The 258,083-nt window shown below is 42.0% G+C and overlaps 1 protein-coding gene across 1 annotated transcript; it reads right to left on the bottom strand.

The window, feature by feature from the left end:
• Window positions 1-42,258: 42,258 nt before the first annotated feature.
• On the bottom strand, window positions 42,259-256,715 carry LOC145350378 (uncharacterized). The gene is made up of 7 exons (XM_080199654.1): window positions 256,605-256,715; window positions 233,633-234,118; window positions 183,748-183,836; window positions 176,249-176,342; window positions 172,445-172,558; window positions 109,570-109,706; window positions 42,259-42,875 (listed from the first exon to the last, which is right to left on the bottom strand). The coding sequence occupies exons 1-6, from the start codon at window positions 256,666-256,668 to the stop codon at window positions 109,606-109,608; spliced, it is 948 nt and encodes a 315-aa protein (XP_080055780.1). The 5' UTR covers window positions 256,669-256,715; the 3' UTR covers window positions 42,259-42,875; window positions 109,570-109,605.
• Window positions 256,716-258,083: the final 1,368 nt, after the last annotated feature.

The following is a 258,083-nucleotide window of genomic DNA, read 5'->3' as shown; positions in this document are numbered from 1 at the left end:
GCCCTCGATGTTGCGCCGACCAGTGGAATCAATCTAATGACCCTCTAACCTAAACCATTCCAATGTTATCCATATGCCTATCCACTGACCATTTGAACGCCCTTAAAGTTGGCGAGTCCATAACTGCTGCAGGCAGAGCATTCCACGCCCTTACTACCCTCTGAGTAAAGAACCTACCTCTGACATCCGTCCTATAATTACCACCCCTTAATTTATTGCTATGTCCCCTTGTGTTAGCCTTCACCATCCGAGGAAAAAGGCTCTCACTGTCCGCCCTATCCAATCCTTTGATCATCTTGTATACCTCAATTAGGTCACCTCGTAACCTTCTTCTCTCTAATGAAAATAACCTCAAGTCCCTCAGCCTTTCCTCATAAGATCTTCCCACCATACCAGGCAACATCCTGGTAACCCTCCTCTGCACCCCATCCAATGCTTCCACATCTTTCTTATAATGCAGCGACCAGAGCTATACGCAATACTCCAAGTGCAGCCACACCAGAGTTTTGTACAGTTGCAACATGACCTCACGGCTCTGAAATTCAATCCCTCTACCAATAAAAGCTAACGCACTGTATGCCTTCTTAACAGCCTTATCAAACTGGGTGCCAACTTTCAGGGAGCTATGCACATGTACATCAAGATCTCTCTGCTCGTCAACACTAATAAAAGTCCTTCCATTAGCCCTATATTCTGTACTCCTATTACTCTTACCAAAGTGAATCGTCTCACACTTTTCCGTATTAAACTCCATTTGCCACCTCTCAGCCCAGCTCTGCAGCTTATCTGTGTCCCTCTGCAAACTGTAACATCCATCCTCACTGTCTACAACTCCTCCAACTTTGGTGTCGTCAGCAAATTTACTAACCCATCCTTCTACACCCTCATCTAGGTCATATGGGATTCACACATCTGCTGTTGCCAAGAGTCCCCACTTTGCATCTTTCTACTTCCAGAAATGACCTTCCTCAGGCACACAACATGCCCATTATGTAAGCAAATAGCCAATTAAGTAAACACTTCCTCTGCAGGACCTGAATTTTAACTCTAAGCAAAATATTAAAAATATGCCTCTCCCCTTCATGCACGCACATGTGCATTCAAAACCCACTTAAACAAATATAGGTTACAGAGTAGGGGAGGGTAGATTTGGCCAAATTATAGTTTGGCAGAAATAAAAGAAATTCACAGTGTATAGTTTGTGTTTCTCCCTGACTACAAGAAGAATCCAATAGTTCTGCTTGTAAGGCTGAGCTGATTCAAAGCTGTAGCTGGTATTTCTGCCCCTCTGGAAAAGCTGCTGTGGAAATAAAGTCTTTCTTTAAAAATCCCTAGCCTGCTCCAAATAGAGGCACAGTCAAACTAATAGATAGGGTCCAAACTTACCAAATAGATGAAGGGGGAGAGAGAGAGGCAAACATAAGAACATAAGAAATAGGAGCAGGAGTAGGCCATCTAGCCCTTCGAGCCTGCCCCGCCATTCAATAAGATCATGGCTGATCTGTCGTGGCTCAGTTCCACTTTCCCGCCCTCTCCCCTAACCCTTAATCCCCTCTCTTATCAAGAACCCATCAACCCGCTTCTTAAAAATATTTAGCGAGGCAGCCTCCACCACTTCAACGGGCAGAGAATTCCAGAGATTCACCACCCTTTGAGTGAAGAAGTTCCTCCTCAACTCCGTTCTAAACCGCCTCCCCTTTATCTTGAGGCTGTGCCCCCTAGTCCTACTGTCTTTTTTGAGCAGGAAGAGTCTCTCCACCTCTATCCTATCCATCCCATTCATCATCTTATACATCTCAATGAGATCTCCCCTCATTCTTCTAAACTCTAACGAGTACAAGCCTAGTTTATTCAGCCTCTCCTCATAGCTCAATCCCCTCAACTCCGGTATCAGCCTAGTAAACCTCCTCTGCACTCCCTCCAGGGCCAAAATATCCTTGCGCAGGTGCGGCGCCCAAAACTGCACACAGTATTCCAGCTGCGGCCTCACCAATGCCCTATACAGCTGCAGCAAGACCTCCCTACTTTTATATTCAATCCCCCTCGCTATGAAGAGCTCCATTCAGCTCAACTGCTACTTCCACTCTGCTTAAACTTGTCCTTAAATCACATACAAAGAGCATGGCTTGTCAACTGATTTCCCTCTCCAGCTACCAGCAATTCAAATAATAATTGTATATTCCAGTTATTACTCAGTTAGTTCACCTAGAGAGCTATCTTAAAAATCAAAATCTTTAATCAAGTAATGAATGGCTTGCCTTTGGCTATTGAATGCTATAGGTGATTTCCATAAATATGCTACCAATAAGGCAAGTAGGACAATCTTTACTGTCCCTGGGGTTGACGGGTGGGAACAAGGTCATTGTCCTTGGTGAGACTTGGTATCTTCTCTCCAGATGATTGGAACGTTATATATTGTAATATCAATTAGTGTCAACCATCATAGAATCATATAACCCCTACAGTGCAGAAGGAGGCCATTCAGCCCATTGCACCTGCACCAACAACAATCACACCGAGGCTCTATCCCCGTAACCCTACATGTTTACCCACTAATCCCTCTAACCTATGCACCCTGGGACACTGAGGAGCAATTTAGCACGGCCAATCAACCTAACTTGCATACCTTTGGGCTATGGGAGGAAACCAGAGCACACGGAAAAAACCCTACCCAGACAAGGGAGAATGTGCAAATTCCACACCTTTAGTGACCCAAGCCGGGAATCGAACCCAGGTCCTTGGAGCTGAGAGACAGCAGTGCTAACCATTGTGCCAACCATCATGATATAGGTTGAAGTAACTTTAGCCTATTCCAAAAAATCCGCCCTTTTAAATGTCCAATTTCTGTTTCCAACTGTTACTGTTCAAGTTAGAAACTCCAAAGTGTTTTATGAAGTCCACCTGAATCATAAATTTTACATCTTGAATTTGATTAGGATAAGCATTCATTTTAGTTATGATTCAAGTGACCCACTAGGGAGCTTTTATCAAACAAAGTTTATTTAAGAATATAGTTAACATATATAGTAAGAAAATTAGCAAGAATTTTTATCAATTACAAACAAAAAACAAAAACACGATCTTGGAACTGATTTTACCACCAAGTTGTGCCCATTTTTGATAAAGTTGGGTGTGAGGTGAGTAGCGCGATCCATGCCCACCTCCACACTGGTTCCCCCTTTACCAAGGCCCGCAAATGGCAGTGATTGGGCCTGTGCCCAAAACAGGCTTGACAGCCATTTAAATGCATTTGCATACATTTAAATTGACTTCATGGGCTGTGCTTCCAACCTGAGCAGCGCACCCCCCTTTACCACGGCGTTCGCTCATCTAGAATTGGTGCGAAACAGACATACTGAACCGAAGTCCAATTCGGGCACTCCAGCTAGTGAGGAGGTAAGTGCTGAGCATCCAATGGCTCTTTGCTTAAGATCGGTGGTGGGGGGGAGGGGGTGCGTTCGTGTGTAGTGGGGGGGGGGGGGGGGAGGTGGATCTGACAGCTCTCTGCTTGAGATCAGTGGGAGGAGAGGATGGGGGTGTCTGCTGTCACTGCCTGTGATCAGTGAGGAGAAAGGGGGGGGTCCACTGCCACTCTGCCTGTGATCAATGAGGGGGGGAGGGGGAATGGGCCTGCAATCAGTCTGGGTGGCGGGAGGATAAAGGGGTCAGTAATGTTGGGGGGTGGGCCAGGGGAGACATTATCTGGCCTGAGAGCGATGTGGCAGGGGATCAACATTCTATCATTTTTTCTGAGCATGCGCAGTTGGAGATGTCGATCGGAGCTGCAGGATTTCAAGTGTGTTAAGCCCCTACCACAGGCTTCTGAAACATTACTGATTGCTGATATTTTTTCAGGCAGACTGTATATGGGGGCGCCTGAGAACAGGTCTAAAAGTTAGATCTGAAACATTCCCAGCGCTTAGAATCAAAATGGTAAAATAGGGCCAGTGTCTAACCATTAATTATAATATCTTATGTGTTCCAATCAAACCAAAACCCTTGCCATAGACAAGACCCTTTAAACAGCTTCAATACAGCAAAGTCTACTGCTCAAGTGATAAGGGAATTTGAGATCTTTGGTTGAAGTCTGCAGTTCTATAGATTCATTCCATTTTGAAGAAAAGGTAGCTTCCCAAAGCACTAAAGAGACTCTTGTCCAACACCAACAGATTTTCATCCTTCTGGGAACAAAAGAGAAAATTTCCAAAAATAAAAACAGGGAAAGAAGGAAAACACTTTGTTTTAGCTTGCTGTCCCTTCTGAAAACCAAAACACAAACTTTCAGCTCCAATCTGAAAATGAAAAAAAAACTGTCCAAAAATACACGACTGTCCTCCTAACAATGCAGATCGTAAAACTAGTTCCAGCGTAAACACAAGCCCCTTAAGTAGCAATAAGAGTACATTTCCAGTCAAGCTGGTAGCAATGAAGCTGTGAGCTACAGAAATCCCAACTTTTAAAAAACACCCCTTACTTAAAAGTACACTATATCACACATCCGATGAATTAAAAATCAATATTTAATACAAACATATCTTTGTGACAATGTATACATTAGCTCCACCATAGGTATACCTGGATCAGAAACTGCCCTTGAGGAATTGCATGCTGTATCCGAAGTGATGTTCCAATGAAGGGCATAGTCTTCATGACTTCAGACAGTCTCTAGCGTGGTGGTAATAGTCCTGATGAACTTATCACAACTGGCAGCGTGTTTTGATGCTCAGCAATAATGTGATGTGCACCTATCTTCCTCTCCCTGTGCTAAGGATGTTGAGACCAATTGTACAGCCCACATTGCTATCCCGGATGAAATTGCTGTCTAAACAAAATAAGAAAGCTACATAAACTTTGCCTAAGTAAAACCTTGGAAATTTATAATTTAGAACATAGAAATTGAACATAGGACATTACAGCGCAGTACAGACCCTTCAGCCCTCAATGTTGCGCTGACCTGTGAAACCAATCTAAGGCTCATCTAACCCATACTATTCCAATATTATCCACATGTTTATCCAATGACCATTTAAATGCCCTTAATGTTGGCAAATCCACTACTGTTGCAGGCAGGGCATTCCACACTCTTACTGCTCTCTGAGTAAAGAACCTACCTCTGACATCTGTCCTACATCTATCACCCCTCAGTTTAAAGCTATGTCCCCTTGAGCTAGCCTTCTCCATCCGAGGAAAAAGGCTTTCACTGTCCACCCTATCTAGTCCTCTGATCATCTTATATGCCTCTATTAAGTCACCTCTTAACCTTCTTCTCTCTAATGAAAGCAGCTTCAAGTCTGTGAGCCTTTCCTCCTAAGACCTTCTCACCATACCAGGCAACATCCTGGTAAACCTCCTCTGCACCCTTTCCAATGCTTCCACATCCTTCTTATAATGTGGCGACCAGAACTGTATGCAATACTCCAAGTGCGGCCGCACCAGAGTTTTGTACAGTTGCAACATGACCTCATGGCTCCGAAACTCAATCCCCCTAGCAATAAAAGCTAACATGCAATACGCCTTCTGAACAACCCTATCAACCTGGGTGCCAACTTCCAGGGATATGTGCACATGTACACCGAGATCTCTCTGCTCATCCACATAACCATTAGCCCAGTACTCCATACTCGTTTCACTCCTTCCAAAGTGAATCACTTTACACTTTTCCGCATTAAACTCCATTGGCCACCTCTCAGCCCAGCTCTGCTGCTTATCTGTGTCCCTCTGTAACCTGCAACATCCTTCCGCAGCTGTCCACATCTCCACCAACTTTAGTGTCAAATGCAAATTTACTAACCCACCCTTCTATGCCCTCACCCAGGTCAATTATAAAAATGACAAACAGCAATGGCCCCAAAACAGATTCTTGCGGTACACAACTGAACTCCAGGATGAACATTTTCCATCAACCACCACCCTTTGTCTTCTTGCAGCTAGCCAATTTCTGATCCAAACCACGAAATCACCCTCAATCCCATATCTTCTTCAATAGCTTACTGTGGGGATCCTTATCAAATGCTTTACTGAAATCCGTGTACACTGCATCAACATCTTTACCCTCATCCACCTCTTTAGTCACCTTCTCAAAGAACTCAATAAGGTTTGTGAAGCACAATCTACCCTTCACAAAACCATGCTGACTATTCCTAATCATATTATTCCTTTCAAAATGGTTATAAATCCTTCCTCTTATAATCCTTTCCGAAACTTTGCCCACAATAGAAGCAAGATTCACTGGCCTATAATTACCAGGGTTGTCTCTACTCCCCTTCTTGAACAAGCGGACATTTGCTATCCTCCAGTCTTCTGGCACTATTCCTGTAGACAATGACGACCTAAAGATCAAAGCCAAAGGCTCTGCAATCTCCTCCCTAGCCTCCCAGAGAATCCTGGGATAAATCCCATCTGGTCCAGGGGACTTATCTATTTTCGTACTTTCCAGAATTGCTAACACTTCATCCTTATGAACCTCAATCCCATCTAGTCTAATAGCCTGTATCTCAGTATTCTCCTTGAGAACATTATCTTTTTCCTCTGTGAATATTGACAAAAAATATTCATTTAGCACCTTTCCTATCTCTTCGGACTCCACGCACAACTTCCCACTACTGTCCTTGGCTGGCCCAAATCTTACCCTAGGTTTTCTTCAAGTAACCTTGGCATTAAATGTGAGTTATTTTCTGGCCTCATTGTATACCAGTTTTATCAACTAAACTTGTCTTAAAATTTATTCAAAGAACATTTTTCCTTAAGATCACCAAAGTTATGAAAGGTACCAGAACCACCTGTTGCTCTCCTCCCTTTAGCAAAAATGAATAGGGGATTGGTGCTTCACTTTACTGGGGCAGCCCTGCACTTTAATAGCACTGGGAGACATCCTGGTTTTTCTGAGGACTAGAGTGGGTACCCTGCAGCCTGGCAGCATTGCAATAGGGATGTTGAAGTTTGTTATCTGATGGGGTACTCTTTGGTCAGGCATCATGGGCAATGAAAAAGCAGGGTTTGGCAAATTGTAATACAGAAGTATGACGTTTGACAGAAAGAGCTGAAATGTGGGATTTTCTCACTGGTGGATTCCTGATAGGGCAATTTTAACTTGAAAACATAATAAATAATAAATAAAAAGTAATAAATACAAAGCAAATACCAGTCAAGCAGAACATCTCTTCTTAACAATAGTGGTAGCCCATATAATGGCTCTAGACCCTTCACCTCAGAAAATGTTACAAACCATAGAAGATAAACCTATACCGCATGTGAATTGGATGGTAAATTTAATTTAGTAAGAGGAGAATAAGGGAAGATGAAGGCTGAGAACTAATGTCATTATGCCGCCCTCATAATTGTTTCAGCATCAAATATCCAGATAGACTACACTTTCCTGGAGGGAGTCAATGTCATCATTCAGAGCCCCAAACACCTCATTTATGTTAATCAAGAATGTTATCAGCTTGGGAATGCAATACTCTCCACTTCAGGCAGCCAATTGAAGCTGTATCCAGTGATTGTGAATAGCTGGGTCCTAAACATAGATTCTTGCGGGACTCCACCAGTCACAGCTGGCCAGTCTGAAAATAACTCCTTTATTCCTATTTTTTGTATTCTGTCCATTGATCAATTCTCAATCCATGTCAATATATTAACTCCAGTCACATGTGCTCTAACTTATTACTAATTTCCTGTGTGAGACCTTATCAAAAAGCCTTCTGAAAATCCAAATGCACCACATCCACTAGTTCTCCTTTGGTTTGGTGCATTGATCCGAACAGGCGCCGGACTATGGCTACGAGGGAAATTTTACAATAATTTACTTGTAGTGTTAAACCTTACTTGCGACTAATAAATAAACTTTACTTTTTACTTTGCTTTATTTATTCTGCTTAAAAAACTCTTATAGGTCTAACAAACATGATCTCCCTGGTATTCTGTCCAATCCTACCATTATTTTCTAAGTGTCCTGATATCCTATGCTTTATAACATATTGTAGTTTTCTCCCTACTGCTGATGTCAGGCTAACAGATCTGTCATTCTCAGTTTTAGCTTTCTTCTTTTCTTAAGTAGTGGGGTTAAATTTGTAGCCTTCTAATTGATTGGAACCATTCCACAGTCTATAGAATTTTGGTAGATGATCACCAACACATCCATCATCCCCACAGCCACATCTTTCAACATTCTGGGATGTAGATCACTAGGGAATTTATCGACTTTCAGTCCCATTAACTTCTTCAATGCTACTGTGTTACTAATACTAATTTCTTTCAGTTCCTTATTCTTGTTAGTTGCTACGTTCTCTAATACTCCAAGGAGGTTTTTGGATCTTCCTCTGTGAAGACAGAGACAAACACCAAAAACCTTGTCTGTTGCTGGAATTCTTTGGTGCTGTTGCAATGAATGGTGACCTCCATTCTCATTGGCAGCAAGGCAGGAATGGACAAGATGGGAGAGCCCGCACAATGGACTTGTTTAGTCTCTCTGCCATTTCTTTATTCACCATTATAAATTCATCTGTCTCTGGCCCACATTTATCCTTGATAATTTTTACATACTGTTCTAGAAAAGCAACTTATATATATTCCAGGAATTTACCTTCCATAGTGCTAATTAGGTTTACCCAGTTTATTTGTAGATTGAAGCCCCCATGATGATTGCATTACCCTTGTTCCATACACTCTAATTTCCTGATTTATACTGTGCCCTATATTGCTTCTGCATATATTTCTTGTCCCTTGTTGTCTCTTAGCTTCATACAAACTAATTAGGTGGAATACTTTGGCACTTGCATTGGTTCCCAATTACTTATCTACAGTGTATGTAGTACATATATTAAATAATTTGGTCATCATCTGTTGACTACTTAATAATGAAACTACAGTCCTCTTAAACTGCTCAGAATGGGGTATGTGTGTAATTAAGAAATAATTTTTATATGAAAGAATTGTTTATATTAAATTCCACTTTATGATTAAGGTCAGTAATTAACATCAGTATTAAAAATAACTTGTAAATATATCTAATGCACCTGTAAAGCAGCAGCTTTCATTTAAAACAGTTTTGGATAATTCTAGTCTTTATATGGATAGATACATTTAATCATGTTTGTACATGTAAATAGATAAAATGGTTTACATTATGTTCTAAAATCAAACAATGGAGTCTTGAGTGTAGGGATACTGACTTCATATTACCTAAAACCAACAGTGACCTTTTCACCAAGATTACAAGCAGGACCATTATACTACAGGGTAGGGGAGGCAAAAATGTGACATCTGGAATATTGAACTGTTAACATCCGTATCTTCTGCTGCAAAGTTTCTTTGTGTTTGTCATGACATTGCATATGTGTAACATTTAACTTTGAAGAAAACTTAAGTACTTGACTGATGTTGAATTCATTCTTGATATTTGGGCAGGGCATTGTGATTAATTGCTGAGATTATTATTACAAAATTCACATTCATAACATTCACAACGACTAAATAATGTATCTTTTCATTTTGCTGTTTATACGTTCAGAACCTTTTCCTTCAAAAGCTGGTGAACATTTCAAATTAAGATGAATAATTAAGTGTTGAAATTAGTACTTCAAGGAATCTTCATGCCATTGAGCTTTTTCTCGTTTTAACACCTGCAGATGGGAAATTGACTTCCCTTTACTATTCTGTCTCCTTTCAATGTACTCCACAAGTTCCAGCTGCTCTAAATTAGCCAGAGGGGATAATCTTCACATAGTGATCATTACCAAATGATTGGAGGCGATTCGCTCTGTTTCTGCAAAGAATGGTTTATAGGGAGACCTGTGGCATATAAACTAAATTGATTGTACAGATACTACAGTTATTAATGCATAAATATTGGCTAGGAGGGTGGATAGCAAAAGATTCATTCTGTAATATAGGTCATCACATCAATTCTTCTTAATGGAAAGTTTACAAATAAAACCATCATTCCACAATATTAACGCACAGCATATCAGCATCAGTAAAGGGAAAGGACAAATAAGTTCACCACCCAAATCTTATATGAAAACTGACCTGTTCTACAATTGCAATATTTTTTGATTTCATTTCATGTTTCCAGCATTTGCAGTTTTTTGTTTAAAGCTACCGAACAGTATTGTCATTTTTAATTTGAAATCAGAGAGAGGTGCTGAGGTAAGATGTAGTTGTATGTATATTGAATAAAGTATAAACTTATTAAAGTGTGAAAGTTCTCTAACTCTCAATCCACATCAACTGATAAGCATTTCTTTCCGAGTGCTGGGGCAGTAAACATTTTCTGTGCATGACCACAGTGAAATGGCATTTCTGTCTACAAGTCCCCTCCTGTCCATTTTGCTTCCATTAACCTTTTATGGCATGAGTAGGAATTTGCTTTTGAAATTGTCACTTTTAGGTTCTATCATGTTGGATCATGATGAGGAATGAACAAAGGTTTACCAAAGTTAGTCATTTGTGACTAAAATTACAGATAAAACGAGATAAACAATTTTAATGGTTTCATACACTGACAGTTGTTCTGCTAAAATGCTTCATGCAGAAACTAATAATAATCTTAGTTACACTTTGGGCATTGTCCCAACTCTTGGGAATTGTTTTGACAAGCAAACCTACATCCCTATTATCTCTAGCTTCATAAACTTAGAAATGGTATGAAGAGAATAATGTATCTCAGGCCAAATAATGACCCTTTGCAAGGAATAGGAGACTGGAGAAGAGGTATACCTGATAGTCAACTCTTTCTCAACTATGTTAAGCTTCTGAGGGCCATTAAGAATCATAGAATCCCAACAGTGCAGAAGGAGGCCACTTGGCCCATTGAGTCTATACCAAACATAATCCCACCCAAGTCCTATTCCAGTAACCCCATATATTTACCCTGCTAATCCCTAGAATCAATTTAGCATGGCCAATCAACCTAACCTGCATATGTTTGGACTGCAGGAGGAAACCGGAGCATATGGAGGAAACCCACGTGGACTCGGGGAGAATGTGCAAACTCCACACAGACAGTGACCTGAGGCTGGAATTGAACCTGGGTCCCTGCCAGCAGTGCTAAACATTGTGCCACTATGCTACCCTAGATTTGGTCCTGTCTAATGAGACAGGATTAATGATTTCACAGTTAGGGATCCTCTCGGAAGGTTGAATTTAAAATATAGATAGAGGGTGAGAAGGGTATGCTTAAACAAAGGCAACTACAATGGGATGAGGGAGGATTTGGCTAAGGTAGATTGAGAGCAAAGACTTTATGGTGGGACAATTGAGGAACAGTGGAGAACTTAAAGTGATTTTTCACAGTGCCCAGCAAAAGTATATACCAGTGATAAGGAAGGACTGTGAAAAAAAAGAGATAATCAGCCATGGATATCTGAGGAAATAAAGGAGGGTATCAAATTGAAAGAAAATGCATACAAAGTGGCAAAGATTAGTGAGAAACTAGAGGATTGTGAAATCTCTAAAGGTCGAGAGAAAACCATGAGAAAAGCTATAAAGTAAAATAGATTATGAGAGTAAACTATCTCAGAATAAAGAAACACATAGCAAAAGTTTCTACAAATATATAAAAGGAAACAGAGTGGCTAAGATAAACATTGGTCCTTTAGAGGATGAGAAGGGGGATTTTGTAACAGGAAATGAGGAAATAGCCGAGGCATTGAACAGGTATTTTGTGTCGGTCTTCCCAGGGAAGACACAAGTGACATGCCAAAAATTGATGATAAGAAGGCTATGGCAGGCGAGGACATAGAAACAATCATTCTCACTAAAGAAGCAGTGTTAGGTAAGCTAATGGGCTAAAGGTAGACCAGTCTCCTGGCCCTGAGGGAATGCGTCCCAGGTTACTAAAAGAGATGGCAGGGGAAATAGCAAATGCACGACTGATAATTTACCAAAATTCACTGGACTCTGGGGTTGTTCCAGCAGATGATTGGAAAACAGCAAATGTGACACCACTGTTTAAGAAAGGAAGTAGACAAAAGGCGGGTAAGTATAAGCCAGTTAGCACAACTTTTGTAGTGTGGAAAATACTTGAAACTATCAAGGAAGAAATAACAAGACATCTGGATGGAAATTGTCCCACTGAGGAGACACAGCATGAGTTTATGAAAGGCAGTTCATGCTTAACTAATTTAGTGGAATTTTTTGAAGACATTATGAGCATGGTGGACAAAGGGCAACCATTAGATGTGGTGTATCTGGATTTTCAGAAGGTACTCAGCAAGGTTCTGCACAAAAAGCATAAGGTAAAGTTGCACGATGTTACGGGTAATGTATTAGAATGACTTTGACTTAGAGTCTCTACAGTACAGAAAGAGGCCATTCAGCCCATCGAGTCTTCACCGACCACAATCCCACCCAGGCACTACCCTCATATCCCTACATATTTACGACTAATCTCTCTAACCTATGCATCTCAGGACACTAAGGACAATTTTTGCACGGCCAATCAACCTAACCCACAAATCTTTGGACTGGATTAACTTGGATAGAGGATAGGTTAACTAACAGAAAGAAAAGAGTGGGGGTAAATGGCTGTTTTTCTGGGTGGCAATCAGTGACTAGTGTGCCTCAGGGATCAGTGTCGGGACCGCAGTTGTTTACAATTTATATAGGTGATTTAGGGTTGGGGACCAAATGTAGTGTGTCAAACTTTGCAGATGACACTAAGATGAGTGGTAGAGCAAAGTGAGTAGAGAGCACTGAACATATTCAAAGGGATATAGATAGTTTAAGTGGGTAAGGGTCTGGCAGTTGGAGTACAATGTTGATAAATGTGAGATTATCCATTTTGATAGGAATAACAGCAAAATGGATTATTATTTAAATGGTAAAAAATTGCAGCATGCTGCTGTGCAGAGATACCTAGGTGTCACAAAATGTTGGTTTGCATATGCAACAGGTAATTAAGAAAGCAACTGGAATTTTGTCCTTTATTGCCCGAGGGCTGGAGTTTAAAAACAGGGAAGTTATGTTGCAGCTGTATAAGGTGCTGGTTATGCCATACCTGGAATACCATGTACAGTTTTGGTCTCCTTACTTGAGAAAGGGTATACTGGCACTGGAGGGAGTGCAGAGGAGATTCACTAGGTTGATTCCGGAGTTGAGAAGGTTGGCTTACAAGGAGAGACTGAGTAGTTTGGGGCTATACTCATTGGAATTTAGAGGAATAAGGAGAGGGAATCTTATAGAAACATGTAAGATTATGAAGGGAATAGATAAGATAGAAGCAGGGAAGTTGTTTCCACTGGCAGGTGAAAATAGAACTAGGGGGCATGGCCTCAAAATAAGGGGAAGCAGATTTAGGACTGAGTTAAGGAGGAACTTCTTTACCCAAAGGATTGTGAATCTGTGGAATTCCCTGCCCAATGAAACAGTTGAGGCTCCCTCACTGAATGTTTTTAAGGCAAGGATAGATAGATTTTTGAACATTGAAGGAATTAAGGATTATGATGAGCTGTGACGTGGAGCTGGATCCACAAAAAGATCAGCCATGATCTTATTGAATGGTGGAGCAGGATCGAGGGGCCAAATGGCCTCCTCCTGCTCCTAGTTCTTATGTTTTTAATTCTCTCCCTAACTTAGTGGCCTTGCAGCCTCTGTGGAGACAAAGATAGTTAAAGGGTAGAAATTGAGTCATTTTTGTAACAGCGATAGAGAAAACAAGAAGGAAAATATATATCTGGCTACTTTATAAATTTATCATTTTATTTTAGAAATGGACAAAGGCTTTACCCTGACATGCCTGACTAGCCATGACTCATTCCAAAGGAATTTCTAGCTTTCTGAAAACTAACAGGATCCTTGTTATCTCTAAGGAACTGCTGATGCCCCCTGTGATTGCAGCAAATTAAATTCCAAAGAAATGCACCGACATCTTTTACATTCCTAAGGCATTGCTCTGGCCACTGGAGATGTTATAGCTGCAGGGGCAAAAGGGACCCTGCCTCCTCTATTAAATCTAAGAGTCCCGACCTGGGAAAACGCATCCTTTGCCCAAAGCCCAGGAGAAGATGTGGGAGGTATGTCACATGACCTCCCCAAGCTGCTAGAACCTGTAATCTTGCCATGTGGAACCGAACCTAGTAAGAAGTCTCAAAACACCAGGTTAAAGTCCGACAAGTTTATTTGGTAACAAAAGCCACCAGCTTTCGGAGTGCTGCCCCTTCGTTAGATGAGTGGGAGTTCTATTCACAAACAGGCATATAAAGGCACAAACTCAATTTACAAAATAATGGTTGGAATGCGAGTCCTTACAGGTAATCAAGTCTTAAAGGTACAGACAATGTGAGTGGAGAGAGTGTGAAGCACAGGTTAACCACCCTGAAAGCTAGTGGCTTTTGCTACCAAATAAACCTGTTGGATTTTAACCTGGTGTTGAGAGACTTCTTACCATGTTTACCCCAATCCAACACCAGCATCTCCACATCAGAACTGAAATTAGGCAGTCTACTGTTTTACCACCCAACAGATAGCAGCAGAAAGAGCTCTGTCCAGGTAAATTGCCTGATACTCATCTACACTGTGAATCATTGGAACATTGAAACTCCTATATTGGTGTCTTTGAAACTAATTAATCTTTATGTGCCTTCTCCCATCATGGAATCCTCGCTTCTGGAAAGATATCAGTTTGCAACAATCAGCCTGCTACCCTCTGAAGGAATAAACCATTGAAATTTTATTAACCGACCCTCTTATTTTACCACATCTCGAGTTTGTTGTATGGTTATCAAGGATCAGAACATTCCAAACTGAAGGGTTGAGGAAAATATACCACCACTTAAAAAGGGGGAAATCAAAGATCAAAAACATCTTTTACAAATGGATAGTTCGCAGAATTATCAAAGCTGTTTGAATTAATCCCCTCTCCTGTCCTAACAGCTTGTTATTTGGAAGAGGAGTGGGGCAGGTATGCTCAAATGTTCCTTCTTTCCAGGCCAAGGGAAAACGGGCTAAGAATTCCAATACTTCCTGGCGGAGACTCTTTTGATTTTTTTTTCAGGATTCCCATCTTGGGAGAGAGAGAATTGTTTCAAATTGAGACAATTATCCCAATGGTTGCACTCATCAATCTGTCCCTCTCGGAGATAAGTAAATAAAGACTGCTGGTTTTTAAATAATACTCAGAAAAATGTAAAGAAGATCATGTTGAAATGAGAAAAAGATTATCAAATGAAGCATTTAGCATTGTGATTGACAGTCCAATATCGCTCTGTTGTCTCAGTGAAGATGATGCGACGTGCATTAAGTACTGCATAAATGTAAGGAACAATACGTTACGTCTGTCTGGATAGGTACCCTATTAAACAGATACAGTACTGCAGGTGCATGGTTATGAATTTCAAATGTCAAAATCCCTGTGTTTTTACTGAAGGCAAGCAGAGAATTTCTTTTCCACAAACGTCAGGGCAAAAAGCACAGCAGTTCCAGACTGAGAAGAATGATAACATGGTCTGATTAACTGCAGCTTCAACATTGGTTGTAATTCAATATTTACAATCCAAACAGAAGCAAACTCTTCTGTCATCTCCAATTCCTGTGATAGAAATCAGGATCAAATTTCATCAAACCACAATATGTATCAAGCAAACTTTAGAGCATATGTACTGATGACATTTAACACATGCATGCATGGAATATCTCAGTCTCATTTGTTATATCATCATCTTCTCAAGAGTAGTTAGGAATGGACAATAAATATTGGCCTTACCGATGATGCTTCACAGCTCCAGGGACCTGGATTCGATTGCAGGCTTGGGTCACTGTATGTGTGGAGTTTGTACATTCTCCTCGTGTCTGCGTGGGTTTCCTCCAGGTACTCCAGTTTCCTCTCAGTCCAAAGATATGCGGGTTAGGTTGATTGGCCATGCTAAAAAATTGCCCCTTAGTGTCCAGGGATGTGTAGGTTAGAGGGAATGGTGGGTATAATATGTAGGGATATGGGGGTAGGGCCTGGGTGGGATTGTGTTCAGTGCAGACTCGATGGGCCGAAGGGCCTCTTCCTGCACTGTAGGGTTCTATGATTCTTATGTGCCTTAAACAATTGAAAAAAGCTTTAAATTTAATCTGGAAACACTGCAATACAATAATAAGAACATAAGAACATAAGAAATAGGAGCAGGAGTAGGCCATCTAGCCCTTCGAGTCTGCCCCGCCATTCAATAAGATCATGGCTGATCTGTCGTGGCTCAGTTCCACATTCCCGCCCTCTCCCCATAACCCTTAATCCCTTCTCTTATCAAAAACCCATCAACCCGCTTCTTAAAAATATTTAGCGAGGCAGCCTCCACCACTTCAACGGGCAGAGAATTCCAGAGATTCACCACCCTTTGAGTGAAGAAGTTCCTCCTCAACTCCGTTCTAAACCGCCTCCCCTTTATCTTGAGGCTGTGCCCCCTAGTCCTACTGTCTTTTTTGAGCGGGAAGAGTCTCTCCACCTCTATCCTATCCATCCCATTCATCATCTTATACGTCTCAATGAGATCTCCCCTCATTCTTCTAAACTCTAACGAGTACAAGCCTAGTTTATTCAGCCTCTCCTCATAGCTCAATCCCCTCAACTCCGGTATCAGCCTAGTAAACCTCCTCTGCACTCCCTCCAGGGCCAAAATATCCTTGCGCAGGTAATAATATTCACACTTGATGTGATGCAAAGTCAAGCAGCTTTAAATTAGAATTTTTTTAATGAAAAGCAGTTAAACTATTGCTATTTGTCATTGTGAGTGCCATCCTTCTACATTTTAATAGAGGAATATGGACTAAATAAGGGTAGATGTTCTTTTTTAGTTTAGAATCATCGAATCCTACAGTGCAGAAAGAGACTACCCAGCCCATCAGGTCTGCACCAACCACAATCCCACTCATAACCCCATGCATTTACCCTAGCTAATCCCCCTGACACAAAGGAGCAATTTAGCCCCACTAATCCACCTAACCTGCATATCTTTGGACTGTGGGAGGAAACTGGAGCAACTGGAGGAAACCCACGCTGACACAGGGGAACGTGCAGACTCCACACAGACAGTGACCCAAGATAGGAATTGAACCCGGTGAGGCAACAATGTTAACCACTCTGCCACCATGCTGCCAATTGAGACATCATTTTTGGAGGGGCTTAGGGGGCTGAAAAGCTTGTTCCAGTCTGTACTGTTCTTTGTATGATGGGTGGGTAGTTTCATGTGGTGCAATTTTGCTGATGGTTGGAGAGAGCAATCTGCAAATTCACGAATGCTTAGTGAGTGCCACTAAGGGAGCTTTGTCTTTAGAGGACAGCAGCATTCCTGATTTCTTTTGTTCTGAATACTCTGAATGTGCTGCAAACACCAACAATGAACATTGGTAAGCTGTAAGTCATCCACCATTCACAGCCATACAGCAAGGTGCTGACAACACAGGCCACATAAAGGCTTTGGGAACTAGTGAAAATAGTGCATTCAAAAGAGTGGATGCTTGGAGAAATGGTTTTGTGCAACGTGGTTTGCCAATAGACTTACCACAGTTATAGAGTCATAGAGGTTTACAGCATGGAAACAGGCCCTTTGGCCCAACTTGTCTATGCCACCCTTTTTTTAAACCCCTAAACTAATCCCAATTGCTCGCATTTGGCCCATATCCCTCTATACCCATCGTACTCATGTAACTATCTAAATGTTTTTTAAAAGATAAAATTGTACCTACCTCTACTACTACCTCTGGTGGCTTGTTCCAGACACTCACCACCTTCTGTGTGAAAAAATTGTCCCTCTGGACACTTTTGTATCTCTCCCCACTCACCTTAAACCTATGCCCTCTAGTTTTAGACTGCCTTACCTTTGGAAAAGATATTGACTATCTACTTTGTTTATGCCCCTCATTATTTTACAGATCTCTATAAGGCCACCCCTCAGCCTCTGATGCGCCAAAGAAAAAAGTCCCAGTCTATCCAACCTCTCCTTATAGCTCAATCCATCAAGCCCCTAGTAAATCATTTCTGCACTCTTTCTAGTTTAATAATAGCCTTTCTATAATAGGGTGACCAGAATTGCACAGTGTTCCAAGTATGGCCTTACCACTGACTTGAACAACTTTAACAAGACATCCCAACTCCTGTATTCAATGTTCTGACTGTTGAAACCAAACATGCCGAATGCCTTCTTTACCACTCTATCCACCTGTGACTCCAATTTCAAGGAGCTATGAACATGCGCCCCTAGATCTCTTTGTTCTGTAAGTCTCCCCAGTACCCTATTATTAACTGAGTAAGTCCTGCCCTGGTTCAATCTACCAAAATGCATCACCTTGCATTTATCTAAATTAAACTCCATCTGCCATTTGTCAGCCCACTGGCCCAATTGATCAAGATCCTGTTGCAATTGGAGATAACTTTCTTCACTGTCCACTATGCCACCAATCTTGGTGTCATCTGCAAACTTACTAACCACGCTCCCTATATTCTCATCCAAATCATTGATATGTGACAAAAAACAATGGGCCCAGCACTGATCCCTGGGGCACACCGCTGGTCACAGTCCTCCAGTTTGAAAAACAGCTCTCTACAACCACCCTCTGACTTCTGTCAAGAAACCAATTTTGTATTTTGTAGATACCTTGCGCTGGATCCCATGATATTTAACTTTATGTAACAATCTACCATGTGGTACCTTGTCAAAGGCCTTGCTAAAGTCCATGTAAACGATATCAACTGCACTGCCCTCATCTACCTTCTTGGTTCTTACCTTCAAAAAAACTCAATTAAATTTGTGAGACATGATTTTCCATGCACAAAGCCAAGCTGACTGTCCCTAATCAGTTCTTGCATCTCTAAATGCCTGTAGATCCTATCTCTCAAAATATCTTCCAACAATTTACCCACCACAGATATGAGACTCTCTGGCCTGTAGTTCAAGCTTTTCTCTGCAGCCCTTTTTAAACAAAGGCATAACAATTGCCACTCTCCAATCTTCAGGCACCTCATCTGTGACTATCAATGATTCAAATATCTCAGCTAGGGGACCCACAAATTCCTCCCTAGCCTCCCACAACATCCTGGGATATACCTCATCAGGTTCCGCAGATTTATCTACATTGATGCGCTTTAAGTCTTCCAGCACCTCCTTCTCTGTAATATGTACACTCTTCAAGATATCAATATTTATTCCCCCAAGTTCCCTGCTTTTCTTAACAGTAAACCGATGAGAAATACTCATTTAGGATCTCACCCATCTCTTGTGGATCTGCACATAGATGACCTTGTTGATCCTTAAGAGGCCCATTTCCCTCCCTTGTGACTCTTTTGCCCTTTATGTATTTATAGAAGCTCTTTGGATTCTCCTTTGCCTTATCTGCCAAAACAATTTTGTGCCCCCTTTTTGCCCTCCTGATTTCTTTCTTAACACTATTCTTACACCCCTATACTTTAAGTGATTCACTTGATCCCAGCTGCCTATGCACGTCATGTGCCTCTTTCTTCTTCTTGACCAGGGCCTCAATATCCCGAGTCATCCAGGTTCCTGACTTCTGCCAGCCTTGTTAGGAGACCTCTGATGTATCCCTTGGTGTATAAGAGATTCTTGGTGTATAAGAGATTCAGAGTAGAAGCCATTCCATCCACCATTTGGAACATGGTGCAGGGAATGTGCAGCTGAAATTGAGTGGGCTTTGGTAGCTCTACAAGTGTCAGCAGCTACAAGAAACTCCAATGTGCAACTTTGTCTAGGACATTGGGCAGATCAGAATATTCCAGTACCAGCTCGTATGGGAATGAAGGCAGAATTGAAAATAAATTGGAAATTCTACCATTCCCAGTCACAAAACTATGAAATTGCCACAGAGTTAAACAAGAAACTCGAACATGTAAGGATAACAGTTCCGTTATCAATACTGGGGAAAGAGTGTTATGATATTGCACTGGTGCAGAAAAGCCAATCTTGTGAAAATAGACAACCCACTCTGAGTTTGTATTAATGTTAATTATGAATGCTACGTGTTCAGCACCAGAGCCCAGGAAGCTGGGGAGAATATAGATCAGTATGTGATTGCATTGATCAGTATTGTGGCTACACCATGTCAAGTGTGGCAGTGTTTCTTATTTAATTAATTCACAATTTCACTGAATTATGATATTAAATCAAGCCTACTATTGTTTGAACTGTTTTGTAAGAGTTTTACTGTTTCAGATCAGTTCTTTCCTGGAGCCATTGGATCAATTGCATTGGGTACATCTGAATTTAAAATGCCCATGTTTCTCCTTCTCAAATTATTCTCTGACTGCATTGAGATATCGAGCTGAATCCTCTGAGTTTGAACAACAGAAGGATGATCTAATTAGAGATCGGGTTGTCTTAGGAACCTGATTTCCTGCTGTGAGGATACGTCCAAGAGAAGAGAAACTTACTCTCAAAAAAGTTATTGACATGTGCAGGAGCTCAGAGGCAATCAATCATCAACAGAAGAGTATTGATGGGAGAACTGAGGCTTTGTATTCTGCTGAGAAGCAATTCAGGCCTTCCAAGCACAAGGCAATGCAGTGAAGGAAAATGTATTTGAAGAAAATCCAGCTCAAGGCTAGAGTTCTGGATGTAAATATTGTGGATGACACATAAAAGAAAAGGCAGCAGGATCAATGTGAGGCATAGTATGCTCTAACTGCGAGAAGTGGAATCCCTTTGCACAGGTGTTTTTCTGGAAAGAAAAGCAAACATATTCACCAAGGACCCGAATTCAGTTCCAGCCTCGGGGATTACCTCTGTGGAGTATGCATGTTTTCCCTGGGGCGATACTCCCAAAAAATTCTAAGTGCTGAATTTGCATAAAAACTGCAGTAACTCCTACTTTTTAGCGAAATTTTCAGAATGAATCTTCCACACTCTGAGCATAGAAGAGTGGCCTAGCAGGATTCATGCTGAAAATCAGTGAGGCCTAATGCCTCTGCAAAGATCAGCAGTATTGAGCTGAGTGGGTCAGAGCAGAGATTGGCGCATGTGCAGTGGCTCCGCACTGCCAGCCTCCCGATTGCTGGCCAGCTCGATCACCGGCCAGCACAGTGATGCCCCATCATTGCCCCTTGGTCCTTCCCTCCCCTGCACCCCCCAACTGAGGACTGGCCTTCCAGACAAGCCCTGATGTCTTCTCCCCAGGCCCAATCTCCTGGACCTCACCCCCCCCCCCACCTCTTCCGCTCCTCCCCCCCACCACCCCCAACCCGAATAGCCAGCCCCAATCACTCCCTTTCCTCCCTCTGCCCACGATTGAGTGCAGAGTGGCAGCAGGAACCCCCCACTCCCACTGACCTCCTCTCCATAGGCCCTGCCCCATCTGGCCCTGCATCCTTTGCATTGCCCAATATCTGGTTGGCAGTGCCAAGGAGCCCCTTGGGCTGTGCCAGGGGGCCAGTTTGGCAACCCTCTCTTATCACTGACCTCCTGGGTGGCCTCCATTCACTCCAGCAGGGTCAGACTGCCAGTTCCCCCTCAGTTCCAGGCCTACTAATGGGATACAAAATTTTAATATTTAAAACAGCTCAGCACCAATTTCCAAGGTGGAGCTGGTGACTCCAGGGAACCTAGAGTTGTAGACGTGCATAGGCCCGGGTGCCCAGTAGGGAACCCATTAAACAGCATCTGCTGATGCCTTCCAGCCTGAGATGTCAGATTATGCACTGCTCTATAACAGGGAAAAGATTGGCAGCCTTTACACTCAAGGTAAAAATGGTTTTGTGACTATCATTCCAACAGTCACAAACCAGAAGGAGATCATCAAGTGAATGTGAAGTATCCAATAGATTCTGGTGCAATGTGCAACATCATGAGCTTTCCAGTTGTTGAACATGGTGACCCAAAAATGAAGATGTCAGAAGTAAAGTTGAGATTGGACGGAAAAATGTTCACCCAAAGAGGACATAGTAAGCTGAAAGTCTAATGCAATGGGAAGAAAAAAGGGTAAATTCTTACTAAAAAAATAGCAGAGTGTTGTTTCCAGCGAGAAAACCAATGTGCTTCTCTCCAGAGAAACCAATTAGTTTACTCTCCAGATGTTATGACATTTTGGCCAAGAATCAAGGTGGCGTGTTTCCCGTTAAACACTCTCACAAAACCTGGCTGGACTGAGATCAGGGTGCCATCTTTAAATGGCACCTTGACTAGAACCTGAGTAAACAGGCCCACAGCTCACCACAGGATTCCATGACAGGTTCGTGTCTGGGTTGTAAATGGTCCCGGCGTGACGGCATGCCGGTGCCTGCTGAATCTCTGGTGAAATCTGGGAGAGAGTGCTCATATTGTATTAAAATGAGCTTTCTGTGATCCTGCAGCATGTTTCACGCCACTCCACCAGCACAGGGGGTTGGGAGATTGAAAATTGGAAACTCGCCAGCACAAATCGCACTTTGCGGATTTTGAGCGTGAGCCACCATTTCCACAGACTGAGTGTGGGCTCAAAATCACTCCCAGGATTCGCAGTTCCAAACAGCGGACACTCAGCAAAACCAATTCATCTCAGCTGAAACAAAGCAAAAACTTGCACTTATGACCCATGTTCCAGAAAAGTTTTCCAGTGTTTCACACTTATAAAACCACTGATTGCTGAACAAATGCTAAAAATGACAAAGGTTTTTTTTCACAGCACTCAGAAATCCTCCTGGTGAATATCATCTTGAAACAGGCCACAGTGTGAGTCCAACTCAGCATCTGCTGAGGAGAGTTTCAGCTGCTCACAAGGCTAGCCTGAAAGACAAGATAAAGGAGCATGAAAAGTGGGAGTGATCAAGAAAGCAACAACTCCAACAGACTGGGCTAGCAGCATGGTAACAGTGAACCAGTGAAACTGGGAAGCTCAGAGTATGCACACATCCAAAGGACTTCAATAAAGCTTTGAAGAAATCTCACTGCTACGTGAGAACCATTGAAGAAATGTTTGCCTCAACTTGTCACAGCAAAGATCTTTGCTACCCTAGATGTGAAGGATGGAGACTAGCAAGTGAAGTTGGATGAAAGCAGCAGTTTTCTGACTACATTCTGAGAGGTACAGATGGTCGTGGATGCTGTTTGGCATTGCTACTGCTCTGAAAGAACATTAACACGGACAGCATGAGATAGTCAGTGATCTTGCAGTGATTGGGAATGATTTGCTCGTGAAGAAGCCATTGCAGCCCATGATCAGAATCTGGTGAAACTGCTCGAGGGACTTCATCAGCTGAACCACAAGCTGAATAAGAAGAAATAGTAACATTGCAGAGGACAAATACATCGGTGATGTACTGACAGCAAGGACGTTTACTCTGATGGGAGAGTTGTAACAGAGATGCAGGTGCAAAAGCAGTATGGTAATTTGTTTGCTTCATGAACTAACAAAGTTCCTGCCCAATTTGTCAGTGGCATGTGAACCTCCATATAAGCTCATTGTAAAAGGAAGCTTAATGATATTGGGAAACAGAACAAGAAACAGCTTTCATTTTCATCAAACAACTCGTGTTGACCATGTCAGTGTTGTGGTATTGCAATGTTAATAATGAAGTCGTCCTGCAATATGAGCCAGTGAGACAGGACTTCAGATAATCCCCATGCAGCAAGATCAACCAGTTACATTTGCATCCAGAGCATTAACACAAACTATTGATATACACAAATTGGGAAGAGGTGGCTGGCCATAACCAGTACCTGTTTGAGAGAGAAAATGTGACTTAGAGTCAGACCACAAGCTTCTCTCTCAATCCACTTTTTTCTGCTTCAAAGCATCTGCAAAGAATGTTCCTTCATTTACAGAGAAATAATTTAGAAGCCGGGGAAGTAGATGTGCATTGTCGACATGCTATCAAAGATTGTACTCTTTGAAGAGAGTTTTGATGCAAGTAAAAAGTATGAAATCCTTCAGGTTAATTTGAAAGTAACAGCATGGCATGCCCTGGAAGTCATTAACCCAGCAGAGGCATTTGGCGGAACTGTCCAGTCCTTCCTGTCAGTGGGATCTTCCAGTCCCACCAAAGTTAACCCCAACGTGGATTCTCTGATGGTGGTATGGGCAAGGAATGTCAATCCCCTTCAAGTTTGGTGAGACCAGACGATCCTGCCAGTGACTGATGGGGAGTTGCCTCTGCCATGTGAAAACACACAACAGGGGAGATGCTGGAGAATTATGCCCATTAAATCTGACAGACAAGTCTCCAGCTCAGATCAAATAGACCATACAATGAAATGCAAATCTCCAAGTGCCAAATGAAGTAATGTTGACAGGATGACCTGAAACCAAGAACACACCATCTTCTACAAAAGAATTAAAGCCATCATCCCTAAGGAGATGAGGAAAGAGATGTCAAAGCGCTTATGTGCAAGCCATTAAGGAATTGAGTCTAATCTGAGGAAGGCAAGAGAAATTGCTCTAGTGGCCAGTCATGAGCAATAAAATCAAAGCCATATCAATCAGTCCAGTGTTTGTAATGAACATTGAGCTAAGCAAGCTAAAGAGCCAGTCATGACTCTGGCCATCCTAGAAAGTCCATAGATGAAGCTTGCAATAGATCTCTCTACTCTCTCTGGAACTGACTATTGCGTCAACTTAGTGCCTTGGGATATAAGAAGATTTAGGTGGGATAGTCAAATGGACAGATAAGTGGCAGATGGAATTTAACCCTGAAAAGTGATACACTTTGGAAGGAGTAACTTGACAAGAAATAATCAATGAATAGCATGATACTGGCATGCTTTGTAGATCAAAGGGACCTTGTTTGCCCACAGATCTCTGTAGGCAGAAGGGCATATTAGAAGGATGGTAGAAGAGGATTATGCGCCACTTGCCTTTATCATTCAAGGCATCGATTGCAAAAGCAGGGAAGTCACGTTAGAGTGAAAACTCAGCACATAGCTGAAGAGCTGCAAGTCAGTTTTCAGTCTGAATCTGACATTCTGACAAATTTTGGGACAGTTCCACCTTAAGTCTTACCTTCAAGTAAATAACCTGCATTATTGCAGGTTCGATCGAAGCTTTTGAGTGTGCATTAGATGATTACTGGAATAGAAATAATGCGTAGGGATATAGGGAAAAGGCAGGGGAATGACAGTAAGTCATAGTACTTATTTGGAGAGCCATTGTAGACAGTGGGCTAAATAGCCTCCTTCTGCACCATAATAATTCTGTAATTAAAAGCTCCAAAGTACTTTCCGTCCCACGGTTGATCAGGAATCTCAGCTCCTCTTACTTCCCTCCTTTGGCATCATCCCCGAGAAGATGAGGAAAGAGCTCTGCTTACCTCCCTCCTTTGGCATGTATTAGAAGGATTTGCCAGTTAATACACAACCTGTTAGCCCATTTTATGAATGTATTTTCTTTGACCATCAGGTCTTGTCGTGGGACTTGAAACCAGAGCTTCTGCCTCAGAAACAGGAATGCTACATAACATACTGAAAAACTTCCTTATCCAAACTGGCATACGAAGTGAAGTAAAAAAGGAAATAATGATTATTGCAAGAGGTAAAAAGAAATCAGATGGAAAAGAAAAGCATTTTAAACATTTGATATTTTTTAAATCCCTAGGAATAATTTACAACCTGAAGAAATGTTTAAAGTGTTTGCTTTCTCAGTCAAGCAGTTGCTTGACACTACATTAATTACCACATTATTTTAAAGGCACTTAAACTGTTAATTACCAGACCTTGTGTGTGGTGTGATGAATCGGGCAATTAATATTTAAATCCAGAAAGTTCTTCAAATTACAGGGCCACTGAGGGCGAGGCGAAGGAAGTGGTGAGGAGCCTAAATGAATCAGCAAATTCCGGAAATTCATAATTCATGGTGTATCTCTTAATTCCCATAGATTGCTCACACATGATTATTTCTACAACAGGATTCTGCCCATTATGTTTTTCGTATCCTAGGTACAAAGCAATTAGAGAATCAAAGACAATTGATAGCATATAAAAAGGATTTCCAGGAATATTATACAACTGAATCTAATCCATTAGTCTACGTCAATGGAGTACCAATTATCTTTGCTACATTATGCTTAATCACATACTAGGATATACTTTCCACAGCCCTCTCTTTTGTCAAAAACAATACCCCACAATATAACATAACCTATATGGATAAAACATTTTTATTTAAAATATAGTGTAACATGCCAATGTTAATGAGGGTTATTTACAGGTAGAGGATTAAAAATATAAATTGATTACAGTTCACAAAAGGCACTATTCATCAAATTCTTCATAAAAATATTATGGTGCAGAAAGAGGACACTCAGCCCATTGTGTCTGCATCAGATAAAAAAGGAACTAGCCATCCACTTGACTCCCATTTCCCAACATTTGCTTCGTAGCCTTGAACGTTATGCAAATTCATGTACCTTTCAAATGAGTGTTTCAGCCTCAATCGTCAATTTAGGTAGTAAATTCCAGACATCTATCACCCTCTGGGTGAAAACATTTTTCCTCATGACCCCTCTAACCCTTCTCCCAATCATCTTAAACTCATGTCCCTGGTAATTGACCCCTTAGCTAGGGGGAATAAGTCTTTCCTTTCTACCCTGTCAGGGGCCCTCATAACAACCATTTAGTTTGGAGCTGAGGAAAGATATTTTTGGTTGTCATTCCCATTGTCCATTTAAACCAAATTACCTGCTAGAAACTGGGTGATATCACTAGCTGAGCAAATGTCATAAAGAAACATTTTTCAATATTGTTATCATAATTCCTGATAAATATTGGATTAGATTTACTCTGAATGTTTATTTGGACAAGATTAATCAATGTGAAGTGGGGTGAAGTTTCTGTTATTGAAATTATGAATGACAGTGTCTGAATATCACTTTTATAAGAGCAGCAGTTTTTTTTCAAAGTAAATTTCTAAATGGTGTTACAATGCAACCAATGACAAGATGCTGTGATGGTCAGCTGACCTGGTTGCTATAGGAAGCAGATGGGGATTGGGGGAAGCACTTGTGGCCCAGGCAATGATGTAACAATCTTTATTAACTTATTTACTTCGAAGTTTTTTTTTGTTTATTGTTACTTGCTACTGGAAGATTCTTACTGTCAGATGAACAAATGGGTATTTCTTTTCAAAAGCATTTCAAGACTTTCTATTCTTATAAAGGACCAATGAGCTACATAATATGGTGCTTGTAAGGTGAATACATGGAGGATGCAGGGAGCATAGGTGGGAGATAACATGGTGGCATGGGGAATATGAGAGGCATGGGTATAAGCTTTTATACTTACCTTTAAAAGGTTCCTGAATATAGACTATGGTTTACAACTCCTCTGAGTGTCCATGAAACAAGTCTGTGAGAAGCTGGCCAGACTCCCAAGAAAATTGCAGAGGCAGAAATGAGATGCCTACCCAACACAATGGAACCAACCAGGTTGGGAGTGCAGGATGTGGGCACATTTCCCACACACCTATCCTGCACCAGTAAAAATTGCAGGTCTTGGGAATGGATGAGGCAAGAATTCCAAAATCAGATCCTGCCTGCCACTCCGGTGTAAGCACAACTCCATAAAAATCCAGGCCACAGTGAGGGAACTGGGAAAAAAAGAGGAGGAGTTAGGGACAGGAGGAAGAGAGGGTGGGAGAAGTTATTTCAACAGGGGAGGTAGAAAGGGATTTCATAGGATGGGAAGGGATTCAGAAAAGAAACATGGCTACTTTTAACATTGGAGCAATTCCAATATTGTACAAACTATTTGGGTTTGGAAGCTTGTACTTTTAATAGGACTTGATTTCTATTGCACTGCTTCAACTTTTCAAACAATGAAACTCAAGTTTGTTTCAAAATGGAATAAAGAGTTCCTAACTGTTCCAATAAAATTTCTACAAGTTTGTTCCTTAGCTAAGGCATCATGGTGTAAGGGACTGTGATGTTACAAATATCAAAAACTTATCACAACACAATCTTTACTTATAAGAGTAGTTCAGGCAAATCAGGGTAAATGAGGGTAAGTGGGAGAGATGGAGATTGGAGAAGGAACAGACAGGAGGACATAATAAAGGAAGGAAAAGGAAGGAGAAGGCTAAGAAGTTAAAACAGAGGGAAAAGGAGGGCTTAAGTTAAGAAGGAGGAGAGATGGGAGATGAATGAGATGGGAATAGGAAATAGGAAGGGAGAATTTGGAGGGGATAGCAAAAAAATGTTTTAATAGGGTAGATAGTTGAATGTGAATATGCTCAGGAGTGCAAAAAGGGGCAAAAGGAACACAGGAACAAATTGAGCATAAAGAAAATTAGGAGTGGGCAGTAGTCTAGACATAAGTTGAGTTGGCTAAATAACAAGGACAGCATCAGCAGATGGTCTGATGCCTTGAATGGCCCAAAATTGGTTAGGTACACAGGGAGCCCCAGGTGAAAAAAGGTGATGGTGAAGATGGGAAGGGTTTATTTCAGACCATGCACAGGGTAGGACTGAGTAAGAGAACAAAAAGATCCCACAGTGAAACAACAGGAATTCAATTTAGGTGAAGTGTGAATTGGTTGAGGGCAAATATACCATAATTGCCCTGGAGGTTTAAAAACACCGTCCCATTTACTTGACTCACACAAATTATCACTCATGCAGAGATTAGACACAGATGAAGAAAATAATTACATTGACAAGGTATAATTGTCTCCAGCCTCTTTTTCCTGGCAGGTCAGTGTTTTTTCCAGATAGTTGGTGCTTTCAGTTGAAGTGATGGTCTTTTAAGCAGAGGTTTCCCAAGGCTCCAGCAAGATTGAACAGTCAGGAGGTTGGTTCTGAGAGGAACTTGAAGATGGAACAGATTGGTGATAGTTCTTCTCACTTCCAAAACTATGAAATTGACTTGCAGCTGATCCAATAGCTTTTCTGATGGTCTCTCTCTGCCTGCAGTGAAGCTTCTTTCTGTTTAAAAAGCAGACAAAAAAAAAAATGCCTGTTTCAGCCAGGTGATCTTGTTTCAAGTTAAAAGTCCTTTTCCAAATAAGGTAGCATGGCTCTCACGTCTTGAGAGTTTATGTTTGGATAAGGGAGCCATCACAATACATTGAAAGGTTGATTGGATCCATTTCATATTCACCTAACACACACTGAGTCTCAAAAACAGAAAATGCTGGAAAATCTTAGTAGGTCTGACAGCATCCATAGGGAGAGAGTAGAGCCAACGTTTTGAGTCTCGATAACCCTGGATAAGATTTTCTTTGCTCTTAACTTTGACAAAGGCAGAATAACTCCATGGAGGTGAAAAAGTCACCAAGTTACTTTATTTACACCATACATCTGCACACAGCCAGCTCTCCAGTTTCTCCCTGCTGAAATGCAGGCTGGGAGTCTGCCACACCTGCTTTAAATGGGGAGCATGAGGCTCCCTGATTTAGCCATCAATTAGGACTGATCAAGTAGTTCTTGTGGGCTAAACGAGTAAAACCAACTCAAATTAACTTAGGGACAAATTAAGAGGGGCAGCCCCCCAAAAAGGAAGCTGGGGGGGGCGGGGACAGCCTGAACAGAAACCAAAGTCCAAAGGAAACTTAAAACATTAAATCAAAATGTGATTGAGGGCGTCTATAATGCACGCCAGCCCCTGCGGTGCCCAGCGGGCACGGAAGGCGTCGACTGCACCCGCGGACACCGCGTGCTCCCTCTCCAGGGACATCTGGCTGCGAATATAGCGTGGTATTTATGATTTTTATCAATGACTTGGAAGAGGGGGCTGAAGGGTGGGTTAGTAAATTTGTTGATGACACCAAGATTGGCGGATGAGGTGGAGGGCTCTTCAGGCTGAAAAGTGACATTGATAGGTTGAAAAGTGTCAGATGGAGTTTAACCCTGATAACAGCAATGTGATTCATTTTGGTAGGACAAACTTCAATGCGAATTACAGGGTCAACGGCAGGGTCCTGAGGAATGTGGAGGAACAGAGAGATCTTGGGGTTCATATCCACAGATCTCTGAAGGTTACCACTCAAGTGGATAGAGCCGTGAAGAAGGCTTACAATGTGTTAGCGTTTATCAACAGGGGATTTGAGTTTAAGAGCCGTGGGGTTATGCTGCAACTATACCAGACCTTGGTGTGACCACATTTAGAATATTGTGTGCAATTCTGGTCACCTTACTATAAGAAGGATATGGAAGCATTGGAGACAATGCAGAATAGATTTACCAGGATGCTGCCTGGTTTGGAGGGTAGGTCTTATGAGGAAAGGTTGAGGGAGCTGGGGCTTTTCTCTTTAGAGTGGAGGAGGATGAGAGGCGACTCAATAGGAGTTTATAAGATGGTGAGGGGGATAGATAGAGTGGACGTTCAGAGATTATTTCCTCAGGTAGATGTAGCTGTTACTAGGGGGCCTAACTTCAAGGTTCATGGTGGAAGATATAGGAGGGATATCCAAGATAGGTTCTTTACTCAGAGAGTGGTTGGGGTGTGGAATGGACTGCCTGCTTCAATAGTGGAGTGGGAACTTCTGGAACATTCAAGCAGTTATTGGATAGGCACATGGAGCACACCAGAATGATAGGGAGTGGGATAGCTTGATCTTGGGTTCGGACATAACTCGGCACAACATCGAGGGCTGAAAGATCTGTACTATACTGTACTGTTCTATGTTCTGTGTTGGGTAGAGGGGCAGACAGTCAGGGTGGACGACCTCCTCGATCGCCTGCTGCCTGGACCTATTGATGGCTTGCCTCGCTAGGCCCAGGAGCAGGTTTACAAGGAAGCCCTGCTCCTGATCTGCCCCCTTCCACATCAGGCACCCATAGATCAGGAAGGACTCATCAGGTAGCTCTTTTGTATACCAACCAAATAAACAAATTCAAATTAACTTAGGGACAAATTAAAGGGGCAGCTCCCCAAAAGGAGGGGGAACGGCACAAACCAAAAATCAGTCACAAAGGAAACTTAAAACATGAAATCAAAATGTCATTTAATGCACTCCAACCCCTGCAGTGCCCAGCCAGCATGGAAGTCGTCAACTGTGCCAGTGGACACTGCCTGCTCCCTCTCCAGAGACACCTGGTCACGAGAGGTCCGAAGATGGATAAATAATCTGGACCAGATGGGCTACACCTCAGGGTTCTATAGGTGATAGCTGAGGAAATTGCGAAGCATCGGTAGTGATCTTTCAGGAACTGTTGGAGGCAGGGAGGGTCCCAGAGGACTGGAAAGTAACTAGTGTAACACCTCTGTTTAAAAAGGAGAGGGAGGCAGCAGACAGAAAATTATAAGCCAGTTAGCCTGACTTCGGTCATTGGTAAAATTTTAGAGTCCATTATTAAAGATGAGATCTCAGAATATTTGGAAGTGCATGATAAAATAGGACTGAGTCAGCGTCGCTTGTTCAAGGGGAGGCCATGCCTGACAAATCTGTCAGAGTTCTTTGAGGAGGTAACGAGAAAGTTAGATAAACGAGAAGAAGTGGACATGGTTTATTTAGATTTCCAGATGGCCTTTTACAAAGTGCCAAATACCAGACTGTTAAATAATTTAAGAGCCCATGTTGTTAAGGGTAAGATCCTGGCATGGATAGAGGATTGGCTGACTGGCAGAAGGCAGAGAGTGGGGATAAAGGGGTCTTTTTCAGGATGGTAGCCAGTGACTAGTGGTGTGCCTCAGGGGTCAGTGCTGGGGTCACAACTTTTCACAATATACATGAACGATTTGGAAGAAGAAACTGAAGGCACTGTTCTAAGTTTGCAGATGATACAAAGATGTGTAGAAGGACAGCTAGTATTGAGGAAGCAGGGGAACTGCAGAACTTTTGGACAGGCTGAGAGAGTGGGCAAAGATGGAATACAATGTGAAAAGGTGTGAGGTTATGCACTTTGGAAGGAGGAATTGAGGTCTAGACTATTTCCTAAATGAGGAAATGCTTAGGAAATCAGAAGCACAAAGGGACTTGGGAGTTCTTGTTCAAGATTCTCTTTAGGTTAATGTGCAGGTTCAGTCGGCAGTTAGGAAGCAAATGCAATGTTAGCATTCCTGTCAAGAGGATGAGAATACAAGAGCAGGATGTACTTCAGAGGCTGTATAAGGCTCTGGTGAGACCCCGTTTGGATTATTGTGAGCAGTTTTGGGCCCCATATCTAAGGAAGGATATGCTGCCCTTGGAAAGGGTTCAGAGGAGGTTTACAAGAATGATCCCTGGAATGAAGTGCTTGTCGTATGAGGAATGGTTGATGACTCTGGGTCAGTACTCGTTGGAGATTGAAAGGATGATCAGGGATCTTATTGAAGCTTACAGGATACTGCCAGGCCTGGATAGAGTAGACGTGGAGAGGATGTTTCCACTAGTAGGAAAAACTAGAACCAGAGGGCACAACCTCAGGCTAAAAAGATCAACCCTTAAAACAGAGATGAGGAGAAATTTCTTCAGCCAGAAGGTGGTGAATCTGTGGAACTCTTTGCCGCAGAAGGCTGTGGAGGCCAGGTCATTGGTTGTCTTTAAGACTGAGATAGATAGGTTCTTGATTAATAAGGGGATCAGAGGTTATGGGGACAATGCAGGAGAATGAGGATGAGAAAAATATCAACAATGATTGAATGGTAGAAAAGACTTGATGGGTCGAGTGTCTTAATTCTTAATCTTAGAACCCTACAGTACAGAAAGAGGCCCTTTGGCCCATCGAGTCTGCACCGAACACAATCCCACCTAGGCCCTATCCCTACATATTATACCCACTAATCCCTCTAACCTCCACTACCCTGGACACTAAGGGGCAATTTCTTCACATGGCCAATCAACCTAACCTGCACATCTTTGGACTGTGGGAGAAAACCGGAGCACCCGGAGGAAACCCACACAGACACAAGGAGAATGTGCAAACTCCACACAGACAGTGACCTGAGCTAGGAATCGAACCCAGGATCCTAGAGCTGTGAAGCAGCAGTGCTAACCCACTGTGCTACCGTGCCGCCCATAAATCTTACGGCCTTATCATCTTATCCCCCAGAATTAGGTCCAGCACAGCTCCCTCCTTTGTTTGAACTTACACATATTGATTTAAAAAGTTCTGCTGTACACATATCAAGAAATTTACTCCATGCAAGCCCTTAACACTAATATTGAGAAAGTTTAAATCACTTAATATAATAACCCTATTATTATTATTGTTTTTAATGCACCTCCACAAACTCAGCACATATTTGCTCCTCAATATCCCTCTGATTATCTGGGAGCCTATAATAAACGCCTAACAATGTGGCTGCCCCTTTTTTTATTCCTAAGCTCTACCCTCAAAGCTTACTTTGATGCCCCCTCCAAGATATTATCTCTCCTCACTGCATTAACTGACTCCTCAACTAATAATGCAATGCCTCCTCCTCTTTTACTTCCTTTCCATCTCGCCTGAAGATCCTATCTCCTGAAATGTTGAGTTGCCAATTGTGTCCTTCTTTCAACCATGTCCCCGTGCTGGCTAATGTATCATATTTCCACGTGTCAATCATTGCCCGCAGGTCATCCGTTTTGCCTGTATCACACTTATTAGGCTGAAGAGTGGGTTTGGGCAGCATCGCCGATAAAATGGTTGCAGGTTGTGCAAGTTCAAACGCTGCAAGTTGGGAGCCCCTTGTCTCCAAATTTGCCAATGGGGACATAAAATTCAATTCATTGAGTTTGGAAGTGGAAAATCCCCTTAGATCACTATTGGAAGCGTAATTCTGTGAGGCACTGGGGCCCTAGGTAATATAAACAATAACACACACTTCTTTCTCTATGGAGAAGGACACCCTATGGAATGTGGCAGGTGCCCAAGTGAGATGGGCATGGGGGGAACATGATGGAAAGTGAGATTTGGAAGCGGATAAACCAAATGATAGAAGGAATTAAATTTAAAATATGTAATAATATAAAAATATAAATTTTATCTTATTAATCAATAAAAATTGATTAATAAGATAAAAACTGCTGCTTCTTTGAAAGGGTTGGTAGATAGAACATAGAACACTACAGCACAAACAGACCCTTCGGCCCACAAGTTGCGCCGATCACATCTATACCTACCAAGCCATAGAACTATCTGTAACTCCCAATTCCATTAAACCCCATGCACTCATCCAGAAGTCTTTTAAAAGACCCCAGTGAGTTCGCCTCTACCACCACCGACGGCAGCCGATTCCACTCACTCACCACCCTCTGAGTGAAAAACTTACCCCTGACATCTCCTCTGTACTTGCTCCCGAGCACCTTAAACCTGTGTCCTCTCGTAGCGACCATTTCAGCCCTGGGAAATAGCCTCCAAGAATTCACCCTATCTATACCTCTCAACATTTTATAAACCTCTATCAGGTCGCCTCTCAACCTTCATCTCTCCAGGGAGAAGAGACCCAGCTCCCTCAACCTATCTTCATAAGGCATGCCTCCCAATCCAGGCAACTTCCTTGTAAATCTCCTCTGCACCCTCTCAATAGCTTCCACATCCTTCCTGTAGTGACAGCAACCAGAACTGCGCACAGTACTCCAAGTGGAGTCTGACAAGGGTCCTATAAAGATGTTATTAGTTCTCCAGCACAGAAGAAGAATAGATAAGAACTGCTCATCATCAGGTGCAGGGCAACAAATCCTTTGGCAGCAAGTGCTGTCCTGTTTTGAGACAGAGGGCCACTTCCTCATAGGAGAGTGTGTGAGGAGATGGCCAAAAAGATGAACTCATTCCCCAACCTTCACAGAACTTGTGAAGAGAAGTGGGAAGGTTTGACAGTTGCCAAGGTAGAGTGATTCAGATTTGCCGACGTAAAGTGACCAAGTGTATTTGTCACAAACATCTTCCACTCAGCATGTTACAACCTGACTGAGCCCACACACAGACAAGTTATTAGGTCTACATGCAACCCACATAGATGTCAGGCAAACCTTGTGCAACCTGTCACTGAAAACAGGAAAGATTGTGGTACTTGCCCCACACAGCAAACTTCCAACAAAACCTAGGTGCGTGATAGAAACATGGAAAATAGGTGCAGGAGTCAGCCATTTGGCCTTTTGAGCCTGCACCATCATTCAATATGATCATGGTTGATCACACACTTTCAGTATCTCACTTCAATTTTCTCTCCATACTCCTTGATCCATTTAGCCACGTCCAGCTCCCTCTTGAACATATCTAACAAACTGGCCCAAACACTTCCTTTGGTAGAGAATTCCACAGATTCACAATGCTCTGAGTGAAGAAGTTCTTCCTTATAAGAACATAAGAACATAAGAAATAGGAGCAGGAGTAGGCCATCTAGCCCTTCGAGCCTGCCCCGCCATTCAATAAGATCACGGCTGATCTGAAGTGGTTCAGTTCCACTTTCCTGCTTTCTCCCCATAACCCTTAATTCCCTTGTCTATCAGAAACCTATCTACCCGTGACTTAAATATATTCAGCGAGGTAGCCTCCACCACTTCAACGGGCAGAGAATTCCAGAGATTCACCACCCTTTGAGTGAAGAAGTTCCTCCTCAACTCTGATCTAAACTGCACCACCCCCCGCCTTATCTTGAGGCTGTGCCCTCTAGTCCTGCTGTCCTTTCTAAGCAGGAAGAATCTCTCTACCTCTACCCTATCCATCCTCTTCATTATCTCATACGTCTCCATAAGATCCCCCCTCAGCCTTCTAAACTCCAATGAGTACAGGCCCAGTCTATTCAGTCTCTCAGTCTTGAATTGCTTACTCCTTACATGAAGATGTTCAGCCTCTTTGTAGTGCTTGCTGCTCTGTCCATAGCACACTGCTGCTAACCTGAAACACACTACAGCAGCTACTGTCAATCCAGCAGTGATTCTATCAAAATTCTCAAAAGGGAAGAAGATAGCATTGGCAATCTTCCAGAATTGGCCTGGAGTCTCTAGGAATTGAAGATCAATTTTCCTGGACACTGTGCAATGCTGGAGAAAAATCTTTGGGACAAGAGCTTTTTTTGTCATTTTCTTTAAATATTTTCCTTCAACAAATACAAAATGTTTTATTATGAATTAACAGGATGTGGGCATTACTGGCTAGGTCAGCATTTATTACTCATCCCTAGCTGCTCTTCAGAAGGTGGTGGTGAGCTGCCTTCTTGAACCGCTGTAGTCCATGAGGTGTAGGCACACTCACCATGCTGTCAGGGATGGAATTCTAGGAACTTGACCCAGTGACAGTGAAGGAACTGCAGTATATTTCCAAGTCAAGATGGTGAGTGACTTGGAGGCGAACTTCCAGATGGTAAACCTCCAAAGATATCGAAAATGGAGGGAAAAAAGGCTGTTTGACTGACAGTCGAGCATTATCCATTGAGTAAGCATAGAATGCCTGTAGTGCCAAAGGAGGCCATTCAGCCCACTGAGTCTGCACTGTGCCTTTTTGCTTACCAGTTGGTGTGGGAAGGCAGTGCATCACAAAATGGATGCGTTGGCTGACTAATTGTTGGAGCATGGGGAAAGTCATGCAATTAAAACCTCCAAGAGTATAATTAATCACACTTGGCATCCCTAGATGAAGATATATTATTATTTAATTAGAGGAAAATGAGGAAACTAAAAACATGCTGCCCCTTCAGTGTTTTTGTATGACAGCAGTAATCAGTAGAAGATAAACTTGTGTTGCCGAGTCTTTTTCTCATCATTGTCTCAGCTGAAATCATCCATGAAAAGTGATAGGACATACAATTAGAAAAAGCCTTTTATCATGAGAGGAGTGTGGATTTAGTTTTTGCACACTATCTACAAACAACTCCCATAAAACAACACCCAGTAGCTCAGCATGTTGAAATAATGGCACCTTTCCCAAATCTTATCAATATTGTTTACCAACTAATAGAACATAGAACATAGATTATTATTATTATTTTTAGTAATTATTATTATTATTTTTTTATTAATTTATTTTAATAATAATTATTAGTAATTAGTTAGTAAACTCTCTCCATTAATTCTGACAGTTGTATTTCAATTAAGAAATAAATTACTGTACATTGTCTTTTTAGCAAATGCTGGGTAATAAATTAGATTTAAGGAAACCTCTTGGAAGTGAGCTGTGAAATCAGATGATTAATGAGCTCGTATATTCTGGATGAGTATGTGGCAACAGGTGAAAAAATAAACCCTTTTGGCCACTGTCACTGATTTGAAGCCTATTCATATTACATTGTAAATATTCTGGAGAGGAATTGAAACTCTGGGAGTATGAGAATTGGAGTTTATTCCCTGCTGAGTTCTTCTTGGAGGGCATATCTTCTAGGTTCATGGCTGTGGCACTTACTGAAGGTCAACATGGGTTGTCACGGGATCATAGAGAGTGGAACTCCCGTGCAATCTAGAAACAGCGCTACGAATTGGAAATATGATCCCCTAAATCTCTATATTTATCAAGTGTTGAATTTACCTGATTGTGACCACCACAATCTTTTAGTTATTTTCAAAATGTAATGTACAAAAAGGGAAAGTACAATAAATTGAAAAATCTGAAAAACAGAAATCAGTCAAATTAGTAGTAGACTGTCTGTCCTACTGAGTTGCTTCATTACTCCAATCATTGATTTAAATAAATCTTATTAGCACGCAACAGGACTGAAGGAACATCAAATGGGACTGTGATATTAATTGATTTTTCTTAATCTCAGATCCTGATTCCTTTTGCTCTACTGTTGTGTTCTGTGATACCTACATTCAGTTTCTTTCTAACTAACAAGCTCTGATGAAGGGTCAACCAGACTCGAAATGGCTCTATTCTCTTCCAACAGATGCAGTCAGACCTGCTGAGGTTTTCCAGCATTTTGTGTTTTTATTTCAAATTCCAGCAACCACAATAATCTGCTTTCAGCAGCATGGGAGAAAGGTGCCAGGGAGATCATGCCCAGGGCGTCCGCGACCTCCCTGGTACCTTTCTCCCATGCTGGTGAAAGCAAATTATTGTGGTTGCTGGAATTTGAAATAAAAACATAAAATGCTGGAAAACCTCAGCAGGTCTGACTGCATCTGCGGGGAGAGAATAGAGCCAACATTTCAAGTCTGGTTGACCCTTCATCAGAGCTTGTTAGTTAGAAAGAAACTGATGGCAGACCTCATTCAGTCCACCAGGGAAAGTGAACCCTCAACTGCTCACACTCACCTCATGCAGACCTGCATTCCATCAGGGGTGAGGTTTTGCTGTGTGAGAGGGGGATGGGGCACCTCAGCCTCCCTCCAGGTGCCTCTTCCCCTCAAGGAGTCAGACAAGTGCACTCAAGCATCCAAAAGGTTGGGAGTGGCTGTTAGACTCCCCTGGCTCTTCTACTTAGTTCTCAGTGAGGGTGTCCAGCCCTTCGGAATCCTTCTTTCCTGTGACCCCTTCATTCAGCTTCATCCTCTCTGACCACAGAGGGAGAGCTACCCCACAGCAGGACAGCCAAAGAAACCTGGGGCCCTCCATACTTCTGATCACCAGAGGATGCCCATCAAGCTCACCCAAGACAACTGGGCAAACTGGTCAGCTAGCTGCCTCCACCCCTACTGTGAATGTTGGAGGAACAAGTGTTAGAAATGGTAGGGAGTGAAAGATTAAGAAGCTTTTGATTTCACATGGATTTGCACAGGTACACTATGATTGTTAATGTAATAACACTTCTGTAAATATAGTTCACTTAAATTTTAAACAGATCCTTAAGCCTGTGTGCAAACCCACCCCCCTGCCCCTCCATCCTCAGAGGGACACCTATATCCCCGAATCATGCATAGTATTTGCCAGGGCCCTTGAGATACATGTGCAAGAAGCCTCCTGCGTACACTGGCTCTTTGCCCTTCATACATACATCTGTCCCAATGTCCTACCATTGTAAGCACTAGGTACTGCAGATCCCTTTCAGTTGTTCTGTTTGGGATGACCTGCTTCTCCATCCACCCCCCAGATATCTCAAAATCTCCGCCACCAAATTCTGTATGGCTCTTGTAACCTTTGATGTCCAGTCCAAAACCCTTACCCTTCCCATCATCGCACACTACCTATTCCCCACGACCATTGACCTGCCCACATTTGATATGCCCATGGTTACCTATCACCCTTAATCCTGAGCAGGTGGTTGTCCACATCCCTTACCTTCCTGAGGAGTCCACCTCCCTGACAGTAAATCTGTCCTCCTTCATTCTGCATACCCCAAGAATCTGCTTCTCCTCCTGTAGCCCCTCCAACAACTCACCATTGCTAAACCTTCACCTCCCAACCTACTGGTTCCTGCTGCCTCCCACCCAAGGACTCATCAATTCACATCACAAACCCATTTCCACACAACTTGAAGGTCTTTCCGCTCTTTCCCAGGCCCATTTATATATCCGCCCCGATGCCTTTCAGGCCCACACACCACCCTCAATGCCCATTCACATCTGAACACCTCCCTCTGTCACTGGATGTCTAAATGACCCTTCTCAACCACTCCTTGACCCCCATAACATCTCTTTCTTTTGCCTACCACCTCTTCACCTCCACCACTTCAATCCTCGCTTCCCCATCTAATCTCACCACCACCACCCAACAGTACCTTCTCCCTGTCTCAGCTTCGAATTCCTGGAATTCATGATTGATACTCCACCATCTACTGCTGCACATGGTGTCCAGACTCTGCAGTCACTACAGGTCCCTATCTTCCGATCTTCAAATCTGCCTCAGGCCTTCTTTCAGTAAGTGCAGTCATGTGAATGCCATGTTGGTCCAGACTGCCTGGTCTCCACCATGTGAAATGCCACTGGAGGTGCAGATGGTTGGAGGGTAGGGGAATTTCTGCTCAGGCCTTCATCTGCATCCATTAGCAGGATGCAAAATAGTTTCATGCTGACCTTAGGCAGGAATAGTGCCCTGACATGATGAGCGGGAGCACATTTTCCTGTTTGCTGTATCTTATCAGGTCACCCCCCAGATCAGAGGCTGAGAGGGCCTGTGCCTTTGCTGGCCTCATCTCTAATCTGACTCAGTTTTGATAGTATTATATTCCCTAGATATTGAATCTTCATCTTTAAATCTTCTATCTCATGTTTCTCCTATGGTGATAACGGAGCTAAGATATCCCCCAGCACCATTTCTCATCTTGGCTTGTATTTTAGATTGAAATCAGAACCTGAAGCCTCAAGGGTAATCTCTATGGTCTTTCTGGTGTTCTACACAGATCTTTCCTGTGGATCACAGGCGGCACAGTGGTTAGCACCACTGCTTCACAGCGCCAGAGACCTGGGTTTGATTCCGGCCTTGACTGCCTATGTGGCATTTGCATGTTTATCCGTGTCTGTGTGGGTTTCCTCCAGGTGCTCTGGTTTCTTCCCACAGTCCAAAGATGGGCAGGTCGGGTGGATTGGCCCTGCTAAGTTGCCTCTTAGTGTCCCAAAATGTGTGGGCTAGGGGAATTAGCAGGGCAAATACAAGAGGTTATGAGGATTAGACCTGAGCAGGATGCTCTGTCAGAGAGTGAGAGCAGATGTGATGAGTCAAATTGGCCTCCTTCTGCACTGTAGGGATTCTATGATTCACTCCACTAGATGATGATCCTCTCTACTATGAACTTTCTCCCATAGAGATACACATGTACACAAATACACACAACTGCTAAATCTATGTTGACATATCTGGTCTCAACTGATCTTAAAGCTTTAGATGTGAATAACATTGGTTTTCCCACTTACCATGGCTGCTTCCCTCCTTTCATAGAAGCAACTACTTGGTGAGTGACAAACTGGTCGTCTCAATGAGGTCCAGAGAGGCCTGGGCCACTTGCAGCTTTTGAGGCCTCTAGCCATAATGCAAACATGAAGATACATGAAGAAATAGGACAGCAAAAAGAGTGAAACATAATTTGATTTTTTAAAATTTGACAAATACTTTTCTAGCCTTTTTCTGTGCAAATGCACAAATAATTGAGGAAAAATCTAGCTTTCATGCAATGACACAGTTGACACAAGCATGGTGAGACCATTCAAATGCTCTTGCCCCTTTGTTGAATGGTAATAGTTCTTCACTTGGTTTAACAGTTAAAAGTACATACCTACTAATGCAGGCCAATGGACAAAAGTACACAATGCAATTGTGATATTCAGAAACAGCCCAAAGAGTCTAAGTTTGAGTATTTCTCAAAGCAATTCTTTTGGCTTGCAATCCAGAGAAGGTAAACTCCCCATTATTAAGAATTACTGTGAATAGTATAATAACTTCAACTGTGTGCTAGTTCTGCTGTGTTAACATATACATGTACTTACACTCTCCTTTACATGCCAGTTGGATAGGCTGCACAGACACCGTTTGTTGTACAATACAGAAGAGCAAAACCTTATTTTTTTCCTATAATTTCCTTATGCACATAAAAAAAATTGTAAAAACCTATCAAATGCAAAAAACTGAACAGGTTTATTTGAGGCCCCTTTGAGCTGAGGCTCCTGGCCCCTCCTCTGATTGGCCCTGCTGCCTAGTTTGGTAGTATGATAGATGTGTCTTCTTGTGATTTTGTTGACAATCCTCTTGTGTGATTTTGACAGCTGGTACGCAACAACTCTTGGTAGGATTGCTGTATGTTCTGAAATGAGGTATGAAAGCTAATTCAACAATAAATTTGTTGAAAATATTTGGGTTTTTTACACACACAACAACTGCCATCATGATCTGGTTCCCATTAAAGTCAAAAACAATCACACTTATGACTCAAACTGCTAGAGCTTCATTGAATGTGTTTCTTCCTACTTTCCAAATGGCTGCTGTACTAGATATACATTGTTACTCAGCGCAATTCTGGATTCTTTCCCAAAAGGACTTTCAACTCAGATGACTGCCTTGTCCATCAAAAATTTTCTACTTGCTATAGAGGTCACTTCACTTGAATTAGTCACTTCCCCTTTAACTAGAAATCTCCCACCAACTCTCCCTAGTTGAATGAACCCCTGGCAACAGGCCCAACCCAAGGGCCCAATTTTAATTTTCTGAATGTGAATGGGTTGTGAGTGAGTTAATACTGGGCACATAGATGTCTGAATCTGTGCTGGCCCATAAAGAACCAATGTGTCCACTGATTCCCAGTTCAGATATGTGCAAAGCCCAAAAAGTACTGGTCAGTTCTGCAGTCTCAACGCAAGACAGTCAAATATTGGCCAAGATTTTGTGAATAATAACAGCAACTCTAATACACTCACCATTTTTAATATGAAAATTGTCTAGCAACTTGTGGCAAGCAAGATATATTCCATGAATTGTGAATTTCAGCAACTTGCAGGTCAAAAAATCTGGTTTGAGATGAAGAGGGAACAATTCAAACTAATGGGGCATACTGTGATATGGAAATGTTTCAAATCTGTCAGGTAATTGAATTCTGCTTTCATCACCCCAAAAACAAATTGAATACCAGCACAGCTTACTTAATAGCAGAAATCAATTATATCTTTATTGTGAATCTGTTTTTAAAGCATTTTAGAGCATTCCATATACAGAGGGAGAAGAATCATATACTGCATCTCAAGGCATAAAAATAATGGAAGCACATATATTACATCAAACATCATCACTGTCACCTCTCAAATAAACAAAAAACATTGTGAAAATATTTCCTTTGTCAATTTTTATGCTGTTGAAGCAAAGCCTTATGTATACAGTTATGAATGTTAATATGAGCTGAAGCAATACGACAAATACCATTACAATTACCCCCTGAACACAATACAAAACATTCCCAAGCTTTGCCCTAATTGATTTTTCATTTGGCTTTCCGTATTTGAATAGGAAGCATAAAAAATTCCAAATCTTCTAAACAGTTCCCTACACATGGATAGGAACCCTTGTTATTCTACACCAGTCTCAGTGAGTGCAAAGTCAATCTTTTATTTTGTGGCAAGATCTATCAAAAGAGATTCAACTAATCCTAGCTTTTCAGCAGGGCATAGGAATCAGGCTCAAGCGCGATTAACTAGTTTTCTTATGTCTCCAAATAAGAGTGGGATCCGACTTTGCATAACATTACTAGATTTGAAGACAATCTTCTTCAGCTCTCAATCAGATGCATGGCTTCCTGAGAATTAAAGAAAAAAAGAATCAATGATAGTACAATGACAAAAATAATCCGGTTAGCACCAAGTGCATTTGAGCCGTAAGCTCTGAGGCTTTAGAGAACAGCAGACAGATATGGCTTTCAACTGGACTGCACAAAGAAATGCTTTGCCTGGTAATGAAATATTATGTTGATCAGTGAAATAGTGATCTCCCCAAGAATGGTGTAGTCGCTTGGCTAAGCGTCTCTTCAATATCCTTCACAACTTTATGTTTGCATCACTGCCGACTAACTTAGCTGTTTGTTCAATTCAAATTTTTACAAGTCAAATGGATGGAAGTTTACAGCTGGTGACAAGTAGATTGCAGATCATTAAAGCAGGATCACCTCCTCACTCTCCATCCACCAATCGTACCCCAACTTGAGAACAAAACGTGAGCTGGATTTTACCTGCTCCTGAGCTGGGAGGCTTGACGGCTGGTAAAATGGTGGTGAAAGACACCGGGAGGGGAGCAAGATCACTTTAATCAAAATAATTTTAAACAAACAGAAATGTCAATAAACAACAATAAAATTAAATTTCCAATCCCTGAACTGTGGGAAGTGTGCATTTCATACATGTCTAAACTCTAGTATATTTGTCTGCCTGGACCTCCCAATCTTTAATTTTCATTAAAGCCACATATTAAAATTATTTACATTGCCTTGGATTAAATACCTCTCTTTTAATGTTAGTGTGACTTAAACAATTTTTCCAAGGCTTACACAGCATCTAATAACTGAAGGAGTGTTTTTTAAACAAAGCTGTTCTTTATTAAAAAAGAAAACAAAACAAGGTGGCGACTCCGTCACAAGGTCATAGACACTCAGACACCCTGGCTTAATTAGAAATCCTAACCACTTCTAGACAAAAACACAGGAAACACGATGCACATAAAATATAGCGGCATGCAAAAACAAATGGCATGAAATGAAACCTGACACACCATGACAACTATGCTTCAGGATTTTAAAAAATAAACATGTCATCATCACCCATAACATTTCAATAAATTATACACATCCTGTGATGAAATGTCATCAAAATGAAGAATAAGATCATAATATACTGCAGTAACATCTCTCATAGGTTGGCTGACATTTATATTGGTGGCATGAATGAATTAAAGTGCAGATGTTAATGTTTAGTATGTGTAGAGTGGCTCCAGTGTATATTCAAAAATAAAGGAAAGAAAGAATTTAGAGGTGCATAGACTGAGCATCTGTAGAGGCATCTTATGAAAGCTGAATTCTTAGACATTACTATTTTTACCACTGAAATAGGTTACAGCTTAGATTAAATGATTTTCTGCTTAGTGTGTGGTAATAATGTTCAGTGGTCCATCTTCTTTTCAAGTACAACTCATGACACCAAAGCGCTTGCCAACGAACTAGCTGTGGCCTGCCTACGGCAAACTATGCATTCCCATCTAACCTTAATGTCACCCCAGATTTGAGAGCCTGGACTGGGACCTATGACATTAGTGAATCATGTTATTGCAATCGCTTCTTTTGTGTCAGCAACAGATATATTTACGAGCAGTCATCAAAGGGGGATCTTTAAAATGCTGTGACCTTCCAGGTCTATCCCACATTAAATATCCTTTTTCTTAAATGGGCCTTTCCCAGTCATTGACCTCTGTTGGCCTGATTCAGAGCTATTCTGCACAGCCGAATTTACAGCAAAGAAATGGACACCTGCCTCAATATGCAGCTGTGTTTTCATTTGTCTGTCAATTTGATGTGTTGCTGATTTCAAAATCATTTCACTATATTTAACAATATTAACTTAAATTACAAATTGGATCTAAAGATAAAAATTGGAAGTCTTATTGAAAGTACAACTTGATCAGATCAGATCTAGGACTAGTATTTAAAAGCAAATAAACTGGTCATTCTGACATGGTGGTTTGTGGGATCTTGTTGTGCACACATTAGCTGCCATGTTTTCAGCATTACAACAATGACTACACTGCACTTCATTGGCTATAAAAAGCTTTGAAATGTCCTAAGATTTGAAAAAAAATCCATTTTGGATACAATTCCCAAACTGCACCAAGGTAAAAACTCTGGCCCATGCAATGTTTTATATGCAGTTTTGGGGAGCTAACAAGATACATATGACTGGAGATAGTTGTGCTCTTACTTTGGGGCAAGCCAGTGGAAACCTCCAGATAATTATTTTCGCTTTCTCCCTTTGGTGATAAAATGTCACAAGAAGTTGTTCTGACGAGGAGTGGTATATAAAAGTGAGTTATTACTGTTATTGAATCATGGATAATTACTGAATCTCTGGAAACATTTGTACTTTGATGGATACTAGTGGACAATTCCCGATCTGGATTATTTTCTAATAGTCTCTATGACTGGTACCTGATGCCAGATCTGCAGCACTTCTTTTTTCAAATGATGGCCAGTAAATCATTTACAGCAGTTTAGCACTACTGCGGATTAGTTGGGTCTCTGGTGGTACAATACTTATTGTTTCACTTTCATAATGAACCTCCCTAGGCCAGAATATCTATTTTCACGCATAGATACATTTGAGCTCCTGATAATTATTGTTATCATCATTCAAACATAAGAACATAAGAACATAAGAAATAGGAGCAGGAGTAGGCCATCTAGCCCTTCGAGCCTGCCCTGCCATTCAATAAGATCATGGCTGATCTGTCATGGCTCAGTTCCACATTCCCGCCCTCTCCCCATAACCCTTAATCCCCTCTCTTATCAAAAACCCATCAACCCGCATCTTAAAAATGTTTAGCGAGGTAGTCTCCACCACATCAACAGGCAGAGAATTCCAGAGATTCACCACCCTTTGAGTGAAGAAGTTCTTCCTCAACTCCGTTCTAAACCGCCCCCCCTTTATCTTGAGGCTGTGCCCCCTAGTCCTACTGTCCTTTCTGAGCAGGAAGACCCTCTCCACCTCTATCCTATCCATCCCATTCATCATCTCATATGTCTCAATGAGATCTCCCCTCATTCTTCTAAACTCTAACGAGTACAGGCCTAGTTTATTCAGCCTCTCCTCATAGCTCAACCTCCTCAACTCCGGCATCAGCCTAGTAAACCTCCTCTGCACTCCCTCCAAGGCCAAAATATCCTTGTGTAAGTACGGCGCCCAAAACTGCACACAGTACTCCAGCTGCGGTCTCACCAGTACCCTATACAGCCGCAGCAAGACCTCCCTACTTTTGTATTCAATCTCCCTCGCTATGAAGGCCAGCATCCCATTCGCCTTCCTGACCACCTGCTGCACCTGCAAGCTGGGTTTTTGCGACTCATGCACAAGGACCCCGAGGTCCCTCTGCACCGTCGCCTGCTGCAGTTTTTCTCCACGTAAGTAATAATCCTTCCTACCATCATTCCTACCAAAGTGGACCACCTCGCACTTGCCAACATTAAATTCCATTTGCCAGTTCCTGGCCCATTCGCCCAGCCTATCTAGATCCTTCTGCAGACTCTCCACACCCTCCGCGCAATTTGCCATTCCACCAATCTTGGTGTCATCAGCAAATTTTGACACCATACACTCGGTTCCCTCCTCCAGATCATCTATATAAATGGTAAATAGCTGAGGCCCCAGCACCGACCCCTGGGGCACTCCACTGGTCACCAACCACCAATCCGAATAGCACCCATTGACCCCCATCTCTGCCTCCTATTTGACAACCAATCCTCTATCCACGCTAACACCCTACCCCCAACTCCATGCTCCCTGACCTTCTGCAATAACCTCTTGCGAGGCACCTTGTCAAACGCCTTCTGAAAATCAAGAAAGACCACATCCACCGGCTCTCCTCTATCCACCGCCCTAGACACATCCTCATAGAACTCCAGTAAATTTGTCAGACACGACTTCCCCTTAACAAAACCGTGCTGCGTCCGCTCTATCAAGCAATTCCCCTCAAGATGCCTCGCTATTTCCTCCTTGATGACGGATTCTAACATTTTACCCACAACAGATGTTAAACTAACTGGCCTATAATTCCCCACCTTCTGCCTGGCACCCTTCTAAAACAACGGCGTAACATTGGGCATATGTAGCACTTTAGTAACTTAAGAATTTAAGCACATAATAGTATTAAAAGTTGTGGATTTCTTTAACCTATCCATTCTGTTGTGAGGAATGTCTGTGGTTGTATAAGATGTATCTTTGTTGTGTCAACTACATAAAGTGACTGTATCTTTCTTGAGGTATAATTTACCTGTTAATTCTTGTTTAATTTGCATAGGTTCTGATTTGTGTTGAAGTAAAAGTTCCAAAAAGTTTAATCTTGTTGGTAATTTCTTCATTTGGGAGCCGTTTGTTAAATTTACAGTCCTTCCTTGTAAATAGTAAGAGTTTATCTTTCACAATGTAATGCCAACTCTCCGTAACCAACATTCAATTTTCAATGTGTTCACTTTATCTGTCCTTGATAATGGAATCTAGCAATTTTCCATTACTGACTTTAAATTTATTTGGTTTCTCCCTTTCTGCAAAAGCTTTCTGGAAACATTTTTCCACGCAAACTGCCATGTGTTTCGCAGCGGCAAAGGTGACTTGCCATTGGCTGGTGGCAGGATCTTCTGCTCCTGTCATTGTCAATAGGAGTTCTTGTTGAATGCATCCCTTGCCAATGGAAAGCCATGGCAGGGGTGTGCCATCGGTGGGAAGAGATAATCCTGGAAAGTTCCAGTCTCCATCTCTTATTGCCTCCAATGACCGCTGGAAACCATTACCAATACATTCCCCTGTACAACTTCTGTGTGGTCCAGAAAATTAAAGACTTCCCTTAAATATCACAAGGAATCATACAGCACAGAAAGCTGTCCATCATGCCAATGACAGCTCTTTGAAAGTTTCACTCCACTGCTCTTTCCCAATATCAGTGCCAAGTTTATCTTTTCCATTCTATATCCTTTTGAAAATTACAATGGAATCTGCTTCCACCTCTCCTTCAGGCAGTATATTACAGATCATAACAGTCCAACTGTGTAACAGTCATCTCACAAACACTGATGTATCGAATCTGCTTTTCTCAAAATTTCTGCATTTCTTTCTAACTTTTTAAGATTTCATCAGTTTGACTTTCTAGCTATAATAAAATGAGATGGCTGGACTGTGACATAAGCAAGTGAGCTGTAAATCTTTTGCATTTACAGATATGCATTATAAAGTAGTAACAAAGGCCCTCATAGACTCATTAAACTTCCAGCAGGATCCTGAATTGTCATGCAAGTCTCCCACTGCCTAACTCTAGTTGTCACCTCACAAACGTTTTCTAATTTGCTTTTGGACTGATTAGGCTGCTCATTACATTTACAGGTTTTCTGAATCTTGGTACTCAGCAACTGTCAGTGACTGACCGGTGGTAGCCTATTGAAACCAAACCAGTCACTGTGATCCAGGTTATCTGCAGTGACAATGACGTGCAATTTGAAGATTGAAAATAGCTGTTCTAATTTTCACAACATCCATCTTTTAGGAGATGTGTTGAGAAGAAGAACAGCCCTTCTCAACTCATGGTTGGAAAACAACAACAAAACAAAACTTGGATGAAGTGTTTTGGAAGAGTGAATAATGTGAAGAAACCACTCAGTGAAAAGAAGAACCTATACGAGTCAGTCTTTGCTGACAAAAGTCATTTCATCGAAAGCCTGAGGTAAGATCTTTTAAAAATGGGGAAAAAATTTTCATAGATTGAGAATGAAGGATGCATTTATCAAGGGTGTCAAACTAAGTGGAAAAAGGGAATGATTTTGTTTGAAGTCTGCAGCGGTTTATCGATAAATAGTGGCTTTGTTTGGATTTTGAAATGAGAACATTACTACATGTCATATCTGGTTTGCCATAGTCATGTGACCTCTGCTACAAGAACATAGTTGTGGTGAGCCCCATTACATTCAGTTCAATGAAGATATTACACTAGAAACACTGTGCCTTAGAATTTGTAACGTGGTGTTACAAGTAGGGCTGAGATTGAATTTTAAAAAACTGGAGTGAAGTCACAGCTACTGAAAAAAGGAACACAGAAATGTTCAGGATGCAAAAATCACTGACAGGGAAAAGCAAACAAAATGCAAAGGTTACAAGAAAATCACTGGGTGAGTCAAAAGAAAGGTGTAAAATTTCCGCTCTGCACTCCTGTCGAAATGAAAGGAAATATCTAGCAAAACTAATATTTTGTTCCCTTGCAATGGTAAAACTATAAAAGTTGCAACAGATCTAATTAACGAGCTAGAACCAATGTAAGTGAAGGCATGTAAACTAGTTCAAAGCTTGCCCCAAAGTAAGAGACAGAACAAACTCCAGTCATATGTATCTTGTTACCTCCCCAAAACTGCATATAAAACATTGCATGGGCCAGAGTTTTTACCTTGGTGGAGTTTGGGAATTGCATCCAAAATGGATTTGAAATTGGGCTTGTTAGGCTTCATGTTCTCTCTTCAATCATTTGTAAAATCATAGACCTATCCATGAATCAGGGCGATACAATGTTCTTATTTTAGTATTCTAATGAAAAAATTTCTCAATATATTTAGGAGTGGTAACAAGGTGCTGTTAACGTGGTAGCAACTGCCATAGGAATAACAATCCCCAAAGAGGAAACATCACCCAAATGAGCAGCCAATGACAATCACAGGCATTCCATTAAGAAACATGCACGATTTAATGACATTGTATGCAATGCATGTGCAGGGACTAACTTAGGTAATAAACAACTTGTTAATGCAAAAGGATAATTATGGCATAGTGGTAACTTGGGTAACTCATAGTTACACATAATAATGCATGCAAATTTGTCTTCTGATCATTTGGAAAAGATCGATATTTGTGTCTTTTGTTCATTATGAAAAGGGCCATGTTTGGTTTTGAAAGTGCAATCATCACTGTATGTCCTATTTGGCTTGCTGTACTCATATGACCCTTTTCATAAGTTATTGAACTGAGGGGAGCTGTGTTTCATTCAGATGAATAAAATTTAGATCAGAAGCACTATAGTCGTAAAGAGTGCTTTTGGAACAATGGCCTTTATAAATCAAAGTGTTGAGTATAAGAGTTGAAGTGTTATGGTGAGATTGTATAAGACATTGGTGAGGCTGAATTTAGAGTACTGTGTGCAGTTTTAGTCATCTAATTACAGGAAGGATATTAATAAGGTTGAAAGAGTGCAGAGAAGGTTTACAAGGATATTGGCGGGACTTGAGAAATTGAGTTATGGAGAAAGGTTGAATAGGTTAGGATTTTATTCCCTGGAGCGTTAATTATGGTGGGTATAGATAGAATGAATGCAAGCAGGCTTTTTCCACTGAGGCTAGGGGAGAAAAAAACAAGAGGATATGGATTAAGGGTGAAGGCAGAAAAGTTTAAAGGGAATATTAGGGGAGGGGGTTCTTCACACAGAGAGTGGTGGGAGTGTGGAATGAGCTGCCAGATGAAGTGGTAAAAGCAGGCTCACTTTTAACATTTAAGAAAAACTTGGACAGGTACATGCATGAGAGGGCTATGGAAGGGGAATGGTCCACGTGCAGATCAGTGGAACTAGGCAGACAAATGGTTCGGCACAGCCAAGAAGGGCCAAAAGACCTGCTTCTGTGCTGTAGTGTTCCATGGTTCTATGGTTCTAGTCTTTGAATTTATAGAAATAGGAAATTTGCTCCCAAGTTTATAGAAAGAAATTCAAAATAATGCTTATGCAGCAATTGATTAAAATTTGCAACTGAGGTAATATTCTAAATCAATCACTTTCTAATGATAAACTTCTTGATAAGAGTTGGAGGATATAGTAGGAAAGACCAGCAACTGGATGATTTTATCCTAAAACCCTCAAGCCACTTTTTATTTCACTTTTGCCCGGAATTTAGGACGATATTAACTTGGCTTTAGACACCCATGACACCTTAAAACAGGGTCTCTGGATACAGAAGAGGCTCTAACCAATCAGTAAATATGATGCAATTCTCTTTTCCATGTTTTTCCGTATACATGACTAGTATTGATCCCTTTCCTTATTCTTTCCATGAATACCAGGCCAGTGGTACACTGATGATAGGGAGTGTTGTTTTCCAACATGATACTCTAGGCTAGATAGACCAGCAGATCTCCTCTGTGATAAAAGATCTGACTATTATGGCTGAATTAAAGTTAAGTGTACAATTTTGTAAAGCTTGGTGATCACTTCGAACCTTGTCAGGTTATTGTGATGATCTCCGACGCTACTCAGTGTACATCCTGAATGTAATGTTGTAGCATATCATTAACAATATAGGTCCTGATTTCAACTCTGAACATGAATGGGGTTAGAATGAGTTAAAATTTTGCTCTCTTCTCTTCAATCTTTATCGATTTTCTTGATAATAAAAACTAACGAGAAAACAATTAGATAATATAAATCGCACTGGTGGCATTCACCTGGTAGTGCCTACAGGCTGAGGTATCTGTTTCTTGGAGAGATTACTCTACACGTGATGGTTTTGTTGATTTTTTTTAGCGAAAAGTAATTGGAATGAAAATTGGAGGAAGGTTTTATGCAATACTTCTGGTAAGCAACGGAAATAAAACAATTGATTTTAAAAAAGAAAAACACAGCTACTTAGCCGAAAAGGAAAGATAATGCTGACAGATCAGCTCGGCAGTCAGAATATAGATGCACATGACAAAATGTGAAATATTTTGTGACATTAGTTTAATTTTAATTTCTTAATATATCATCTTATTAAAAGGTGTAATTAAATAATTCATTATCAATATTATGTATCAGACATAATGGTAAACTTGAGATCAAAATATCCCAATATGTTTTTCTGCCAGTTGTGTATGGGGTGTGTGTATGGAGTGGTGGGGGTTGATGGAGAAAGAGGCAGCGGGTGTGGTGGTAGGCAGAAGGCTTGTCTGCTCCATGGATGCACTCCTGACTCCATCACAAATCCCAGAGTCCGGTGCATTTGTATGCTCCCCCTGAAAAGGGGTGTCTGGGATTAAAGAAAAGGACTTGGATTTATATAGTGCCTTTCATGACTTCAGAACTTCCCAAAATGTTTAAGCACAAATGATGTTTTGCAAAGAACAAAACAAAATAAACAAACTGAGTAAGTCAGAGATTTGTTGCTGTCTAGTATCCTTGTAAGAATATCTTAATTCCATTATTGATAGAAGTAACAGAAAACAAGTGTGTTTTAAAATGCTGAGTATGAATGGGATAATATAAATCTAAGCAGCAGAGTGAAAAGGGAGAGGCTGAGAAGGTGACCCCATGACCAATATAGCTGGGGATCTCAAAATGCTAAAACAACTCTGAATGAGTATGAGATGATTAGGCCCAGGGCATGTGTTATGTCTTTGATTTGTGGCTTTAAATTAAAATGTGATTGCAAGATTAGAAGCCTGAAGAACAAAATTAACAAGTGTCAAGTGAAATTGAAGATTAAAATAAACATGTTTTTCATGCAGTGTAATAGATATGAGGAATTGACTCACATCAAAAGAAACTAATGCTAATGCTATGTTGATTAACATTTTAAGGGGAACTGGAAGAATGTTTGGCTATGAAAGGAGTTAAGTGCTTAAGAATAGCTATAGCCATTGATCATCAGATTCTCTGTGGAACAATTTGACTCCAGTTCCACTGGGATCATGGGACTGTCATCTTTGGAACACAATTGGTGAGTGTTGAATGATGCAGGTTGCAATGTTCATGTGACATCCGGTAGTTAGTCCTCACTGTTACTTTTGAAGTGAGTCAGGAGAAATTACAGAGAATTTTCTTTTTGGAAATTCTCCCAGTGCTTTTGAGATCAGCAAACAAATTCAAAAATATTTTGTGACACGAATAGAAGAAGGCACAGACACAAAGTGTTGAACCCTTTGCCTAAAAAAAATTATATTGCCTAAAAAAAATTATACTAAAATGCTAACATGTGCATACACCATTTCTCAATCTGCCACTTTACTAGAGAAGTTAACCACTTTAAAATAAGTAGGTCAAAGCTTCATTTAGAATGGGAGATAGAGGTATGTTATACAAACAATTTAACCTTGATCTTCTGCAAAGTAGCAATCGCCATCAGATTGCCACTTCAAACATACTTGTCTGTGCCCTGACACTGTTTCACATTTTTGGTCTGGTGTTCTGGGCTCAGCTTCTCTAGAAATGCAGAGTGTACATTCTACTGGAGAACGCCATCAAGCAGAATAGCATCAGGAGGAAGACTAGGCATGCACTCTTTTTACAGGATTAGCTGCCAAAGATAAGTTTGAATGGGCAAATAGATGAAAATGGATGAGTGGATGGTCTGATTGGGAGGGGCAGTCTCGTTGGGTCAGGTCATTGGGTTTGGTAGGAGGCTGGGATAGTCAGGGGGTCAAATCAGGTATTCAGGGGTTCAATATGAGTTTGGGGTGAGGTTGCATGGAAGGCCATGTCTCTCTTTTTATGAACTCAAGGAACTTAATCAATGCCCTCCACCTGTACATCCATAACTTTAATAATACAATTAACATATTATTAATAATCCTTGCTCCATTAATGCAAAGAGAATCAGACTTAAACAGATATGACAGATAATTGGTTTAGACATTCTGGCTGGACCACATAATGTACCATTGGGTCTTACTCTCATTTGTGAAAACTGCTCACTGTTCAGGATTATTCTGGAATGTAAATGTAACACATAATTATTTTATCTACTGCACAATTTCTCCTCAAACCTTTCTCCCCATCTCCTCCACTCTCACCCCCCGCCCCCGACATGTAAGGAGCAATAAGCTCCAGGAGATCTTTGTCAGTAAGTTTAAAGCTTACTTATTAGTGTCGCAGGAAGGCTTACATTAACACTGCAATTACGTTACTGCGAAAATCCCCTAGTTGCCACACTCTGGCACCTATTCAGGTACACTGAGGGAGATTATAGCTCCGTAATATCACCTAATTTCATCCTCGTCACAAGAACACAAGAAATAGAAGCTAAAGTAGACCACATGGCCCTTCAAGCCTATTCTGCCATTCAATACAATCATGGCTGATCTGGGGCTTTAACTCCACTTTCCTGCACGCTCCCTATATCCCTCGATCCCTGAGAAACCAAACATCTTTCTATCCCAGTATTAAATGTATTCAACAATGGAACATCCACAATCCTTTGGGGTAGAGAATTCCAAAGGTTCACAACCCTTTGAATGAAGTAATTTCTCCTGATCTCAATCTTAAGTCATTGGCCCCTTACCCTGAGATTGAGATCTCGTACTTTAGTTTCCCCAACTAGTGGAAACAATCCTTCAGCACAACCCTCTCAAGGCTCTTCTGAATCTTGAATATTTCAGTGAGCTTCTAAATGCCTCAAATTATAGACCCAATTCACTCAGCCCCTTATCAACCTCCTCATCCCAGGCACCAAATTAGTGAACCTTTCCTGTATATGCAAATATATCCTTTCTTACATGTGGAGGCCACAAGTGCACACAATATTCCACTTAGAATTATAGAGGTTAACAGCATGGAAACAGTCCCTTCAGCCCAACTTGTCCATGCCACCAAAACACTGGACAATTGTGCTCGGATTTCTTAACTCCAATTCCCTTCAGTAATGATCAACATGCCATTTGCCTTCCTACTTGCTTGTTATACTTGTATATTAACTTTCTGTGTTCTTTGCATGTAATGTAGAATCCCTACACTGCAGAATGAGGTCATTCGGCCCATCGAGCCTGCACAATCCCACCCAGGCCCTACTTCTGTAACCCTACTTATTTACCCTGCTAGTTCCTCTAACTATAAGGGTCAGTTTAGCACGGCCGATCAACCTAGCATACACATCTTTAGAGTTTGGGAGGAAACTGGAGCACTCGGAGGAAACCTCTGCAGACATGGAGAAAATGTGTAAACTTCACACAAGGACCCAAGGCCGGAATTGAACCTGGGTCCCTGGCACTGTGAGACAATGCTAACCACTGTGCTGCCAGGATGAGCACACCCAAGACTTTTTGAACATCAACACTTCCAAGTTTTCACCTTTTAAAACGTATATCTACTGTTCTATTCTTAAGACCTAAATAAATAACTTATTATTTTCTTACATGTACCATCTTGTTCTCCATTCACTTAACCCATCTATATTTCTTTGCAGCGTCTGTGTCCTCCCTAAAGTTACTTTTCCAACTAATTTTATATCATCGGCAAACTTTGATACATTATTCTCTGTCTCTTTATTTAAACCATTAATATAGATTAAATAGTTGAGGCTCCAGCATTGATCTTTGCTATTTATTGTCTGACAACTTGTAAATACTTCTTTTATGCCCATTCTGCTTCTTTCCATTAACCAATCCTGTATCCACGCTAATATATTTCCCCCCAACTCCACAAACCCTTACCTTACATATTAACCTTTTGCATGGCATCTCATTGAAAGCCTTTTGCAAATTCAGGTAATCTACACCTACTCTTTCCTTTTATCTACCTTGCCAGTTATACCCTCAAAAAATTCCAATAAATTTGTCAAACAGGATTGCTCTTTAGTAAGCATGTTGACTTGTTTTAATTAAAAAATGCTTTTCAAAGTGCAATTTCAGGACTTCCTTAATAATAGATTCCTGCAATTTCCAACAACTGATGTTTGGCTAACTGGCCTATGGTTTTTTTCTCCTCCTTTCTTGATCAGCCAACTTCTAAACTGATGGGACCATTTCTGAATCTAAGAAATTTTGGGAAATTGTAGCTAAAGCATCCATTATCTTTGCAGCTATTTCTAGAACCCTAGGATATGGACCATCAGGTCCCAGAGATTTGTTTTTGTGATGCTGATTGCAGGATGGTCCCAGTCTCATCCAAAAGACAACAGCTCCTCTGTACAACATTGGAGTGTTAGCCTAGATTATTATGCTCGAGACCTGGAGTGGAACTTTGAAGACACAATCGTCTGACTGAGAGTCGATAGTTAGATAAATGCATTTAGATGAATGCGAGGTGATGCATTTTGATAGACTGAACCAGGGTAGGACTTACTCAGTTAATGGTAAAGCATTGGGGAGAGTTACAGAACAAGGAGATCTAGAGGTACAGGTTCATAGCTCCTTGAAAGTGTAGTCACAGGTGGACAGGTTGGTGAAGGCAGCACTCGGCATGCTTGGTTTCATTGGTTAGAACATTGAATACAGGAATTGGGATGTCTTGTTGAAGTTGTGCAAGACATTGGTAAGGCCACACTTGGAATACTGTGCACAGTTCTGGTCACCCTATTATAGAAAGGATATTATTAAACTAGAAAGAGTGCAGAAAATATTTACTGGAATGCTATTGGGACTTGATGGTTTGAGTTATAAGGAGTGGCTGGATAGACTGGGACTTTTTTCCTCTGGAGGCTGAGGGGTAATCTTATAGAGGTCTATAAAATAATGAGAGGCATAGATCAGCTAGATAGTCAACATCTTTTCCCAAAGATAAGGGAGTCTAAAACTAGGGGGCATAGGTTTAAGGTGAGAGGGGAGAAATACAGAAGGGTCCAGAGGGGCAAATTTTTCACACACAGGGTGGTCCTTTTACAGTGGTCCAATGTCTATTTTTGCCTCTTACCTTTTATATATTGAACAAACTCTTCCTATCTTCTTTTATATTACTCATTAGCTTACACTCATACTTCACCTTCTGCCCCCTTATTGCTTTATTAGTTGTCTTCCGCTCGCTTTTAAAAGGCTTCCCAATCCTCCGGCTTCCCACTAATCCTCGCCACCTTGTGTCCTTTTTCTCTTGCTTTTATGCTGTCCTTGACTTTCCTTGTCAGCCAAGGATGCCTCATCCTCCCCTTGACATGTTTCCTCCTCCTTGGGATGAATTTCTGTTGTGCCTCTCAATTAAACCCCAAAACTCCTGCCATTGCTGTTCCACTGCCTTCCCTACTAACCTTCCTTTCCAATCAACTCTGGCCAGCTCCTCCCTCATGTCTTTGCAGTTACCTTTATTTAACTGTAATACTGTTACATCTGATTCTAGTTTCTCCCTCTCAAACTGCAGGGTAAATTCTATCATATTGTGGCCACTGCTCCTTAAGAGTTCCTTAACCTTAAGTTCCCTAATCAAGTCTGCCTCATTACACATCACCAAATCCAAAATTGCCTTTTTACTAATAGGCTGTGTCCAAAAAACCATCTCTTACACATTTCTGCAACTTATTTTTCTTGGAATCCGTTACCTACCTGATTTTCCCAGTCCACCTGTATATTGAAGTCCCCCATGATTATTGTAATATTGCCTTTTTTATATGCCTTTTCTATCTCCTAATTTATTTTCTGTCCACATCCTGACTACTGCTAGGGGGCTTGTTCATAACTTCCATCAGGGTCTTTTTAACTTTGTGATTTCTCAACTTGACCCACAGAGATGATATGCCTTCTGATCCAATATTGCTTCTTGCTATCAATCTAACTTCATTCCATACTAACAGTGCAATCCTTTGTCTTTGCCCATCTGCCTGTCCTTCTGATAGGACACATATCCTTGGATATTTAGATCCCAGCACTGATCTCCTGGCAATGCCCACAACTTCATACTGGCCAATTTCAATGTGCGCAACCTTGTTCTGTATACTGCACGCATTTAGGTACACAACCCCAGTCCTGTATTGATCACCTCCCTTCTCATACTTGTCACCATCTTTGCTCTGCCTAAGGTTAGATTCCTACCACCTTCTATACTCGCTGTTCTCTTACATGGTCTGGAAACTTTATGAACCTCTCCTATGAGTATCATAGCCATTACATAACTGAACCATCGTTCAATTTATTATTAAGTGTTGCATTGAGACTTTAATTGCAAGTGTTTTTTTACATAAATACACCAAATACACACACATTTGTCCATATTTTCAGTTTGTTAAAAGTAGAGCCAGTTTTACATTGCAATAAATCTAAATCAAGCGGCAGGATTCTCTGGTCTCCCCTCAGTGTTTTTCTCCTGATTCCGGAGTTGAGGGGGTTGAACTATGAGGAGAGGCTGAATAAACTAGGCTTGTACTCGTTAGAGTTTAGAAGAATGAGGGGAGAACTCATTGAGACGTATAAGATGATGAATGGGATGGATAGGATAGAGGTGGAGAGGCTCTTCCCGCTCAGAAAGGACAGTAGGACTAGAGGGCACAGCCTCAGGATAAAGGGGGGGCGGATTAGAATGGAGTTGAGGAGGAACTTCTTCACTCAGAGGGTGGGGAATCTCTGGAATTCTCTGCCCATTGAAGTGGTGGAGGTTACCTCGCTAAATATTTTTAAGACGCGGGTTGATAGGTTTTTGATAGGCAAGGGGATTAAGGGTTATGGGGAGAGGGCGGGATTGTGGAACTGAGCCACGACAGATCTTATTGAATGGCGGGGCAGGCTCGAGGGGCTAGATGGCCTACTCCTGCTCCTATTTCTTATGTTCTTATGTTCTTGGACTGAAGACAGTGCACCGTTTGCTGGCAGTGGGATCTTCTGGTCCCACTGCTGTTGATGAATATTCCCGTTGACGCCATCAAATACAGGACCAGAGAATTCCGTCAGCAGGAATGGCTACAGAATTCCAGTCATGATCTTAAAACAATTGTCTCTGCTCACACTCTTTTTTTCAGCCTGGTGTCAAGGGTTCACTGCACTGCTAATCAAAGCATTTGCCTGAGCTCAGTATGAACAACACTTCACCTACAATCTTGGATGAAATCTTAAAGCTGACTGGCTTGTCAGCTTCACATTGCCATTGAGAAGTTCCCATGGGCTGTTTTGGTAAATAAAACTTGTGTACGCTTGTCAGTCAAAGGCATGCTCAAAATGTTTGGGGGATGTAAAATTAAGTCAGGTTGCTGTGAGCTATTGAGCGGAATAAGACCAGAATTTCACACCAACACTGGAATTCTACCACCCACCTGCCATGGAGTCGGAAACGTCCATTGACCTCGGGTGGGATTTTCTGGTCTTGCTCGAGTGAAGTCATAAAATCCCACCCTTAAGTCAAATTCACTAACAACAATAATGTACATTTATCACTAAATTTAACACTGAGATTACAGGACACAGAATTTTGGTGAACTTCCTGAATAAGCAAAAATTGTTTACATGAAGGGAGACAAACCCAACTGAAATTTTAACTAAAGGCTTCAGCTCCTTTGTCAGGAACGAGCACCTTGTGGTACTGATGTTATTAAGGGGTGTCTTCCTGCAGATATGTATTACGTATGTTAAGCAATATGGAGCTACAGCCATTTTTGAGCCTATGAAGGAGGTTGTTCATTCTCAGCTGCTGAGAAGGACAAGTTAAAATAGAAGACAGCTTAAACAGTGCTGGACGTTGGTGTAAGTCTCCTGGTCAATCTTAACTGCCTGCCCAGTCTCCACCAGGAGGGTTTGGTTAAACTACCGTTTAAACTTGCCATGACTAACATAAGCCATGTAGGTTGGATTTCATGATTAAACATCTAATTTTCTTTCTGCTCTCATTCAGCAAAGGGAATGGGATTGGCTCAGGCATAAAATCTCCAATTAACTTTAATTGCTGCTCTGAAATGAAACAATAGATAACTTTATTCAATTGTATTATCATTTTTAAAAGTGAGTCACTGCTACTTCCTAAGGGTAGTTTAGACTGATTATGTTGAATTTTCCTTGCATGCGGCAGAGTGCAACAGTAGGCAGGAAAAGCAATATTTATCCGGTCAACACCAGTGGCACTTTTTTCACTTGTATCATTTGGCAGATTGAAAAAAATTGCCAGGAGATGGGGTGGATTCTGATTGAGCCTGTTCCACCAGCAACTTAATTTTTGAAAGATCAGGGTACCATTTTAAAGGGCACTACATTGCACAAAATTTCATATGAAGCTCCACCCCACTTCCCCACGCAATCCCTGCACTGCGCGGTGTCCTCTGGCATTGCCCGGGCACTGCTCGGGCATGTCCCTCACCTACCCAAGCGATGCATTCACCTGAGCTCCTCTGGGAGGTCTGCTTTCTGGGTGCACAACTTGGGAGACTAGTTGTAATTCACGTCTACCCCTGACGTGAATGCACTTTCGTCTGAGGGGGTGGGGGGAGAATGATTCAGGCGTAGAGGCCCAATGATGAGATGTAAGTGTATCATAATAATTACCCCCGCCCCCACCATCATGGCGGGGGGGACAATCACGCCATGCTTTTGTTACTATGAAGTGCGATTTGGACAACTTGTAAGATCTCACCTGACAAAAATAGTAGATGAAAACCTTCCTGTGGTGTAAAGCAGATAACAGCGAATCAAACTATTTTACCTGCCTCCTGATTTTTTTTTTTGATTAATTTCAGGTAAAAGATAGAAAAATATGTCAATTGTGCTGCTAATTTGTTTTATTCTATCTGACAAAATCAAAATCGACCTGTATCAGCCTCGTCTCAATAGATAGTTTCTCTAAGCCAAGGTTTGTGGTTTGAAGCTGTTTCTCTCATCTAGGGCACATAAATATTGGGAGCAGTCTGGATCCCACACTCTCCATCTGCGGGATCGAAGGCAGGGTCTCAAGATCTGGCCAAACCTGGGAATCATGAATCTTGACGGCGAGATTGCTGTCTCCGATTTCTGCCACCCATTACCAGTGACTAGCATGAAACTGATCTTAATATATTTAAATAAATTCTGATATAATTATACACCCCTCTCTTGTCATTTATACCCTCTTCACTAAATTTTCGTACCTTGTTAAAGTGTCATAAGAACATAAGAAATAGGAGCAGGAGTAGGCTATCTAGCCCCTCGAGCCTGCCCCGCCATTCAATAAGATCATGGCTGATCTGAAGTGCCTCAGTTCCACATTCCCACCCTCTCCCCATAACCCTTAATCCCCTTGCCTACCAAAAACCTATCTACCCGCGTCTTAAATATATTTAGCGAGGTAGCCTCCACCACTTCAACGGGCAGAGAATTCCAGAGATTCACCACCCTTTGAGTGAAGAAGTTCCTCTTCAACTCTGTTCTAAACTGCACCCCCCCGCTTTTCTTGAGGCTGTGCCCTCTAGTCCTGCTGTCCTTTCTGAGCGGGAAGAACCTCTTCACCTCTACCCTATCCATCCCTTTCATCATCATATACGTCTCAATAAGATCCCCCCTCATCCTTCTAAACTCTAACGAGTACAAGCCCAGTCTATTCAGCCTCTCCTCATAGCTCAACCCCCTCAACTCCGGTATCAGCCTAGTGAACCTCCCCTGCACTCCCTCCAAGGCCAAAATATCCTTGCGCAAGTGCGGCGACCAAAACTGCACACAGTACTCCAGCTGCGGCCTCACCAGTACCCTGTACAGTTGCAGCAAGACCTCCCTGCTTTTATATTCAATCCCCGTCGCTATGAAGGCCAGCATCCCATTTGCCTTCCTGACCACCTGCTGTACCTGTAGGCTGGGTTTTTGCGACTCATGCACAAGGACCCCCAGGTCCCTCTGCACCGTAGCATGCTGCAGCTTTTCGCCCTGTAAGTAGTAGTCCTTCCTACTATTATTCCTACCAAATAAGTTAACCTTGACTTGTCGTCAAGTTGTGGAGGTTTGCAACAGATTCAACTAGATGTGAACATATCACAAGGATCCCCTGGGGGGTACAAAGTTGAGTATAGCCCCTAAGAAGAGGGACATGGCCAGACAGTGCCCTGGTGCTGCGCCCGGGAGTGCCAACCTGTCCCGGGGATAGTACTAGGAACTGGCTGTATGTGCAGAGACTCATTTATTTGTGATGGTTGGGGGAGCAGTCGTGGGAGTGGTGGGAATGCTGGTGATGATTGGTTGAGGAGGTGAAAGGGGGGATGTTTGCTGGTGGGTTAGTTTAAAGTTAATTTATTAGTTTCACAAATAGGCTTAACACTGCAATGAAGTTACTGTGAAAAGTTAGTCTGCAGATCGATAGCAACTACACTTCCAAAGTAATTTATTGGCTATAATGCTGTTTGGAGCATTCTAAAAAGCATTAGATGAATGCAAATTCTATCAATCAATAAATGACATGAAGATAATAAGATGGTAGGGACTGAAAAATATTAACAGAAAATTTTTTTTACAATTTATGAACACATGAACAATTTTCAAATAATCATTTCACCAAACTCAGACTTATGGAGTGGGATTCTCCCAAAAAATTCTAAGCGCCGAATTTGTGTAAAAACTGGAATAAATCCCGCTTTTTTTTTGCGGAATTTTCAAAATGTATGTCCCACACTTGATATATCACAGACAGCCATAGCATAATCAGGCTGAAAATCAGGGCTGGGGCCTATTCCTGCTGGAGAGGCTGTCAGCACAGCAAAGATGACTATTACAAATACTCCTGGGCCCAAAGTTGCAAAACTGTTCCTGCTTCCCTTTCCTTTGCTCAGACATGACTATCTAGATAGTGGATGGCGTTTGCTATGTAAACGCAAACCTGAGTTTCTTAAAACTGCAGGTGGCACGGTTAGCACTGTTACCTCATAGCACCAGAGACCTGGACCTGACTCCCAGCTTGGGTCACTTTCTGTATGGGGTTTGCACGTTCTCCCTGTATCTACGTTAGTTTCCTCTGAGTCCTCTGGTTTCCTCTCACATTCTAAAGACATGCTGGTTAGACGCATTGACCCGAACAGGCGCTGGATTGCAGTGTTAGTGTAAGCCTTACTTGTGACTAATAAGTAATATTTTAAAAATCTGCAGCAAATTTAATTTTTTTTAGTGATCCAGTGTTATGGGAAAAACAAAATGCTTCTTGGGAAAAAGTACCTTTATCGCTTCAAACATTTTGTGTACACATCAGTGAAACACAAGGCAAAAGATGTTATTGTTGCAAATATAATTTGCACGTTCAGGATTCTCTTCAGGTTAATTTGCAGGTTGTGTTGGTAGTTAAATTAGAACATAAGAACTAGGAGCAGGAATAAGCCATCTGGCCCCTCAAGCCTGCTCTGCCATTCAATAAGTTCATGGCTGATCTTTTCATGGATTCAGCTCCGCTTACCTGCCCGCTCACCATAACCCTTAATTCCTTTAATGTTCAAAAATGTATCTATCCTTGCCTTAAAAACATTCAATGAAGTAGCCTTAACTGCTATATCGGGCAGGGAATTACACAGATTTACAACTCTTTGTATGAAAAGGTTCCTCCTCAACTAGGTCCTAAATCTGCTCCTCCTCATTTTGAGCCCACTAGTTCTAGTTTCACCTGCCAGTGGAAACAACTTCCCTGTTTCTACCTTATCTATTCCCTTCATAATCTTATATGTTTCTATAAGATTCCCTCCTCTCATTCTTCTGAATTCAAATGAGTATAGCCCCAGTCTACTCAGTCTCTCCTCGTAAGCCAACCCTCTCAACTCCAGAATCAACCTACTGAATCTCCTCGAAGGGTCAGATGGCCTACTCCTGCTCCTAGTTTTTATGTTCATTATGTAATGGGCCGGTACACTTTTGTAGGACAAGGAAGAAAATGATAGCTTCCTCTGGCCTCTCAAAAATTTTTGGAAAAAGAGAAATGTATCTTTTAAGAGGAGCTCTGACAGCCTCTTCATTGATTGACCTTTCAAGAGCCGTAAACTCAGTCCTGTCACCTTAATCATTAATATAGATTTATAATGTTGTGGACCCAGCACTGATCCCTGTGGCAGTCCACTATTAACAATTTGCCAATGACTTGTTTATTTTGACTCTCTGATTCCTGTTTGTTAACTTGATGGTTTCACTACAGTAGAATGACTCTGATCTGCAACTTGACAATGTGATAAATCTTGGATTCATATCATCATTCTAAGGGATAACTTATTGGGGTGAATTTGCACTGTTTTCAAAATATGTTCCGAGTTTGGTTGCAAGCCACTCTGAGACTATTACCTGCATAATAAATACAGTCTTAGAGACTAGGTGCCCCAAACTGATCAACCATTTTCTTCACCATTTGCCCCATAGCTTGAAAAGGTATGTTTTTCTCAGGATGCAAGTGGCCCGTAGTTTGTGCCATCTGCAAAAGTCATTCTTCAACAGTCATATTTCAGATATTATGATTGGAATCTGATCTATTTGCCCCCACACCCTTTAACATCCAACCCTAATGTGCAGTACACTTATGACAATGTAACCTGTTGTCTGTTAATCTGCAGCAAAGATCCAGTTACACAATGAATCTAACATCTGCGCAAAACGATGGCTAATTTTCTTTCTACATCTATGTATTCTATATATATTTCTTTCTACGTATTTATAAATTAACCTGGGAATATTTTCACATGTCTTACTCTTGGGAGGGATTTTTTTTATTTCGAGGGCTCTTTTTGAGATTTTTTCAAGAGTTTCATTTTGATTTTCAGATATTCTTCTTTCATTCTATCAACTCCTTTATCTGATGATGCATTCACGTTATCTTACCATAGAACCATAGAACATTACAGCACAGAAACAGGCCTTTTGGCCTTTCTTGGCTGTGCTGAACCATTTTTCTGCCTAGTCCCACTGACCTGCACCTGGACCATATCCCTCCACACCCCTCTCATCCATGTACATGTCCAAGTTTTTCTTAAATGTTAAAAGTGAGCCTGCATTTAACACTTCATCTGGCAGCTCATTCCACACTTCCACCACTCTCTGTGTGAAGAAGCCCCCCCCTCTAAAATATTAAAACTTTAAATTTTTCCCCCTTCACCCGTAACCCATGTCCTCTAGCTTTTTTCTCCCCTAGCCTCAGTGGAAAAAGCCTGCTTGCAAACATTCTATCTATACCTATTATAATTTTATACACCTCTATCAAATCTTCCCTCATTCTTCTACGCTCCAGGGAATAAAGTCCTAATCTATTCAACCTTTCTCTGTAACTCTGTTTCTCAAGTCCTGGCAACATCCTTGTAAACCTTCTGTGCACTCTTTCAACCTTATTAATATCCTTCCTGTAATTAGGTGACCAAAACTGTACACAATACTCTAAATTTGGCCTCACCAATATCTTTTGCAACCTCACCATAACATTCCAACTCTTATACTCAATACTTTGATTTATAAAGGCCAATGTACCAAAAGCACTCTTTACGACCCTATCTACCTGTGATGCCACTTTTAGAGAATTATGTATCTGTATTCCCAGACACCTCTGTTCTACTGCACTCTTCAGTGTCTTACCATTTACCTTGTATGTTCTACCTTGATTTGTCCTTCCAAAGTGCAATACCTCACACTTGTCTGCATTAAACTCCATCTGCCATTTTTTAGCCCATTTTTCTAGCTGGTCCAAACCCCTCTGCAAGCTTTGAAAACCTCCCTCACTGTCCACTACACCTCCAATCTTTGTATCATCAGCAAATTTGCTGATCCAATTTACCACATTATCATCCAGATCATTGATAATAGATGACAAACAACAGTGGACCCAGCACTGATCCCTGTGGCACAGCACTAGTCACAGGCTTTCACTCAGAGAAGCAATTCTCCACTACCACTCTCTGACTTTTTCTATTGAGCCAATGTTTAATCCAATTTACTACCTCTCCACGTATACCTAGAGACTGAATCTTCCTTACTAACCTCCTATGTGGGACCTTGTCAGAGGCCTTTCTGAAGTCCATGTAGGCAACATCCTTCCCTTCATCCACTTTCCTGGTAGCTGCCTCGAAAAACTCGAATAGATTAGTTAAACATGACCTACCATGCATAAAGCCATGTTGACTCTCCCTAATAAGTCCCTGTGTATCCAAATATTTTTAGATCCTATCTCTTAGTACTCCTTGCAATAATTTACCTACTACTGATGTCAAACTTACCGGCCCATAATTTCTCAGATTACTTTTTGAGCCTTTTTTAAACAACGGAACAACAAGAGTTATCCTCCAATCATCCAGCACCTCACCCGTGGATACGACATTTTAAATATATCTGCCAGGGCCTCTGCAATTTCAACACTAGTCTCCTTCAGGGTCTGAGGGAACATCCTGTCTGGTCCTGGGGATTTATCTACTCTGATTTGCCTCAAGACAGCAAGCGCCTCCTCCCCTTTAATCTCTATAGGTTCCATGACCTCCCTACTAGTTTGCGTTATTTCCATAGACTCCATGCCAGTTTCCTTAATAAATACAGATGTAACAAAACCCATTTAATATCTCACCCATTTCTTTTGGTTCCACATGTAGCCAACCAGTCTGATCTTCAAGAGGACCAATTTTATCCCTTATTATCCTTTTGCTCTTAATATACCTGTTTGCTCTTAGGATTATCCTTCACCTTGACTGCCAAAGCAAACTCATGTCTTCTTTTAGCCCTCCTGATTTCCCTCTTAAGTAGTTTCTTGCACTTTCTATACTCCTCGAGCATCTTATTTGTTCCCTGTTGCCTATACATGTCATACATCTCTCTTTCTTCTTTATCAGAGTTCCAATATCCCTCAAGAACCAAGGTTCCTTTTTCTTATTCACTTTGCCTTTAATCCTGACAGGAACATACAAACTCTGCTCTCTCAAAATTTCTCCTTCGAAGGCCTCCTACTTACCAATCTCATCCTTGTCGGAGAACAGCCTGTCCCAATCCACGCTTTTTAGATTCTTTCTCATTTCTTCAAATTTGGCTTTCTTCCAGTTTAAAACCTCAACCCGAGGACCAGATCTATCTTTATCCATGATCAAGTTGAAACTAATGGCGTTATGATCACTGGAACCAAAGTGTTCCCCTACACACACTTCTGTCATTTGCCCTAACTCATTTCCTAATAAGAGATCTAATATTGCATCTTCTCTAGTTGGTACCTCGATATATTGATTTAGAAAATTTTCCTGAACACATTTTACAAACTCCAACCTTCTATGTTGTGTTCACTTATTTTAACAAGATAGAACAGCTATCAAACAGAAAGACTATAATATCTACAGCCACCCAATCTCAAGCCAAGGTTAATCAGATCAAGTAGAATGCTGACCATGTGTTAATGCTAGATACATTAATTTGACAATATATGACTTGTACAACAATGATTCAAAATAAAACAGAGAAAATATCTGAAAAGTGGGCATTAGCAGTATTAATTGAAATGAAGTGTTTCATTATAATCAAAAGTGGCAAATACACATTGAATGATATATTATTAAATCCTTTACTGCTAATGAAAAAATCAAGTTGTGCACAACAATTGTGCAAACTGTAAAATAAAAGAAATACATGGTTTACTGACATTTTTATAACTATCAATCACTTTCTCAACATCTGTCATTACAACTCTTTCTGTCCTCAACTTCCCTGTCTTCTTCAAAAATCGTGGGTTGGACTTTATGTGTGTGCCCAGGGCATGTTTTGTGGCAATGGAGCCAGCCCACCATTAGCCAAAGGCACCCCCCACTGTCAACATAGTTTCCTATTCTGTGCAACCCCATTTGCCAGGAAACCATGGCAGGGGTTCGCCGCTGGTGGGACCAGAAGACCATGTCAGCACGAGCGCTGGAAAATTCTGGCCCATGTTTTTCCTTTGCTTGTCTTATATTTATTGTCAAGACCGGACCAATGCATTTATATAAAATCACCAAAGTGTTCACGACACTTCAATATTCCAACTGAATGGCGACACGGTTTCTAATAGATGTATGTAAACCTTGACTCTGTCTACACTTCCCACTGCCTCGGCAAAGCAGCCAGCATGATTAAGGGCCCCACGCACCCCGGACATTCTCTCTGCCACCTTGTTCCTTTGGGGAAAAAAATACAAAAGTCTGAGGTCACGTACCAACCAACTCAAGAACAGCTTCTTCCCTGCTGCTGTCAGACTTTAGAATGGACTTACCTTGCATTAAGTTGATCTTTCTCTACACCATAGCTATGACTGCAACACTGCATTCTACACTCTCTCGTTTCCTTCTCTACAAAGTGTATGTTTTGTACAGCGCACATGGAACAATACTTTTCACTGTATGTTAATGCATGTGACAATAATAAATCAAATCAAATAGATAAAGGTGTTACTATAGTACCCTGAAAATTATATTGTCTTATATTAACATAAAAAGAGTTCATATATTTGTACAAAATTTCTTTGTTATTTTAATAAGAGCAGCAGCATATGGGTTAATGTATGTTAAAATATCAAACAAAAAAATTTCCTAGCAGAGCATTGTATAATTTATAGGCCAAGCTTGTCAGGTCTGCATTTTTATGAATCATTGAAGAAATACAGAAAAAAAACATTTTTATTGTTAAAGCCAAGTCCTTAAGTCCAAATGACCCACAGGCCAGAATACCAAAGCCGGCATGAAAGAATCCTGAGCAATAATCCATAAAGAAGGGTAAAGTGTAAACTACTGTTCAAGACCTTTTTGAGAGACAACTCTGTAAAAAGCAGGTGTTCCTTTAAGGATTAGGGAATTTCATTTAAAGCCTCAGGGTCCAAGCACACAAATGAGCTGGACACTGTTTGGGACATGCAGTGATCTTACCAGGCTGGCACCGAAGTTTAAATTTTTGGAATTATGCACAATATCCCATGTAACCAAAGTAAATTTAGTATGATATTTCTAAAGAGGCAACAGGAAAAATGATGCCTAATACTGGATTCCATTCTTTGTGGGGCATTCAGCAAATCACTGGCTGTTTATGCAGTTTCTCTTTTAACAGTGAAATTAAATAACCCACAGCCAAGAAGCAATGTGAAGAAACGTATAAAAATAAACAAAGGAATCTCCAGTGTGCTGAAGTGCACATGACTTGTGCATTAGATAAGATGGTAAAAGAAGACGACACTATAATATTACTGTAGCAAATCACATTACAAATCAGGGCCTGAAACTTGAGCATCAGTGTTTGGTGTTGGCAGTTGGGTCAAATTGTAATTTGCAGCAGAGGGCAACTGACCACAAGAAGATTAACAGATATGTTTGAGAAACAGAAGAAACCTTCATATCAGACAGTTATTGTTAGGGTCGAAATTCCCTTGGGTTGTAGTACAATATATTATCTTAATTTCCACAGTTCCGTTTCAAAGGCTGTTACGATTGTGGTGGTCTCCACAAGCAGCACCAATTTAATGTTTAGAATTCAGTTTAACAACAAGCTGGACTAGTTCCAAGCTTGTAATGAGGCCTGAAGGAGTGCCTGTACATCTCTCCCCATTGTTATCTATCTAAAGCTTTCTCTTTGTTTCAATTTATTTGATTTAATTTTAATTTGCTTATAATAAGCATTGCCTCTTTTACTTTCTTCTGTTTTGGTGTTCCCCTTCTATTTGTTCCTGTTAATTTCCTCTTTCACCTTTAGGAGCATTCTGTATTACCATGGATTTACCTTCTCCCTCTCTGCCTCTATTTCTAGCAATATTGTTCAGTTTAAGAATTTCTCTCCCTTGAACACAACAATTTAGCCCTCCAATAAATACTGAATAGAACTCTTCCATACATTACATAGAATGACATGGAATATACAGCACTGGTTCAGGCCACTTGTCCAACTAGTCTGTTGATTTAAATGCGCCATGCAAGTTTTCTCTGTTCTATTTATCTCTGGGTATACTAACTCTATCATACCCCTTTGTCTGCTATGCACATTTTTGTATATAAAAGAAAGACTGCATTTCTACAATGTCTTTCATTGTGTTCCAATGCATTCTACAGCCCTGTGACATATTTTTGAAATGTAAACACTGCTGCAAGTATTTGTATAGAGCAGGTTCCCAGAGCTAGCAATGAAGTAAAGACATAATAATCTATTTTAACCATGTTAATTGAGGGACAGATATTGGCCAGAACACCAGGGATAACTGATTTTCTTTTCTTTACTGCCCAGTGTCCAGCTGAGGAACCAGTAGGAGAAACACCAAGGGGCATTTTTTCACCATATGGGTTTTGGTGAATAGATTAATAATAGCAGGAATTTATATGATATATATGTGTATGCATAAATAACAGAAATCATATTTACCACAGGGATTGTGAGGTTGGCAAAAACAACAGGTCAACAGGTCAGTTTAAATCTGGACTATAATCATAATGCTAAACTTCCAAAATGTATATGGAAGTGTTGCTGATTAATGTTCAAAAATATCTGGATGAAGGCAGATCGCAAAGAACAACTGTTTATACTGCTAGCATGCTTCAGATGCTGGCAGAGAGTTGGTTTGTCTGACGTTACACTGAAAAAAACACAGACAGGTATCAGATGTTGACTTGAAGAGTGACAGTGAATATGTTTTTACTTAGCAGAAAAGATGTAGCTTGAATGACTTGGGTGAACATTTAACACATGCTTCTAACTAAGGAACAGTAACACAGCTCTCTACTCATCATATGTTAAAAGGGAGTTAGTCACATTAAACCATTAGGTTATGAAATATAGCCCAGTGGCACATTAATCAATATCAAGTTACTCTTCCATGGGTCAAAGCCCCTCGTGAAACAATAGAGTGAAATGAAGAAGCTGTGAACATTTTAAAAAGCATGAGCAGGGAATGATGAATGTTCCAAAGTACATTAAACCCAGACTGAGAGAACTTAACATTTTTTCTTATTTTTCTTAGTAGATAAAAGCATAGTATCACATAGGCTTGTGTTTGGATAAACAAGGAAAAATAAAGTAATGGTATGAAATGAAAAGGCAAATGAGCACCAGTGAAGTACATGAAAATAATATGCTAGGAAGGTTGGTAATGGCGATGATTATGCCATCAAATATTTTTGCTGTAGATTTTAAAGCTGTTAGTGACTTAACTTCCATCAACTTAATCCTCTGTTAGAGGTCTGATGAAGGAGAGCCCTGACTCATCCTGCTAAGATTAGTATTTGAATTTAATGGTTGATTCTACAATCCAGCACTCCCAGTGGGAATGACGCTCACAGTGAATGCATTTCAGGAACTCAGATCCTCAGCTTGTGATTTTCTACCAACTAGAATCAATGAAATGAAAATCACTGGAGGACGAGATGACAGAATTGAGTTATTATAGAGTTTGTTAGTAAGCATCTTCCTATGTGAATGTGTGTACTGATGTCTTTAGCAGGTATGAGCATGTGCCAGTGATGTCATCGGTAGTGTGGGTTTCCACGGATTTAATCTTACCACAATGGACCTGTGTAACTATTTGTTTGCAACTCTGAGTCTATGCTATACTTTATATATAAAGAAAATTGAATATTACAACGTGTTTGATTACCTTTTCGTGACCAAGTTACCACAGAGTTCAATACTAATAAGCAATTATGAAGAAATATAATGTGACATTTATTTGTGTGCAGTGACATCATGTTGCTTCAATAAAAAAAAAATGAAGAGAACTCCTTGGGTGGGTACTGGTAAAATTTATCAGGGTCAATATTTGACTCTCATTAGCAGATATACATTTGTTATTCGTGTGAATCTGTCATGATGACTCCAATGTGAAAAACTTCAACAGCATTTTCCTTTTTTTCAGATTTACATAAGAACATAAGAAATAGGAGCAGGAGTAAGCCATCTAGCCCTTCGAGCCTGCCCCGCCATTCAATAAGATCATGGCTGATCTGTCGTGGCTCAGTTCCACATTCCTGCCCTCTCCCCATAACCCTTAATCCCCTCGCTTATCAAAAACCCATCAACCCGCATCTTAAAAATATTTAGCGAGGCAGCCTCCACCACTTCAACGGGCAGAGAATTCCAGAGATTCACCACCCTTTGAGTGAAGAAGTTCCTCCTCAACTCCGTTCTAAACTGCCCCCCCTTTATCTTGAGGCTGTGCCCCCTAGTCCTACTGTCCTTTCTGAGTGGGAAGAGTCTCTCCACGTCTATCCTATCCATCCCATTCATCATCTTATATGTCTCAACGAGATCACCCCTCATTCTTCTAAACTCTAACGAGTACAAGCCTAGTTTATTCAGCCTCTCCTCATAGCTCAACCCCCTCAACTCCGGTATCAGCCTAGTAAACCTCCTCTGCACTCCCTCCAAGGCCAAAATATCCTTGCGTAAGTGCGGCGCCCAAAACTGCACACAGTACTCCAGCTGCGGCCTCACCAATGCCCTATACAGCTGCAGCAAGACCTCCCTACTTTAGATTTGCAAGTTGGTACTCAACCTATTTGGCCACCAACTCCCGGATTCGAACTTGAACCCAGAGCTACTAGCTCAAAGGTAAGATCCACCGCACCATAAAACCTCCGTGCCCTATAACATAACAAATCGGAGCTCCAGCAACCCTTGTGACAGTGTGCAGAAAATACTCGTTCTCCGACCTCTCAAAGTATTTAGTTGCTGACACCTCAAAAGTTATGAACTCAGCTTGCAAGTCATTAATTATTTGGACTTATCTGTACTTGGACAGGATGGTTAAAGTGGACTGGTTGCAAATTTGGTGCTAACACCAGCAAAAGAAATGCTCGTCTGGTGAAAAAGGTAACAGGAGGTTTGAAGGACTATTGTAGAGATAAATGAGCAAAAGAAAGATAGTTCAGTGTCCACAGGTCATTTATCTAAATGGGGGTGATACATTTAGAAGTAAGCTGCAAGGATTTATTGCATCCTGCAACGTCAGCACTGTCAGTAAGTCAAGAGATGTTTGGTGATAATTGTTGTTAGGAGAATTAGAATGTGACATCCCTAATTGCTAAAACAACATAACACAAAGCTGGACTCCGTTTGGTGACATTGTGTCTCAGACTTGTCTACGTTATTGAACACCAATCTTGTTTTATGCTTTGCTAAAGCCTGGAAGCTGAATGCTTGGGAAATTGTAATGGCCTTTAACAAAGCTGTTTTTAAGATTGCATGGTTTACATTTGGTTGAAGAAAACTAATCTCACAATACATCTGAAAAAATTAAATTTGGAAATTCATATTGAAAAATAGTAATAGGCTTCAGTAAATATTGATACACAGAATAATTTCGAGAGCAGTGTGTTTTCCATGCTGTGGTGCTGGTGTTTGTTTTTATGGGGTATAATACTGTATACAGCAACAATTTTAGTAGATGTATAGTTTGGTGAACATGAGCTCCAACATTATTTTAAGGAGATAATTTCCTTATAAATGATATTATTCAATTTACATTCCATGAAAGGGAAAATTTAAGTTTTCTAATGACCCAGATGAGAAGATTCAGATTTGGTCAAAGGTAATCAGTCAATTACTTGGGTAGAGTCATGGACTTCCGGTGAATTAAGACCCCTGAAGGGAGAAGTGGTCATTGACGCAAAGGCTCACCAATGGATCCCCAGATAGAAGGAGTGTAGACAGAATGGAGGATCCATGGAGGGGAATGCCAGCCAGGGCTGGGGAGGCGAGTTGACTTGGGGGAGAAGATGTTGATAGCAAGAGAAGGGGGACGCTTTCTGCATACCTCTCCTCTGATTCCTGATGTTAGGTCCCTCAGTTGAGCACTAGAAAAAATAGTTTAGGACAAAGATGAGATTTTTTTTCTCTGAAACAGTAGTGAGTCTTTGGAATTCTCTTCCTAAAAAGGCAGTGGGAGCAAAGCCTTCAAAAGTTTTATGACAGAGGTAGATAGATTAGCTATTAGCATAAAATGAGAGGTTATGTAGGTAATTGGGAATTGATGTTACAATCAGATTAGTCAAAATCATATTGAATGGTGGGGCAGGCGCGAGGGGCCTGAGCCATTTGTTCTTAGGAGCCATGCTGCAAGTCAAGCTGTGCTATTGAATAGAGACAATGCAACTAATTGCATTAATATCAACTTGATTGTTGAATGGAACTCAAAAGGGAAATGGGATGTGGGAAATTAGTTAAAGCTGTTTCTGCAGAATACTGTTGGTTGATAGAGTTTTTGTTAATCTTTGTGACTGGTTCCAAACTTTACCTCAGTGAAGGGAGCTAATGTGTGCTGGCTGGCGATGACACCAATTAGTTTTGTTCAGTTTATGCAAAGTTAATTTGGGGATGACGCTCTGGTTATCTGCATCAAATGCCAAAGAAATTGGTTTCCTAACATTCTGTGCTTGCTTTGATTACCTAGATGTGTTAAAGGTCAGTGACACAGTTGCCCGAGGATAAATTGAATGCAGCATTCCTGCACCTTTTAAATTAGTTATGATTATGGTCATGATTATAATGACGGTTTAATAATCTGGAGGAGGGCTTTTATTAAAAGAATGAAAAAAAATCAAAACAGCATTTCATGATGAACTGTAAATGAGGCTTGCCATTTTTATGCAGTTTGCACCCCCTCCCTGGGACATGATACATAATAACTAACTCCCATAAAGGATCACAGATAGCTCCCTGTGTAAATGTACACAGAATTCAATTGACATTTTTGATATTTAAACAATGTTTGGATTAATATTTATTATATAAAAAGAAAAACTTTATATAACAGTTATAAATGGGGGGATTTTCCATGTGTTGCAGCAGTGGGGACAACCTGCCATTGGCTGGTGGATCTTCTGGTCCCACTGTTGTCAACAGGATTTCCTGTTGTTTGCACCCTCTGCTGCTGGGGAACCCATGGCAGGGGGTTGCCATTGGTGGAACTGGATAATCCCACCAGCAGGAACAGCCAGAAAATCCCATCCAGTGCCTTTCACAAGGGGAGGATGTCGTAAAGAACTTTAGAGCACCAATGAATTACTTTTGAAAATATCGTCACTGTTGTAATGCAAGAATCACAGCAGTTAATCTGCACAAAGCAATGTGATTAATACTGTTGTTTAGTGAATATTGGCCAGGCCACAGGGGGAGAAATTATTCTGCCCTTTATCAAATTAATACTATGAGATCTTTTACCCACCTGAGAGGACAGACAGAGCTTCAGGTTAGCATGTCAGTTAAAAAAAATCATCAACTTTCTAGATCCGAGCTCTAGAAAGTATGTCTCTGCCCCTTACAGGCAAGACGTAACTCCAGCAATTATAAAGACTCAGGAAAATTTATCAGCACACACTCAACAGGCAAGCATAGTTAGTTTTTCAATATGGGAAATCAGAAGAAAGAAACGCATATGCTTATACAGCACTTTTCACAACCACCGAACATCTGGTTACTTTACAGTCAACGTAGTACATTTTGAAGTAAACTAACTGTTGTAGTGTGTGAAATGTGATCATTAATTTGCACTTCATAACTCCCACAAACAGTAATACAATAAAGGTAACATAACCTGACTTTTTATGATTTGATTAAGGGATAAATATTGGCCAGGACACCAAGATGACCCCACAGCTCTCTTTCAAAATAGTGTCATAGGATCTTAACCATCCATCAAAGCAGCACGATGGGGCCCTTATTTTAAAATCTCATCCAAAAGATGGCACTACTGGAAGTGTTGTGCTTCCTCAGTACTGCACTGAAGTGTCAGCCTTGCTTTTTGTGCTCAAGCTCGTGGGACCTGAACTCAGAGTATTGTAATTCAGAGACACAGGTGTTACCAACTAAACCGTGACACACTCTAGCATGTCTTGTTTAAACATTTACCAGGAAAGAAAACTTAAATTTCTAATTACCTTCCTCCTCTAACATGCTTTCCCAGTGGATTGAAGAGTGAAGCACTTTGTCTAGTTTTTATGTCCATTGGTTCTAATCCTCTTTAGTAGGAGGAAGTTAATTAATCTTGTATTAAAGAACAGTGACATTTGATCAAACTAATGCTAACAGCATTGACTGATTATGACTCTCCGTCAGGATTTTGCTTTGGACATTAATTAGAAACTAGTGATTCTTTTGATAAAGGTTAAGTGCAGCATTCTTGGTTGCCAAATTAATTGCTTTAAGCTTTACTTAAAGACAAGAGGAAACACAGGAAATGTATTGTTATAGACTTTGACCTTGCAGCATTTGGAGGTGGGTTAAAATTAATGGCAGGGCTCAGAATCTTTCACCAGGATTCTCTGATGTTACTTTCAACATTGCCCTTTCTTTTGTCTACTTCCAAACTGCTAGGAGATCAGATCCTCAGTTAAGCTTTTTATTAAAATGGATCTTTTTATCCTCTTCATCTTTCTCAGCTGCTTGTTGTATATCTGTAACAAAGACTGTGCCCTCAAAAAAATGAAGTTGTGGGGGATGCAATAGTGCATGACGAATTAAGCTACATGCATTGACAAGCACTGCAGGGATCCTACAGTGGGGTCCGGTCAGCGGGAACAGTGGTCTGCTCAATGACATTTTATATGGCAGCATTATAGACATGATGCCCACATGGGACCTGGGTACTGCACTGGAGTAAAACTGGAATCAATGAGTATCGGGGGAAAACTGCATCAGGGGTGGATAGTATTTGAAAGATATTCGCAACTACTTTTAATTCTTCTAATCCTTGCTGAAAGAGCAAGTAGCAAATAGGTTTTAGGCCTCTCGAGCTTCGACAGCTCTCCACTGACAGTGGATGAGTTGCTGGGGGACTCAGGTATCAATTCCCATCCCCCACTTCTTGTAGAAAAGTGCTTCAGCTCTGTTTACTTCACCTTTCAATAGTACAGCCACTGGATGGGCTTTGAGTAACCCGGTTTTGAGTTTCAGACTGAAGGATGTCCAGCATTTCACTGCTAAATACGGACTAGTTAAACTCACATTATTATTTTATTATTTATTTACTGGGCTGTTGATTAAAAGATTTACCCTGACACCAAGTTCCAACCTGAGAGGTATGAAACAAAAAGCTGGGCTATCTTCCTACAGTTTACAATTCTTCTTTCTCATGGATTTGTTAATTTTAACGAAATACGTAGCTCCTTGTCTATTTATTATATTACATATTAGTAAAATTAGCAACAAAATAAAGACAAAAGCAAAATACTATGGATACTGGAAATCTAAAAACAAAACAGAAAATGCTCAGTAACTCAGGCAGTATCTGTAAGTGATAAGAAACAGATTTAGCATTTCAAGTTGATGGCCATTTATCAAAACTGGGAATTCAAAAATAAAATGGGTGGGATTTTCCAGATGCACTCACCCGAAACTGGAAAATCCTGTCCAAGGTCAATAGACCTTTCCATGGTCTGCCCCTCACCTGCTATGTTTCCTGCGGTGGGCGGAATGGGAAAATTTGCCCCAGTCGGTCTTAAGGTGTGGAAGAGTGGAAAATAGAGAGTGAATAAAAGAAAAGGGAAGAGCTGCGGGAGGGTGGAAAACAGCAAAATTAAATGACAAATGAATTGGTAGTGTAGGCCCAAAGGGAATGGGAATGGGAAAAGGAAAGAAAACAGAAGGTGCATCTGGAAGATGTGTGAATGGCTGAATAATGAACAGCTCAGGTTTAAAAGCAAAGTCAAGAGAAAACACAGGGCTAAAACTGAAACCCACAAAGAAAAAGATAAACAAAAAGGGGCACAGTGTGAAATCGTTGAATTCAGTGTTGAGTCCTCAAGGCTGTAGAATGCTGAGTTGAAAGGTGAGGTGCTGTTCCTCAGACTTACTCAGCTTTGTTAAAACAATGCAGGAGGCCAAGAACAGAGAGAACAATGGGAGAACAAGGGGAAGAATTAAAAAAAGCAGGTGAATGGAAGTTCGAGGTCATGCTTGCATATTGAGTGGAGGTGTTTTATAAAGTAGTCACCCAACCTGCCTTTGATTTCCCTTGTGTAGAGCAGATTGCAAGGTGAGTGCTGAATATAGAGTATTCATTTGAAACAAGTAAACTTATATCACCATTTCACCTGCATGGTGGTGAGAAGGGAGGAGGTGATGCAATAGGTTGCATTGAATGGTGCCAAGGAGCTGTAGGGTATGTTTGAAGAGTGCACCAGAACAACACAGCTGGAATGGTCCCTTTGGAATGCTGTAGGGAAGGGGAGAGGAAGAGACGTATGGTGGTGGCATCACACTGGAGGTGTCAGAAATCGCAGAGGATAATCTTTTGAGTAAGAAAGCTGAAAGGGTGGAAGAGGCAGACAAGGAAAACCCTACCATGGTTCTGGGAACGAGGTGAAGAATGAGAGCATAAGTGCAGGCAATGGGATGGGGCAGCCAAGGGTCCATTCAATCGTAAGGGGAAATCTTTGGATGAGGAAAAAAGAAGACATATTGGAAGCAATGATCTGGATTATCAGAATATATGTAATAAGTCAAAATCCTTATAATGGGTGTGAGGATCAAGGCAAGATAGCTGTGGGAAACCTTGCACTTATAGTGAATATTTGTTGAAAGCCTTTCCACAGAAATGCATTCAGAGAAGTTGAGAAAGGAAAGAGTATGGTAGGAATTGGAAAAAAATTGATAAAATTTTCCAGTTCAGAGCGAGAGGAAGAATCAGCACTGAGAAGAGGTGAGGGAGAGGACCCAAGTTGGACTAGAAAAAGGACTTTCCCACACACATCACAAAAAGGCAGTCAAAGCTAAGATTCATCCAGGTAGCCATAGAAACTTTTTATTTGGAGGAAGTGCATGGAGTTAAAGGAGAAGTTGTTCGATGAGAGGATAGTGATGGATGGAAGAGCCAGAGACACCTCAGACTGTACTGGTGGAGGATGGAGGTGTGGAGAGATTAGACATTCATGGTGCAAAGGAGAGTTATGGCCTGGTCATAATTTGGAAACTGTTTGAGTGACAGAAAGCATTGGAAGATACACAGATGTACGTAAGCAAGGGATGGGACAATGGGAAGAAAAATAGAGTTGAGAAAGGAATAAACAATGATGTAGCTCTTGGGATGGAGGTGGAAGTGTGCTGTTCAGGCTTGTCGGGCTATGAGGTCAGATGCTATGGAAGGAAGATCTTCAGAGGAGATGGAAGACCTGGTGACAGTATGTTTGTTGGTGAGATCATGATCCAGAGGAAGATAGGGCGAAGTGTCAAAGAATTGGCAATAAATCTTGCTAGTTCACCAGACAACAACAGCATCACCCTTGCCAGCCAGTCTGATGACAATATTAGGGTTGGACCTAGAAGAATGACACTGAAGAAAGTTCAGGAGGAATGAGTGATGGGCAGAGAAATGGCTGATGTCACGCTTGGAAAATCTCAATGAAAGCGTAGGAGGGTAAGAGGACAGAGGGAGGGTTCAAGGTGGAAAGATAATACTGGAGAGGGGTAAAAGGGTCCATTAAGAATGGGGAGGACCCTTGGGCAGAGTGCGGAAGTGAAGGTGGCATGTAAAAGCAGCTCAGTGTTGTGCCAAACTCAAATTTTATTGAGAGTGAGACCTTTGATAAGGACAGCTTGTTCAGATTCAGGGAATGGAGAATCTTCCTTGCATCACCAACTCTTTTGTCATTTAATCTTTTCCTGTCTTCTACCACATCACAGACCTTCCCTTTGGTCTTTTATTTCCAACTACCGCCTTTCCATTTTCTTAAAACCTACTACATACTTTCCACAGTCCCTCTAAAAGATCAATGAACATGTTTCTTTCTCCACAGATGCTGCCTGCCCTACTGAGGATTTTCAGCATTTTCTGTTTTTTATTATTGCAAATAAAGTTGGTTGAGTGCCACACTGAACCTTTTCAAACAACTCAACAATCGGTGAGGTTGGACAGGAATAAGTTTAGGGAGGGAGACCTCTGATCATAAAACAGTGTCCAAGAGATTGCACAAGTTGAAAAGCAAGATGAACATAATTTTTCTTAATACATTTAGACATTCTCCCGATAGCAGCATTAAGATATACAAAACTTAGAAGTTATGGTTTTCTTTAACTGACCACCATTATTTCAATCTCTTCATTTAACACCTGACCAGTTAATTACAATCATGGGCTGCTGACAGCCACAGGAAGGTCAGACATAATGTGTAGGATTTCCAAAACAATATATACTCAGCCTGACTTAAGGAATCCAAAACACCCACCACAAAGAAGCAATGTCAAGGATTTGACAAGTCAAACAAAGCCAACGTTAATGAAGACTTCTGGTCATTAACCTTAATTGTAATGCTCGAGCTTCTTGGAAATCTGTGAAATGTCTTCTGTGAAATGATTTTCCATAAAATACTTAACTCTGAACACTATAATGTGTTAATGGCCAATATGGTCTGAATGAATGCATTTTTTTGATGTTTTGCTCTCTTTACTATACAATTTGGACAATTGCAAGATTGCATGATTGGCCTTGCTAAATTGCCCCTTAGTGTCCTGGGATGCATAGATTAGAGGGATTAGCAGGGTAAACACATCGGGTTACAGGAATAGGCGTGTGTGAGATTGTAATCGGTATAGACTTGATGGACCGAATGGCCTCCTTCTGCACTGTAGGGGTTCTGTAATAAAAGATTGAGACCACGATTCTCCCTAATTGGGACTAAGTGCCCACATCAGGACTATTAGGGACACTCAGCATGGCATGACAGACTGCATGGTAGGTTGATGCATGAAGTTAAATTTCACGGGATCCAGGGTGAGGTATCTGAATGGATACAAAATTGGCTTCTTGACAAAAATCAGAGGTGGTTGTAGAGAGTCGTTTTTCAAACTGGAGGCCTGTGACCAGTGGTGTGCCTCAGAAATCAGTGCTAGGCCCACTGTTATTTGTCATTTATATTGATGATTTGGATGAGAATATAGAGGGTATGGTTAGTAAGTTTGCAGATGATACCAAGATTGGTGGCATGGTGGACAGTGAGGAGGGTTATCTCCAATTGCAGCAGGATCTGGATCAATTGGGCCAGTGGGCTGCCGAATGGCGGATCGAGTTTAATTTAGACAAATGCAAGGTAATGCATTTTGGTAGATTGGATCAGGGCAGAACTTACTCAGTTAATCATAGAATCATAGAACCCTACAGTGCATAAAGAGGCTCTTCGGCCCATCGAGTCTGCACTGAACACAATCCCACCCAGGCCCCATCCCCAGATCCCTACATATTATACCCTCTAATCCCTCTAATTTACGTATCCCTGGACACTAAGGGGCAATTACTTAGCATGGCCAATCAACCTAACCCGCACATCTTTGGACTGTGGGAGGAAATTGGAGTACCCAGAGGAAACCCACGCAGACATGAGGAGAATGTGCAAACTCCACACAGTGACCTGAGCTGTGAATCGAACCCAGGACCCTGGAGCTGTGAAGCAGCAGTGCTAACCACTATGCTACTGTGCCACCCCGGTAGGGCATTAGGGAGAGTTACAGAACAAAAAAGATCTCGGGATACATGTTCACAGCTCCTTGAAGGTGGAGTCACAGGTGGACAGAGTGGTGAAGAAGGCATTTGACACGCTTGGTTTCATTGGTCAGAACATTGAACACAGGAGTTGGGACATCTTGTTGAAGTTGTACAAGACATTGTTAAGGCCACACTTGGAATACTGTGTGCCGTTCTGGTCAACCTATTATAGAAAGGATATTATTTAACTAGAAAAGATTTACTAGGATGCTACCAAGGCTTGATGGATTGAGTTATAAGGAGAAGCTGAATAGTCTGGGACTTTTTTCTTTGGTGCGTAGGAGACTGAGGAGTGACCTTACAGAGGTCTATAAAATAATGAGGGGCATAGACAAGGTAGATAGTCAATATCTTTTCCCAAAGGTAGGGGAGTCTAAAACTAGAGGGCATAGGTTTAAGGTGAGAGGGGAGAGAGATACAAAAGTGTCCAGAGGGGCAGTTTTTTCACACAGAAGGTGATGAGCGTCTAGAATAAGCTGCCAGAGGTAGTAGTAGAGGTGGGTACACTTTTATCTTTTAAAAAGCATTTAGATAGTTACATGGGTATGGAGGGATATGTGCCAAATACGGGCAATTGGGATTAGTTTAGGGATTTCAAAACAAAAGGATGGCATGGACAAGTTGGGCCAAAGGGCCTGTTTCCATGCTGTAAACCATTATGACTCTATCAGCAGAAACACTGGAATGTTTCCCACTGATGCTATCAGTGATCTACAGTCATAATTCAGAATATGTTAATGGACTAGTTCTCCTCCACATGTTTCATGCTGACTTTCCAATGTCTAGTGCCTGATACGCTACAGTCAGGATCCAGTTATTACAAACCGAAGCAGAATTTCAGCGCTCTCTTCAGCAGCACTCTCATTTCAGCCAGCAATATAGCCAAGGAAAGATTAGCATCCAGATCCCTCCAGTTAGAAATGGAAAGGACGCTTGAAGCTATGGAGAAAAAGAGAGCCACACTCTTCCCAAGAGTTGGCAGTAGGCTGCACCAGCTGACGTAGCGGAGGCATGGGAAGCTGTATAGAGGGAGTCCGCGCTAGGAACTTCACCAAGAGGGTGGGCATGAAATGCCAGGAGATGAATAACCTGTTCTGGTCTGCAAGGGTGAGTGCCCACTTCCCTGCTCCTGGCATCACACATGTCCCTAACCTCTGCTTTCTCATCTTATACCTCCTCTATCCCATTGCACTGCATTCCATATTCTAACATTGCCACATAGAAGCTCCCAACACCCCCCCAAACCCTGTAGTCCACAGATGTCACAATTCATGACCTTAGCGGGTAGCTCTTGACCCCACTAGCCATCCCCTTGGCTGAGGGTGACCCTTGAATATGTCAGGTATGTCTGACTGTCCCAGGATATAGGAGTCGAACACATTCCCAGGATAGCATGCACAGACACGCATAACGTTCGTGAGGTGGTCACATCCCAGCTGGATGTTCATGGAGTGGAATCCTTTTCTATAGACAAACAGCACCCGAGACAGAACTCATCTATTGCCCCTTAGACCTGGGGTACCCCAGCGATGGCAGAGAATCCTTCAGCCCGGACATCCCGGTAGGCCTGGTCCAGGTGGAAGGTAATGTAATCTGATGCCTGGGCATGCAGGGCATCCGTCACTTCACCAATGCACTGATGCACTTGTGCATGGAGGTTTGAGAAATGCCACTCAGGCCCCCGGAACAATCCGAATGCATAAAAGTTCAAGGTAGCTGTGACCTTCATAGTCATCGAGAGGGAGTGTCCTCCTCCTCCTCCTCTAAGTGGCATGCCTGGTTGATATGCACCCCGTGCTTGCGTGGGTTTTCTCCGGGTGCTCCGGTTTCCTCCCACACCCCAAAGATGTGCTATTAGGCTGATTGACAGTAATAAATTGTCCCTAAAGTAGTTTCCCTCAATATGGATGGCCATAGAACAATAGATAAGAGTCATGGGTGGAGGGGGGGACTGGTAGTGTTAAAATGGCGGCGCGGGCTCGTTGGGCCGAAGGGCCTGTTTCCCGGGCTGTTTTTGTTCTTTGTTCTTTGTACTACCCCAAGAAAAACAAGGCATTCCAATGCTTCCTCCTCACTTGACAACCCAACCCCCCTGGTGGCCACTCCTTGGTGCTTGAACCCTCAGACTTCACTAATGCTCTCATCCACATGGAGAACCTGGCACAGACTATTTGTCATTAAAAAATGGTTGGCCATTTGCTCAAAATTGTTGTCCTCGGCATATGTTCCTGGAATTATCTCATCGGATTTTGGAGGATCTAAGAAATTTAAAGACAAGGAATGTAATTATTAGGGAAATTAGCCAATATTGGTTGTCTGTCTCGGGCTAGGGGCCTATATAGATGGTTGGAATCCATTTGCAGTTTTTAGATATAAATTGCTGTGCATGAAGATTCTAACCAGCTCTTTCTGGTTGCAGAAAAACACATCAGATCACTGCTGGCTGTTGCTCAAGGAAGGTGCAAGAAATGCATATGGATGTTACAATGCAGGAGCAGGTTATTTGGGCTAACCAGTTCATGTCAGTATTTTCCTCTACAAAATTCTAATCCTATTTATCCATCTTTCAATTGCTTTTCTGCTATTCCACCTATCCAATTTAATCTTTACTGCCGCAAACACTAACTCAGGAAGTGAATTCACTGTCCTCCGACTTTCTGAGCAGTTAAGATGCATAATACAGAATGGCAGCATTAGGGGGTGTGTTTTCTTGGGAACTCTAGTCTTCTGCTCCTCGTAAATATCAGTTGTAATACAGCAATCAAGCAAGGACTTAATTCTACACACTCTGACATCCAGCCCATGTGTCGTGGCTGCAGAATAATATGTAGAGTAAAAGAGCCATAAAATGGGAGAAAATGAAAAAGAATGCAAGTCGAGACATTACGTAAATAGAAGTGCAAAATGATTTAGGATGAAATTCAAGATGCACCAAGGAATGTCAAACAAAAGTTTCAGTTAATTACACTGGAATTCCAGACATTGTTATGTGCACCTCCAACTACAGACTACATGATTGGGGATAAACAGAACAAATTGCTCAGGGAAAACTAAATGCCAATATGCACTTGTGAGTTGCATACTCAAAGTGATCTGTCAATAGAAGGATTACTCTAATGGCTTTGGTGGAAGACAATATCCCTCACTGCTCAGTAGTTTGCTAGATGAAAGCAGACACCAATACCAGTCAGATATAAATCATTCTGAATCACTACTCTGAAAACCTTGCAAAAAATCTGCAAGACTTGCACTTGCATGTGTTGTATTAAAGTTTTAGACAAAGCCAGTTCATATTAATTTTGACAATGTGAGAGATATCAGGTGCATTGCATATTTCACTTCACAGCACACATCTTACTGTTCCTGACCTGAAGTCAGATGTCAGCTATTCAGAGACTCACTGCTCTCATCCTTTACCACTTAAACACTGAAATGACCTGGTTATAGCGTACATGGTAAAGGATTGTCTTCAAGTGATATGCCTTTTTGAAATGTAACTAAATCCAAAAAGGAATCAGAGGGAAGAAGCATTTTAAAGTAAAAGGGTTGACATGCTGACTGCACTTCTTCAAGTGATACCAAAAGCTTGGGCTGTCATTTGAACTGATGTAGGTTCTAGTGGATATTAGTAAAAAGGAAATATTTGAAGAAAGTTAACACTTTAAAAATAGTAAAATGGTGTAAAGTGCAGTGGTTGCATGAAAGAAATGTTCATTTTTCTTCTGGGACAAGATAAGCCTAAAAGCCATTGGTGCAGTAGAAAAAAAATGCTGTTTTCTCAGTTCAAAATTATAGTTAACACAAAGAGTCTACTTGAATGCTCGGTTGACAAGAGAAATGGAACTCAATTGGCAGACAAAAATCTGTTTTTATTTCAGTAAATGGCTTGTTTGCAACAGCATTTCACCCACATGAGGATTGATGATTGTAAATTAATATACCTTGGTTAAATACTTCAAATCTCTTGTCTCCTTGTAGTTTGGCTCATATTATCTCGTAAAGTGAGGAGATTGGCAAACAGAATCTAAAAAGCAGCTCAGTGATGTCCAAGCATCATGAAAAATGCTTGAGAGAGGCTTGTAAATATAAATTCTAATTTAATAAACACAAGGCTGTTTAGAATAATATTTTGTGGTAATGAAATTATGCAAGTCATTTTGAAGGTTGAAGCTTGAATGTGCTCAGTTATTTAGCCCCAATTTTAAGAGAGGGGGCAGGTACAGGGTTCATAAGTCCATTAGGGGTCAACACAGCCTGGGAATCTGGAGTTCCCGGGGTGGGGGGGTGGAATGCAGTAATGGTGATGTAGGGTCCAATTAATCTAAATGGCTATACCTCATTCCATCTGACTCCTATTGAACCCAACCAGCTCCATTTGCTAGCTGGAAGTGCATGTTTGGTCACAGGAGATTTTCAAAGGCCATGATACCCAAGTGGTGAGGAGCTTTGGAGTGGCTTTCTAATGCAAGGAAAGCCTTGTCAGGCCCAGAGGAGCACTCATGTTCCTCTTGGTCCACAAAGGAACTTAAAATTAAAATATAATTTTAAAAATGCTTTCCTGTCCTCTTCTGGACTAGGATCCATCTCCCAGCAAAGTCTGGCCTGATGGGCATCCAATACTGTTCCCCACTCAAGCCTCCTAGTAAATTTGTGAAGTATTCCATATTATCTGGGCAACATGGTGACACAGTAGTTAGCACTGCTGCCTGACAGAGCCAGGAACCCGAGTTCAATTCCCAGCTTGGGTCACTGTCTGTACATTCTTCCTGTGTCTGCATGGGTTTTCTCCCACAGTCTGAAAGACATGCTGATTAAGTACATTGGCCGTGCTGAATTCTCCTTCATTGTATAGATGTTAGGGGATTTTCACAGTAACTTCATTGCAGTGTTAATGTAAGCCTACTCGTGACTAATAAATAAGTTTAAGGGTTGGGTCCCAATAACATATCCAGGTCTAAGACGTTGAAGAACATCTCCTCTTCCCTCCTCAAGGTGTCCAGCACATCTGATTAAAAGAGCAGGTAAAGGTTGGAACAGAGTGGGAAAGCTAAAAGATCAGAGGGGGAAAGTGTCTGGCCTCATTTTACTGCCCCACATCAAGGAGAGGAAGTTAAAAATGTAGCCTTGATCCCTGGTAAGATTGGAAAAGTTACCCTAGAATTAATTGTAATATCACAAGGAAGCTAGGAGTCTGGGGATCCCCTAACAACCAATACTGGAGACTTAACAGCACAGGGTTTTGATAAAGGGTCATCTAGACGTGAAACGTTGGCTCTATTCTCTCCCCCAAGATGCTGTCAGACCTACTGAGATTTTCCAGCATTTTCTGTTTTTGTTGTGACTTAACAGTATGTTGATCTCTGGCAAAATATCTCATTAATTTTTCCACTTGCTGCAGGGATGTGCTGCTGGCTTGGACAGCCTGCTGATACCATCTATGTTCCCACACACATGATGAATGATCCCACTCAATAATGCAGTAGAGAACTATTGATGTTGAAATGAACTGAAATACACCTTGCTGCCCCCAGGAGAGGGCGGCGATCTAAATTCTGAACAAAAACAAAAAGATTAAAGCAGGAAAAAAACATTGCTGAACATTGGAGCTATCTCTTTTTCCCACTCATCTCCTTCTAAAACTGCAGCTTCATATGATCTATCCTGTCACAGTTAAGAGTACCAACGTTAAATACAAGGATGTTAGAGTTCATACAGATAGAATAACAAGGAAATGCAAATAGTTAACACCCAGAATTGTACCATGGGGTGGAATTTTCCCATCCCACCCACCATGGGAATCAGAGTGGGCGGGACAGAAAATTTGGCAGAACACGCAAAGGTCCATTGACCTTGAATGGAAATTTCCAATTTAGGGCGAACACAGCTGGAAAATCCCACTTCTGGCCCTTGCCAGTTTCACATTCTAGTTAACCCTGACAAACACTTTTTTTGAACATATGGTGTTGACCATTTAGTAAATGGCATAGATGTTAATTACAAAGACATTGTCTAAATTATGCTGACTATTTCGGACACTCAAAGGAGCTTAGCTGTTGCAATCAATTTTAATTTCTCTGTTTCTGAATTTCTTGTTAAAAAGTTTAGAATTGATAAATTGAAAGATATTCCTTTGTTATGGGAAAGACTTGATATAAAAATCTCATCCTTATTTTCAGATCACTCCATGTGGCCTCACCTCTCTGTATCTCTATTGCCTCCTCCAGCCCTACCACCCTCCAAGAATGCTGTGCTTCTCCTATTCAGGTCTTTTATCCATCACAGATTTTCATAGCTCCACAAATTGTGGCTGTGCCTTCAGCTGCCTATAGGCCCCAAGCTCTGAAATCTTCTCCTTAAACATCTTTTTCTCCATCTATTGCTCAGACTTCCTTTTCTTAGTCCCTTAATGCCTCCTAAAATCCTTTTATCGACCCTTTTATCAATTTTCTTCTGAGAGCACTTCTGTGAAGCAACTTGTAAAATTTGTAGAAGTTGCTGATTTATGCTGAAGTCCACTCCTGATTTGCAATGTCAACGAGCGTTTATGTTTCTACTTCAGTTATGGTCATAGAACATAGCACATTACAGCGCAGTACAGGCCCTTTGGCCTTCGATGTTGCGCCGATCAGTGGAACCAATCTAATGACCCTCTAACCTAAACTATGCCAATGTTATCCATATGCCTATCCACTGACCATTTGAACGCCCTTAAAGTTGGCGAGTCCACAACAGCTGCAGGCAGGGCAGTCCACGCCCTTACTACCCTCTGAGTAAAGAGCCTACCTCTGACATCCGTCCTATAATTACCACCCCTTAATTTAAAGCTATGTTCCCTTGTGTTAGCTATCACCATCCGAGGTAAAAGGCTCTCACTGTCCACCCTATCTAACCCTCTGATCATCTTGTATGTCTCAATTAGGTCACCTCATAACCTTCTTCTCTCTAACGAAAATAACCTCAAGTCCCTCAGCCTTTCCTCATAAGACCTTCCCACCAGACCAGGCAATATCCTGGTAAACCTCCTCTGCATCCTTTCCAATGCCTCCACATGTTTCTTATAATGCGGCGACCAGAACTGTACACAATACTCCAAGTGCGGCCGCACCAGAGTTTTGTACAGTTGTAACATGACCTCACGGCTCCGAAATTCAATCCCTCTACCAATAATCCATATTCCGCCAACATTATAATTTTATTATTAAAATCTCAATATTTTTAAATCTTAAAATTTTACAGTAAAACAAGTGATAAAGGAATAAAGAATTCCAGATGCAAGCTTACTGTTTTGCAACAAATTTTTGCTGGTAAGTGTATTAACAATATACGCAATTATTAATGCACAAACTGGCTAGAATATTCAATGACTTAAGAGAAACACATTGAGCTGCAAATCTCCAGAACTTGCTGGTTCACTTATGCCACTTAACTATTTGCTTCACAAAAAAATGCATCTTGCTTGTAATCCCAGCTATGTCCTCATTGCCTATAGCCCTAGCTATGCCCTCATTATCCATAACGCCAGCTATGCCCTCATTACCCATACCCCAGCTATTCCCACATAGCCCTTGCCATGCTGTTATTACCAGCAGTTACAGAGCAAAACATTTTATTGTGTGTGAGGTTTATAATGTTGTAATACCCTCCATACCAGGCAACATCCTGGTAAATCTTTTCTGTACACTCTCCAAAGCCTCCACATCTTTCTTGTAGTGTGGCGACCAGAATGAACACTATATTCCAAATATGGCCTAACTAAGATTCTATAAAGCTGCAACATAATTTGCCAATTTTTAAACTCAATGCCCCAGCCGATGAAGGCAAAATTGCCGTATGCCTTTTTGCCTACCTTCTCCACCTGTGTTGCCACTTTCATTACCGATACCAGATCTCTCTGCCTATCAATACTCTTAAGGGTTCTGCCATTTACTGTATATTTCTGTATTGGACCTTCCAAAATACATTAGCTCACATTTGTCTGGATTAAACTCCACCTGCTATCTCTCCACCCAAGCCTCCAACTGATCTGTATCCTGCTGTATCCTCTGATGGTCCTCATCACTACCCGCAAATCCACCAAATTTTGTGTCGTCAGCAAACTTACTAATCAAACCAGCTACATTTTCTTCCAAATCATTTATATATATATATGAATTTTCATGATGGCAGAGGTTTAGCCAAGTCCCGCAGGACGAAGACCATTTCAAGCTCTAACGAGCATTGACAAACAAATAACTGGTCAGAAAATACTCCTGAAGGTTCCATGCGCCTTTTCCCTTGCCCCAACCTGGCTCTTGTGCCTTGTGCTTTCAGAGTTCCAAGGACTCTCACCTCACCAAGCAGTGATGCACAAATCCAAAGTCCTAAAAGAAGGAGAGACTAATGAAGAAGACATGTCTGACACTCGCAGGCACCAGCTCAGATACTGACACTGCTTTAGAGGGTAGAGGCAGGGTCAGGTGAATCACCAGCCATAAATGGGCTGCTGCCAGGCCAAGCAGTCAGAACTGCACCAGTGACAACTTCCCAGACTGCTAGCAGCGCAGGCTCTATTTTGGCACTAGTGTACCATCACAACTAGTACCATCAGCTTTGACAAAGGGTCATCTGGACTCGAAATGTCTGACCTATTCTCTCCTTACAGATACTGCTGAAATTATTGGCACTAGGGAGCCAAATTTTGCTGCCAAAATTTTATTAAAATGACTAATCACACTCCTGCTGAGATGGCTGACCATAACCTACCAAAGGAAAATCATAAATATCCAAGCAAACCCTATTTCCCATATTCAGAATAATCTCAAATTTGAAGGATTATGACTACTTTTCAAGGCAGTGGGATTTAAAAATAAAACACTTACATGCTGCAAACTTGGCACAAACAAGGCTATAATTTGATTACTCAAGACTGATGATTCCTCAAATCTGGCACTTAATTCATAGATTTTAGTCTGAAAAACTGTAGAACACATTATCAACAGACCAGTATTTGGAAGAGTAAGTGCAAAGAGTGACATGGACATGTTTCTTAACTCTGCTCATTTTAAAAGTTCAACACTTCCCCTACAGCTGCCACTTCCAGATCTTCAACCAGACCTCAAGCTGTGTCCCTGAGCATCTCTCCAGGATTTACAACAAGGAGATGAAAGGAGTTCATGTGTCAACTGACCTCATCACCTCAATTATCAATCACTGAAATTATTGTTTGCAAGAAAAAGGTGACATGAGTTGAGATTACTCATCAGTCTTGCACTTTGTTTGTTCCTAGATAGAAATTATGTTTTTTTTTCATTCATGGGATATGTGCATCGCTGGCTAGGCCAGTATTTATTGCCAATCCCTAATTGTCCTTCAGCAGGTGATGGTGAATTGCTATGGTTCCAAGTGAGTTTGATGTGTAGCTCGTGCAGCTGAACGTCAAGGGGAATTAATAGATTCTCAGTTGTTACAGATTATCATTACATGGTGCTTGTGTGGTGCAAATATTATTTGTCACTTATCAGCCCAGGTCCAATTAAAGTCTAGGTCTAAGAAGGAGTTGAAGAGGAGTCCACTTCCCACTGGGAGGTCAGGAAACCATCCAATCAAGGATTTAAAAGGGAATGAGAGTAGATAGCCACAGCGATCAATGCAACAGTGCATTCGCAACCAATGCCTTCTATACACGCAGCAGTACAGTCATTAACTCATTCAGCTGTGTGAGGTTGTTAGTTAATTAATTAATTAAATCAAATTAGCTAGACTTTTTCAATACTTTCTGCACACCATCCTTACAGCCAATGCTGTGCTGTGACAGTATACACAAGTGATCCAGAAGTCATTTTCGTACCAAAGTAGCAGAAGTAGATCCCAATTGTGATAATCTTGATATTCAGTGGAAATTGCTTTTTCATTCTCTTTTTGCAAAATCTTTGCCATTCTGTGCTGTTTCTTATATTTCTCCAAATCCCACCTTGCATCTTTTGCTGACCATAATGTTTGGGGATCAGTAGCTGTGAGTGAAAGCAAAAGCTAGAAAGATGATGCCCTGGCTTTGAACTGCATTTTGGTCATGAAAAATGAATTATGTGCACATCTACCTTTATAAAAATACTCTCCTCCAAAAACAGCCTTTAGAAGGAGCACTTGTTTTTCCGAAACATTGAGAAAGATTGCAAAATAGTACTGAAGGATTTAAAAGGGAATGAGAGTAAAAGGGAATGGAACAAGTAAGCATTGTTGAAGCTGGCTTGGAATGCTCTGGTTCTACACCCTGCATACGCCCTATGCTCAAATAACTCAACAAAAAAAAATTCTCTAATTTTTACCCTGGTTTGAGCTTTGAGTATTCACTCGGTGTATTCTATCCTCATTGTCCAGGTTAAAGAGTTTGTTTTTGTAAATTTTATTATGCACTATTTTAAATATTTAATGTTTATTAAGTTCCTTCTGTTGCCTATATATCTTGCATTGATGTACTGTTAGTTCATGTGTAAGGAAAAACATCAATTCCAATGATTATCTTGAACCTTTCACAGTTGTAGGATCATTGTTCCTAGAGGTCTGAAGCCAGGACAATGAAATTGGAATTAGCAGCATTACTGCCAGAAGTTGGCCACAATTGCTATGTCCTTAAATCTGAGTTGAAGCAAAAATAATTTGCATTTATATAGCAATTTAAATGTAATTGCCATACAAAATGCAATTTTGGACATCCCAAATGTAGATCCATCCACAGCAACAGGTGAAAAAGACATCTTATGGATGTCATCATCTTTTATAGGTCATCAATCATTGCTGATCAGTTCTTTTGCTTCACACAATTCACAAGAAATTATATTCCAAAAAGCTGTTCAAAGCTTAAAAACTGCACAACGATACTGTTAGCTTGCAGAACTACTTGTATGGTACACTGAAACCAAAAGAGAAAATGCTGGAAAATCTCAGCAGGCTTGGCAGTACCTGTAAGGAGAGAATAGGTCAGACATTTCGAGTCCAGATGACCCTTTGTCAAAGCTGATGGTACTAGTTGTGATGGTACACTAGTTATTTTGAATGCAATCCCACCCAGTCTTGATGGCAAGGATAAGTATCTGTACACTCGTACCATTTAGTTAAGTTCACTGTCTAACATAAAGAGACAAAAAGAGTGATAGAACACTAGTTATTCACCTAAAAAATACAAAATATCCTTGAACTTGCAAACATGCAGCAGAGGTCCTCTGAACTACACTGGTGGACACTACAAAAAAACTTGATACAAGAAGTGCAAATACAATGATTTTGTGCTCCCACTGACAAGAAGTGTTTATGGAGCAAGAGCAGGTCAGAGACTAGCTGTTACTGTATTGAGCTGTTACTGTATTGCAGCTCTATTTGGAACATTTCCATTTAGTGTAATTGCTTGTTGGGAGTGCAGAATTTGTGAAATCACCAATTAATTTAATTCTTTAGTTAAAGATCATGCTAAATGTTGAGATGCCTAGGCAGTGCTATGTTGAAGTGTGTGGTGAATTTAAGGTTCAAAAAGTTGGTGTAATAAGAAACCCCAGTGAAGATCACAAGTTTTACAGGAAAATAGCTGAGACAGGACTCACCTACATTGCTTAAAATTTAAATGAATGTACATTCAATCACTGACAAGACAAAACCCAAAAACTGACTGGCAACATCCAGAGATTCCAGCAATAATATGCAAAAAAGGGGATGGATTGTTCTATGTTCTCTGAACTGAACTGCTGCGATATTCTATATTTATATGAACTGCTGTGATGGTCCTTTTAAAAACAAAAAACTATTATTAAAGGAATAAATAGGTTGAAAATTATAGGCTGGAATTCAACTGTGCAATTTTACCAGACAAGCACACCTCTTTTAATAAATTCCTTGGAGTGATATTTTAACAGGGATATTAACCTGTTTGTCTTAAACTAGTTAATCCTCCATTAAGAAGCAGACAAAGAAACTGCAGTGTGAATTCCAGGTGTATGTTTTCCCAGTAAAAGAAAAGGTTTATTCATGTTGATTAAAATGGAATGAGCAGATAGCACATTAGTCAGTGGATGGCCGGCACATTCTCTTGAGCTGAGTAGAGATCTACTGGCTGGCACAATCTCCGAGAGTTAGTGAATGGCTCGCACAGTCTCTGAGTCAGTGGGTGGCTGGCACATTCTCTTGGACTGAGTGGATGGTTGTCAGTGTTAAATCAGAGATTTCCTCAATACATAGAACAAAGCAGTAGAACAAAGTAAAGTCAACTAACTTTTAGGACACTGATACGCACTATAAAACAAATGAGTTTAAGTATGATGGAGCCACTACTAGAAAGGAATGGAGTTAATTGACTTCTCTAATAAAATACAACTTTATCATTGATTCAAATCCATTTCATTTACCTGTTATGCAAAACTGGCTACTTTGCAAATTAGTGCGTGTTATTCAGTTCACAGTTTGAAGGAACCCCTAAAATAACTTGCTGATCTGCTTATGGCTTTGACTCCACATTCCCATCAACCCTCAAAATTGACTCCATTGATAGTCAAGAATCTACCTTAAAAAATATTATTATATTCTGGGAAGACAGTTTCAAAGACTCATGACCATCTGAGAGGAAACATTATTGTAGGAGCATAGACAGCCCTTTTGGGGGGAGGGGCTGTTTCTCAAGGGCCACATGATGGGCAAGAACCCTATCGATTGTCCAAGTGGGAAGCTGAGCCAATAGGCAGAAAGTGTGTACCACAGGTTGAGGATGACCTCACAGTTGGAGCCAAGGAGTTGAGAACAATCCGACTGCAATTTAATTTGAACTTGTGTGTATATGTATATTATTATTTATTTGGCAATAAAGCCCTTGATGATTCAAGCCACATTGAGTCTTCCTCAATCTATTACAATTATCCTTGCCTCCCCTATTAAATGAGAGACATCTTGGGCCTGATTCTTCCATTCCAATGTGCACTTTTTTGGCGTGTTGGGTTGGCAGATGCGCATGTCGGCCATTTCGCAGGATTCACACATGTTCCTGATGTATACATGTCTCCCATAGCCAGACAGCAGAAACAGTTGGGACCATGTTGGAAACTGGCAGGAAGACAAGGTAAGTGATTCAAATCTATTTTTAATCTATTTTAAATGTCAATATCAGGCCAGGGACTGAATTCTCCGGGCCCAATAGCATCTCCGGTCCCACTAGGAGTATTTCACTCTGGCGGGGTTTAGAGTGGCTCCCCACATATGGGGAACTAAAGGGAAACCCTGCTGGAGTGAAGGGGGCAATCAGGGCACTCCAGGGGGCCAGGTGGTGCTTTCTGGGCATGGGCACCCTGGCAGTGCCAGCCTGTGCCCACTGACATTGCCCAATGGGCCCATGCCCAGGGGGATCCTTGGCACTGCCCATTGGGCATTGGGAAGTGCAAAGAGGGCGGGATCTACTGAGGGCAGGGCCTAGGGGGCGATCGGTGGGGGTGGGGGGTCCCACTTCCATTCCGCAGTTAGGATTGGTCAGAGCAGGAGAAAGGCCAGTGATTGGGTTGGGTGTGGTGGGGTAGGGGTGGTGGAGATTGCGATGCTCTGGGACGGGGGGTTGGGGCTGGCGCGGCAATGCTTGTGGGGACCACAATTGGGCTGTGAGGGGGTGGAGGGAGTGCTGGAGGGGGTTCCAGGTTGGCCAGCAAACTTCCATCTGACAGTTCAGGGCCACTGCATATGCGTGGAGTTCCAGAACTGTCAGACTCTGGCATGAATAACACCCATACCACCCCCACCCCCGAGCTTTTAATGATATTCACGATTGTGACGTCTGCATTGCAAAGTGTGTGGGAGATTCGAGTTTGAACTCCCACTGAAAAAACAAACGTGAATTGCATCATTTTTCCCACCAGTTCAGCACTTTTTTGTGAGTATTGGGCCCCTTATTTTTAATTCATGTTCCAAAGTTCTAGCCTCTTGCACAAGGGAAAACATCCTCTCAGCATTTACCTTGTCAAGTATGTTCAGTGACTTAAATATTTCAATTAGATCAACTCTTCTAAACCCCAATGGATACAGGGTCAACCTGTCTAGCCTTTCCCCATAAAATAATCTCCTCATCCCAGGAATCAGCTGAGTAAACCTTCTCTGAACTTATTTATTTCCATTCTTAAATGAAGAGACCAAAAAATACACATAGTACTATACACAGGGATAGAGCCTGAGTGGGACTGATGTCGATACAAGCTCAGTGGGCTGAATGGCCTCTTTCAGCACTGTGGGGAATCTATGATTCTACTCCAGATCTGGTCTCACCAATGCCCTGTACAACTGTAGCACCAGATTAAAGACCAACAAGTTTATTTAATAGTAAACCCAGAAGCTTTCAGAACGCTGTTCCTTCACTCACCTGACGAAGGAACAGCGTTCCAAAAGCTTGTGGGTTTACTATCAAATAAACTTGTTGGACTTTAACTTGGTGTTGTGAGGTTTCTTACTGTGCTTACGCCAGTCCAACGCTGGCATCTCCACATCACAACTGCAGCAAAACATGCCTACTTTTGTATTCCATCTCCCTGCAATAAACAACATTCCATTTGCCTTCCTAATCACTTGCTACACCTGCATACTAAATTTCGGGATTCACGGACCAGGACACTCCAATCGCTCTGCACCTCAGATTTCTGCACTCTTTATCCATTTAGATAATGTGCCAATTTTCTGTTCTTCTTATCAATATGAACAAGTTCACATTTTTTCACATTATATTCCATCTGCCAAATATTTGCCCATTCACTTAACCTATCTCAATCCCTTTCAGATTGCTTATATTCTCTTCAAACTTACTTTCCTACCCATCTTTATGTCATTTGCAAATTTAGCAAGCATACATTTGTTTTATTCATCCAGGTGATTGCTATAAATTATAAATGGTTGAGGCCCCAGCACTGATCCCTGTGGCATCCCACAGGTAATACCTTGCCAATGCAAAAGTGAAATTGATATGCCAACTCTCTATTTCCTGTTAGCTAATCTCCTCTATGCTTAATAATATGCAACCCCCCACCTGTTTCTCTGCTCCATGAACACCTTTGATGTGACACATTGCATAATGCCTTCTGGTAATCTAGGTACAGCACAACTAAAGGTTCAACTTAATCCACATTGTTTGTTCCTTCCTCAAAGAACAGCAATAAAGAAGTGAAAAATGATTTCCCTTTCACAAAACCATGTTGAACTCTGCCTGATGAAATTGAGATTTTCTAAGTACCCACTATAATATTCTTAATAATAATTCCAATACTTTCTCTATAGTAGATGTTAACCTAACTGGCCTGTACTGTCCTGCTCGCTGTCTCCCTCCGTCCTTAATAGAGAAGTCACATTCACTATTTTCCAATCTGATTGAACCTTTCCAGAATCTAGCGAATTTTGGAAAATTAAAACCAATGTATCTACTATTTCAGTAGCCACTTGTTTTAAGACCATGAAAGTCTATCAGGACCTGGAACTTGTCAGCTGTTAGCTCTAATACTTTTCTTAGTACCCTTTCCCTGGTGACTGTAAGTTTGCCCCTCCTTTTCACCACCTGAGTCATGCTTACTTCTAGGACTTTTTGTATCTAATTATGTTTGTATCGTTTGTAATCTGATATTGAAAAGATTAAGAAAGGATGAAAAAGACAGAAAGGAGAAGCAAAAATAATTGCACTTTTATTTGATATTTGAAAAATCTCCAATTATAATGAAAAATGGAAGGAATGAAACTCTGTACTTGAAATAATTAACTTCCAGTACCCGAATGGCTGATTGTCAATAATCAACACTTGTCATTAAAAGAGTTCTTAGACTGTAATGGATAAAATGTAACTTTCTGTGGTGGGCTTTGGTGAAACTGAAAAGCTTCAATGCTTTTCAACGAGGAGACAAATGGTGAGAAACCATCTTCCAGAAGCTAATGAAGGATCAGCACAATTCAGACAGCAATTTTTTTGATATTGACATTGCCCTATGCAGCCAATTCTCACTTGGTGATATTGTATCATTTATACTTAAATAACTGTGTGCATTATTAGCCTCACCTGTCATTTGACAACAACGTTTGATCCAATGAGTTTTATCTTTCTAGTAGGCTACATTGCTTAGGAGCTAGAAGAATGAAAATTGATCTCATTGAACCAGACAAGGTTCTCAAGGGGCTTGACAGTAGACAATGAGAAATTGTTTCCTCTGGCTAGGGAATATGGAACACGGGTGGACAGTGTCAAGATGAGGGGCCAATCATCTAGAACTGAGATAAGGAGAAAGTTTGTGAATCTTTGGCATTGTCTACCCTTAAGAGTTGTGGATGCTCCAGCATTGAATTAACTCAAGGTTGATATTTGGTCTCTCAGAGAATCAAAGGACATGGATTTTGGGCAGGAAAGTAGAGTTGAGGTGGAAGATTAGCCATGATCGAACATGCAACGCAGAGCAGGCTTGAAAGCTGTATGGTTAACTCCTGCTTTTCTTTCTTTTGTTGCTGTGTTTTGTCCCTACTTTTGTGGAGGAAAGTTACTATTTATCAAACACTGCATATTACATAAACAACTTGACAACAGAGAATCATTGACAGTGTTGAGAAATATCATGGAAATGTTGAACTAGGTGTAATGATGTAGTTAATATTTCATCTGTCACATAGCCCTGGCTGTCACTTATCTGAGGAATTACAGATGCTGCTAACACTGAAATTATCAATGATGGTTCTCCATGCCTGACCTTATGATGGAAGGTTAGCTTTTCTTGGAGCAATTTAAGACTTAAGTAATGATATCCTGGGGTAGAGATGATTGGCCTTCAACAACCACAGACACATTGCTGGAAAGAGAGACCTGTTGCTTGAGCTTTTCATCTTGCATTCATAAGAATAAATGCAAGAATGCCAAATTTCAAGTGATTGCAATAATTTATATTACAGAAACAAACAGCACAGATTGGTTAGCAATCAACTTTCATTAAATTTTGCCGTGAGGAAAGCAATGGAGAATTATACACTTCCCAATCTCCCAAAACAGGTTCAAAGCTTGACATAGCAATTCCACTGTGAATATATTTGTATGCACTTTATGATTAGATAGCTTTTCTCATTTAATGCAGTAAAAGATTTGTACATCATTTGCAATGCTCCATGACTGATCTCTTCATCAGTTTTGTGCTGAAGATAAGTCCAACCCATATCACTATAACCTCAACTATGGGTAGGACAAGGAGGCAGATCACAAATCCACCCCAGTTGGAATAGGGAGCAAATTGTATGCTGTTGGCACCAAGCTGATCCACACCAGCCACCCAGCCCCCAAAGAGTCAAGTTGTAGTGGCAACATATACTTTCATATGCATGTTATTGTCTCGAGCTATGGACAGTGATGGTTGAGGCACCAATTTACTTTCCATCACATTGAAACATAGAAAATAGAAGCAGGAGAAGGCCATTTGGCCCTTTGCACCTGTTTCTCCATTATAATGATCACGGTTGATTGTCCATCTCAATAGCCTAATCCTGCTTTCTTCCCATAACCTTCAATCCCATTCACCCCAACTGCAATATCTAACATGACCAGGAATCTCTCTTACTTTTACTCTGTTCATTGATGCATGTTGGAAACATTTGTAGGTTGATACTCAACCTGTTTGACCACATTGCAAATGCACTTTCTGTGGTCAACAAATCCTAGAGTGGAACCTGAACCCAAATCTTCTGACTCAGAGATGCTACCCACTGTGTCACAGGACCTCCTGACTGAATGCTACACAGAGCTATATGCAAAACATATATAAGACAATACTGTCACCTCATTTTTCTTTATTAAACAAACCTGGAATAGATAATGTATTTCATGTGAATATGGACCATGACATGGCTTATAAACATTTCCACAATCTTTTATTATAAAGAGAAAGGAAACAATCATTTATTACTAATTACCAAAACTCTCACTAGGACACCCATATTTTCTATTGCAATGTAGTGGCAGTTAGCAGCAAGGTACTGTTTTGAAATACCTATTGTTGCAAATTCAGTGGAGCCCGTATTTGTAAGGAGCACGGTTGAGAAATGAATTCCTTTCCTGTTTAAATGATGTAACTCTCGCCTTGATTTATATGTTATTACACCCCACTTCCCTTTATGATCAGAGCATACAAATCCAATTTTATTCAGACTTGGTGCCATTTATGTGGCCGTGCCCTTGTAGATATTTTTAAATGTTGGCTCCCAAAGCTGCCGTTTAATTCAAAAAATGTTCAAAGCATGAACATGGCAACATTAAATTAATAGTTCTTTTGAAAGTTTTTAAAAATTATTCATCGAACTCAGATGCCCCATGGTTAATGTTCCACAGTAATTCTTTTTCAAAATCTGCTCCAAGCCTTAAGAAAAGACACCAGGTTTAAGAGCATTTTTTAAAAGCACACAATCTCACCCGTTAGGTGTCTACTTTTTTGTCAAGGGAATTATAAAGAATTATACATTATAATGATGTTGAATTCACAGTATGATCACTGGACTAATGGGAAGAAGAATTAACTAAATACCTATTTTAGAAGAAACAAAATCTAGAAATAACTTGTTTGCAAATAGGGTAGCAACTTTATTGAGCTAATCAACACTTACAAATATTTTGTCTATCCAAGCAGGGGAGAAAAGCAGCTTATTGTGGCTCTTGTTCAGAACATCATAGAATCACAGAACCCTACGGTGCAGAAAAAGGCCCTTCAGCCCATCAAGTTTGCACCGAACACAATCCCACCCAGGCCCTACTCCCATATCCCTACATATTATACCCACTAACCCCTCTAACCTACACATCCCTGGATACTAAGGGGCAATTTCTTAGCCAATCAACCTAACCCGCACATCTTTGGACTGTGGAAGGAAACCGGAGCACCTGGAGGAAACCCATGCAGACACAAGGAGAATGTGCTAACTCCACACAGACAGTGACCCAGGCTGGGAATCAAACCCAGGACCCTGGAACTGTGAAGCAGCAGTGCTAACCACTGTGCTAATGTGCTGCTCACTATACAGTGTATAACATCTATATAGTCGATAGTCTATAATATCTATATAGTCACAGCACTACCTTCTTAGTGCTTGAACTAGTTGGACAAACAATTTTGATTGTGCGTTTACTGGTGTCTCTTATCATTTTGACCTTTGCATTCTCAGAAAAATTGGCATTTTCACATTATACGCATTGCTAAAAGCAAAAAAAATTACAAAACTTTGCTTAACAATACAGTGCACTAAGTAGTAAAATTAGACCCAAATCCCTGTGATTATCATGCTGCTGGTCTTACACAATTGAAATTTATCTAATTTATTGACATGTATAAGACAAGAAAAGATCTGAAGAAGTTGTCGATGCATGGACGAAGTGCAAAACTGCTAAATAGGATTTCATTCCAACTTGTCCTCTAATCATTATCTCCATACTTCTATGGTTTTGCGCATTTGCAGAGTTGGACAGCTTGCAGAACAACATGATGCATGGAAGTTGAGACCTGTAACTTGATCTAGCAATCATTCTGGAATGACAGACATTTCCCAGAACTTCCCTTCAGTTCTCTTTGCATTATTCTCAGTAGTTTACAATTTTAAACCAAAAATAGATTACAGTTTTTTGAGTCAAAGGGGAAAATGCCAAAATATAAAATATTGTGCTTCCTTGTTTGTGCCTATGACCGTGTTGGACTCTAAACTTCACTAGTTCAAGCATATGGGGAAGTATAACTCTGGTGTATGTCATGTCTCATTACAAACTACTAGTAGCATTACTAGAAATGATAGGGTGGGGAAACCAGGATATATTTGCCTTCTATTTTAGGGGAGATCAAATGAGAAGCTCAGCAAACCATTTCTGTCGAATATATATTGAGCTGTCACCAAACATCCAAGCAAACATTTGTCTTGTCAACTACAATAAGGCTCACTGAGTCTGGTTTTTGCAAAGCCTGGTATTCAGGTTATATTGCTCTTTGAAATACGATTCTAGACAAAGTCACATTGATCTAATTCAAATCGTGGTAGTTTTCCCTTCTATTTACAGATATTGATATTCCTGCAGCATGCAAATGTGTGAAATACCAAACACAGGTGTAGATTGCTATTCTGCCCAAAGCTCTGCAACTTTTCGTGGGGCAGGCGAGTCCTAAATGGCTGATTTCACCATTCCTAGTTATTCTTTAGGCTGTTCATTTCTTTGTTGTTTAGTTGTTCTTATGATTTGTTATTATAACTGTAGAAGGGAGTACAGAAACCCCTGGGATTTCAAAGACAATTAAAACAAAGTAAGCTGCTTTAGAATAAGGATGCATGCTCTATATAAACCATAAGGAATTACAAAGTGCCTAAAATATATATCATGTGATGGTATTGTCTGCATGGACACATATTTATTCATTGGAAGAGAATTTGATTAAGTATTGTAGATTTAAAATGTATTTTCAAATGTCTTGTAAGCTTTGGCCAAGATGTAGCCTGCCCCAATGCATAATGGGAAATGAACTGAACTAGAGAGGCCACATTCTTTGGAAACAATAAGGTTTAGAATATATTCTCTATTATCAGTAAGAGACCATGCAACCTCAAGTTACCAAGGTTTAAAATGAATGGAGGTAACTAGCTTCTAGTTGCAGTGAATAGATGTATTCAGCTTCTACTAATAAAGGATAGCTAGCAGGCAGAGAGAAATGACTCTCTCTCCAATCCCATAGTTTGCAGGTGGTGAGTGTGATCCTTGAACCTACCAGATTTGCTTAGGTAAGGTTGCCAGGCAATGGGGGGGAAAAGCTTTTAGGCCAGTTGACCAATTGAATTCCCAATTCTGCTAGAAGATAGAATGCCATTGGCCAAGATAAATAATGTGTATTAATGTCATTGGCTCATCCAGTTTAGATGACAGGTTGGGCGGGAGAAACAAGCCTTTGAAAAGGTATATTTGTTTTACACATGTACTGTAATGTCAAAAGTTGGAATCTCCTGGCTGTCTCTCTCCCAATGCATGTTGGTCAATAAAGAACGTCTTTAACTGCATACTGTCTTTCACGAGTCTTTGTAGTAGTTGAGTTCAGACCAATACAATATCAATCTCCCCAGAAAATCGCCATATAGTTTGTGTAATCAGCAGGATCAGTTACTGGAATCCAGGGGCAAGATGTGTTTCCCAGAAGTGGGTGAGCATATTTTTAATTACCACTCAGTAGTTAGGAAGTTACATATCTAGCAGTCAGAAGCCATGTGTTGAGTGATCTGAACCGGTGAAGGGGTGCGCATACAGGGGACCTGGGACGGAGACTTGGCGCACCTTGTTGGCAGAGCAAACAAGGCTGTGCAGTAGATAAAAACATTAGAAGTTAAGCTGCAATTAATATAAGGGGCCAGGGACAGAGTCTTGGATCAGCTTATAGAGCAGAGCAATAAAAGCTGCACACCAGAGGAGGCGCAAGGAATTAGACTGTACAAGAGGGTGATCAATAGTTTGGGCGCGAGGAATCTCCAGTGAGAGATTCAGGAAGAAAAAGAGTAAAGGGACAAGAGCCACACACACAGGAATGGTGGCAGTGTAAGTCTCCAGTGATTGACTTAGAGTCATAGAGGTTTACAGCATGGAAATAGGTCCTTTGGCCCAACTTGTCTATGCTGCTTTTTTTTTAAAGCACTAAGCTAATCCCAATTGCCCGCGTTTGGCCCATATCCCTCGATAGCCATCTTACTCACGTAACTGTCTAAATGCTTTTTAAAAGGCAAAGTTGTACCCACCTCTACTACTACCTCTGGCAGCTTGTTCCAGACACTCACCACCCTCTGTGTGAAAAAATTGTCCCTCTGGACACTTTTGTATCTCTCCCCTCTCACCTTAAACCTACGTCCTCTAGTTTTAGACTACCCTATCTTTGGGAAAAGTTATTGACTATCTGTAAGATCAGCCCTAAGCCTCCTACGATCTAGGGGAAAAAAGTTCCAGTCTATCCAGCCTCTCTTATAACTCAAACCATCAAGTCCTGGAACATCCTAGTAAATCTTTTCTGCTCTCTTTCTAGTTTAATAATATCCTTTCTGTAATAGGGTGACCAGAACTGTACACAGTATTCTTAAGTGTAGCCTTACCAATACCAGTGAGAGAGTATGGAAAATGTTAAAGAAAATGATAGAAAAGGGATAGATGCATGAGGAATATTCCTGAAGATGGGAGATTCCAGTACCAAGGGTCATAGTCTAATGAGAAAGAGTAAACCTTTTAGGAATGAGATGAGGAGAAATTTCTTCACCCAGAGAGTGGTGAGCCTGTGGAATTCATTCCTACAGAAAGCCATTTCAACAAGGAGTTGGATATAATTCTTGGGGTGAAAAGGATCAAAAGGACATGGGGGGAGGAGGGGATGGGTATGTGGGATCAGGCAATTGAATTGGATGATAAGGTATGATCATGTTAATGGTGGTGTAGGCTCAAAAGGCTGAATGGTCTACTCCATATTTTCTACGTTTTTACACTTGTCCAATCTTTTTTTGCAAATGTAGCCTCTAGGGAGAGAGGGACATGCCCAGGCAATACTGCCCCCTGGCACTGCCCCTTCACATAGGTTGGCACTACTCAATTGGAACTGCCAGAATGTGTCAACATGTGCCACAGGCAGGCCTTTGTTGCAGTTCCAGGGGGGAGGGAGGGTGGGGGAATGGGGTGGCGGGGGGTAGGGGGCGCTGTTTCCAGTGGGTTTTGAGAGGATAACTTGCACACACTGAGGAGGGAGGAGGGGCAGTGGGACGGGAGGGATCGCTAGCGATACCTCTGCAGTATTGGTATTGGACAGGGAAAGAGTCCTCAATGGTTCTACAAGGGGTGGGGGTTGCCCCTGAAGATTCTACAGAAGGGGGTAAGCACCCAATTCCTCCATGGGGTGGGTGGGGTATGCAGGGGTGCAGATATTTAATTCTAATGTTGATCAGAGTGCCGTATAAAAACATGCCCCTATTTCTGTAGAGCTGGCTTTGTGTGTCATAGCTGACAAATAAGAAAAATAGATACTTTATTTCAAATACAGGAAAAAAAGCATAATTGAAAAAAAAATTAACAAACGGAGGGTACACCAATGAATATATGTCCATGTTTCGTAACAAGCAACTGAAAACAGCCGTAAAAATCCTTTTAAATGAATCAATTCAGGATTTTTTCCTCAATCACTGTGAGTCACTGATTCTGGTAAAAAAAACTACAGACATATCTGTGAAAGCTCCAGGTACTGAGAAATGCCTCAGGAACATATCCTTTAATATATTAAATTTGGATGAATTTAAAAAATTCCTCTAACACAACCTGTCAATATGGAGTAATTCCTCAATTACAGTTGAGGGTGCATAGTGAAACAACTTAGTGAATCATTGGTTCCCAGAAGAATCAATGTTAAAACCAGAGTTAGGTTTTACTGGAACTGCTTGACTGGAAAAGCCAATATGCCGATTCAAATATTTCACGGTACATACGTATTCCTATCTGAAATACTGGCAAAACAAAATATATCATATAAAGTATTCTGTTGTTAGGTAATTTAGGATAATTCTAAGCAGGAAATAATTAAAACATTGCAAGTTGAAATACTATTCATTCCTGGATGTATGCATTCATAATAAGTGAAATAAACTTCCGAATAAAGTGAATTTAAATATATGACAAAGTTCAGTAAATGCAGAATATATGAAAAAAATTACACTCACTAGTTTCAGGTTGACCAGGCACCATCTGGTGACACAAGTTGGTTGGTGGAGGTAACAATTGAAGCCCCAGGACTACCTGTACTGACTAATTCTGCCACTAGATAGAGCTCAGGACTTCAGAACCTGAGCCATGTTTCAGAAGAACAGCAGGGAAAGAAGACAATGGACACCAGGTAAGGACAAAGGGTGGGAATGGGAGCCAAGGAGAAGAGGAACCAACGGAGAGACCAGGGCAGGAGCAAGGCTGGGGGGCCAGGTAGGAGTCATGCCAAGGGCAAGGGCAGGGACTAGGATGGAGCCAAGAGTGGGATCAAAGGAGGGAAACGGAGGGAAGTAGACTGGCAAAGGAAGCCCCTACCAGTGGCAATGGACACCTGGGATTTGAAGACTAAAAATGGAGGGTGGCAATGGGAGCTGGAAGGGAAGAGGGACTTCAGGACTGAGAGCAAAGGCAGAAGCACGAGGGAAAAGGTCATGAGCGCAAATAGGCCACAGAATAGGAAATCTATGGCAAATGATGTTCAAGTAAAACTCACAACATTAAATAGATATATTGAGCCTACTTTACTAATAATGTTAATGCAAAGCAATGTTAGGTGAGCCAACATTAAACAGCAACTTCCTGTATAATTTATTTAAAAACCCTTTGCTCTCATGATTATGTACTTATTCAGGGAGAATACTGACTTTCCAAGGCAATTTTACTTTTTTTGAGTTCAGATCTTTTGCAGGAGGAATGGACACTGATTGTTACATCTCAACTTCGAGCTTGGGTGCCCAGTCTTTTACACAGATTGACTATTCATGCACAACATTCTTCTTAATACTGCTGCAACTATTTCTCTTAAACTGCGTTGTACATAGATCAAGAGAAAATTTATTTTGGTCACTGTTTGCAGCAAAATCATAAAGGCAAGAACAAAGATCTTGTATAAAGATTCCATTACATATTGTACAAGGATAAAAAAGGATCCTGACTTTGTATCTTCTTCAAAGGCAAAATATTACTGTTAACGCGATGCCTATAGTATATTGTCTTTTATTGAGTTGAAACAAAAATTCATGTACACGTTGGCCAGAACTTTCTAGCCATTCGCACTAGCAGATATTCCAATCCCGCCTAATGGCAAGGAGTGCATTCAACGGGAAACCTCACTGACAACAGTGGGCCCAGAAGATGCCGCCATCAGCCAATGGAGGGCAGCCTCTGCTGCTGCAAAGCACACTGGGCTGATGGAAAACTCTCCCCGTTAGTTTATTGGCACTGAATTAACACCTGAATTATCTGCAGGTCCCCATGGGCTAGCCAATTTCTTTAAATATTTCTAGCTCAAATAATATCACAATAATAAACCCATTTAAATGTTTATTACTTTGATACCCATTGAAAAATACTCAAAAAATAATTTGTCCCATGCAGTCTGGGCCAGTTTTTTTCCCACTCTCTCGTTTATTCTCTACACCTTTAATACTCGTGCTTTTTTAAGCAACAAATTCATGGTCAAAGAACTTACTGATTCTATTACAGCAACTGTTTAGTGCATTGGATTTGGCACTGGTTACAAAAAGGACTGAGGATATCCTATTCCAATAGACATTCCTAAATTCCCCTTTACCATCTTTGTAGAAACAATCCAACACTATTTACCTTATCATACCAATTTCCAGTCTTGAAGCTTCCCAGATCTAGTTGAACAACTACTTCTTCTTAAATGTCTTTTCATAACTGTAACCCCTCATCTATGTAAAATTCTAATTTATTAAAATCGTACTGCAACTTGCGGGCTTTGGGTTGGAGTGATAATAGGTGGTTCAGAGAGAGACCCAGCCAGCAGGAAGTGAGATCTGGGGGTGAGTGTCCAATCGCTGTGCTGATGGATTCTGCCAGTGATCCACGTTATTGTTGTGGAAATGGAGCAAGACTCCCACTTCCCTTAGCCTCATCTAATAGTTTTTGGATATTTTCCTCTCCCCAGTATTGCTGCACACTCTACCTCAAAATTATACTGGAATTTTATGGTATGTTATATGACCCTAATTTGCATACAATACCGAAGCAGCTACCTGAGTCAAATGAACTTTTGACCACCCCCTCCCCACACCCCACACCCCCAAATGAAGACCCTTGTAAATATGGTGCAGTCGGGATAGTTTCCACCAACAGAAATGGGATAATGACTGTGGTGATTGTCACTTTAAGGACAGCACAGCAGAAGAGGGTCACCTGGCTTGAGGGACCAATTGTGACTGAGAGTAGGTAATCACCCCCAGGAGTGGAGTCTGAAGATATGTAGAAGACACTTAGGGACTGGGGGAACCAGGGGGCCGCCAGCTTCTGTACAGTTTTTCTTTGTTAATAAAAATCTTTTGTGTTGCTGATGAAGTCTGTGAATGTGCATTCATTACAAGGAGCAAATAATCTGTTTCTATGATGCTGAATAAGGGATAGCTATCAGTCAGGTCACTGGAAATAATTTGTTTGTTCTTCTGCAAAATATCACTATGGCATCATTTATGTTCTCCTGAGAGAGTGGGCAGAGCCTTTGTTTTGCATCTCATTTAAAAGAGAGGAAGCATTGAAGTTGGAAACCCTGGCAAAACAAAGTATTTGTGACTTATCTAAATTCTGAATGCATAAATACTCATGTTATGGCAGAAATCACCAATCACATTTTGGAATGAATTAACTTCTCAGTAAGTGATTGTGAGTCCAAACTGCAGTTCTGGCTGTAATGGTGAGTTTCGTTCATCTCAGGCAGAGGTCTGAAGCATGGCCTCCTGGTGACATAACTCTAGAACAAGGTTTAAGAAGAACTACCTAGATTTGAAAGCTCAGTAAGTCGGGGTTTCTCTGAGAGGGTCTGAATTTGCTCCCTTTCCTACTTTTGCTGTATTAAGGAAAACATAAGATTTCCCTCAGGTATCACATTTTGATAACTTTTAGAGTATATATTCCAAGTGTTGCTGGCTGCTAATCCTTTCCAAGAGGACCACACTTAAAGCTGATAAAAAAAGGCAAAAATAATCTTACAGAAAGATATAGGTCAAGCAAAGCTATAAACAAAAACCTTTTTGAACGCAAAGCTGCTATGATCTCTCTCTCTCTCTAAGACTTCACTCATTCTTTTATCATCAGGTTAATACAGCCCTGCCTGCCTTATACAGGTGCTTCTCAGAATGATAGAGTTCAGAGTGTCAGAATTGAATCAGACATCATCCTAAATTCTTCACTTATTTCTTACTGCACTGATGCTTCCACCTCCTTGTTAACAGTTCACAGGAAGAAGAAAATCAGCACATTTAAGTTTCCTTGCCAAAAAGAAACACCCCCAGTGTATCCTCCAGTCGAGGAATTTTAAGACTATTGTTTAGAATAGCTTGGTTAGTCAACAGGACTCTTTTAAGAGAAATAATTTTATGAAATGGCACAGCACTACATCAAAATATTAACTAATACATGAATGTATCTAGAAATATTAACAGCAGTGCTGAATATGATTCAGTGCACTGCAGGAAGATAATTCTTATTGTAGATTGGCCTCTCTGAGTCCCATCAGAGAAAGTAATCTGTATATACTTTTTTCTCCTCATTCTGCATCAAATCATATTGTAAAAATAATACGAGCCACTTCAATTACTGAGTGACTTTCTCCAGATCAGTATTACTACACATACATTTTCTCGCTACTGTCTTGTGGATACATGCCAGCTAGATGAAGCCACTCCCAAATTATATCTTATTGAACAGATCATGTACATTAAACAAAGGAGGCATTGTGTTGAATGCAGGCGGTAGCTTTCTCCTGAGAATACTCAAGACCAAGGTCTCAATTTATCTTTGAAAAGGAGTGGATGGCTGAAGAACAGTCTTTCTAAATGCTTACTTTTGTCACTCATTTCAACAGTTTTTTGATATTAACTCAGCCTTGATATTGATGCCTGATTGAAGTCATTCTCAGAGACTATTGGTTTATCTATCTACAGGGATTAACATTTTTTTCAGTGAACAGGCACATGATTCATGACAGAAATCAATAACTTAGCAAGAAATAAACCACAACTTAACATTCATTTATTTACTGCTGGACCTTGGAGGGAATTAAGTGAAGTGTGCCACAGCACAGAATTTTATAAAATCAAACAAAGTCCAAAAATGTGCAGGTTAGGTGGATTGGCCATGCTAAATTGTCCCAAATGTGTAGGTTAGATGGGTCAACTATGATAAAGGGTAAATGCGTGGGGTTATGGCAGGAGTGGGAGGGGTGGGTCATGGGCAGGATGTTCTTCAGAGAGTCAGGTAGACTCGATAGGCCTAATGGCCTCCTTCTCCACTAGGATCTATCTTGTGATATTTTAATATTATGAGCCACCGTCCTGCTGTTTGTTCCCCAGTATTCCTCTTTTGCTAAGCAGCTAATCTTTTCAATACATTTATGAACTTTGCCTCAAGAGCAGTTGATTGCAAGAAATTCCACATTATAACCAGGTTGCGTAAAGATTTTTTAAATCTACTTTTCTTTTTTGTGCTTAAATTAACTTTGAAAAAAAAAATCGGTGAGGATAATAGTTACTGGTTAAAATAATGGATTGAAAAATCAATCTGAGAGTGATCTTTAAATTAATATACCTGACCAAGCTCCCCCATGAGTATGCAACCCTGCACAATCAGTTTTCCCCTAATATTTGTACTCAGGTGATTCAATCTGCCAAGGAATAGGAACTGGTCCTCCTGGGTCACTTGGGAATCATAGCAAATTTTTCCCTCAAGAGTTCTTAATTTCCTTTAAGATATAGTCTTCGCATCCAAGAGCTTTTAAATGGTCACTTTTCTAAGGCATAATGAAATATTCTTTATGCGATTAGTCTTATATGTATTGTATTTTGAGAATATGATTATATTATGTATCAATTTTCATGCCAAAACATAAATACATGCCTACAACATTAAACTAAAGGCAAACCAACAAGGGATGAGAAGGACTATTATCAGTCCCTGGCAGAGAGGAACAAGAGCTCACCCGTCTCCAGGAGAATTCTGAGCAGGGACATGTGAATCATTGAACCGTGACACAGTCCATCAGGTCAATATCAGTGAAAGTAGAGGCTGGAGGCTTCCAGTCATCAAGGTTGTCTGTGCTGTCTTGGCCAGGGTTTGCTGCAAAAAAAATGCATGAAAATAAAGTACATGAAAATGAATGTCCAATTACAAACTATCACTTTGACTAGCCAGTTAACAATGTGAGATAGCATTATGATAGAAGCCTGCAGCAATAATACACGAGAGCATGTTGTTTTCATATTTATGTAAAAGGAAGAATAATTAGACAATCTCCAATATATGAACAAGCAATTGAAACTGTCCTGCCTTCATGGTACATTCAGGTGATTATTTAATGCCTAAGCACAAGGGAAAACTCTTTTTCAAGATGCATTATATTAAAGGCATTGGCACTGTGCTCATGGTAGGTAGCTTCACCTACTGGGGTTGCACTCGGTTATCCAACCCGTGTGACTGGTGGATGAGACTTCCCACTGGGGGCATAAAATCAGAAATCTATGTTTTAGCAACTATGTTATACCAGCTCCATCTGATCTATGAATTAACCTCACTAACAAAATCGTAACCTGATCCCTGCACCTCAATGGATCCCCATCCTAAGCTCCAACACCAAGAGGACTCACGGAGCTGATCATTTTCCTATCTTTCACCACTGGCAAGTCGCAGTAGAATTCCCATTCAGTGTCCAAGCCACCTGAGACTTGTAAATGAGTTCCGTACCTGACAATGACAAGGCCTCAAGGTAGCAACAAGCCTGCCCCATTCACTACTTGCCAATGATCCCACATAAAATTAAAATTGCATCTTACATATTCACTTGGCAAATAAGCACCAGAGGATGAGTGGAGGCTGTAGCGTAGCTGTGTTGTTACTGGATTAGTAATCTAAAGATCCAAGGTGAGATCTATGGACCCAGGTTCAAATCCCACCACAGGAGATGGTGAAATTTGAATTCAATAGACACCTGGAATTTAAGGGTGGATTTCTCCTGTTTTCAGGCTAAGTGCCATTCCCATTTTCCCATGTCTGTCAGATGGGATTCAAATGCAAATTAGTCCATCTCATGAAACCTGACAGCCAGCCTGGGTGTTCAGAAATCAGGGCACCAATGGAGACAGGCCTCCATGCCCTCAGAAAGTGAAATTGTGATGGCCCCCCGACACCACTTAGGCACCCCTCCCCTCCTCAAACCCTGACTTAGACCTACCTTCAGGCCAGATGCCTTGGCAGTGCCAATGGTGCATTGCCCCCTGGCACAGGCACTCCTGCCTGGTGCCTTAGGTCTCAAGGGAATCAAGGAATGGCCGTTGGCCATTTGCCCTTCTACCACTGCAGGCTGCAGAGGAAGTGTCTCTCAAGCATCCTGGGAGTTGTGGGGGCTGGGAGCAAGGGGTTGACCTCACCACCTGGGATGGTTGGTCTGCCTCTTCTAGCCTTGGCAGACCTGAAGATCACTTCAGGCATGGTAATTTCAGGCAGTCCTGTGATCAACATCTTCATTCCTTTTTGCCAGCTGTAAGAATTGTGAAGTGGCAAGGTCACTTTATTCACCATGCCCCTTGGTCACCTGGCAATCTTTAATATCACTGCAGCACTCCATTCTGCAGCAGAGATTTTTCTTTCTCCCTGTCAGAAGCTGCAGGTGTGAGCAGACATTTCTGAAGTCCTCCGACAGAAAGAAGATATCAATTTTACCTGGAGTGGGTCCCATTCTACACGGCTGTGCCCTCAGCCCCAATGTATTCTTTGATTTGAAGTCTCTGAGCCTTCTTATCAAGCTGAAACCTTTGAACCCTCTCTATTCCATTAGAAACCTTTGATCTCTGTCAATTTCAAAGTTCAGTGCTTTGAAAGAGGCTTCCACTGATAGCTTAATGGATTTCAATGTATCCTCCAGTCAGCTGTGTTATTTACATATCCCTTCACACTTGAATGCATCTCAAGTACCACCATTGTTCCTAACCATAATGTTTACATAAACTCTAAGTCTGATTGATAGCTTTGGTTTCTTCAAAGGGAATAAGTGATTTGCAAAAGAGGAAGTTAAACCAATTAAGTTAAAAGACAGACTTCCTTGACACCCCTCAGTGCCCAAGGCACCATGGCAAGATGTCAATGCCAGGGAGCAGTGCACCAATGACATTGCTAAGGTGCATGGCCTGAATTTGGTGTATAAGGGAGAGGGGGAACAGAGTAGGACCCTGAGGGGAAGAGAGCCTGAGTGGCAGTCTGAGGAGGGAGGGAGGCCTGAGTGGAGTTCTGAGGGGGGAGGAGACCTGATTGGGGGGGTCAGCTTCGGTCACCCTCATGCCTGCTTGGTGTGGGTGTTGACCCCTTATTTCAGTGTTGGTGGGAGAATAGTCCTCTTTGCTGAGGGGTTGGTGATGTTCTCCTGGACCCTGGGATCCAGCACATCAGGTCCGGTTGATAATGACCAACACCAATTGCCACCCGGTGCAATTCCTGCTGGGGGGCTGGGTACATGGTGGAGAGCCAGTGAGCTATGAAACCCACTAAATGTTTTTAAAAAGTTTTAAAAGTTTATTTACTATTGTCATAAATAGGCTTACATTAACAGTGCAATGAATTTACTGTGAAAATCCTCTAGTCACCATACTCCAGTGCCTGTTCAGGGACATTGAAGGAGAATTTATCATGGCCAATGTACCTAACCAGTACGTCTTTTGGACTGTGGGAGGAAACTGGAGCACCCGGACGGAGCCTACGCAGAATGGGGAGGACATGCAGATTTCGCACAGGCAGTGACCCAAGCTGGGAATCGAACTTGGGTCCCAATGTATTACAATTAGCCAGTATGTATATGGAACAAGCCATTGCCCAGTCCAGGTAGAAATTTGATCAGGCCTAGGCAGGTAGGTCAGGTGAATCACAATAGCCCTCATATCTAGTTGGAATCCTGATTTTAGCCCCAAAGTCTGATTCAGTGGGGAAATTGGGATTTCTCCCAGCAGTGAACAGGGCTGGTGAATCCGTCCACCACCCCCCACCCCTCCCCCCCCGCCTCAAAGTGTAACTGTTGATTAATGTCTTTCAGGGGAAAAAAAATCTGCCATCTTTATCTGGTCTGGCCTACATGTGACTCCAGGTCAACAGCAATGTGGTTGATTCTTAAATGCCCTCTGAAATGGAGGGCTGTTAGGGATGGGCTGGCTCAGGCAGAGATGCCCACATCCCATTAATGAATTTTAAAAAAGGAGAACAGCAAGTTGAACTTTAGGTGCCAGTTCTCACACCCAAAGACAGCTTACTGATCCAAGGACATGAGCTTGATCTTTGACCATATTCTCATCGTAAAATCTCTTGTCTTGATTTGCATAATACTCAGTTTTATGTTCGATATACAAACATGTACTTAAGTGAATAAATAAGGTTGACCTCTTTACTTCTTTTATTTTCCTCTTTATTTGAACTTTTGCTTGGGTTTTTAAATATACTGTCAAATTCCACACCTGAATACAACTGCAATAACTTATATTTACATTGCACTTTTAATGCATTAAAATGCCCCAAGCTACTTTACAGACACATTATAAATAAATGACATCAAGCCACATAGGGGATATTAGATCAGGTGACCAAAAGCCTGGTCAAAGGGGTTCTCAGGAATGTCTCAAAGGGAGAAATTAAAGCAAATGGGCAGAGGCATAAAGGGGGAATATTCCAGAGCTTGGGACCCAGGTAGCTGAAGGTGCAACTATCAATGGTGCAGATGTTAAAGCCAGGGATGCTCAGAGGACTAATATTAGAGTAGCAGAGATATCCTGAAAGATTCTGGAACTGGAGGAGATTACAGAGATAGTGAGGGACAAAAACAGAGAGAGATATGAAACAAGGATGAGAATTTTAAAACCAAGAAATACCTTGACCGGGGTCAACATATCAGTGAGACGATGGTGGATAGCTGAGCTTTGGATGATCTCAGTTTATGACAGGTGAAGTATGGGAGACCAGCCAGGAATGCAGTGGATTAGTGAACAAAATAGTGTGAAATTTTACAGCAGATACATTTAGACAGGGGAAAAGTTCAACAAAGTTAGGAAGATGGAAATAGGTGCTCCTTGTTTTTGTTTTTATTCCAATTCTATCCAATCAAGTCCAATTCAGAGTCTTAACAAGTTGAGACATTCCCAATCTAAGATGACAAGACAGGGCTCTCACCTCCTGTCTTGGGTTTAATCTATATGATCCAAGCTGATTGGAGTAGGCATAGCTCCTCCTCCAAGGCTTGATCTCATTTGCATTTTAGCCAAAAGGCCGAGATGCCGCCTTTAAAAATTGCTTCAAGTGAAGTTAAAATGTAACCTAATGACTTCAACCAAGCACAGCATGATGATAGTACACTTGTATCTTAGCCAAAAGGCGAAGAAGCGATAGCTAGTAAAGGAGTGAGGATGGGATCAGAAATGCATCTCAGGGTCAAATATTACAAAAAGGTTCTAAACAGACTTGTTTAGTCTCAGAGATTTTCCAGGGAGAAAAATGGAGCACTGGAGGACTGAAAGTGATCATTTCATCCTTCCTAATATTTATTTGAAGGACTTGATTGCTGAAAGCAAACTTCTCCCTGATTAATTCATGTTCAAAGCACGATTTTTTGAAATTTGCTCAAAAGAGGACTGAACATCATGAGTTAATTTTCACCCATCTTAAAAGAGTAAAATAACTTAGCAATACTTAGAGTTACAACAATGGCAAATAACACTCATGCCAACTCATGCCCCTACACACAAAGCCAACTCAACTAAATTAAACTCAGATCTAACCATAATGATACATCAAAAAGCCCTGTGCAAGCCTTCAGACCCATGAAATTCAAACGGAAAATATCAATAAGTAAGAAAAACAAAATAAAATAGACTTGAGTTGTCTTCATTTAAAAATCAGATCATGAGGTCTTGTGAATTCCACAGGCCACAGTTGGAAAACTTGAAATTCAACTTCAGCATGGGTACAAAACTGACAGTAATAGATTTTAATGGGAAGAGAAATCAGACAGGTAAATCAAAGAATCCCCACAGTGCAGAAGCAGTCATTTGAGATACTCCTTAACAGACTATATTACTTAGGCCCTCACCTCCAATCTATCCCCATAACCTCACACATTTTCCATGGCTAATCCATCCAACTTATACATCTTGGGACACTAAGGAGAAATTTAGCTTGGCCAATCCACCTAACCTGCATACCTTTCAACTGTGGGAGGAAATCAGAACACCCAGAAGAAACCCACGCAAACATGGGGAGAACATGCAAACTCTACAAAGCCACCCAATGCCAAAATCAAACCCAGATTCCTAGAGCTGTGAGGCAGCAGTGCTAACCACTGTACCACACACAGGTTGGCACTATATGGGTGGTTGATCTGTTATCTAATGCTTTTACCCCATCTACACTCCCCACTAAAGTTGAAATTTACTCCCCTGTATCTAAGGGATGTTAGGTATCAAACTACTGAAAATTTAAACTTCCTCTTAGTTGTAATTTTTTAAAAATGTGATAAATGTTTTTGTCAAAATACTTCAAGATTTCTGAAGACTACCTTGAGGAGTATATCTCTGTGAGAGTGCATGAAGTGGAAACCAATTGTAAAATTCACTGTGGTTCTCTACAGCTAAGGTACATATATTTCAAAATGATACCTTTAAATTCTCAGACCAGGAGTGCTACATGCCTGAAATACCTGTGCTAGTCTCAGACAAAACAAATTGAGTATCTTTCAGCAAGCCAAGAGAATGCAATGCAATTTCATCCAGAATGTACAAACACCACATCTGTAAAGGAGTCTCTCATATTATATTCTTTACTGAGACATGCAATGCTTGTCACTAAACCAAAATGAAAGTTTATAATTGGGATTTCAACATGGGACAACTGTCAGTAGATTTCAACCAAACAACGTTAACATTGGCTCAAGAGGTCAGTATTATGCCAGTCTGGTGTCATTCTACCGTTACATTGGTGACCTTGGACATATATCCACAATCTTAGAAATCTATCTCTGGCTTTTTTTAAAAAGGAACTAGGTTAAGCATATTATTTTATCTGTGCATATAAATAGTACTGACATACCATTATATGGTGCAATTGGCTGCAAATTGAAGCTTTGTTGCTGAAGTGTGCTCATAAATTTGGCCCTGCTCCAAATGTTGTGTCGTGTAGAAATAAAACTCACCAATACAAAATGATGACAGTAAAAGAAGTGTGAGGAATAGGTGCAAGACTCTAATCTGATGGAAACATTCATGTCCAACATGACAAAATTTTGAAGATTATCTGAATTCTAACAATACAATTTCAAAATATAATTCCTGTCATGAAGTTCATTTTTAAAAAGTATGTTTTTTTATTTCCTATTGGTTTAATGTAAAACGCGAAGATCGATAACTTTGATGTGATTATATTCAACAAATATTACAGAACTGATCAATGTACATTATTCAATATTTTAATCAGACATGGGATGTGGGCATTACTAGCAAGTCCAGCATTTATTGCCCATTCCAAATTGCCTTTGAGAAGGTGGTTTTGAACCACCTTCATAAACTGCTGCAGTCTGCGTGATGAAGATATAACCACATCCTGCTAGACAGAGAATTCTAGAATTTGGGTGTAACAGTGATGAAGGAATAGTGACACATTTCTGAGTCCAAATAATTGCAAGTTATGTTTCCTTTATAATTTAAATCACCCTTCTGCCTCTCAGTGACTTATGATAGATGTGCTAATTCATGATGCCTGTTGTGTTTTGATGCTTTGATCAAGTGGCTTTTTTGCATTTGCAGCTCAGTCCAATGAATGTCAGCAGTCTCCCGGGCTGTTCTTTAGTCAACTTCGCACATACACCACTTCACATTTTTGGTCAGATTTTCAAACCACCATGGGAGCAAGATTGGGTTTTGCAAATCACGCTCCTGGATGTTGTGTCAGTCTTCTGAAATGTGTTGCAACTTTCGTAACAAGAGAAGGGTATAGGAGTTGACAGCTCACCCACCTCCAATTAACTGGCCATTAAGCTCATTGAAGGTCTTGATAATGGCCTTGGAGGCAGTCAAGGAGATTTTCTAAGCAATGGATGGGAAGAGTGAATGGTCTAATACATATGAGTGTATACATATGAGTGTATACCTATCTGGAGTATTGCAGGGAGTAAGATCATAAGAAATAGGAGCAAGAATAGGCCATTCAGCCCAAGATTAGCTCCTTTTACTGCTTTCCCCTTACATCTTGTTGATCAAAATTCATATTGCTGCTGAACTAAAATGTTAAGGATCATTGCTTGAGTGGATCAAATACCTGGTGATTAATGTTTGGCTAGCTGTATGCACTATGCGTTTGCAGGCCTTCTGCTCTCCTACCTGCTCCAATCTGTAAAACAACAGCAAGCCCAGTCATGGCTGCTGTCTGCCTTCTGGTTTTGCCTTCTAGAGGCAGTTTCTGCCTCCCGGCAGTGGCTGGCATCGCTAATTAGGCACCAACTTCAGCTCTGGCCCAGTTAGAGGCTTTACATATTAAAATAGCTTTGTACCAATGACACAGACTGATGCAGGGTTGGAACCTGGAAATGATCTGGGTGTCAGGTTCCTGACCCCACATGAAAGCCTAGTCCACTGAGTAGGATCAATCTACGTTTCACACAAATGCAACATCAGCAGCACATTGTAGAAGTCCAATGACTTTTTTTAACACAGGGACCTCCTGAGAAGCATTTTCTGCATTTATTTTGCTGATGACAAGAAATGCTTATATTTAAAATAGCACTTTATTGTAGCTTTCAGGGACATTCCAAAGCACTTCATTTACAATGAATTATTACATTATTATTATACAGGAAAACATTGTTGTGATATTTTACAATTGCCACATGGCCCTTGTTTCAACAGACCCATATATCCCCTTAAGTGCCTGGAAGTACACATTCAGTCTCTTTCTTCAGAATGGATTGACAGTATAGTTTTATTTTGACCAAATAATCAGACTTTCTAAAACATAACCAATAGACCTTAAAACACAATTCTTCAGGTATCGCAGTCACTTTCTGCTTTTGAAAGGGACAACTTGAGTAGGTGCTGTTTAATCCCATGACTCTCAAAACCTATGGGTTGATTGATCCCTTCTCAAATGGATCCCCATCTACATTAAAAAGTATATAATACTCATAATATGAACATGTAAAATGTGGTTTAATAATTTTGTTCTGAAAACAGGTATTTACAGATAATGGTGGGTATGCCTGCTTCTCACTGCAGCCATCTGTCCTTCACAAGAGTACAGAGATCCATAGCCCAGATAGGGCATGAATCCAGAGATAACAGGATCCCAGAGAGAAAAGAAGATAAGACACTAGGTGAAACAAAGGGGGATCAGGAGTAATAGGGAAGCACGTCAAGGTGAGAACAGAAGCATGCGGAGAACGGAGGACAAACAAAACAGGAGCACATGGAGGGTAAAAGTACAGAGAAAGTAGGAGCATAGAGAGAGCCGGAATCTGCAGAGCCTGAGCCTGAGGAACTAGGTGCGCATACAGTCTAATAGTGAAATAGGGAAAGAGAGGGTACACACCATCTCTCACTTGTTTACTCTTGACTACATGGGGATATCCCTATGGATCTGTGGACCCCAATTTCTGAACCACGGCAGTTGTGATTACCTTAACTGTACAATGTTAACGTACTCCTCTCCCTGAATAATGACCAGTGGCAATTTCCTGATCTGTGTGCTGTGACATGTAACAGCATGATTGATTTACTTCTGTAATAGCTTTGGGCAGGAGTTTCCAGCTCTTTCTTCTGGTTGGATCTTCTTGTCCTGCCGAAGATGACCTCCCCAGCAGTAGGATGGGCTACACAAAATGCTATAAATGTCAGTGGGACGGGAAGATGCCACTGGCGGCCAATGGCAAGCTGCCCCTCGCATCAGAAAACACACTGTGGGGAGACTGGAAAATCCTACCCCTTATCTAGAGTTGAGAATCATTTTGCTCCTGTTTGGTTGTTTTATTTCTTGGTTGCATAGTAACCCAACTACTTGTATTGAGAAGATTCTTGGACTACAGGCCAATAACCCAAAGTGAAACCCCAGGAGGAGGCCAAGGAATAGAAATCAATAGCCATTGCATGAGTTATAGGGCAAAAATGACCAAGTTTGAAAAGATATGACCTTTAGCCAATGGTGCCTGAGAAAATCCAACACCACATACCAAAAATATGTATCAGGTCTCTTCCATATGTTAAGAACATTACCACCTATTTTAGGATCCTTCTGCTCTGCTCAAATATAGCTGTTGTGGGTGTGGCCTAGCAAGTGATTGTAAACAGAAAGGTTTTTTTTTACTTTTAACTTTGATGTGGAGCTAATAACAACAGCTTAGCTTTGTCTATTACTTGCTGCTTATGCAGTTTGACATGCAAGTAGTCCTGTTTTGTAGCTTCACCAGGTTGACACCTAATTTATAGGCATGTCGGGTATTACTCCTGGTATGCCTTCCTGCATTCTTCACTGAACCAGGGTTGCTGCACTGGCTTAGTAGTAATGGTAGAGTGGGGAATATGCCAAGCCATGAGATTAAAGATTGTGGTTGAGCACAAAACTGTTGATGCTAATGGCCCACGGCACCTCATGGATGTCCAATTTTGAGCTGCTAGATCTGTTTAAAGTCTGTCCCATTTAGCATGGTGGAAGTGTCACACAATACAATGGAGGTATCCTTGATGTGAAGATGGGACTTCATCTCCACAAGGACTGTGCAGTGGTCATTCCTACTGATAATGGCATGGACAGATGCATCTGCAGCAGACAGGTTGGTGAGGATGTGGTCAAAACAAGTCAAATCAAGTGGTGTTCAACATGGAGGAGTGCTGATTCATCAGCTGAGGGGGGAACAGTATGTGGTAATCAACAAAGAGTTTCATTGTCCATGCTTGACCTGGTGCCATGAGACTTCATGGCGTCCACAGTTGATGTTCAGAACTCCCAAGGCAACATAAGAACATAAGAAATAGGAGCAGGAGTAGGCCATCCAGCCCTCTGAGCCTGCCCCGCCATTCAATAAGATCATGGCTGATCTGTCGTGTCTCAGTTCCACATTCCTGCCCTCTCCCCATAACCCTTAATCCCCTCACTTATCAAAAACCCATCAACCCACGTCTTAAAAATATTTAGCGAGGCAGCCTCCACCCTCAACTGTATACCACTACACCACCTCTGCTGAGTCTATCCTGCTGGTGGGACAGAACATATCCAGGAAAGGTGATGGTGGTGTCTGGGACTTTATCTGTGAGGTATGATTTTGTGTGTATGAGTACGACAGGCTATTGACTAGTCTGTGAGACAGCTCTCCGAATTTTGGCACAAGTCCCCTGATGTTAGTGAAGAGGATTTAACAGGGTTGATAGAGCTGGATTTGTCATTGTTTCGGGTCAATGCCGGGTAATCCATCCAGTTTCATTCCTTTTTGTTGAATTTGTGGCAATTGCATCCAATTGAGTGGCTTGCTAGGCCATTTCAGAGGGCATTTAAGAATCAACCACATTGCTGTGGTTCTGGGATCACATGTAGACCATGCCGGATAAGGAATACAGATTTTCTTCCCCAAAGAACATTAGTGAACCAGATGGGTTTTACGACAATCAACAGTGAACATAAGAACATAAGAAATAGGAGCAGGAGTAGGCCATCTAGCCCTTCGAGCCTGCCCCGCCATTCAATAAGATCATGGCTGATCTGCAGTGAATCAGTTCCACTTTCCCGCTTTCTCCCCATAACCCTTAATTCCCTTGTCTATCAGAAATCTATCTACCCGTGACTTAAATATATTCAACGAGGTAGCCTCCACCACTTCAATGGGCAGAGAATTCCAGAGATTCACCACCCTTTGAATGAAGAAGTTCCTCCGTTCTAAACTGCCCCCCCCTTATTTTGAGGCTGTGCCCTCTAGTTCTGTTTTCCTTTCTAAGTGGTTTCATAGTCATTTGAATTGTCCTCATTTGTTATAACCAAAGACAAAGTGACTCAGCAAGGTACATGCAGAAAGAGGTTAAGACATCAACGCATAATAAAGTGGTATTTTAAGAGCATATAAATGTGGCTTCCACAATCCAGAAGCGTCATTCGACAAGTCTGTCAGTAAACACTAGCTGAACAATCAATCCCTAAACATATAAAGCCAATCTTTTTCCCCTGTGGACATTTTTAACATCTTGAACAAGAAATCTTAAAATTCTAATGTATCTATCGAAGTCTTAACGATAAGCAAGGTGAACATTAATAGAACGAAAGTCTCATTTTTGCATTTACAAGTTGAGTTTGTAAGCTAATCACGTCTATAACAGCTATGGCTCAGTTGCTAGTACTCTCACCACTGAGTCAGAAGGTTATGGATTTCAAACCTCACTGTGGAGCATATCTAGACTGACTATGCTGAGGGTGCATTGATCTAATGGAGGTACATAAGAACATAAGAAATAGGAGCAAGAGTAGACCATCTAGCCCTTCAAGCCTGCCCCGCCATTCAATAAGATCATGGCTGATCTGAAGTGGATCAGTTCCGCTTTCCCGCTCTCTCCCCATAACCCTTAATTCCCTTGTCTATCAGAAACCTATCTACCCGTGACTTAAATATATTCAGCAAGGCAGCCTCCACCACTTCAATGGGCAGAGAATTCCAAAGACTCACCACCCTTTGAGTGAAGAAGTTCCTCCTCAACTCCGATCTAAACTGCGCCCCCCCCTTTTTTTTGAGGTTGTGCCCTCTAGTTCTGCTATCCTTTCTAAGCAGGAAGAATCTCTCTACCTCTACCCTATCAGCCCCTTCCTTATCTTATATGTCTCAATAAGATCCCTGCTCAGCCTTCTAAACTCCAACGAGTACAGACCCAGTCTATTCAATCTCTCCTCATAGGCTAACCCCCTCACCTCCGGTATCAGCCTAGTGAACCTTCTCTGTACTCCCTCCAAGGCCACTATATCCTTTCGCAAGTGCGGCGACCAAAACTGCACACAGTACTCCAGCTGCGGCCTCACCAGTGCCCTGTACAGTTGCAGCAAGACCTCCTTGCTTTTATATTCTATCCCCCTCGCCATAAAGGTATTGGCCAAGATTCTCTGGTTTCATATACCCTGCCACCGCTGCCAGCGAGAATGGAGAATATGGTGCTCAGCCAAATCTCCATGCCCTGCAGCAGGACCAGAGAATCATAGACATAGGCAAGGTCAGAGAATCCTGGCCACTGGCTGCAAAGAAAGTACGCAGAATGCAATTCTTACCAGCAAAGAGGGTGGAGAAAAAGTTCGCCAGGGAAGCCAGCTGCTGAGTTGTAAGAGCACCATTGTGCAGTTGCCCTGGTGTCCTAGTGTTAGGGAGATTTCCTGCTGTCATAACCCCACCTGACCCATGGACATCAGGACCACCTGTACCCTCCCCCTCCAACTCGCCGATCGCCCGCCTGAGTTCCCTCCATCGTACCCTGATTGCCCTCCCAGCAGTGTTCCATTCGCTCCCTCCCTCCTCATTGCCTGCCCAGGCAGAGTTTCCTCCCTCCTACTCCTTCTGCAGAGTTCCCTCTCCACCACCACTGAAGATCCCCGCCAACTGCACCCTCGCCTCCCATCACAACCCCAATAAGGTCACCATCCCCTTCTTAATTCTTCTTTCCCATACAAAGCCTTGTTTGATGATCTCTCAGTTATTTTATCTCTGACTACTGCCATGACGCTCCCTTTAATCAAGAATGCAACTCCCACTCCTCTATTTCCTCCATCTCTTCCTGCCTCAAGCTCCTGTATCCTGGAACATTGAACTGCCAGTCCTGTCCCTCCCTTAGCCATGTTTCAATTATAATATCCCAGTCCCCATATCTATCCATGCTGTGAGTTCATCAGCCTTATCTGTCAGTCCTCTTGCATTGAAATAGATGAAATATAATCCAAAGGTTTCCCCACTCTCTGTCCTCCTTCTGCCTATAATGTCTATTTAGCTTGCCTTTGCTGAGTACTGCGTCTCCTTTCAGCACCTCATTTGCTTCCCTGCTGCTGAGGATGCCACGTCCTGCCAATGTAGTTTAAACCTTCCCTTGTAGCATTAGCAAATCTGCCCCACAAGATACTGGTATCCTTGTAGTTCAGATGCAACCCGCCCCTCTTAAACAGGTCACTTCCGCCCCAGAAAGGATCCCAGTGATCTAAGAATCTGAATCCCTTGCACCAATTCTTTAGCTATCCATCCATCTGCCATATACTCCTGTTCTTACCCTCACTAGCATGAGCACTGGAAGTAATTCAGAGACTACCACCCTCGAGGTCCTGCTTCTTAATCTTTTTCCTAGCTCTGTATGATCACTCCTCAGGACCTCACCCCTATTTCTACTAACGTCATTTGTGCCAATGTGCGCAACAAGTTCTGGCTGCTCACCCTCCCCCTTGAGCCACTCCGAAATATCCTTGCCTCGGGCACCCAGGAACATTTAAAATGATGCTCGATAAGGAATGAATATTTCTAAAAAACAGAAAATTCTGGAATACAGCAGCTCAAGCAGCATCTGTGGAGAGAGGAACAGATCTAGTGCTTCAGGATCAATTACATTATTGAGATGAAAGACCATCAGATCAAAGAAATGCAATTGTGATGAAAGTTTATTAAAATCTGAACTCTTGTTTCTTTTTTCACAGCTACTGCCGGACTTGCTGAGCATTTCCAACATTTTTGTTTTTATTTCTGATTTCCAGCATCCACGTTATTTTAGTTTTTTTTCAACATCTGTACATGATATTGGTTTATTTTAAACAGTTATTTGACTCACTGATAATCAAAAAATGGGCTTTAAAGTTGTAAACTGGCTGCGCAACCTGTAGCGTATTTGACAGCGCTGGAGCAGTTGTTCTTGTTGGAAACCGTGGTACCTGACTATTAAAACCTGGGATGTAATGGGCAAGGAATTCTTCATGTTAGAGACATGTTTCTGAAGTCAGGTCAAATGTATCTGTGTCCAGCTGGTGATTTTAGATCATCTGTCAGTGTCTGTTTTAACCCTCAATTATGCTCACTCAATCTTTTTTGATTTATAACTGAAAACCCCTTACTGTCTACCTAACATTAGCACTAATGAAGCAATCAGTCCTTTTTTATACCAGGTTAGTTGGTAAAATACAGCACTATGGGAGAAGCATAGATTAGCTTAAAGGCTAGGTTATGGAATCATAGAACTGTACAATGAAGGAGACTATTCGGCTCATCGAGTCTGCACTGACCTATCCCCCTATCTCCATGTCTTTACTCTGCTGGTCCCCCTGACAAATCCACCTATCCCGCATATCTTTGGATTGTGGGAGAAAACCAGAGCACCCGGAAGAAACCTATGCAGATATGGGGAGAATGTGCAAGCTCCACAGAGACAGTCATCCAAAGCTGGAATTGAACCCAGGCCCTTGGTGCTGTGAGACAGCAGTGCCAACCACTGTGCCACTCCACAACTAATCACAAGATTAGTTGAAGAAATTCTTTTAACTCCCTCTTCCATGGTCAATTTTTGACCCTAAATTTATCTTGGTAGTTGGAGTAAACTGTGATCCCACTGTAACAAGACCAATGTAGGTACAGACAATTTCCACAAGCATTAACGTTTTAAGGGATCACTAGGCTGCATTTCACAAACTGGAACAAACACTTTAAACAAAACATCATTGCAGAGGTCAGAAAATGCGTGCAGCTGTTTTGAGGAATTGTGCAATGGCTGTTTCTGGTCATTCTAAATAGGGAGAAGGTTAAACCTAAAAAGAATGTGGCTATAAATTGTACAGAGACTCACATGAAGCAGGGATTCTGGGTCCCCAGGAATGTTGGTATCAAATTTAGAGACAAAATTCAAACTGAGTGACAGCAGAAATGCTTTTGGCTTTCACATGGACATTATACTGCTGTTCAATCATAAATAATAAATTATATAGAATAACACAGAATTTACAGTGCAGAAGCAGAATATGTGGTTCAACTGGTCTATGTCTGTGATTATGTTTCACACAAGCCTCCTCCTATCCTGTTCACCTAACCCTTCATCTAAATTCTTCTTTATTAAAATTGAAGAGTTTTAAACAGTTTTATTGGTCAGAATAATTTCAAAGTAGGTAACTGAAGCATGACAGAAACTGTTTGTCTTGAATTACTCTCAATTCAGTATAATTATAAAAATATCTGCAAATTGCAGAAAATTAGGAATTCAGAGTTTTAAAATGATTTTGCTTAATTAATGGGCACCTCCAGAATTGCCTTTTGCTCTTGGGGGCAGCACAATGGTACAATGGTTAACTCTGCTGCCTCACAGCACTAGGGACCCAGGTTTGATTTCAGCCTTAGGTGATTGTCTGTGTGGAGTTTGCACATTCTCCCCGATTCTGCATGGGTTTCTTCCCACAGTCCAAAGATGTACAGGTTAGGTGTATCCTTAGACTATGACCCCTGGTTCTGGACTCCCTTACCATCAGGAACATTCTTCCTGCATCTATCCTGCCTAGTCCTGTTAGAATTTTAAATGTTTCTATGCAGTTCCCCTCATTCTTCTAAACTCCAGCGAATATAACCCTAACTGAGTCAATCTCTTCTCATGCATCAGTACCGCCATCCCAGGAATCACTGGTTATCCTTCTCTGCACTCTCTCTATAGCAAAAATATCCTTCCTCAAATAAGAAGACAAAAACTGCACACGATATTTTATATGCAGCCTCACCAAATTGCAACAAGACATCCCTGCTCCTGTACTTGAATCCTCTCACTATGAAAACGACATACCATTTGTCTTCATTACCAACTGCTGCATCTGCATGCTTACCTTCAGCGACTGGTGTACGAGGACACCAGGTCTTGTTGCACATTTCCCTCTCTTCTTTTATAGGCATTTAGACAATAATCTGTCTTCCTGTTTTTGATACCAAAGTGGATAACCTCAGACTTATCCACATCATAATGCACCTGCCATTCATTTGCCCACTCACTCAGCCTGTCGAAATCACACTGAAGCATCTCTGCATCCTCTTCACACTTCACCCTCCCATCCAGCTTTGAGTCACATGTAAACATTTGTAAAATATAATAAGTAAGTGGGACATTAGCCTTTGTGGGACTTCCCTTGTTTTTTTCTGTATGTTTGCCTCATGGGAATAACTTCTCACTAATAGAGGCTCTCATCAAGTGCTCACTTGGAGGATCAAAACCAGAGAAGACTTTAGTCCTGTAAGCACTCGGGTGTTCGCTTAAACACTGTGTGCAGTGGTTGCAATAAGTGGCACCCTGCTCCTTTAAGTGCTGCAACCACCACAGTAGCACTTTATTGCCCTCCCTTTCAAAGATGCACTACGAGTGCTCATAGCCCTGAACTGAATGGAGTTCATCCTGGCTGAGAATAATGTGGGATCACAGCGGGGTATAAACAAAATTCTGTTTCCTTTAGTTACTGATACTCTTGCCAGTGGAATTAATTTATCTTTATTTAATTCATCAAAACTCCACAAAACTTTGCGAAAGCCAAAAAAAATTGATGCTCTGACAACCTGACAGAGCAATTAATAAAAGTTCACTTAGAATACTGGGTTCAGTTTTATCACCATACAAAAAATATATTTTCATTAGAAATAGTACAGTCAAGTAAAAATAAGACTGATTCCAAATGGAAAAGGCATGAGCTATAAGGAACAATTATCAAGGCTTAAGATTTAGCATCTGGAAAGAAAGTCGTAAAGAGACATTTCAAAGCAAATAAAATATTAAAAGGTATAGGTACAGCAAAACCCGAACATTGACGCTCCTAAGTAAGGCTAGAAAATAGAACCGGGGAAATAATGAAAGGTAAATATAAAACAGATATTGTGAAAAGCATTAAGAAAGAGTGGGAAATGTTTGGAATAATCCATCAAACAAGGTCATAGAGGCAAAAAAATTGTGCTGATTCAAAATATAACTAGATGCTATGATAGGAGGATTAATGTATAAGAGGGTTGATTGATTGATGAACTGAAGAGTCTTTCCTCTTTCTTGACTGTTCCTATGTTCAAATGCTTCTCTTTAGTTAGTTATCACAAAGAGCATGGGTCTGCTTTCCAAACTGGAGGCTTGTGAAGCACTGAATAGAGCTTTCCAAAACAAGACGGCCAGGTGAGGTGATGACAGGATGCCATTCTTAAACAGTCTGTGGATTCTCTCAGAAAGCAGCTGCTGATCAACCCTGGATACGAGCTTGACTGAATTTTTAAAGAACGTTATAAAATTAAATTCAAATTTTTTGTAATGTAGTTATCAAAGAAATGGATGTGAGAGGATAAGGATCATTAGACAGGCCATAGTTGTCAAAGAACAAAGAAAAGTACAGCACAGAAACAGGCCCTTCGGCCCTCCAAGCCTGTGCCGATCATGATGTAGAGTACGGAACCCTGGATGACTCGGGATATTGAGGTCCTGGTCAAGAAGAAGAAGGAGGCACATGACATGCATAGGCAGCTGGAATCAAGTGGATCTCCTGAAGAGTATAGAGGGTGCCGGAGTAGAGTTGAGAGAGAAATCAGGAGGGCAAAAAGGGGACACAAGATTGCTTTGGCAAATAAGGTAAAGGAGAATCCAAAGCGCTTTACAAATACGTTAAAGGCAAAAAAGAAACTAGGGAGAGAATAGGACCTCTTAAGGATTAACAACGTGCAGATCCACAAGAGATGGGTGAGATCCTAAATGAATATTTTTCATCAGTATTTACTGTTGAGAAAGCATGGATGTTAGGGAACTTGGGGAGATAAATAGTGAGGTCTTCAGGAATGTATATATTAGAGAAAAGGAGGTGCTGGAAGTCTTAAAGTGCATCAAAGCAAATAAATCCCCAGAACCTGATGAATTTTATCCCAGGATGTTGTGGAAGGCTGGGAGGAAAATGCCTGGTCCTCAAAACAGAGATATTTGAATCATCGACAGCCACAGCTGAGGTGCGTGAAGATTGGAGGGTGGCAAATGTTATGCCATTGTTTAAGAAGGGCTGCAGGGAAAAGCCTAGGAACTACAGACTGGTGAGCCTAACATCTGTAATGGGTAAGTTGTTGCAAGGTATTCTGAGAGACAGGAGCTACAGGCATTTAGAGATGCAGGGACTGATTAGGGACAGCATGGCTTTGTGAGTGGAAAGTCATGTCTCACAACTTTGATTTTTTTGGAGGGGTAACCAAAAAGCTAGATGAAGGGAGTGCAGTTGACATTGTCTACATAAATTTTAGCAAGACCCTTGGCAAGCTACCATTTGGTAGATTGTTGCATAAGGTTAAATCTCACGGGATCCAGGCAGGGTGAGGAAGCCAATTGGATACAAAATTGGCTTGATAAAGAGAATGATTATAGAGGATTGTTTTTCAAGCTGGAGGCCTGTGCCCAATGGTGTGCCTCAGGGATCAGTGCTGGATCCACTGTTATTTGTCATTTATAGTAATGATTTGGATGAAAATTTAGGAGGCATGTTTAGTAAATTTGCAGATAACACCAAGATTAGTGGCATAGTGGACAGTGAAGAAGGTGATCTAGGATTACAACAGGATCTTGACCAATTTGGCCAGGGGGCTGATGAACGGCTAATGGAGTTTAATTTAGATAAATGTGAGCTGATGCATTTTCTTAGATCAAACCAGGGCAGGACTTACTCAGTTAGTGATAGGGCATTGGGGAGCATTATAGAACAAAGAGATCTAGGGGAAAAGTTCATAGCTCTTTGAAGTGGAGTCACAAGTGGTCGGGGTGGTGAAGAATGCATTTGGCATGCTTGGTTTCATTGGTCAGAATATTGAATGCAGGGGTTGGTTCATCTCGTTTGAAGTTGTACAAGACATTAGTGAGGTGAATACATTTCTGGTCACCCAATTATAGAAAGGATATTATTAAACTAGAAAGAGTGCAGAAAAGTTTTACCAGGGTTTGATGGTTTGAGTTGTAAGGAGAGGCTTGGGTTGATCTTGTAGAGGTCTATAAAATAACGAGGGGCACTGATAAGGTAGGTAGTCAACATCATTCCCCGAAAGTAAGAACATAAGAACATAAAAAATAGGAGCAGGACTAGGTCATCTAGCCCCTCGAACCTGCCCTGCCATTCAATAAGATCGTGGCTGATCTGATAGTGGTTCAGTTCCATTTACCCGCCTGCTCCCCACAACCCTTAATTCCCTTATTGGTCAAAAATCTATTTATCTGTGACTTAAACACAGATAGTCACAGATCTAGTAGCCTCCATTGCTTCAATGGGCAGAGAATTCCAAAGATTCACTACCCTCTAGACTCACTACTCAGGTAGTGGAATCTAAAACTAGAGGGCATAGGTTTAAGGTGAGAGGGGAGAGATACAAAAGGGTCCAGAGGGGCATTTTTCATCCAGAGGGTGGTGAGTGTTTGGAATGAGCTGTCAGATGTAGCAGTAAAGGTGGGTATAATTTTATCATTTAAAAAGCACTTAGACAGTTACATGGGTAAGGTGGTATAGGGGGATATTGACCAAACACAAACAATTGGGACTAGCTTCAGGGTAAAAACTGGGCAGCATGGACAGGTAGGGCCAAAGAGCCTGTTTCCATGCTATAAGAATCTATGAGTCTAATTAGCCCTCTGCCCAATTGGCACCGCCGGGATGCCTGGTGGCCACTCTGGGGTGCCTGGTGGGCAATGCTCGGGTGCATAATTGCATAATGGGTGCTGCCTGGCCATGCCACTGAGCACCCTTGGGACTTCAGTGACCTTCAAGCTCCCCAGCGTAACCATTGTGTCAGAGCTGTGCTAGTGGAGACCAGCAGTGATTCTCGCTGTTATGGCGCAGCATCCAAAAGCGGGAAGATTCCGTGTGCAGGGATTTGAATGGCTAAGCATATTTAAATGCTATTTTAAATATGCTAATTGGCCTTGTGTGCTTTTAGGGTGCAAAGCAGTTTGTGCCATTTGAAAGGGGTCAAGAAGATCACAAACCTGGGCGCAATTTGGGTTTTCAACTTTGCACGCTACTTTCTTGGCTCGCTGTGCTGATCGCCAAGTGCGACAAGGTGGTAAATTTGCACCCGTGGTTTCTAACCAGTTTTTTTTTAAACAGGCTTTCTTTTTGATCTGAAGTGCCTACTTATTTGAGCATCTGCTGGTTTTAATGACAGTTTTTTAAAACAGGCTTTCTCTTTATTTTGAAGATCTTCCAAGAAAGACCAGGTGCACAGTCTGATTTTTTTTTAATGCTGGGATTGCCCCTGTTCTGAAGACCTCCCTAGAAAACCTGGCGCACTGTATGACTGTTTCTTTTCATAGTGGGTCTTTTTCAACCTCTTATGCCAGAACAGCATGCCCATACTGGAGATTATTTCCAGCTTATCCTTCTTAATGAGGTCCTTAATGAGGACTCCTTCCAACAGCCACTGCTTATTTCTCTGGACAGTTGTTATGACCATGCTGGTGAGCTCAGAAGTCTTTGAGTAGTCAGGTGCTTGGTTGGAATGTGCCTGACTCTGCCCCATGCCAACTTGGCAGTGACACCCTTTAAAAAGGGTGCCTGATCTTTGATCAGGTGCCTAGCTTGCCAGCATGTTTCACGTGGGGGATTTTCTCCAACCAAAGAATGATTGAATCCCACCTGGTTAGTGCTGCCAGTGCCAGTGGAAATGTACCATTTTTTCCCACTAGAGGCAGCACTTTGATTTTTTTCAGGAAAATCATGGCCAAGGCCTGTACATAGAAGCTACTACGGATCTCCTGCCTGACTGAAGCAGCTGTGCAGATACAAAAGCCCTTTCGAGGACAAAGCATTATTTTCTGGAGCTGGGGAGGACAAGACTTATCACCCCTGCCCTCACACCCTGAAACACACAAGGTAAATACTGGCTGCCTGCCCTTAGAACCAATTGGCAACCTCCGGACTTGCAAGGATATTTTGGCCTTGGAGAGAGTGCAGAGGAGGTTTACTAGGCTGATACCAGAGTTGAGGGGGTTGAGCTATGAGGAGAGGCTGAATAAACTAGGCTTGTACTCGTTAGAGTTTAGAAGAATGAGGGGAGATCTCATTGAGACATATAAGATGATGAATGGGATGGATAGGATAGAGGTGGAGAGACTCTTCCCGCTCAGAAAGGACAGTAGGACTAGGGGGCACAGCCTCAAGATAAAGGGGGGGCAGTTTAGAACAGAGTTGAAGAGGAACTTCTTCACTCAAAGGGTGGTGAATCTCTGGAATTCTCTGCCCGTTGAAGTGGTGGAGGCTGCCTCGCTAAATATATTTAAGACGTGGGTTGATAGGTTTTTGATAGGCAAGGGGATTAAGGGTTATGGGGAGAGGGCGGGAATGTGGAACTGAGGCACGACAGATCAGCCATGATCTTATTGAATGGCGGGGCAGGCTCGAAGGGCTAGATGGCCTACTCCTGCTCCTATTTCTTATGTTCTTATGTTCTAAACTCACTCACTTACCCACCAACAAGCTGCCAGTTTGGGCAGGCTGGAGGTCTGTAGATGAGTCCCAGGAGTTACATTGTTTAATTCTGGCTTAATGCCCGCTAGTCTAAAAAGCAATTTGGGATTAAAATACATCCCTTTGTCTCTGACACATTTCTGCCATTGGGCATTTCAAAAGATAGAAAATTCTTATCACCAAGAGATATTTAGTTTCAAATGATTCATCAAGTGATTAGCAAGTGATTCATGAAATTGAATATGATAGGTGTATGATAAAGCTTGAGTGCCTTTGTGATATCTTCAAATCCACAAGATGCCTATGTAAGGGTGTGAAGCCAATTACCTAACAACTTCCAGTAATTGAATTCAATCAACTGGAAGGAAGCAAATTATGCAGCAGGTTGAAGATGATGAATCTGGAGACAGCTACATCATTAACCATAAGAAAGAAAATATAGTGATAGCTCCTACATATAAAAATTGAAGGTTTATATATCCCTTGTATTAAACTGTAAAACACATGCAGTTGAAGAAAAATCACCTGTAGTTTGATGTGTAATGATACTGAAAAGAGCAGCATTTTTAAAGTATTTCTATCATTTAGCTATCCATGGCCATCAGGAAAATGGTTTGCCTAACATGGCCATATACATAATAGGGATCAGTTAAGATAACTGCAAGAAAGTTAGAAATACACGAATTCTAACAATAGATTATGTTGAATTTATATAAGACTCTACTTTGGTCTCAGCTGGAGTATTATGCTCAGTTCTGAATGCTGCACATAAGGAACAATGTAAAGACATTGGAGAAAGTGGGGGTGGCACGGCTGGCACAGTGATTAGCACTGCTGCCTCACAACGCTAGGGACCTGGGTTCAATTCTGGCTTCGGGTCACCATCGGTGTGGAGTTTGCACATTCTCTCTGTCTCTGCATATATTTCCTCCAGATGCTGGGTTACCTCCCACAGTGCAAAGATGTGCGGGTTAGGTTGATTGGCCACGTTAAATTGACCCTAGTATCAGGAGAGTCGCAGGGTAAATATGTGGGGTTACGGGTAAAGGGCCTGGGTGGGATTGTGTTTGGTGCAGACGCTGAACGGAATCCTTCTGTACTGTAGGGATTTTATGATTCTAAGTGCATAAAAGATTCATAAGAACAGTTCCAGGGAGGAACTTCAGCCATGAATATAGATTGGAGAAGTTAGAACTGTTTTCCTTGGAGAAAAGTAGGCTGAGAAGAGATTGATAGAGAAATTCAAAATCATCAGGATCTGGACAGAGTATATTGGGAGAAACTGTTCCTACTCCATTGCAGATGTCAGAGCAGCTTTCTCAAATGTCAACCGACAGAAAGCGTCTGGCCGTTTGGGGTACCAGGATGAGCACTCAGACCCTGCATGGATCCGTTGGTGGGGATATTCGCAGACATTCTCAACCTCTCTTAACAACAACCTGAGGTCTCTATTTGCTTCAAGAACCATTATCCCAGAAAAGAAAAGAAAGGCCAAGCACTGTGCCTTAATGACTATCGTCCGGTGGCTCTAACATTCATCATTATGAAGTGCTTTGAATGGTTATTCATGGACTGCCTAGATCCACTACAGTTTGCCTACTGCCACAATAGGTCCACAGCAGATGCCATCTCCCTGGGCCTGCATTCAACCCTGAAACACCTAGATAACAAAGGCACTATGTCAGACTCCTATTTATTGACTACAACTCAACCTTCAACACCATTAACTCATCTCCAAACTCAGCTTGGCATCTCCCTCTGCAACTGGACCCTGAACTTCCTAACCCACAGACCACATTCAATAAGGAAAGGCAATAACAATGCCTCCACGATCATCCTCAATACTGGTGCCCCATAAGACTATTCTGACCCCCCTACTATGCTCTCATACATCTATGACTCTGTGACCACATTCCTGTCCAACTCAATTTCCAAGTTTGCAGACAACACCACTGTAGTGGGTAGGATCTCCAACTATGAACAGAAGGGTACAGGAATGAGAGAATCTGGTACAACGACAATAATCTCTCCTTCAATTTCAACAAAATGAAGGAGATCGTCTTGACATCAGGGAGTGTAGTGGAGAACATGCCCCTGTCTACATCAATGGGGATGAAGTAGAAGCGGTCCAGAGCTTGAAGATTTTAGGCATCCAGATCATCAACATCCTGTCCTGGAACCCCCATGCCGACACTATATTTAAGGAAGCTCACCAATGCCTCTAGTTTCTCAGAAGACTAAGGAAATTTGGCATGTCAGCTGCGACTCTCACCAACTTTTACAGGTGCATCATAGAAAGCATTCTTTCTGGTTGTGTAACAGCTTGGTAAGCCTCTGCTCTGCCCAAGACCACAAGAAACTACAAAAGGTTGTGAATGTAGCCCAATCCATCACGCAAACCAGCCTCCCATCTATTGATTCTGTCTACATTTTCCACTGCCTCAGCAAAGCAGCCAGCATAATTAAGGATTCCACGCAACCCAGACATTCTCTCTTCTGTCAGGAAAAAGATACAAAAGTCTGAGGTCAAGATCCAACCTACTCAAGGACAACTTCTTCCCTGCTGCCATCAGACTTTTGAATGGACTTACCTTGCATGAAGTTGACCTTTCTCTACACCCTAGCCAAGACAGGCACAACATTCTGCACTCTCTCATTTCCTTCTTTGCGAATGGTATGCTTTGTCTGTACAGCATGCAAAACAAATATTTTTCACCGTATACTAATGCATGTGACAATAATAAATCAAATCACTTGTGAAAGGATTGAGAATGGGAGAGCACAGATTTGAAGGAACTGGTGTAAGAAGCAAAAGTGATATGAGAAAAAAAATCATGCAGTGGGTAGTTAAGGTCTGGAATGACTGCTTGAGGGCGTGATGGAGGCAGGTTCAACCAAAGCACCCAAAAGGGAATTAGACTGTTATCTGAAAAGGAAGAATGCACACTGTTATGGGTGAAAAGGAGGAAGAATGGCACTGAGGAAATTGCTTATTCAGAGAACTAGTGCAGACACAATGGTCGAATAGTCTCCTATGCCTTAATAATTCTGTGATAATTCCTTCATCATGGTTATATATTTATCTGTTTGTTATCTCTTCTCCTCCAGGAATTTGAATATTACAGTTTTGAGAAGTGGAAATTCAGATGGAACTCATTAAAAACTCTTTAAAGTGTAAGATCTTTCTCGTGTAAGTTGTTAAAGCTCCATACTGTGTTGTTTATGAAACAAACACTTGCAGCACAGGCAGGAAATCAGCGATATGAACTTTCTTCCTTTGTACTCACATCTCCTAAAATCCAGTCTTAAATAATTTGAATTCTTCTCTGATAAACTGAAACCAATTTTATAAAAAAAGCACATACTTGTCATTGCTATGGATATCACTCTGACCAAACCTACTTTCTTATATGTAGCATACCTTTTCTAAAACAAAAAGCTTTATTATCCTAAAACATAGCTTATTAAATGTGATTTGTTCTGTGTGTCGCCCTTTACAGGGCCTCTGTCAAGAAATTTAAGAAAGTGCACTCATGATATCAAATTGTTTTCTTTAAATCTATAAATGATAAAATGTAAAGAACAACTTGTGTCTAATGTTCCTGCATTTTTTATAAATCCTTGTCCCACATAAATTAGACCTGACTTGAGAGTATTCTTAGAAAGCCAAGACATTCATTAGGTACAAATGCAATGGATCAAATGGCACAGACATAAAGTAGTCTGTCAAAGTTCCTATTCGTCAATCTTTTCATCAAAATACAGTCAGCATCAAAAACTCACTGATCAATCTCCTTAAGCTGCGACCTCAAAAAGGTGCTCTGTCAGAAACCCTCACCAAAATGATAGCCCATTTAGCTTCCTGTGTTTCATCTGTTTCATTTCTGTTGTTATTTTTAGATTATTCCCTTCTTTTTCTGTCTCACCCTCTCCAGCTTTACAGCTAACAAAAAGACTTGATTGTACAATATACAGAAGGAATGTCCACTTAGCAGAGGGAGGAATGTGATTCCATGACAAAGATTATACTGTCTGTTCCGGTCAGTAAAATAGCATCTGTCTGCTTTCAACAAATCAAACCAAAGAACCTTGAAAAATAAAGTCACTGGAGAGTGGGGGCCCATTTTAGTGCTTACTGGTTTAAATAAACTGTTTTTGTCTCTTACAAATAAAGTAATTTAAATATTTTCATACCATGAGATTCTTAAAATAACTGATTAAAGAAAAATTAAACTCAATATCTACTCAATGGATGGTTATCAACAAAACAAATTACATACTGAAATACATTTTAGGGTCACAGAGGTTTACAGCATGGAAACAGGCCCTTCAGTTCAACTTGTCCATGCCGCCATCTTTTTAAAACCCCTAAACTAATCCCAATTGCCCACATTTGGCCCATATCCCTCTAGACCCATCGTACCCACGTAACTATCTAAATGCTTTTTAAAAGAAAAAGTTGTACCCGCCTCTATACTACCTCTGGCAGCTTGTTCCAGATACTCACCACCCTCTGCGTGAAAAAATTGCCCCTCTGGGCACTTTTGTATCTCTCCCTTCTCACCTTATATCTATGACCTTTAGTTTTAGACTCCCCTACTTTGGGAAAAGATATTGACTATTTACCTTGTCTATGCCCCTTATTATTTTATAGACATCGATAAAATCACCCCTCAGCCTCCTACGCTCCAGAGAAAAAAGTCCCAGTCCATTCAGCCTCTCCTTATAACTCAATCCATCAAGCCTCGGTAGCATCCTAGTAAATCTTTTCTGCACTCTTTCTAGTTTAATAATATCCTTTGTATAATAGGGTGACCAGAACTGTGCACAGTATTCCAAGTATGGCCTTACCAATGTCTTGTACAACTTCAACAAGATGTCCCAACTCCTGTATTCAATGTTATGACCGATGAAACCAAGCATGCGAATGCTTTCTTTATCACTCTATCCACCTGTGACTCCACTTTCAAGGAGCTATGAACATGTACTCCTAGATCTCTTTGTTTCTTTCTAAACCTACTAAAATGCATCACCTCGCATTTGTCTAAATTAAACTCCATCTACCATTCGTCAGCCCACTGGCCCAATTGATCGAGTTGCAATTGGAGAAAGCTTTCTTCACTGTCCACTATGCCACCAATCTTGGCGTCATCTGTAAACTGACTAACCATGCCCCCAATATTCTCATCCAAATTATTAATATAAATGACAAATAACAGTGGACCCAGCACTGATCCCTGAGGCACGCTGCTCGTCACAGGTCTCCAGTTTGAAAAACAATCCTCTACAACCACCCTCTGGCTCCTGTCAAGAAGCCAATTTTGTATCCATTTAGATACTTCACCCTGGATCCCGTGAGAATTAACTTCATGCAACACATCTCGTATTGACAATAAACTGAAACAAGTTTTTGTAAACTTGATCTGATTATTGATGAAGCTGCATTACTTGCAGATTTAGGCAAATTATCTTCGAAAGGGTATTGGTGTATTCGAGAGAGTTGATACAAAAGTTACAATTTTTAAGGATAAAGTCACAGAGCTGAACTTTTGCTGTTTAAGAAAATTAAGAGCACAGCAAGGATGCTGTAATCCTGAATCTAATTTAGATCATAGATCACTACAGTGCAGAAAGAGGCCCTTTGGCCCATCGAGTCTGCACCGAACACAATCCCACCCAGGCCCTACCCCCATATCCCCTACATATTATACCCACTAATCCCTCTAACCTACGCATCCTTGGAAACTAAGGGGCAATTTTCTTAGCATGGCCAATCAACCTTACCCGCACATCTTTGGACTGCATAGACAGCTTTGGCAATAAGATTTTGTGAAGGAGAGGTCTTGTCTCACAAACCTGATCGAGTTTTTCGAGGAAGTGACGAAGATGATTGATGAGGGTAGGGCAGTGGATGTTGTCTACATGGACTTCAGTAAGACCTTTGACAAGGTCCCCCATGGCAGACTGGTGCAGAAAGTGAAGTTGCATGGGATCGGAGGTGAGCTGGCAAGGTGGACACAAAACTGGCTCAGTCAAAGAAGACAGAGGGTAGCAGTTTCTGAATGGAGGGCTTTGACAAGTGGTGTTCCTCAGGGATCAGTGCTGGGACCTTTGCTGTTTGTAATATATATAAACGATTTGGAGGCAAATATAACTGAATTGATTAGTAAGTTTGCCAACGATACAAAGATTGGTGGATTTGCAGATCGTGATGAAGACGATCAGAGGATACAGCAGGATATAGATCAGTTGGAGAGTTGGGCGGAGAGATGGCAGATGGAGTTTAATCCGGACAAATGTGAGGCAATGCATTTTGGAAGGTCTAATACAGATAGGAAATATACAATAAATGGCAGAACCCTTAGGAGTATTGATAGGCAAAGGGATCTGGGTGTACAGGTACACAAATCACTGAAAGTGTCAATGCAGGTGGAGAAGGTAGTCAAGAAGGCATATGGCATACTTGCCTTCATTGGCCAGGTTATTGAGTTTAAAAATTGGCAAGTCATGTTTACGCTCAATAGAATCTTAGTGAGGCCACACTTGGAATATAGTGTTCAATTTTGGTCGCCACTCTACTTAGAAGGATGTGGAGGCTTTGGAGAGGGTACAGAAAAGATTTACCAGGATGTTGCCTGGTATGGAAACATTAGCTATGAGGAAAGGTTGGAGAAACTTGGTTTGTTCTCACCGGAGTGATGAAGGTTGAGGGGAGACCTGGTAGAAGTCTATAAGATTATGAGAGGCATGGACAGAGTGTATAGTTAGAAGCTTTTTCCCAGGGTGGAAGAGTCAATTACTAGGGGACACAGGTTTAAGGTGCAAGGGGCAAGATTTAAAAGAGATGTACGAGGCAGATTTTTTACATAGAGAGTGGTAGGTGCCTGGAACTCATTGCTGGGAGTGGAAGCGGATACGATACTGACTTTTAAGGGGCATCTTGACAAATACATGAATGAGATAGGAATACAGGGATATGGTCCCCGGAAGCGTAGGGGGTTTAAGTTAAGTCAGGCAGCATGGTTGGTGCAGGTGTGGAGGGCCGTGAAGCCTGCTCTTGTGCTGTAATTTTCTTTGTTCTTTGACAGGTAGATATAAGCAAGCTAATAACCTTATTCTAGTGAAGTAGTAGACGACGCGGGTTGAAAAGGATCGCATTTTGAAGGAATTTTTTATCTATACAGTTTGGTGAAGACAGGGAATAGACACACAGCTGATGTATATGTCAATATTTCCTTAAAAAAAGGACAAATAAATGCTTAATTCGGAGTTAATTAAAGTTGCAGGAAAGATCAGCAAGAAAGTGATGATCAAGCATTTTGTGGGTCATGGTAGTTCACTGTTGCAGGGAACTTTTGGCTGGAATTCTCTAGTCTCGTTTGCCCCATCGCTGCTGTCAGTGAGAACGGAGAATTTGGAGCTCAGCCAAATCGCCATTCACTGCAGCGGAGCCGGGGAATCCCATCCACAGGGAAATTCCAGCCGTTATCTGTGGGAAACCAGATAGTGGAGACATGGGCAGAGATTGTGCCGGAAAATCCTAAATCCTACCCCCAAATGCACGGTGCAGGTTTGGAAGTTTTATGGAGGCAGCTAGCTATTTAAATCATCAGCAAGGGATTGATGTGTGTGTGTGTGTGTGTGTGTGGGCGGGGGGGGGAGCGGGGGGAGGTGGGGGGTGGGGGTGGCGGTGGTGGTGGGGGAGGGGGGCAGGTGTGGGAGTGAGTAGGGGGGCATGCCATCCACCCACCCTAACATTCAGCCCAAAGTTTTTGAAGTCTCACTTGCTAAGTCACACCTTAATGTCCAATGCCATTTACTGCCTATAAGTATGTCTCATATTCTTTCTTTCAGTGTGCATTTGAGGGTTTTTTGGTCATAATACTGTTGACATGCATTTTTTTACTAGATCCTGTTGGAATTCTTTGGCTGCTCCATTAAATTTAGCTGTCCCCCAAGCACTCTAACCCCTCCCGAGTTATAATTGTCTACACAGCTGAGGAAATTGCAAGCCTTTCAGAAAGTCTGCATGGAGCTCAAACAAAAGGACCCCGACAATAATGTATAGCCGCATCTACCTAATCATACACTCCCTGTGAGAGGAGAAAGCTGTCTGCATGACATACCTGGTCTGGCCATATTAAAAAAGCAAAACTAAAGATTATGCTGAATTTGTGCTACTTTCATTTGTAAATCTACCGTATTTCAGTTGTGTTTTATGGAATGTATTTGCTGACCTCTAGTGGCTAAATTACAATCAAGTCCATTTCAATCAAACTCAGCATCAAATTGGAGTCAGTAAAAGGACTTGTGCCACACCAACTTTTAAAGATTGACTCTGGTGCCAAACATAATAATGCAGTGTCTCTAAGTTTGCTCATCAGCTAGGCAGAAAAAAAATCTAAAACTAGAAAATCTGGAGGAGCCTCGAGTGTTCATATAACAAGGAATTGAATTATATAGCACCTTTAACGTAATCAAACAAAAACTGACACTGAGCCACGTAAGAAGATAATAGGGCAGTTGACAAAAAACTTTGTCAAAAATGTTAAGTAAAGAGTGTCTTACAGTGAGGTAGAGAGGTGAGGAGGTTTATAGAGGGATCTTGGACTGCTGAAGCACAACCGCCTATACATAGAACATAGAACATAGAACATAGAACATTACAGCGCAGAACAGGCCCTTTGGCCCACGATGTTGCACCGACCAGTTACAAAACAATGACCCACTAACCTAAACAAATCCCTTTTCGTCCATAAACCTATCCACGGATCTCTTAAACGCCCCCAAACTAGGCGCATTTACAACTGCAGCAGGCAGGGCATTCCAATCCCTCACCACCCTCTGGGTAAAGAACCTACCCCAGACATCCGTCCTACATCTAAACATAACACATCCACCGGTTCCCCTCTGTCAACCATACTGCTTATATCTTCATAAAATGCCAGTAAATTTGTCAAACATGACTTTCCTTAATCACAGTGCCCATCGAGTCTGCACTGAACACAATCTCACCCAGGCCTTACCCCCATATCCCTACATATTTTACCCACTAATCCCTCTAACCTACACATCTCAGGGCACTAAGGTGCAAATTTTTTACCATCTCAGGACACTAAGGAGCAATTTTTTACCATGGCCAATCAACCTAACCTGTACATCTTTGGACTGTGGAAGGAAGCCGGAGTACCCGTAGGAAACCCACGCAGACACAAGGAGAATGTGCAAACTCCACACAGACAGTGACCCGAGCCGGGAATCAAACACAGGTCCCTGGAGCTGTGAAGGAGCAGTGCTAACCACAGTGCTACAGTGCCACCCCTTCATAAATCCATGTTGCGTCTGCTTGATTGAACCATTCTTTTCCAGGTGTCCTGCTATTTCTTCCTTAATGATAGATTCCAGCATTTTCCCAACTACAGATGTTAAGCTAATCAGAATGTAGTTACCTGCCTTTTGTCTACCTCCCTTTTTTAAACAGTGGCATTACATTAGCTGTTTTCCAATCAGCTGGCACCTCCCCAGAGTCCAGCAAATTTTGATTTTACTTCTGCCGTTTCTTTCAGTATCCTGGGATGCATTCCATGCGGACCCGGGTACTTGTCTATGTTTAGTCCCATTAGCCTACCCAGCACTACCTGTTTAGTAATAGTGATCGTTTTAAGGTCCTCACCCCCTACAGTCCCATGACTGTCAATTATCGGTATGCTATCTGTGTCCTCCACTGTGAAGACCGGCACAAAAAACTTGTTTAAGGCCTCGGCCATTTCATCATTTCCCATTATTAAATCCCCCTTCTCATCTTCTAAGGGTCCAACATTTACTTTAGCCACTCTTCTCCGTTTTATATATTTATAATAACTTTTACTATCAGTTTTTATATTTTGTGATAGTTTACTTTCATAATCTATCTTTCCTTTCTTTATTGCTTTCTTAGTAGTTCTTTGTTGTTTTTTGAAGCTTTCCAATCTTCTAGTTCCCCACTAATTTTGGCCACTCTGTATGCATTGGTTTTTAATTTGATACTCTCCTTTATTTCCTCAGTTATCCATGGCTGGTTATCCCTTTTCTTACATTCCTTCTTTTTCACTGGAATTATTTTTTAAATTATGGCTGCTGCTGTAATGTAGCAAATGTGGCAGTCAATTTTACACACAGCAAGGTCTCCCGGATAAGAAATTAGATAAATATGGTTGAGAACCAGGATACCAGAAGAACGGTCTGCTTTTCTGAAGTAGGGGCACAGGACCTTGAGGAGACAGAGGAGACCTTAGCTTCATATGAAAGGTTTTCTAAGGATTATATTCTTGTGCTTAATTCATGGAATGCCCTTACCAATTTGCTGCATAAAAACATGTTTCATATGACAATTTAAATAGTTAATCATATGATAAATATTCTGATATGATGTTAAAAGTCATATGGATATGGCTTCACAAACCATCATCGAGCTTTTCACTATGGGAACACATACTGGAAATTTTTTGTTCATCAGTTCCCAATATCCTCTTCTGTTGTGCAAAGCTCTGAAGTTGGGTGTGTTAATTCTCAAAATCTACCTCAATATAAATATAAGTTGTTGCTGCTTATAACACTAAAGAAATGGCATGCTTGTAATACTATCTATAATAAGGCAAGATATTCTTATTACTGTTATACCTCCAGGCATAGGAACTCAATGCCTAAAAAGTTATCTAAGGATTAAAATAAATTACCAGTGACAGTTTGTAATCTATCATGACAGGCATCTTGATGTGAAACATAGAACTGATTCTAGAGTCTGGTATATAGTAGCAACAGGGAGACAACTAGACTGTGTCCTGTCAACTGGGGTAAGCCTTAAGTTAGCACTATTGTCAATACAATGTTATGTTGGAATGTAAAGAAAAATACCAAATGATTTGCTTTTGATGAGAGACATGCAATAATTGGGTTTGCATTCTGCTGAATGTTTGGGCACAATGTATAATAATTTCTGGATACAAAATCCAACACTTGCAATATGCTCCAATCATAGCTGTTGTCATGTTGGTCCTCACTGTTTTCATATACCTTCGTCACTGATAAAAGCACTGGCCCAATTTAAATATGCAAAGAATCTTGCATCTGTTCAAAATATAGGGACGTTTGAGACAGTTTCCCCATAGTAGAAATCCCGTGGCTGGGTAAATCCGTTGCAAACAATTTGGGGAGCCATTGCAATGGATCTTGTAGATATTACCTGGTGTAATCACAATGGCTATGATATTCATTGGAGAGAAATTTCAAAGGAGGGAGCTACAGTTTAGGCTGTATGTTCCTCCAAACATCGCTGAGTTAAAACTACCCAGTTTGTGTGTTTCTTTTGTAAGTAGGTTCTCTGCACAGACTGAACAAGAGCCTGATTGACAGACTTTTTGCCAGTTGGGTTCGAGTGGCTCCAAAAATGTCCACGGTTATATGGCAGTTAGCATTTATGGTTATTGGGAGAAATCTGCGGCAGTTAGAAGAGTCTGGTTGGGGTAGGGGTTCAGCTGGGTTATGAGGAAGAAGATCCTTCGACCTGTGATTGCTAGGGGAGTGTTGTTCCAGGAAGACAGCAGAAGTACCAGTGAGAGAGGGGCCACTGGGGGATCATGCAGGTGCAGTGGGTAGGGGGCAAGGTGGGAGGTGGAGCATTGCTCCTGGCCCATAACAATGATGTAAAGGTACTTAACTGATGGATTCAGCCCCTCTCATCTTCTTTCACTCAAGATCTAGGATGGCCGTTGACAGTTGTTAAAAATAGAAACACAATAAAATGGAAACATACTGCATCTTTAAAGATCTGAAGAATTTGTGCAATTTGGTTCTTACCCCTTTTGCTCACTCTCCATTAAAGACAGAAATGGGTGGTTTCAAGGAGGGTTCTTCAGATTTTTAAGAATTTAACATCCAACCAATCTCAACCCACTCACTGGAGTTAAAATGAACCCATTGTGCTGATGGTGGAAGGATTGGGATTTGAGTAGAATATAAGCGTAGTATTTGGCTGGGTAAAAATTGTTCTGCTTTTTGTGGATAGGGTACAGATAATTTGTTAGGTCTTCAGGGTTAGGATCCCAGAGGTCAGGAATGGGTCAAAAGGCTCAGATGGGAGCCACTGGGAGCCGTGAAGATAATTTTGGCTGGGGATGTGCTAGGAAGGTCAGTGGAAACATTCAATCAGGGTTGATTGGAAAGCGTCATCAAAGGTTAGAGCCAGAAGCTAGAATTTGGAGAGCAGAGATCTCAGGGCTGTGAGTGACGGCAGTCAATGTTGATTATGGTGAATACTTACCATTTTTTATTTACGCAATGTGAATGGTTGCATAGGGGACCTGAAATAAGTGTTAAACCCATCACTTGGAAATGCAAATTAATTCATGCCTGGGTAATGGAAGATGTCTACGACCCCAAAATGACAGGTGTCACATTTTAAGCAGGGCACACTTGCAGTCCACCATTTCCAGACATTAGGAAGCAGTATGATTTCTAAGAATAGGAAGCCACAAAGCCCCAATTCAATTCCCCTCTGTGAGATGACTTATCAGCAATTATAGTGTCAGTTTATTGAACACTAAGGAGAAAATGCTTCTTTTCAGCAGTAACATTACAGAGACATTTTGCATGTGCTGGTTTAAACAAAACCGAGTTTGATGCCAACTCTTGACCTCAGCACTCTGTGAGAAACATTATTTAAAAACCTGTTGATCAGTGTCACTACTGCTCTGGAGTGGTCAAACAGTAGGTGTGAGAGATGAGACAATAGTGGTTAAACAGTATCTACATTAGTATTGCTTCAGCAACCTCCTTGAAAATTTATCTCAAACTTAAAAAGTACCAGTACTGACTGGAAATAATGAAGGATAATACAAATATTTTTTAGACCCGTGGTATTAATGCACTAACAATGACAGACACAATCCTGTGGAATTATCAAAAGTCATATTTTATGTGCATTCAAAAAAAGACATCAACAAATCTGATTAAGAGGCAAACGTTGCCACACATTGCAGTTTGAGTCTCCCAGCAAAACACCTTAGTTTCTTTCAAAAGTAAAGGTAAAACGTGCCTGAACTGATCAGACTACAATAATTGTTGTATGCTTGACAGCAGAATGCAATGTTAGGAGACTTCAATAGCCATATAGAGGAACTCATCGTGACTAAACACAGGGTTCTCTTATTAAACTCCTGATAGTAAGCTGCTTTAAAAGGACACCAATTTGGTTTCTAATGGAGTACATTAATGGTGAGGCTCAATCCATTGATGTATTAATTTATAAAGATCTGAAACTTCCATACCTTGGCTAAAGCCGAACAAATCTTAAATGGCCCATTATTGTGAGTTCTATGCATTTAACTAAATGGACAGGGGTGGCATGGTGGCACAGTGGTTAGCACTGCTGCTTCACAGTGCTAGGGACCCAGGTTCAATTCCAGCCTTGGGTGACTGTCCATATGGAGTTTGCACATTCCCCCTGTGTCTGAATAGATTTCCTCCAGGTACTCCGGATTCCTCCCACAGTCCAAAGATGTGTGGGTTAGGTTGATTGGCCGTGATAAATTGTCCCTTAATACAGGGGGGTTAGCAGGGTAAATACAAGGGATTACAGGCCCTGGGTGGGATTGCTGTTGGTGCAGACGCAATGGGCTGAATGCCATACTTCTGAACTGTAGGGATTCTATGATGGAATTTTCCCAGCCTAATGGAGGTGGAAAAATCCCTGAAATTAACATCAGGTTGAAATTCCAAAGTCATCTACCACCTTCCAATTTTCCCCGGACTGAAAATGATCTGGATCTGTTTGGTCAATAATTAAGAAGTGATTGGGTTAGTTAAAAAGTGACATCCAGGATAGGAAACGTCAATATTTTGGCCATTTGATTAGAGCTGGAAAGCTTCAAAATTCTCTTTTAAATGGCTAAGTAGAGGGCAGCAGAAAGAGCAATCTACTTATTATTTCTTTCTTTTCCCATATTATCTCCCCTCTCCCCCAAGTCACTCCATACATTTATAACTATAGAAAACTACATTGAAATGCAATTATTACATTTGCCTTTCACACTGTCCTAATCTGTTTAGTTTGTATTGTCCTGGAAACAACTTTTCCATAGCCATTAACTATCTTATAAACCTCTATTTGGTCATCTTCACCAGTTTCTTTGAAGGCTTAAAAGCCAAAATTTATTCATACGTTCTTTGCAACTTTTAAGTTCAATATAAATACTTCTCCTTGCTGTATCATTTTCAGGGATTCAATATTGCCTTCTGACTGTAAACAAAACTGAACATAGTTCCTAGCTAGAGTCACACACATCTTTACATGTAACTTGCAGAATAAAATCATGATCTTAAGGTATTCATTATGCATTGTGGAATCTCTGTTCACCTACACTGCTCCTTCAATCTTTTGACCGTGGTAATCTTACCCCTTCCTGAAATAACTGTTAAGAACTGAACTCTTCAATATTACAAAGGCAGAGTAGAAGAACTCAATTAGCGCAATGGAAATGGTCAGCTGAACAATGTTGTCACAAAAATTACAAGTTTTATCTGCTCTGACTTCCACCCCAGACTCCTGTATTAATGCATTAATGTCGCAGGGCCTGACTTACGGCAAAAAAAAATCAGTATATGTTCTGTAAGTAATTTCAACATCATTTGCATCTCTTCACAGTTCCACCATTTCTGTCAATGAAACAAAACAGTTAACTACAATGGCTTTGTTCTTCACCTCCCACTGAAGTCAAAAGCAAGATTGGATTTTCCAACAAGATTGCCACTTAGAATGATGTTGCCATCCTAGTATCAATGATGTCAACCCATGCCTCCCACCTGCCACCCTTTGCCCTGATATTTATTGTGCCAAATCACTCAATTACCACCATAGCCTCAGAAGCTGTACTGAAATGAAATAATATAAAGTTCTAAGTGTCTACTGCAGACTTCATTCCTAAAAATCCATCTAGTGCATTTATGTTATTTCAACTACATAATCATTTAAGAAGAGGAAACATTTAATTCAAGTGCATAATCCCAATAAAACCAAGCATTAAAATTGATAGTCCCACATGTCAGAGTCAATAATCACTTGGATTTGTCAAATAGACTATGAAATGGCAGGCACCCTACTGTGATAATGACAGGCTGTTGAATCAGTCATGTAGCACTAATCCAATAACTACGTGTTAGGCTTATGTCAATACAGTAAGAAGTCTCACAGCACTAGGTTAAAGTCCAACAGTTTATTTGGTAGCACAAGCCACTAGTTTTCGGTGTGCTGCTCCTTCATCAGGTAAGTGGGAGTTCTGTCCACAAACAGAGCATATAATGAAACAAACTCAAACTGAGTTTGTGCGAACAAATAAATCTGTTGGACTTTAACTTGGTGTTGTGAGACTTCTTATTGTGTTTACCCCAATCCAATGCTGGCATCTCCACATCATGGCTTATGTCAATAGACAGAAGCCAGAATTTTCTGAATTCCCAATGCTAATTCATGCTCTAACAAACACTTACTGGCAGAAGAAAGCCCTGTTTTAGAGAACTGCTGACCAACCTGACTGGCCAGCAGTTCTCCAGTCATTCTATGAACAATGGTTCAGTGTCCAGAAGAGACAATGCAACGAGTTACCCGAAACTAAGTGCTTGGAACTAGAGGAAAGGTAAGTGGCAGAAGTCAGGGTTAGGAAATTTCTTGAGAGTTGCAAGCAGGGCAACTGGGGACTTGGAGATTGGTCAGAGGGAGGAGCTATGGAGGTCACTGGGCCTGAAGGAAGGGCAACCCCATTAGAAGGGAGTTTTTAATGGAGGCACTTACTGTCCAAGATCAATCTTAGTTCAATTTTGGTACAAAATCATGACCATGTCAGGGGGGCAGGATCCAAGAGGGAATCACTTTCTTGCAATTTTATTTTTGTCCCACCCCCCATCTCAGAACCTGCTGGGTAGGGAGTGTAACATTCTAGCCAGAGTGAAATAGCAAGCAATGATTTTTTTGAATATTCCAGTCATTTTTCTTCAGTTTTAAAGAGCAGGAGTTTTAGATCCCTTGACAGCTTGACGGTTGCCTTTGACAGTTCATTTTGACACATTTGACAGCTCCAGTGAACTTGACAATTAATGCGATTATGCACTTTTTGTACACATTCATGTCTAATTTTAACAATCCCAAGGGGTATCTGACTTTTTCCAAAGGGCACCTGTCCTCCGCCAAATATGTCCCAGGACCATATGCAAAAGGATAGCTCTCCAAAGGACTCCACCGTGTTCAGACCTACTAGGTGTAAACTGCATAAGTCATGTTTCACACTCCTAGGTCACCATAATTAGACAGGAGTATAGGTTGCTGCTGATTTCTATGAGAAATACTCCAGGCAAAACTCCAGATCTTTAGGTGCACTGGGTCCAAAGAGGGTTAGGGTGCATTTGTGAACTGGATCAGGAGAGAGCTAGGGTATATTTGTGGAACATTTCTCTTATTTTGGTAAGAAATTCTAATATATATATATATACACACACAAAAGAGCATAAGACTCTTTATGTAAAATTCAAAACTTTTTGCAGAATCAGATAGTAAAGGATCACCAAGTTTCTACTTTCAACTTAATGATTTCTCTTATAGTTTACTGAGTGTATATGTTGTTTTCTTCCAATGTATGCAAAGAAATAAAGAAATAGTAAGTATGCCCACATTTTACAATTCAAAGCCCATCTGCTTTTACATATCAGGGCCAGTTTTTGGGACATGTTAGATCTTATCTAGGTTGGTGTGCACGCAGCATTCTGTTATAAGACCGTTAGTCACAGGAACTCCTGTGCTTCTACACTAAGGAAGTGGTCTCATGTTTGAGATCCCACATCCTGTTAACTAACTAATTATCTTTGTAACCTTCTATTTACTTTGTCATTATTTTTTAAAAATGTGTGCCACAGCAATGGTGAGCTTTTTAAACTTACCAAGCACTCTCAACAGTTTTTTCTGGCAGCTGGAGGTCCCCATATCGCCTGTCAGGCTGTATTTGTGCCACAGTTACAACTTTAATGATGCATTTTATCTTTCCTGTTATTTTTGTATCAATATTGTAAATGTTTTCAGGACAGATCTGATTAGTAACATGTCGACACTTGAATAACTTTCTATTTTTTGCTTTTATCAACAGAATCACAGAATTGTTATGGCGTGAGAGAGACCATTTGCCCATTTGTGTCAGCACTAGTTCTCCAAACAAGCATTATAACGTTGCGCTATTTCCCTGCCTTTCCCCGTAACCTTGTATATTGTTTCTATTCAATTCTATTAGGGATGCACGGTGGCACAGTGGTTAACACTGCTGCCTCACAGCACCAGGGACCCGGGTTCAATTCCCAACTTGGGTCACTGTATGTACGGAACCTGCACGTTCTTCCCATGTCTGAATGGGTGCTCCGGTTTCCTCTGACAGTCCGAAAGCAGCGCTGGGTAGGTGTGTTGGCCATGCTAAATTCTCCCTCAGTGTACCCGAACACTGTGTGTTCACACCGAACACGGAGTGTGGATACTAAGAGATTTTCACAGTAACTTCATTGCAGTGTTAATATAAGCCTACTTGTGAAACTAATAAAAAAAAGCTTTAAACTTTAAAAAACTTAAGTAATAATCTAATGCTCTCTTGAATGACTCAACTGAACCTGCCTGCACCACAGTGCCAGGCAGTGCACTTCAGACCCAATGGGATGTCTTACGAAAATAATTCTAACTCCAGGACGAGCATGAAAATTGGAAAGTTTCTGATCCATTTTTGGGTGAGTCCAATTTACAATCTTATGCACTTACAGTAAAAAAAAATTAAAAATCCATTTCACACCTGTAGAGGAGGGGACAGGGCTTAAATCGCCCAAACGCTGGCTGAGAGCAGCAGAGGGCACCATTGCACATGCACAGGTCTCTCTTCTCTTGAGAATAGAGAGACCTATCACTCAGCCTTTGCCTTTCTCAGCCAGCATGCATGGCCAAAAGCAGACAGCCCCCCAGATATTTCAGGGACCTACCCATACAGATCTATCCCCAACAGCCCACCTCCTCCAGACATATTGACCCGTCAGATATCCTCTCAACCAGACCAATCTTTCTCCCATGATCCCTCCATCCAGACCAATCCCCTCTCTTTCCACCCATTGATCGCAATGCAGAATGGGAATGCTCCCCCTACCCCCAGTGAACGCAAATGCAGAGTGTGCAGCAGTCCCTCCCACCACCAATCAGCCCGCACCCAGTCTCGTTCACACGATGCGCCCTGCCCCTCAGGCTCCACCCCTCGGCACTGCCCAGTACCCAATGGGAAGTGCTAGGGTGCCTGGTAGGAACTACCAGGGTTCCAGGCCAGCACTGCCCTCAACCTCCCAGGGGAGCCAAAACTGATTTCTTGGCTCTGGTAAGGTTTTACCAGCTCGCCCCGCCCATCGGCTCGCAGCATGATGGCAGGATCACGCCCATTGTGTGAAAAAGCTTTTTCTCACTCACATTTGCTTCTTTTATAAATTGCTTTAAATCTGAACCTTCTTGATCCTTTTATAAGGGGAAGCAGTTTCTCCCTATCTCTTCTGTCCAGCCACTCATGATTTTGTCCATCTCTGTCAAATCTCCTCTTAGCCTTCTTCTCTCCAAGAAGAACAGCCCCCATCTCTTCAACCAATCCTCAGAACTTCCGTTTCTTACCCCTGGAACCATTCTTGTTAATCTCTTCTGCACTCTCGCTGATGCATCTGCATCCTTCCTATCGTATGCTGCCCAGGACCGCACACAATATTCCAGCTGAGGTCCAACTGGTGCCTTGTATAAGTTCAGCATAACCTCCTTGCTCATGTACTTTATATCCCTATTAATAAAGCCCAAGATGATATATGCTAAATTAACTGCTCTCTCCACATGTCCTGCCACCTTCAATGATCGTTGCACATGTACACCCAGGTCCCTCTGCTTCTGCAGCTCTTAAAACTTTACCCCTTGTTTCAATATTGTCTCTCCATGTTCTCCCTACCAAAATGCATCATATTACACTCCTCCACATTGAACTTCATCTGCTACCTAGTTGCCTACTTTACCAACTTGTTGATATTCATTTGAAGTTCTACACTGTCCTCTTCACAGTTTACAGTAAGTTTTGTGTCGTCCACAAACTTTGAAACTGTCCCCTTCAAACCAAGATTTAGATCATCGATATATCAGGAAAAGCAAGAATCCCAAAATCAATCACTAAATACCACTAAAAACCTATCTTCAGCCCGAAAAATATCCAGTGACCATTACTCTCTGCTTATTTATTATTCAGCCAGTTTTGTGTCCATGTTGCTACTGTCCCTTTTATTCCATGAGCTATAACATTTCTCACAAGTCTCGTGCGACTTGGCTCAATACCTCTATCTATTAATTCTTAAAGATGATAGAATATGCTACATCTACCTGTACTCTGATCTTATTTATGTCCATAAAATTGCCATTTCATGACAAGGTACATGGGTTAGGGTTAGGGTTAATTTTTTAACAGCACTACTCCATCAACAATGCCCTCACAACTCTTCACTTGGGGACTTTTGATCCTGCACCACCATCATCGACTCTGCCCACAGTTCTTGATCACCATTTTAGAAACCAGTCTCTCCACTCCAAGTGATTTGTAATAAAATCGGAGTAAATATCATTGTTTAGATGAAGTAAACCGTGGGCCCATGAATTGGGCCATCTGACGAATCAGCAGAGAGAAAATATGGCAAAAAAACTACTGATTTCAGCAGTGAGAAAACAGCAATAAAAGAAACATCAGGAAATCTCAGGATGTAGACAGATAGGTGATGGAAAGAAAGTTAGATGTTGACTTACAATTAGCTTTACCTGCACTGAACATTGACCAAGGATCAATGTAGGCACAATTAGAAATTTCTTCTTATCCTTATGAGATTCAACAACCAATGAGAAAAGGTAATTGGGAATCTTACAAAGAAATCAAGAACTGATATTGTAAATGGTAGGCCAGACAATTGCATAGCTGATCAGCCAAGTTTATTTTAACCCTTGGGTAAACTGCCTTGAACACCAACATTCCAATTTAATTTCTCACTGACTTCAAAGGTTGACATTCAAAGTGCATCACAAAAATGTGGAAGTCACAACTGCTTCAGGGAATTGTATCACTTGTCTCTGCACAACATACAAACAGTACTTAACATTAATAGCAGGGCTCCAAACATGCACCTATTGCAGAATTATCACACACATTGAATGCAATGTGATGATCCCCTCTAATGAGCTAGCTTGAAGATGGGGGGATTGTAAGATGGGGCAGGTCCTTCCTAATTGGGCAACCTGTTTCTAATGAAGGAACTAGTGGCTGAAAGGGTCACCCCTATGGGAAGATCATTTTAAATCCAATCCTTCATCTGCCTGCATGAACCTTAAATTAAGCTGCCTTAGATAGATGGGTCTATCTAACTGGTCACTCCAAGTCCATCCTACTTATCTAGGATCTGAGGCTCCATGGCTGTTTTTCATCCTGGGATCTAGTTCAGTACCGGCAGTGCCCTCACTCTCAATAACGCATCTGGCCTCTGATTGATTGACAGGAACCAAGAATCTTGACGATGACCAGGCAGGTATCTATTGACTTTTAATCATGTTGGGGCACCAGGGAATGGCATGATAGGGTTGTCACCAGCTTTGTAGCCAGTCAGCAGGCCCTTCACTGCAACCATTATATTCAGTTCTTTGAATCAAATGTATCAAATGCATTTATAACACTTTTGGTTATAGAAATCAAAATTACATAGATCAGCAACAAGTCACAATTTAAAACAAATGGTTTACTTTACAGGTACTACCATGATCTCTTAAGAGAGAGCAGATGATTCTATGAACTCAACCCTCTACCAACCTTATGTACAAAGCATGTTAAATCTGAAAATGCCATAGTCAATCAATCTACATTCTCTCCAGAATAATACCTGAAATAAAGTCTGACCTCTTTTGTTTCTAAAATTGCAACAAAGTACAAATAACAGTCATGTTAGTTATGGATTTAGGGGTTATAAACTCAAACAAAGGGACCAGTGACTGATCATTTTCTCTTGTCCTGGAACTGGTGCCTGAATGTCTTCGACTGTCAAGTGATGAAAGAAGATAAAACCAAAACACTGTTATCTCCTGTCCAAATTAACAACGAATCTGTCCTACAAAGATAGTAATAAGTCCATTACCCTGAAGAAATCTCATATTTGAAGAAGAGCAGCAATTCGAGTAAAGAACAGCATTTTTCTTAACTTGCTCCAAGCATTGTGCTTTTGTATTCAGACTACAGCAAAGCCTTGTCACAGACAGGCAAGAGTCATACAAGGGAGATTTTCAGCTAAAGACAATCCACATTTCATCATACACATCAGTTACAGATTAATTTAACCCCACCATTATTAGTCTGGCCCAATATCAGGTTTGTTTCAGGATTCTAGCGTCAGTAATGACAGGGCTGTGCCTTTGACTTTGACCTCCATACAACTTTCTTTAAAAACACTAACTTTGCAAGACTTTAAAGGCATTGTTTTCTGGAGTTCAATGTACTGCCATATGGTTGAATTCATAAAGTCAGCCACTTATTTGGGGAATTGCAAAGTAACCATTTCTTCATCATTATTTATATCTGATTTCTTTACTATGTTTCCAAAACTCCTTTTCATTTTTAAAGATGATTTCTGTCCAATTATTTATATTATTCTCCCTCTTCTTTCTTACACTTCCACGCTACTCTTACTTTCTCACCGAAGATGACAGACACACAACCAGGGCCTATGCTTCTGCCAATTCTATTCTCTAACCAATTGTTTGAAATACATCACAGTAGCCCAGAGTGCCTCTGCCACCAATTTATTACCATGACCTTTTTCCCAAGAGTAGCTCCTGTGTCTATTTGACATTTCCTGGTGACAACCTGCCAGGAGTACAAAACGCACCTTACACTGGAATTGTGACTGTGAGTTCAAATGAGGTCAATCCAATGCACAGGTATCACTTGTCACCCTGTGTATACATGTAGCTGTTGTCTCTAAACAGGCAAAGAGTTAAAAAAAAGGGTCGCCTTTAAAGAGGAGATTGTTTAGGTACAATTAAGGTACATTCATTCACATGAGGCAGAAAAGTAGGGCAACCAAGGTCAGGTCTTAGAACCATAGAAAATTTACAGCTCAGGAACAGGCCTTTTGGCCCTTCTTGTCTGTGCCGAACTATTCTTTGCCACTGACCTGCACTTGGATCATATCCCTCCACACCCCTCTCATCCATGTACCTGTCCAAGTTTTTCTTAAATGTTAAAAATGACCCTGCAATTACCACTTTATCCGGCAGCTCATTCCACACTCCCACCACTCTCTGCGTGAAGAAGCCTCCCCTAATATTCCCTTTAAACTTTTCTCCTTTCACCCTTAACCCATGCCCTCTGGTTTTTTTCTCCCCTAGCCTCAGTGGAAAAAACCTGCTTGCATTCACTCAATCTATACCCATCAAAATCTTATACACCGCTATCAAATCTCCCCTCATTCTTCTACGCTCCAGGGAATAAAGTCCTAACCTATTCAATCTCTCTCTGTAACTCAGTTTCTCAAGTCCCAGCAACATCCTCGTGAACCTTCTCTGCACTCTTTCAACCTTACTTACATCCTTCCTGTAACTCGGTGACCAAAACTGTACACAATACTCTAAATTCGGCATCACCAATGCCTTATATAACCTTACCATAACGCTCCAACTTTTATACTCAATACTCCGATTTATAAAGGTCTTCTTGAATGGTACAAACAATAGTGAGTAAGAGAAAGGGACATATGACAGGTGTCATGTTGACAATGTACGTGAGAATCAGGCAAAATATTGAAAATTCAGAATGGAAATAACAGATAATAAGAGGAAGAAGATGAGCCTGAGTAAGAGACTGACAGCTAATATAAAAAGAAATTCAAAAGTCTTCTATAGGCACATAAATAGAAAAAAGGTAGCAGAAGAAAGGGTCGGAGTGGATTAGGGTTCAAAAAGGAGCTCTGAAATTGGAGACAAAAGGCATGAACAAGGCTATAAATTGATTCCATCACCCGAAATCTTGCTCTCCTGCTATGGGTTTCCTTGTGGTGAGGGATGTGTTCAAATGGGAAATCTTGTTGACAATGGCTAGAACATAAGATCCGCCACCAGCAAACGGTGCGCCAACTCCCACCATTGTGAAACACACCGTGAAAAGGGAGAAAAATCTTTGCATCTATCTTATGATGCTGCCAAAGTCACAGTGAAAGACGAGATAGTTGAGCTACTGAATGGACTGATAATTGTTAAGAGGAGGTACTAGTAGGCTGGTTGTATTTAAAGTTTATAAATAACCAGGGCCAGTTGGGACGTATCCATGGATAGTGGAAAACCTAAGTGAGGAAATTGCAGAGTTACTGTCCATAATCTTTAAGTTTCAGTTTATTTATTAGTGTCACAAGTAGGCTGACCTTGCAATGAAGTTAATGTGAAAATCCTCTAGTTGCCACACTTTAGCGCCTATTCGGGTACACAGAGAGAATTTAGCACCTCTTTCGGATTGTGGGAGGAAACTGGAGCACCCAGAGGAAACCACACAGATACAGGGAGAACATATAGACCCCACACAGACAGTAACCCAAACTGGGAATCAAACCAGGGGTGCTGATGCTGTGAGGAAGCAGTGGTAACCACAGTGCCACCAACCCTTCCAATCCTCCTTAGATATTGATATGGTGCCAAAGGAGAATTACAAATGTTATACCTTGTTCAAAAAAAGGTGTAAGGATAAATCCAACAACTACAGATCCATCAGTTTAACGTTAATGGTGGTAAAGTTTTAGAAATGATAATCTGGGACAATATTAAAATCACTTGGACAAGCCCAGATTTATGAAGGAAAAGCAGCATAAATCAGTTAAAGACAAATTCTGTTTATAAACTTGATTGAATTTTTTGCTAAGACAATATTAACTTCCAAAAGGTACTTGATACAGTGCCTTGTAATAAGCTTGTCAGCAATGTTGAAATCCATGGAATAAAAGGACAGTGGCAGGATGACAAGATACACAGGATACTGGTAAACAGACGTTTTATGAACTGCAGGAAGGTGTTTGCTGAGATCTGTACTGGCACTTGGACTGGAGTATTCCATCGCATTCTGGCATCGCAATTCACGAAGGATGTGAAGGCTTTAGGGATGGTACAGGAAAGAATTATAGGAATGCTTCTAGGGATGAGGGACATAAGGATAGATTCAAGGAGCTGGAACTGTTCTCCTTAGAAAAAGGGGAATTGAGGAAATATTTGATAGATACATTCAAAATCATGAGGGGTAGTGTGTGAGAAACTGCTCCCATTGGTGGAAGGGTTGAGAGGCCAAGGAAATAAATTTAAAGCATTTATTTGGCAATAAAAGTTAGAATTGCCCACCATTCCTTATATCTCAGGCCTGTCCTATGTCTCATTTCTCTGTCCCAAAGGGACAGATATTGATGTAAATTTTAAGTTTGTGTGATAGTGTAGTAAGAGTGACAATAAATCAACAGCCCATGTTACATCTCTACCAAAGCATCATTACCAGACTTGCAATATGACACAAAGCCAACTGTTGCCACATTGAATCCAGCATCACTGATTCCACAAGCATTCTAAATAAACACCTCATATATAAAATATGGACATTCTTTAAAAGGCTTGTATAAGCCATGTAGATTTGGAAACGATAAGAAGAGAAGTTCTGGAAACATACGACTGAAAAAATGAATAACATACAAGAAAAATCTGAAATATAAAATCTGGATTTTTTTTTTTACACATTGTGTTGTAGTATTCAGGTGGCAGTTCAGGCAAGTAAATAAGAGCCGTACAGAAAATCTAATCGGAGTTATATGTTTTAAAAGGTATTTTGACAGAAGTTGTAAATTTCTTTACAGTGTGTGAGAATGTACTTCTTATAAAACAATAAAAATATATAGAAGGTGATTTTCAAAACAGGCACAAATCCTGTTAGGGCTAGAAACTGTTGCAAGAGGGGTATACTGGGATTTGTGACAACCCCCAGCCAGCAATGATTAATGTTCATTTAAATATCGTTAAATATGTTAAAACAGCTTAACATCCAGAAATGTCATATGTTCCCAGTGGAGTGATGTAACTCCAGTGGGAATCACTATTGGTCTCCAAAAGCGGAGACCAGACGTGATGACCATATTGAGGGCTCAGAGGCAAGTATAGCCTCTGGGTGGTCAGGGACTTTGCTGGGCAATACACTGGCACTGCCCCCTGATGAATGGAAGGGGTGATGCTGACAACTGGGGATGGAGGCGAGTAGTTAACATGGATTTCAGGAGGTAATTCAGGCAGGCTCTTAAAAGGGCACCCCAGTATTTATGGAGCCAGACTTGCTGGTGTCTTTAGCCCCTGCCTCTCACAATCTTAGTACAAAACATGTGCCCCTGCTTTGAGGTGGCAAATTGTGTGAAGATCTGGATGGAAATCCTGCCTGTTTTTCTGAGGAAGAGTACATTGGTTTTCAGTCAGAACCTGACACTTTGCCATTCCATGTGCCAGAATTCTCCAATTTTGTACTCCCTGCCATGGTGCCAGCAAGAATGGAGAATTTAGTGCTCAGTCAAAACTCTATTTACTGCAGCAGGACAAGAGAATCCCAGTCACTGGTGAGGTGGAAGAATTCCAATCATACTGTTTTATTGTAATATCAGCAATACCAAAGAACTATCAATTTCAAGCAGATTCCAGTTTGACATCTTAATGAATCGGCTACACACCATCACCCAAATTTGTAGCACCATAAAATTTCCTTTGTAAGTTTATTAGAAAAAGCTTTTGGGATGAATAACATTAAAGTAGGAGAGTGAGCTTCAAGCACTTCCAGTGGTCAAGATACTTTGGCTTAGATTCAGTTGTAGATTTATCTGCCTGACATGCACAAAACCACAAACTGGCAAGTCTTGGTTGTTTGGATGTGTCACAGCCGGACTGAATTTCAGATTTGCATTTGCTGTATATATCAGCACAAAGGACTTTGCAACCAGTATAGATTGGCCATTTTAACACTTTAACAGTATATTTTTTGAATTTCTCTATTTATATTCTTTTGATTATTGACTTGATGCAGCAACTTAAAGAATCTTCCATCCAAGCCAATAACAGCAACGTTCAAGCAGCAGACAAAATCTAGACTTTATTGATACAGGTTCCTTTCATTTTCCAAAAGCATAGAATAACTTAATGTACATAAAACCCCTTTCTGATTTTCATTAAATGATTTATTTGAATAAACAAAACGTAAGAACTAGGAGCAGAAGTAGGCCATCTGGCCTCTCAAGCCTGCTGTGCCATTCAATAAGATCATGCCTGATCTTTTCATGGACTCAACTCCACTTATTCATCCTAAACCTTAATTCCTTTACTGTTCAAATATGTATCCATCCTTGCCTTAAAAACATTCAATGAGGTAGCCTCAACTACTTTACTGGGCAGGGAATTCCACAGATTCACAACTCTTTGAGTGAAGAAGTTCCTTATCAACTCAGTCCTAAATCTGACCCTTTGTCCTAAATAAAGGGTCCTAAATGACCCTTTGTGAAGTTCACAAAGTCCTAAATCCAAAATCTTATTTTGAGGCCGTGCCCCCTAGTTCTAGTTTCCTCTGCCAGTGGAAACAACCTCCCTGCTTCTATCTTATCTATTCCCTTCATAATCTTATATGTTTCTATAACGTCTCCCCTCATTCTTCTAAGTAATAATGTTTAAGTGGGTTTTTCTACATAGATACACTTAACAGTGCACGTAATATATTAATACAGCTTGTACGTGCATTTCCAATATCATAAGATCTGGTAGGTATGCTTTGCTTGAATGCAAGTCCTTGGCTCATTATATGCTGCTGCTTCATCCTGGACTGTTATCTTGGCAGCTTGTTTTGCCAATGATGGTATGCCATTGCTATTTGCACTGACAGGGGAAGGGCGAGGAGACAGGTCCCAAGGTGTTGGCTATTTATCCGGCTGATTGTGCTAATCCACACCTCTAATGCCGTAGAACATTTCCTATACTGTACCTTCATTGTAATGTTGAAGAATCACAATACTGATGATAATAGTGCTATACAGGTACGACAATAGCAGCATTAACATTTGAATAAAGAAATGCTTAAAATATTTAATAATTTCACTGGCGTCTCCTTTTCCCCAATGTCTCTGTCTCCCACAATTTTCCCTCTTTTTTAATTTTTTTGCTTTGAAATAATGTTCCATAAGAACATAAGAAATAGGAGCAGGAGTAGGCCATCTAGCCCTTTGAGCCTGCCCCGCCATTCAATAAGATCATGGCTGATCTGAAGTGGATCAGTTCCACTTTCCCGCTTTCTCCCCATAACCCTTAATTCCCCTGTCTATCAGAAACCTATCTACCCGTGATTTAAATATATTCAGCGAGGTGGCCTCCACCACTTCAACGGGCAGAGAATTCCAGAGATTCACCACCCTTTGAGTGAAGAAGTTCCTCCTCAACTCCAATGAGTCCACATTTTGACTCTTGTATTTTTTTTCACAATATCTAAACTCAGATGTCTTTTCTATTTCTCTATAATTGAATTATTAATTCTAGGTCTGGGTCTTGGTCTCCATCTGGACATTGTCTTCCAGATGGTACAGGTGCAGTTGGTTCAGAAAACTAAAATTGCCAAATTGCTGTCCTACCTCTGCCATTGTGATCACCACTGGTGAAGTTCTGCACCAGAAGTGGGGCATGCATCCTTGTTCATGCATAATGCATAATCATTGGATCACAAAAACATCTTTGGTCTATCTATTCCAGTGCTCACTCCTTCTCAGAAATGTCCCATTTCCTGGTACATTTTCTGTATCTCTAATATTTTCCTTCTCCAAATATTTATGCAGTCCTTTCCTAAAGTTACAATTAATATAGAAAAATGTCACTAGACACTTAATAATACTGTAATCAAGCTGAAATTGACAAAACCTAAGAAGGAGATATTAGGAAGGATTGCTAAAAGCTTAGTCAAACAAATGTATTTTTAAAGGTAAGTTTTAATTGAGAAGAATGAGGTAGGGCAGTGTAGAGAATTATGGAAGAATTCCAGAGCTTACCACTTAGAAAGACCACTAATGCTAATGCAAAGTGAGTAGAGCAATGCAATGAGCCCAGAGTTGGAGGAATGCTCTAGCCTCAAAAGACTCTAGAACTGTAGAGGGTTACAGAAATACTGGGAGGAGGGGGACTTTTCAATCCCAACGGGAGTCCCAAAACACCATTTATGTCAGCAGAATTTACTGTTGCAATTGTTCTTCCCTGTTCCCTCCTCAACCAATGGCATAATGGGAATCCTGATTTTGAAATAGATGCCTATTTGAATAGATCATTAGCAAGCCTTTTCACTCTCTCATGCCTTGCTGTTGGATTTTCCATGCACATCAGTATGAGGGTACAATACCTGGTGAGCAGAACCCGCTGGAAGCGCACAAGTGAATACAACCCATGGGAGGGAGCATCATACCTGGGTAGTACCCTGGCACTGTCCCTGGCACTGAACAGACACTGCCCCCAATACTGCAGATCTTTTGAAAACCTCATTCCTCCAATTCTGGGCTTTTTACATTACCCTACTCCCTTTGCATTACCATTGGTGGTCATGCCTTCACCTTTCCCAGGAGTAAGTTCTGGAATTCTTCCACCATTCACTTTGCTGTCCTACCTCATTTTCCCTCCTTCAATCAGAACCCTCCCCATCAGTGTGATGTCATCAGACCTGGCCCTTGACTTTGTTTTGCCAAAGTGGCTAAAATACAATGGAGGAAGCTGTGCTTGGGGCCAACAACTTCCATTCTACTTTTTCCAACTGCTGCACAGGTCTGTAAATATGAAAATTCTGTCATTGCGTCGTCAGCCAATGAAGGGATTTAGACACAAAGATGAGAACTTCAAATTTGTGGAGTTCGCACATTCTCCTCGTGTCTGCATGGGTTTCCTCCGGGTGCTCTGGTTTCTTCCCACAGTCCAAAGATATGCAGGTTAGGTTGATTGGCCATGCTAAAATTGCCCCTTAGTGTCCTAAGATGCGTAGGTTAGAGGGATTAGTGGGTAAATACGTAGGGATATGGGGTAGGGCCTGGGTGGGATTGTGGTCAGTGCAGACTCGATGGACCGAATGGCCTCTTTCTGTGCTGTAGGGTTTCTATGATTCTACGAAATGTGATGGTGGTGTCCAACGTGAATTAGCAAAGGCAGTTGGCTAGGTAACTGATAGAGTTAGGTAATAGCAATAGGGTTTTGCATAATCTGATATTCATGGAGAATGCGAGATGGGAGGTCAGTCAGGATGGCTCAGGAATAGCATTTAAATAACTCATTGCATAAGTACTGTCACTTTATGTCGAGATCAATCTTCAAATTATCTTTACCTTTTTGATTCCCTTCAAAAGTTTCAATGCAGATTCTGTCTTAGCATTCTCTCATTGCGACCTGCAACTTTTCTGGCAGTTCGAGCCAGGAGATGCATGTGTCGGCCATTTCCACGGGTTCCCCGCCAGCTTATACGAGCCGTGCGCATCTCCCAGCCGGAAAAAAATGGCACCGCCGGGAGCCCGTTGAAAGTCAGAGGGCTGCTCATTGGCATGAGTTTACATATCTTTACATGACATTGCCGGGATCCACACAGCAATCTCTGCCCACATCTGTGTCTCCCGAATTCTGTTCGCATTTCATGTGTTCCTATGTACGTAACATAACTCTCTGCTGGAAGACGCTTGCATGGAGGGCAGAAGAAACATTTCAAAGACACACTCAAGGCCTCCCTGAAGTCGCTTGACATTGACACGACCACCTGGGAAACGCTGGCACAAAACGCTGGCACCTGACGCTGCCTCATCCACAAGGGCTGTCAAGCTCATGAAGCAAGGTTTATTGCTGAAGAACAACTTAAGCGCGAGCTGCACAAGTCCAGAGCCACCAGCACAACAACTACAGTGTCTACACAAGTCTGTCCAATATGTGCCAGGACATTCCATGCCCGAATTGGCCTGATCAGTCATCTTCAGACACATCACAACCAGCCTCCAAATGACTAATGGTGTTGAGGTCCTCATCGATGGCGATGGACGAACAACAATGTACATAGCAATAAACATAAGACATTTTGGATGGAGGGCAGAAGTAACATTTTTACAAAGTTGTAAGGCTGTAGAAAGCACCATCAATGTTAATTTTTAAAGCTCAACTGAGATCAACTTTTAACTACAGGATGCTACAGACTACAGGGTGACACAGGGATATGGGAGCAGGGTAGGAATATACAATTAGGCCTTGCAGTGGTTCAGCTGGAAGGCATGCTTGCAAGTTTAAATTTCTAAGTAAAGTGGTTGAGACGTGACCTTAGCCGGCCTTTAGAACTTAGTCTATCTAAAAGAACAGTCACATTTTAAACATAAAAAAAATTGGGTCACAAAAAAAAGCAGAGAGAATGACCTAAATAGTGAAAAAAGTATTCTGGAGCTGTCGGTCAAACGTGTCAGTGAAAATGCTGCTCTTTCTCTATCGCAAACACTTTAAACTCTGATAAAAGATAAACTCCCAAATTATAGCTATTTTTCTCGTTTGGATGCTGACTCACCTGGTGCAAATTTCCAATAATTTTTGTGTTTATTTCAACACTTGTGGTTTTATCTCCCCATATTTAATCAATCATAGCTTGGTGTTACAGTGCCTCTTGAGCTGTTCGTGTGGTATGCTTATGTAGGAAAGGTGCTTTCTAAAGCGTCTGTTCAATTGTTATTGCTGAACTGAAGTTAATTTCAAATTTAAGAAAATTACAGAGGTGCAATAATTATACCACAGTTATAATGGGGGACATTAATTATCCAAGTTTAGAGTGGGATGTAATAGTAGAGGGCTGAAAGTTCATAGAGTATTCTCAGAAGAATTTTCTTCAGCAGTAAGTTTTTAAGTCCAGTGAAAAAAAAGGTACTGCCAGACCCGGCCCTGATTTTCCACTATTCTCTGGTAAGTTTTGAGACAGGGTGGTAGTATAAAGTTGGATGGAGAGGATTCCCCCTTGGATCCTGCCTGCCCCCACCCCAAAGCGATTTTATGATGGGGTTGCCATTCAAGGTCTTCCTCTGTCTAGCCTCAATTTTTAGGTTGGCGGGTGCCTGATGAGCAAGGGTGGGAAACTGAAAAAGTTCTCATCCTCGATCTTGGATAAAGAGGAGGACGGGTGGAAGCTCCAGCCCTTCCTCCCACCTTGGTCTAGTCCTCAGTACTTGTTCTCCCACCTGCAGGACCCCTGGTACTTTACAGAAGCGCTGCAGTACCTCTTCTAGCCAGGATGGGCTGGACAGCTCTCCAAGGCAAGACTTACATCTAAGTACGAAAGGGAGTCCTGCTTGTACCAATCATTATACCAATGAAATGGCAGTGGGCCTATTGGAGTGAGCAGGGATACATTCCCTATTGACTCTCAGGATGACAGGAGCCAGATCCTCAGTAACGTGAAATTTAGGCCCTGGTTCTTGGGAATGAGATGGGCCAAGTAGATCGAAGTGTCACTATGAATGATTTATGCAACTGTGATCATTCTATCATAAGATTTAGGTTAGCTATGGAAATGGACAAGGAACAATCCAGAGTAAGAATAATTAAGCCAACTTCAGTGAATCTGACCCAGATAAGTTGAAATCAAAGATCGGCTTGCAGGACTGTAAATGAACAACAGGCTGCCTTTGAAGAAGAGATTTGAGCAGAGGTTTTCCCCATGAGGGGGAAAAGTAAAGCAAACAAATCTATAACTCCCTGGAAGTAATTTTGCCACACTCAGTACTGCTTAGAATGCGAATCTTTACACCTACCCTGTTATTCAAGACTTGAATTCGCATTCTAATCAGTAATCTGTAATCTGTCTGTGCTTTATATGCTCTGTCTGAGACCAGAACTCTTCATTTACCTGACAAAGAGGGAAACCTCGAAAGCTTTTGAGTTTAGAACATAGAACATAGAACATAGTTTATTATCAAATAAATCGGTTGGACTTTATCCTGGTGTCGTCAGACTTCTTATTGTGCATAGAAAGCAGAGAACAGCAATGAAAAGCTACTTTAAGAACATAAGAACATAAGAAATAGGAGCAGGAGTAGGCCATCTGGCCCTTCGAGCCTGCCCCGCCATTCAATAAGATCATGGCTGATCTGTCGTGGCTCAGTTCCACTTTCCCGCCCTCTCCCCATAACCCTTAATCCCCTCTCTTATCAAAAACCCATCAACCCGCTTCTTAAAAATATTTAGCGAGGCAGCCTCCACCACTTCAACGGGCAGAGAATTCCAGAGATTCACCACCCTTTGAGTGAAGAAGTTCCTCCTCAACTCCGTTCTGAACCGCCCCCCCTTTATCTTGAGGCTGTGCCCCCTAGTCCTACTGTCTTTTTTGAGCGGGAAGAGTCTTTCCACCTCTATCCTATCCATCCCATTCATCATCTTATACGTCTCAATGAGATCTCCCCTCATTCTTCTAAACTCTAACGAGTACAAGCCTAGTTTATTCAGCCTCTCCTCATAGCTCAACCCCCTCAACTCCGGTATCAGCCGAGTAAACCTCCTCTGCACTCCCTCCAAGGCCAAAATATCCTTGCGCAGGTGCGGCGCCCAAAACTGCACACAGTACTCCAGCTGCGGCCTCACCAATGCCCTATACAGCTGCAGCAAGACCTCCCTACTTTTATATTCAATCCCCCTCGCTATGAAGGCCAGCATCCCATTCGCCTTCCTGACCACCTGCTGCACCTGCAGGCTGGGTTTTTGCGACTCATGCACAAGGACCCCGAGGTCCCTCTGCACCGTCGCCTGCTGCAGTTTTTCGCCACGTAAGTAATAGTCCTTCCTACCATTCTTCCTACCAAAGTGGACCACCTCACACTTGCCAACATTAAATTCCATTTGCCATTTCCTGGCCCATTCGCCCAGCCTATCTAGATCCTTCTGCAGACTCTCCACACCCTCCGCACAATTTGCCTTTCCCCCAATCTTGGTGTCATCAGCAAATTTCGACACCCTACACTCGGTTCCCTCCTCCAGATCATCTATATAAATGGTAAATAGCTGAGGCCCCAGCACCGACCCCTGGGGCACCCCACTAGTCACCAACCGCCAATCCGAATAGCACCCATTGACCCCTGCAGGTCTGTGACAAGCGGTATTCCACAAGGATCAGTGGTGGGGCCTCTTTATTTGTAATATATATACATGATTTGGAGGAAAAAGTAGGTGGTCTGATTAGTAAATTTGCAGGTGTTACAAAAATTGGGTGAGTGGCAGATACTGAGGAGGATTGTCAGAGGATACAGCAGGATATAAATCAGCTGGAGTCCCGGGCTCAAAGGTGGCAGATGGAATTTAACCCGGAAAAGTATGAGATGATGTGATTTGGAAGATCTCCTGCAGAAGGAAAGTATGCAGTAAATGGTGGAGCCCTTAGAAATATTAACATATAGAGGGATCTAGGCATGCAGATCCACAGTTATCTAAAGTTGGCAACTAAGGTGGACAAGGTGGTCAAAAAGATGAATGGCATGCTGGCCTTGATCGGTTGGAGTGTTGAGTTTAGGAATTGGAAAATCATGTGGCAGCCCTATAAGACTTTGTTCAGGCCGCATTTGGAGTATTGTGTACAATTCTGATCACCACACTATCGATGTTGCTGCATTGGAAAGGGTGCAAAAGAGATTTACCAGGATGTTGCCTGGTTTGGAGGATATGGACTATGAAAAGAGGTTGAACAAACTCAGATTGCTTTCGGAGCATCGGAGGATGAGGGGGATCTGATAGAAGTTTACAAGATTATGACAAGCTTTAATAGAGTGGACAGTCAGAGTCTTTTTTCCAGGATCAAAGAGTCAATTACTCTGGGAGCATAGGTTGAAAGTTTAAAAGAGATGCAAAGAGCAAGTTTTTCACACAGAAGGTGGTCTATGCTTGGAAAGTGCTGCCAGAAGAGATGATGGAAGATTCTAAAACAATGTTCGAGGGGCATCCGGATAGATTTGATTTGATTTATCATTATCACATGAATTAGTATATAGTGGAAAGTATTGTTTGTTGTGTGGTATAAAGACAAAGCATAACATTCATAGAGAAGGAGAGGAGAGGGCGCAGAATGTAGTATTACAGTCATAGTTAGGGTGTAGAGAAAGATAAGCTTAATGCAAGATAGGTCCATTCAAAAGTCTGATGGCAACAGGGGAAAAAGCTGTTCTTGAGTCAGTTGGTACGTGTCTACAGACATTTGTATCTGTTTCCCAACGGAAGAAGGTGGAAGAAAATATGTCAAGGGTGTGTGGGGTCCTTAATTAAGCTGGCTGCTTTTCCAAGGCAGCAGGAAGTGTAGACAGTGTCAGTGGGTGACAGGCTGGTTTGAATGTTGGATTGGACTTTGTTCACAACACTTTGTACTTTCTTGCGGTCTTGGACAGAGCAGGAGTCATACCAAGCGGTGATAGAACCAGAAAAAATGTTTTCTACAGTGCACCTATAAAAGTTGGTGAGAGTCGTAGTTGACATGCCAAATTTCCTTAGTCTTCTAAGAAAGTAGAGGCATTAGTGGGCTTTCTTAACTATAGTGTTAGCATGGGGGACCAGGACAGGTTGTTGATGATTTGGACACCTAAAATCTTGAAGGTCTCATCCATTTCTACTTTGTCCCAATTGATGTAGACAGAGGTGTTTGCGTGAGTGGGCGAAACAACCACTACGGACTCAGGGTGAAGTTCAATAACGGCACAGCTTTATTTTCTTTACGTCGACGGAGAAGCGCAGTCAGGACATACAATCAGACTGTCCCGAAAGCGCTCTGCCCGTCCCTCACTGCAGGCTATAGTTATACCTGAACTTCGGTGTTGTATGCGATTCAAATGCTAATACTTTATTTACAGTATTTGACCTTAGCCATCCTGTCTCGATGTTTCCAAGTGTTGAGGAAATTGTTTTAGGTGTGAGTTAATTGTTTTGTCTGATTGGTTATTTAATAGTCTAGAATCTCCGGGGTTTGAACCATAGGCGTGTCACTGATCTCAAAAGAGGTTTTGAGGGGCCAGGAATGTTTCCTTAACTATGCTAATTTTTGGTGTCTTCATGGGTTGTTTGGCTGTTTTAAAGGTGCTGATTTTGATGGGGTGGGGATTTAGTTCCTGTAGATGCCATCCTGTCCAGCTTCCCTTATGTGCTGGCCCTCACTTGCATTCGAAAAGCACGCTCTTGCCTACTGATTGGTGTCTGTTACTTTGTGATTTTTAGTGGAGAGGGTCTGAGGGTAACTTTAGTTTGCTTCCATTTTGTGTGCCCAATTTCATAAAATTTGTTGTCCAATAACAGAGGCATATCCTCCATTACACTTCCTGAAGTCGATGACTATCTCCTTCATTTTGCTAACATCGAGGGAGAGATTATTGTCACTGCACAGTTCACCAGGTTCCCTATCTCTTTCCTGTACTCCGTCTTGCCATTGTTTGAGATCTGACCAACTACGGTGATGTCATCAGAAAATCGAATTGGAGGGGAATTTGGTGTATAAGGAGTTTAATAAGGGGCTGAGAGCACAGCCTTGTGGAACACCAGTGTTAAGGATGATCGTGGAGGACACGTTGTTGCCTATTCTCACTGATTGTGGTCTGTGGGTCAGGAAGTTCAGGATCCAGTCGCAGAGTGGGGAGCCCAGTCCCAGGCCACAGAGTGTGGAGATAAATTTCATAGGAATAATGGAGTTGAAGGCTGAGCTGTAGTCAATAAATAGGAGTCTGACATAGGTGTGTTTGTTATCTAGATGTTCCAGGGTTGAGTGCAAGGCCAGGGAGATGGCATCTGCTGTGGACCTGTTGCAGCGGTAAGCGAACTGTAGTGAATATAGCCAATCTGGGAGGCTGGAATTGATTCATGTCATGACTAACATTTCAAAGCATTTCATAATGATGGATGACAGAGCCACCGGATAATAGTTATTAAGACACGCTGCTTGGCATTTCTTTGGTACTGGGATGATGGTCATCTTCTTGAAACAGATAGGGACCTCAGATTGTTATAAAGAGAGGCTAAAGATGCCTGCAGATAACCCCACCAGCTGGCCCGCGCAGGATCTGGGTGTTTGTCCAGGTATTTTCTCTGGGCCAGTCACTTTCCATGGGTTGACCTTCAAAAAGGCTGCTCTGACATCTGCAATGGTGACCTTGGATGTAGGTTCATCCGAGCTTCCAGGGTGAAGGGCATACTCTCGCTGACCTCTTGCTCAAAACAGGCATAGAATGCATTGAGCTCATCAGGGAGGGGTGCGTTGATGCTGGCAATTTTACATGCCTTCATCTTTGGCCTGTTATGTCTTGCAGACCTTCCCATAGTGAGCAGGGGTCCATGTAGCTAACCCGATCCGGAGCCGTCAGATATATGAATAGGTAGGGAATAAAGAGATATGGATCACGTAGAGGCAAGAAAATATTGGAGAGGCATCTGTGTCGGCACAGACTTGGTGGGCCACAGAGCCTGTTTCTGTGCTGTACTATTCTTCATACTCAGAGATGGTGCCAGAGAACTGCAGAATTGCAAATGATCCTTTGTTCAAAAAAGCATGTAGAGATAAATTGGCAACTACCAGATTAGTCATTTAACCTCAGCAGTGGCAAAGCTTCTAAAAATTGTAATTTGGGACAAAATCAATGGTCATTTGGGCAAATGCTGATTAATTAAGGAAAGCCAGCATGGGTTTGTTGAGGGCAGATTATGCTTAACTAACTTGCTTGAGTTTTTTTAATGAGGTAACAGAGAAGATGATGAGGGTAATGCTGCTGATATGGTGTACATGGACTTCCAAAAGACATTTGATAAAGTATGATACAACAGACTTGTAAGTAAAGTATAACTCATGGAATAAAAGAGAAAGTAGCAACATGGATGACAAATTGCTTGAGTGACAGGAAAGATAGAGTAATGGAAACTGTTTCTTTTCCAGGCTGGAAGAAGTTCCTAAGGGATCAGTGTTATGATCCCTGCTCTTCTTCGTTTATGTTAATGACCCATACCTTGATGTACAGACCACAATGTCAAAATTAGCAGATGATACAAAACTAGGGAGTATCGTGGACTGTGAGAAGAGTATAGAACTGCACAAGGAAATAGACAAGTTGGTGGAACAAGTAGATAATTGATAGATGAACTTCAATGTAGAGAAATGTGTGTAATGATTCATTTTGGTCAGAAGGATGCAGAGTGACTATATAAAATAAATGGTGTAATTCCATGTGGGTATAGGGGCACAGAGACCTGGGTGTAAACATGCGTAAACCATTGAAGGGGCAGCGCAGGTTGAGAGAACGGTTGATAAAATATAAGATTCCATTTGCCTTCCTTATTACCTGCTGTGCCTGCATCCTAGTTTTCTGCAACTCATGCACGAGGATCCCAGATCCCTCTGCATTAAAGCACTCCAAAGTCTCTTTCCATTGAGGTAAAAGTTGCCTCTCTATTTTTCCGACAAAAACGAATAACCTCACAATTATTCACATTAAGCTCCATTTGCCAAATTTTGGCCCACTCACCCAACATCCATGTCCATTTGTAAATTGTTTATTTCTTTATTGCACTGACTATCTAACTTATTTTAGTGTCATCTGCAAATTTGACTATAGTACCTTCTATCTCTGGTTCAATTCATTAATATAGATTGTAAATAGTTGGGGCTTGAGGACCGGAACCTGCGGCACTTCACTAGTTACATCTTGCCAACCAGAAAAATACCCATTTATCCCAACTCTGTGCTTTTTGTTATGTTAAAGCTGTATAAAACACTGCTTCAGATTCAATTGGAATATTATATCCACTTCTGGGCACCACATTTTGTAAAGGCATTAGAGATCGTGCAGAAAGGATTTGGAGTTTAATGTGAGAATGGCTCCAACGTAGCTGGTTAAAAGGCCTACCTTGATTCTCTGGAAACATTGACTTCTTAACAGCTGCTTTTTTTTCCCATTTTAGGTTATCTAACCCTCACACCCAATTGAATTCCATTTTAGGACCTGTAACCCTCACACTCCCCATGCCATTTCCATGCTGATTCTTAACTCGACCCACCTCTACTTGCCCCTCATACCCTCCTTGCCAATTCATGCCCACCACTCACCCCGCATAGCCCCTCATATTTTTCATGCCAACTCATGGCATTTCCACGTCCATTCACCCATTGTATACTCTGTACAGGATCAGTTTTTGTTATTTATTCAAGAGATGTGGCGAGCTAGGCTAGCATTTCTTTCCTAATTACTCTTGAGAAGGTGGTGATGAGCTGCTTTCTTGAACCACTGCAGTCCCTGAGGTGTAGGTACACACAGAGTGCTGTTAGGGCAGGAGTTCCAGGATTTTGATCCAGCGATAGTGAAAGAATGACAATAGATTTCCAAATCAGGATGATGAGCGGCTTGGAGACGAACTTCCAAGTGGTGGTGTTCCCATGAAAATGATGCCCTTGTCCTTCTAGATGTAGCAGTCATGGGTTTGGAAGAAAGCAACCATGGTGTGTTCCTGCAGTGCACCTCATAGATAGTCCGCATGGCTGCCACTGTACCTCAATGGTGGAGAGATTATATGTTTTGTAGAAGGAGTAGCAATCAAGCAGGCTGCTTGACCTGGATAGTGTTGAGTTTCTTGAGCGTCACTGGACTTGCATTCACTCAAGCAAGTGAAGAGTATTCCATCACACATCTGACTTGTGCCTTGTAAATTGAGGACAGCTTTTTGGTAATCAGGAGGTGAGTTACTCTCTGCAGCATTTTCAGCTTCTGATCTGCTGCTTACCCCAATCCAACACCTGCATATCACATCACTGCTGTTGTAGCCACAGTGTGTTTGTGGTTAGCTCAGCTCTGTTCAGTTCCTGGTCAATGGTAACCTCCAAGACATTGATAGTGGGGGGTTCAGTAATAGTAACATTTGAATGACAAGAGGTAATGGTTAAATTATCTGTTGTGGGAGACGGTTGTTGTTTGGCACTTCTGTGGTCCAATTTCTGCTTGCCACATGACAGTCCAAGCCTGGATATTGTCCAGGTATTCCTACATTTGGACATGGACTGCTTCAGGATCTGAGGAATTACAAATAGCCTTATAATGGCCTTCTGACCTATTAACTCTAAAGTAACACTGGCATGTTCAAAAATCATTTTAAAAAACCACCCATGCATAATTTTCTTTAAAAAAACTGCTGTTTCTATATCGCTACAAAAGTGTTAGTCAACCAGACAATTAAAAAAATCAATAAAGGTACTAGAAACACTTGCATTTCTCTGTCTTGTAGTTTTTTGATAGTACACAATTTGAGTATTGAAAAAATAGACTGATGCATTCTCCACGGCATGTCCTCTACCAATCAGAGCCACCTGCCAACCAATAAATACTTCTCATACGATATAAATTGTTGTTTTCCCTTTATGTTGTTTTCCTCTTATATTGGTATTCTTGCAAAATAACCCGATGAGTGCAAGATGAAAAATTTTGACGTGTCTCTTTTTTCATCAATGTTCTTTATCTTGTGCAAGTGAACATATAGCCGTGGACAAAAGAGGCCATAGAATGAAAATAATTTATAACATCAAAAAGCCATCAATAATGCCTAATAATCATTCTCTGCACTCTCCTTTTATGAAAATCTGGGCTCTCAGCTAAGCCTCATTATGCCTGAAAGGGTGGGGAGTGTATGGAGTATCTGAGGAGGTGGTGAAAGGCATAGTTTGGCAATGGAAAGGGAATTGGGACTTGAGCAAGACCCTTTGATATTACTTTTCAAAAGTTTCCTGAATCCAGACGGTGGTTTCCCACTCTTTTGCAGGGCCATGAATTGGGTTATGGAGAAGCTGGACTGATCCCAGAGTAAAGTCTGTTCCACCACATTTGATCATTGGAACAATACGCCACAATTGACAACCAGAGGTTCAAACACATATCCATTACTTAAATAGCTAGAGATAATCACATTGAGCCAAATCCAAAAAAATTACAATTATGTATTTAATGACCATGAGCATTTATCACATATCTGTAGATGATTTAATTCCATCTTCTTTTAATTGTGGGTGGAATTTTAAAATGAATGGATAAACATTAATGCCGAGTAGTGTAAAGGACATTCATGCAGCATGGAGAAATTGGTCCTCATTGCATCTGGTTTCTATTCGGCCCCTCGAACCTATTCCAGCATTCTATAAGATCATGGCTCATTCTAATGTTCCACACTGCTGTCTACCATATCTTTAATTCTTAACTCCCATGTAGATCAAAAATCTATCACCTTTGAATACATTCAATAACCCAGCCTCCATTGCTTTCTGGAATGAAGAATTCCAAAGATTAATGATCACAAAGTAATTCCTCCTTATCTCAATCTTAGCTGGGTGACATCTTTTTTTGAAACTACATCCCTTAGTTCCAGACTCCCCATGAAGGAAAGACCCTTCCAGCACCTATCCTGTCAAGCCCTCTCAGAATTCTATATGTTTCATTGAGATCGCCTCTCATTCTTCTAATCTCTGATGACTATAGGCCCAAGCTGCTCAAGCTTTCTCCATAACACAACCACTTCAGCCCAGGAATCAATGTAGTGAACCTTCTCTGAACTATACTTACTCTTAAATAGGGAGACCAAAACCAAAACGCAATACAATACTCTCAGTGTGGTCTCACTAATGTCCTGTATACTTCAGATGAGACTTCCCTATTTTTGCACTCTACCCCCCACTCCCCCCAACATCCGCTTGCTTTCCTAATTACTTGCTGTACCTGCATGCTAAGCTTTGGTGATTCATACTTTTCTATTCTTCCCAGCAAAGAGGATAACCCAACATTTTCCCAAATTATACTCAACCTACAAAATTAATACCCATCCAATTAACCTATAGATATCTCTTTCTGCCCTCTCACAACTTACTTCCTCACCTATCATTGTCAACAAGCACTGTGTCTTCAGTCAGGTCATCAAATTTCAATTATAAATTGTTTCCATCCAATAGATATTGGGCTAAAATTTTAATGTGGGTTCTCCTGGTCATCTGTCGTAACATCAGCAGATATCCCAGGAAGTGGTGAAATTGGACCTCGGAAGGAAATAATCATTCCCACATGCAGAACTGGTGAGAAACTATGCTTCATTTTCAGAAATGGCCTTGAATGTTCAATGTGGTTCCATTATATCAACAAAAATAAAATTAAACAAATCATAAATGGCCAAATATCAAGTATTATTCTTCAGAATACTACTTATAATAATCCATGGTGCTTACCTGGGCTGTGGTTTGTTTCAGTCTCACAGTTATTTTGCTTCTCATTGACCACTGGACTTTTATCATTATTGACCGTTTCTTCATTCATCTTAACATAATTGTTTTCTTCTTTGTCTGGAAACATAGAAAAGCTTGAACAAAAATGGAGATCAGAGCTTGGAGTTTCTGTTACTATGCAGTTCAATCCGCAGTTCTTGCCTATCAAATGAAGGGTTAGAATGATCAGTTATTGACTGCGGAAACAAAAAATCTAGGGATGGGATTTTCTAGCCATTCCCACCAGCAGAACCCCACCATTGGCAAACCCTTGTCATGGTTGCCTGGTGGAAGAGGATGCAAACAATGGGACCAGAAATCTGCCACCAGACAATGGCAGCATCGCAGAAATTAACTGGGGAGGGGAGTGGGGGAGTGTGGTTGTAAAATCCTGGTGTAGGTCACAAGGACACAAGTCTTTGGATCCTGAGGCCAACTTTGCTGGTATAACAGCAGCGGAGTGGAAATCCCACCTGGCACAACCTTGCTAGTGTGCCGCTCTGAAATACAAAGAATGGGGTCTTTTGCACATGTAATATGGTCTGCCAACACCTTCAAGGATGTATTAGGCCTGTGTATTACAGTGTCATTTGTGAGCTCTGTTTTGTGTGGTGGGTTCACTTGGTGTCTCAATTATGAGATCTTGGAGACTTGTATGTTTAAATACAAATGATTTATCATTAATCTACAGATCCCAGATATTGTCATGCATAGTGGTCTCTCTGTGCAGGCTGCTTCCAGAATGTTCAATGAGTTTATTACCATTTCACTCTACACATTGTACATTGTGGGCGGTACTATTCTCCAGTCCTACATTAACTTAGCGCTGCCGAGCACCTTTTCATTACAATGGTATGCAGGCACCTCCCCAATCCAAGCTAATTCATTCTATTAAGTGGAACTGAAGTTCCTAAAGCCCAATTGCTTTGTGAAGTCTTCCATTCACATTGCAGCTATTATGTTAGGGTTTAGGGTCTTCATGAAGCTTTAACAGGAGTCAACTGCTGTGATTTCTACTAAAGTCATTCAAGGATGTAAAGCAAATAATTCCAGGAGAACCCCACAGTGAAATCTGAACACATTGGGAATACACCAGTTTTACTTTTTAATGCTGAGATAACACGAAATTTAAAAACTGTAATCGCTTTTATGCATGTTTGATGAGAGAATACTGTAGTCTGAATTTTACATATAAAGTGCAGGAGTGTGCCTGACCCAGAAGAATGTAAAACCACGCAAGAAGACTTTGAGTGTGTGTCCCAATGCCATCACACCCTCACATAATACTTTGATTGGTGAACACGTGTCGGAAGTGGCCCATTTATGATCAAGAAGCCAATTTAACTGAACTAAACAGCAATTAACTGGGATTTCGTATTGCCCATTGCCTTTTTGGTTGGCAGGGCAGGCCAATTGGCAAACTCCAATACAGTTGGGATGACAGATCAGAGCTCAAGTAAAATTAATAAATACATCTGGAGACAAGTCTGTGTTTGACCGTGCTGCCTAGACACTTATGGCACAGTTTTTCTACTGATATTTATTTTCTACTGGTCCACAGCTTCCTCAGACAGCTCTGCAGCAACTGTTCATTGCACATTGAAAACACGAGTCCGCACATTCCTTTTCTCGGTGCTCACCTTCTTCCCACTCTCCCCAGCAGCGCTCAGGCTTTCACAGATCACATTGAGGTGGTCATTAATTGGCAACATGACCTTGGGCACCTGCACCTATTTTGGGCATGTCCTGAGTGTAAAATTCAGGCTTATATCTATCAACCTCCTTTTACTGACACACGTATTTTAAATAACAGTATATTATTTAAATGGAGAAAGATTGCAGAAGTTGTAGTGGGATTTGTATGTCCTGATATCTGAATCACAATAACTTAGCACACGGGTACAAAACATGGTTTGGAAGGCTAATGGAATGTTGTTTATTGCAAAGGGAATAGGGTATAAAGGTAGGTATGTTTTGCTATAGTCATATGGGGTACTGATGAGTCCGCATCTTGAGTACTGTGTTCACTTTTGATCTCCTTATATAAGACATAATTGCCGCTCATCATCTTGACTTGGAACTATATAGCTGTTCCTTCCCTGTCTCTGGGTCAAAATTGTAGAACTTGCTCCCTAACACCACTGTAGCTGTCCCTGCACCACATGGATCACAGTGGTTCAAGAAGGTGGCTCACCACCAACTTCTCAAGAGCAATTAGGGATGGGAAGTTAAAATGCTGGCTTAGCCAGTGATGCCCACATCCATGTAAAGAATAAAATAATTGCATTGAAGCAGTTCAGAGAAGATTCACTGGACTGATTCCTGGGATAAGGGGGTTTCCCTGTGAGGAAATGTTGGATAGGTTGGGCCTGAATGTTAGAGTTTGGAAGAATGAGAGGTAATCTTATTAAAACATTTGAGATCCTGAGGTGACTTGACAGGGTGGATGCTGTAACAATGTTTCCAATTGTGGGTGAGATTAGAACTAAAGGGCACAGTTTAAAAATAAGGGGGTCTCCCATTTAAAATGGAGATAAGGAATTCATTTTTCTCACCAGAGAGCAGTCGAGGCAGAATCACTGAAATTTTTTAAGGCTGAGTTAAATAATTTTTTGATTCACAAGGGAGTCAAAGGGTATAATGAGTAGACAGGCAAGTAGAGTTAAGGCCACTATCAGATTAACCATGAACTTACTGAATGGCAGAATAGGCCAGAGGGGCCAATATTTCACATGTTCATACGTCAGTCCACAATACTGAACAGCAGATGCAGCTTTCAGAATACAAGATCAGGTTTCTCTACACATGAGCTGCAAAGTAGAACTGTTGTTTAATTCCATATCTGACTTCTACTTTGATGTTATTGGACTCACTGGCTACTAAAACTCCAATGTTTGAAACTTCTGCTGGAATTTCCTACGATTGTCCACTGTAAATTGGTGAAAAGTGAGAGAAAACACAGAGACCTAACATCAAATGAATGTTCGTGTCATTTCTCTGAAGGTTTCTGACAATAATGGGGCACAATCAAGAAATTGGAATCAATATTCATCTAATGAGCCTTCAATATACTCTTAATTCTTTTAGAATATTGCTTTAGAACTGCAACAGTGATCTTCAGTGAACGCTGAACAGTGAACTTCAATTAATGTGGAAAAACGTGCCAAGATGCTCTTTAAAGCTTCAGTGTTTCTCATTGTTGCTGAGCTGTCTACGAGGTGTCCTTTTACTGCTCCTTAAGTGACTTAAATGGGGGCCTCAGGTACTTTCACTGTGCCTTGTTCTGGATATGTCAAGACGGCCTCTAGAACTTACAAGGCTGAGAGCTTTCAATTCTCCAACCAAAGACTCAATTTCAGTATCATGTGAACATTTGATGTGTTGAACTTGTTTAAAGTTTTTTTGTGGGATTGGTTTGATTGGAACATCTTAGATATATTCGTTAAGGTTATACATTATTGTAGTTGTTTTGTTTGTAATTGATAAAAGTTATTGCTAATTTTCTTTCCATACATGTTAACTAAATAACTTAAATGAACTTTGTTCAAGCAAAGCTCCCTAGTGGGTTATTTGAATTATACCTGAAGTGAAACATCATGTTTATCCTAGCCAAATTCAAGGTACAAAACTTATGATCCAGGCAGGCTCCATAAAACACTTTGGAGTTCTGACCTGAACCATAACAGTATACATTTAAAACTTAGTATTGGATTCTTTGAAAGACCAAGATGTCTTTTTCAGAAATCCTTAATTCATATGTAAATTTACCTGGAATTACGTCAAGGGTGCCTGGAAAAACTGGACTACTCAAGGGAATGTCAGCGTCTTCAGCAGTTTTGTGGAAAAGATCAAATGAATACCTCTGCAAAATGCAAAGTAACACACTCCTGTTATGAACAATCTTTCCATTAGCTTGTATCTATAGACAGAAATCAAACAAAGCCATTGTCAAATAGTTACACCTTTTCCCAGAGAGTCCTGTCATTCTCGCACTGATGTTAATGCAGCATTAAGTCTGAATAAACACTTACATTGGTGTTAATAACTAATTGGTAAAATTTCCAGACCATCAAAAATATTCCAGTCAAAGCACAAAAAAAAAGAAGTAATTGTTACAAAAGTTTAATTCTACTAGGGCAGCACAGTTGTTAGCACGGCCAACTCACAGTGCCAGGGAATCGGGTTCGATTCCCGGCTTGGATCACTGTCTGTGTGGAATCTGCACCTTCTCCCCATGTCTGCATGGGTTCCCTCTGGATGTTCCAGTTTCCTCCCACTGTCTGAAAGTCATGCTGATTAGATGCATTGGCCATGCTAAATTCTCCCTCCGAGTACTCAAACAGGCGCCGGAGTGTGGCGACTGGGGAATTTTCACAGTAACTTCATTGCGGTGTTAATATAAGCTTACTAATGACTAATAAATTAACTTAACTTAGGGGCCATTTGGAGGACAGCTAATAGTTATCAATTCCTATTCATGTAGGTCCCCTGTGGAAATTCTGAACTGAGAACCAGCAGATTTATGCCATTGTAAAAGTGCAATGTACAGTGTTACGCTTGAGTGTATGGCGTATATAAATGGGCACAATAAACACTTACAAGCTTGTGTTTATACAAACATAGGGCAGAATTGTCCCAGAAATCAGCAAAGTGCCGTTTGTCCCACTGACAGCAATGGCAGCTTTTTACGCTGTGTTGTGTGGCACTTTGCATAAAAACACAGAAGCAGAGGCTGCCATCACCGCAGCACTTCAACAATCCGGGTACCATACTTAAAGGTCACCACTGCACACAGTAGCGCACTTCAAGTCAGAGGGAGCTGCTGGGAAATCATGGCTGCCATATCAAGGAAGCATGCTTTCCTAGGGTTCCCTTCCCTTACCTCCCTCCCTTCAGCCCTTCATTGAAGCCCTCGTCCTGGCACCGTAAGGCAACCACAAAGAAGATGCTGTGCAGACTTGCCTGTGATCCCACCCCACCCCTTCCCTGAAGACATGGAGCAGCTTTGTGAGCACTGTGCCAACTTGAGTGAACTCAAGCTGCCCTCAGCTCGCCAGGTGTACGTTTTTGAGTCGAATTGTACGTCCCGCCATAATGATACCATGCCGCAGCGGGAGTTAAATTTGATGTCAGAGATGCAATTCCGGCATTTGGGCTTAATAATGATTTCAAATGTATTACAATGATGTTCCTCATGTAGCACAGTGAGAAACACGGCCTGCCACTCAGGAACATCCCCCATTGGGAAATATATCTAGGATTTTCCCTGCGATATTTCCCAGTTGTGATGCTAAGTACAAATAGGAGCAGGAAAATTTTGACCATAGAGTGATAGAGCAGAGAAAGCGGCTGTTTGGCCGTAGGAGTCTGTGACAACTCAATGAAAGAGTGAAGCAATTAGACTTATACCCCTGCTTTTTCCCAACTGCTTTGTAAATGTTTCCCCGTCAAGACCTTTTCCAATTCTCTTTTTGAAGGTTATTATTGAGTCCACTCCCACAGCATGTTAGACAGTATATTCCTGACCAGAATAACTCACTCTTTTAAAACTGCTTTTCTCATGTTGCCTCTAGTTCTTTTGCCAATTCGTTTAAATCAGGAGTCAATAAAAAAAAGGAGCAATAGATCATTTGGCAAATTAAGCCTACTCTGCCATTCAACAATATCATGGAGAATCTGCACATATATAAAAGGTCCCTCTGCTCCTGCACCCTCTTTAGAATCATACCCTTCTTTAATGTTATCTCTCCATTTTCTTCCTAACAAAATGAATCACCTGCATTAAAATTAACCTGTCACTTGCCGGCCCATTCTACTGTTCTACTGAAGCTTAACACCATCCTGCTCACAGTTTGCAATATTTCCAAGTTTCGTGTCAACACAAATTTTGTAATTGCATTCTATACATCAAAGTCTAGGTCATTAATATTTATCAGGAAAAGTAAAGGTTGTAACACTGAACACTGGGGAATTCCAGCCCAAAAATCAACCGTTCGCACTACACTCGGTTTCCTATCACAGCTAGTTCCTTTTCAGTGTTGCTCCTGCCTTTTTTAGTCTAGAAGCTTTAATTTAGACAATTAGACCATAAGACATAGAATTAGGCCCATCAAGTCTGCTCCACCATTCAATCAGGGCTGAAACTTTTCTCTTCCCCATAACCCCTGATCTTTTATTAGTCAAGAACCTATATATCTCTATCTTAAAGACACTCAGTGACTTGACATCCATAGACTTTGGCAGCAAAGAGTTCCACAGATTCACACTCTCTGGTTGAAGAAATTCCTCCTCATTTCTGTTTTAAAGGATTATCCCTTTAGCCTAAGGTTGTGCCTGATGGTTCGAATTGTTCCCACTAGTGGAGACATCCTCTCCACATCCACTTTATCCAGGCCTCGCAGTATGCTGTAAGTTTAAATAAGATCCCTCCCTCATCCTTCTAAACTTCAATGAGTACATGCCCAGAGTCCTCAACTGTTCCTCAAACAACAAGCTCTTCATCCCAGGGATCATTCTTGTGAACTTTCTCTGGACCCTTTCCAAGGCCAGCACATCCTTTCTTAGATATGGGGCCTAAAACTGCTGACAATACTCCAAATGGGGTCTGACCAGAGCCTTATACAGCCTCAGAAGTACATCTCTGCTCTTGTTTTCCAGCCGTCTTGACATGAATGCTAACATTGCATTTGCCTTCCTAACTGCTGACTGAGCCTGCATGTTAATCTTAAGAGAATGTTGAACAAGGACTGTCAAGTCCTTTTGTGCTTCTGATTTCCTAAGCATTTCCTCATTTAGAAAATAGTCTATCCCTCCATTCCTTCTTCCAAAGGGCATAACCTCACACGTTTCCATATTGTATTCCAGCTGTCACTTCTTTGCCCACTCTCCTAACCTGTCCAAGTTCTTCTGCAGCCTCCCTGCTTCCTCAGTACTACCTGTCCCTCTACATATCTTTGTACTATCTGCAAACTTAGCAATAATGCCTTCAGTTCCTTCTTCCAAATCATTAATGTATATTGTGGAAAGTTGTGGTCCCACCACTAACCCCTGAGACACACCACTCGTCACTGACTGCCATCCTCAAAAAGACTTCTTTATCTCCACTCTCTACTTCTGTCAGTCAGCCAATCCTTGATCCATGCCAGGATCTTATCCTTAACACCATGGGCTCAACTTATTTAAGTCTTGTATGCGGCACCTTGTCAAAGACTTTCTGGGAATCTAAATAAATCATGCCCACTGGTTCTCCTTTATCTAACTTCCTTGTCACCTCCTCAAAGAACTCTAACAGATTTGTCAGATATGACCTTCCCTGACAAAGCCATGCTGACTCAGTCCTATTTTATCATGCACTTCCAAGTACTCTGCAATCTCATCTTTAATAATGGATTCTAAAATCTTTCCATTGACCGAAATCAGGCCAACCAGCCTACAATTTCCTGTCTGTTGCCTCCCTCCCTTCTTAAACAGCAGTGTTACTTTAGCTACTTTCCAGTCCTCTGGGATCCTCCCTGCCTCCAGTGACTCCTGAAAGATCATCACCAATGCCTCCACAATTTCTTCAACTATCTATCTGGTCCAGGTGACTTATCCACCTTCAGAATTTTCAGTTTCCCCAGAAACTTCTCCTTACTTATGACTACTGCTCTCATCTGTGCCCCCTGACTCTCCTGGAGCTCTGGCATCCCACTGTGTTTTCCATCATGAAGGTTGATGCAAAATAACTATTCAGTTCCTCTGCCATTGCCTTGTTTCCTGTAATTACTTCTCCAGCCTCTGTCTTACCTTTTATATATTGAAAAAAACTCTTCCTATCTTCTTTTATATTACTAGTTAGTTTACACTCATATTTCATCTTCTTCCCTGTTATTGCTTTTTTAGTTGTTCTCTGTTCACTTTTTAAGGGCTTCCCAATCCTCTGGTTTCACACAAATCCTTGCCACTTTGTATGCTTTTTCTTTTACTTTTATGTAGTTCTTGACTTCCGTCATCAGCCATGGATGCCTCATCCTCCCCTCAGCATGTTTCCTCTTCCTTAGGATGAATTTCTGTTGTGCCTCCCAAATAACTCCCCAATACTCCTGCCATTGCTATTCCACTGTCTTCCCTGCAAGGCTTCCTTTCCCATCAACTCTGGCCAGCTCCTCCCCCATGTCTTTGCAGTTACCTTTATTTAATTGTAATACTGTTACATCTGATTCTAGTTTCTCCCTCTCAAACTGCAGGGTAAATTCCATCATATTGTGGTCACTGCTCCCTAAAGGTTCCTTCACCTTAAGTTCCCTAATCAACTCTGTCTCGTTACATATCACCAAATCTAGCATTCCCTGTTCCCTATTAGGCTCTGTCACAAGCTGCTCCAAAAACCATCTTTTAAACATTCCACAAATTCCTTTTCTTGAGATCCACTACCTACCTGATTTTCCCAGTCCACCTGCATATTGAAGTCCCACATAATTATTGTAATATTGCCTTTTTTTATATGCCTTTTCTACCTCCTGATTTATTTTCTGCCCCCCATCCTGACTACTGCTAGGGGGCCTGTACATAACTTCCATCAGAATCTTTTTAGCTTGTAATTCCCCAACTCTACCCATAGGGATTCTATGCCTTCTGATCCTATATCACTTCTTGCTGTCGATTTAACTTCATTCCTTACTAACAATACAACCTCACCCCCTTTGCCCATCTGCCTATCCTTTCAATAGGACACATATCCTTGGATATTTAGATTCCAGCCCTGATCCCCTTGCAGCCACATCTCTGTGATGCCCACAATCCCATATTGGCCAATTTCAATGTATGCAACGAGCTCGTCTACCTTGTTTCGTAAACCATGCACGTTTAGGTACAACACCCTCAGTCCTGTATTGACCGCCTTCGTTCTCATACTTGTCACCTTTTTTTGCTCTGCTTGAGGTTAGATTCCTGCCACCTTCTAAACTCTCTGTTCTCTTATGTGGTCTGCAAATTTTATGAGCCTCTCCTGAGCCTTCAGCTCCTTTAACTAGTTGAAAGTCCTCATCATTAACCTGCATTTTCTATCCTCTCCTTTAACTTTGATTTTTTAATTCTCCATACAATTGAACCCTTCCCCCCAATTTAAAGGCCTATCTACAGCCAAGTTATACAATTCGCCAGGACTCTGGTCCCAGCACGATTCAGATGAAAACCATCCCATTGAAACAGGTTCCCTCTTCCCCAGTACTGGTGCCAATGTCCCTTGAATTCAAGTCCATTCCTCCCACACCAATCTTTGAGACACACGTTTACCTCCTTCATCTTATTCCCTCCAGTTTCCTCCGAGGACATGGACAGATTTAGAGAAGGGGATTTAGAAGATATGAACAGGTTACCACCATGTTCAGAGGGCAGCGAGGTGGGCAGATACCCTGTTTCTGGCCCTTTGTCAACCCTGATCTTGATCCAGATTGGAGATATGGACAAAGCTGTGGTATGGCCTAGGATGATTGGTTTATTTATTTTCCTTCTTTCCTTGAAGGGAAATCTGATATCCTGATATACGTCCTCAGATATGTGATTGGCAAGCTCATAGTTGCCATTGTGACAATGGGAGTTGCAAATTAAAAGGGTGAATATTTCGGAAATTGCTCAGCTAACGCGAATTATCTCATTCGTTTGATCCCATGAATGGCTTTTCATGATAGAAAGGCACCCGTTCATACCTTACTATTGTTTAAAACTATGGCGCTTTTCATAAAATAAATACTTAAGGAATATGAAGGATCCCATTTTACTCACCAATTTATCATGCCATTGCAGAATAAAAATATTCAGTTGGGTATAATTTCTACCATTGATGCCTTTTCTTACAGGGGTCTTCTGATTTTTCAGCAAAGTTATGGGAGAATTATAGTGTAATCATAGTGTTAATATTATAGAAATCCAGTTATTCCTATAAGCCACCACCAAGCACATTCAGTCCAAAGATGTGCGGGGTTAGGTTGATTGGCCATGCTAAAAAATTGCCCCTTAGTGTCCTGGGATGTGTAGGTTAGAGGGATTAGTGGGTAAATATGTAGGGATATGGGGTAGAGCCTGGGTGGGAGTGTGCAGACTCGATGGGCCAGATGGCCACTTTCTGCACTGTAGAGTTTCTACGATTGCTATGATTTCTAAGAATGAACTGGCCAAACAGCCTATAATAGTTTCGGTTACCCAGTCTATACTGACATGACTAATCTTACCTGGACAGAGGCCTCCATGTAGGGAAGGGGAAGGTCAGTTTATAATTGGGTTCAATTGTACTGCCCCTTGCGGTTGACCAGTCAGGAAATATTCACTGTCAAATCTCACCTCAGACAAGAGAGTGGCATGGTAGTATTATCACTGACTAGTATTCCAGAGACATAGAGTAGTCTCACAGGTTCGAATCCCACCACGGCAGATTTGAATTGAATAAAAGTCTATTGATGACCATGAAACCATTGTCAATTGATAAAAAACAACTTGGTTCAATGTTCTTTAGGGAAGAAAATCTGCTGCTCTTACCTGCTCTGTGACTCCACACCCACAGTAATCTGGTTGACTTTTAAGTGCCTTCTCAAGGGCAATTAGAGATGGGCAATAAATGCTGACCCAGCTAGCAAACCTCACATCCTATCAAAGAATTTAAAATAAACAATGGCTTGGGCAAGATTCCAGAGGCGATCTTCTTCTATTTGGGCCTTGTTGTGCTCCCACAGAGGCTAGTTGGCTCAGGTAGCTAGACAGCTAGTGTGTGAGTCAGGTTAATGCCAACAGCACAGTGTTCAATTACTATTTCAGATGAGATAGTTTGCCTCCTCCCCTTACCTGAAGTTCAGTGAATAATTGCTAAGGAATGTCTTTGGGTGGAGATTTCAAGAAGATCCTCTCATCATTGTGGATTTGTGCTTTATTGAGGCGGCATAGTGGCACTGTAGTTAGCACTGCTGCCTCACAGTGCCAGGGACCTGGGTTCGATTCCCAGCTTGGATCACTGTCTAAGGGGAGTCTGCATGTTCCCCTTGTGTCTGTGTGGATTTCCTCCACGTGCTCCGGTTTCCTCCCAGAGCCCGAAAGATGTGCTGTTTAAGTTGTTTCGCTTTGGCCAAGCTAAATTCTCCTTCAGTGTACCCAAGCAAGTGCCAAAATGTGGCGACGAGGGGATTTTCACAGTTACTTCATTGCAATGTTAATGTAAGTCTACTTGTGACACTAATAAATAAACTTAAAAATAAACTCTATACACTAAGATTACTTATGTAAATAATAAATGTACTTACACGTTTCTTTCTGTGCAGGCAAAAAGCCAACGCACCAATGACAACAAAAATCAAAAGAAAGATCAGGACGCAAGTTGTTAAGACAGGTCCTAAAACAAAAGGAAAATAAAGGGATTAAGAATACAATCGAGTACATGAACACAGGACTCAGCCAAATATGGAACACAAGTCAGGACAAACTGGTATTGAACTAGCAATCTTAACCGATAGACAAATAAAGTAGCTGATGTGGAAAGTGGGACAATGGTGCAGCAAGGGATATTCATCTGGGATAGAAAATAAGGAGCTTCATTTACAGCAGCAAACAGAAGCCAAATTAGCAAAATAATAAACTGGATGATTTAGATGTCCTCCTGGTACACTGCAACAACTAAGAACAAAAATTGAAACACATGTTTCCTAATGTCAGAGGCCGATGAAGTAGCATGAAAGAAATTGAAGGTTAGATGGATAAGGAAAATATTTCCAGCATTGCTGGGATCATGGAAATGTGTCATGGAATGTAATTGCTTCAATATGAGTTCTGTGGGTGGCCATTATTTTTTATTTTTGTTATGGTTTTTCTATCTTAGAAACTGGGATCCTGGTACATGTCCATATTATATTGTTCCTTTCTAATGGTGTAAACAACATCCTTCGTGCTCAGTTTATCTTCCTGGATATTTCAGAAAAGGATTGTTTTGAACAAAACTATATCTTACTTAACATCCATACATTCCCATCAAGAGTTGTTGAATAACAAATCTGGGTGTGAATCCTGGCTGATTCTTTCAAGTAAAAAGTCTGACAACACCAGGTTTTAGTCCAACCTATTTATTTGATAATATACTCACAAGCTTTTGGGGTTAGCCCCTTCATCAGGTGAATGGAGAGTTCTGGCCTCAGACAGAGCATATAAAGCACAGACAGTTTAGAGATTACTCCCACATCATGATTCTTTCAAGCACAGGAATGAGTTATAGCACCTGCTCCCACCACTGCTCCAGTTGATACTGACTGACATCTGCCAGATATTGTTGTATGTGGAGTGTACTCACTAGGCATTTTCAGAGGCAATATTATACCACTTTCTGGCAATGTATGAGCATGGATATATTCAGCAAAGCCCATTTTTATATTTTAGAAGTTAAAAGTATCTAGAAGAACAAGGCATCAAATTACAAAAGGTTATATGGACAGCCATGTTTTGATGAAAATCTAAGAGACCTGTCACTTTTTCTTGCAGTTGTTACTTTCTACACTGTACCATTGTATTATCAATAGTACACCCAGAAGTTATTTCTAATAAGTATTAGTTAACAGGTAGATTTTCAACTTCTCGCCTGGGTTTAAATCTGCATGGATTGGTCGCTTACATAGAAGACATGACTTTCATTGACTCAAATGGGAAGGAAACTTGGGCATCTCCAAAAATGAGTAGAAAGGATATTAACCCTCCCAGATTGACCTGCAATCTCTACGAATATTAATCTCCCAGTGCCGCTGCAAAAAACCTGGGACATCTCGATATTGACAGTTCATGTTTCACATGTTTCACTTGTGGAGTCACTCGTTGCCATAGAGATGTTTGAACCTCTGGGTGTTCTCCCAGAATTCCCCACCTACCCTGTGGAATGTTCCTCAGGGACTGACCATCATCTGTTGGAATCCATACAGAACGCAGTGATGGAGAAAAAAAAATCCCACTGGAAGCGATTTACAATAAACAAAAATTGTGCCAAGGTACTTTAGCACTGTTTTGGAAATATACTGTTCATTAAGTAACTTTTGAAATGATTTGAACACATTATTTTTTATAGACTATCTCCTCAAATGTCTCAGCCTGGCTTTCTCTATCCAGTTTCAAAATCTTACTCTTCAATCATGTCTGGGATCTTCCTTCTGAACTCTGCTACTTGGGCTTATTTTCTTAATTATTAATGTAATATGATAATGTCCTTGATGCCTATTTTGCTGCATATTTGTGGTACTGGATTGGAGGAGCCCTGGATGTTCTTGGTGTTCATATCCCCCAGAATTATTAGTCTGGCTCTGAACTCTGCACTTGAGTTTCTGTTTCACTTGACTTTCCTGTTACCTCCCAAGGCAAATATTTTTATACGTAAATATATTTACTATACCCATTAAAGGAGGTATTAATTTCACGGTCTTACTGAATGGTGGAGGGGGGGTGGGGTTCTAGGGGCTAAGTTATCTACTCATTCTCCTTTTTCTTATATGAATTTGTCCTTATATTTAGTTGATGTAACTGCTGAAAGCTCTTCTTCTGGACTCTCTGCTCCCTCCAACTAGCACATCCACAAAATTAAATTGTGCTGGTCTCTCTAGTTGCTGGAAGTAAAATGAAACACAGGTTTATAAACAAGATTCTCAACAACAGGGACCCAAGTCACCTGATCAGCTATCATACAATGAGGAGTCATATCATTAAGCCTCCAGGAAAATATCCAATCAGAGTTGGAAGCACTAACAGGCAGCCAAAGCAATGCCAGTTTTCCCCAGGGGACAAGCTGAAAATGCACAGCACCAATCTGTTTGCAAGGTCACCATTTTACTAAAGGTGTTTGTCCATTTTAAATAGCTGAGTTAAATCCTGTATTAAAGTTTGAGAGCACTAGACATTTATTCACTACTGTCATGCCTCAGGGTATGACAGCATAATGGGAGAGTAATTCAGCAATTTGAACTAATAAATCAGATGAAGGCAATTACAAAATCCATCATGGCAATTTGAGAATTTTAATTGCAGCAAATGTTTTTAACTCACTATTTTAAGGTAGGAAACTTGGCAACAAGCATTCATTGCAAGAAACAAGCCAGGAGCCTGCTTCCAATTGGCTTTCACTTACTATATAGAAAAGAGTTGCAAATGTTTTCCCCAGCCTTTCCAATGACTGAGGCTAATGTTCTCTTTAAATTTCACTCCTAGCTGGATATAATGTTGCCTATAGCAGACCATGAGTGCCATCTGCTGGTGAAGAGCAGGTTACCTGAATTTTTTAGGTCCAAACCTTTTCATTCTTCAAAAGAAAGTGAACATAAAATTCACCAAGTAAATTGACAACACAGTCTCAAAGTTTTCATTAAATAACAACTCTATTTTGCTTAAATGTACAGCACACAAGGATTCCATAGTCTGATTTTTCCCAAAGAAGAAACAATGTAATTCCTGTCACCATAGTATTATTGCCAGCAAAATTCTCTTCTTACATTGATGGATGCTGATTAGAGAGAGGAATAGATGATTATTTATCAGAATTGTTAGTGTGATGTCTGAATAACAAACTGTCTATCTCTTAGCAGCTTGAAGCAGGGGAGACTTTAACTTCTAGGCTTCGTGGACAAGAAAAACCTCTCCTCAGAATCCATTAGGTTCAATTCAAGTATTCAAGCATGGTGAACAGGGGAGGAATTCAAGAGATTGGACAGTCTTGCCAGAGTCATGAAGATATGGTCCCTAGAACTCAGGTGAGTAGCATTAACTTTGACCTTTATCTTTTCCATTCTCTGGGTGAACAGGGGAGGAATTCAAGAGATTGGACAGTCTTGCCAGAGTCATGAAGATATGGTCCCTAGAACATAGAACATAGAACATAGAACTCAGGTGAGTAGCATTAACTTTGACCTTTATCTTTTCCATTCTCTGGGTGTACTTCTAATCATGTCAGGATGTTAAATCACAAGCCTCTGTGTGTGCTACTGGTAGGTCACATGATGTCAGTGAGGCATGTCAATTTCATACAGAAATGTGACATCCCCAAACCAAATCCCTATATTTCACTTCTAACCTAATGACATAGAACACAAGCATTTGTACAAATTGACATTGCCCTGAGTCACTTTGCTGAGTTCTTCAAGGACCGGGCGGGAGGAACAGGAACACACTGAGAAACTGATGGAATTCCAGGATAAACGTGGAGGCAGAGTTATCCTGGAGGATGTCAAGAAGCCAGAGCAGGATGAGTGGAGCAATGGCCTGGAGGCAATGCAGAGAGCTCTGCAGATGGAGAAGAATGTGAACCAGAGTCTGCTGGATCTGCACAAACTCTCCTCTGGGAACACTGACTCTCATCTGTGTGACTTCCTAGAGACTCACTACTTGGATGAACAAGTGAAGATGATCAAGAAGCTTGGAGATCACATCACTAATCTGAAGAGACTGGAAGCCCCTGAGAATGGCATGGGAGAGTATCTGTTTGACAAGCTCACCCTCAATTGATTCTAGAAGAAGTTCTTTCCTGTATGAAAATAAAGGATAAATCAACCATGGCTAACCAAGGAAGTTAAGGAGAGTTTAAGTTAAAAGTAAAAGCATATGAGGAGGAAAAAGTCAGTGATAGCCCTGAAGACTGGGATAAATTCAAAATCCAGCAAAGGAGGACTAAAAAAAGAGGGAAAATAAACTACGAGGGCAAACTAGTGAGGAATATAAAAACTGATATTAAAAGCTTCTTTAAATATATAAAAAGGAAGAGAGAAGTCAAAATGAACACAGGCCTCTTAGAAAATGAATCTGGGAAGATAGTTATGGGGAACGAGGAAAAGGCAGAGGAGTTAAACAAATATTTTACATCAGTCTCTATGGTGGAAGATACTTCAAACATCCTATTAATATTAAAGAATATGGGGGAGGAATTCAGTACCATCTCACTAGAGAAGTATATTAGACAAACTAATGGGGGCTAAAGGCAGGTAGGTCCTCTGGCCCTGATGGCTTGCATCCTAGGATCCTAAAAGAAGTAGCTGCAGAGATAATGGGTGCATTGGGTGTAACTTTTCAAAAATCCTTGGATTCTGGAGAAGTACTGGAGGATTGGAAAACTGCCAATGTGAACCCCTATTCAATAAGGGTGCGCAGCAAAAAGCAGGTAATGATAGGCCAATCAGCCTAACATCTATTGTTGGAAAATGCTGGAATCAATTATTAAGGAAGTAATAGCAACACATTTGGAAAATCATAGTTTAAACAAGCAGAGTCAGTATGAATTCATGAAAGGATGATAGTGTCTGACTAATTTATTACAATTTTTCAAGGGTGTTTCAATCAGAGTGGGTAGAGAAGAACCAGTAGATGTGTTGTATATGGATTTCCTGAAGACTTTTGACAAGGTACCTCACAAAAGGTTAAGCCAAAAAATGGTCCATGGTGTTGGAGATGGTATATTGGTATGGATCGAGAATTGCTAACGGGCAGGAAACAGCAAGTGAGGATAAGGGTTCTTTTTCAAGCTGGCAAACTGCCACCAGTGGGGTTCCACAGAGATCAGTGCTGGGACCGCAACTGTTTACAATAAATTAATGATTTGGAGGAAGGAAGAGAATGTACTGCAGCCAAATTTGCAGATGACACAAAAATAGGTGGAAAAGCAAGTTGTGAGAGAGATGCAAAGTTTACAAAGAAATATTTATAGGTTAAGTAAGTAGGCAAAAAGATTGGCAAATGGAGATAATGTAGGAAAATGTGAAGTTGTTCATTTGGAAGGGAGAACAAAAGAACAGAGTATTATTTAAATGGGGAAAAACTTCAGAAAGCTGCAACACAAAGGGGTACTTGTGCACGAAACACAGAAAGCTAGTACACAGATGCAGCAGCTAAACATTGAAGGCTAATGGAATATTGGCTCCCATTTCAGGGCGGTTGGAGTATAACAATAGGGAAGTCTTGCTACAACTGTACAAGGTACTGCCGAGACCACATCTGGAGTACTGTGAACAGTTTTGGTCTCTTTATTGAAGGAAAGATATTAGTCCCAATTCAGGAGAATCAGGGCCATGTGCCCACATTAGCACTAATGTGAGCAAGGTTTATCAAATAGGATTCTCCCAGCTGTTAAATGCTAATTTATTCATATTGGACAAACTGCCGGTCAGTTCTGCTATTCCGAGATCGGGTAACCATTTATTGAATGGTGACCTAAACTCTGCGCTGAGAGACAGTCTCCACCCTCCCACAAGAACATTAACGGTGACCCCCATGTTGACTAAAGGAGCACTACCAACCCCTTAACAAACAGGAGCATCCTTCCCTGCCTCCACAATCCAACACTAAATAGGCATGAGGGTGACCTGACCTGACGCCCCAACACACTCCCCACACTCGGCCATTCTCTACTCAGACCTCCTTTCCCAATCAGATCCAGCATGGTGATTAACACTGCTACCTGACAGCGCCAGGGACCCGGGTTCAATTCCTGGGTCTATGTGGAGTTTGCATGTTCTCCTTGCTTCTGCGTGGGTTTCCTCCCACAGTCCAAAGATGTGCAGGTTAGGTTCATTGGCCGTGCTAAATTGACCCTTAGTGTCAGGGGGACTAGCAAGGTAATTATGTGGGGCTAGAGGGATAGGAGCTGACTGGGACTGTGGTCAGTACAGACTCAATGGGCCAAAAGGCCTCCTTCTGCACTGTAGGGATTCTATGATCCCCACTTAGGCTCCCTTTCCTTGTCAGACCACCCCTACCCCGTTTCCCCACTCAGACCTTCTTTCCCTATCAGATCCCCCACTCAGGCCCCTTTTCCCCCTTTGATTTCCCCCCCCCCACTCAGCCATTCCCACCCCTCCCCTCAAGTCCCCAATTAGTCCCCCTCCCTCTCAGATCCCATCCATTCTGCTTCCTTTGAGGCCAAACATCTTGGCAGTGCCAACAGTGCACTGCCCCTGGCATCGATGCCCTGTGGGGGTTTGAGGAAGCAGATCTGCTGATACCTGACTGCAGAGGAAAGGTCTTTCAAGGATCCTCAGTTTGGATGGGCTCAGATTGGGGTCAAGAGGTTGATCTCACCACTCGCCACTGTGATGGGGTTGTCGTGGCTGGATTGCCCCTTCTTTCCCTGGCAGATCTGAAGATCACACCTGGCAGGATGATTTCCAGCAGCCTTGAGATCCATTTCTACATTCTTGCCTGTCAGCTGTGCAAATTCTGAAGTGACTGGGTCACTTTAATCTCCATGCAGCACCCCACACCTCCAGTCATCTGGCAGGATTGTAACTCATTGCAATACTCATTCTGCAGCAGAGATTTTCCTTACTCGATGTCACAAACTGCAGGCGTGAGCACACAGAGAAGTGATGCCAACCTTACCTGGTGGGAGTGTGGCTGGGGCTGGGTTCCAGTCTGCCCAGCTGTGCACACAGCCCCAGTGTATTTACACAGCTTTAATTTGAAGTTGCTGAGGTTTCCCTACAAGCTCAGATCATTGAAATACTCTCCATCCCATTTGAAGGGTGGGATTTTTCCACCCTGCTGCACTGGTCGAGTAGTGTAGCAGGGCGAGAACTATGAGCGAGAGGCAAAAAATATGGTTCGTGTCCAATTTCCTGCCTCTTCTGATATTGCTGGCCCTGTTCTGCAGGCGAAATCAGCTTTGCGTCTGAGGAGGGTGCAGTGTTTTATGAGATTTAGAACATCTTTCATGTTTATGCACCCTATATCTCTCTTAATAAAACCAAGAATCCCAAGTTTGTTCAACTTGTCCTGCTACCTTTAAAGATCTTTTTGTACATGCACCGCCAGGACTTTGTGTTCTCGCACCCCCTTTAAAATTCTACCATATTGCCTCACTTCATTCTTTCTATCGAGCACCTATTGGGAGGGAAGGAAGTACAGTAAACTAAATACAGAAAGCTGTCACTTCTGTAAGTGAGAAAGAGTATCACATTTTGAGGGACTTGCCATGGCATTGGGTGGCACCCAATTCTCGATGTTACTTTGAAAGAATAGTGATGACAACAAGAGCATATTGTCAGCAGGGCAGGAGTGCAGTCAATTGTGCAGTATTTGGAAAGGGACCGAGAGTTAATTTTATTTTTCCGAGGCAAAGGCATAAGAACAGAAATCGCAGAACATTTCAAATACAGACTTGCCCTTTCGGTAGTGAAATGAAGCCCAAATTAGTCCATCACTATGTCCCCTGGACCAGGGAGACCTTAAAGAATGAGAACCCCTCAAGCACTCTTTCAGGAATTTGTCTTCTTTCTTGTCTCCTTTTATTGTTGACTTCATTGGTAACCGAGAGAGAAAAGTGGCGACTTGTTCCACTCTACACAACCCTATTGGGTCTATTGTAGGAAGCAACACCATCAGTGGGTGCATTATGTCAAACTATATATAATTATATAAAAAGCTCTGCATTTATATAGTGCTTTTCACAACCATTGGACATCTCAAAGTGACCGCCGATAATGTGTTTTTGATGTGCTGTAGGACCACAGTGGATTTCTAGCACTAAAACATACTATCCTGCCCAGCTGTCTATGCTGGGTGTTCATACTCCCCACAATTAATCTTCCATCCTATTTCACCTAACCCCACATATCTAATAGACACAGGATCTCTCTGTGGTAAATCAGATGGAAAGAACAACACACAGGAAATGAAGCAACTCCAAACTTCCGGCTCCAATAACACTCGAGAAGCTCAGTACATCAAAGGCAAAGCATCTTAAACTTTCACTTCTTAAACTTTCCCTCTTTCCACCACCAGCAGTGGTAGTAATATGTATCATATACCTGATCCCTGCAACAATTTGCCAACTCCAGCAGCAGCTTCCCAACACACAACCTCTACCACCAAGCAGGACAAGGCAGCAGATAAATGAAAACACATCATTGTGACTTGAAACTATGGGGGCGATTCTCTCAAAAGTGCTGAATTAGTGGGAAAACTGTTCTAGCTCACCACTGTTTTATCGGTGCAGCTTTAAATCTCTCCACTCCGTGCGCTGCAGAGGTCACAATCGAGAATCTCATTAAAAACCTGGGGGCAGGGCCTATTCACGCCAGAATCTGACAGCTCCATAACTCTACGCGTGTGCAGTGGCCCCGATCTGTCAGTCTCCCTGTTTGCTGGCCAGCTCAATCACTGGCCAACCCAGGACCCCCACAGTGTGCCCTCCCCCCCCCTACAATTCCTGACCTCTCCCTCTCCATCCCATCCCAGAGTGCCAATGTCTAGCCCCGCCCCACCCCACCCCTTCCTCGCTTCCCCCCCCAGCAGTGGTAATCCCCCACTCCCCTCATCCCAACAAACTGCCCCCCCCCCACCACCCAAGGGCTCCCCCTCCAGATGGGAGGCAAACTCTTCCACCACCCATCCCCAGCAGACCAATCCCCAGCCCAATCACTGCCCTCCCTCCAGTCCAGACCGATCCCAATGCAGTGTGACATGGACCCCCTCCAATCCCACCAATTGCCCCATAGGCCCTGTCCACAATAGACCCTGCTATCTTGGCACTGCCCGATTCCCAGTAGTTGGTGCTCCTTGGACAACACTGTAGTCCAGTGGGCACCAACCCGCACCGCCCGATTCCCTGGAGGGCCTGGATTGACCCCCTCTTCATTCTGGTGGAGCCTCTCGCTAGTTCCTCAAACATGAGGAGCTTCTCTAAATGCCACCGAGGTGGGAGATGCTACTGGGCCTGGCAAGTTCCATGTTGGGCCCAATAATGACGAAGTAAATTTAAAATACGTTTAAAAAAAGATTCAAGTGACTTATCTTTCTTCCCACCAGTTTCCAGTGCAGTCTGAACTGCGACTGTCCTCTGGCTCTGGGAGATGTGCATATGTTCTCGGGACATGCACAAATCCCGGGAGAAGGCCGACACATGATTCTCCTGATCAGATCCACCAGAAGAAATGGGAGAATCGGGCCCTATATACCATTCCTTACTGTCACTGGATCAAAATCCTGAAAATCCCTTCCTAATGGCACTGTGGGTGTATCTACATCATATAGAATCTACAGTGCAGAAAGAGGCCCTTCAGCCCATCGAGTCTGCACCAAACACAATCCCACCCAGGCCCTACCCCCAAATCCCTACATATTTTACCCACTAATCCCTCAAACCTACACATCTCAGGACACTAAGGGACAATTTTAGCATAGCCAATCAACCTAACCCGCACATCTTTGGACTATGGGAGGAAACCGGAGCACCTGGAGGAAACCCACACAGACACGAGGAAAATGTGCAAACTCCAAGCAGACAGTGACCTAAGCCAGGAATCAAACCCAAGCCTCTGGAGCTGTGAAGCAGCAGTGCTAACCACTGTGCTACTGTGCCACCCTATAGACAACAGACATTCAAGAAGGCTGCTCTTCACCACCTTCTCAAGTGTAATTAAGATGGGCAATGAATGTTGGCCAAGGCAGCACACTCAAATCCATGAACGAATTTTTTAAAAATCAGCTTAGAAACCATATAATCTATAGAAAAATTACAGCACAGAAGGCGGTCATTTGGCCCATCTTATCCATGCCAGCTCAAGGACACCCAACTGTCTTTTCTAATCCTACTTTCCTATACCCGACCCATAGCTGAGTAGCTTCAAGCACTTAAGGTGCAAATCTGGTACTTTTTAAAAGAGTTTAAGATCTCTGCCATCTTATCCATGCCAGCTCAAGGACACCCAACTGTCTTTTCTAATCCTACTTTCCTATACCCGACCCATAGCTGAGTAGCTTCAAGCACTTAAGGTGTAGATCCATTTACTTTTTAAAAGAGTTTAAGATCTCTGCCTCCACCACCAACTCAGGCAGTGAGTCCCAGACACCCACTACCCTCTGTGTAGAAAAGTTATTTCTTATGCCCCCTCTTTACCATCTGCAAATTATCTTGAATCTATGCTCCCTGGATCTAAAATTCATGGCCAAGTGAAACAATTTTATATGTCCACGCTATCTCTTCCTCTCATAATTTTGTACACTCAAAAAAGCCAACCCTCAGCTTCCTTTGTTCAAAGGAAAATAACCCCAACCTATCCAATTTCTCCTCATAGCTACACCTTTTATAACCCTGGCAACATTCTTGTAAGCTTCCTCTGCACTCTCTTCAGAGTGTGGCGGCAGAGTGGCACAATGGTAGGTACTACCGCCTCAGTGTCAGGGACCCAGGTTCAATTCCAGCCTTGGGTCACTGTCTATCTGGAGTTTGCACATTCTTCCCGTGTCTACGTGGGTTTCTGCTGGGTGCTCTGGTTTCCTCCCACAGTCCAAAGATGTGCAGGTTAGGTGGTCTGGCCATGCTAAATTGCCCCTTTGTGTCCTAAGATATGTATGTTAGGGAAGTTATGGGGATAGGTAAGATGCTCTTTCAGAGTCAGTGCAGGCTTGATGGGCTGAATAACCTCCTTCTACTTTGTAGGGATTCCTTTCTATTCTATGGAATTATGTCCCTCCTGTAATGTGGTGACCAGAACTGCACACAATATTCCATTTGTGGTGTCACCAGCGTCTTATACAATTCCAGCATCATGTCCTTACTTTTATATTCTATATCTCTGCCAAAGAGGAGTCTTCCATATGCCTTCTTTACAACTTTGTCTACTTGACCGGTCCTGGCTCCTTTTCCTTCAAAGCTGCTCCGACTGGTGTGCTGCTATTTCAAGTGAGCTGAGATGTTGGTGGGAACAGTCATGAAGTTCTGCCTATTGTATTTGGCACCCACATTTCCTCCATGATGGACACAGCACTTAGGTAGAGCTGGAGCTGAGGGGAGTCAAAGGGTTGTGAATGGTATTGGAAAGATAAAACTGGCAATGGCTGATGACAAGAAAAGCAGCTTAGAATGATGCGTGGAGTGAAGAGAAGTTAAGAACATAATTTTGAGGAAGGAGAAAAATGCCAGCTGTTGTGTTCAATTGTTCTGTATTTGAATATGTGAGTCTGTTTTGCCCCTTACAGGGACAACAACATTGCTGAGTAGGTTGAACATCCATTTGTTATCTGACTGAAGAAATTATCTTCATAGACCTAAAAGGTAGTCAGTCTGTTTATTATTGATGCTCACTGTGCTTGATTTGTTAAGCCTGGGTTTGGACTCAGATAAGAGTGAACAACTGTAGACATTGGTGTAAGAGAAAGAAGTCTAAGAAGGGAGAAGAGATTTTAAATTACTGTGAATAAGTTCCTGTTACAGCCTTATTAGATGATGTGTTATCTCTACCAAATTCTGAGATACAAAATATACAGCACCAGAATTCACTATATGGATAAGAGAATTCCAACACTAAATTAAAGGGACTAGGAAGATTATCCACTAGATTAATAGGAGTAAATATAGATAGCACTTTCAACTGGGGAGAGGGGAATATGTGGGCGTCAGTTATATTTTTATTTTTAATACACTGCATTTATTGCCCATCCTTAATTTCTCCTGTGGTGGTGATGACGTCAGTTAACATTCAATCACATTCCCATGGATCTGAAGTTAGTATAAGAACATAAGAACTGGGAGCAGGAGTAGGCTATTCAATAAAACCATGGCTGATCTTTTTGTGGACTCAGCTCCAATTCCCTGCCCCGTTCACCATAACTCTTAATTCCTTTATTGTTCAAAAATTTATCTATCCTTGCCTTAAAAACATTCAATGAGGTAGCCTCAACTGCTTCACTGGACAAGGAGTTCCACAGATACACAATCCATTGTGTGAAGAAGTTCCTCCTCAACTCAGTCCTAAATCTGCTTCCCCTTATTTTGAAGCTATGCCCCCGAGTTCGAGTTTCACCCATTAGTGGAAACAACTTCCCTGCTTCTACCTTATCTATTCCCTTCATAATCTTATATATTTCTATAAGATCTCCTCTCATTCTTCTGAATTCTAATGACTATAGCCACAGTCTACTTAGTCTCTCCTCATAAGCCAACCCTTTCAACTCCAGAATCAACCTAGTGAATCGCCTCTGCACCTGCTCCTATACCAGTATATCCTTTTTCAAATAAGGAGACCAAAACTGTACACAGTACTTCAAGTGTGGCCTCACCAGCACCTTATACAACTGCAACCTAACCTCGCTGTTTTTAAACTCTATCCCTCTAACAAGGAAGGACAAAATTCCATTTGCCTTCTTAATTACTTGCTGCGCCTGCAAACCAACTCCTCGAGATTCCTGCACAAGGACTCCCAGGTCCCTCTGCACAGCAGCATGTTGCAATTTTTTACCATTTAAATAATAGTCCATTTTGCTGTTATTCCTATCAAAATGGACGACTTCACATTTACCAACATTGTACTCCATCTGCCAGACCCTCGCCCACTCACTTAGATTATCTATATCCTTTTGCAAAATTTCAGCGTCCTCTGCACACTTTTCTCTTCCACCCATCTTAGTGTCATCTGCGAATTTTAACGCACTGCTTTATATCATCAATGTAAATTGTAAACAATTGCGGTCCCAACACTGATCCCTGAGGCACACCACTAGTCATTGATCACCAACCAGAAAAACACCCATTTACCACTCTTTGCTTTTTGTTAGTTAACCAATCCTCTATCCGTGCTAATACATTACCCATAACACTGTGCACCTTTATCTTATGCCGCAATCTTTGGTGCGGCACCTTGTCAAATGCCTTCTGGAAATCCAGATACACCGCATCTGCAGGTTCCCCATTGCCCACTGCACATGTAATGTTCTCAAAGAATCCCACCAAATTAGTCAGACATGACCTGCCCTTCATGAACCCATGCTGCATCTTACCAATGGGACAAGTTATATCCAGATGTAAAGATATATATTTATGTATCCAGATGTAAAGATGTACAAGTCAGACTGGGTGAAAACAGCAACATTCCTTTCCTAAAGAACATTAACGAATGATATAGATATTTACCACAATCCAATAGCTTCAAGATCACCATTACCAATACTGTGACAGTCAAAACCACTGACAATTGGAGGGTTGTGGGAAGCCAAGGCTATATTGAGCTTTAGACCATGATATGCCTCTGGAGTTTTCAACAAGATACAGATGCTGGAACTATAGTGTGTGGCATGGGAACATCTGCCAGAGCTGCTTTACACACTAATGAGTGAACAATAGAAGAATCCTTTCATGTCTTGGGTACAGTCATATCTCTGGTGTGTGCACACTTGGTTTTCTCCTTTGGGAGAGACTGTAACTCCCGTGGTGAGGCCCATCCAACAGATGGGTGATGTCCAGCTGATGCCAGAATCTGTGCAGGGTTGTCATGCCATTGCCATCTCATAGGACATAGAACATTTCAGCACAAACAGGCCCCTCGGCCCACAAGTTGCGCCGATCATGTCCCTGCCTACCAGGCCTATCTATAACCCTCAACCCCATTAAATCCCATGCACTCATCCAAAAGTCTCTTAAAAGACCCCAGTGAGTTCTCCTCTACCACCACCGACGGCAGCCCATTCCACTCACTCACCACCCTCTGAGTGAAAAACATACCCCTGACATCTCCTCTGTACCTACTCCCCAGCACCTAAAACCTGTGTCTTCTCGTAGTGACCATTTCAGTCCTGGGAAATAGCCTCTGAGAATCCACCCTATCTATTACCTCTCAACGTCTTATAAACCTCTATCAGATCGTCTCTCAAACTTCGTCTCTCCAGGGAGAAAAGACCTAGCTCCCTCAACCTATCCTCATAAGGCATGCCCCCTAATCCAGGCAACGTCCTTGTAAATCTCCTCTGCATCCTTTCAATAGCTTCCACATCCTTCCTGTAGTGAGGCGACCAGAACTGCGCACAGTACTCCAAGTGGGGTCTGACGAGGGTCTTATAAAGTTGCAGCATTATCTCCATGAGATCTATGCAATGTTGGCTGGATGAGAGGGGGAGAGGTCCCTGGACTCACTGCAATATCTTCACACATCTTAGGTGAATAAGAGGGAGCAAGCATTTAGTGAAGGAGAAGTAGCTTTCTTCAGCATCTGAAGGTCACTCAGGATGAGTAATGACTGCTCATCCCAATTGTCAGTGGTATCAGCACTTCACGAAGCCACAAAGACAGAGGAGGCTCCTACACTGTCCAGGTATACCTCAGCATACAAGGTCCCTCCAGGCTTCAGGCACAGGACAACCACCAAGGTCATCAAAAGCCATTGAACACAAAGGTCAGCAGCCTGTCTCTGTCTTGACTAGCAGTGTAGAATGGGAATCACATACAAGGAGCCCTAACCTTTTTAAAAAGAACACCTAGCTGTGTTTGGGGTTCATTAGTGTACTTTATGTTAATGCATCCCACATTGCAATTTTTGCATTATAATAAATGTGGAACAATGCTTTAATTTTTTGCAGGCCTTTGAGGGCACCCTGGCTTGCTCAAAAGGTGTGATGGAAAGGACATCCCACATGGTGTTGATACCTTCCTATAGTGCTGCCTAATGGATTAGCAGGATGTCCAATGGCAACAGGGCTGCAGGAAGCTGTAACTTTATTGGATAGCGGAGTTGTTAGCAAGGAATCCTATGAAACGTGCCTGCATTAATGAGTCACAAGCCTCCCTTGTGTATATTTCAGTGTAATTGGCCTGTGGTTCCTGCATTCATAATAACATAAGAACATAAGAACATAAGAAATAGGAGCAGGAGCAGGAGTAGGCCATCTAGCCCTTCGAGCCTGCCCCGCCATTCAATAAGATCATGGCTGATCTATCGTGGCTCAGTTCCACATTCCCGCCCTCTCCCCATAACCCTTAATCCCCTCGCTTATCAAAAACCCATCAACCCGCGTCTTAAAAATATTTAGCAAGGTAGCCTCCACCACTTCAACGGGCAGAGAATTCCAGAGATTCACCACCCTTTGAGTGAAGAAGTTCCTCCTCAACTCGGTTCTAAACCGCCCCCCCTTTATCTTGAGGCTGTGCCCCCTAGTCCTACTATCCTTTCTGAGCTGGAAGAGTCTCTCCACCTCTATCCTATCCATCCCATTCATCATCTTATACGTCTGAATGAGATCTCCCCTCATTCTTCTAAACTCTAACGAGCACAAGCCTAGCTTATTCAGCCTCTCCTCATAGCTCAACCCCCTCAACTCCGGCATCAGCCTAGTAAACCTCCTCTGCACTCCCTCCAAGGCCAAAATATCCTTGCGTAAGTACGGCGCCCAAAACTGCACACAGTACTCCAGCTGCGGCCTCACCAATGCCCTATACAGCCGCAGCAAGACCTCCCTACTTTTATATTCAATCCCCCTCGCTATGAAGGCCAGCATCCCATTCGCCTTCCTGACCACCTGCTGCACCTGCAAGCTGGGTTTTTGCGACTCATGCACAAGGACCCCGAGGTCCCTCTGCACCGTCGCCTGCTGCAGTTTTTCGCCACGTAAGTAATAATCCTTCCTACCATTATTCCTACCAAAGTGGACCACCTCGCACTTGCCAACATTAAATTCCATTTGCCAGTTCCTGGCCCATTCACCCAGCCTATCTAGGTCCTTCTGTAGACTCTCCACACCCTCCTCACAATTTGCCATTCCACCAATCTTGGTGTCATCAGCAAATTTTGACACCATACACTCGGTTCCCTCCTCCAGATCATCTATATAAATGGTAAATAGCTAAGGCCCCAGCACCGACCCCTGGGGCACTCCACTAGTCACCATCCGCCAATCCGAATAGCACCCATTGACCCCCACTCTCTGCCTCCTATTTGACAACCAATCCTCTATCTACGCTAACACCCTACCCCCAACTCCATGCCCCCTGACCTTCTGCAATAACCTCTTGTGAGGTACCTTGTCAAACGCCTTCTGAAAATCAAGAAAGACCACATCCACCGGCTGTCCTCTATCCACCGCCCTAGACACATCCTCACAGAACTCAAGTAACCAGTAACCAGCGGCTGGTCAGTATCTTCCATCATACTTTTATCATCTTTTCCCTGGAGAGACGAAGGTTGAGAGGCGACCTGATAGAGGTTTATAAAATGTTGAGAGGAATGGATAGGGTGGATTCTCAGAGGCTATTTCCCCGGGTTGAAACGGTCGCTACGAGAGGACACAGATTTAAGGTGCGGGGAGGAAAGTACAGAAGTGATGTTAGGGGTAAGTTTTTCACTCAGAGGGTGGTGAGTGAGTGGAATCGGCTGCCGTCAGTGGTGGTGGAGGCGAACTCGCTGGGGTCTTTTAAAAGATTTCTGGATGAGTATATGGGGTTTTATGGGATTGGGGGTTATAGATAGGTGTTGATGTGATCGGCGCAACTCGTGGGCCGAAGGGCCTGTTTGTGCTGTAGTGTTCTATGTTCTATGTTCTATCAGAGGATGCATTGTGCTCCCGGAAGTCCTCATTGTTCAAAGCTCCTACCCTCCATAATGCTAGATAGTGCCATTCTGCACTCTGCACAATGATACCTGAGACTCTTGCTGAGGTATTTGAAGTGCTCTATCAGTTTATTCAGGTATTTGAACTACATTTTCAAGCCTGTTTAGTAGTCAGTTGATTTGTCCCATAGCAGGTGTTGTCTATATCCTCTGTATCAGTGCTTGGCTTCTGTGCAGGCATCATTAACCATTCTTCACCGGGTATCAGCCAGCGTTCTTCCCTGAACACGTGTGGGGGCGTGGGAGGAAGGGGGAGGGGGGCCTGAAAAGCTCCGGTTCCTGGGATGTAGGTGTCATGGCTGCTTCCCAGAAATTTCGCACAGACCTGAAGGATTTGTTTGTGTGGTCAGAGGACAGTTGTATATTTAGCAAATGAAAGCCCTTCCTGTTGATGAAGGCTCTAGCTGCCCATAGCTGCAACTCTCTCTCTCTTTCTCGGATGCTCCTCCTCACTAAAGACTTTGAGCCTGAATGAATGAGGCCCAAAGGAAATAGCTGTACTGAGTTCTTGTGGCCTTTCACTCCCCTTTGCTCTCTATATATAAGATGGTACTCAGGTAGTACGATCCACCGTGCTGATAGGTTTGCACCTGCTTATAATTGCCATTTCCATTACTCAAGCTATTCTACCCTCCATGCTAAGTCTTAATGCCATTCACAGTGGCTACTGTCTGGAGCCAACTCTGGCCTTCCACTGGTATATCACCTCCTCATAACTGGTGAGGCTCCCTTGCACCTTTGGTAAAATTAGAAAACCTTGCCAAAATACTCATCCATTGCCAATTTAACAAGCCTAATGACCTTCTCATCACATTTCAAAGTGAGGTCTTGCCAGCCCAGCCACCCTTTGTAATAGGTTTGATTGAGACCTCCCTTCCCATACCATATTATGCATCCTTCCATCTTCGGGTTGGTAAAATCCAGCCCATTGTCTCCAAATTATCAGACCAGGCCTCTGGATTACAAGTCCATTAATACAATTGTTATGCCAGGTGCCAATTGGGCAAGGTCAAGAGCATAAACTAATTTGGACAACAAGAAGAATGGGAGATAGAACATAGAACAGTACAGCACACTCCAGGCCCTTCGGCCCTCAATGTTGTGCCAAGCTATGTCTGAACCCAAGATCAAGCTATCCCATTCCCTATCATTCTGGTGTGCTCCACGTGCCTATCCAATAAGCGCTTGAAAGTTCCTAAAGTGTCCGACTCCACTATCACAGCAGGCAGTGTATTCCACACCCCAACCACTCTCTGAGTAAAGAATCTACCTCGGACATCCCTCCTATATCTCCCACCATGAACCTTAAAGTTATGCCCCCTAGTAACAGCTACATCCACCCAAGGAAATAGTCTCTGCGCGTCCACTCTATCTATCTCCCTCATCATCTTATAAACCTCTATTAAGTTGCCTCTCATCCTCCTCCGCTCGAAAGAGAAAAGCCCCAGCTCCCTCAACCTTTCCTTAATAAGATCTTCCCTCCAAACCAGGCAGCGTCCTGGTAAATCTCCTCTGCACTCTCTCAATGCTTCCACATCCTTCTTATAATGAGGTGACCAGAACTGAACACAATATACCAAATGTGGTCTCACCAACATCCGGTATAGTTGCAGCATAACCCCACGGCTCTTAACTCAAACCCCCTGTTAATAAATGCTAACACACTATAAGCCTCCTTCATGGCTCTATCTACTTGAGTGGCAAACTTCAGAGATCTGTGGATATGAACCCCAAGATATCTCTGTTCCTCCACATTCTTCAGAACCCTGCTGTTGACCCTGTAATCAGCATTCAAGTTTGTCCTACCAAAATGAATCATCTTACACTTATCAGGGTTAAACGTCGTCTGCCACTTTTCTGCCCAGCTCTGCATCCCATCAATGTCTCTTTGCAGCCTACAAGAGCCCTCCACCTCATCCACTTCTCCACCAATCTTGGTGTCATCAGAAGGAGAAGAGTGTCAGCTTGAACTGAGGGGTGGAGTTAGAAACAGATTGAATTGAAGATGGAGGAGTGGAATGCCACATTAATTTCAGGGACATGAAGGAGAAAGAGCCAGGAAGGAGGTTAAGGAAGAGAATCTCTGAGAGAGGGTAAATATTTGAATAGCATACAGTCCCAGGAGCGTACATTCTGCCTCTGCAAACAGGGCAGGGGATTGAATGTGTTATTTTGAAATTATTTTGGAGACATTTATAGACAATTTACTTTGATTCTCTGGCCAGGTTTGGCTGCATCATCCAGAAGTGGCCAAGCAGCGCAAAATGGATGTTGCTCTTGCGACTTCCTGGTTTCGATGCTGACTTTACATCATTACTCAGGCATAGAACAGAGGAGGTTTTGTCCCATAATATCATCGTTAAGTTGGCGTAAATGTTCGGCAATTTGCGTGTTCCAATTTGTAGTACCCCAGAATTGTGAGAAAGTAGCTATGATTGAATGATTCCCATGTTGCCATCATAATGAGGAGATCAGTTGAAGCCAGGATATTTCCCACAGAAAGAAAGCGAGAAGGGAACGGAATCCTGTAGTCAAGAGGGCTCTGGCTGAGACTGGATTAAAATGAAAGTCTGTAGTTAGCAATCTGCCTTTCAACTCCAACAAAAACATTCGGTTAAAGTCCAACAGGTTTATTTGGTAGCTCGAGCTTTCGGAGTGCTGCCCCTTCATCAGGCCACCTGTTGGACTTTATCCTGTTGTTGTGAGACTACTTACTGTGCCCACCCCAGTCCAACACCAGCAACTCCACATCATAATAAAAACACTCAGCAGGGAAACATCAAGACAGGTGAAAATACATACAAAATGAGGATGAGAAACAAAATGCATAACTGTTTAAACTTGCAATAGTCAAAATGGGTTTTCAAATTAGCTTGCATTTTGATGTCTTAGATGTTCTGATGAGTATTACATTTTTAAAATTAGTAGTGAAGGGCAGGCTGGTGTAAATGTCAATGCTGAATTTCCTATTCTTGGTGGAAGGTGAAAAAACATCAAAAACCACAAGTTTGTCTATTCATGACAATAAAATCTATACATCTTACAAATGCCCACTAAAGAGACAAGAATAACTTCACCCTTCTGTTAAAATTCCTGAACATAGCTGTTAACAAGTGTTAATCAAGGGTTTGCATGAATATGTTCCTTTGTTGTTTGGAAAATATTACCAAGAGCAGATAAATATAATTTCTGTGGGTGTCTGTCCAGGAAACAGTTTTTACATGGTGACGTGATCAGTGGAGTTGAACTACACCCTAAGCTGCTGGGTTTCTGTGTTTCTGACATAGATCCTCTGCATTGTTTAGTTCTCAAGTTATGAAAGTCAAAACATTTCGCGTTGCTTTTGTATATGTATTTCCCTCAGCAGTTACCATGATTTCTTGCTGCAATAAAGCAATGAAAACTGCTAGGTCAAGGCCCATATAGTTGGTCATCTACCATCCTGGTGCAATAATGCAATAATATTATTGTAATATAATAATTATAATATAATTATTGTATGATGCAATAATAATGGAGTTGTTGGACAAGCAATTTCTGTGAATTAGATCCAGAAATGGTGAGAGGAGAACTCCAGTGGAGGAGAGGTTAAGGAAATCAAAATGAGTGAATTTATTACCATTCCAATCCAGCAACTTGCACAGATTTGGAGGGCAATCTTTACCACCTTGTCCTGCCAGTCAATCGGCACAATAAGCCGGCAAAGATTAGGCGAGAGGCAAAAAATTGGGCTCACACCCAGTGCACTCTGTTTCTGCTGATTCGCTTGTATTTACCTGGTATAAGCATCGGCCATGTTCTCTGGCTCTACTGGCCTGGAAAAGATGTACTAGTTCGTCATAATAACTTTAGAATCCTAAAAGCATCAATCATATCCACCGTGATTCTGTACCAGCGATCATTGTGAGTGCAAATGGTGTTGTGGACGCAAAATTGCGCAAGAGTCAGAAAACGAGAATCCTGTCAGCATGATCTTGTTTTCCAATTTTCCCTGACAGACACAGGTAATGTAATGAGGTTCCCACCCAGAAAATTGGGAACCTGATTGCAATAAATTACCATATAATTAATGGGTTCCCCCGCCCCAACCCACAATAGGAATTTCCGGTGATGTTTATACCAGCATTTGAAAAAACCTGCTGAGGCGCACAGGTAAATACAATCCCTGGAGAATGGGACATGCCCAGGAAATACTCTGGCACTGCCCTGTGGCAGACTGCCAGGGGTCAGTACCAGGGGCAGTGATGGGGGCTAGTTGGCAGGGCAGGGGGAAATGCCATGCGGATCCCTCTGCGGGGCTCCATTGGGGATGGTTCCCCTTAGTGGGAAGTTGGTCGCCCTTGTTTGTGTAGGAAGTGGGGAAGGGGGCCTTCTTATCCATGTGGGAGTTTCCTGGTATCCACTGGGGGGAAGTTGTCCTTGTGCATGATGGGGGTTCCCTGATCTGCGGGTGTATTTTTTTTTCAGGGCAGCGTCTGCTGGTACTACCAGGCCCACTCTGCCCATGTGACAGTGTGGGCCACATGCTTCCAGATTTTTCCTGAACAGCATATAGTGTTATCTGGAGAGAAAACTTGGCTGTTCAGCTGGAGAGCTAAATACTGGTTTTCTTATCTCAGCCAGCAGCAAAGTTCCACCCATTATCTCTAAGCTTTGCCACTGTGAACATGTCTGATTTTCATAATTGCTCCTCACAATCCAAACTCCTGAATCATTCTGGAATTTAATCAATATAAATGCTAAGTGATGCATTTTGGTAAATCTAATGCGGGGTGGGGGGGAGGTACACAATAAATGGCAGAACCATCAGGAGTATAGACACTACAGAGGGATCTGGGTGAGCAAGTCCACAGATCCTTAAAAATGGCAACACAGGTGGAAAAGGTTGTGAAGAAGGCATGTGGCGTGCTTGCCTTTATTGGATGGGGCATAGAGTATAAAAGTTGGCATGTGAAGTTGCAGTTATATAGAACGTTGGTTAGGCCACATTTGGAATACTGCATCCAGTTCTGGTCACCACACTACCAGAAGGATGTGGAGGCTTTGGAGAGAGTGCAGACAAGATTTACCAGGATGTTGCCTGGTATGGAGGGTCTTAGCTATGAGGTGAGATTGAGTAAACTAGGGTTGTTCTCCCTAGAAAGACGGAGGTTGAGGGGCGATCTAACAGAAGTTTACAAAATTATGAAGGGCATAGATAGGGTGAACAGTTGGAAGCTTTTTCCCAGGTCGAAAATGATAAACACAAGAGGTCACAAGTTCAAGGTAAGGGGCGGAGGGGCAAGGTTCAATACAGATATGCGGGAGACGTATTTTACACAGAAGATGCTGGGGGCCTGGAATGCACTACCAAGCAAGGTGGTTGAGACAGACACGCTAGGATCATTTAAGACTTATCTAGATAGCCACATGAACAGACTGGGAATAGAGGGATACAAACGGATGGTCTAGCTCGGAACACATGATCGGTGCAGGCCTGGAGGGCAGAAGGGCCTGTTCCTGTGCTGTATTGTTCTTTGTTCATTCTGATTACTCTTCTGCATCTTTTCAATAGCTGCAATATGCTTCGAACTGTAGTGAAAATAACTATGGGCTCAATTTTGGTTCAATATTGACCTATTAATATACCTCAACATCCGATTTGCTTCGCTCACTATCACCAATAATATCTCCAATTTGTTATCAGTCAGGGTCCTCCATCTCTTTCACTTTCCACATTCAATATTTTAGTTCTTTTTAAGTACAAGTCCCTTTCCATGTCTCTTGATACTGAATTTCATCCGTCCAAGTCTCAAAGAATATTCAAAATCTCTTTTAGCTTATTCTGCTCAACGCTGATTGGTATAATATTTAACTTCGTATCATCTGCAAATTTAGTGACTGTGCTTATGACTCTTATCAGATCATTTGTAAAAATATTAAACAAAGGAAGTCCCAGACCCTGTAGGGTCTCATTGGTAACCTCCCCGAGGTTGCTATCAATCTCTATCTCACTACGTCTGATTTTGATCATGTTTATAGATTTGGTAATTGCACAGCTTAAGCTAATGTCTGGGGGTCAGTCAGGCTGTCAGGAAAGACCAGGCAGTTGCTGCTGAGTGCTACAAGTGCTCCATCATTCTCCAACTAGTATTCCATATACTATATTGCATACATTCCATCTATAAGTGTGATGTTTCCTCTGGGGTGTGCCAAAGCCTAGTCCACGGCACCATGGCTGGTTCAGCTGTACAGAGGTGCAGCAGGAAAGAGGAAAGACATAGGCAGTCTATGGTCACTGGGGATTCAATAGTTATGGGGACAAACAGACATTTTTATGACTATAAACATGGATCCAGGATGAGATGTTGTCTCCTGGGTGCTAGATGCAACTAATTAGCTGCAGAGCACTCTGTGGGGGTTAAGGTGAGTCGCCAGAAGTTGAGGTAGTATAACACGGACGTTGGTGAAACCGCTTTCAACATCAACCACATCTCTAAACTCCTTCACTGACTGATTTGTTGCATTGCTTGTCTGCACATCCAGGCATGTATGAGCAGCAATTTTGCAAAATCAGGCACAAGTAATGGGGAGACCAGAGCCATTGGATGAGACTCGAGAACCAGGAGATCCTGCCAGTGTGAATGACTGGAAAATTCTGGTCATTTTATCTTTGTCACAAATTCTGTTTTGTAGTCACCAGATCTGTTGCTCACCATGATCTGAGGCTTATAGAAGTGCGTAAAGATTGGCTCTGGTTCTGTTCTTCATCATTTCCTCTCTGGAATATAATGCCACTTTCTATCTTCGATGAACTTGAACTCAGTTCTGTATCTGAATTCAAAGTCCTATTGATCCATCATCACTCTAGGTTTTGGTTTAGTTTTAAAATTAAGATAGTCAGGGCCTCTTTTGGATCAAATATCCCAATTATTGAAACCTGCATTTTAATTCTCTGATGTGTGAATGTGCAATCCACAGTCCAAAGATTGTGGATTAAGTGGATTGGCCATGCTGAATTGCCCCTTAGTATCAGGGGGACTAGCTAGGGTAAATGCATGGGATTATAGGAATAGGGCCTGGGTGGGATTGTGATTGGTGCAGACTCGATGGGCTGAATGGCCTCCTTCTGCACTGTAGGATTCTATAAGTCACATAAGGCAAATCCTTTTCTACCCCAATGCCTTAACCGCATAATAAGAAGTCTGACAACACCAGGTGTTGTCAGACTCTTACTGTGCTTACCCCAGTCCAACGCCGGCATCTCCACATCTTAACCACATAACCCAGACTGACATTACAGTACTGAGTTGTCTTGCTGACAGGCTGACACATTAAAGTGAGATCACATCTATCCTTGCAAGTAGATATTAAAGATCCTACGGCATTATTCAAAGAAGAGGTGAATAGTTTCCCTGATGTCGTAGTCAAGATTAAATCTACAATCCACTCAGACAGATTATTGAGATATTGGATGGGAATTTACAATCTGCTTGTGAGATCCGGATGTGTGCAAATTGACTCTTGCAATTATTTACGGCTTGACATTTTTGGATGGCAGGCTCTTGCTTCCCATTGTCCAAAGATTTGGCTGGGAACACATCTGTTACCCTTGTTATAGACCACCCACAAATGTCATAAATTTTATCTACAGAATGGTCTTAACAGAAGAGGGGGGGAGGCTTACTTTCCATCCTATCAGCTGAAAGAAATCATCAGAATGCATCACTGATATGAAGATTAAAGTGGTTTGAGTTATTTTTAAAGGTGAAATATATTTGCAGCTGGTTCTCTCTGTTTCTCAGTTCAATCATAGAAACACAGCAAATAGAAGCAGGAATAGACTATTTGGCCCTTCAAGCCTGCTCCACCATTCATTATGATCATGGCTGGTCATCAGATTCTATATCTTGATTCCTCCTTCCCCTATATCCCTTGATTCCGTTAACCCCAAGAGCTATATCTAATTTCTCTTTGAAATCTCTCAACATTTTGGCCTCAACTACTTTCTGTGGTAGTGAATTTCATACATTCATAAGAACATAAGAAATAGGAGCAGGAGTAGGCCATCTGGCCCTTCGAGCCTGCCCCGCCATTCAATAAGATCATGGCTGATCTGTCGTGGCTCAGTTCCACTTTCCCGCCCTCTCCCCATAACCCTTAATCCCCTCTCTTATCAAAAACCCATCAACCCGCTTCTTAAAAATATTTAGCGAGGCAGCCTCCACCACTTCAACGGGCAGAGAATTCCAGAGATTCACCACCCTTTGAGTGAAGAAGTTCCTCCTCAACTCCGTTCTGAACCGCCCCCCCTTTATCTTGAGGCTGTGCCCCCTAGTCCTACTGTCTTTTTTGAGCGGGAAGAGTCTTTCCACCTCTATCCTATCCATCCCATTCATCATCTTATACGTCTCAATGAGATCTCCCCTCATTCTTCTAAACTCTAATGAGTACAAGCCTAGTTTATTCAGCCTCTCCTCATAGCTCAACCCCCTCAACTCCGGTATCAGCCTAGTAAACCTCCTCTGCACTCCCTCCAAGGCCAAAATATCCTTGCGCAGGTGCGGCGCCCAAAACTGCACACAGTACTCCAGCTGCGGCCTCACCAATGCCCTATACAGCTGCAGCAAGACCTCCCTACTTTTATATTCAATTCCCCTCGCTATGAAGGCCAGCATCCCATTAGCCTTCCTGACCACCTGCTGCACCTGCAGGCTGGGTTTTTGCGACTCATGCACAAGGACCCCGAGGTCCCTCTGCACCGTCGCCTGCTGCAGTTTTTCGCCCCGCTTATGTTCTTATGTTCTTATGTTCTTATTATTCTCAAATTCTCTCACTACAAAGACCAAGATACAATTTGCCTTCTTTACTATCTGCTGTACCTGCACGATTACTTTCAGTGACTGATGCACAAGGACATCCAATATGGTTGCAATATTACACCTCCCATTCTCCTAAGAGCTTAAAAGTAAATTATGTGGGGTAGTGGGGGTGCCACCATCTGAAGTGTCTGTCACCTTCTCTGCTGGTATTTTACCAGTGGCCTCTTAGGGTATCTTCCTGTCGCTGCTTAGCAGTAGCAGGTGTGTGTTATTGTGTGTGTGTGTGTGTGTGTTTGGGAGGTGCTGGTGTCCATGCCACAAGTCAATGGTGAAGATCCCTCCTGATCATGCATCCAACGCGCCTTGAAGGCCTGACCCCACCCCCAAGGCAAGCGGCACTCCTACTGGAAGATCCCCCTCTATCCTTGTGACCCCTACTCCCCTAAACTCTGCGCCCCCATTTCTAAAACCTGCCCATGTCCAGCAAACCCTCCCCATTCTCTTTTTCACTGATGTTTCTGGGTCCAGCCTGCTACACTTGTAGCAGTGGCCACCGTGCCTTGTGGTGCCGGTAGGACAGAGGGCTGCCAGCCCTCTGATTTGGTTGGTAGCTCCTGTAGTTGGGATATCCTGCCTCAAAGAGGTAGAAGTCATGATTTCAGGTAAAGAATTGCCAGGGTTGTGGCTTCCATCCAGCAGACGTGGGCTCGCCCCCAAATTTCCAGCCAGTGAGCGGGGCTGCCACCTCCATATAAAATCCAGGCTTATGTTTATCTAATATTCAGTTAAAGAACACTGAAACATGAGCTTCCAAATGTCAAGTTTTCTTCGGAAAGTTAAACACAATGCTGCTGTATCAGTGAATTCATCTTAGAATCATAGAATCCCTACAGTGCAGATGGAGGCCATTTGGCCCATCACATCTGCACCAACCACAATCATACCATCCCCTATTCCCATAACTCCACTTATTTATTTTGCTAGTCCCCCTGACACACTGGGACAATTTAGCATGGCCAGTCAACCTAACCCACATATCTTTGGACTGTGGGAGGAAACCGGAGGACCCGGTGAAACCTACGCAGACATGGAGAGAATGTCACCCGAGGCCGGAATTGAACCTGCGTCCCTGGTGCTGTGAGGCAGCAGTGCTAACACTGTGCCAACGTGCTGCTGTATAAATTAATATCTTGTAATACATGAGCTTTGTTGGTTTAACTGTTGGAACAGTCATGATATTTTTTCCCTTGGCAGGACTGAATGACAGGCATCTCATCTATCTTTTTTGAGCTGTACAAATTGTGAGAGCGCCAATGCTTCCTGACCTGCTGCCTGTTAAATACTGCAGTTCATTTTCCATTGCAGCCAGGAGTTTTCTCACTGATAATGTGAAGGGCTACTTAAATATATGTAATCGAGGATTACTCGTACTAAAATCCCCCAAATTTGTAACTTGTGTCCCAGTCCATCTTAGAGTGAAAGAAAAGAGGTGCACTAATGTTCTTTAGGGAAGGAAATCTGCCAACCACACTGGTCTGGCCTACATGTGACTCCAGATCCACACACATTAAAGTGGCTGACTCTTAAAACGCCTTCTGAAATGACTTAGCAAGCTGCTCATTTCAATGGTAATTAGGGATGAGCAATAAATGTTGGCCCAACCAGTGATGCCCACATTCAATGAATAAGTAAAAGAAAAACACGATGACAGCATCAGCTAACACTGGTGGAACTTAATTTGGGACCTGTGGCTTTCAAGAGAACATCCTGAGGTTGAACAAAGAACAAAGAAAATTACAGCACAGGAACAGGCCATTCGGCCCTCCATGCCTGCACTGACCATGCTGCCCGACTTAACTAAAACCCCCTACCCTTCCGGGGACCATACCCCTATATTCCCATCCTATTCATGTATTTGTCAAGATGCCCTTTAAAAGTCACTACTGTATCCACTTCCACTATTTCCCCCAGCAACACGTTCCAGGCACTCACTACCCTCTGTGTAAAAAAATCTGCCTCGTACATCTCCTTTAAACTTTGTCCCTCGGACTTTAAAACTATGCCCCTTAGTAACTGACTCTTCCACCCTGGGAAATATCTTCTGACTATCCACTCCGTCTAAGCCTCTCATAATTTTGTAGACTTCTATCAGTCTCCCTGCAACCTCCGTCGCTCCACGAGAACAAATCAAGTTTCTCCAACCTCTCCTCATAGCTAATGCCCTCCATACCCGGCAACATCCTGGTAAATCTTTTCTGCACCCTCTCCAAAGCCTCTACATCCTTCTAGTAGTATGGTGACCAGAACTGAACACTATATTCCAAGAGTGGCCTAACTAAAGTTCAATAAAGCTGCAACATGACTTGCCAATTTTTAAACTCAATACCCCGGCCAATGAAGGCAAGCATGCCAAATGCCTTCTTAGAACATAGAACATAGAACATAGAACATTACAGCGCAGAACAGGCCCTTCGGCCCACGATGTTGCACCGACCAGTTACAGAACAATGACCCACTAACCTAAACCAATCCCTTTTCGTCCATAAACCTATCCACGGATCTCTTAAACGCCCCCAAACTAGGCGCATTTACAACTGCAGCAGGCAGGGCATTCCAATCCCTCACCACCCTCTGGGTAAAGAACCTACCCCTGACATCCGTCCTATAACTACCACCCCTTAATTTAAAGCCATGCCCCCTCGTGCTAGATTTCTCCATCCGAGGAAAAAGGCTATTACTATCCACCCTATCTAAACCTCTAATCATCTTATATGTTTCAATAATATCCCCTCTTAGCCGCCTTCTTTCCAGCGAAAACAACCCCAAATCCCTCAGCCTCTCCTCATAGGACCTCCCCTCCATACCAGGCAACATCCTGGTAAACCTCCTCTGCACCCTTTCCAAAGCCTCCACATCCTTCCTGTAATGTGGGGACCAGAACTGCACACAGTACTCCAAGTGCGGCCGCACCAGAGTTGTGTACAGTTGCAACATGACGCTGCGACTCCTAAATTCAATCCCCCTACCAATAAACGCCAAGACACCGTATGCCTTCTTAACAACCTTATCTACTTGACTCCCAACTTTCAGGGATCTATGTACACATACACCTAGATCCCTCTGCTCATCCACACTATTCAAAGTCCTCCCGTTAGCCCTATACTCGACACATCTGTTATTCCTACCAAAGTGAATTACCTCACACTTCTCCGCATTAAACTCCATCCGCCACCTCTCGGCCCAGCTCTGCAACCTGTCTAAGTCTTCCTGCAAACTATGACACCCTTCATCACTATCTACCACACCTCCGACTTTGGTGTCATCAGCAAATTTACTAATCCACCCAACTATACCCTCGTCCAGATCATTAATAAAAATTACAAACAGATAAAATTACAAACAGATAAAATTACAAACAGTAACAGTAACAGTTCTTGACTACCTTCTCCACCTGCATTGCCACTTTCAGTGACCTGCGTACCTGTACATCCAGATCCCTTTGCTTATCAAGGGTTCTGCCATTTACTGTATATTTCTTATCTGTATTGGACCTTCCAAAATACATTACCTCGCATTTGTCCGGATTAAACTCCGTCTGTCTCTCTCTGTCCAAGCCTCCAATTATTCTGTCTCCTCTGATCGTCCTCATTGCTATCTGCAAATCCACCAGCCTTTGTGTCGTCCGCAAATTTACTAATCAATCCAGTTACATTTTCCTCCAAATCATTTATATATATTACAAACAGCAAAGGTCCTAGCACTGATCCCTGAGGAACATCACTTGTCACTGCCCTCCATTCAGAAACACACCCTTCCACTGCTACCCTCTGTCTCCTTTCACTGAGCCAGTTTTGTATCCACCTTGATAGCTCATCTCCGATCCCATGTGACTTCACCTTCTGCACCAGTCTGCCATGGGGGACCTTGTCAAAGGCCTTACTGAAGTCCATGTAGACAACATCCACTGCCCTACCCTCATCCATCATCTTCGTCACTTCCTCGAAAAACTCAATCAAGTTTCTGCGATATGACCTCCCCTTCACAAAACCATGTGAACCTTTAGGTGTTGCTTGTTGGTCTTCGCTTTAACAGAATTGGACTAGCCACTGACTGCGGAAAGATCTATGAGGTTAGTGCATTAAAGCACCTCCCAGAATTGACAGGTTTTTAAGCAGCAAGTACGTACTCCATAATGTACGTTGTCTTTTTTGCAATTTTAATATGGAAGGTGGAGCTTTGGAGGAAAGAAAAAAGAGATGGCCTTTAATGAGGGTGCACTTTCTAACATATCCTAAAATAATTTACATGCAAATTGAATGAAGATCTCACAGAGAAGATTGATGTGTGAAGTGTACACTTCACCAGAGTAGCAATAGGAGAGCTGTCTCAGCAAAATAGAGAATGATGTGGTCACAATCATCTAACTGCCAGTGGCTTTGAGAATGTGGACTACCCTCAATACCACTTACTCATTTTAAGCAATCACAGAGATTTAATACCAACATCTTTTTCAGGCATTCATTCATCAGGTCACTGACATTTCTTGAGGAGAGCTGGGGTAAAGCAGCCAGTTTTCCATGACAGCAAGGCAGCATTGCACTCGGCCATCATGCTGTTGGCTACCCGAAGCGCAGTAAATGGCAAGTTCCTGCTGTCCTCAACCTTTCTTAATAGAAAATTTACTGATTGTCAGTGAACAGATGCTGAGAGTTTTGCACATGGCAGGCAGATTTGCTGTAGGTTGCCATATTGTATTTTTGAACTTTAGAAGGAATTCTGACTTCCCTGAACTGTTCTAGAAAGATATAGTCAAATAAACACGTGGGTTACTGATGACAAGACATACCCTTCAGCACCATAGATAATGACCTACTAAAAGCTTCAACAACAACTGCTGAGAATTTCAACAGTGAGATACAAATCTCTGCCAGATCTGTTATTGAAAGGACTATCAGAAGGATGCTTTCACTCTTTGATGGATTAGGAAGGGTTTCTTCAATATGCATCACAGAATATTCTATATTGTTACAGCTTGCGCAGCTTTGCCTTTCAAAAGCGTCTTGACCATAATCATTTTTGAGATCCCAAATGCTTTGAAGATAGAACTCACGGAGTACAGCAGGCTTGTTCAATGGCCAGAGGCTGGATGTAGCCTGCGAAGCCTTTCAATGTAGCCGTCAGAGGCAGTCTTCAAAAAGCCTGTAAGTGCAGTGGAAGATCCTGAAAGAAACTATTCTTTCAATCACAGGCCATCCCTTGACTGCATTTGCAGTTGTAGCCAAACGGGCCAGCTAAAATGGTGTTTTGTAAAGCACTCTGGCACAATTGGGCAAGAAACTAAACCGACAGGCTGCAGTTTAAAGACAGAAACAAACAGGCTGCAACCCTGACGAGTGAATAAACAGGATATGGGTCATCTCCAGGATGAAAGGGGCTTTACAGTCACACTGGCTTGTTTCATCTCCAGGATTAAAGAGACTTTCTGGTCACACAGGGTTGTGTACCAAACATAAGAGCACTGTGAACCTTTATTTAGGAGGGAGGTATGTGACCTATGTGCCTCCAACATCCACAGACATGGCCACAAGGGACACACCCAGAGATCGGTGTGGTAGCAGCTGAGTTGCAAAGTTGTCAGATATTTTATATTTTCCATTGGATTATAACTTCAGGTATCTCAGACCTTACTTTTCTATATACATTATCGATCAGGGTAATCAAGTCCTGATCGTTTGATTGGCAATGGCCAAAAAAGGGTGTGAAACCAAACGGGGTATAAAGGGTGCTGCACAACCAGGAATCTCTCTCTCTCTCTCTGACCCCACGAACGAGCTACAACAATGGTGAACTTCGCCAGCACAAGGACAGCCAACACACCCGAGAAGGAAGGAAGACCAGAGCCAGAGTGCCAGACCAGACCAAACCAAAGGACCAGACTACGCAGATGACTACCGAGACCAGCACACAAATAAAGGCCAATAACTGCTTGGGTACTTGCCAGTCACACAAAGTTAAGGCAAGGTCTTGTATTGTACTTGAATTCTAGTATTTTCCTGTAAGATAACTTATTGTTGGTCGGGTGGGTGATTACTGATTGTGTGGGTTTAAATAAATATTGGTTGTACTAACAGGACGTCTACTCGTAGTTATTTGTCCACCGTATAAGGGTTAAAACAGACTGTGCGGCAGACAACACAGTAGAGAAGCAGTCTGTGAATAGATGAACAGCAACACTGGTGACAACGAGTGTGCTCCTCAAAGAAAGGTATAAGTAGGGGGTAGCGTGAGAGAGAGGCTGGCTGCTAAGGTGGGTGGGGGAGGGAGAGATTGCAAGGCCAGGAGTGGCTGGATGCAGTGTTGAGGGACAGATACAAGGGACAAGGGTTGAATGGTGAAAGGACACACTGCACAGAGGTGTGGGAGAGTGCGTCAGTGAAAGCGTGAGAGAGAGAGAGAGAGAGGATGAGTGTGGGAGTGTGTGTCTAGCTCACTCATATACTCTCTTTCATCCTCAGACATCTCCACACAATCACACCCACTCACAAAGTGAGTGAAGGCATGAGTGCATGAGAATCAAGATCTTGGGTGTCAGGCAGGCAAACAGATTCTGTCCGTCTCACAATCAAATAATGATCTTTATTAATTACTTTTTTTAAAGATCTACTTATTGCATTGACATTGCTTTATTTTTGTAAGCAAGTTGTTTCTTTTGTTCAGACCTAAACTTTTTGAAATTCATGTTTAATGTCATGCCAAAAATTATCTTTCTGAAATTTACTCATCCCCTTGACTGAGAGAAAAAGATGAAAATGTCAGTTCCAAGTGAAGCAACCGGATTAGCCTGGAGCAGAGTGATGCGAAGGCTTGGGCTTAGGAAAGTCCCCACTCACAACCGTGAGCAGCAACAGAACTCAACTTTCCAATCAGTGTTCTTATCTGATTAACACAGTTTAGCTTTGGTACAACTACAATACTCCTTGCTCCCAGATACATTTTTAATACGGCACGACCCCAGATCATCACAACCTGGGGCTTGGTTTTCATCCTCAAGCCATGGGGCACGATGAGCCAGAGGGGTTGTTGGTGTTTACATACCTCTGCTTGGAGGGCATGAGGAGACATAGAGAGTATGTGGGGTCATATCTTACATGGGTGTCATGAGGGACTATCTAGGTTGTTTGTGGGGTCTATTTTGGCATGAGGGACCCTAAGAGTTGTCTGAGGGAATATACCTCAGAATGGGGGCCTGAGGAGGATCTTTTGAACTTCCCTTTCAAAAGATTCCCTCATGTATGGTTTGTGACAACTTTTGGCCCAATTAAATGGTGGCACAACAGAGACCCAGGTAATCCCCTGAGCCAAGGGGTTGAATAAGAACATAAGAACATAAGAAATAGGAGCAGGAGTAGGCCATCTAGCCTCTCGAGCCTGCCCCGCCATTCAATGAGATCATGGCTGATCTGAAGTGGCTCAGTTCCACTTTCCCGCTTTCTCCCCATAACCCTTAATCCCCTTGCCCACCAAAAACCTATCTACCTGCATCTTAAATATATTTAGCGAGGTAGCCTCCACCACTTCAATGGGCAGAGAATTCCAGAGATTCACCACCCTTTGAGTGAAGAAGTTCCTCCTCAACTCCATTCTAAACTGTACCCCCCTTATCTTGAGGCTGTGCCCTCTAGTCCCGCTGTCCTTTCTGAGTGGGAAGAACCTCTCCACCTCTACCCTATCCATCCCCTTCATCATCTTATACGTCTCAATAAGATCCCCCCTCATCCTTCTAAACTCCAACGAGTGCAAACCCAGTCTAGAACATAGAACATAGAACATTACTGCGCAGAACAGGCCCTTCGGCCCACGATGTTGCGCCGACCAGTTAAAAAACAATGACCCACTAACCTAAACCAATCCCTTTTCGTCCATAAACCTATCCACGGATCTCTTAAACGCCTCCAAACTAGGCGCATTTACAACCGCAGCAGGCAGGGCATTCCAATCCCTCACCACCCTCTGGGTAAAGAACCTACCCCTGACATCCGTCCTATAACTACCCCCCCTTAATTTAAAGCCATGCCCCCTCGTGCTAGCTTTCTCCATCCGAGGAAAAAGGCTATCACTGTCCACCCTATCTAAACCTCTAATCATCTTATATGTTTCAATAAGATCCCCTCTTAGCCGCCTTCTTTCCAGCAAAAACAACCCCAAATCCCTCAGTCTCTCCTCATAGGACCTCCCCTCCATGCCAGGCAACATCCTGGTAAACCTCCTCTGCACCCTCTCCAAAGCCTCCACATCCTTCCTGTAATGTGGGGACCAGAACTGCACACAGTACTCCAAGTGCGGCCGCACCAGAGTTGTGTACAGTTGCAACATGACGCTGCGACTCCTAAATTCAATCCCCCTACCAATAAACGCCAAGACACCATATGCCTTCTTAACAACCCTATCTACTTGATTCCCAACTTTCAGGGATCTATGTACACATACACCTAGATCCCTCTGTTCATCCACACTATTCAAAGTCCTCCCGTTAGCCCTATACTCAACACATCTGTTATTCCTACCAAAGTGAATTACCTCACACTTCTCCGCATTAAACTCCATCCGCCACCTCTCGGCCCAGCTCTGCAACCTGTCCAAGTCTTCCTGCAAACTATGACACCCTTCCTCACAATCTACCACACCTCCGACTTTGGTGTCATCAGCAAATTTACTAATCCACCCAACTATACCCTCATCCAGATCATTAATAAAAATTACAAACAGCAGTGGCCCCAAAACAGATCCCTGAGGCACACCACTCGTAACCGAACTCCATGACGAATATTTACCATCAACCACCACCCTCTGTCTCCTATCTGCTAGCCAATTCCTGATCCAATTTCCTAGATTACCCTCAATCCCATACATCTGCATTTTCTGCAGAAGCCTACCATGGTGAACCTTATCAAACGCCTTACTAAAATCCATATATACCACGTCAACTGCCTTACCCCCATCCACCTCTTTGGTCACTTTCTCAAAAAACTCAATAAGGTTAGTAAGGCACGACCTACCCGCTACAAAACCATGCTGACTACCTCCAATCAATTCATTACTCTCCAAATAACTATAAATCCTATCCCTAATAATTTTTTCTAAAACCTTGCCCACAACAGAAGTGAGACTCACCGGTCTATAATTCCCGGGGAAGTCTCTGTTCCCCTTCTTAAACAATGGGACAACATTCGCTAACCTCCAATCTTCTGGTACTATACCAGAGGCCAACGACGACCTGAAGATCAGAGCCAGAGGCTCTGCAATCACTTCTCTTGCCTCCCAGAGAATCCTAGGGTAAATCCCATCTGGACCAGGGGACTTATCTATTTTCAAACCCTCAAGAATATCCAGCACATCCTCCTTATCAACTGTAATACTGTCTATTCTACTCCCCTGCAACCCAGTGTCCTCCTCAGCTATATTCATGTCCCCCTGCGTGAACACCGAAGAGAAATATTGGTTCAATGCCTCTCCAATCTCCTCCGGTTCCACACATAACTTCCCTCTGCTGTCTCTAACTGGCCCCAATCTTGCCCTAACCATCCTTCTGTTCTTGACATACCTCTAGAACGCCTTAGGATTTTCCTTAATCCTATCAGCCAAAGTCTTCTCATGTCCTCTTTTAGCCCTTCTTAACTCACTCTTCAACTCCCTCCTAGCCAATCTAAAGTTTTCTAGTGCACTACCCGAGCCCTCAAGTCTCATCCGAACATAAGCCTCCTTTTTCTTTTTAACCAACGAATCAACTTTTTTAGTGCACCACGGTTCCCTAGCCCTACCAATTCCTCCTTGCCTGACAGGGACATACCTATCACGGACTCGCAGTAGCTGCTCCTTGAAAAAACTCCACATTTCAGACGTTCCCATCCCTGTAATCTCCGAGTCCAACCTATGCTTCCTAATTCTCTCCTAATGGCCTCATAATTACCCTTCCCCCAGCTAAAACTACTGGCCCGAGGTTCATGCCTATCCCTTTCCATCACTAAGGTGAACGTAACCGAATTGTGGTCACTATCACCAAAATGCATACCAACTTCCAAGTCTAGCACCTGGTCTGGCTCATTTCCCAGCACCAAATCCAATATAGCCTCACCTCTAGTTGGCCTATCTACATGCTGACTCAAAAAATCCTCCTGCACGCTTTGTACAAAAACTAACCCCTCTAACGAGCTAGAGCTATAGCAATTCCAATCAATATTAGTAAAGTTAAAGTCCCCCATAACAATTACCCTATTACTTTCACTCCTAACCAGGATCGTCTCCGCCATCCTTTCCTCAACCTCTCTAGAACTTTTAGGAGGTCTATAAAAGACTCCCAACAGGGTGACCTCCCCTCTCCTATTTCTAATCTCCGCCCATACTACCTCAACAGACAAGTCCTCATCAAACTTCCTCTCTGACACTGTGATACAATCCCTGACCAATAATGCTACCCCTCCCCCCCTCTACCTCCTTCTCTACTCCGACTAAAGCATTTGAACCCCGGGACCTGCAACAACCATTCAGATGTCTATTCAGCCTCTCTTCATAATTCAACCCCCTCAACTCTGGTATCAGCCTAGTGAACCTCCTCTGCACTCCCTCCAAGACCAAAATATCTTTGCGCAAGTGCGGCGACCAAAACTGCACACAGTACTCCAGTTGCGGCCTCACCAGTGCCCTATACAGCTGCAGCAAAACCTCCCTACTTTTATATTCAATCCCCCTCGCTATGAAGGCCAGCATCCCATTTGCCTTCTTGATCACCTGCTGCACCTGTAGGCTGGGTTTTTGCAACTCATGCACAAGGACCCCCAGGTCCCTCTGCACCGTAACCTGCTGCAGCTTTTCGCTCTTTAAATAGTCGTCCCTCCTACTATTATTCCTGCCAAAGTGGATAACCTCACACTTGCCAACATTATATTCCATCTGCCAGGTCCTCGCCCACTCGTTCAGCCTACCTAGATCCCTCTGCAGACTTTCTACACCCTCCGCACAATTTGCTTTTCCACTTATCTTTGTGTCATCAGCAAATTTCGACACCCTACACTCAGCTCCTTCCTCCAGATCATCTATATAAATGGTAAATAGCTGAGGCCCCAGCACTGATCCCTGGGTCACTCCACTAGTCACCAACAGCCAATCCGAATAGCACTCATTGACACCTACTCTCTGCCTCCTATTAGACAGCCAATCCTCTATCCACGCTAACACCTTACCCCCAACTCCATGTCTCCTAACCTTCTGTAACAATCTTTTGTGCAGCACCTTATCAAACGCCTTCTGAAAATCAAGACACACCACATCCACCGGCTCTCCTCTATCCACCGCACTAGACACATCCTCATAGAATTCCAATAAATTTGTCAGACACGACTTCCCCTTAACGAATCTGTGCTGCGTCTGCTCTATCAAACAATTCTTCTCAAGATGCCTCGCTATTTCTTCTTTGATGACGGATTCAAGCATTTTTCCTACAACAGACGTTAAACTAACCGGCCTATAATTCCCTGCCTTTTGCCTGCTACCTTTTTTAAACAGTGGCGTAACATTAGCCGTTTTCCAATCTTCCGGCACTTCCCCGGAATCCAGCGAGGTTTGGAAAATAATCACTAAGGCATCCACTATCACCTCTGCCATTTCCTTCAGAACCCTGGGATGCATTCCATCCGGTCCTGGGGACTTGTCTACTATCAGTCCCGCTAGTCTGTCGAGCACCGCCTCTCTATTGACAGTGATCGCATCCAGAATCCCACTAGGCAGCTCGAGGAATTTTAATTCAACTGAATTTTTTTAAAAATCTGGAATTAAAAGCTAATTTCAGTCTTTGTGACCATGAAAACTATCATTTATTGTCATGAAACCCAATGTCCTATCAGGAAAGACATTCACCATTCTTGTGAACTCCCATAATGGACTCCAAACCCACATACTGTCATCAGAAACGGCTGGATAAACCACTCAGATTCAAGCACAATTAGGGATGAGGAACAAATGATGCCTGAGCATCAGATGCCAAAAAAAAGTTAAAAAAAGAGGTGCCATGAGCCATGACTTTTTAAAAAGCTGGCCCAACGGGTGGACAGTGATAGCCTTTTTCCTCGGATGGTGATGGCTAAGACAAGGGGACATAGCTTTAAATTAAGGGGTGGTAATTATAGGACAGATGTCAGAGGTAGGTTCTTTACTCAGAGGGTAGTAAGGTCGTGGAATGCCCTGCCTGCAGCAGTTGTGGACTCGCCAACTTTAAGGGCGTTCAAATGGTCAGTGGATAGGCATATGGATAACATTGGAACAGTTTAGGTTAGAGGGTCATTAGATTGGTTCCACTGGTCGGTGCAACATCGAGGGCCGAAGGGCCTATACTGCGCTGTAATGCTCTATGTTCTATGTTCTAACTCCATGAAAATTGCAGAGTACTATGACATGCCCATCTCCGCAATGGAGCTAGCCAGGTCACGAGTGCAGGATGCTAGCTCATGACCTGGCTACCCTTAAAAGAAACTCCCAAAAACCAGAAACCCCAGGAATAGGGTCAGAATTCATTGCCCGCCATTTTTAAAGGGCTTTCAAGCTATCCCAACTCGATGGCAATGCAAGAATGTCTTTTAGGTTGCGCACAGATAGTGGGAAAGGCAATCATTTTGCAAATGCCCATTTTTGTGATAAAGCAAGCTGGATTAATCAAACCACACCAGGTGACTTAAATATATCTTTTTTTTATGAAGAATAAATAATTACTTTCTAAAACATTGGCCAGTTGCACTTTTTCATTAAATATTTGAATATATCTAAATATGCAAATAAATATGAACAGAAACAAATGCAAGTTTGAGCACAATTTGTGACTGGACTGCCAACTGCACACATGGTGGAAGCCCTTTGACCCTACATGATCATGTGAACTCCATATTGTGGGTCAGGTTTTGACTCTGGAAGTGAATGGGTTTTAAATAAATGATTAAATTGTTGCACTTTCCAGTACATTTGCAATCGACATGAAATAAGTACAATTTCCTTTAATCTAAAGAACTGAAAAGTGAACTTATGTCACATCCTATTCTTTCCTGACAACTTTGTTGATTGTTATAACAGTCTTCAGAGAAAAGACTTTATGGTTCATTAAAGTCCTCATATACAGATGTATAACATAGACACCAGCATAGTTTTAATATCAGTAGAGTTAGGATACAGTTTTAGTACCAATAAAATTAGGATATTGTATCAGTAGAATTAGCGAAATTTTGCATTTGTTCATTTTTCTGTTTCCAAGGAGAAAGCGCAAGTTAAATGTTCAGCAAAATATTACAAGCCACGGTATTGCATTTGCTGCTGCTTATCTGTTTAATGAATCTATTCCATAGTTTATACCCTAAGCTATGAATTCAGAGTGTTTATAGATTTTCAAAATCTAGGAGGTCATAAGATGGCTTGTGATACTTCTCACAAACTAAATACAGTCTCACCAGTACTATACATACAAAATCATACACATGCCCATGAAGAGATATTCACATGGCAGAAGCATCTTTGTCTCTGAGAACGTAATGACCTGGATTTTGCAGGTAGAATAATGATGAAACTATCAGATTTATTATGGAGCTAATTGAACAACTTTCACTAAATGCACATGTGCAACTAAACATGGAGACAAGGAAGTTATTGTCCAAGTTAGCCAGTTCCTTCAGAAGAAGTTCCTCTACACTAGGGGGCTCAGCATTCAAATACACCAAATGCTTTGATAGCCTGATAAGTACCCACTAAGGCTACCAGCAAATATCAAGGCTTATCCATTCAGGTATATTGAATTTTTAATGATCTGAGGCAGCTTAATTACCAAACAACTTCTTTAAAAATCAAGTGGGGATGTTTATTCCTTCAGACTTTAATCATCACTGAACGTTTTTAAAATATTTAAAATATGAATTTATTTTTTACTTTTCCTTTCCATCTCTTGTCTCCTTCTTAACATCATCTTTCTTTTCCTCAATTTATTTTGTTTTTCACTATGATGAACGTTGAATTAAATATCCTAACTTACATTTCCTTTCGTCTCTGAGGTGATCATTAAGACTCCTTCAATCTAATTAGCTAAGGAGATTTGCACAGGTCTCGGATTCCCTGGAGGGGATGCTGCACTGAAATGGATTCTGAGTCACCACAATTTCGAATGAAAAATCCTGTAGAAAGTTTGTGGGGAAATGTCACCATTCATTTAAAATCCACTAAATAATGTGGGCCAAAATGTTAAATAATGATGACTCAATGCCTCATATAAACTGATACCTATTAATGATGCTCGAAAAGAGTTGGTGCCTCAGCGATCTACCCCTGCTAATGCTAGCAGCCTAATGCAGCTCCCCCACTCTGCAATCGCAGGGGCCTGCAGCCCACGGTAAAGCCCCCGCCAACCCCCTGCCCCAGACTGATCGCAGACCCCACTTAGGGAATGGGGGGATTGGAAAGCCAGGGGGATTGGGGGGAGGGTGATTGCAGTGCTGGCCAGTGATCAAGCTGGCCAATGACCTGGAAACCTGTGGTGCTGAGCGACTACGCATGCGCCGATCTCTGCTACAACAGATTGGCGCATGCACTGTGGCTTGCTCAGCACTGTGCTGGCCTCTCCAGTGGGAATAGACCACCCCATGATTTTTATTGTGATTCTTGCTCGGGTATTTTGCAGTGCTCAGATTGTGGGAGATTCATTTTCAAAGTCCCATAAGACATAGGAGCGGAATTAGGCCACTCGGCCCATTGAGTCAGCTCCACCAATCAAGGTTGATATTTTTCTCATCCCCAATCCTCTTATTAATTAAGAGCCTATCTATCCCTGTCTTAAAGACAGTCAATGACCTGGCCTCCACAGCCTTCTGCGGTGAACAGTCCCACAGATTCACCACTCTGGCTGAAGAAATTCCTCCTCATCTCTGTTTTCAAGGATCGTCCCTTTAGCCTGAGGTTGTGCCCTCTGGTTCTAGTTTTTCCTACTAGTGGAAACATCCTCTCCACATCCACTCTATCCAGGCCTCACAGTATCCTGTAAGTTTCAATAAGATCTCCCTTCATCCTTCTAAACTCCAAAAACTACAGCCCCACAGTCCTCAATTGTTCCTCATACAACAAGCTCTTCATTCCAGAGATCATTCTTGTGAACTCTTCTGGACCCTTTCCAAGGCTAGCACATCTTTTCTTAGATATGGGATCCAAAACTGCTCACAATACTCCAAATCGTGTCTGACCAGACCCTTATACAGCCTCAGAAATACATCCCTGCTTTTGTACTCTAGCCCCTCGACATGAATGCTAACATTGCATTTGCCTTCCTAACTGCTGACTGAACCTACACTATGAGTTGGTTTAGTCAGCAGTATAGTCTATGCCTCCACTCTTCCTTCCAAAGTGCATAAGCTCACACTTTTCCACATTGTATTCCATCTGCCATTTCTTTGCCCACTCTCCTAACCTGTGCAAGTCCTTCTCCAGCCTCCCTGCTTTCTGAATACTATCAGACCCTTTACATATCTTTGCATCATCTGCAAACTTAGCAACAGTGTCTTCAGTGCTTTCCTCCAAAACGTTAATGTATATTGTGAAAAGATAATGTATATTGTGAAAATCCCGCTAAAAGAACCAGTGAGAGTTACTCCAGTTTTTACCCAAATTCAGCACGTCTAATTTTTTTGGGAAAACCCCAGCCGAAGAGTTTGTTAAAGTTGGAAAGTGGAAAAATTGTCTGTAGTTTGGGAACTGAAGAAATCTAGACAGCTGTTAGCCTTTTAGAAAGGTAATCTCTTTCTCCTTATACCCATTTTCATTATGGTACATCTTATTGTTGGCAGACATCTACTGCTCTGCAGTATCATCCCTGTTAGCAGATATAAATCCACAGCACAAGTTTTATTTTTGGTATGAATACAATCAGAGTGTAATTTATCGGTGGCAAATCTTTCCGTCAACAGTTCTGAAAAAACATATTAGTGTCTGACTATGACCATTATTTTCACTAGAGAGTGAACCACATTGACAATCATGCCACAATCTATATCTCATCAAGTTCACAACTGAGTATAACATAACACTCTGATTATTATTGTAACATGAGAACATTACCATCATCATAACCATCATTGGTGTCAAATAAAAGTTCATTACTGAAACAAAATGCAATCGTATTTCAGATTTTTTTTTACATACATACTTTAGGTAAGTCACATATTTGACAAATGTGCAAGAGATGAGGGACTATCCCTAAGCAAAAGCACCAGCAATGATATAATATTGAGACCATTTAATCATGACCAACTAACGTGGGCCAGATCAGGTACCCTCTTAGTTAATTTTTAAAAATTCAAATGATGTCAGTACTAGTTCTAGGTTTATCCGTTGCAGTCTACTTGAATATAAAAAGACAATTGCCTGCTTCTGCAATATGCATGATGTGGATATGCCGGCGTTGGACTGGGGTAAACACCGTAAAAAGTCTGACAACACCAGGTTTAAGTCCAACCGATTTATTTGATAGTAAACTCACAAGCTTTCAGGGTTAGTCCCTTCGTCAGGTGAATGGAGAGTTCAGAACTCTCCATTCACCTGATGAAGGGACAAGCCCCGAAAGCTTGTGAGTTTACTATCAAATAAATCAATTGGACTTAAACCTGGTGTTGTCAGACTTTTTACTTTGCAATATGCACCACGGCTATTTTAACATTCTCCTTTTGAGCTTTTTTTCCAAGTAAAATTACCATTAGTCGTTTTCTTTTGGAAAGCAACCTTATGTTTGATAGTCAGATAATTGTCACAAGGCCAGCGACATTTATTTAAAAACCACAAAACAAAATCTCCACTGATGCCATTCCTGCTGCTGACCCTATTTCTCTGAAGGCTCTGACTTGGATTCTCAGAAATCTAGCCATGTTGTAGAGACTGGCTGATTACAGATGACCCTTATTCCTTAATATAGCCTTGACACTTTGACAAAGCAAGCTGATCTTAATTGCTGCCTCTCTCACAACTACCTTTTGTAACACTAATCCTGCTAATCCTCAAGGGGTTGTCCTTACTAGACGACAATTATTACTGCCTCTCTGCAAGCTCAGCCTCCAAGTGAAGGGAAGTGTGAGTTCATTCACTTTGGAGGTAAAAATAGGAAAGCAGAATTTTAAAATGTGAAACAATGTTCAGAGGAGCTTGAGTTTACTTGTACATGGAACACAGAAAACATCCTACTTTCTATGTAATGAAATGAAGCATTCTACTTCATCTGTTTATTCTGAGAAATGAGAGATAACAGAATCCCTGTACTACCCGATCTGATCTGTGAAGAATGCTCACTTGTGCAAAGATTCATCCTTGCGAAAGAGTCCCCCAGCAAAAGTCTATATTTATATGAGGAGGAGATGATGGGGGTGGAGAGTGAGGGTGGGGTCATGAAAGAATTTCAAGCTGATTTCCTCTGTGCTCAAAATTAGAATTTGTGAGTGGCTCAGTTGAGTTCAAGGATCGATGGGTAAATTCAAGTTCTGACCATACTTAATTAGACCTCAAGGGCAGAATTTTCTCAAAAAATAACTAAAAGTTGACAAGAAAACCAGTGTGATTTGCCAGCACAAGTCAGATCATAAGTTTCCAATTTGTGGGAAGCCATTTTGTGGGAAGGGGAGAATTTTGCACCAGTTCTGAGAGGGGCACAGCCTAAACATGCCAGCAGGCCTGCTTCACAGACAAGTGAAATTGAAAAACTCCCTCCCTCCCCCACATAAATCAGGATCCCCCCCCGCCAACTGAAGGCACGTTTCTCCAACCTCTTCCCCAACGTAGATTGCTGACATCAGAGCACTGTGACCCTCCCATTGAGCTCCCTTCTTGCCCCCGCCTTTTCTCCCTTCCTGCCCCCTCAGCCCTCCCGTTCCTGCTGCCTCATCATGACTGTCTTCCTGCCCGCTCAGTCCCACCCCCTTGCACTGTGACAGTCCCCATCTAGAAGTACCAACCTGGCAGTGCCACCTGACGCTCTAGCAGTGTCCACCTGACATGTCCCTGACCACTCAGGCGCAATGGAAAAGGAGGACTGATGTTTCCAATTGTCTCCAGTACAAAGAACAAAGAAAATTACAGCACAGGAACAGACCCTTTGGCCCTCCAAGCCTGCACCAACCATGCTGCCCGACTTAACTAAAACCCCGTACCCTTCCAGGGACTGTATCCCTCTATTCCTTATTAGCCTTGGAGGGAGTGCAGAGGAGGTTTACTAGGCTGATTCCGGAGTTGAGGGGGTTGAGCTATGAGGAGAGGCTGAATAGATTAGGCTTGTACTCGTTAGAGTTTAGAAGAATGAGGGGAGATCTCATTGAGACATATAAGATGATGAATGGGATGGATAGGATAGAGGTGGAGAGACTCTTCCCGCTCAGAAAGGATAGTAGGACTAGGGGGCACAGCCTCAAGATAAAGGGGGGGGCGGTTTAGAACGGAGTTGAGGAGGAACTTCTTCACTCAAAGGGTGGTGAATCTCTGGAATTCTCTGCCCGTTGAAGTGGTGGAGGCTGCCTCGCTAAATATTTTTAAGATGCGGGTTGATGGGGTTTTGATGAGAGAGGGGATTAAGGGTTATGGGGAGAGGGCGGGAAAGTGGAACTGAGCCACGACAGATCAGCCATGATCTTATTGAATGGCGGGGCAGGCTCGAAGGGCTAGATGGCCTACTCCTGCTCCTATTTCTTATTCCCATCCTATTCATGTACTTGTCAAGACACCCCTTAAAAGTCACTACCGTAACCACTTCCACTACTCCCCCCGGCAACAAGTTCCAGGCACCCACTACTCTCTTTGCTGAAAAAAACTGCCTCATACAACTCCTTTAAACCTTGCCCTTTGCAAGGTTTAAACCTTAGTAATTGACTCTTCCATCCTGGGTAAAATCTTCTGACTATCCACTCTGTCCATGCCTCTCATAATCTTGTAGGCTTCTATCAGGTCGCCCCACAACCTCCATCGCTCCAGTGAGAACAAACCAAGTTTCTCTAACCTCTCCTCATAGCTAATGCCCTCCATACCAGGCAACATCCTGGTAAATCTTTTCTGTACCTTCTCCAAAGCCTCCACATCCTTCTGGTAGTGTGGTGACCAGAATCAAGGAAAATATACAAATCCTTTTAACTTTATATAATTTTAGTTTCAGTGATTTGTAAAAATACTTATTCATAAAGTATATAATTCAACTGCAAAATGTGATGATTGCTTTTACAGCATGATCATTATGGAGGCTAAGTCTATGGAAAAATGTATTAATCAGAACACAATTTGATAGACACTAATCATAACTTTTCTATTTTATTTATTTTACATTTAATTTTACCAGCATCTGGAATATTTCAGTCAATAATAGCAAAAGAGAGCCTAGTTTGTGTTTCAAATTCACAAAGAAAATATGAAAAAGTCTCAGAAGGAGGTGGGTATTGGGGAAAGGGTGATAGAGATGCTAGTTTAGAGAAGTGCAATTAAAGATGTGGGTTTCAGTATGATGCACAGTTACCTCTGCTGAATCAGAATAAACATTGTGTTTAATGAGATCATAACAGGATGAAGGCAATGTACAGGGTTTCAGAAAAAAGGAGACCTGTACCCAAAAAGGAGATCAGATCATACTGGGCAACAGTCAAAGCAAATCAATCAGGTATCAGGATCCAAGCATGTGTATGTCACACTACATCTAGTTTAGTACAGTTCTGTGTTGGCTGGAACTGTCATTAGTTAGGATATGTGAGAGAGAGTTTTGCCAAAATGGATGACATCCTACCCTGCTGATGATGTGTTACTGCTAAGGTACTGGATGCTAAATCAAAACATATACTAAAATATTCAGTACACAACATGGGACAATTCTTTTCATTTAAATTACATGTTTTCTCCTATAGTGCATAGAATTATGTGCACAATCTCAATTTATTTCAGTACCACTAAGTTCACAATTTTCTGTGAACGTTTCTGGTTTTCCTTTGTTTATTTACTTCCTCTGTGCTTTAGCACTTCAATCACTCGGCACAGAATAAGATATGATTAGAAATCACAACTTGTATGAATGCAATGATGTACTCATGCAAGGGTTTTTTATCTATTACTTCAGCAAGGATTTTAATCTGTTAACTTTATCACACAGTAACTTTGTTTGCCAACTGTGACCAATATACAAAGGATTGATTTTTAAAATGGTAAGTGAAAGTAAAATTCAAGCTTATGCTTCTCTTTTAAGCTTGATTTCATGGATTACGTGCAACTGTGTTTTTCATAGCATTTGAGTGATGAACCATGGTTAGATGGTCCAGTTGCACTGGTGTTGAATGAGAGAAAACCAAGTTCTATGCATGTGTAGTCAGTCCCTAATAGAGGACTGGGCTGCCAGAGAAATTACCAACAATTTAAGAGTTGATGGAAAAGCCGGCTCTTTTCTGTCATCAGGGGTGAGTGGCAATTCACTTCAGGGTTTTTCAAATATTAAAATGAAAGTTCAAAATCTTATGGCAATGACTGAATTCATATTGCAGCAAGTAACCATCCTTTTGGTGACGGCATCTCATTCCTGTGAAGGAATCAAACCTAAACTGTATGTTTGATGTCAGTGTTGTACTAAGTGCTGCACTAACACTAAGCCCACATTATAACTTGGGCTTAGATGTTGTTCTATTTTTAATAGTCATAGTAATTCACATATCAATTGGTTACCTCTGAGAACAAGGTAAAATTGGATTGTGACATCTCCTGCAGCCTATCATGGTTAACTTTGAATTGATTGACATTATATAAAGAACTTGCAGAAATATTGACATGTTATGCAATATTTGAGTAGAAGGTCTTAAAATTACTAATGATTACAGATTGCAGTGGTTGAGGGATAATTCCACTTTATTGCCTTCCAAAGGGGTACCCTTAAACACTCGGGGTTACATTTTATCGTGAGGCTACGCCCCATTGTTTTTGAATACATTTTTTAACTTTCAACAGATTGAATATTTTGCAATTTAAAATGAGTTAGAATTAAACTACACTTTTCAAGGTGAATCACCCTCAAAGGAGTGTGAAGAGAGAGGCATTTCCTATAATTCAAAGATCCATTTAAACTCATCATTGTATAAGGCAGAGATATTAAAATGCAAAGTACAGAACATTGAAACAATGGCTGCCACAGACAGACCCACTAAAACCCTGTGATGGATAACACATAACAGATCAGGCTGCAGTGACTGCAGAGAGATTATAAGAAAAATTTCAGTAGAGGAAGCATTCTGAAAGGGTATGCATTTTCCAGCTCTCTCTTTTAGAACAAATGTATGAATCAAAACAGAAGGCAACTTTACTCGAAATTTAACAGAAAAACAAGATCTGCCAAAATTGCATCATTTACATCTGACCATGTCCAAGAAATCAGTTAATCCTAATCAGTCTCAAAAGTTAAAACTCTATGTCTGCAGGACAGTTAAAGACAATGGCTGGGATTCTCCACTAAATGTCCAGCAGGTGGGAAAAGGAGAGAATTCCCCATCTGTTTTGTGCTTAGTTTCACAAATCTCCGGCAATCTGTGTATCACAGAGCACCTCAGAGACAGTCACACTGGTAGCGGGGTGGGGTCCTTCATCCCGCTGGAGAGGCCAGCAGTATGGTGCTGAATGGGCCACTGTGTTTGCACCGATCTGTCAGTGGGGAGATTGGAGCTCCCCCTCCCCTCCTCCCCACCCATCGCCAGCCTTCCAATCACTGACACCCTTGATTTCACCACCCCCCCCGAATTGTTCACCTCCCAATTACTGGCCTACCGGAACCCCACTCCCCCACCTTCCAGGCAAGCCCTATTTCCCCAGCCCTGACATTCGCGCTCTCCATGGCCAGTCCCAATCTCTGTCCCACATGTGCAGTCTGATCTCCCCCACCATGTGCAGCTTGCACCCTCACTTCCATATGCATATGTGCAGCCCACATCCTCCCACCATGGCCAGCCCCAATCACCTCTTCCCTCCTAAACCCACTAATTCCATTGCAGAGAGCACAGCAGGGTTTCCTCCTACCACCAATTGGGCCCCCAGTACACCTCTGGTCCTGCCCCCATGGCACTGTTCAATGTGCAGTGCCAGGCTGGCAGTACCAGATGGTCACCCCCTCCCCCTGACCTCCCAGGAGGACCTCAATGGCCCCTGTCCCCACCAGTAAGGTGAGCACGCCTGGTCTCCATTAGTAGAGAGCCACGCCTGGTCTCCATTAGTAGAGAGCCACGCCTGGTCTCCATTAGTGGGGAGCAGATGTAAACCCTGCTGTTGAGAACCTCTCCTAGCAGTGGTGGGGTGGGGGACCGTGGGGGGGAGCGAGATGGGGAGATGGAGCTGTGTGTGTAGCGGACCTGAAGAAGACCATCCCGGGCTTGGTGGTCACATAAAAATGACAGTTTCTATATGGTAATCAGCGCCATGCCAATTTCCAGCACGAGGCTGATTACAGGGGAAACAAGGGTCTGGGAGACTCACAATGGGCTGGATGCCAGTCACAAGACCCACTGATATTTTCTGGCCTGCTGTGCTACTGCGCTGTGGACTGAGAGAATCCCAGCCAACTTAACTGTACGTTATTTTAACTTTTTCTTCTACTGGAGTCTAAATTTTTTTAGTTTGATCCCTACACACATTTTTATTTTTTCCTTGAGTTTACAGATTAATAAATTTGCTGTTTCCTTGACAAAATAAAATCTTGTTTGAATGGATACTTGTTGCTCGCTGCTTAAATAGTTAAGCACATTCTGATTCGAAAAAGACATACCCTCATGAAAAAGAAACTCAAATCATTGTTGTGACCTTTGAATAGAGGGGAGCCAATTCAGTCTTTCTCACCTGGCTGCAACAATTTCCACAGGAATTTTTCCTGATCATTCATCATAACGTAGAAGCATAGAAAATAGCAGCAGCAGGCCATTTGGTTCTTTGAGCCTGCTCTTCCATTCATTATGATCGTGGCTGATCATCCAACTCAACAGCCTGATCTTACCATCCCTTTCGCCCCAAGAGCTATTTCTAACTCCTTGGAAACATACAACGTTTTGGCCTTAACTGCTTTCTGTGGTAGAAAATTCCACAGTCTTACCACTCTCTGGTTCAAGACATCTCAGTCCTAAAAGATTTACCCTGTCTCCCTAGACAATTATCCCTATTTTTGGACACCCTCACCATAGGGAACATCTCTCTGGCATCTACCCTGCCTGATAGTCCTCTTAGAATTTTATAGATTTCTCTGAGAGTCTCCCTCATTGAGACTGGCGTACATTGGCCTAGTACTGGGAAGAGAAATTGTGATGCCTGCCTGATGCTATTTGACAGGAAAGGTGCGGTTGTTGGTTAAGAAGAAGGAAATCTAGTCTACCACTAGTGAAGCTGAGTGCCAATTCTGAATTAAATGGTGAAGGTCAGAGAAATTTGGGAGGGTGGGGTGGATGGTGTTGGTGGTAGAAGGTCAGTAAACCGCAATTAGAACATTGCTTCATCAGCATAGGAGGAACTGTTATGCTTAACTAAGTCACAGAACAATTTCAGAATCCACACAGTGCTTCAACATTCTCCAGCAACTGCTTTAAGAAATACTGGATGGTTATGTTCTGCAATATCTTAAGTCAGAGCTCACATAATACCTGTGACATGTTCACACCCATTAAAATCTCACAGGTCCTGTATATAGCAACAAAAATAGTAAGCACCATTCAGTGAATTCTGTACGATGATGGTATTACATGCACACAGCGTCTATTTGTTAATCCTAACAATTGATTATAATACTTGATATGGTCAAGAGCACTCAGTTTCCCTACCTCAAGGTAGGATCCAGCAATTTTTTCTGGATTTGCAACATCAAATTCCTTTCAAGCATACATTGGTTCTGTTTTAATTTCCGTTTCCCCTGTTTTCTTTTAGCTGTTTGGGATTTTATCAAACTTTGAGTGAGGATCAATGCAGAAATGTCTTACCCAAGTTTTTTCCTGCCTCAGCTTCTGTAGTATGAAGAGTTGTGGACAGTGCTTGAGTGCTGCTTACTTTGAAACCTGAGGTAACGACATTATAACTCATCGAATTGGTGGTGGCAGCTGACGATGCTTCTGTGTCTGATACCTGAGGTGTTGACACATCCTGTAGCACATTAGAAGGAGTTGGACTCATGGTTCTGGCACCGGAGCTGTTATCTGGGAAGTCACTGATACTATCATTCTCTCTTTGGTTCAGAGCTTGACTGGTGCTCATGGTATTATATATTTCAGTGGTTACAATTCTTTGGTTATCAGATGCATTGGTACTGGAAGTGATGTTATAATCCATAGTTATAACTGTACTCAAAGTCTCTCCATTAGGTGAACGGGTATTGAAAGTAGTTTCAGGATCAGGCACTGAAGTAGAGTCTGTTCCGCTTCTTTGATTTTTGATTGTAGTTTCACCATCAGCTAACGTTGTTAGGATACCTTTAATGAAAGAAAAATAATTAGCTTCTCATCTATTGAAATAGCTCTTCAGATCTACAATTCCAGTTCAATACAATTGACATAAATCAGCCGTCTAGTACATATATGCATCTTGTGTTTTTTTCAGTTGTTCATGGGATGTGGGCATTGCTGGCTGGCCATCATTTATTGTTCATCCCTATTTGCTATTGGTTATTTCAGACTGCATGTTTAAGAGTCAACCTCACATTGCAGTGGGTCTAGAGTCGGCCAGACCAAGTAAAAGTGACAGATTTCCTTCCCTAAAGGACATTAGTGAATCAGATGGGTTTTTACAACAATTGACAACAGTTTCATATTAAACTTGTAATTCCAGGTTTTTTATTGAATTCAAATTTCACCAGCTGCCATGGTGGCATTTGAACCTGATCTGCAGAGTGTTAGCTTGGATCTCTGGATTACTAGTCCTGTGATAATACCCACGAGCCACCGCATCCCTAATGGAACTTTTCAAGCTTGTCACACCTGCCTCCGAAGAAAGTGCCCTGTCAGATCTACTTTTAGCTCTGGTGGAAAGGGGGAACAGGTGCAGGTGGAGTCGAGCCTGCCACCAAGGGATGCAGGTTGGAGGAAGACACAGGGACTGCTGAGTGTCAAAGTGGACTGTTTAAAGGCTGGCCTCACTTCCCTGGGATTTCATCCCAGTTGGTTTTCTTCAAATATTAGGCCCTCTAACCTTCACCCTTCATACCCCTTAACATCCCAACCACTACTCATATCCCATCCATGCCAATTCATGCTCCTCACCAACCCTGTCACCCCGTATAACCTCCATACACACTTAATGTCAACTCGTGTCCTACTAACCATCCCCATTACCCCTTATGGTCCCATGCCGGCTTCATACAAGTTATTCTCCCAACCCACCCATATGGATCTTGATATCCTCACTCCAACCTAATGCCAACCACCCTTTGTATTTATACCCTCCACACTAATACCCTCAATAGCCACCATACAAAGACCTCAGGGGCCATGTTGAGCTAAAATAAAGGTCCAAGTAATGGTTATATCCTTTAATATATTCATAAACCCACATCAAAGACAGCTAATTCTTTAATAAAGCCTTTGAGCTGCCAATTATACTGTGAACGTACCACCCCCTTGATGGGACAAGCAGCCATTAATAATAATACAATGATAGTCCTTATAATAATAATAATTATTATTATTAATAATAATACAATGATTGTAACAGCTACAAACATTTGTTTTCAACTTTCATTAACGAGGGCCAGTTTTTATTATTTTAAGGGTTGGGGATTCAAATAACTTCACAATTTGATAGCTGTACTGATCTTCTATGCCATTCATGAGACTTTACCTTTATCTCATAAAATCATAATTTCCACAGTGGGGGTTAAGGCCCTTATTGCGGCAAAGGTGACGTCTGTTGTTATTCCACACTAAGTTCAATTAGTCCTGCTGAATTTGGGATTCTCTCATAAATGAGTCACACCAGATCTCTTAACCTCTTAGGAAAAATGGGATTTGTCCGAAATGGGGTTTTGACCTGTTCCAGGTCCTGCCCACTATTTTCAAAGGTCTGCATTCTAGGCACCCACCACTCTGCATGAAAAGCTTTCCTTGAGTATCTCCCTTTAACCTCCCCCCTCTCATCTTGAATGTCTGCCCCCTTGTAATTGACGCTTCCATCCTTGGAAAAAGCCTTTGACTATCCACCCTGTCTATATCTCTTATAATTTCATAGACCTCTATCAGGCTTCCCTTCAGCCTCAGGCTTTCCAGTGAAAACAGTCCTAATTTATTAAACCTCTCCTCATAGCTGACACCTTCGAGACCAAGCAACATTTTGGTGAACCTTCTTTGCACCCTTTCCAAAGCTTCCACGTCCTTCTGATAGTGTAGCGGCCAGAACTGGACGCAATACTCTAAATGCAGCCCAATCAAGGTTTTATATAGCTACAACATGATTTCCCAACTCTTGTACTCAATGCCCATCTGATGAAGGCAAGCATGCCATATGCTTTTTTAATCACCTTAGCCACTTGTTTTGCCACTTTTGGGGATCTGTAGACCTACATGCCTAGATCCCTCTGAATTTAATGTTCCTAGGGGTTCTGCCATTTATAGAATAATTCATGCCTAATTTTGATCCTCCTAAATACATCACCTCACATTTGTCTGGGTTAAACTCCATCTGCCATTCCTGTGCCCAAATCTCCAATCTATCTGCACCCTATTACATCCTCTGATAATCCCCAGCACTTCAAGCGATTCCACCAATCTTCATGTCATCCGCAAACTTACTAATCAGATCCCCTAAATTTTACTCCAGATCATTTATATATACTACAAACAACAGAAGTCCCAGCAATAATCCCTGCAGAACACCATAGCTACAGATCTCTCTTCTGAAAAACACCCTTCCGTCGCTACTCTCTGTTTCATAACCAACCCAGTTGTGTATCCATCCAGCTAGCCCACCCGAATCCCATGTGATTACAGTTTTTCTACCAGTCGGCCATGTGGGATTTTGTAAAATGCCTTACAAAAGTCCGTAAAAACTATACACACAGCCCTTCCCTCATCAGTTATCTTTGCCACCTCTTAAAAAAAATCAAGTTGGTGAGACATGACCTTGTCTGTACAAATCATGCTGCCTGTCACTAACTAGTCCATTAGTTAGTCAACCATTTTTGATTTTGGCATTACCATTCAAAGGAACCATTCATAGAATCCCTACAATGCAGAAGGAGGCCATTGTGTCTGCACCGACCACAACCCCACGCATCCTGCTAATCCCTCTGACACCAGGGTCAATTTAACATGGCCAATCAGCCTAACCCACACATCTTTAGATACACGTCTTAATGTGAGCATAAGGTGTTCCACTCCAGATGTGATTCTATTGATCCACTTGGAAATTTTTATTAAAACAATTTTTATTTAACAATACAGTTTAACTATAACACAAAGAATTAACGTAACTTTTAAAGTTTTTAAAATTTGTTTTTTAGTCACAAGTAGGCTTACACTAACACTGCAATGAAGTTACAGGTATAATTCTTAACTGCTAGCTATCTCTATTAGTTCCAATTTAAGCAAAGTAAACTCCTCTTCAGAACCAGTTAGCAAAAGCAGACAGGCTTGCGTGAGTTGCCAGTCCTCAAGCCTTTTAACGCCTCTGGGTAGAGATACAGAAATACAGTTGCTTTCTGACTTTCAGATTGCAGCCTCCAGACACAGATCTGTCTTCACAGAGCAGAACTTCAAAGAGAGAGGGGGAGAAAACGCCTCTTACCCTTTATAGATGTCTGGAGACTGATTTTCTAGCAGACCGTCTATTTCCAGACAGAGAGGGAGAAAGAAAGAGATACCCTTCCTTTCAAATTCAAACAGCAACTGCCTGCTTACTCCCTCTGTAAGCTTAGCTCCACACATTCACATGTTCTCTTCTTGTCAATCAACCTAATTAAACTCTACTCTGAAACCCCAGCAAAAAACCCTAAAAATAACAAAATTACATTCGCTCAGATTAAAACAAATTAACTTGAGACAATTATCCTTCTGCGTGCTCAGCATGCAAGCTGTCAGTTGCAGACAAATCAGCACTATTTAAACAGAGTTGAATCTTAACATTTCCTTCACAAGAAACATGACACAAAAAAAGTTAGAAGTTTATTTGTTAGTCACAAGTAGGCTTACATTAACACTGCAATGACGTTACCGTGAAAACCCCCTCATCACCACACTCCGACACCTGTTCAGGTACATTGAGAGAGAATTTAGCATTGCCGATGCACTAACCAGCATGTATTTCGGACTATGGGAGGAAACCAGAGCACCCAGTGGAAACCCACACAGACACGGAGAAAACATGCAGACTGTGCACAGTGACCCAAGCCAGAAATCAAACCTGGATCTCTGGTGCTGTGAGGCAGCAGTGCTAACCACTGTGCCACTGAGCCTCCCCTGCACTTATTAAAGGCATCTTTTGTCTCAGTCTATTTAAATAATATTCTGATTCTTTAATTTTTCCTAAGTTAGTTAAAAAACCTCAAGTTTTCTCCCATTATACACGATCTGCCAAATTTTTGTCCCCTCATTTAACTTATCTGTATCCCTTTGCAGACTCTCCTAATAACTTGCTTTCCTAACTATCTTCGTATCATCAGCAAATTTGGCTACATAATACTTTGTCTCTTCAACCAAAAAATGAATACAGATTGTAAATAGTAGAGGCCCCAGCACTGATCCCCGGCACACATCACTAGTTACAGTTTGCCAACTTGAAAATGACCCATTTATTCTGACTCTGTGGTTAATCAACCAGTCCTCTATCCATGCTAATATACCACCCCAACACCATGAGCGCTTATCTCAAGTCGTACCTTAAATATGGCGTCTTATCAAATGCCTTTTGGAAATCCAAATACACTACATTTACTGGTTCCTCTTTATCCACAGTGCTTGTTGCACCCTCAAAGAACTCTAACAAATTAAACATGATTTCCCTTTCAAAATCAAGGAAATTTTGAACAATTCAATGCATCGTTTTTTCTACAAGTATTTAACATTAAGCATAAATTACTTATATCCCCATGGGTCAATCTCAAGCTGAAATTGACTCTGTCTTTCCACAATATCTACGTGCACACTTCATAGAAGGAGCCACAGGAGAGAGAGAGGAGGATTATTACTTGATTTATTACTACTCATTCCTCATCCTTATCTTAAAATGCCTTGGAATCTGCAGATGGAGTGACTGTGGAGCCCTTGCTTTCCTCTGCACCACATTCTTCCCGTACCCCCACCCTTCACCATAGCTCCCACCAACCCCACCATCTCTCTGTTATACCTTTGTGATTTCAGAGGGCTAAGAATTGCCTCCCTGTCAGCCACTGTAGCCTTAAGGCGAAAGGCGAGGGAAACACTGATCACTTGGCCTTACACTTGCAACCAGCAGTTCAGGTACTGACACAGCACTTGCCTTCGAGGTGAGTAGAGAGTTGGGATTGGTCATTGGGCATGAATGGACTGCAGTCAGACCAGCGAGTTAAGTTAACTTATGTACAGGTTTCCTGGATGGTGAGATCACAGAACACTGCAGCAGACTCAGGTGAGGATCTCACTGGAACAAAATACAGGAAAACACTGATGCTTTGGAAAGCCTGCCAGACAACATCTTGTCACTATTAGAGAGTATAGAGGAGTCTGGACAGAGCTTGGAGCACATTCTTTCGACCTTGGAAACGATGGACAGCATTACCAGACTAAGCCATGTCTGCTAATATTGCCTCAGCTTCTATTACAGCAAAACCAAGCCCTTCTGAGATCTCTGCTGAAGTGAAAACTCAGATAGAGGTCATAGATCCTTAGTTGCTGGCATGCAGGCTCAGATATCATAGCGATGGGTACCAGTTCTCAACGGAGCATGCTGGCTCTCGCAGCAGTACTATCCTCCAAAAGATTCCTAGAATTGCTAAAATGTTGCCCCTGGGGAGTGACAGTGGGTTTTTTTTATTTATTAGTGTCACAAGTTTACATTAACATTGCAATGAAGTGACTGTGAAAATCCCCCATCGCCCCACGGCACCTGTTTGGATACACTGAGGGCGAATTTAGCATGGTCAATGCACTTAGCCAGCACATCTTTCACCTGTGGGAGGTGACTACAGCACCTGGAAGAAACCCAAGCAGACGTGGGGAGAACATGCAGACTCCGCACAGGCAATGACCCAAGTTGGGAATCAAATCCTGGGTTCCTGGCAGTGTGAGGCAGCAGTGTTAACCACTGTGTCACCAGTCTGTGGTCTCTTTCAGGATGACAGCATTTGTGCTCCCATTACTGCCAGTCCCCTTGATGTTGCCTCTCAGTCAGCCAGCACTGGCTTCTGCCATCCATATCAAGGGACGTCAGAGCACCCTGGAAGGCCAGGCAAGGACTTTTGCAAGACAGGCAAGTAAGAGATTTTACAAGGAGAATTAGTTCTGGGTTTTCTCATATAGGGGTGGCACAGTGGTTTGCACTGCTGCCTCACAGCACCAGAGACCCAGGTTCAATCCTCAGCTTGCGTCACTGTCTGTGTGGGGTTTGCACATTCTCCCCGTGTCTGCTAAGGTTTCCTCCTACAGTCCAAAGATGTGCGGATTAGGTGGATTGGCCATGCTAAATTGTCCCTTAGTGTCAAGGGACTAGCTAAAGTAAAATGCACGGGGTTATGGGGATTGGGTAGGGCCTGTGTCGGTGCAGACTCAATGGGCCAACAACTGTAGGTGGGAAACTATGGTTGAGGAAGAAGGAGCACATATCAGAAGCACCACTTTGGAAAGTGGAATTATCAGAACAAATGTGACGGAGGCAAAGGAGCTGAGAGAAAAGGATAGAGTCCTTACAGGATGTAGGGTGCGAAAAGCTGTAGTCCACATAGCTTGGGAGTCAGTGAGCTTGCAATGGATATTTGTAAATGGTCTATTGCCGGAAATGGAGACAGAAAGAAAATGCTGGAAAATCTCAGCAGGTCTGGCAACATCTGTAAGGAGAGAAAAAAGCTGACGTTTCAAGTCCGGATGACTCTTCCTGTCTCTGTTTCTGGCAATAGACTGTTAAGGGGCAGCCTTTCCCCATGTTTTTGTGGCTATGACTCATATTTCATTCCCTCTCCCTACAGTATAAATATCTCCCACTTTCTATGCCTTTTAGCTTTGACAAAGGCTCATCTGGACTCGAAACATCAGCTCTTTTCCTTCCTAACAGATGCTGCCAGGTCTGCTGAGATTTTCCAGCATTTTCTCTTTTGATATAAAAGACAGATTGTGTTTTACTAACCAAATTAACATTTTGACGAAGAAACAGAGAAGGTTAATGAAATGAACACAGTGGATATTTCCTGTATGGATTTTAAGAAAATGTTTAACAAAGTATCACATAAAAGGCTGGTTAATAAAATTGAGGTTCATGGAATATGAGGGTCAGTGTCAACTTGGATAAAAAAAATTGGCTAGGGGCAGAAAAGAGCAACTTTCCATAAATTATTGCTTTTCGGACTAGAGAATGGTAGATCGTGGTGTCCGCAAGGTTTAAGACTGGGATCACTACTTTTGTGTTATACATGCACATGGGAAGATGGTGGCATAATGGTAATGTAGTTGGCCTAATCCAGAGGCCTGGGTTAATATTTTGGGGTCAAGGATTCAAATCCCACCACAGCAGCTAGTGGAATTTAAGTTACATCAATAAATCTGTAATATAAAGCTTGTCTCAATAATGGTGACCATGAAACCATCATCGAATGTCATAAAAGCCCATCTGGTTCGCAGATGTCCATTAGGGGTGTAAAACTGCAGTCCTTACCTAGCCTAGACAACATATGACTCCAAACCCAAAGGAATGTGGTTGGCTATGAACTGTCCTCTAAAAAGGCCATTTAGTTCAAGAGTAATTAGTGACAGAACATGGAACATTACAGTGCAGTACAGGCCCTTCGGCCCTCGATGTTGCGCCAACCTGTGAAACCAATCTAAAGCCCATCTAACCCATACTATTCCAATATCATCCATATGTTTATCCGATGACCACTTAAATGCCCTTAATGTTGGTGAGTCCACTACTGTTGCAGGCAGGGCTTTCCACACCCTTACTACTCTCTGAGTAAAGAACCTACCTCTGACATCTGTCCTATATCTATCACCCATCAATTTAAAGCTATGTCCCTTCATGCTAGCCATCTCTGTCGGAGGAAAAAGGCTCTCACTGTCCACTCTACCTAATCCTCTGATCATCTTATATGCCTTTATTAAGTCACCTCTTAACCTTCTTCTCTCTAACGAAAACAACCTCAACTCCCTCAGCCTTTCCTCATAAGACCTTCTCACCATACTAGGCAACATCCTGGTAAATCTCCTCTGCACTCTTTCCAATGCTTTCATATCCTTCCTATAATGCGGCGACGAGAACTGTACGCAATACTCCAAGTGCGGCCGCACCAGAGTTTTTTACGGAGTTTTTTACATGAGCCATGACTCATGGCTCCTAAACTCAATTCTTCTACCAATAAAAGCTAACACACCATATGCCTTCTTAACAACCCTATCAACCTGGGTGCCAACTTTCAGGGATCTATGCACATGGACACCACGATATCTCTGCTCAACCACACTACCAAGTAACTTACCATTAGCCCAATACTCTGTATCCCTGTTACTCCTTCCAAAGTGTATCACTTCACACTTTTCTGCATTAAACTCCATTTGCCATTTCTCAGCCCAGCTCTGCAGCTTGTCTATGTCCTTCTATGACCTACAACATCCTTCCACACTATCCAGAACTCCACCGACTTTAGTGTCATCTGCAAATTTACTAACCCATCCTTCTATGCCCTGAGCCAGGTCATTTATAAAAATGACAAACAGCAGTGGCCCCAAAACAGATCCTTGTGGTACACCACTAGTAATTGAACTCCAGAATGAACATTTCCCATCAACCACTACCCTCTGTCCTCTTGCAGCTAGCCAATTTCTGATCCAAACTGCTAAATCACTCTCAATCCCATGCTTCGGTATCTTCTGCAATAACTTACCGTGGGGAACCTTATCAAACGCTTTACTGAAATCATGTACACACATCAACTGCTTTACCCTCATCCACTTCTTTGGTCATCTTCTCAAAGAATTCAATAAGGTCTGTGAGGCACAACCTACCCTTCACAAAACCGTGCTGACTATCCCTAATCAAATTATTCCTTTCTAGATAATTATAAATCCTATCTCCTTTAATCCTTTTCAAAACTTTGTCCACAACAGAAGTAAAGCTCAATGGTCTATAATTACCAGGGTTGTCTCTACTCCCCTTCTTGAACAAGGGGACAACATTTCCTATCCTCCAGTCTTCTGGCACTATTTCTCTCGACAATGACGACCTAAAGATCAAAGCCAAAGGCTCTGCAATCTCCTCCTGAGCCTCCCAGAGAATCCTAGGATAAATCCCAACCAGCCCAAGGGCAACAAATTCTGGCCTTGTCTGCAATGCCCACTCCCATGAAAGAAAGGTGCTATGTAATGAAGCGGGTAGAATTAGGGACCTTGTGGTGAAGGATCCTCTTGGGGAGAGTGATCATTGTATGGTGGAGTTTCTGGTGCAGATGGAGGAGGAGAAAGTGGGTTCCCGGACACGCGTCCTTTGTTTGAACTGAGGGGAGTACGGAAGGATGAGAGAAGGATTGGCGAATGTTGACTGGGGGAGCGCGTTGGAAGGTAGGTCTGCTGAGGAGCAGTGGAGGATCTTTAAGGAGATCTTTCTTGGTGCTCAGCAGAAATTTATTCCGATGGTTAAAAAGGACCGTAGGAGGAGAGGTAATAAGCCGTGGATAACGAAGGAGGTGAAGGAAAGTGTTAAATTAAAAGCGGAGGCGTTTAGAGTAGCTAAGAGTAGTGGGCGAGAAGAGGATTGGGGGAGGTTTAAATGTCAACAAAGATTGACAAAGAAGTTGATAAAGAAGGGTAGGAGAAACTATGAAGCTGGGCTAGCGCTTAATATAAAAAAGGATAGCAAGAGTTTTTATAAATATATAAAAAGGAAGAGGTTGGCTAGGGTGAACGTTGGACCCTTAGAGGATGAGAAGGGGGACTTAGTGATAGGGGATGGGGAAATGGCTGAGGTCTTGAATAACTTTTTTGTTTCAGCCTTCACGGAGGAGGACGTGAATAATTTGCCGGGTGTTAGCGATGGAAAGATGGTAGGACAGGAGGGTCTTAATGACATTGAGAGAGGCGGCGCTCGACAGACTGGAGGGGCTGATTGTGGACAATCCCCAGGACCGGATGGAATGCATCCGAGGGTTCTGAAAGAAGTGGCGGAGGTGATAGTGGATGCCTTGGTGGTTATTTTCCAAACGTCGCTGGATTCCGGGGAAGTGCCGGAAGATTGGGAAACGGCTAATGTTACGCCGTTGTTTAAGAAGGGTGGCAGGCAAAAAGCAGGGAATTATAGGCCGGTTAGTTTAACGTCTGATGTAGGTAAAATGTTAGAATCCGTCATCAAGGAGGAAATAGCGAGGCATCTTGAGGGGAACTGCTTGATAGAGCAGACGCAGCACGGTTTCGTTAAGGGGAAGTCGTGTCTGACGAATTTATTGGAGTTCTATGAGGATGTGTCTAGGGCGGTGGATAGAGGAGAGCCGGTGGATGTGGTCTTTCTTGATTTTCAGAAGGCGTTTGACAAGGTACCTGACAAGAGGTTATTGCAGAAGGTAAGGGGGCATGGAGTTGGGGGTAGGGTGTTAGCTTGGATAGAGGATTGGCTGTCAAATAGGAGGCAGAGAGTGGGGGTCAATGGGTGCTATTCGGATTGGCGGTTGGTGACTAGTGGAGTGCCCCAGGGGTCGGTGCTGGGGCCTCAGCTATTTACCATTTATATAGATGATCTGGAGGAGGGAACTGAGTGTATGGTGTCGAAATTTGCTGATGACACCAAGATTGGTGGAACGGCAAATTGCGCGGAGGGTGTGGAGAGTCTGCAGAAGGATCTAGATAGGCTGGGCGAATGGGCCAGGAACTGGCAAATGGAATTTAATGTTGGCAAGTGCAAGGTGGTCCACTTTGGTAGGAATAATGGTAGGAAGGACTATTACTTACGGGGCGAAAAACTGCAGCAGGCGATGGTGCAGAGGGACCTCGGGGTCCTTTTGCATGAGTCGCAAAAACCCAGCCGGCAGGTGCAGCAGGTGGTCAGGAAGGCAAATGGGATGCTGGCCTTCATAGCAAGGGGGATTGAATATAAAAGTAGGGAGATCTTGCTGCAGCTGTATAGGGCACTGGTGAGGCTGCAGCTGGAGTACTGTGTGCAGTTTTGGTCACCGCACTTACGCAAGGATATTTTGGCCTTGGAGGGAGTGCAGAGGAGGTTTACTCGGCTGATGCCGGAGTTGAGGGGGTTGAGCTATGAGGAGAGGCTGAATAAACTAGGCTTGTACTCATCAGAGTTTAGAAGAATGAGGGGAGATCTCATTGAGACATATAAGATGATGAATGGGATGGGTAGGATAGAGGTGGAGAGACTCTTCCCGCTCAGAAAGGACAGTAGGACTAGGGGGCACAGCCTCAAGATAAAGGGGGGTGCGGTTTAGAACGGAGTTGAGGAGGAACTTCTTCACTCAAAGGGTGGTGAATCTCTGGAATTCTCTGCCCGTTGAAGTGGTGGAGGCTGCCTCGCTCAATATTTTTAAGACGCGGGTTGATGGGTTTTTGATAAGCGAGGGGATTAAGGGTTATGGGGAGAGGGCGGGAATGTGGAACTGAGCCACGACAGATCAGCCATGATCTTATTGAATGGCGGGGCAGGCTCGAAGGGCTAGATGGCCTACTCCTGCTCCTATTTCTTATGTTCTTATGTAAAAAATAAATAAATTACTTGAATATTGGCCTAGAGTAACATTTTTGAATTTTGTTGTTGATAGCAAAATTGGAGGTGTGACAAACAGTCAAAATCATACCAATTGGCTGTAACAAAATATAGATAAAGAAGTAGGATGGACAGATAAGTAGCAGATGAAACGTAATTTAGAGAAATATGAGGTGGTGTAATTTAGCAGATAGCGAAATTAAACACCAACATGGAGTATAAGAAGAAAATACTGCGGATGCTGGAATCAGAAACAAAAACAGAATATGCTGGGAAGTCTCAGCAGATCTGACAGCACCTGTGGAGAGAGAATAGGGCCAACATTTCCAGTCATCCAGTCATGACAACCCTTTCTTCAGCTGTGATGAAGGATCAGCCTGACTGAAAACATTGGCTCTATTCTGTCTCCACAGATGCTGTCAAACCTGCTAAGGTTTTGTAGTATTTTTGTAGTAACATGGAGTAGTTGAGCTGAATTGTCTATTTCTGTATTGTAAGCTCGATGCATTTTTTTGTATTCTATGACAGCCATAAGGTGGCAAAGAAACTGTTCCTGGAAATGAACAGATAGCTTGTATGTTGCAAAAGATAAAAAGCATTTTGTGAAGACCTCAGCATTTACTTTTTGAATAAAACAGAGACCTTTTTAGATAAAGTGATCAGAACAGATGGTAATCAAAATTCTTCGTAGTCACTGGGTTTTGTACAAGAAGTGCTAAATGGAAAGACAGTTTATTTACCATTAACCTCCAAGTAATGTGTTAGGTTTTTTGATATTTCACTGCTGAATAAAACATGTACTTGGTCTGTATTGTAGGCACGCAGTGTTTGAATCTGCTTCAAAGGAAATAAACAGGATGTGCCGTTCAAAAGAAACTCAGACTGCTCAGTTACCACTCAGGTATATTGCAACAGTATTCAACAATCTACACTTAGTTGGCAGTGTTGTCTAACTCAGTGCCTTTATTACTAAATATGGACTATTGGCTGGATTTTCATTGAATCAGGATGACATTTCAGACCTTTAAGAATGGCAGCTAGGTCCCAATCCCAGGGTTCCCAACCCCATTCCCAAGGTTTCCCACTTTCAGAACTGTCTTTTAAGGGTGTGAGCTGGTTTGGTATGCGACCCCACATTCTGCATTCCCGACTTGACTGACATCATTACAGGGATAAGCATGTCCCAGTCCACTACAGTTTTCATGGAATTGGGCAAGCTTTTCAAAGAATCATGATTCATGACACTTTGAAGGGGCTGTGAACTATAGTCTGCAAAAGAGGACCTCTGGAATGGTGGGTTGAAAAGGTCCTCCACATGCCCCCATGCCCAAGTCTGCACCCCCCCCCTCCCCAAACAATCCCTCTGGCCCTCATGTCCCCATATCAAGGTGTATCTCCCCAAAACAACCCTTATGTCCCTACAAACTCCCAATAGCCCCTCGTGCACCCAAGCCAAGGTATGCTACCCAAATGGTCCATATATCACTTCATGTCCCTCATGTTGAGCTATGGCACTTACATGCCCATTCAGCCATATACAGTGTAGAAACAGTGAACCCTATAGTGACAGTAGTATGTGTAAAAATAAAGCTGTAAAACAGTCATTTGCTGACAATTTTCCATTTCCTTAAAAATAATCTTCCTACTGCAGCCCTATAAATCTGTCAATCATTTAGACCCCTTAAAGTATCACCAACATAAACTTCAAACGCCTGAAATCTCTCAAACTTGTGGAAATAAACATGTTAAATTTAGAGCATAGGGCAACGAACCAGAGCTGTCAATTAAGTAGTGTCTTATATGGGACTCAGGGATACTCTTGGCTGAAAGCCCAGACGTCGATTAGAGTACTAAAACGTCTGATCTAAGGCTTCAAGTTCATGAGTTTCTGCTACTGATATCAAGCTTTAAAAAGTGGAAAATTACCAATGAATGGCTGTTTTTTGTTTCAGATCTATTAAGATCTTAATAGGACTTATTACTTCTGGTTAGTGTATAATGGGTGAATGGGCATGGAAGTGCATTAACATGGCATGGGGAGTATGAGGGCACAAAAGGGTTGTTTGGGAGGCATTCTTTGGTATGGAAGCATGAAGAAACTTAAGGGACATCTAGGAGACACAGCTTGGCAATAAGGTATGAAGGAACATTGTGGGTTGCTGGAGGGCAATGAGGTGGTATGGATGGGGCATGGGAGTGTATAAAGGTGGGGTGTGTGAGGGATGAGAGAATTAAGGGCTAAAGGGCCTGCTTTTATTTTATATGGGACGAAGTTCCACAGCACTGAGCTAAGGGTTATAAGTTGCCTGTCTCAGCACTCGGCAAGCCCTGTGTCTGTCTCCGAACATTTTTCCAGGTCAGCTGGCTCAGCTGCACCCTGCACCTCCCCTTCCACAATGAAAATCCCATCCGTGTGGGCACTCTCTTCTGGAGTGGGCATGCCGAGGCAGGAATTTTTCCAACTTCTGTTACCTGCCTTGAAGATGAAAATACTTGATTTGATTTATTATTGTCACATGTATTGGTATACAATAAAAGCTATTGTTTCTTGCAAGCTTTATAGACAAAGCACACCGTACATAGAGGAGAAAAGAAGGGAGTACAGATTGTAGTATTACATTCATAGCTAGGGTGTAAAGAAAGATCAATTTACCACCCCATTATTGCAAAATAGCAAGACAATAAACGTGGTGAAATATCGTTTTGAAATAAATTGGGGTTCCTCTGAGTAAATGGTTGTTCACTTTACGATTGGCATTCTTGTGAATCTGTTCTGATGAGCGCAAGACAAAAAGCTTCAACAGCTTTTATCAGCAATATTCAAGTTCTCTACTGCCAGACGACTAGTTTCTATTGAATTATGTTGGAACAACATTTGCTGCTGCAAATCACACATGCATCAACTCATTTACATCACTTCTGACGTAGTAAAAACATGACAATCTTTGTCAAAGCATTTCAAGAGAAATGCTGTAAAAATATTCTCAAGACGTTAGTTTATTAAAGATCTAAAACATAGTGGTAAAAATGCTTTCAGCAATTATTTTTGATAGGAGGAGACAGAAAAGTTGTGTTTGAAAGCAGGATTTCTGTCTGCAAAATGCATATCAATTTAAAAACAATTAGGATGATGCATTTATTCGGCAGTTGTATTACTAATATGTAAATTAACAGACAGTGGAGCATGGATGTTCTGCTGAGATTTTCACCAGTATTGCAACCACAGGAGGTTGGAATGCAAATTCAGGAGGAATGTGTATTCAGAATGAATTTCTCATTGAGTATGTGGATGGCCCGACTAGAGAGGGGGCAAAACTTGACCTCCTCTTGGGAAATAAGGAAGTGTTAGTGAGGGATCATTTTGGGACCACTGACCATAATTCTATTAGTTTTAAGATAGCTACGGAGAACGATAGGTCTGTCCCAAAAGTTCAAATTCTAAATTGGATCAAGGCCAATTTTGATGATATCAGGCAGGAACTTTCAAAAGTTAATTGAGGGATTCTGTGGGAAGGCAAAGGGATGTCTGGTAAGTGACACACTTTCAGAAGTGTGTTAACCAGGGTTCAGGGTAAACACATTCCTCTTAGAGTGAAGGGCAAGGCTGGCGGAAGTCGGGAACTCTGGATGACGTGGGATATTGAGGCCCTGGTCGAGAAGAAGGGAGAGGCACATGACATGCATAGGCAGCTGAGATCAAGTGAATCCCTTGAAGAGTATAGGGGGTATAGGAGTAGAGTTAAGAGAGAAAACAGGAGGGCAAAAAGGGGACACAAAATTGTTTTGGCAAATAAGGCAAAGGAGAATCCAAAGAGCTTCTACAAATACTTAAAGGGCAAAAGAGTAACAGGGGAGAGAAATGGGCCTCTTAAGGATCAACCTATGTGCAGATCCACAAGAGATGGATGCGATCTGAAATGAACATTTCTCATCAGTATTTGCTATTGAGAAAAGCATGAATGTTAGGGAACTTGGGAAAATAAATAGTGATGTCTTGAGGAGTGTACATATTACAGAGGAGGTGCTGGAAGTCTTAATGCACATCAAGGTAGATAAATCTCCAGGATCTGATGAAGTATATCCCAGGACATTGTGGGAGGCTAGGGAGAAAATTACGGGTCCCCTAGCCAAGATATTTGAATCATTGATTATCATGGGTGAGTTGCCTGAAGGTTGAAGAGTGGCAAATGTTGTGTCTTTGTTTAAAAAGGGCTGCAAGGAAAAGCTTGGGAACTGCAGGCCAGTGAGCCTCATATCTGTGGTGGGTAAATTGTTGGAAGGTATTTCGAGAGACAGGATCTACAGGCATTTAGAGATGCAAGGACTGATTAGGGACAGTCAGCGTGGCTTTGTGAGTGGAAAACCATGTCTGCCAAACTTAATTGCGTTTTTTGAAGGGGTAACCAAGAAGGTAGATGAGGACAGTGCACTGATGTTGCCTACATGGAATTTAGCAAGGCCTTTGACAAGGTAGGTTGTTGCATAAAGTTAAATCTCACGGGATCCAGGGTGAAGTATCTAAATGGATACAAAATTGGCTTCTTGACAGAAGCCAGAGGGTGGTTGGAGAGAGTTGTTTTTCAAACTGGATGCCTGTGACCACCAGTGTGCCTCAGGGATCAGTGCTGGGCCCACTGTTATTTGTCATTTATATTAATGATTTGGATGAGAATGTGGGGGCATGGTTAGTAAGTTTGCAGATGACACCAAAATTGGTGGCACAGTAGACAGTGAAGTTATCTCAATTGCAACGGGATCTTGATCAATTGGGCCAGTGGGCTGACGAATGGCAGATGGAGTTTAATTAGACAAATGTGAGGTGACGCACTTTGGTAGGTGGAACCAGGGCAGGACTTACTCAGTTAATGGTAGGGCATTGGGGAGAATTACAGAACAAAGAGATCTAGGCGTACATGTTCATAGCTCCTTGAAATTAGAGTCACAGGTGGACAGAGTGGTGAAGAAGGCATTCAGCATGCTTGGTTTCATCAGTCAGAACATTGAATACAGGAGTGGGGATGTCTTGTTGAAGTTGTACAAGACATTGGTAAGGCCACACATGGAATACTGTGTGCAATTCCAGTCACTGTATTAGAGAAAGCATAATATTAAACTAGAAAGAATGCAGAAAAGATTTAGTAGGATGCTACCGGAACTTGTTGGATTGAGTTATAAGGAGAGGCTGAATAGACTGGAACTTCTGTCTCTGGAGCGTAGAAGGCTGAGAGGTGATCTTATAGAGGTCTATAAAATAATGAGGGACATAGACAAGATAGATAGTCAATACCTTTTCTGAAAGGTAGGGGACTCTAAAACTAGAGGGCATAGATTTAAAGTGAGAGGGGAGAGATACAAAAGTGTTCAGAGGGGCAATTTTTTCACACAGAGGGTAGTGAGTGTCTGGAACAAGCTGCCAGACGTAGTGGTAGAGGTGGGTACAATTTTATCTTTTAAAAAATATTTAAATAGTTACATAGGTACGATGGGTATAGAGGGATATGGGCCAAATGCGGGCAATTGGGGTTAGTTTAGGGGTTTAAAAAAAAGGATGGTATGGACAAGTTGGGCCGAAGGGCCTGTTTCCATGCTGGAAACCTCTATGACTCTAAATCTGTTGCTAGAGTTTGTTTAAAAATATTGCTGCATACTAATGAGATACACCTTTCAGCTGATTCTAAAATCTGGAGTTCCAACAGAGAATGATACTCATTCACATCAATAATTTGAAAAGCAGCCTGTACTCTCCTCTGCTGGTGCTTGCATCTTAGAATTACCCTTTTCACAGGTATAGAAGAAGGATAATTTGTTATTGGGACTTAATCATTACTGGTCAGTAGTGAAATGATCACAATGCCCGATCTGTAGATCTACAGCACTAATTTAAAAGCCATCAAATTACATTACTGAGTTGCCTTACGCCATTATTGAATACTGAAGGCACTCAAAATAGAGATAAATGATTAAAATTAGGGAAGAAAATATAGAATGCCACTAATTCTCTGTAGAGAATAATAATCAAAATGTTAGTTCTTACAACACCATGTGCGTACTGAATTTGCAAGGATTTCTGATATAAAAAGTCACAGAGACATTGGGCGCAATCTTATCAGGTTGCCATGCTGGTCGATCAGAATGGCGAAATGGGAAGATAGCATGTGAGGGTAAAGAAACAATTTGCATGGGCACGAATTGGTTTGCTATCATCCAGGCCCTGTCTTATTGGCAAGAATGGCTTCGCACCCAGAAAGGGGACTAAGTGTCATGGCCATGCCAGGGGGAATCAGACCACTAAAGTGCCAATCAGGCAGCGCTCATCTGGCACCTTGGCAGTGCCTGGCTGGGCACCATGAATGTAAGTCTCACTAACTGTCCTGTCTGGAGACAATACACATCTCTTTTAATGTTCTATGTTCTATTAGATATAGGACAGATGTCAAAGGTAGGTTCTTTATTCAGAGAGTAGTAAGGGTGTGGAATGCCCTGCCTGCAATAGTAGGGGATTTGCCAACATTAAGGGCATTTAAATGGTCATTGGATCAACATATGGATGATATTGAAATAGTTTAGGTTAGAGGGCTTTAGATTGGTTTCACAGGTTGGCGCAACATTGAGGGCCAAAAGGTCTACGCTGTGCTATAATGTTCTACATTCTTTAACCTATGCTTAACGCTCTCTCCACTCACATTTGTCTGTACCTTTAAGACTTGATTACTTGTAAAGTCTCACAGTCCACCCATTATTTTATAAATTGAGTTTGTGTCTTTATATGCCCTATTTGTGAACATAATTCCCGCTTACTTGACGAAGGTTTAGTGCTCCGAAAACTAGTAGCTTTTGCTACCAAATAAACATGTTGGATTTTAATCTGGTGTTGTGAGTCTTCTTACTGTGGATTTTATCGTCTACATGGATTTTAGTAAAGCATCTGACAAGGTACCTCATGGCAAGCTGGTACAAAAGGTTAAATCTCACGGGATCAAATGTGAACTAGCTAAATGGGTACAGAACTGAATTGGCCATAGAAGTGATGTGGAGATGCCGGCGCTGGACTGGGGTAAACATAGTAAGAAGTCTCACAACACCAGGTTAAAGTCCAAAAGGTTTATTTGGTAGCAAAAGCCACTGGCTTTCGGAGCGCTGGCTTCATCAGGTGAGTCATAGATGACAGAGGATAGCAATGGAGGGGTCTTTTTCTAATTGGAGGTCTGTAACTAGTGGTATTCTGCAGGGCTCTGTACTGGGACCTCTGCTGTTTGTGATATATATAAATGATTTGGAAGAAGATATAGCTGGTCTGACTGGTAAGTTTGCGGACGACACAAAGATTGCTGGAGTTGCGGATGGTGATGAACATTGTCAGACAATACAGCAGGATATAGATAGGCTGGAAAATTGGGTGGCGAAATGGCAGATGGAAATTAATCCAGATAAATGCGAAGTGATACATTTTGGTAGATTTATTGCAGGGGAGAGCTATACAATAAATGGCAGAACCATCAGGAGTATAGACACACAGAGGGATCTGGGTGTGCAAGTCCACAATTCCTTATAGGTGGCAGCACAGATGGAAAAGGTGGTGAAGAAGGCATATGGCATGCTTGCCTTTATTGGACAGGGCATAGAGTATAAAAGTTGGCATACGATGTTGCAGTTATATAGAACGTTGGTTAGGCCACATCTGGAATACTGCGTCCGGTTCTGGTCACCACACCAGAAGATCGTGGAGGCTTTGGAGAGAGTGCAGAAAAGGTTTACCAGGATCTTGCCTGGTATGGAGGGTCTTAGCTATGAGGTGAGATTGGGTAAACTAGGGTTGTTCTCCCTGGAAAGACAGAGGTTGAGGGGCGGCCTAATAGAAGGTTATAAAATTATGAAGAGCATAGATAGGATGAACAGTTCGAAGTTTTTTCCCAGGTCAGAAATGACAAACACAAGAGGTCACAAGGTAAGGGGGGCAAGGTTCAATATGGATATGCAGGGGACGTATTTTATACAGAGGGTGGTGGGGGCTTGGAAAGCACTACCAAGCAAGGTGGTTGAGGCAGACACACTAGGATCATTTAAGACTTATTTAAGTAGCCACATGAACAGTCTGGGAAGAGAGGGATACAAACGGATGGTCTAGTTAGGAACACATGATCGGTGCAGGCTTGGAGGACTGAAGGGCTTGCTTCTGTGCTGTATTGTTCTTTCTCCTTTGTGTTTACCCCAGTCCAATGCCAGCATCTCCACATCACCATGAATGTGCCAGAGGCAATGCCAAGTGTTTGTGTCCTAAGTGGAAGTAAGGCCTAAGTGGGGGTTGGCCTAGGATGGTGGGGGTATGCATGATGACGTGGGGGCTTATGCAAAGGGGAGCTGTGCAAGGGGAGGTAATACGCATGGAGCAACTCTGCAAAGAGGGTGGTCAGCGGGCCAGGCTGTGCAAGGATAGGAGCCATGCAAAGGGGAGGTTATACAGGGAGAACTATGCTGGGGGGGTAGTGTAAGGAGGTGCATGCAGGAGTGGATCGGGACATGTGAGGCATCCGCCAGGGTCTAACTGGGAAGGTCATGGTGTCCTGATGCCAGTTGGTGTGGGGAGGGTCGCAATGCCGCCAATGACGGGAGGGTGGGCCTGATGTCTGTGGGGTGATGCACTAATAGACCTGGGCTCCCTGCAGCCAACTTCCCTGGCTTACTTAGGCAGGCTCCACACGCCACCTTGCCCCCTCGCACCCCCCCCCAACCAAACTCCACGGATATCAGGACTGCCTCAATGCGGCAGAGCTCACACTCTCCCCAGTTGCTTCTTCCCATTCTGTTCTGCAGAGTCCATCCCCTCCCATTCCCGCGGAGTTCTCTCTACCCCATTCTACTTCCCTCTCACCCTGGTAGAGTTCTCCCCTTCCCTCTCATCCAGTTGCCTGCCCAGCAGAGTTCCCTTTCTCTCCCTCTCACCCCTGCGGAGCTCCCCCTTCCCCATCCCTCCTGTCATGGCTCTGCCCCTACTCTGGCTACTCTATGGTGCCAGGTGGGTAGTGCCAGAGGCCGGGTGGATGATGCCAGGCTGGCATGCCTCCAACCATCCAGGGGCTTCAATGGCCTGTTGGTGGGAACCATACATGATTCTCGCCAGGGAGAACCTCAGCTGTCGAGCTGATAAAAGCAAGTGAGCCCAGATGATGGGCTCATTATTGCCATGCTAAGCATGGCATTAATAATTAAATTGGCCAATTTCACCAGTGAAACAGAGTCGGTACGACCGAGGGAGGCAAAGGCCGATTTTTCGCTTCCTGCCCGACCTTCCGACACCCCCTCACCAAATATCGGGCGGGACAAAGACATAAGACTATGCTCCAAGTACTGAACGAGTGAGAAAGTGGGAGAGTGTCAGCCCTGATTCTTGGGTGAGTTTGAAAATGCAATCTTATGATACTCTTTTGGACTGAAGTGAGATTCTCACCAGTGGGGGAAGGAGGGTAGGGTGGGGGGGAGGAGCCTCAGCTTGTCACAGACTGTTTGGTGCTCTATCGTGCAGGCACCCCAACCTCTTGCCACCGCCTCCCCCACCCCCCACCCCTCCATCGATGGACATCATCCATCCCCCCCTCTAAGCATTAGTGGCGGCAACATAACACCTCCCCCGCCCCACAGCAACACGGGTTGCTGGCATCAGAGTATCAGAACCATCACAATGAGTCCCGCATCTAAATACCTCTGCAGCCCACCATGCATGCCCCCCCATCCCTTCACTGATTGTTCCCTGCGCAGTTCTCCACACCACCCCCCCCTCCCCACCCCCACACACATACACACACACCCCCATTGCCAATCGTTCCCAGTGCTGGTCTCCTACCAAACTACCTCAACTGCTCCCTACCGCTCATCCCCGCCACTGCAGAACTCCCCCCTTGTCTTCTCCCAGCAGAGTTCCTTCTCCCTGCCCCTGCAGAGCTTCCCCCTGCAAAACTCACCCTCCCCCCTCCCCAAGTCATAGTCCCACTCCCCACTCAGGTCCCACCCCTCTGACACTGCCCCAGACACAATTATAATGCCACTGGGCAGTACCAGAATGCCCACTGCCAGGGTGCTCCATGGGTGCTGCCAGGCTGGCAGTGTCGAACGGGCAGTCTCCAGCCATGTCCCCTGCTTTAAATATCTGTGAGGAATTGAAGGTGATAAATGGCCACACAGCTGGGACAAGTGGATTGTTTGGTGGAGTACATATGTCCAGAGAAATTGGGTGGAATCGTCCCAAAAATGTTCAAAGGGCGCAATCTTACCTGTAAGATTGCACGACAGGCAAAAAATTGTGGGCTTCAATGGCCTCTGACCCCCTGGCAAGACCATCACATCTGGTCTCTGGCTGTTGGGGACCAGCTGTGATTCTCACTGGTGCAAGGACTGACCAGCAAGGAGCTAAGCTGATGTGAGCCTGGACGATCGATGCCTTTCAGGACTCACTAGTGACATGGTAATCATGTCATTGAAGGGTGTGAAGCCAATTTCACTAACAAAACAGAGCTGCTATGATTTTGAGAGGGAGAAACCAGGCACGAACCCAATTTTTTGCCTGTTGTGCAACCTTACAGGTAAGATTGCGCCCTTTGAACATTTTTGGGACGATTCCACCCAATTTCTCTGGACATATGTACTCCACCAAACAATCCACTTGTTCCAGCTATGCTTCAATCCCTTCAATCCCTCACAGATATTTAAAGCAGAAGGAACTAGCAGCAACGTGTTGCCATCAAAGGACTCAAATGGTTTGCATTCAACAAAATAATCAGGTGCATCTTGGAGCTTTCCTCTTACTTTCTCCATTTTCATACGAACAGACTAGTCTAGCAATAGATATTAATGGATGTAAGAAACTTAAAGTCAGCTGCAAGTTGCACCTGCAAATACCCGGTTAATCTCTGAAATGAACTGGGTAAATCTACAAGTCAAAAAGTAAGCAAAAATCATCCTTACGTGAGAGCAGATCATGTGGTTGCAAAAAAAAAGTATATATTAAAACATTACAATGAGCACAATTTCCTTTAACACATATTAAAAAAAAAGAATATTAGATGAATTTACAAGACAGAGATTTAAGCTTACCAATAGCGATGAGCAGTTGGGCAAAAAATGTCATATATGCCTTAGTTACTTTCTCCAGTGGCATAATTTTGTACGCAGTTGTTCAAGTCAGAAAACAAAAACGTGGCCTTCGAGAACAATTAAGACTTTGAAATAGATATCGTGATTTCATCCAACCTCTTTCATCTCTGCTTGCATCATTTCCTATTTTTTCGAAACAGCCAACCAAGGCACAGCTATAGATTATCTGGATCTGCAAGAGCAAATTGATGATGTTAGCTTTTGAGTTCTGCACTGAAAAACCACAACAGGATGTTAATTGTAGAGGGGTACAGTCTTCTACCATAAGATTCTAGCACTCAGAATATTCTGCACCTTAGTTTCAATGTCAGTAAATGTAATTAAATAAATTTGATTGCACAAGGTATTTTTAAAATTATTTTTTGTTCTTATCAAGGTCTGTACTTGAAGAATGTGTGAACATTTTCATTTGACTGCACTGCATCTGCAAATTCCAGTTCCAGTTTGATATAAGTTAAATGCAGAGTTAAAGCTCTGTCGTGACTCAATGTTATGTTGGAACCAACCACGGTAAGTACTCCCTGTTGCATTTTTTTCTATGCCAGCCTAATGCCCACTTTGAGTGAAGTTTTCAATTTTGGACTATATTTCAATTATGTCTTTAATAAATAAAAAAAAATCATGATTGCATTTTCAAGGGAATTCTCCCAATCTTCTGCTATAACTTTGGTGGAAGATGAGTGAAAACCCAGAGAAATTGCACAGACAATCTGTTGTGCTGTTTCTTTCATATTTTCTGATCTTTTGCTGAGGTACTGATAGGACAGCTGGAAAACCTTGTAAAATTCAAAAGTTTTAGGAGGAATTTTCCCAGAATTACACCAAGTATGGTAGCGGATGTGAAAAAAGATGTTTCTCCAACGGCTGAAAAGGTGGCTTTTTGTGCTATATCATCTGCTTCCTGCCTCAACATGCCATATTGTTGGCAGGCAGCCTCTAAATCACCCATCGTGCCCTTACCTCACTATTTCCTCATTCAGGCTGTCATATCTAAACTACAGCCATGCACACAGCTCTCAGCCCAGGACTGCTCCAGTAAAGGTATGGCCTTGAAACCTGAGAAGAGTTTAATGACTCATCCCTTTGATATCTTCTGCCTCTGCTCTGGGCGCAGGCGGTTCAACAATCTCACCACTCCAGACTAAGAGGGATTGGTACTGATGGTCGGTGCCAAAACTCACAGAAGAGTTCGCCCATCCAGCACACAGAGAGGAGAAATGATCTTATCAAGCCATCAACGGAAGGCTAAAATCACACCCACAAGCCCATCACACGTTCACTGGCATTTCAGTCTGGAATTGTCACAAACCACGCTGATGACTCTTACAAACCATGCTGCAAAAGGGCATCTCAACACCGGTTCATTATTATTTTTGAAATGGTGTGAGGAGTGACGTGAAACCAGCTGTGAGAATAAGC

Source organism: Carcharhinus amblyrhynchos, chromosome 1 (assembly GCF_965287045.1).
Source record: "Carcharhinus amblyrhynchos chromosome 1, sCarAmb.v2.hapA, whole genome shotgun sequence".
NCBI lineage: Eukaryota > Metazoa > Chordata > Chondrichthyes > Carcharhiniformes > Carcharhinidae > Carcharhinus > Carcharhinus amblyrhynchos.
This window is presented reverse-complemented; position numbering and strand designations above follow the sequence as displayed.

Coding starts and splice junctions, on each gene's coding strand:
- LOC145350378 (XM_080199654.1), bottom strand. CDS start 256,668: ATGCCACTGGAGAAAGTAACTAAGGCATATATGACATTTTTTGCCCAA. Junction 183,837..233,632: donor TGAGGCAGGAAAAAACTTGG/GTAAGACATTTC, acceptor CTTTTGTTTTAG/GACCTGTCTTAACAACTTGC. Junction 172,559..176,248: donor CACCCTTGACGTAATTCCAG/GTAAATTTACAT, acceptor CTATGTTTCCAG/ACAAAGAAGAAAACAATTAT.